Genomic DNA, 288,358 nt, shown 5'->3' on the forward strand with positions numbered 1-288,358 from the left:
GGCAATTCTATGAAGACAGAAAGTAAATTAAAAAATTGCTCCTAGCGCTGGAAAAGTTGGGGGCATAGGGTAGGGATTGCTGACGAGTACAGGGCTTCGTATTAGAGCAGTGAAAATGTTCTGAGGTAGATTCTGAAATAGGTTACACAACTTTGTGAATATACTAAAAACCGTTGAAGTGTATATTTTAAATGGATCACTTGAGTGGTGTGTGAATTACATCTCAAAAAATGTTTTATGTGTACAAATATATTTCTCTAATGAATTGATATGTTACATTATTTTAATATATAGCATAATATCTTATATGTGATTGTGTATATTATATGTATGTCCTTTCTGTGGAAGGAGAAGTTGGCTTTATTGTCATAAAGCCACAAGGACAATGCAAAAATTATTCCATAATTGTTACTACTTTTGGAAAAGTATTTTTGAAAGATCCTATTCGTCGTATTTAACCAATTAGTATCTGACAATAGACAAAAACAAAATATTATGGTTAATATATCTGTGTCTATCATAATATTAATGAGGCATAGATAAGTCATAGTGTATATGGCCTGGGGAACACTTCCTCCTCAACAACAATGAATCAGGTTGAAATCACTCTTCTTATAGGCTCTGAGTTCCAGAATATCCTTGGAACGCACTAGCCTTTGCTATGTGTCTCATTTACTAAACAAATATATTAGGAATAAAAATTACATCTACAGTAATGCTCTATTGGAATCTCTTTTTTCTATTGCTTTAAAGACACTTTTGATGATCTGTGGCGTTTTGATCACTCTCTGAAGTAGAATAATTCTGTTAAAAAAATCCTGAGTTAATTTTTTTTTTTCAGCTCAGATTTGATCCACGGCTCCAGGAAAATGAAAGGGAGAAGAAACTAATAGTTCTTTTGTGTCACTTTCCTCCTTCTTCTAGGTTTTTAGACACTAGAGGGAACATGGGGAATGGGTGATGGCAGCAACAAATACTTATTTCACTGGGTATGAAATGGCATAGTTTGTGATTATTCTTGTCTAGGTTGCTTTAAGCTGTATCTATTCTTTGGCAAGCATCCAAATGTCCACTCTCTCATCGGACACAGGAATGATTTCAGGAAACATCACAATATTCCAAGTTGTATCAGTTGGGACAGGCTGGCTGGTGCCGCAGTACAAACAACCCTATAAAATTAGTGGCTTAAAATGAGAAAGTGTTTTGTTTTTTGTTTTTTTTTCTGCTCCTGGTATATGTCTATCACACATATCTTGCGCAGAAGTTAGGGCTTCTACTCCAAATCTGCTCACTGACTCTCGCCGATTGTATCTTAAAGATGATCTCCATTGCAGAAAGCCCTGGTGGGTATGGCTCCTACAATGAATGTTTTGAAATGGAAGTGAGATCTGTAACTTCTGCTCACAACTCATGGGCCTGAATAAGGCTTATACACTCACCCTACCATGAAGAGGACAAGTGTAATCTTGTCACGTCTGGAAATATTTGGCAAATGTATAGCATAGGAGTTGTGGTTCCAACTCTGTCCATTCCACCACCAGCATCTCACCATTACCAGCCTCTAGCTGTTGGAGTCCCTTTATCCAGAAGCAGGACATCTTGCATGGGGCACAGATGATGGGTTCGTGCCTGGCTATCCTCTGTGGTGTCCATTGAGAAGTTCAGGCATCCTTTGTCACATACAATGTATGGAAATATCCCATGTGTCTGAGTGACCACGTATGTCATTGTGGATGCAAGCTGTGGCAAGCTTGGTGATGCACCACCTGGCATTTACTCCCCCTCTTTCCATCTTTCCTTCCCTTTTCCCTCACTTCTATTGCCTTGAGGTTGAACCGCTAGGTAAGGCTTTAACACGTCATCTTTGCCTCTAGAGAATTGAGCTCAGAGGAGTAGTTATCCTTGGGAGAAAAGCGCGAATAGTGACTTGGAAAAACCACAAGATGGAATTTCAGACAGGCTGGTAATATTCTACTTCTTGGCTTGGGAGGTTACAGTGTGTTCAATAATTCATTGAACCGCACATTTATATTTTGTGTACTCTTCTAAATGTATTTTTTTTTAAACTTGAAATCTTATGGAAAAAGAATCCTTGACATTATATTTTATCTAAACCTGCCACAGAGTCAAATCCTAAAATTGGAGCAGAGGAGCAATGGAAAAGGAATTAGAAGTGAACTGAGTAGACTAAGCCCTACTTCGTTGAGAACCTGAGCTCTTAAAAGCGTCCCTGTTCTTCCCTTCCTTTAGTGACACTATTTCCTCTATTTCACAGCCGAGGCACTGGAAGCCCAAAGAAGGAACATCAAATACTACATCCCACAGATTTTCATGGCAGAAGGTAAGAACAGTCTTTGGTGGGACCAAATGATCCCATTTCCTTATTCCATAATTAGCATCCTTCACGAGCCTGAAACATGCAATAATCCTAGTTAAAATCCAACTGCGCTCATAGCATTTTGTGATTTTTTGCCTGAGTCTGTTTAACAAAGTGTTACAACTTCAGGAAGGGCTATATGAGTAATACCTATGAGTAATTACTGTGAGTAATACCTATATTAGAGCATAAAAGATATAAGATCTAAAGTTGTCAATGCTATAAAAATACAAAATACCCAGTGATGCGTAAAGCAGATTGCACTGCTCTGCCACTTGCTATAATTGCCTTTCATAAGCCCTCTTTCTCATCAGTTGGAGCTGTGGCTATCGTTTCTGGATACTACTACTCTAAGTTTTTTTCTCTCTTTTTTTAAATTTATTTTTTTTTAAGTTTTTATTTATTTTGAGAGAGAGCGCGCAAGTGGGGAGGGGCAGGGAGAGAGAGAGAGAAGGAATCCCAAGCAGGGTCTGTGCTGTCAGCACAGAGCCTGACGCGGGGCTAGAACTCACAAACTGTGAGATCGTGACCTGATCTGAAATCAAGAGTCGGTGGGTATAACCAACTGAGCCATCCAGGCGCCCCCTCTTGTTTTTTTTTTTTTTTTTTTTTTTTTTTTTTTTTTTTTAAAGAATAACGCAAAAGAGCTCTTTGGCATGGCTCCAAGTCTCTACATCCTTAGAATAGGCAATTCTATGAAGACAGAAAGTAGATTAATTGTTCCTTGGGGCTGGGAGGCTTGGGGGTGGGAGAAAGGGCAGTGACTGCTAATGAGTACAGAGCGTCTTTTTAAGGTGGCACCTGTCACCAGGAGGTGTCACCCAGAGGAACTCCGACATCCCACAGATGATTTTGCAGCCTTCCACTTTGTGAGGCAAGATCTTTTTGGGCCATTCCCTCCAAACCCTACCCCCTCCTCTACCTCTGTGGCCTCAGAGCTGAGGTAGACCAGAGGGGGAAGAGGGAGGCATTAAGAGCAGATGGGAGCTCCGCCATGATGCTAGATGCTAGAGCTGGAGAGAAGGGAAAACTTGAGATCTGAGCTTAAGTGGGAGAAAGATTCCTACAATGACAAACGAGATCTGCTTGTTTAACAGCAGGCTGTTATTTGAATAGCTTTATCCACTATTCATGTCACGACAGCCTATAAAGTATTTCTATCACGGTATAGTAAGGGAACTGAGAAACAGAGATTTCATCTACTTTCCCTAGGTTGCACAATTTCGAGTGGCAGGCAGGGGGGCTCTGGAGGACAGGATGATGTCAGTACAGGATAGGACTTTTTGTGTGTTGAGGAGTGAAGAAAGATTAGCGAGTGTTGTTGAAATGGTTGAAAAGGGGGAAAAAACATTTAATGATCGTACCCCCGCAAATTCAGACTGATCTGGGGTGGAAATACACAAATAGGAATAAACAATACATATGTTTACAATATGAAAATATATGCATAGAACTTAAGGCTGTTTATCAAATATTAATAGCAACTGTCACTGGGAGGTGGAATTATGAGTGACTCTTAATGTTCTTTGTATTTTTAAGTGATTTCCCCAAATTTCTACTATGAATAAATACACTTTTATATGTTAATTAGAAACAACACAGGAAAAATTATATAAATAGCCACAACTTAAATCTAGATCCAAAACACACCATTTACCCCTTAATTGTTTCTGTTTGCGATATAAATGAGAGAATTAAATGGAAGTTACTGCACTCTTGGGAATTTTGTTCACAATTCGTAGAGTGGATAGCAAGAGAGGCAGAGAAAGAAATGAGAACTGTCAGTATATTCTATGAGAAGAGAGCCATGTTTGTCCCATTCACCATTGTGTCCTCCAGGAGTTAACCTGCTGACCAGTGCAAATGACCTGCCAGGAAACCACATGGCCTTTGTATGTCTACAGCCTTGGTGGCTCAGTTGTAATGGTGAACTGCTGTGCCTAGTACACATGCTGGCACACGGTGGAAGCAGCAGGAATGCTTGGGGGACCCCCTAGGTGCTCAGCCGAGATGGAGTTAACTTAGAGAAGAAATAACAATGTAGAAAAGATCTATAGTTACCAAATACACAACAGACCCTGGGGTCTTCATAAACCCTTGAGGAGGGCACACGTTTCAGGGAGCTAAGGCCCTGCAAGAAATGCTGGGGGAAAAATGCAGTGACTTGAAAGCTATTACCATTAAACTTTATCCCATCTGTATACAACAAAATGGGGGCAAGGCAGGAAAGTGCACTGCCTTCGAAACCATCTAGTGTTTGACTCTGCATTTTGTGATTTAGTGTAGACCACCAAACGAGAATGGAATATTTCAATACGATGACCTATATCTCCTAACTAACGAGTATCTAGGTCATTCAGATGAGCTTTCATCTGTAATCTTGGCTTTATGTAGATATGATCTCATATTTCTAATTTTATGAACTGAGTTATAACCTCAGTACCTTGGGCAAAGATTGGACTAAATGATAGGATATCCATAACTGAAAATATCTTGATATTCACTTTCTACCTACCAGCCCTTGGTCAAGAGTGATTGTAATGATCAGTTCAACTTATATATAAACTCTTGCTCCTGGAGTTCCTTTCTATTAGTCTTTTGTTACTGTTGTTTAGTAAACTGTATTTCTTTATAAATATGGAGAAAATCCAGGCCTTCACTAGTGAAATCTTTGGTGGAATTCAAATGAGTACAGTTTAATCATAAGAATCATTTATATTTTAGTATTTGTGTTGAATTCTTAATATCTAGCTGCTTGCCTCATTTATATCAAGTGACTGTCAGCAGTAATATTTCTTGAGTAAATATCTCCCAATTGTACCTCCATTTGTACTAAACATCACCTTACATGTAACTTAGGGACTTTGAGGCTACATCTGTCTGAAATAACTGTCCCATCAATTAATAGGATTCTTGGTTTTCTATACATTGGTTTTGGTATACCTATGATGGCATTATTTAAAAAGAAATTGGCAATTGTTTAGTGCCATCTAGTGGGTAGTTTGTTGTGAACAAAAACTAAAAATCTTGTTCAACAAAGAAGTTGTGTTGCATTTTATTATTTTTTATAATGCTATTAAATGTATATAATTTTAATATCAAGTTTTATAAATTAGGACATAACAGAGCCAACAAATTCTAAAATTATTACTATTGCATTAAATAACTAGTTTTTTGAATAGGTAAGAAATACATTAGAGATTGTCCAAATACTTTATAATTGCTCTCTTTTATTGAAAAATGTAATGTTCTCAAAACTAATTTAAAATTCCATAACATGTATCTCTCATTAATAAAAAAATTTAAATTATGCTCTTCAGAAGAAGTGGTTTGATATTGATGTTAAGTGTAGGAGTGTTAATAACAAGAACATAATTTCTTACAAAATTGCTTAGTTTGGAAAGCCTATGACTTACTACAAATAAAGTATTTTAGGGAAGTAACCTAGCACATTTTAGCATAACATTCATAGCGTTAATTTTATACACTGTTGCTTTCATTAGTTTTAGAAACAAAATATCAGTGTATATTCTACCATTATTAAAAATACTTTTTAAGTCATCACTATTTATAGCTTAACATTAGAATATATGTGTGCATTGTTGGTCAGCATTATTAACTGAGTATCACTTCAACATCATCTGTTGAATAGAATGAATGTGTGGATGGAATGGAATAAATGCGGATGGAAAGGACGCCTTTTTGTCAAGGATGTCCGTGCTCGAGTGCAGCTGACAGTATGGAAGACAAGGAGACCTCATGTGTATTGCCAAAGTGATCTTTTTTCCTTCTTTCACTGACTAAACTTGGTGATGATGAGAACTGCACAGCAATGAAATGCATGGTCTTGTGAGGTACAGGTCTTGCACCAGATGTCTATGAATAGCAGCTGGATGGCCATGATGGTGATGATGTTATGATGGCAGTGACTGTATCATGACATAACAAAACTGCCACTGAATGTTCACTGTGGACCAAGAAGGGTTCTCATTGATTTGCATAAATTACATTAATCTTTTTCCACAAACATGTGAATTGGTACTATTAGTTTTCCCATTTTGTGGAACAGAGAAAAAAGGTACATGGGGTTAAGCAACCTGTCGAAGGTCACACAGCTGGTCACACAGGGGTATTGGATGGATGAGAACCCAAGTATGTTGGCTTTTGCTCTTAATTTTGCTCTGTTGCTAATTGCAGCAATTATGAATGGGTTTCAATGTCTTTTACTCCTCTCATTTCATTATAAATGAATTTCTGGTGTGATGTGTGTGGTTCAATTAGAAGGCCCCAGCATACCTTTGAAATTCTAACATTTCTGTGTTTCTGCAAAAGAATTTTTTCTCGCAGACAGAAGGAATATTATGACATTGCATCTCTAAGAAATGAATGTAAAATCCCCCTTGTGAATAACAATCAGCGTTGTCATTAAAAATTGGCATTGACAATTGACGTTGACATTGTCATCATCAGGGTTTCCAGGATACTAAATTCCTTTCTGAATCCTGGGAACCCTCTTTGTGGAGGTCCAGGCCCCATCACCCAAGCAGACCCTGGCCAATGACCAATGACCAATGCTTGGTCAAGCACATATTCTCCCTTGGGATTCTAAGTCATGGACAGATGATAGAAGGAATAAGGGACAACCTCCATTCACAATGGTGGTCATACCTGTAGACATTTGCGGGAGAAGGGGGCTTGTGCAGGCTACTCCTACCAAAAGTTGTTGTCCTTTCTGTTCCTTGGCCTCTTATATTTTACCAGCCTGGTTTGGCAGCCTGTTATGAATAGCGAGCTGCTATTATACTTCTAATGTATCCTATTTCTGCATAATATCATCAGAGTCTGAGAACCTTGACTGAAACCCCTCTTCTAACACCAATATGGTGATGCCGACAGCTACTGGTACTTGTCAACATTAGAGAGATTACTTTGGTGCTGTCTCCACTAAATCATGTTGAAGCATATGAGTATAATTGATTATGATTTTCCAGTGTAATAGAACTTTCATGAGAAATCTGCCGACCTGACAGTTCAGACTAGAGGTTTTATCATAACTATATTATAACTTTTTAATACATCTCAGAAGAAATATTGTAATTTTACTTCACTTAGAGAATGGTTATTGGGGTTTTCAATCTATTGTGGAGTATTGAGACTCAATGACTATACTAGTGAAAGACAAAAATGTCATTTTTCTCCCTGTGATATTAGAGTGTGGACTTAGAAGAATTCTACAGTTGGCATTACTGCATCTTATGGATTTTAATATGAATGTGACAGATTGTGTGACATGATGGTCCTATAGTACAGATTGGGGGCCCCAGAGACAGTGGGTTTCAGTGACTCTCTGTTCTTTTTTTTTAATTAAATTAAAAAAAAATTTTTTTTTCAACGTTTATTTATTTTTGGGACAGAGAGAGACAGAGCATGAACAGGGGAGGGGCAGAGAGAGAGGGAGACACAGAATCGGAAACAGGCTCCAGACTCTGAGCCATAAGCCCAGAGCCTGACGCGGGGCTCGAACTCACGGACCGCGAGTTTGTGACCTGGCTGAAGTCGGACGCTTAACCGACTGCGCCACCCAGGCACCCCAGTGACTCTCTGTTCTAATTGCCATGTGTGATCTTAGGCAAGCTATTTAACTTCTCTGTGCCTCTTTTCCTCTAGTTATTAAATGGCAATAATCATAGAGATTATTTTAATCATTACAACTAAGTAATTTAAGGAGTCACAATTCTCATTTTCCATCAACACCTGGCATAAAGATAAAATGAATACATATCTTAATGGCATAAAGCTAATACATAGAAATAACATTTGTTTCTGTCAGGAAAGAGGCTCCCAGGGTTCCTGGGTGGCTCAGATGGTTAAGCATCTGACTTTGGCTCAGGTCAGTGATCTCATGGTTTGTGAGTTCGAGCCCTGCTTGGGGTGAGCACAAACCATGCCTTGGGTAAGTATAGTCTCTGCTTCTCTTTCTCTCTCTTTCTTTGCCTGTTGTGGATTTCAGTCTCCTTCTCTCTGCTCCTCGATCACTTGCACCCTCTCTCTCAAAACAAAAAAAAAAAAACAAAAGAAAGAGGCAATGTTCACAAAGTTACCCAACATCATGTCAGTAGCTTTTGTTTATGTTAATTAACATAAAAGAAACTAAAAGTGTATGAGCAGAAAACCAGGATTTAACATGAATACAATATTCTTAACTGAAGACCTTATTGGAACTTCACCAGCTTTTCCACCGATGTCTTTTTTTCTGCTTCAAGCTGGGTAAGAGATATTTGGAAACTCACTGTGCTATTTTTGCAACTTTTCTATAAGTCTAAAATTAGTTCTGAATCAAGTCATTTTTAAACACAGAATAAGAAACAAAAAGAATGAAAGTTTAGAAGAGTAGAAATAATGTTTTACTTTTCCCTTTAAAGAAACATACCTGAACAAAAGTGATGACTTGGAATAAAATTATGTAAAAGGAGATTTTTACATGTAAAATCGTAGTAGAGAAGCTCTGAAGCTAGCTGCCCGTGAGCCCTGAAGGGCTGACCATGTATTTGACAATACAGCAATAGCAGAACGGTAACAGATAGGGAGATCTAGATCCTGTTAGTTGAAGACGAAATTTTAAGCACAGACCCCATCACATGTAGTCTAAATTCTTTTTATTGTATTCAGTTGTCTTTTATCTCTAGCTCTGATCCTTCTTGTAAGACACTTTTTGATTGATCTTAGAGGAGATAGCTTTCTTAGTTTCAATCCCCCTGCTCTAAAATTGCATTTCTCATTCTGTGACCCATGGACAAATCACCTAAAAGGCATGTTAATAATGTTAATTCTTGGTTGAAACCTTAGGCTTAGTCAGAATCTCTGGACATTGGTCTCACCAATCTGCTTCTCTGAAAATGCCCTAGGTCTAATTTGCAAGACTTCCAGGATGCAGTTTGAATATCTACACTTGACATCTAGGACCCTCTTACCTTCTGCTCTGTATCCTACCACCGAAATGGCCTTAGTGTTTATGGTTATCAATCTGGCTAAGAAGCTGGTCCTGGAATTTTTTTTTCCTGTAGATTACAATATACCTTCTCATGCTCAGTGAAGTTATTTTGTTTAAACCACAAATAAGAACTTTCTCACTAATTTCCTTCAGATTTCGACTGCAGAAACAGGAAAAAGTTCAGGAAGGCCAGGAGTGATGTGATTAAATTCCCCAGCAGCCAGGTGCTAAAAGGACTTAGGATAAAATGTTATCATTTTGTTTTATTTTATTTCATGCAAATGAGATAAAACAATGCTATTCTTATGAGTCTGTATTTGCAAAATGATGCCCATGACATGTATGCTGTATGTCATAATATAGAAGGTAATAAGCTTTTAAGTTGAAAATAATAGTATTTGCACTGAGGTCAACTTTGATACCAACATCAGACAGAGAAGCAGCTAGCCCCTCAATTCATAGTTGTCCTACCAGGGCAGGCTGAGGGGACAAACAGAAGTGCGGGTGGGAAATCTGTGCTCTAAGAAAAAAGCACAGGGGCACCTGGGTGGCTCAGTCGGTTAAGCGTCTGACTTCGGCTCAGGTCATGATCTCGCGGTCTGTGGGTTCGAGCCCCGCGTCAGGCTCTGTGCTGACAGCTCAGAGCCTGGAGCCTGTTTCAGATTCCATGTCTCCCTCTTCTTCTGACCCTCCCCTGTTCATGCTCTCTCTCTGTCTCAAAAATAAATAAATGTTAAAAAAAAATTAAAAAAAAAAAAAAGAAAAATCACAGTAGTAGCATGGGAATCCAAAGCCACATAAGAGATTTAACAAATGGAAGAAGAGAATGAGGCAGGCATTAAGGCAAGTGGGAGGTGGTCACCAACACCTGTCTGTCTTGAATCAGCAAGATGAAGGGCCTCAGGAATGGGAGGGCAAGCAATTAGAGTTTTACCTATTTTTCAACTTGGACCCTTTTAAGGGTCTGTCTTTAGCAAGTCTGAGACATCCATAGGAAGTGACCAGGGACAGAAACAGGAAAATCAGAGGCCATGGTGCCTGGCTGATTCTAAAAATCTATAGCTCACAGAAGGGCAGGAATAGGACTGGAATAGGCAGAAATAGGACTGATATTCTATCAATTGCTTGATAGGACCTACTCTTTACATTGTAAATACTCATTGTATTACATTAAAAAAACAAAAACAAAAAGCCATAATGCACCATGTTTTGTTTCTAATGGTGTTGACAAAAAAAAAAAAGTCTTGTGACATGTAGTTTTCACAAAAAGCATTAGCCCATAACTGGTTAGAGAAATCTTTGTTCCTCTCCTTCCCCTGGAATAGGTAATATAATTCCATGCGTGATAGGGTATCCTGGTTTCACAGCGATTCTTTGTATGGTTCCAGGAGCAGCACTTGCATTTGCTCACAGTTGCTGGTCTGTCACAGGCATGCTCCATGAAACATTGGAAGAGATCACAGATTGGGCCCCACCAATGGTTAGTCAAGGATGAAATAGTGTTTGCTCTTCTGTGGAAAATTTCTACTTCCCAGGCTTGCCATTTGGAGGCCTAGGACAAGAACATTTATTTCACAGCAGTGGGCACTTAACTTTGAAGGCTGTGCTCTACTCCTGTTGGTTTGTCATTGGCCAGGCCCCCACTAGCACTTGAAATCATTTCTGCAGAAAGGAAAAAATATTACCTTGGCAGAGCACAGACTAATACATTATGGCTTTTGAAGATACATCTCCAGTATCTTTTATATAGAGTCTTCCCTGATCCTTCAGCCAAATGTGGCCACCCCTTCCTGTAAATTTCCCTGCAAATCTATCTGTATTTTTCATGCTGCTTATCTATATTATAGTTATATTATTACTTTTTATGTAACATAGTGCTTAAGGCTGACTAAAAATTTGGGCTCTAAATTCGTAGACATCTGGGTTTGAATCTTTGTTCAGACATGTATAGTTTGTGTGACTGTGGATGTTTCCTAACTCTATTTATTAACCTGTAAAATGGGGGATAAAGACAGCATGCAGCTTTTAGGGTAGCTGTGAGAATTACATGATTAAGCATCGAGCACAGATAATTTCTTGATGGATATTGCCTTTGATTATCATTATCTCTCTAATCTATAAGCTTTTTAAAGAGTAAAACTCATGTTTTATTCAATAGTATACTAGTCTCATAGCCCATAACATAGTGTCTTATGTAAAAATAAGCACTCAAAAATAATTTTTGAACTGATAGGAGAATTATGAGACCTTGAGATTATGAAACATGAAAAAAGAAGGAGAAGCTGGTGGAGACTTGTGAGAATTTGCTTCACATTTGGTTGTAATCTAGGTGTAGTATAGACCTTATTACTTAATTTGATCAAAACAACTCTGAAATAGAGAGATTAATTTGCCCATTTCCTCTTAGGAGGACCCTGAGACTTAAGGATTTAAATAACTTGTCTGAAGTCACATAGATAGCAAGAGGTGGAATTGGGCTTTGAGCAAAATCCTTGTTCCATGACCCTCTCTATCCTGGGAGACCTTTGCCATCCGTATTTGTTGACTTGTTTCATCCCAGGAAAGATTGTGTTCCTACTGAACAGCCTCTTTTCTCCTTTCTATGTCCTTAGCATCAGCCTGAGGGATCGCTGTCATATGGGGTCTAACATGGTCAGTCAGATTACTGAAAGTCTAATTTGGATGACTGCACACTTAATCCAATCAATTGTGCGCTAATCAGCCATTAAAATGGCTGACAACACAGACCCCAGAATGCCTTGGGAGAGTCACTGGTTGCACACAAGGGCTGTGTTTGTGTATCACACAAACAAGGCCATCTGAGAAAGTAGGAGAGAATAACATCTTTTACATTCTCTATTTCTACACTTCCCTTGTTTTCTTTTAGTTTTTGCTGATTATCTCTTTGGACATAGTAAGTTCTCCCCCTGCCCAGCTTTATTGAGGTATGATTGACAAATAAAAATTGTAAATATTTAAGGTGTACAATGTGACGATTTGGAGTATGTATACCTTGTGAAATGATTATCAAGGCAATTAATATATCCATCATTTCCCATAGTTACTGTATTTTGTGTGTGTGTGTGTGAGAGAGAGAGAGAGAGGGAGAGAACACTTAAGATCTACTCTCTTAGCAAATTTCAAGTATATATTTCAGCGTTATTATAGTCACCATGCTGTGCATTAGACCTCCAAAAAGCTCTTTCTAATATTTATTTATTTTTGAGACAGAGAGAGAGAGAGAGCATGTGCAGGGGAGGGGCAGAGAGAGAGAGGGAGACACAGAATCTGAAGCAGGCTCCAGGATCTGAGCTGTCAGCACAGAGCCCGATGTGGGGCCGGAACTCATCAACCGCGAGATAATGACCTGAACAGAAGTTAGACACTCAACCGACTGAGCCACCGAGGTGCCCCTCAAAAGTGCTTTCTATATTCTTTAAGTCTAAGGCTCTGTCCCCCATTAACTCTAGATGAATTTAAGGAAAAAATTAAAGTGAAATTTGCTGAGCAGTTTCTAAGGACTGTAATCACTATGGTGTAAAACTATGCTGACTGTGTTATGTCACCTTTCTTCACTAAAACTTAGAGACAAAATGAAATGTATATTTATATACAGATACTGTATATCCCATATCAAAACTCAGAAGCTATCAAGATAAATATTGGCAAACAGCACTGCACGAAAGTCCTTAAATTTCTACATGGAAAGGGCACAATAAATCAGTCGACAACAAACTGGGAAAAATCTTTTCAGCATATAGGAAAATTTAGAAACTATTCTTTACATATACTGAGTCTTACAAATTAGTAATATACTTCTAGATTCACAGAAAGAGAGTTGTGTAAAGAACATGAATGTGCTTATCACAGAAGTAAACTAGAAGTAATGCACATAAGCAGAGGCGAAGACACTTGACCTTGCTAATAGTTAAATACATAGAAACTATACAAAAAGTGAGATTTTAAAATTAGGATTAAGCAATTGTTTCTGAAATTCATGTTTTTTTTAATAAAAGAGTTACACGTGCTTGATATAAGTAGCCCACAATGAAAGAATCCTGCATTCTTAAAGGAAAGGATTTAAAATATATATATTAAAAAAGAAAACATAGGAGAACTCTACCTCTCTCGTAGATCTTCCCCTTTCCCACCATATTTCCCTTCTTTCCTTCCAGCTTTTCTGGAGACCTGAGCAGCCACCAGCCTTACTGAATATATGGGCAAGGCCTATGGGATTCTGGAAGGAAAATTCAGGTTTGAGGTATTCAGGAAAATCAGAAAGAAACAACTCTCCCTTTGAATTTTTTTTCCAAAGGAGATGAGTATTTAAATCAGTGGAGATGAATATTGAAATCAGGGGATTATGAGACTGGTTCCAGTGACCTTTCTGCTGCTTACTAGCTGAGTCACTCTGGGCCTTATTCCTTCTAGGCTTCATTGTTTCCCAATTTCTTCATACATTCTTTTAATCACGAGATATATACACCATTCCAAGCTTCCAGAGGGCAGGGCTCATGTCTGTTTTGCTGACTCATGTCTATGCAATGTTTGAAATATAGGAGGTACTTACTCTATTTGCTACTAGCTGACTGACTCTGTAAGACAAGGGGGAGACTGGATCATGGCATTATGAGAAGAAAAGAGGATTACTCCTCTACTAACTGGATTAGAGGAAAATTTATAGGAGACCACAGATAACCAGAGAAAAAGGCCCATAGCTGAGCTAGGAGAAATGGGGAAAGACCTTCATCAGGAAAATCAACCCCTCTGATTACCACTGTGGGTCAAAGAATACTGTCCTTTCAAAGGGGATCTTTGGGGAGACTTAATATCTGGATAAATATAGAAATGCACTTTAAAGGGATGCAGTAGACATATCCTTGTTATAAGGGAAATATATCTGAAACACAATTATTTCAGAAAAGCAGCTGCAAATAGGTGACAGAGTACCATGGTATGTTTTCATATTTACTCCTGTGTGTATATGTGCATGTTTGTGTATGCATATAAACACCAAAAGAATATACAGCAAGCTTTTGGCAGTGGTTTTCTGTGGGTCACAATGGGTTAATGAGGGGTTTGAATGTTTACAATGAGCATGCTCTTCTTTCATCATCAGTAAAAACAATAGGAATGCTCTCATAGCTAATGGTTCTGACAATATGATCGATTCCAAAATCCATTTTAATAAACCAAAGGAAATGTGCCTCTTTATTTCTCTTCTGCAAATCGATTATCACTATAGCTCTGTTACATACTAATGGAGGGACATTTTGTATGAAATCTGTGAGACAGGGCATCTTTTTGTTCCTAGCGTAAACTTATGCCTTTTCCTCATGCAGGAAAGAAGGGACAGCCACAGGGATAAATCATCCCTGTTCATCTGGTTTGAACATCTAGATCTCTTGTGACATAAGGCCCCTGGATCACCTCACATGTTCCAAATTTGTTCTATAATTAAATCAAAATTCAATCAACTATTATACAGCTCAGCTTGTGTCACTGTTCCCCACAATTGTATCTGAGGTAAAATATTCTCTATGGTGAGACCCAAACCAACCAGGCCTCCAAAGATGACCATAAAGTATAAAAGTACAGAACAACAGCTGAAAAATTCTAGAAAAGTAAGGGCACCTGCATGGCTCTGTCGGTTAAGCGTCTGCTTTGGCTCAGGTCATGATCTTGCGGTTCGTGGGTTAGAGCCCTGTGTCCGGCTCTGTGCTGACAGCTCAGAGCCTGGAACCTGCTTCCGATTCTGTGTCTCCCTCTCTCTGCCCCTCCCCCACTCATGCTCTGTCCCCTCTGTCTCTCAAAACTGAATAAATGTTAAAAATTTTTTTAAAAAATTCTAGAAAAGTAAAAGTAGGCTTACAAAATGTTAATGTATCATGAAGCAGGGATATCAAAATCTCTATCCCTTCCTGTCCCAGTGGTCAGTGCCTCCCAGGGCACAGCTTAGCTTTAGATGTGATTCTAAGAAAGGGTCCCGAACAAGTATTTCTAATCCTTATCTATTTTCCTAATTACTGCCTATGTACTGGGCTATAGGAAATAATCCGTGGAAAGGTTAGAGTGGCATGTACATATTTTTCCAGCTGGGTCGTATTTGTGAATTACCCTGGTGGTGCCCACCCACGGCTGGATTTAATGGTTGGCTCTTTGCCATCTTGGCCGTCAGAGGCCCTATAAAAGCCAGTGGTGTGCATGTGATGGGAAGATTGGACTATGAGCCCATCGTTCCCTCCAGACTTCCAATAATTGTCCCAGGTTATAGGGCAATATAATTTTCAGCACAGCCGTACATATAGTGCTCATATGCAAGGCTGAATGGTCCTGGTTAGTGGCAATTCCTTGTGACACAACATAATCTTAAAAGCCAGACCAAAAGAAAAGAAATCAACCAGTAGATGTCTCTGTGGTGCTTCAGTTCTGTCATGTTCTTGGGTGCTTAGCCACGGATGTCTGTGGGTTCAGAAATGCACTGATAAGAAGATTTGCACCTTTTATTTTGGGCAGGTGGGGGAGGGCCCAAAGTGCCCTAGAAATACATGAAAAGTCTCTAACAATAAGTTCTCTGTATGATCTAAAAAATAAACCTTGCCATTAACATCTGCACTTCTGATCTCATCTTGAATACAGACCATCTTAAAAACGTGTTTTATTTACAACAATGAGCAGTTATGAGATGTTGGACAAATTTTTGCGAAATGGTCACGTTAGTAATTTCAGAAGTATGTATCCAGGGGAAAGATGTTTGGAGGAAAAAAGGTATCATTTCTTACTCAGCAGTTCCAGACCTTGAGCAGCACAAGAAGTGGCACTCTGGAAGGAAACAGGACATTATGAAAAGGACCCACTGACAGTACAGATAACGACTTGGAGAAATTCCAGGGGCTACTGTGAGCTCATTCATGCACCTCATCTGTTTTACCTTTCAAGCATTCTTCTGCTCGATATGGGATATAGAAAACTTTTTTTTTTCTCTTTGTGAATTTACTATAGAAAAATATGTAAGTTTAGTTAAAGAATTCCTGTGACAATTTTCTTGGGAGGTTAAACTCTTTTTGCTTTATTTGGTCAAGGAAATAAGAATTTCCATAATATGTCTTTCCGGTAGGTGTGGATTTTTTAATCAAGCTTTTAAATTATATTTTTTATTGGGGGCTGCCTGGGTGGCTTAGTTGGTTGAACGTCTGACTCTTCGTTTCAGCTCAGGTTGTGATCTTGGGGTTGTGAGATTGAGTCTGGCGTCAGGTGCTGTGCTCAGAGAACAGAGCCTGCTTGGGATTCTCTCTCTCCCTCTCTCTCTGCAACACCCCCCCCCCCACCCCTGCCCCACGCTCATGTGCATGTGCATTCTCTCAAAATAATAAATAAGCATTAAACAAAACCCCAAAATTTTATCGGGATGATTATAGATTCACATGCAAGTAAGTGCTAAGAGAGACCCGGTATACATCTTGCACAGTTTTCCCCAATGGACCGTTTTGCAAAACTATAATATCACAAGCAAGATATTGCTGTTGATACAATCTACCAACCTTATTCATATTTCCCCAGTTTTTGTGTCTATTTGTCTGTGTGTGTGTTCAGTTCTGCACAGTTTTACCACACATGTAAAACTGTCTAGCACCACACTTGAGATACAGAAAAGAGTCAAAGCCACAGGATACCTAGTATTTCCCTTTATAATTTGTACCCACCTCCCTCCAGCCCCATTCTCAGTACCCACCCCCGGGGTTACGAAACCCTGGCAGTCATTAATCTATCTTGCATTTCTACAGTTTTTCATTTCTCAGATGTTATCTGCATGGAATCATCCAGTATGTAACTTTTTGGGATTGGCATTTTTATCCTACATAAATCCCCTGATGTTCTTGCAAGTTGTTCACTGTATTAATATTTTGTTTCTTTTTGTTGTTGAGTCGCTTTTTGAGATATGTATGTACTATAGTTTACTCACTCCTTGAAGAACATTCCATCAGATTCTGATATTTCACTATTCCAAATAAAGCTGCCACAGAATTCACATACAGGTTTTTGTATGAACGTAAGTTTTCATTTCTCTGGGATTAATGCTCAGCAGTGCGATTGCTTTGTCATATGGTATGTTTGACTTGTATGCAACTTTCCAAACTGTTTTCAAGAGTGTACCATTTTTCATTCCAACCTACAGTATATGAGAGATCTAGTTTCTCTGCATTTTTGCCAATATTTGGTATTGTCACTTTTTTAACTTTAGTTATTTTGATAGATATATACTAATATATCATTGTAGTTTTAATTCCATTTCCCTAATAGCTAATGATGGTTGAACACCTTTTTGTTTGCTTATTTGCCATCCATATAGCCTCTTTGATGAAATGTCTGTTGGTGTCTTTTGTCCATTTTCTAACCGGATTTCTTTTATTGTGAGTTTTTAGAATTCCTTATATTTTATTTTGTTTTATTTATTTATATTTTTGAGAGAGAGAGCGGGCATGTGCACAGGTATGCATGAGCGGTGGGGGTGGGGTGAGGTGAGGTGAGGAGAGGGGCAGAGAGAGAATCTTAAGCAGGCTCCTTAACCAGAGTGGAGCCTGAAGCAGGACTTGATCTCACAATCGTAAGATCATGACCTAAGCGGAAATCAAGAGTCAGATGTTTAACCGTCTGAGCCACCCAGGCGTCCCCAAGAAGTCCTTATATTTTAGATCCCAGTCCTTAGCTGAGTATGTGGTTTGTAAATATTGCCTCCCAGTTTATAGCTTGTCTTGTTATCCCCTGGTTTTTTGTAGCACTTGCTCCCAGCTCACCAGAGCTGGCACAACCTAACAGAATAGTGCCATCCCACGCAAAACCGGAAGCACGTTCACCTGCCTCTTCAAAGTCATGTCTGGATACCAAATCCAGAGGCGACAAATTTCCAGAGGAAATTTGAAGAACAGGGATTTGGCTGGAACTCTCAGAATGGGCTCACAGCCTGAGAATGTTTGTGGCCCCTTGAGAATACTCCTAAAAAGTTTCCAGTGCAAAAGAGGATCTTAAAAATCAGGCTGGAAGAGTGATCCACTTTATAGACCATGGGCATCCTTCTTTTGCCCCTTCAGGGCTTGCTCATGGAAGCATGACTACCATGGCAGAGATGGCAGGAGCAAAGGCTCTGTACCACGCCCATTTGGCTTGCCCAAAATATCAATAGTGCCATGACTTAAAACAATGACAGGGTACAATCTGAATTATAGCCAAAAAAATAGAGGATTGCTGAATCCTGGCTTGACTAGAAATGCTATACTAGAGATTCTCAGCCTTTCACCTAATTTTAGGAGCTGAGTCCTTGTCTGTAGACAGGTCTCCGTCCTCTTAAGAAAGAATTTTTCTTGGGGCGCCTGGGTGGCGCAGTCGGTTAAGCGTCCGACTTCAGCCAGGTCATGATCTCGCGGTCGGTGAGTTCGAGCCCCGCGTCAGGCTCTGGGCTGATGGCTCAGAGCCTGGAGCCTGTTTCTGATTCTGTGTCTCCCTCTCTCTCTGCCCCTCCCCCGTTCATGCTCTGTCTCTCTCTGTCCCAAAAATAAATAAACATTGAAAAAAAAAATTTAAAAAAAAAAGAAAAAATTTTTCTTAGGAGAGCTTGGGTGGCTCAGTGGGTTAAGAGTCTGACTCCTTGTTTTGGTTCAGGTCATGATCTCATGGTTGGTAAGATAGAGCCTGGCGTCAGGCTGCACAGTGTAGAGCCTGCCTGTGATTCTCTTTCTCCTCTCTCTGTTCCTGCCCTGTTCACACACATACACTCTCTCAAAATAAGTAAATAAAGTTTAAAGAAAAAAAAAGAATTTTTCTTATACACTCCAAATTTTGTGCCCATAGATTTACTTCAGTGTAAAAGAATTAGTAACAAATGTGTTTCTTTAATATTTTATTATGAGAGCTTCAAATATATTAAAATCAACAGATTATGAACTCTCATATACTACCATACAGGTTTAACAATTATCAGATCATTTCCGCACATATTTGACAATGACTTCGGCAAATTTTTGTAATGTCTTCCTGAGGTTTTCTCTCTCTTTTTTTCTATCCCTATTTACATTTCCCCATTGAGAGCACATTCAGTATAAACACTGGATGTGGTTCAAAGGCCATTAGGGAAATGAGAGTCAAAGCCATAGTGAGATGCTACTCCATACTCCCTGGGATGATTATAACAAGTTTCTCAAAAACTTAAAATTACCAAAGGGCCCAGTAATTCCACTCTAGGTATATACACAAAAGAGTTAAAAACACACATATGCAAAAACTTGTATGAGGATATTCATAGCATTATTCATAATAGCCAAAAAGTGGAGACAACCTAAATATTGTTTAGGACACAACCTAAATATCAGCAATTGATAACGGTAAACATAAGTGGTATATCCATATAATGGAATGTCATTCAGCCATGAAAGGGAATAAAGTAGTAACACATGCTACAACATGGGTGAACTTTGAAAATGTTACGCAAGGAGAAAGAATCCAGAAAGAAAAGAACACATATTGTATGATTCAATTTCTATGAAATCTCCAGAATAGGAAAATCTATAAAGGCAGAAAGTAGATTAGTGGTCGCCAGGGGCTGGGAAAGAAGGTAATGGCGAGTGACTGCTAATGGATTTGGAGTTTCTTTGAGGGTGATGAAAATATTCTGGAATTTAATAGTTGGTGATGGTTGAACAACCTTGTGACTATACTGAAAACCACTGAATCAGAAATGGTGAACTTTATAGGTGAATTGTACCTCAATTTTAAAAAGGGCACTGGGCAGCATTTCAGAATCTGGAGATTCAGCATTTCAAAGTCTTTGGAGACTCCCAGCTGTCTTCATTTCATTTGCTGGGATCCCAGCCTTTCTGCATCATTCTCTAATCTCCACATGAAAGAGCTGCAAGATTGTCCTTTTTCTGAATTAGAGATCATTCTCTAAAATGAAATCTAAACCCACCTTTCAATGTCATGGCCAAGCAGTGACAAACAGAAAGGAATTCTTGTCCCGGGGCACACAGTATTCCTGAGGTTTATTATGCACTGCATTGAAGAATTTTGAATTTTGAGATTAGACTATATTGTTTTGTCTTATTCCCCCTTCCCTACGCCAGTCCTGACATTCCAATCACCTTGATATTGGTTGACCTCAGAGCTCCCTGCTGAGCTGATAAATGGTCTTAAATGACTGTAGATCATGTGATTTGCTATTTCTCCACTGTTCACCTAAGGGTACCATTTTCCTTTCCCAGTATAGTCAAACTTTTTCTGTCTTTAGCCCCATTTTGATTCTCTAACCCATCCCAAATATGCCTTAATCTCTCATGCAAATGTACTTACAGTGCATATTAAGGTCCTGACTTCTGAATCAATTAAGGTTCTTTTTTAAGCCAGAGAAATTGAGTCTACTGAGTTCATACCACAATAAGTAAGTAAGAGGAAGACTACTAAGTAGCTCACAACGGAAACTGTAGAAAGAACAAAGAACTAAGTGTTCAAGTCTAGGGAAAGACAGGAACCGGGCACCTGGAGGAATCACAGTAGAAAGAGCTCAGTGGAACTTCTCTTTAGAGACAGGCCATCACAAGACTCTCTCCAATTATTATTCTTCATTGTGTGCTATACCTTTTTTCAAAATTCAAATAATCTGCAAGAGAAACTTCTTGGATCATGTGCACCCCTGAGGAATGGTGAGGGCAGAGGAATAAAAAGAGGGAAACCCATTGGGAGGACAAATTTCATAATTACAGCCTTTGTTATCATAACTTTGTGATGAACACCCTTGAACTTAATTCCTTGTCTACATATCAGGTATTTCCTTAGGTTGGATTTCTAGAAGTGAATTTATGGGTCAAGAAGTTGGAAAGAAAAATGAAGGTATGACTTCAAACTCATGTCATTATAACAATTGTCCCCTGAAAGGCTCTACCAATTTACAATCTTCAAAATACACAAAACAATCACCTCACTGTCTTCTATCAACATTAGTTATTTCCCTTTCAAAAATATTTGAAAATTTGGCAGTTTAGAAGTGATATTTCTTTGTTATTTGATTTGGGGCTAGGATATAATAATCCAAAATATAATTTAATATAATCAAAAATTTCTCCTTCAAACATTTTCAGATTTCTTTTTAATAATATGGGATTTATTTTCACATATTCAGAAAAGTACCTAGATTTCAAAATAAATTATATTATTACATTTAATTCGGTTTGAATGTTAATTAATTTGGAGGGAGATAAAAACCCTTAGCTTTTAGCATATTCAATTGTTTAATAGTCTCTCAAGTGACCGTACATATTTGGAGCTTGTTTTAGAAATCTTTTTTTTTTTTAAAATTTTTTTTTTCAACGTTTATTTATTTTTGGGACAGAGAGAGACAGAGCATGAACGGGGGAGGGGCAGAGAGAGAGGGAGACACAGAATCGGAAACAGGCTCCAGGCTCTGAGCCATCAGCCCAGAGCCCGACGCGGGGCTCGAACTCACGGACCGCGAGATCGTGACCTGGCTGAAGTCAGACGCTTAACCGACTGCGCCACCCAGGCGCCCCAAGAAATCTTTAGAGGGAAAAGAACTCACGAATGAAATTTTGTCATTGACATTTTGATTCTAAGCCTAGAAAAATTCAAGAATATTATTTAACATCTAAAAGTCAATAAGTTGTGTGTGATTCTTAAATGTGACTGTTTTAGTGTTTATAATGCAATCAACAGTTAACCAAGTAAAAAAAAGGAAAAAAAAGGACGTTCCACAGTGATAGAGTGTAAATTTGAGAAGTCTTGACTGGTTGACAGTGAAACTGTGTCAACGTTTAATGAGAAAGAAGGAAAATCATGAGACAACCAAAAAGAAGGCTTTTTGGAGAAGAAATCAGATACAAATGAAAAGTAAACGATCTCAAGTCTTGTGTGCACGGTGATAGTTTGTCAAAACCCAAGATTAGAACTGTAGTTAGAAGTGTCGGAAACATAGTTGGAATGGTGGCACAATCCTTCATCTGAGAGAAAGCCACATGCTCAGAAAACCTGCCTCCCAGGACTGGTTGCATAGCAACCGGTAGGGATGTGGTAGCTGGAAAAGTCTAAGTTGGGAAGGAAGCAGGTCAGTGACAGTGGAGGGTCAAGGGAATTGCACAGCCACAGAGAAGCAGCGGCATTTCTGGGGGAAATAACTCCATAGGAAGACCCCTGGAGGTTTAAAGGGGAACACAGTCACAGATTTGAAATCAAAAGAGACCTAGCTGCTGAAACTTTTATCTCTACATTTCCAGGGAAGTTTTATAGTTTTAGATGAAAAACAGGTTATGGGATTATTTGGGTAAAAAGATTCTTATTACTCCTAGAATACAAGTATTTTTGAAATAATATAATAAGGCAAATGAAGACCAGAAAGCCCCAGTGAGGGATTTTGGTTCCAATCTTAAATAAACATTTTTATTCCATGTTTTAAAAGCTGCAAGAGAACAAATGATATGAAAGAAGAGAACCATTTGATACTGAAAATAATCCTTTACACACACACACACACACACACACACACACACACACACTCACACTCTTTCACACACATCCTGATTCACATTTTTGGCAATCTACTCAATAAATAATAGTGTCTGTTTTAGCCCATTCAGGCTGCTATAACAGATGCCACAAACTGGGTAGCTTTATTTTATTTATTTATTTATTTATTTATTTATTTATTTATTTATTTATTTGAAGTTTATTGTCAAATTGGTTTCCATACAACACCCAGTGCTCATCCCAAAAGGTGCCTCCTCAATACCCATCACCCACCCTCCTAGGTAGCTTTATATACAACACAATTTTCTTAACAGCTCTGGAGGTTGGGAAGTCCAAGATCTAGTTAATTAACACATCCATCACTTCACATATTTATCTTTTGTTTCTTTTTCTTTTCTTTTCTTTTTTCTTTTCTTTTCTTTATTTCTTTCATGAGAACATTTAAGTTCTATTCTCTTAGCAAATTTCAATGATAGAAAACAGTGCACTTCTTGAATTTTGTTCCATGTGAAGGTACTACTAATTTAAAAATATATGAAAAAAAACCTAAAAAAGCCAAAGAACATAAGATGCCCAAGATCAAGATGCTGGCAGATTTGGTGTCCGGTCAGGGCCATTTCCTGGTTCCTAGATTGCTGTCTTTTCCATTTACCTTCCCATGTAAGGAGAGAGGGAGCTCTCTGGGGCCTTTTTGACAGGAGCATGAACTCTATTCAGCAGGGCTCCGTCCTCATGACCTAATCACTTCCCAAGGCCTCCCTCACCAAATACCATCTTATTGGGGATTAGGTTTCAACATGTGAATTTGGGGGAGACGTAAATATTCAACCTGGAGCAGTTTCCCACTGTACTCAGTTGCAGTGGAAGCCATATAAGGAATTAAAAGTAGTCTCTGCCCTCAAGACAGTTGTAACATAATTGGAGGAATAAGGCCCAAATAGGTGGGAAGTTTGAGTAAATGAGAAAAAGGAGCAGTGAACAAACATTTATCAAGTGTTTCATGTACTATGTATGTTCTATGTATTTGGTGTCTGCTGTGCTCTATGTATGTTAATAACTTCATATATTTTTTCATTGGTCTTGATAATGATTCTTTAAGTTAATGTTTCTTAACTCTGTTTTGCATCATGGACTCCTTTGAAGATCTGATGACAGATCTGATGACCTCCTATAGAAAAAAAATTTTAAAAAAATTTAAAAAATTATATAACATATTTGCTTGTAATATTCAGGTGATTTTAGGACTTTCTGAATTTCATCCACAGAATTCAAGTAAGAAACTCTGCTATTAGACTTATGGAGTATTTCTCTTCATTTAATTAAGAATGAAACGTACCTATAAAAGTTTATAGGTTTACTCTAACGTCATACAACAATAATGCATTTGGAGATCAAACATCTCATTCATTTCATATAAGAAAGACCTCTCATTAACCAAACTATAAAAGGAAATATGAAGTACCAAACTGACTTATAAAAATTATATTAAACCTTACAGAAATGTATTAGAAACTTTGCAGAAGGGCTCTAGGAATCTCTAGGATGTTATTGCTGTCTCTGTGACAGATTGCCTCTTTCACTAGAGCTTTCCCTATTAAATATTGATGAAGTCTTTCTGGAAATTTAATTAAAGGTTTCTTGAGGTCAGTGCCTGAATGTTTTTTTCCATTCTCAAGTAAAAAAAAAAAATCACTCCTACTAGCACAAGCAGATAAATATTTTAATAAATTAAAGAGTTAAAAAAAATAAAAATAAAGGGATAGTTCACGGAACATGAGAAAAGGAAGAATGAAAACACCCGGAACAGGAGAGGTAGCAAGGGACCAAGAGTGCTGCTTTCTCCCTCTCCTTCTTCTTGGGATCCCCACCACTTGTCCCTGCTTCTCTAAGCACATGTGAGACAATGGGCAAACTTAGCTCCTATGTTACTTTGCTCTCACTTCCAGCAATTAGAAATACCTGCCAAAAATCTCCCTAATCTCTTTAATTCCCAACTTTACTCCAATATCCTGGAAGAGATCAGTTTTGGTCAGTTTTTAACTCTCATGTAATCAGCTATTGTTGGGGGAAAGCCAGGGATCAACTAGTAAATGATGGTAGGCATTCATCTCATGGGTGCCTAGTATGTGGGGAGCATTGACACTGAACGGTGTCAATAAATGGCCACATAACAAACATTTTGGAGTTTGTGGGCCAGATGGTGTCTGTCACAAATACTGGTCAACCCCTGGTGTGGAACCAAAGCAGTCATACTCAACATATAAACAAATGAGAGCATCTGTGTGCCAATAAAACACTATGGACACTGACGTTGAATTTTATATAATTTCATGTATCAAAATACATTATTCTGCTTTTGCCTCTTTTTCCCCAACCATTTCAAAATGTAAAGAAAAAAAAAATTATTGGCTTGCAAGATATACGAAAGCAGGCTGCAGTCCAGATTTGACCAATGGGTCGTAGTGTGTGAACTCTTGGTAGAAGAAGAGCTTACCTTTTCTGAAGGTTTTGGGGGACTCTCTTCCATCCAGTAATTTGGAGATCCACTCTTTCTTCAGCTTGGTATGCCCCATCTAGGAATGTGACTTTTAAGGTTGCCATAAAAAGGGGAAAGAACAATGCAAGGAGCCTACATACTCTTAATTGCCTTGACCTAGACGTGGCACACAGGAAACGTCACTTTTTACAACCCATTGGCCAGAACAAGTCACATAATCCTAACCTGATTACATGGAAAGTTGGGAAATATAGGTCAGTAGATGTGGTCTATGGTTAAGTAGCAACAATCTATGCCACAGTATTAAACCAAATAGTGGCCAGTAGTTTATATTTGTGACTATCAATCGTAAATTTAAATTTTTTATTTCTATTTGTTTATTCTTCATTGTACAGCTGGAGGCACATAACCTCAGGAAACTTTCCCCCAAGTAATATAGACAAAGTATAGTAAATTTAATTAAGCTATAAGAATTCAAGTCATTCTCTTTTCTTAAATTATTTGATAGTACTTCTGTGTTTGTATTACTGCCTTATAAAATGGCAAAGTGTATATTTTATGGGGATCGTATCATAGAAACCCCTCATATCTATAGCTAACTAAAATGAATAGAAAATATTTTCCATTCCTCAGGACTAGGTACCACTCAAAATGCCCATCGAAAAATAATGTCCACTTTTGCAATGCCAAAATGCCTACCTTTTCCTATTAGTTTAATTTGACCTCTACCTTTTTCATTAATTAAATACAAATTATTTCATCTGCCTGATAGCTAATCTTCTCCATTAGCTGACCTCATCTCATTTATCATTCTGGTACCCAACCTTCGATTCACATGTCTTATCTCTTTACCATTCTTGATTTATTTCTGTATTGTTCTCCTGTGTAAAAACCTGCTTTCTACTATTGTCACTACTTTATGCCATTCCTTATCTTACATTTCATTCACATCAGCTTTTACATTTGCCTACTTTTTGAAGCCTTATCAGATTAGCCTGCCCTCATAGAATCTATTCCTAATCTTGATTACTTCGCACCACTGAGGATCTGAATCATTCCATTATTCACTTAATAATATAGTGGCATACATTTGTATAGGATATCTTTAAATCTTATTTCCCCATTTAGATTGTAGTTTTTCAAATGACTGGGCTAGTCTGTTTCCTTTTCAACACAAAGTAGATTACATGAAATTCTCTTATTTTTGATATTAATCATTCAGACTGTAAGGGAAAATAGAAAAGACCATAACATATTTTATATTTAACATTTTTCAGAAATAAAAATATTATCAAATGTTATTTACACATATTGCTGAATTTGAGAAGAATTTCTTTTTATGAGTCAGTTACTAAAAAATGCAATCTAGAAGACAGATGGTCAATGCATTATGGGCATGTTCTAAAAGCATTTATAATCATTTAATTTAAAGCTTTCCTCACAAGAATGAGCCCAAGCCTGTACATGCCTCATTTTATGGGGAACACTTTATAGCACTGCACAAATATTAAAGATGTGGCAGATACGCAGTTTTGAAAGTAAAGAGTTCTGAAAATGACTTGACACTTTTGTCCATGGAATCTTCACCTTCTTCGGAAACAAAGTTGTGATCAAAATTATTCATTTTCATATATAGAAAAGACAAGAGTAACAGTGAGGTGTATTCACAGCTTCTGTAAGAAAAGAAATAGCTTCAAAGGGGAAGTATAGATCTGAGTACAAGGAAGGTGAGTTAGTAGCTAAGCAACGTGCTGCAGGATCAGGGGCTATAAATTGTAATTACAACTTCTTCCGCTGGTAGTGCTTTTCCAGCTGGGAGCTCAAAGTATACCCGGGCTAGCAACATGGCCTCAAACCGAGCCATTCACCCTCAGTTTAGTCATCTAGAGATGAAGATGGGGTAATGATGTACTGACAATTATACAGATAGCTTCAACATAGAAGAGAGATGAAAGGAAATTCATTCAGGATGTGAGCAAGCCTGGTGACTCAATATTAAAATGAAAGAAACCAGAAGAAATATAGGAGATACCAAAAAAAAATGCCTCTGATTTAAAACAAAATTCTCCCAAATTGCTTCATACTCTCATTTCAATGACTTCTAACGATGTAATTTTAGAAGCAGTTAGTTTTTAAACATCTTGGTCCAATAGAAAGTGGTCTCAAGTTTCATAAAGTATTATCCAGAGAATTACTTTTGAAGGTTAAATTATTTCAGGTTTACTTGAAATTGAAGTCCTGCAAAACATTTTATGCTAGAAAAATAAAAGACTGATTTTAAATATAAAAGTAAATACTTCTCATTGTAACACCTTTGTACTACAGCCAAATAAAAAGTACTAAATTTAGAACCAATACCAACTATGAAACTAGCTTAAAACCATGGCATTGATTAGCTCCAAGCCTTAGTTTCTGTGCTTATTTTCTTAATCATAAATTGAACTGAACATCTTTGCTTATATTAATTCCTTTCTAATATTAAATTACTGTGAGGATGGTGAGACTATCTCATTTATTCACTCAATAGTTATATATTAATTTATTGGGATTTTAATATCTGTCAAAATCACCTGCTGGACAGAGAGTGCCTTGGTCCTTTTCGTCACAATAAGAAGGAAATCTCAAACAACAGGAGACAAATAATATTCAAAATGTGTCACCCTCTTCTTATTTAAGAGTAATGGCCAAAGCACATTTGAGTATTATTATATGGCCTGTACCTGAAGGTAGGAAACTTCATGCATTTGGATCATCTTGGGCTCTAGAACTGACATAGATTTCTCATAAATGGTATTCAGAGGAAGACCAAGAATTTTCCCATTTGCCTAAAACTAAATCTCTACAAGTTAAGACTACCTTTATATCAATCCCAGGAGACCCTCTGATCCAGTGTTGTAACATCCCAGGTCTGTGATGTCCACTCAGGTGAAATTCCACTAGATCTATTACTTTATTTGGAGGTAAAGGGACAAGTCTCTCTTAGAGAAATCTGATAGATACATATTTTAAAGAAATACTTCTGTAGGATTCCTAGTCAACAGAAGATCTTGCTGGGGATTTGCATATGATATTCTCTTTCAGTGGAAATATGCAGATACTTTTAACTGTAGGTCAAAGCTACCTTACCTTGAATATATTCATTTCTCAAATATTGCCTCTGTGGAGAAGTCTTCCCTAATCATCATTTATAAAATAGCTAACATACCTGCACTATCACTTTTACTTATGCCCTTAATCTGCTTTATTTTTCATAGTGCTTATTATTCTCTCTCTCTCTCTCTCTCTCTCTCTCTCTCTCTCTCTCTCTCACACACACACACACACACACACACACACACACACACATTTGTTAACTTACTTTCTCTCCAGAATAGAAATAAACTTCATGAGAATAGGGAATTTACTTATTTATTGCCTAGATTAATGTTTGGTAATAGAAGGTTCTTGACACATGTTCATTAAATAAATGGATGCCTGAATGTGTGGAAGGATGGATGGACAGACAGTATTTAGTAGTCCTCAATGCATGACTAAACCAACATATTCCACAGAAGTTCTTATTCGTGGAGAAGAGTGATTAGTAAAATCTCATAGAAGGCAGGGGACCTGATGTTAACATTGAAAGAGGTAGACAATCAGGAAAAAGAGATAGGAGAATATTAAAAAAAAAATAAAATTCTTTGATTATAGATATAAAGTGGGAATGTGTACTTGTGCGTGTAATGTGTGAAGACCAGGCAAGTAGCCATCAAGGTTTGTATAAGGGAATAATATAAATATTGGTTGGGAAGGTAGGTTCAGGCCAGTTGTTAAAAGACCTTTGATGTTCCATTGAGACATTTTGAGTTTTATTCCCTCAATCATGGGGAGGCACTGAAGGATAACGAGCAAAGGGAAACAACAGAAAAAATGGGTAAATTGAGAAGATGAGGTTGAAAATAAATGGAGTAGATTGAAGATATAAGTGACTAAACAGACGAAGAACAGTTGGGAGCTATTTCAGTGACAAATACACAAGTGGGGAGTTTCAGATTTAAGTGGTGAAAAGTGGATTTTTTTCCAAAAAAAAAAGAAGATACATACAAGTGATAACATACATGAGAAATCAAGCAATCAATATCATTTCTTTCTAAGCCCCTAGGAAAATGATGGAGCCCATCTTCTTCACTAAGATGCTAAACATATTTTATATATGTTTAAATAACTTAGAGTAGCAAAAGGAATTATAAAAAAATTGACATTGAATAAAACAATTTTTCTAGTTTATCTCAGTGAGTTTTTTTTCTTTTTTTAAAGGTTTATTTACTTTTGAGAGACAGAAAGAGACAGAGCGTGAGTGGGGGAGGGGCAGAGAGCGGGAGACACAGAATCCCAAGCAGGCTCCAGGCTCTGAGCTGTCAGCACAAAGCCTGATGTGGGGCTCAAACCCACGAACCGCGAGATCATGACCTAAGCCGAAACTGGAAGCTTAATCGACTGAGCCACCCAGGCTCCCCTCAGTGAGTTTTAAGTATTGTTTGTAATAGTCTTTGTATTTTATTTATTCAAAGTAAAAAACAGAATCAGATGATTATGTTCCCTATAGCTGAAGTCTTGGTACACTCTCACATGACCAGGACAGGTTCTCATATGTCTTGGATGTGCTGAAAGAATGGCTAGGATAAGACTGTAAAATCTCTTTGGGCTCTGTAAATCTGTGAAACTCTAAACAAAAACATCACCATTTCAAGAGAAAATAAACTGAAGAACAAGAGAAAACCTTGCATTCTTTCATTAGATTCATCTTTAGTCAAATTCCCTTAGTTAATCCAAGAAAATGGGGAAGAGGAAATTTATAAGAAGAAATTTATAAAGAAGGAGTACTTAAGAAAGAGAATGAGTTTATGCTGCTAAACCCAATAACCATTTCCAATTTATCACTGAACTCACATTGTATTTTTGACTCCTTTTTCGTATTCTATGTGGTGGAGAGTCTGTCTCCCTAGTTGTCAGGACAATGAATATCCATCTGAAAATACCCTAAGATATTTTTTTTTTTTTTTAGTAAATTCCCCCATGCATTCTATATGTACCTATTTGCGGCAGTCAACAGTATTATGGTCAAGTGGCAATGCATTTTGCTTACAACTATTGAAGTGGAATTAAACTTTATGAGGCCAAATGGGACTGATAGATTCCCTCCCAGCAAGATCATTGCAATGAAAATATTTTCACTGTGAAATTCTAGTGATAGTTAGTGCTCTAATTTTTAGGTGTTATTAGTAAAAAAAAAAGGAATTTCCTAATATTTTAGATTTTTATTGCTTTTCAAACATCAGCCCAGTAAGATAAAACATCACAGAACATCTTTGTCACCTGTAGTAGGTAGATTCTTAATTAGAATACTGAAAAAATTAACCATAAAAGTTAAAAATGATATATTGTGTTATGCTGAAATAAAAAAGATATTCTTCAAAAGATATTTTAAAAAGTTGTAAAGCAACCCAGAGAATGAGAACAGATATTTGTAATATATATTTGCACAATTATAAATAAGAAATAACCTACTAGAAAAATGGGTAGATGAATAGACATTTCACAAAAGGGTATTTAGGTAGCAATTGATCTATGAAAATGTGCTCAACTTTATTAAAATTTTTTTTAATGTTTTATTTATTTTTGAGACAGAGAGAGACAGTGTGTGAGCAGGGGAGGGGCAGAGAGAGAGAGAGAGAGAGCGAGCGAGACATAGAATCCAAAGCAGGCTCCAGGCTTTAAGCTGTCAGCACAGAGCGCGACGCGGGGCTCAAACTCACAAACCGCGAGATCATGACCTGAGCTGACATCGGATACCCAACCGACGGAGCCACCCAGGCGCCCCTCAACTTTAACATTTTTGATAAAGTGCAAGTTAACCCATAACTAGATGCTACTAAATAACCACCAGAATGATCAAGTGATAAAAGACTGATACTACCGCGTATTGACAAGGATGTAGAGTAAACTGAACTTGCAGAGAGCATAGATGGGAATGGAAATGGATAAAACCACTTTTGAAAACTGCTTGGCAACATCCTCTCAAGAATGGCATATGCAAAATCCTGTAGCCAGCTGTTCTATTTCTGGGTGTACACCTAGCAGAAGTGCGTATGTATGTTCATTCACCAAAAGACATGTCGAAGAATGCTTGGTGCGACACTGTGTTTCTCCTAAACTGAGTCATTACCCAAACATCCATGGTAGGTTGGATGAATACATTCTGGAACATTACCTGAGTGGACAGTATTGAGAATGAAAAATGTGAAATCATAATGTTGAGCAAAGGAGCCACATACAAAAAATTTACCACGCACGCAATTCCTTTTATATAAAACAAAATAGGTAAAAGTGATACTTGCTGTCAGATGTTAAAATAATGATTACCTTCTGAGGGGAGACATATGTCTCATTTGGAGGGAAACACAAGAAAGCTTCTGAGGTGCAGGGAGCATTCTGTTTCATGATGTGACTGCTATCTCTGCTTGTGGAAATTCATCAAGCTATATATACTTAGGTGTACTTCTCTTTGCACCTGTGTGTGTGTGTGTGTGTGTGTGTGCATGTGCGTATGCGTGCAAACCATACACTATGTTCAGTAAAATTCTAGAAATACCTTAGACAAGTAGGATGTGACTAACAGATTCCAGTAAAAGTTTCACAAAATAGAGAAATAAAATAAGGCAGATCATTGCCTCTCTCCTCCCCCCTGCCCACCCATGTTATTCTCTCTCCAGAAGTAATGACATGAATGGTTAGGCATCCTTCCATCCCTAACCATGGCACTTACACACATATACACATACAAGTAATAGTTTGAAAATGTAGTGAAATTATATTTTATGTATTGTTCATTAATCACATCAACTTGCTCTTTAATACTGTTTAGCAGTATATAATGCCACAAGTGAAGTATGACAGTGAGTGAATTTTCCTACCTCTTGTCATTTATATATGGAATCAATCTTTTTAACTTTTGACAATGTGATGGACGAAACCCATTTCACGTAGAATGTCCTGGATTTGTAATGAGGTTGAAAATGTTTGCATTTATCTTATTTATATATCTCCTTTGGAAATTTGCTGCTCATATGACTTGGCCAATTTTCTATTAGGTGGCTTATTTTTACCTTCTTTAATTTAATATTCTCCATTAATAATCTATGTTAACCTTTATTCTGATATTTATTTTATATTAAGATTTTATATATTTAACAATTTTATGTATCACTTAATGACTTCTAGGTTTAATGTATTGCTTAGCAAAACTCTTTAGGTTATAAAAATATTCCATTGGTTTTTTAATAAGAATTTTATTTACTCAATCCATTTGAATTTTTTGTGTGTTTGAAATGATAAAAGTATCTGATTCTCCAAATGGATGGTCAACTGTGTCAATACTATTTGTGGAATAGTCTGTCATTTCCCTACTGATTTTAAACTTTACCTTTGTCATGAACTACATTTTCACATATACATGTCTCTGTTTCATGCTTAATTTTTCCACTGTGAAGTGTGTAGATTTCTGTACCCATTCTACAATTTTCAAAGTTCCTCTAGTTTTATGGTGTCCTTTGATAGCTAACAGGGCAGAGAAAGCTAATTATTATTTTCCAAATCAGGTTGTTAATTCCTATAAAAATTCTTTTGGTGATATTCATTAGCATTATATTTATAGATGAATTTAGTGAGACTTCTTCCCTACAATGTGAAATTCTTTTAATATAGGTACTTAGGTACTCTCTCTGTCTTGATCAAGTCTTCTTTTATGTTCTTTAGTAAAGATCTATCATTTTCTTCATGTAGTTCTGTAATTTTTGTTCATTTCTAGTTGGGTTTATGTGTAGGCATTTTATATGGTATTGTTATTATGAATAATCTTTTTTTTGTTTTTTCAAATTATCTCCTTTAATTATCAAATAGTAATACTAGCGAAAACATTTTGTAATTCACAATTTTACCACTTTACCAAAACAAGTATTTTTAATACATTGTATTCCCTTTCAGGGGTTTGTCCATATGGCTGAACATTTTTTTCCAATTTTATTGGGAAATTATTGACATACATCTAACTCTAAGGCATACAGCATGATGGCTTGTTTTACATATACTGTGAAATGATTACCATAATAGGTTCAACTCATATTCATCTTCTTCTAGAGGTACAATAAAAAGAAAAAAGAGAAGAATAAAGGAAAAAGAATCTCTCCCTGTGATAAGAGCTCTTAGCATTTGCTCTCTTAACCACCTTCCTGTGTATCATGCGGCAGCATTGGCTACAGTCGTAATGTCGTACATCACAGCCCTGGGACTCATTTTACCTTATAACTGGAAGTTTGTACCTTTTGACCACCTTCCTCCATTTTTATTTCATTGGTTGTAGAAGGTTTATAGGCTTACTTGTGTAGCTTCTGAATGCACAGAATGCCCACATTCCTCCCTTTGCTGTTCCATGTGACCTTGACTTCAGGGTCTTCTGCACTTACCACTTACCTGGTGGTAGACATTGTTCAAGCCAACTTCCACCTGAGCTCCACTTCTCCCATACAGCCCTCTTACACCAGCCTGCAGTTCTCTTCCACATCCACCCGAATCCATGTTGCATTTACATCTTATCCCTTTTGTTTTATACTTAGCCTGATACTAAGTTGCATGGTTTTATTTATTTATTTATTTATTTATTTATTTATTTATTTAATTTTTTTTTAATGTTTGTTTATTTTTGAGAGAGAGAGAGAGAGAGAGAGACAGAGCATGAGTAGGAGAGGTGCAGAGAGAGAAGGAGACACAGAATCCAAAGCAGGCTCCAGGCTCTGAGCTCTTGGGACAGAGCCCAATGTGGGGCTCGAACCCAGGAACCGTGAGATCATGACCTGAGCCAAAGCTGGATACCCAAGCAACTGAGTCTCCCAGGCACCCCTGAAATGTACAAATGAGGAGTAAACAGCTGTAATAAATCTTTTGTTATTATTGTTGCAAGACTATTCTGAACTTTTCTTAGAATAACAGTGAACGGGACCTGAAAAAGAGGGGTCTAACTGAGGACCCATACTGCCTCCTGGTGCACTTAGCATATTGTATCCCTAGGTCACCCATCTTTAGTAACTGCCTTAGTTTGCTACTTGAAAACCATGTTTTTCAAGGCTGTTTTGGTGTCACCAAACATGTACATGTGCCTCTCAGTGGCCAGAGAAGTGTTGCTGGATGAAAGATGTTTTTTGATAGTGTAGTCCGATTCTTTAGGAGACGTGGCTGAAGATTTGTCAGAGAAGATGCTTCCACTACTTCAGCAATTGTTAAATCACTCTTGGCAGGATCTGTGCTAAGTTAACCTGCAGCTATGATATGATAATTCCAATTCTAACTCTCCCATCAAGTTAGCTGGCATTCAAATTCAAATTTCCACTTTGGAGGAAAAATTTTACGCTATTTTACAAACAGGAACGTAGTGTAAAATAGATGAATCTATATGATAAAACAGGGACGATGCACAATGAAATTGGGTGATAGTCATATAATTTTAAGTAGATATGTTTTAATTTTCTTTCACTGTGGAATTTTGAATATCTTGAATTAAATAGATAATTGATCTTATTCTTTCTGTGTGGGGTCTTTTCTGACTTTATTTTAGGGAGTCAGACAGTGACTACCTTATTTGTGTGAGTTATTTGGTCATTTCTACCTAAACCACAATGAAATGAATAAATTGCCCATCTCCTGGTGGCTTTTTGGGGGGCTGACAAAGTCAATCAAATACTTATCTCAAAAGTAGAGACTCAGGCTCATGAATTTAAGGCAGGTCCTTCAAAGTAAATGATAGGAATTGGGCAAAGTCTGTGAAATAATTATTTAAGATTGATGGGCACAATCTTGGAAGATCTTGAAAATAATGTTGATGAGGAAACTATTGTTTGATACGCAAGCTCTATGTCCAGATGAGCAAACTACTTTTCTGGATAAATGGGTTTGCAATAATTTTCTAAAGCAAACACTTACTTTTCTTTTCTTTTTTAAAATTGGTTTACATTCTTCTCTATCTGGGCAAGAATTCCCTGGAAAACACAGTCAAGTTGTGTTGACACAGGTGTCCAGGTTCTCAGTACCAATAGGTTGTTTAGATGCAGATGATGTTAATGCTCATGAATTAGCTTAGTTGGCAATAAGCTGAAAAAATAAGGTAAATTTAGATTATGGAAATCTTGGAGGACAAACTGAGAAATTTGGCTGTTGTGTGACTATTAAATTTAGTATAAGGATATCAGCTTGTATTCATGACTTTGCCACTGTGAAGCTATGTGATGATTTTGGACCTACCTTCAGTTTTCTCTTGGGTTTACCTGTCTCCAAAGCACTCAGCCTCTTATTCTGCTTTGACAACTGCAGCAGCAATCAATTCCATTTGGGTTTGTTTCTGCCCCCTGAGGCTTACTGGCACCTCACCCAGAGTCTCTGACTTCTACCGACACTTCAGGCAACATGCAGGCCATGGGATTTGACTTCCCTGAAGATTCCAAAGTGGCCAAGTAGCACAACCTAGAAGTGTGGGGGAGTTAACTTCCTTCCCATCAGGTAAACTTGGAAGGGTGATAGAGGAACAAGAAGGGTCTGGCAGGTAAATTTTCTTCTTTCTCTGACAGACTATTTTGAGGTGTGGTACAGATTTCTGAGCTGTCTTGCTAGACTGGCATCTGCAGAGTAACCAGCTTTGTCTCTTTGACCTTGGGAATCAGCATAACAATACATCCTTGTACATTTGCTTTCCACCCTTCTCTACCTTACTCCCCCTTTCCCTGACTCTTAGCAACCTGGGTTTTCCTCCCAAGAAAGCATTACTATTTAAATCTTGCTTTGGGCTCTGTTTTCAAGGAAACCCAGGCTAATACAGTGACCTTAAACTATTGTATCTCCAGGGTCTTCAATTTTAATAACTGTAAAAATGAAGGGATTGTGCTAAATTATTTCTTTTTTTTTCTTTTTTTTAATATATATATGAAATTTATTGACCAATTGGTTTCCATACAACACCCAGCGCTCATCCCAAAAGGTGCCCTCCTCAATACCCATCACCCACCCTCCCCTCCCTCCCACCCCCCATCAACCCTCAGTTTGTTCTCAGTTTTTAACAGTCTCTTATGCTTTGGTTCTCTCCCACTCTAACCTCTTTTTTTTTTTTTTCCTTCCCCTCCCCCATGGGTTCCTGTTAAGTTTCTCAGGATCCACATAAGAGTGAAACCATATGGTATCTGTCTTTCTCTGTATGGCTTATTTCACTTAGCATCACACTCTCCAGTTCCATCCACGTTGCTACAAAAGGCCATATTTCATTTTTTCTCATTGCCACGTAATATTCCATTGTGTATATAAACCACACTTTCTTTATCCATTCATCAGTTGATGGACATTTAGGCTCTTTCCATAATTTGGCTATTGTTGAGAGTGCTGCTATGAACATTGGGGTACAAGTGCCCCTATGCATCAGTACTCCTGTATCCCTTGGATAAATTCCTAGCAGTGCTATTGCTGGGTCATAGGGTAGGTCTATTTTTAATTTTCTGAGGAACCTCCACACTGCTTTCCAGAGCAGCTGCACCAATTTGCATTCCCACCAACAGTGCAAGAGGGTTCCCATTTCTCCACATCCTCTCCAGCATCTATAGTCTCCTGATTTGTTCATTTTGGCCACTCTGACTGGCGTGAGGTGATACCTGAGTGTGGTTTTGATTTGTATTTCCCTGATAAGGAGCGACGCTGAACATCTTTTCATGTGCCTGTTGGCCATCCGGATGTCTTCTTTAGAGAAGTGTCTATGCATGTTTTCTGCCCATTTCTTCACTGGGTTATTTGTTTTTCGGGTGTGGAGTTTGGTGAGCTCTTTATAGATTTTGGATACTAGCCCTTTGTCCGATATGTCATTTGCGAATATCTTTTCCCATTCCGTTGGTTGCCTTTTAGTTTTGTTGGTTGTTTCCTTTGCTGTGCAGAAGCTTTTTATCTTCATAAGGTCCCAGTAATTCACTTTTGCTTTTAATTCCCTTGCCTTTGGGGATGTGTCGAGTAAGAGATTGCTACGGCTGAGGTCAGAGAGGTCTTTTCCTGCTTTCTCCTCTAAGGTTTTGATGGTTTCCTGTCTCACATTCAGGTCCTTTATCCATTTTGAGTTTATTTTTGTGAATGGTGTGAGAAAGTGGTCTAGTTTCAACCTTCTGCATGTTGCTGTCCAGTTCTCCCAGCACCATTTGTTAAAGAGGCTGTCTTTTTTCCATTGGATGTTCTTTCCTGCTTTGTCAAAGATGAGTTGGCCATACGTTTGTGGGTCTAGTTCTGGGGTTTCTATTCTATTCCATTGGTCTATGTGTCTGTTTTGGTGCCAATACCATGCTGTCTTGATGATGACAGCTTTGTAGTAGAGGCTAAAGTCTGGGATTGTGATGCCTCCTGCTTTGGTCTTCTTCTTCAAAATTCCTTTGGCTATTCGGGGCCTTTTGTGGTTCCATATGAATTTTAGGATGGCTTGTTCTAGTTTCGAGAAGAATGCTGGTGCAATTTTGATTGGGATTGCATTGAATGTGTAGATAGCTTTGGGTAGTATTGACATTTTGACAATATTTATTTTTCCAATCCATGAGCAGGGAATGTCTTTCCATTTCTTTAAATCTTCTTCAATTTCCTTCATAAGCTTTCTATAGTTTTCAGCATACAGATCCTTTACATCTTTGGTTAGATTTATTCCTAGGTATTTTATGCTTCTTGGTGCAATTGTGAATGGGATCAGTTTCTTTATTTGTCTTTCTGTTGCTTCATTGTTAGTGTATAAGAATGCAACTGATTTCTGTACATTGATTTTGTATCCTGCAACTTTGCTGAATTCCTGTATCAGTTCTAGCAGACTTTTGGTGGAGTCTATCGGATTTTCCATGTATAATATCATGTCATCTGCAAAAAACGAAAGCTTGACTTCATCTTTGCCAATTTTGATGCCTTTGATTTCCTTTTGTTGTCTGATTGCTGATGCTAGAACTTCCAGCACTATGTTAAACAACAGCGGTGAGAGTGGGCATCCTTGTCGTGTTCCTGATCTCAGGGAAAAAAGCTCTCAGTTTTTCCCCATTGAGGATGATATTAGCTGTGGGCTTTTCATAAATGGCCCTTCCATAGAAGTATGTTCCTTCTATCCCGACTTTCTCAAGGGTTTTTATTAAGAAAGGGTGCTGGATTTTGTCAAAGGCCTTTTCTGCATCGATTGACAGGATCATATGGTTCTTCTCTTTTTTTTGTTAATGTGATGTATCACGTTGATTGATTTGCGAATGTTGAACCAGCCCTGCATCCCAGGAATGAATCCCACTTGATCATGGTGAATAATTCTTTTTATATGCCGTTGAATTCAATTTGCTAGTATCTTATTGAGAATTTTTGCATCCATATTCATCAGGGATATTGGCCTGTAGTTCTCTTTTTTTACTGGGTCTCTGTCTGGTTTAGGAATCAAAGTAATACTGGCTTCATAGAATGAGTCTGGAAGTTTTCCTTCCCTTTCTATTTCTTGGAATAGCTTGAGAAGGATAGGTATTATCTCTGCTTTAAACGTCTGGTAGAACTCCCCTGGGAAGCCATCTGGTCCTGGACTCTTATTTGTTGGGAGATTTTTGATAACCGATTCAATTTCTTCTCTGGTTATGGGTCTGTTCAAGCTCTCTATTTCCTCCTGATTGAGTTTTGGAAGAGTGTGGGTGTTCAGGAATTTGTCCATTTCTTCCAGGTTGTCCAATTTGTTGGCATATAATTTTTCATAGTATTCCCTGATAATTGTTTGTATCTCTGAGGGATTGGTTGTAATAATTCCATTTTCATTCATGATTTTATCTATTTGGGTCATCTCCCTTTTCTTTTTGAGAAGCCTGGCTAGAGGTTTGTCAATTTTGTTTATTTTTTCAAAAAACCAACTCTTGATTTCGTTGATCTGCTCTACAATTTTTTTAGATTCTTTATTGTTTATTTCTGCTCTGATCTTTATTATTTCTCTTCTTCTGCTGGGTTTAGGCTGTCTTTGCTGTTCTGCTTCTATTTCCTTTAGGTGTGCTGTTAGATTTTGTATTTGGGATTTTTCTTGTTTCTTGAGATAGGCCTGGATGGCAATGTATTTTCCTCTCAGGACTGCCTTTGCTGCGTCCCAAAGCGTTTGGATTGTTGTATTTTCATTTTCGTTTGTTTCCATATATTTTTTTATTTCTTCTCTAATTGCCTGGTTGACCCACTCATTCGTTAGTAGGCTGTTCTTTAACCTCCATGCTTTTGGAGGTTTTCCAGACTTTTTTCTGTGGTTGATTTCAAGCTTCATAGCATTGTGGTCTGAAAGTAAGCATGGTATAATTTCAATTCTTGTAAACTTATGAAGGGCTGTTTTGTGACCCAGTATATGATCTATCTTGGAGAATGTTCCATGTGCACTCGAGAAGAAAGTATATTCTGTTGCTTTGGGATGCAGAGTTCTAAATATATCTGTCAAGTCCATCTGATCCAATGTCTCATTCAGGGCCCTTGTTTCTTTATTGACCATGTGTCTAGATGATCTATCCATTTCTGTAAGTGGGGTGTTAAAGTCCCCTGCAATTACCACATTCTTATCAATAAGGTTGCTTATGTTTATGAGTAATTGTTTTATATATTTGGGGGCTCCGGTATTTGGCTCATAGACATTTATAATTGTTAGCTCTTCCTGATGGATAGACCCTGTAACTATTATATAATGTCCTTCTTCATCTCTTGTTACAGCCTTTAATTTAAAGTCTAGTTTGTCTGATATAAGTATGGCTACTCCAGCTTTCTTTTGGCTTCCAGTAGCATGGTAAATAGTTCTCCATCCCCTCACTCTCAATCTGAAGGTGTCCTCAGGTCTAAAATGAGTCTCTTGTAGACAGCAAATAGATGGGTCTTGTTTTTTTATCCATTCTGATACCCTATGTCTTTTGGTTGGCGCATTTAATCCATTTACATTCAGTGTTATTATAGAAAGATACGGGTTTAGAGTCATTGTGATGTCTGTATGTTTTATGCTTGTAGTGATGTCTCTGGGACTTTGTCTCACAGGGTCCCCCTTAGGATCTCTTGTAGGGCTGGTTTAGTGGTGACAAATTCCTTCAGTTTTTGTTTGTTTGGGAAGACCTTTATCTCTCCTTCTATTCTAAATGACAGACTTGCTGGATAAAGGATTCTCGGCTGCATATTTTTTCTGTCTAGCACCCTGAAAATCTCGTGCCAATTCTTTCTGGCCTGCCAAGTTTCAAAAGAGAGATCAGTCACGAGTCTTATAGGTCTCCCTTTATATGTGAGGGCCCGTTTACCCCTTGCTGCTTTCAGAATTTTCTCTTTATCCTTGTATTTTGCCAGTTTCACTATGATATGTCGTGCAGAAGATCGATTCAAGTTACGTCTGAAGGGAGTTCTCTGTGCCTCTTGGATTTCAATGCCTTTTTCCTTCCCCAGTTCAGGGAAGTTCTCAGCTATGATTTCTTCAAGTACCCCTTCAGCACCTTTCCCTCTCTCTTCCTCCTCTGGGATACCAATTATGCGTATATTATTTCTTTTTAGTGTATCACTTAGTTCTCTAATTTTCCCCTCATACTCCTGGATTTTTTTTATCTCTTTTTTTCTCAGCTTCCTCTTTTTCCATAACTTTATCTTCTAGTTCACCTATTCTCTCCTCTGCCTCTTCCATCCGAGCCGTGGTGGTTTCCATTTTGTTTTGCATTTCATTTAAAGCATTTTTCAGCTCCTCGTGACTGTTCCTTAGTCCCTTGATCTCTGTAGCAAGAGATTCTCTGCTGTCCTGTATACTGTTTTCAAGCCCAGCGATTAATTTTATGACTATTATTCTAAATTCACTTTCTGTTATATTATTTAAATCCTTTTGATCAGCTCATTAGCTGTTGTTATTTCCTGGAGATTCTTCTGAGGGGAATTCTTCCGCTTGGTCATTTTGGATAGTCCCTGGTGTGGTGAGGACCTGCAGGGCACTTCCCCTGTGCTGTGGTGTATAACTGGAGTTGGTGGGCGGGGCCGCAGTCAGACCTGATGTCTGCCCCCAGCCCACCGCTGGGGCCACAGTCAGACTGGTGTGTGCCTTCTCTTCCCCTCTCCTAGGGGCGGGATTCACTGTGGGGTGGCGTGGCCCGTCTGGGCTACTTGCACCCTGCCAGGCTTGTGATGCTGGGGATCTGGCGTATTAGCTGGGGTGGGTAGGCAAGGTGCACGGGGGCAGGAGGGGCGGGCTTAGCTCGCTTCTCCTTAGGTGATCCACTTCAGGAGGGGCCCTGTGGCAGCGGGAGGGAGTCAGATCCGCTGCCGGAGGTTTGGCTCCGCAGAAGCGCAGAGTTGGGTGTTTGCGCGGAGCGAGCAAGTTCCCTGGCAGGAACCGGTTCCCTTTGGGATTTCGGGTGGGGGATGGGCGGGGGAGATGGCGCTGGCGAGCGCCTTTGTTCCCCACCAAACTGAGCTCTGTTGTCAGGGGGCTCAGCAGCTCTCCCTCCCTTTGTCCTCCAGCCTTCCCGCTTTCCGAGCAGAGCTGTTAACTTATGACCTCCCAGACGCTAAGTCGCGCTTGTTGTGGGAACACAGTCCGTCAGGCCCCTCCACTTTTGCAGGCCAGACTCGGGGGCTCTGCTTGGCTGGCGAGCCGCCCCTCCGCCCCGGCTCCCTCCCGCCAGTCCGTGGAGCGCGCACCGCCTCTCTGCCCTTCCTACCTTCTTCCATGGGCCTCTCGTCTGCGCTTGGCTCCGGCAACTCCGTTCTGCTTGTGCTAAATTATTTCTATGATCCTTTTTTAAGTTCTGGTATGCCATTATTATTCTAATATAATCACTAATATTTTTGAGCACGGAAGTATGGTGGAAAGCTGACCTTGGTAGCACAGTTGGGATTTTTGGAAGTATAAGGAAAATAAGCTAAAGCAAACTAGAGAGAACAGATATTTGTAAAAAGCGCTGTCCTCGTCTGATACCTGCCAAAGAGAGGATGACTCAATCATGTTCTCATAAACGTTGCTGAAGTTGCACTATTGTAAACGCAAATGTAAAAAAAAAACAGATTAAGCAAAACTCATGCAAAACATATGACTGTTGCTGATGGAATCATTGAAACAAAAAGAGAGCTTCATACACCCATCAGTTTGTGCCCCTGACCAGGACATTCTCTTTCACTGTGGAAGACCAAAATGCCTAGCCAATTCTAAACAGAAAATGCATATTTTTTATGCAGTGCAAGTTCAGTTTGGGATAAGCAGGGAAATATCCAGAGAGGTCTTATAGCATAGACACTTCCAGCGGCAGTCACACAACACAATGTGGGCTTTTCCATGGCGGGTCCAGTTTGTCTATCTGAGGTGCTGCTCTCACTCTCTGTGCATATGACAGAATCCAGATGCTCAGAAGTGGAAAGGGGCTTTGATATCACCTAGTTGAGCTAGGAAAAAGAAGGAAAAAGAAGCCCAGAGAAGTGAAATAATTTTCCCAAGTTTATACAACTTGGAACTGAAGGGACCTAGACACAATTGACTTGCAGGGGCTCCTGGGTGGCTCAGTCGATTGAGCGTCTGACTTTGGCTCAGGTCATGATCTCACGGTTTGTGAGTTCAAGCCCCACATCGGACTCTCTGCTGTCAGCACAGAGCCTGCTTCAGACTCTCTACCTCTCTCTGTCTACCCCCCCCCCATTTGCACTCTCTCAAAAATGAATAAAACATTTAAAGAACTGACTTGCAGTACAAATCTTTTTTTTCCTCCATATGTTACAAAAGAATCTAGATAAAGCTAATGTGCAGCAAAAAACGCACAAATGCACTAATACACTGGATAATTTTTTTTAACCTCCTGCAATGACAAATGCTTCTTTGTCATCTGATGGACCTACATTCCATGGAAAATATTAATTATGAATAGTATGCTTTCCTTGTCTCTCTCTCATCTGGAATTTTATGAGTAAACAAATCTTTAACAGCAAAGAGAGAAGACAAAACCCACCACCTAATCTGTGTCTAATGTAATGAACCAGAATAGATGAAGTCCTCACTGCTTCTCTCTCTGGGAAATGTCCTCAAGCTTAAGTACTTCCGCTCCTGCTGCTCATGTTGGTAAGTACCACATCGTGCACCACACAGTCAGTGAAACTGATCAGCAGTAACTGCCCGCGTGAGATCTAGTTAGGAAAAAAAATAGATTCATCCCTGGTTGGCTTGATGTATTAGTACTCTATTGATGCATTATGAGGTGTATGTATCGTGCCTAACAAGTCCTGCTTTTTAGGTGAATAAGTAGAAGTAGCATTGATGTAATAGATTGTGCAATACTCTGAGAAGGCCTGGATCCATAATTCTCTGACTTTTATTCCAGTGCTGGCTGAGTCATATAGTATTGGACTATTTCACGTCTATCCTCTATTAGGTTAGTGATCGGTCCATTCATTCATTCATTCATTCAATGGTAACTTCTCTATCTTGTGGAAGACCCAGTACAATGAGGATTCAAAGAAAAAAGAGACACAAAGCACGCAGCAATTTAGTGCTGCAAAAAACCAATAACTAAAACACTTTCCGAGGTCATTGTGTATAAAGTAAATATTATATGGCAGGTACAGATGAAAACATGGCTACTATGGAGAATTCCTAGGAGGAGCATATATTTTTTGGCTAATGGAATGAAGCAAAAGCTGTGTAAGGGAAGTGAAATTAAACCTAGGCTTTGGAGAATGGGTATAATTTGACGGGTTGGGCAGAGGGCATTAAGGTAAATGACAAGCAGACATATATATGTCAAACCAAAGATATATGAGGGTTTAAAAGTCCATGATTGGAGAATTGGGAATTGTTCAATTGTTTTAAAGCTCACAGTTTGATACACAAACTAACTAAGAAAAATTAAGGTCTAAAAGGCAAGTTGGGGCCAATTGAAAGAGTATCAATTACCAGTGAAAGGAATTTTAACTTTATTCTTTAAGCAATGTAAATTCATTGCAGATTTTTGAGCAGGAAATTAATGTAATTAAAACTTTAAAAAGGAAACTTAATCTGGCAGAAGTATATATATTTTTAAACATAGAGGAAGTTGTAACTCTAAGGAGTAGACTAGTAGACTAGCAAAGAGACTACTTCAGCATTCCAGCATAGAAGCAAAATATACCAAAATGAAGGTGCTCACCGATGGCAGGATGTTACAGAGCCAGGGTGAGAAAAAAAGGTCGAATGTAAATGCTGAGAGAAAATAGAGCCTAATGAAGGTCAAGGAAGATAGACTGAAAACTAACATTGTGACCAAGAGATCATTAATAGCCATCAAGAGCAAATGATCAAAATTAGGTTGTGAGAATGCATATACAATGGGGATAAATATCGTTTCCAGAAATTTCCTTTGTGAGTGGCAGTGAGGTCACTTGGTGCAATCCTATGAAAGGAAAGTTGGCCTTATCTTCAAAAGCCTTATATAGGACATACACTTTTATCAATGATTTAATTTCTAGGATGCCTGTAAAGATTTTTAAGTCAAGGTAATCAGTATAGGAAAAAAATGAAAAATAGTCAAAATGTGTACTAATGAGAAATTAGTCAATTTATGATACATCCATAAAATGGAATACTATATGGCCATTAAAAGTGTGTCTTTTACAAAGAGTTGGCACCTTTTCCGCCAAGGGCCAAATAGTTTTATGGTATAGTCTCTGTCACAACTACTCAACTCTGCTGTTGTAGCCACAGACAATATGTAAAGTAATGAACATGACTGTGTTCCAATAAAATTTTATTTATAAAAACAGGTAGCAGGCTGGATTTGGTGTGTAGGTCATAGTTTGTGTACCCTACTATTTGAGTCTTATGTAATTAATTAGAGACAATATGACTTTATTAACAAAGGTAGGAGAAATGACAGGCTTTAAAATTATATCTACATTTCCAGTTTTGTGAAATATAATGTGTTTGTGTATGTGTATGTGTACCTATCTTTATTTTTTTATTAAAAAATTTTTTTTAATGTTTATTTATTTTTGAGAGAGAAAGAGAGAACACAAGCAGGGAAGGGACAGAGAGAGAGGGAGACACAGAATCCCAAGCAGGCTCCAGGCTCTGAGCTGTCAGCACAGAGCCCAACACAGGGCTCGAACTCATGAACTATGAGATCATGACCTGAGCCAAAGTTGGAGGCTTAACAGACAGCCACCCAGGCGCTCCTGTGCACCAATCTTTAAACAGTGAATAATCTTGGGTCCTGGCATCATAGTGAGTTTTACTATCTACTTAGTGCTTATCTGTTATTTTCACAGTTTCTACAATAATTATATGTTCCTTCTTTTTGTAACTAAGGGAAAACGGTATTTTTAGATGAACTTTTATAGTGAGAGAAGTGAGGTGAAATAAGAAATTGACATGGTCTACTAAATCATGTTTCCAAACTAAAAATGTAACAGGTCTTCATGAGGGATTGGAAAATTCCACTGATTCATAAATTCTGAATTAATTGTGCATAACCTAAAAGGCCTTGTAAATTATGCCTGTTTGGAAATCTGCAGTAATAAAATGACTAATCAGCACTTGCTAAGACAAGGAATGTCAGGATTGAAAAGATCATCTTTTTCTGAGAAGATGTTGGCTGTGATAGGACTGGTACTGGTTCTACATCGATGCCCATGAACCAATGCTTCTCCCCCACTACCAAACGCATCATGCTTCAGTCGCTGTCCTGTTTCTAATCTGTTCCGTGTTATTTTTCCAACTTGCTGCCCCGATATCTCTGCACAGGCTGTTTCCTCTATGTGGAGTACGATTTTTCTCTCTTTTATTTCTCTTTTAAGAAGATATCTATTATTGCTCCACATCACTCATCATCAGGGAAATACAAATCAAAACCACAATGAGGTACAACCACACCTGTCAGAATGGCTAAAATTAACAACTCAGGAAACAACAGATCTTGGCGATGATGCAGAGAAAGGGGAACACTTTTGCACTACTGATGGGAATGCAAACTGGTGCAGCCACTCTGGAAAAGAGTATGGAGGTACCTCAAAAAATTAAAAATAGAACTACCCTATGACCCAGCAGTTGCCCTACTAGGTATTTATCCAAGGGGTACAGAGGGGCTCTTTTGAAGGGGCACATGCACCCTAATGTTTATAGCACTGCTGTCAACAATAGCCAAATTATGGAAAGAACCCAAATGTCCACTGACAGATTAATGTATAAAGAAGATGTGGTGTGTGTGTATGTATGTATGTATATGTGTGTGTGTGTGTGTGTGTGTGTGTGTGTGTGTGAAGACACACACACACACACACACACCACAATATACAATGGACTATTACTCAGCAGTCAAAAAGAATGAAATCTTGCCATTTGCAAAACATGGATGGAATGAGAGGTAATTATGCTAAGCGAAATTAGTCAGAGGATGATAAACATATGATTTTACTCATATGTGGAATTTAAGAAATAAAACAGATGAACAGAGGGGAAGGGAAGGAAAAATAAGATAAAACAGAGAGGAGGGCAAACCATAAGAGACTCTTAAATACAGAGAACAAACTGAGGGTTGCTGAAGGGGAGGTGGGTGAGGGGATGGGCTAAATGGGTGATGGGCATTAAGGAGGGCACTTGTTGGGATGAGCACATAAGTGATGAATCACTAAATTCTATTCCTGAAATCATTATTACCCTATATGTTAACTAACTTGGGTTTAAATAAAATTTAAAAATTAAAAAAAGGTATCTATTATTTGCTACATACAAAGGATTAAAGAGGATATATGTTAAGGCAAAGAACAGAATAATATAACAAATGCCCATAAACTCAGGAATTAGGTCATTACCAATAGAATGCATGCCATGCTTCACCAGCCTACCTTAGAAATGGTCACTAGCCTTATTATGAATTCCTTGTTACTTAAAATATATAGTTTTATCACATTTGCATATATGAGTAAACAATATAGTTAATTCTGCTATTTTTTATTTGTATAAAAACTTTGTGTGTCATGTTTAGTTTTCTGGGATTTACTTTTTTATTATGTTCTAAAATGTGGTGTGTATAAAGATTATACTTTTTTTTTCTGCTGTATTGTATTTGTTGTTTAAATAGAGAACAGCTGGTTTATCTAGTCCCCTTTTCATGACTATTTAAATGTTTCAAGTTTTTATTACTCAAACAGTGCTGCTGTGAGCATTCTTGTGTATGTCTCTTGGGTATCATCCCATGAATAGGACTACTTGATTGTAGGGTGCTTGTTGTTTTAATTTCTTTCATAATGCTAGGATTAATCAGATGGTTAGTTTCTTTCGAATCAGTTTCGGTAAATTAAATTTTTCTAGGAATCCGTCTACTTCCAAGTTTCCAAATCAAATCTATTGGTGTAAAGTGTCCATAGTGTTCTCTTGTTATGTTTCACCTCTGCTTTATCTGCTATTGTATCTTTCTTGCTTTTATAATTTTATTGAGGCATAAGTGTCATATGATTGACTGCACATATTTAAAGTGTCTAATTTGGTGAGAGGGCAGCCATGGCAATGTACTTCTCAGATCTTCCAGGGCTAGGAGAGTAATTGACTAACAGTCCTGACTATTGTGCTCTGAAATCCATCCCTGCATTTTGCCCCCAGGCCACACTTTCCATGGGCCACTCCTATCCAATGACCAAATATGGCAGGGACCTAAGAGAAGCTCATCCCTTCGAGATGTAGGACTCTACTCATGGATGCAGAGGACTGTGTTGGCCTTGCTAAATTTCTTAAAATTACACTTTAGTCCAGGGCCTTCCTGTTTTCCATCTTGATCTCCTTACCCTCATGTCTCCTACACTTGATCAGTCCTGCCCCAGGGTCTGCTGGCTCTCCCAGTCTCCTCTGTCTCCATTTTCCCATTTTGCTCACTGGTTTTCTCCCCAGTAGACCTTCTGCAGTCTGATCCTGTCATGGTATCTGCTTCTTGAGGACTCGGCCTATCAGAGTGATTTTGACCTATGTAAACACCGTGAAAATATCACTGCAGGCAGATAATGAGCACACATACCCATCAGCCATCATCCCCACATTCTCTTCTTGCCCCTTGGTAACCCATCCTTTCTCCTCCCCTGCCTCCACACAACCACTGATCTGATTTCTGAAATCATAAACTAATGTGCATCCTCCAGTAGTTTATATAAATGAAATCATAATATGTACCCTTTCTTGTCTGCTTTTTACAAGATTCAGCATAATGATTCTGAGATTCATATATGTTGTTGCATGTAACAACAGTAAATTCCTTATTATTATGGAGTAGTATCTTGCTGTACAGATACACCACAATTTATTTCACCATTGATCTCTTGACAGACATTTGAGTTGTTTCTATTTTCCATTGGTACAACTTAAGCTTTATGAAAATTCATATGAGACTTTGTACTGTTGTTATCTTTTTTGGACAAATACCTAGGAGTGAAATGGCTGGATTATATGATAGGTGTATGTTTAACTATTTCAAACCCAATACACTGTTTTTTTTTACATTGTTTCTTTTCTCTCTCTCTCTCTTTTTTTTTTTTTTTTGAGAGAGGGGTGGGGGATAGGGGCAGAGCAAGAGAGAGAATCTTAGGCAGGCTCTATGGCCAGCCTGACACAGGGCTTGATCCTAGGACCATGAGATCATGACTTGAGTTGAAATCAAGAGTCTGACGCTTAACCAACTGAGCCACCCAGGTGTCCCATTTTTTTGAGGTGCTTCTCAATGAATTTTGTGCCTTCTCTCTTTTATCTTTAACTACTCTAGCCAAATATTTATGTTTCATTAACTTTCTGAAAAGTATCCTTTTCACTTTGTTGATTCTTACTGTTTTCTATATCTCTCTAGTAGATTTGTTTTCTATTTAATTGATTTATTCTATAGTTTTTATTATCTCTTAATTTTCTGTCTTTTCATTTGCTCTTATAAGAACTTGAGACTATAGATTTAAGTATGTTTTCATAGCCTCCCATAGGGAGTATTTTAATGATTATATGTTTCTAATTATTTTTAAATTTCTGCATTCATTTTGTCTTTGGCCAATGAATTATTTAATTCATTGTGTTTATTAATTTTTAAGAGAGAGAGAGAGAGAGAGAGAGAGAGAGAGAGACAGAGTGTGAGGAGGGAAGGAGCAGAGAGAGAGGGAGACACAGAATCCAAAGCAGGCTCCAGGCTCTGAGCTATCAGCATACAGCGTGACGTGGGGCTTGAACTCATGAACTATGAGATCATGACCTGAGCTAAAGTCAGACGCTTAACCGACTGAGCCACTCAGGCGCCCCTAAAAGTGTCATTTTATTTGTCAACTGTATAGGAATGATTTATTTATCATTCTGTTACTGCCATCAGCAATTGCACTCTGGTCAAAGAACATGGTCTGTGTGATACTGATTGGTTAGAAGTTTTTGCAATTTGCTTTATGACCTAGTGCATGATCAATTTTGATAAATATTCTATATTTGTATAAGAAGAAGGCACATCCCCTGTTTTCCTTTGTATCCACTAGATCCAGATTGTTTTTCGTGTTGTTTGCGTCATGTTGGTATATATATATATATATATGGTGATGTGTCTCTCAGCAGCCCTAAGCTTCCCCCCCGTCCACCTGTATCATGGCGCAGGTCACATGTCTGTGTATATCTGAGGCCCGGCCATGGACCTGGTGCATCGCTCCCCAGGAGGCTCTCTAACATCCATAAAAATCGGTGGCTACAAGGACATCTGTGGTGAAGGGGCATTGCCTCCCCTTTACACCAGCCAGAGTCACTCCTTTGCTGTGTCTAGTCCATGCAGCTAGCATACTTACCAGCATCTCAAGAGGGTACTCTGTGGTCAGTCAACTTTCTCTTTTTAAAACAGAATCTCCTTTCAGAAAACATACTGAACTGAGAAGTGGAAAGAAATGAAACATACAAGTGAATCACAGTTTGTGGACCGAGCAAAGCAATCCTTCTTTCATTGAGACAAAATTACTCTGGCTTAACTTGACTCTCTGGATCCTTGAATCTTAAAAGGCATCAGTGCCCCTCATTGATGTTCTCAGACTACCTGCATCAATTGGACTCCACTTCTCCTATGAGAAAATCCCACCTTGAATGCTCCATGAGGGCAGTCTTATCTTGATCTTCAATCTTTCTCTCTCTCTCCCCTCATGGCATCTGAATCTCTGAGCCTCAGCCTTGACAGCATATCTTCTTACCAGCCGTGGTGCCTTTCCCCTGGCTTCCAGAACTCACCAACGTGGTCTAATGACACAGATCACTAAGTACGGGCAGTCCCTTGCTCCTCCAGAAGGCATCTTTAGGTGGATGCCGGACCCTGCTGCAGACTCCCTGCCAATGTGAGGCTTTGATCCCAAGCCTGAGAACCTACCTGCCTGTCTTTCTGTTCTTCACCAGTGTTAGCACCTGTATTTGCTCTGTTAACAAATCTTATTAGAGTTAACTTTCCAGATTCTGGCACATTTTTAACCAACCTGCATAAAACCAACCAAACTATAACTATATACTTGGAGAGGTGGCGGGGAGAAATCTGTTGATTTCTCAGACCCAAACCCCTGGCTCCACACCATACCCATGTCAAAGCACAGACACCCTCAGCAAGTATAGCACATCCAGACTTAATATTGTTCATTCTCTTATGGCAAATAGTGTATGTACACATAATTGTTTGACTGTACACGTATATTAATTTCTTTTCTCTACCTTTACGTTGTAAGTTTCTTAAAGGTTAATGTATACTTAACACAGTCCTTAAATAAAATAGCTGCTCAGAGAGATATGCTAGTTGAATTTAATCAGTTAAGAGATTGACTTCTGTATTTGTGTTCTGTAATGTAATTTCTCAGTTTACTGTCTAGTTTATTGTTTCCACAAATATGTGCTGAGTAATCTCCCTGGCTACTTTTTCAAAGTAAATAGAACAGATTCCTTCATAGATGTTATGTTGCAAGGGGAGAGTTAGAGAAAAACTAAATTAAAAAAGCACGAATTTGTTGGGGAAAGGTGCCACAAAGGAAAAGGAAAGGGGCAAATGAATAAAGGTGGAGGGTAGTATTTATATGGAATGGCACAGCCACACTTTGCCTCTCAGAGAATAAGCTTCTGAAAGCCTTTTTTTTTTTTAATTTTTGCATGTATTTTAGTTTAAGTGTTTGAATAGAATATGCTATTGAACACGAGCTTTTGGGCCTTAGACACTTTTTACAAATGCTAAGAAAATATATCAAACTTTAAAAAGCCCCCTGCTTCTTTATTTTTGTTTCCTTTACATTTTTTTAAAAATTTTTTTTTCAATGTTTATTTTTGGGACAGAGAGAGACAGAGCATGAACAGGGGAGGGGCAGAGAGAGAGGGAGACACAGAATCGGAAACAGGCTCCAGGCTCTGAGCCATCAGCCCAGAGCCCGACGCGGGGCTCGAACTCACGGACCGCGAGATCGTGACCTGGCTGAAGTCGGACGCTTAACCGACTGTGCCACCCAGGCGCCCAGTTTCCTTTACATTTTAAATGTGCTCAGAGGACGGGCACATGGGTGGCTCCGTTAGTTGAGCATGCAACTTCAGCTCAGGTGATGATCTCACAGTTCATGAGTTCGAGCCCCACAGCAGGCTCTGTGCTGACAGCTCAGAGCCTGGAGCCTGCTTGGGATTCTGTGTCGTCCTCTTTCTCTGTTCCTCCCCCGCTCATGCGTGCTTGCTCGCACACACTCTCGCTCTCTCGCTCTCTCTCTCTCAGAAATAAATAAACATTAAAAAAAATTTTTTTTTAATGTGCCAGAAGAACAGAATAAAGAGATGTGGTCAATATAGTATACGTGCACATAGGTGTCTTTTAAAAAGCCCTCTCTGGCTTTAAGATTTTCAAGAGCACTGTTTATTTAACAGACAACATGATCTGTAATCCTTTCTGGTTTCAACAGCAGTGTCTGGAAATCTTGGCAGACCCCATTTGCTACTAATCACTTTTCCCAAACCGCACCTCCGCTGCCCTGATGCTTAACAAGCTGATGCCCCCGAAAGCCCTTGGTGAGACCCTCTAGGCAAATCGCAGGAAGCAGGGAAGCTCTTCAGGGTTACCTTGTGTGTAATAACCTGGAGCAGGCACTAGGACCGCCCCGACGCCGATCGGCAGCCGCGCTTCACAGCCTGTCAGAGGGACTGAGCCGCCTTTGCTGTTACACAAGAGAGCCGACAGCAGCAGTAGCTCAACATCCTTCCCCTTTCTGGCCCCTTGGAAGGTATTTACTTGCTGTTTATCATTCAGATTTTGTACACCGTCCGTGTGCCGTTAGTGTTCACTTAACCGGATGCTCTGGAAGGCTGTCCAGCACTCACTGGGTTACTATATTATTTTATGTTAATTTCCACAGCTGACGGAAGCAACAGTGCCATAAAGAAATGGGCTAGATATTTCCAGAGGCTGAAATCTGGAGACATTTGAAGGTGTAAGTACATTGGCCACAGATCTCTAACGTGCTGGCTGTGCTAGTTGTATCTCTTGACCTTCTTCTTCTTCTTCTTCTTCTTCTTCTTCAAGGAAAGAGCTAATGTAAAATGCCATTTGCATATTTCATTCATGAAGGAAAAGCACCAAGACAGTGACAGAAACCACTAATGATGGCCCTGTAGCTCCAGTTTGGAGTGGCTGTGGTTCCCTCTCCCAGCCTGTGGGTTTGCAAGAGGAGAAGCTGGATTTGCAACAGAGTTTTGATGGGGAAGAGATTTTGCTGGGGGGGCTGCAGACTGCTTGCTGGCTTTCTGCTTTCTGTTTTCAAAGCTCAAAGGTTGTCCTTTCTGATCATTGCCGTGGTGCAGTGTAGGAGTCTTTTCATGCTTTCTTTATTTCTGCATTCCGAATACTCCTCCTCGATGTGGGCTACCAGAAAGCTGTTAACACCATTCTGCACCTCTCAGTGCAAAGCCATTGAGGAGAAATTGAGTTTGCTTTCTTTTGACCACACTCCACTCGATACTACAATTAGCGGGTTACATGCAGAAACGTTTAAAAACTTAATTATCTAAAGTTCCCTTTCCTGTTCAACAATAAATCTGGTTATGTGTGATAAGGGAGTAGTTTGCTACTGGAAAACCCAAATGAAGGTAACCCCTCAGAGAAAATTGGACATTCTCTGTAAGTATTACAAATCAACCGCAAATGCTTTCGCTGGGCCTTGATGCCAATTTCATGCATTAAAAGCTCTTTACAAACTTTAAAGCCTTGTCACATTGTTAGGTTAGATTATTACCTTAGAAATCAGATCAGATTTAGGTGTCTTATACCAATACGAAATACATAAACGTATTTCTAAATGAATACAATGTTGAGTCATATTAATGGTTAATTGATGGGAAATTTTAAGATAAACAATGGCATTAAACTTATTTCAGGAAAGAAAATATTAAACTGAGACTCAAAGCAAGGCATCAACATTGAAAATGTGACTTTAAAGTATTTTTTAAAGAATTTAAATATACTTTTAATAGTTCAAAAATTATTTTTTTAAAGTACTTATCTTTGATATATTGAAATACCATAAATGAGATTTAGAATTGTTTAGGTATTAAGCTTCTGTAAGTATACCTATATTTCTCCTAAAACTATTTGGTATAAAAAAAGAGGAGCAGAGGATATGAGGGATGGAGGGATTAAGTCTTATTTTACTGCTCTATACTTTTTTATATTTGAACATTCTGATTGAATGTTTACTATATAAATACTACCTATATTTTTAATGTAACAGAAATTATAAATTGTTGTAATAATTAATATGTAATATCCTTAAATACCAATGAATATAATCATGTAAAAATAACATGCTAATATTGCTCTATAATATTTCTTTTTTTATAAATTTTTTTTTAATGTTTATTTATTTTTGAGAGAGAGAGAGAGAGAAGGAGAGGCAGAGGGGGCAGAGAGAGAAGGAGACACAGAATCCGAAGCAGGCTCTAGGCTCTGAGCTGTCAGCACAGAGCCTGACGTGGGGCTCGAACTCACAGAGTGCAAGATCATGACCTGAGCCGAAGTCAGAGGCTTAACTGACTGAGCTACCCAGGCGCCCTGCTCTATAATATTTCTTAAACAGGGAATATCTTCTTTGAAAGCGATGCCTCGCTCATGGAGAAAGTTGGGGAAATAAGAATGGGGGCAGTAATAGATTTCCAAAATTTTGTGAAGCAAAAGAAATGTTCTGCATTTATTTTTAGTTGGTATAACAATATACTACATAACTCCATGAGCTTTATGTTAATAAATTTTCTCCCTTTCTCTTTTAAAAAAGTGTTTCTATATTCTCAGTCTGGGAAGATGACTCAATTCTTTCCAATTAAAACAACTTTGAGAATTCTTGCCCAGCATGTGATTTGTAGCCTTAAACTTTAGTTTTATGTCATATTCATCAGACACACCTTACCATAAATAATCTAAATATATATGGGGTCTAAAGATTGATTGAATTCAATGATGAGAGGGGAAAAAAAAACCCCAAGAACATAGATCTTATTCAGAATTTGATACTCTTTTCAGAACATGAACTTTGTTGCTGAATTTAAGTCCTGAAATTAAGTGTACCAGCTAGACCTAATTGAGTCTAAGACCTAACGTAACTTGGCACAATGTTCGGCCAAAGTCCAGAATTGCTGGCAAACATGTGGGACTTAAGCTGCAGAATCCAGTGCAAAGCTAAAACTAATTTGTTAAAGTGTGAAAGTAGTGATTATCTGGTGATTTTTATCCCTGAGGATAATCTGTTCAGGCCTTGAAAAGTCTGACTACCCAGGAGATCCAGGTGAATATCAACATTATCTACATTTACTGGATAATGTTAAGGTAGACATTTCTAAAAGATTAATTTTAACATACAAGTTTTTATTTAAAAGAGGTTCAGCAAACAGCAAATCTGGTTACACTGATTTCACCCTCAGTAGTGCTTTTTTTCTCCTAAAGGACATAAAATAATCCAAAATAAGGATTCTCATGTGAATAGGGTACTTAGTAAGACATTTAAGAAAGAGATGAAAAAAAGATAGCTTTTAGATTATGAAACCACCCGGAAGGAGCTAACATAATGGGAGAAGGGGAGCATCGGCAAAACTTGTGTCATTTCAGTTTACTTTTCTTTTGGTTTTCTGCTTTGAGTAAGAAAAGAAGGTCTCCTAGTAGAAGCCACAGAAAATGCAAAAAATGGTCAACGCTGTGGGAAGCACTGAGTGTTTGTTGAAGGGATAAAGAAGCAGCAGAAAGAAATGACAGATAGTCCTTGATATGCCCTGAAAGGTGATTACAGTGCTAACAGGAATGTTTGCAAACCTGTTGGCCACAGTGAATAGGAATTATGTGGAACTTGGGAATTTCCTTGAAATCTAATTGTGATCTTTTTCTTATTAAATGAAAGGGTTAAAGTAAATGGAAGGAGAGTATGTTCGAAGCATGCTGTGTCCACATCATATGTGCCTGTATGAACCAGGAGGGACAACACATGTTTCGTTGGAGTTTGGCAAAAGGGAAAAGTTACTATCCATATTGTTTTGGGAATAAGCTTTTCTCAAAAGCAGAGGTTTTGTTTCCAAAACTGGTTTTACTTATAAAGAAATAAGTTTGTAGGTATAGCAGAAAGCTTTTAAATAGGTGAGATTCAGCCTTTGGGTGTAAAAGACCAATTAGCAAAATGAAATGTGAGCCATGGATTACTGATAAGCAGTTTTATCCAAAACATTGTTTCAATTATCCCTCCTGGTTCACCCACCTATAGCTGATGTGAACAAAGGACACTCATACTCTCTTGCTTCCTTCCACTTGCGTCTTTTATTTAATAGGGAGGAAGTTAAAACCTTCTTCTTAAGGAAACTGTTGATAAATATTAATCATGGGGTGCCTGGGTGGCTCAGTTTGGTTAAGCATCTGACTTGGTTTCAGCTCAGGTCACGATCTCAGGGTTCGTGAGTTCAAGCCCTGTGTCAGGCTTTGTGCTGTCAGTGTGGAGCCTGCTTAGGATTCTCTCTCCCCCTCCCCTGCTATCTTTCTCTCTCTCTGTGTCAAAATAAATAAACTTGAAAAAAATATATTAATCATGATTCTACGGAATCATGTTTAAGTTGCAAATGAGCTTTGCCATTCATACTCTGGAATTAATATAAGATTTTATGGAACAGCATTTAATTTCTTTGGATTATCTTTATTTAATAGATATTTGTCAATTCCTCACTGTATGCCAGGTATGAAAGTGAGACCAGTAAATAAGATATGTCCCACCGTTCATGGACTTCATCATTTTGTAGAGGGAAGTAGGTAACAAACATTATAAACCAAATACATTTTATTAAAATTCTTTTTAAATTGTTATAACTTATTACAAATTAAACCAGAATATATCTAATAGGTACTAACTTGAAAATTGGCAGAGAGTAGTGATATGGGATGACGTGGTGGCTTTTTCAGATGTGGTTGTTTAGAAGACTCCCCTAAAAAGTGACAGATCATCAGGGGTCTGAGTGAGAGAGGCAGCCAACTAACAAGCAACAGTGCGCTGTTGCAGAAAGAGTGCAGATTTCATTAGGCAATTTAAATCCATTCTAGGTCGGGGCGCCTGGGTGGCGCAGTCGGTTAAGCGTCCGACTTGAGCCAGGTCACGATCTCGTGGTCCAGGAGTTCGAGCCCCGCATCAGGCTCTGGGCTGATGGCTCAGAGCCTGGAGCCTGCTTCCGATTGTGTCTCCCTCTCTCTCTGCCCCTCCCCCGTTCATGCTCTGTCTCTCTCTGTCCCAAAAATAAATAAGCGTTGGAAAAAAAAAAAAACCAAAAACCTCTTTAAATCCATTCTAGGTCATTCTTAAGTCTTCGAATCTTGAGCATTTTATCCCATTGATAAAACTTTACGGAGTTTTGAGAAAAATGAGGTAACATATGTTGAGTGTCCATGACAGTATCTGGGACAAATTTAATTTCCATTCTGACTTACAAGTGTTGTTGCAACTTTATGAACTCACTTCTTTGAATACATAGTCAAATAAACAAGTCTTAGACCATTTATCACCCCTGTGTCTCTCCTGAAAGTCTTGTGGTGATTCTGTATCACACAGTTGTGGGAGGAAAGAGAGCTACTCCCATAGACAGCAGAAAGAAAGAGCATTGTTCCCGAATCCTCTAAAGGCCGAGTTTCAATTAGGAGCTTTTATAGGTGCAGTTGTGGTACATTTTTGATCGTCTCCTCAGAAACACCAACACAGTGGTTGATTAATGGATGTGCTGTTCCTTCTGGGGAATGCTGGAGAGAGAGGACCAGCTCCAAGGAGGTTGACACACAGCCCCTGACAGGACTGTACTTCCTGGCCTTGGCCTTCAAACACAGCTTCTGGAGAAGTTCAGTGAGGTGAACATGACACTTTACAGTGCACACCACAGGGTGCTTGCTCAAGTTTAAGAAGTGAGCTCATTGATAAAGAAGGTAGTTTAGTAATACTTGGAGTGACTGACTCATGTCTAAACACCTTGGAGCTTTATCATTTCATCAGTGCACAGCCATAAAATATATACTTGCACTCAAACAGCCACATGTATTCCAAATGTGTGTGCGTGTGTGTGTGTGTGTGTGTGTGTGTGTGTGTATTTATTCCTACACATACATACTGGAACATATATATTTAGTGGAAAATTGTGGTGATTTTTCAGTATTTCCCCTCCATAGATATTGACAATACAACTAGGGATAGTAGCAAAATTGGTCAACAATATGTTCACCTAGTCCTTTCAAAGGAAAACCTTAATCCTGAGTGTTATCAGCTGGATGTAGCTGAAGCAACTTTATCATCAGACAGAATCCAAAATAGAAAACTAAACTAAACTAAATGCATATGCAAGAGGAGGCTCGCATTGAAAAGAAGGGGAAGAAAGTCCCTGACATGTCAAGATTTGGTTTGGTTACATTCCTGATCTCATAGAAGGAGATGGAATCCTCTGGATTGGCCACCACAGACAAATTTGCAAACTCAAGACTAAAATCTCTCCTTGTGCAGGACCAGTAAAAAAAGCAAACGCCGTTTGCTGAGGGTGAAGAAACAAGTTGAGAGGGTCAGGACAGGAGGTAGAATTCAAGTTCATGAGATCTTGCACTGCTAATATTTAAATTTATCTGTAGCTCTGTCATGCTCCAATTGTGTGTCCTCGAAAATACAACTTTAACTGTTTAGGTCTTAGTTTCTTTATTGCAAATCTATTGAATTTTAGTAATAAATCAATACCACTAAATGAGGGAAGAAGGTAATACATAAATATCTAAAACGCAGATACTACATAAATATCTAACATGCAGATAATTACTAAATTACATTTTAGAGCAGAAAGCATAATTAAAATTTAAAATGGGGTGCCTGGGTGACTCAGTTGGTTAAACATCTGACTCTTGGTTTTTCTCAGGTCATGATCTCATGGTTCATGGGTTCAAGCCCCACATTGGGTTCTGCGCTGACAGTATGAGCCTGCTTGGGATTTTCAATCTCTCTCTGCCCATCCCCTGCTCTCTTTCTCAAAATAAATAAATAAATTAAAAAAAACAAAAAATAAAAGGGTTGGTAACTAATGATTAAATGTACAATTCACCAGTAAGGTATATCTATCCTGAACCTATAAGCACCTAATGACAGAACCTAGAATAATATAGACAAAATACATAAAGCTAGGAGGAATTGATGGATCCACAATCATAGTAAGATTGTGACAAAATTCTCTCACATGCTGAACAAAAGTTAATATGAATAGAAAATATCAGCAATACAATGTATAATTTCAATCTAAGAGACATATATGAAAACTGCAACCAATAAAGTTATTCTTTTCAACATGCATAAACATTCTTTTTATGCATAAAAATTTAGTATCACAAAATACAAAGCAAGTCTCAACAAATGACAAAGATCAATGTCATGCAGTTAATGTCATTTCATCACAATTTAAAAAATGTTTTTGTTTTTGCAGCAGAAACTTATACAGTTTAATTTAGCCATATATAATACAACAGATAATATAATTCAGACTTGAAAATGCAGAAAATAATGTCCAGATTTAAAAATAGCTATTAGGGGCGCCTGGGTGGCTCAGTCGGTTAAGCGTCCGACTTCGGCTCAGGTCGATCTCACAGTCTGTGAGTTCGAGCCCCACGTCGGGCTCTGTGCTGACAGCTCGGAGCCTGGAGCCTGCTTTGGATTCTGTGTCTCCCTCTCTCTCTGACCCTCCCCCGTTCATGCTCTATCTCTGTCTCAAAAATAAATAAACATTAAAAAAAAAATAAAAATAGCTATTAAATCTCATTTGACCTCATTAAAAAAATTCACTTTTATTCACGCATCTCATTGAGATTATTTCTAATTAGGCACATTTAAAAATTTTTACCTTAGGGTACTGTGTAAGGGTTTAGATAAAATAACCAGATTTCTCTGGGCATCTGGGTGGTTTAAGCAGGTTAAGCATCTGACTCTTGATTTCAGCTCAGGTCCTGATCTCATGGTTTGTGAGATCGAGCCCTGCATTGGGCTCTGTGCTTTAGTACAGAGCTTGCATGGGGTTCTTTCTCTGCCAATCTCTCTCTCTCTCTCTCTCTCTCTCTCTCTCTCTCACACACACACACACACACACACACACACACACACACACACAAATAAATAACAAATAAATATTAAAAAAAAACAGATTTCTGAACACTCTTAAGATTTTCCTGTTCAACCACATCTGCATGATGACCAAATAAATGATTGGTTTAAAATAAATCCATGATGCTGATTCTAAGGCCAAATTTTTCCTGGGCCTACTCTGATAACTATCATGTCCTATAGGTAAATCCTCATTTTCAAGGTTAGAATTAGCTCATAATTGGACTTTAGATGGTCTATATTGCAATAGCCTGTATTTTCTTAGTAGAGAAAATATTCCAAGCAAGACCATTAGTGATGAAATCCTAAAATGATTCAGCTGTCCCATGAATATTGCAGGTGTTATATTTTTACCTATGTTGTTTTAATTATTATCATGCCTTTCCCTTCTTTTACAAACTATTTTTTTAAAAGCCTGAAAATATAGCACTTTGTATGACCCTTAGACGACCATTCCGATGCCCTTTTGGAAAAGTTTCAGTTATTCACAATTTTCTACTTGTCTAAATTCAAATTAAATCAAAATTTCACTTGAGATTTATAGCAACTTCACATTCAGTATGAAAAGGGTGTGGAGACTTACTATCTGAACATTGCATATGCTCTCTGAAAAAGAATGACCCTATTTTATGCCTTGACAAGAAAAAAACTCTAGGAAAGATATAAATCTTGTATCATTCTATGTGTATGTCAAAAGTTATCTATCTTAAGAACAAATAGCTCAATTAAAGAGCAATTGCTCCTGGCAAAGGGATCACTTGAATGGTGCTTTTTCATTTTGAATGGATCCCTTTCGTTGTTACTGGAATAAAAAGCCTTAGTGTATTCCAGGTCTCTTTGAGTTCTTTTCAGAATGTTAAAATTTCTTTCTCTCAATAATATTGTCTCTATTGATGTATGAAAACTGTCAGTTTTATAATATTTACAATGAAGTTTGGAAGGGACTTTCGAATTCCTTGTTCAGCCACCTCCCTTGTAGAGATGATGATCCTGAAGTTCCCAGTGTTCAGGTCATGTTGTGCCAGAGGTGGGAGGAAATCTTGTCTTATGATTTTCACCCTGGCTTTTTATATCAGCATATAGTTGTTAAAGTGTAATTTCAGAATGCAAAATCATTAGCTCCCAGGCAAATATGAAATGAACGTGTGTAAAAAATTTTCTTTAATTCATTAATTAGTGAAAGATATCAGTAAGCAGGAATGAACAGTTTGAAAAGCACTTTAAGAAACTATATATGCATATGTAGGAAATTTTCAAAGGAAGGGTTAGGATATGATTGTGGAATTAATTTTAAAAAGAGTTTATCTTTGGGGTTATCTGTTCTATTAGGCAAAAATTGTTTGCATTTCTGCAGGATGAAAGCCTGCAAGTTAACAAGTAACTTCACTAAATCTGGGACTTTTAATCAATAGTAGACAATGAGATGAACTAAATATCTTCTCTTAGACATCCTTGGATGGTCTTTGTCCCCATGTGTTACTGAAAGTACTTTCTGCCCTGTTTTTGCCTTATTTTTGCAGTCTAGATCAGGGCTTGACCAACTAAGCCTGTGTCTCAAATCCAGCCCATCACCTGTTCTGTAAGTGAAGTCTTATGGGAGCACAGGTTTGACCTGATTGTTTCCACAGGTGCATAAATTAATCAGGTAAACTCTCTGGAGTTTGCAAATCTAGGATCTTACAGTATTGATTAACTGCTACAACCACAAAATTTATGTCTGTCTGAAATTTTCATAGTCTCGAGTTGGACGTTTAAATTCTTTTAGTACCTCTCCTATCCTAAGTCTGGGAAACCAAGCCCCAAACACCTTCTCCACTAGATTTCACCTGCTTTACCTATGAATTTAGGTGAAATTTTTCCTTCCCTTCTAGAGATTCCTATCGTCCTTTTGGAAATAACCTTTGTACTACCTGAACGGCAGGGACTTAGGTACTAGACCAATTTCCTAAAAGGGTTTCGTGGGCATCCACTCCATATATGTTCCTTACTGATGAAATGCCGTACTTTATGAAACCAGAATTTCCCCCGGAAATGACGCTCCAAGCATAGACTTGGTTGCAACACAGATTTGTGCTGTTACATTCTGGTAAAAAATGTGGACACACTGGTATTGATCCTATGCAAATAACCTATTGCCATGGAAAGTAAAGAGATGCAGTGAAATATTTGCTTTTGAATTCCTAGTGGGTCAGTGAGACTCAGATATCATGACATTAATTTAATAATCTAAGGTTAGGACTAGAGATAGTTTAAGAAGAAAGAGAAAGGGGTTCCTTACACATTTATTAAAAAATAGTTAAAATAATGCCAGCCATATTCCAGACAAATAACAATTAAATATTCCTCATGAACTCATTCCATCCTGATGATAAATACTTGTTGCCCTGGACATAGGGGCCAGCATTCTGCTTTCATGTAATGTGTCTACCCCTGGACTACGGAGAGGTCAGCAAATCCCTGTCTCATTCCGCTGGTCCAGACTGAAAGTTGTCCAAGCCTTGTTAGTTTTAGAAGCTATCCCCAGGAGTCCACTCTTTGGAGAGAACTTGGTGTGTCTGTTTGATAAGGCTCTGGGGCTGTACTTTGTTAAAAACACCAATTCTGGCCTACAGTTTACAGCAGAGCTCCCAGGCAGCATCAACAGAGAGCTGTTTGATGATAAAACTGGCTGTGGTTAATTTAGAACAATACCCAACGATGTCACAATTGAGGGGAGTGAAGTTTTCTAATAGGTTCTCATAATGGTTTAACCAATGTTTTCCCTAAGGGTAAGAACATATTATGGAAGGCATTGAAGAATCTCCAGGGCCTTCCCCAAAAGCCTCTAATTTCTGAAATATTTATATTAATTATGTTTTACTATGTAAATTAGCCTAAGGAAGTCTGAGCCTCTCTCCTGATTTTATAATTCTTCCCATGTAGCTCCTACAATAGTATTGAACTAATGAGTAACTATGGAGCCACCAAACCTAATTGTTTCTTGCATCTTTTCTCTCTCTGTCTCTCTTTTTTTTTAATAAAGTAAAATAGCAAATCTTTGTGATTTCTCAGGCGCTGTCTGAGAAATCTCAAAAATAATTTTATGGGGAGCCTGGGTGGCTCATTCAGTTAAGGGTCCAGCTTCAGCTTAGGTCATGATCTTAAGGCTCATGAGTTCAAGCTCCATATCAGGCTCTGTGCTGACAGTTCAGAGCCTGGAGCCTTTGGATTCTGTGTCTCCCTCTCTCTCTGCCCCTCCCCTGCTTGTGCTCTCTTTGTCTCTCTCTCAAAATTAAACATTAAAATTTTTTTTGAAAAATAATTTTATGAGTTAATTTTGAGGGCTATTGGGGGTCACCTCCAAAAATGCCAAAGTCTGATTTTCAAATCATGACTCTCTGGTGAATATACAGTGCACATATGTAAACAATTTTCCATAACTTATTAATGAAGAAGGGAACTAGATGTTATGACTGCTACAGAGAAAATATGAGAAATATGTATATATAGGCAATTTAACAAAGATGTTCTTGGATAAGATCACAGATTTTAAAACTTCCTAATATCCAGCAGACCATAAATATTTAGAGATATTTGTCCCACTGGGCGAAATTTATTTTGCATATTTAATGGAAAAATTCTACAAATTAACAAGTAATTTTACTCAAGCTGGGATTTTTAATTAATAACAAAAAATGAGGCAAACTAAGTAGTATGTTTATCTGGACCTGTGCTGTCTGGTAAGGTAGCCACTAGTTATTTAAATGTGGTTATTTAAACTTAAATTAATTAAAATTAAATACAACAAAAACTTTAGTCTCTCAGTCACGCTGCCCACTTTATACATGCTCAGTGGCTACACTTGCCCAGTGGCTACCATATTGGGCAACGCTTCCATCTTCGCAGAAAATTCTTCTGAACAGCGTTGTACCTACCTACACAATCCTCAGGTGACCATTGACCCCGTACGATATTAAAGGTGTATTGCCCACATTTTTGCCTCACTTCCAAGTGGCAGAGAATTATTCTGATAGTTTTGTGATAGAATTTATAACCATCTAATAGTTAAAATTAGTAAATGCCTACTATTTGAGTAGGCTTTACATGTATCATGATCATGCCCAAATGGAAAACTATATGAGTAAAGCAAATGATGCATGGTATATTTTGGTATTATTATTTTTAAAAAGGCTTTAGAGCAAGTGCAGTTTTTTAAAAGTATAACTACCAAAATATATTATGTATCATTTAGTTTACTCAAGTTGATTCAATCAACTCCCTTAAAAAACCATAGATGTTGGGATATAGTGAATGGTTTTGGTCAAACAGTAGGCTCAAAACAGAAAAGATGTGAGTCAGGGCAACCAGGGTATCTAAGGAAATTTCTATAGCTTTTTGCTTCACATAGAATTTCATTGTTCTGAGCTCAATTATGATAAATTGGAATTGAACATATTAATGTAAAAGTAACTTCCATGTTAAACAGAACCTATGTTTTATAATAACACTCAATAGTGCAGTGAGGAAATAGGACATGTATCAAATAGGTTGCTATTTAAAAATTACGAGAATTAATTTTATAGTAGAGAACTACTTTATCTGGGATTTCTCATTAACAAAATGAAAGGATTATTTCTCTGGATTTACTTATTGCTTGTAAATTTCACCATTTATTAGACAAATAGCTCTGAGGTGCCTAGAATACAAACAAGTTAGAAGCAGTGTCTGCCCATATGGAGGGTGCAGACTGGAATGGAAGGCAGAAAATAAACATATAACTAATTCATTACAAGTTTTATGAAAAAGTGCTTATGACAGGAATCCTTTCCTAGTCTGTTGGGATCTAAGTTGGTGTGTTTAGGGCAGGATAGAGTCAAGAATGGCATCTCCAAGAAACTGGCATTTAAATAAGGATCTAGAAGGTATGTAGAGATTTCCTAGGTAAGGGAGGGTCATGGAGGGAGTGGGGTGGGAAACTTCGGAAAGGAAACATCATCCATCATCCAGGAAGGAGGTCTTGACAAAGGAAGCAGCACGAACGTTTGAGGTTTTGACTACATAATGCTTATACTTGAAAGAATTGTGTTTTAATGTTATCATTTCCTTTTTTTTGGCAAAAAGAAAGGGAACATATTGGCACAGGGTACTTTCTTTTATCAAACAAATTATATAAGTGAACATAATGCTAGTGCCCAAGTTCTCATTCAGAATTGCCAAACATGTTTCTGTGGAAGAAAGTTGCCCATATAATTACCCTGACTTTCCACCAAGGTCTGAAATGGAAGAGGTCAGTTTCTAATATAATTTCCTAGTTCACCTTTTAATTTTCTGGTTCACCATTACCTCTCTGGGCTGTTAATGCAAACAAAGTTTCTTTCTTGTAAACAAGAGAAAAGACTTGGATGGGTTGACTGACTTCAGGCATAGCTGCAGGTACCTAAGTAATCAGAAAGAGAGGGTTACTCTCCTTGGCTGGGAAAATCACCACAGTTTTAATGCCCAAATGACCCAACCTTTATCTATAGTATCAACTACAGATCATCCACATTCTGACATTAATGACATTAAATCTGACTGTAAAAATTTAGGTTAGCTAATGAATAGAAGGATCAAAATTTTATTTTTGAATGTTATCTGGTACTTTATCTTGGCATCATCTTTCACCCTTTCCACACCTCTCATGATGTATTTATCCTACCATTATAAATTTGTTTTGCTATATTTGATTTTCTTTCTAGAATCTGAACCTATAATAATGTCTTGTCTGCAACACTTAACATAAACTTGGCAAAGGGAAATGTTCCTTATGTGTTCTTTGAGAGACTAAGCAAGTGAATACATGAATGATCCTAGATTTATGAATGTATCAAGAGAAAGAAAAGGACCTTAAATTACCTGGCTGAATCTCTTAAATAATTCTTTTTTCATTTTATATGGAAGTAACTTGATAATATCTAAGTTATTTGACTAAATAATATTGATGAGGCAAGAAATTTTCAAAGATGAGGACATCAATATTATCAACAATATGTTGAACTTTTATTGAATGTTTCCTCTAAACAAATCAACCATTAAAAAAAGAACAGATAGGGGTGCCTGGGTGGCTCAGTCGGTTAAGCGTCCGATTTCAGCTCAGGTCACGATCTCACGGTCCGTGAGTTCGAGCCCCGCGTCGGGCTCTGGGCTGATGGCTCAGAGCCTGGAGCCTGCTTCCGATTCTGTGTCTCCCTCTCTCTCTGCCCCTCCCCCGTTCATGCTGTGTCTCTGTCTCAAAAATAAATAAAAGTTAAAAAAAATTAAAAAAAAAAAGAACAGATATAATTGTTGCCTTCTAGGAATTTGAGATAAATTTAAAAAACAAGAATGTATGCTTAAAAATGCAATGACTAATACAGGAAATGTGTGCTAGGTACCAAATGGGTATAATAAAAAATAACAAATACCAGAATTGGGAAAGTAAACCACAAGGGTATTCTAAAACCCTGGTCATATAATAAACCACAAATGAAGGAAGATTTCCATGTAATACCAGATCCCTTTCATCGTTCTTAGATGACTAAACATTGACTTCTAATTTTGTCCTTCTGTGTATATTTCTCAGATTTTTTTTTTTTTAGCTGACTGCCTTTGAGGACATTACTTATACTTTTCACATAAGAACAACTGGAAAGACAAGAGTGAAATTAATATTGTTTTCTTTTTCTTTTATTTTGTTTTTTAAATTTTTAAATTTTTTTAAATTTTATTTTTTATTTTTTAAAATTTGCCTCCAAATTAGTTAGCATACAGTGCAATACTGATTTCAGGAGTAGATTCCTTAGTGCCCCTTACTCATTTAGCCCATCCCCCCACCCACAACCCCTCCAGTAACCCTCAGTTTGTTCTCCATATTTATGAGTCTCTTCTGTTTTGTCTCCCTTCCTGTTTTTATATTATTTTTGTTTCCCTTCCCTTATGTTCACCTGTTTTGTCTCTTAAAGTCCTCATATGAGTAAAGTCATATGATTTTTGTCTTTCTCTGACTAATTTCACTTAGCATAATACCCTCCAGTTCCATCCACATAGTGGCAAATGGCAAGATTTCATTCTTTTTGATTGCCGAGGAATACTCCATTGTGTATATATGTATATATATATATATATATATATATATATATATATATATATATATACATATATACACAATGGAGTATATATATATATACACAATGGAGTATATATATATATATATACACACACACACACACACACACCACATCTTCTTTATTCACTCATCCATTGATGGACATTTGGGCTCTTTCCATACTTTGGCTATTGTTGATAGTGCTGCTGTAAACATTGGGGTGCATGTGCCCCTTCGAAACAGCACACCTGTATCCCCTGGATAATGCCTCGTAGTGCAATTGCTGGGTCATAGGGTAGTTCTATTTTTAGTTTTTTGAGGAACCTCCATACTGTTTTCCAGAGTGGCTGCACCAGCTTCCATTCCCACCAACAATGCAAGAGATCCTCTTTCTCCGCATCCTCGCCAACATCTGTTGTTGCCTGAGTTGTTAATGTTAGCCATTCTGACAGGGGTAAGGTGGTATCTCATTGTGGTTTTGATTTGTATTTCCCTGATGATGAGTGATGTTGAGCATTTTTTTTTCATGTGTCAGTTGGCCATCTGGTTGTCTTCTTTGGAGAAGTGTCTATTCATGTCTTTTGCCTGTTTCTTCACCGGATTATTTGTTTTTTGGGTGTTGAGTTTGGTAAGTTCTTTATAGATTTTTGGATACTAACCCTTTATCTGATATGTCATTTACAAATATTTTCTCCCATTCTGTTGGTTGCCTTTTAGTTTTGCTGATTGTTTCCTTCGCTGTGCAGAAGCTTTTTATTTTGATGAGGTCCCAGTAGTTCATTTTTGCTTTTGTTTCCCTTGCCTCTGGAGACGTGTTGAGTAAGAAGTTGCTGTGGCCAAGATCAAAGAGGTTTTTGCCAGCTTTCTCCTTGAGGATTTTGATGGCTTCCTGTCTTACATTGAGGTCTTTCATCCATTTTGAGTTTATTTTTGTGTATGGTGAAAGAAAGTGGTCCAGGTTCATTCTTCTGCATGTCGCTGTCCAGTTTTCCCAGCACCACTTGCTGAAGAGATGGTCTTTATTCCATTGGATATTCTTTCCTGCTTTGTCAAAGATTAGTTGGCCATACGCTTGTGGGTCCATTTTTGGGTTTGTATTCCATTCCATTGATCTTAGTGTCTGTTCTTGTGCCAGTACCATACTGTCTTGATGATTACAGCTTTGTAGTATAGCTTGAAGTCTGGGATTGTGATGCTTCCTGATTTGGTTTTCTTTTTCAAGATTGCTTTGGCTGTTCAGGGTCTTTTCTGGTTCCATACAAATTTTAGGATTGAAATTAATATTGTTGATCACCTACCATACCCCAGACATTAAAAGCAGATTTTACATAATGTATATATACCTTTTTATTTTTTTTTTATTTTTTATTGTTTTATTTTAGAGAGAGAGCAAACTGGGGAAAGAGGCAGAGAAAGACAGAGAATCTTAAGGAAGCTCCATGCTCAGTGCAGAGCCTGAAGCAGGACTCGATCCCACAACCCTGGGATTATGACCTGAGCTGAAATCAAGAGTCAGACGCTCAACCAACTGAGCTACCCAGGTGCCACATAATCTATATATACCTTAAATACTTTTTTAGAACATGAACACATTCACGAGATTTTTAAAAATTTATATCTGCATCTTCTGCTGTTAGAGGGACAAATCTTGATCTGAATCAGAATATTTTTTCATTAAACAACCTTGTTGGGGCGCCTGGGTGGCGCAGTCGGTTAAGCGTCCGACTTTAGCCAGGTCACGATCTCGCGGTCCGTGAGTTTGAGCCCCGCATCGGGCTCTGGGCTGATGGCTCAGAGCCTGGAGCCTGTTTCCGATTCTGTGTCTCCCTCTCTCTCTGCCCCTCCCCCGTTCATGCTCTGTCTCTCTCTGTCCCAAAAATAAATAAAAAATGTTGAAAAAAAATTAAAAAAAAAAACCAACCTTGTTGTGCCATACTCTGCACACAACAAACTGTGTACTCCTATATAATCATGGGTACAATCAAGATAGAGAATATTATCACCTCCAAAAAGTCTCTTGATGTCCCTTTGCAATAAACCCTAGCTTGAGGCTGCCTCCAATATGCTGTCACTGTAAATTTATTTGCCTTCTCTGGCATCACATGTAAATGGAATCATACAGTACGTACTATTTTGTGTATGGCTTCTTTCACTCAGTGTAATGTTTCTGATATTCACCCATGACCTTGCATGTATCAGTAGTTCAAGATTTTATTTTAAAAATTTGAATAGTATTCTATTTTATGGATATACTACAATTTGTTTATCCATTCTCCTACTGATAGGTAGTTTTCCATTTCTTTGGTTACTAAGAATAAAGTTGCTTTGAACCTTGATTTTTCAAGTCTTTGTGTAGAGGTATGTTTTTATTTCTCTTGGTGAATACCTAAGAGTGGAATCGTTGAGCTATGCAAGCGTACATTTAGCTTTGTAAGAAGGTGCCAAATAGTTTTCCAAAGTATTTTCTGGTTAATACTTTCCCCAGAAGAAATACAGGAGAGTTCTAATTTCTCCAGATTCTCACCTGCACCCGATATTGTTAGTGTTTTTAAGTTTGTTTCTTCCAGTGGGTGTGTAGTGGGATCTCATTATGATTTTAATTTTCATTTCTCCCAATAGATTAACAGTTTGAGCATCTTTATGTGGGCTTATTACACATGCGTGTATCTTTTGAGAGGTTGAAATCTTTTGCCCACTTTTGTATTGAGTTACTTCTCATAGAATTGTGAGAGTTCTCTATATATTCTGGATACAAATCCTTGGTAAGATACTTGTATTACAAATATGTTCTCTCATTTGACAACTTGTCTTTTTTCTTAAAGCCTTTATTTTTTTAGAACAGTTTAAAATTGAGAAGAAGGTACAGAGATTTCCCATATAGCCCATGCCCTGACACATGCACAGCCTCCCCCAGGAGTGTCATCTGCCTCCAAATTAGTACGTTTGTTACAATTGATGCACCTACACTGACACATCATAATCACCCAAAGTCCCTAATTTACCTTAGGGTTTGCTCTCGGCGTGTACATTCTGTGGGCTTGGACAAATGTATAATGACATGTACCCACCACTATGGTTTCATACACAGTATTTGCCCTAAAATTCTCTGTGCTTTATCTATTCATCCCTCCCTCCTCACTCCAACCCCTGATATTTTTACTTTCTGCATAGTATCGTCTTTTCCAGAATGTCATACAGTTGGAATAAAATAGTCTGTAGACTTTTCAGATTGGCTTCTTTCACTTAGTAAAATGCATTTAAGTTTCCTCCATGTCTTTCCATCACTTGATAGCTCTTTTTTAAAAAAATATTTTATTTATTTTTGGGAGAGCACAAGTGGGGGAGGGGCAGAGAGAGGGAGACAGAGGATCTGAAGCAGGCTCTGCACTGACAGGTTGATGGCAGTGAGCCTGATATGGGGCTTGAACTCACGAACTGTGAGATCATGACCTGAGCTGAAGTAGGACGCTCAACCGAATGAGCCACCCAGGTGCCCCTATAGCTCTTTTTTTTTTAAGTGAATAGTATTGCATTTTCTGGATGTGGCCACAGTTTATTTATCTATTCATCTACTTGAAGGACATCTTGATTGCTTCCAGGTTTTAGCCATTATGAAGAAAGCTCCTATAGACATCCTTGTGCAGTTTTTGTGTGAACATAAAGTTTCAGTTCACAGGCATAAATACCAAGGACTACGATTGCTCAATTGTATAGAGAGAATGTGTTTAGTTTCTTTTTCATTTTTTAAAAAAAAATTTTTTTTTTTAACGTTTATTTATTTTTGAGACAGAGAGAGACAGAGCATGAACGGGGGAGGGGCAGAGAGAGAGGGAGACACAGAATCGGAAACAGGCTCCAGGCTCTGAGCCATCAGCCCAGAGCCCGACGCGGGGCTCGAACTCATGGACCACGAGATCGTGACCTGGCTGAAGTCGGACGCTTAACCGACTGCGCCACCCAGGCGCCCCGAGTTTCTTTTTCATTTTTATAAGTTACTGAGAGCAATAGGCTTTGCTTTTGATATAGTCCCATTTACCTTTTGTTAGTTTGTAACCTTGAGAGTTCCCAGGTGAGATCTGAAGCCGGCTCCTGCACACAGAGGGCAAGGTGAGACCGCAGGCGGGCCACTCCAGGTTTCTACAAGCGAGGGAACTTATACATGAGGCTTGTCCTAAAACAAGTAGGTGTCCGCACCCACCTGCCAGAATACTAGAAGTTTCCATCGAGGTCTTAACTGTGTTCAGTCATGTCTAGAGAGTCTCAACAACATGTTGCTCTCACAAGGTGGCCTCCTTGAAACTGGCTTCTAGTGTGAGAATGGCAGATAGAACATACGTTCCCAAGACAGGGGAGGCGGTGAGGAGCCTCCAATTGCCTGGGTTCAGCTCTTGGGTCAACCAGTAGTCACATCCTCTTGATGACCGTCTCCAACTTCTCTAACACTTTTTTTTTTGTCTTTTATGGTTTCTGCATGGCCTGGTGACAAGTTCATGTGACTGAAGGAAGCATTCATCCCATGGCTCATGTTATTAAAGTTCGATTACTTGATTGATTCTACAGAAGGCACTATTACTGAGGATCTTTATAAGAGTGATTTTATCTTATGCTTTTTATTAACTAGTCCCCTGAATAATGAAATGATTCATAGACATTGATGTCTAAATAGAAAGAATTATAGAGCCTCAGGGTTGGGAAGGAAATGATAAGACATTCTTTCCATCCATTGGATAAACATTCTAACAGATCATTTTTCTAACGCACATTTCCAGAACCTATTCTCATTATAGGCAGCAATGTAGCATAACTCATCTGGATGTTAAACAGGAAAGGAAAAAGAAACTTGTTTAATTTTTTATCTATAAGATGCCTGCCTGAATTTTCTCAGCTTAGCAGTCAAACATCTCCGGTCAATGTATTGCTTACTTTTTTTTGTTTGTTTGTTTTTAAAAAATGTTTATTTTGAGAGAGAGAGAGAGAGAGAGAGAGAGAGAGACAGAGTGAGTGGGTGGTGGCAGAGAGAGAGGGAGACACAGAATCTGAATCAGGGTCCAGGCTCTGATCTGTCAGTACTGAGCCCGACGTGGGGCTCGAACTCATGAACTGTGAGATCGTGGCCTGAGCCGAAGTCGGAACCTTAACTGACTGAGCCACCCAGGTGCCCTGAATCACTTACTTTCCGTGCCTTGGGAGTGGCTAAAAAGATCCTGTGGACAGAGTGAGAGCTTTCTAATCAGGCAGAACTAGGCACATACGCTGATTTAGCAATGTGGGCAAGTCACTTAAATGTCCCTGGCCACATCTTACCTCATCTGTAAAGTGTAAAGGTTAGGACATATACACCAGAACATGTGCCTTTCACTAAATGGTAATTTAAAAAAAATGATTAGTGATAGAGATGATGAAATGCAGAGAGAGAAATATTATTTCTGGTGCATTTTTATTAATAGAAGAAAGAAAACTGAGAAATTCAGCAAGAAAAAAAAAGTGGTAAGATTAAAACTTGGACTTTATTTTCCATAAATCCTACCTAGGGTTTTGGTCACGATAATTATCTAATTGTGGTCTACTTTCTTAAGAAGCATGTCCTTGGAAGTAATGGATATTGAATAATATCCTTGGCATACAACACCAAAGAACCAAGTGCTATTATAATTATTTTCAAAGATAAATATTAAGGGAGGCTCTATCTCCCTATGGCACCTTGTTTTGAATAAGTAATAAATTTTCATGGTTCAAAACTCAAACAATAAACTACACCAAGAAGACTCACCTACCTTACCCTCCTCACCTGTCAAGTTCCCCATACTTCTGCTCCCTAAAGCTAATTGATTCTATTACCCTCTCAGTATTTCTCTGTGCCAATTCAGACAAATATAAATGTAAAGTCTTTTTTCCCTTTTTGTTACACAAAAGTTTATATACTACATGCACTGCTTTCCATCTGGAGCATATATATATATATATATATATATATATATATATATATATATATACATACACACACACACACACACACACACACATATATATGGCTGGCATTCTGCATAGCAGCTTAGCATGGAGCCTTATGAATTAGCATATCACCTCTACAGAGTGGCCATGCTAACCTTCTATGCAGAATGCCAGCCTTAGTGAATACGCTGAAGCAAGCCCTTTTGCTAAATTAAAAAGTGACCCACCTCTCAGCCTTGATGGCTTGGTTCTCCTCTTGCCTACAGGCAGAAGGTGGCAGTTGGTAAGGACTCAAGGCCTCTATAAATTTTGAAGACATATTCTAGCATTTTTAACCACTCATGAAAATAAGCTCCGGGTATTCTGACATTATTCCTTCTGGCAAAATCAGCCTTGAGGGACTGATTTAAGCCTGAAGGTTTGTGATACAAATAAAGGTATGTTGCAACATCAAAGTTCATGCAGCTTTTCATTGAAGAGTGAATGTTTTCACATGTAAAGCTTAAAAGGACAAAGGGATCTAAAGCAGTCTTATTTTCTGAGTAGGGCAAATGACCCAGGAAGAAACCTTTGTAAGGCAATTGCTTATAAAGGTGACTTAATTGTCACCCTGGAGGAAACTATAAACTTGGAACACTACCTCCCAAGAAAGAACAGGAGAGGCCCTTCTCTGAGTCATAATGGTGGGTGGAGCACAGTGTTGGAGTCACTGTCATGAAAGCAGTTTATCTTGTAGCGAAAATTTCTGGATGTAGTTTCATCTTTCTGAGTTTATAAGCATCCCAGCTTGTTTTTTTTAAAACTAAAAGAACATGTATAGAGTTATCTGAATTTATAAGAACGGAAGGCAGGAAGACATTAGGGTCAATCAAATATACAAATATTAAAAAGTATAAAGTCACTTAACTTGTTCATAATTTATTTGCTAAGAATTCACTTGCTATTTCTGCAAAAGAGGCACCTTCATTTCTGTGTTTTGCTACTGCTAATAATCAAGTGTATTTGCATTTTCTGAGTACAAAGCAAGTAATTAGGAGAACAGGTGTCCTGAAGACAGCTGAGTGGTAGGTGGAAGCCAATCTGGCTTGCCCATTTTCTGTGTTTCTAGACTGTGAGAGAGAACACAGCTAGTCCTGGAGTCAAGCCAAAGGAGGAGACTGACGACTTGAATATCAAGGCCAAAGGCTCCAGTTGTATAACATTCTGGTTTCCTCTGCAGATGGTGGCCATATCCCAGGACATCAATGGTAGGTCTCATCTCAAAAATGTGCAAGACCACCCTATAAATTATGCATCCATGCCAAATCAAATTGTGGGAACAAGATTTCACAGGATGTTCAAACCCTGGACTACTTTTGGAAGCCTGTGAGAACGGGCTATCCTCGAAAGAGCATCTCCCAATATGGGAAGGGATTCTCAGCAATCTAGACAGAAGCAGAGAAACAGAATAATTTTCCTCCCAGGCCCTATATAACATAATTTTAAGTATGCAAAGACATCAAACTTATTTTCGATGCCAGTTATGGCACATCTGAACCTTAGTTCTACATTATTACCACATGGCATATCACTCAAGCATTGTGCTATTTAGCTTTCATATGCTATAGTTTTCAACATTTTATATCCTCAACATAACTGAATTGTAAGCTTTTTGGTTTTTTAGAAGAGGTATCCCATTATTTATTCAGTAGATATTTATTGAGTGCCTACTATGGACCAGATGCTCTATTAGGGACTGGTGATAGAATCCCTGTTATCCTGGAGTTCTGGATAGACCACCAAAAATATACAAATGCATCTATGGTATGTTGAATGGGGATAATTAAGGAAGACCAAGGGCTGAGACAGCCTGGGCTGATTTAGATCGAGTGGTGAGGGAAGGAAACTCTGACCACATGGACCTTAGGCAGAGACTTGAGTTCAATGGTTCAATGAGCCACACAGCTAACAAATGCAGAAAAGAGCATATAAAGCAGAAGAATTGTAACTGTAGATGGTAGGTGCCCTGGCCCTTGCATGGGACTGTGTTTGCCATGTTCAAGAAGAGCAAGGAGGTAACTATAGAAAAAAGAGCAAGGGGGATAATAGGAGGTGAGATCAGATACACAAGAGAGCCATAGTGGACAGCATGAATAATCTTATGGAACTCTGGTCTTTATGCCCAGGAAGATGGGAAGTCATTAGGGGAGGTGGTGAGGGCAAGGGAGTAAGAGGAGAAGCAGGGACACCAATTCCAAGGCTGTCAAAATAGTCCAGATGAGAGATTCCAGACAAGAGATTATAGTGGTTAAAATCAGTAGCTGGAGGAGTAACTTCAACCTAATTGATATGGTAAACATCTCTTGAGAGAATTTGTGCCAAGAAGTGTGCCTGAGTCTATGCTTTTAACCATTGTACTGCCTCTCTTAAAACAGTGAATGTGTGTTATGTTAATGAAATAGATTGATTTCATTCAGTTGAAAGGTTTTGAGCCATGGATACATGTACATCTTTTTGCAGCTCATATTGGACCCAGACAGGAAGATCAGTAGATATGGATCTTTAATATTCCTTTTCCTACCTCATTTCAGGGAAAAGTTTTTAGTTATTTTTATTTCAAAACGTGGTAAAGAAATCATCTAAGAGAAGATTTAAAAAACCCACTTTTTCCTTTACGATTTGAGCTCTACTGATAATATTAGAGTCATGAGGTGCAGATCCTAGGTGACCCTGTATCTCATCACCCGCAATCTAGGCTTATTACTTATCTCCTTTTACTGGAAGTATAGAATGTCAGGGCCCATGTCCTCTGATGAAACATAATACTTTAAAAGGAGTCATTAGAGCCATTCATTCAGTTGGTTTGCAAATATTTATTGAGACACAGCAGTGAGTTGACCACCATGCTGGTGAAGACAGCTACAAAGATAGATACTGCCGTCGGCTTGGTGCAATGGCACATACTCTACCACTGTATAGAAGGACGGTGGTGCACGGTCCACAGGATGCATATGTGCAGAACGCTACGGGAGCATAGCGAGGGGAGGTATCTCACTGTATGTGGGAAACGCGTGTCAGAAGATGTTGATGTATGAAATGAAGCTATAAGGAGATTGTTAGGTGGATGAGGAAGTCTGTTGACTAATTTTTGTCTTGGAGAAGAGTGAAATTAGTAGGGCCCATTCTAAAAAAAAAATATAGTCCCCAACTAGGAGAAAACTTAAAGAAATATTACACCCTGGTTATTAGGTGGCAAGAATAACTTTTATTTAGGTCCCAAGTATTAAAAATTTTTAAATTTTTTTAAATATTTATTTGTTAGAAAGAGAGAGAGCACAAGTGGGGGAGACGGACAGAGAGAGAGAGAGAGAGAGAGGGAGAGAGAGAGAGAGAGAGAGAGAGAGAGAGAGAGAGAAACAGGGAGAGAGAATCCTAAGCAGGCTCCACGCTCAACACAGAGCCTGACCAGGGCTCAATTTCAGGACCGTGGGATCTTTACCTGAGCTGAAATCAAGAGTCGACACATAACCAACTGAGCCACCCAGGCGCCCCGTATGTAGTTAACACCCTAACATTCTTAGTTTGGGGAGGCATTCTAATGTGCAATGAAGACAGAGGGGACTGGAGAAATCAGACTTGAGTGTAAACTTTTGTTCTCTCACCGACCTGCTAGCCTTGCTTATATGAATTAGCCTTTCTTTTGACATCTGAACAACTGAGAATAACAATACCATCATCACAGGGTTATAGTGAAAGAGAAGTTAGTATATGTAAAACACTTAGCAAAATGGGTAACATATGTTGTTTACTGCATAACAGTTACTATTATACTCAATTCCCAATTTGTTTTTTGTACGTCTCTATTTCCATGATGGTTTTGTTCCAGGTAACTTATTCTCAATGTTATAAAATAAACCAACCCTTATCTAAGAATCCTGGCTTGGAGGACAGGAGGAAAATGGCTTCCTAATAGCAAAGGGAAACAGTACAGAGATTCAGTGTTTACCTAGGAGTAAAATAAAATCAGTCTCTCCTTGAGCTGCCCACTTCTCAGGTCCCCATGGAGATGAGAAATGTGTGTCTGCTTCATATTCCCATGTTACATTCTATCAGACCAGTCGAGACAGAATTTTCATGTTTGGCTAAGGTGTTCCCAACCTACTTCCTATTCCATAGCACCCACCTCTCCACAATCACAAATCCTTTAAGCCTCAAGCTACGCCTGAGTTGACTCTATTTTTACTTGTAAGAGGGAGACTGCACCCTGTAGATTTGTTTTTCTAATACCAATGACCAAGGTTTGCTAGCCCAATGTCTCTCGGTCTTCTTATTACCTTATAAACAAATACAAATTAATGTAATACAGGTAGTTAATATTCATGAATTCCTCCTTCCAGGTAATATAGTTAAAAGCAGCAAAAAGCCTTTCTAAAAATGTTTATTTATTTGGAGAGAGAGAGAGAGGGGAAGAGGCAGAGAGAGGGAGTGGAGAGAGAATCCTAAGTGCTGAAGGCACAGAGCCCAATGTGGGGCTCGATCCCACAAACTCTAAGATCATGGCCTTAGCCAAAATCAAGAGTCAGATGCTTAACTGACTGAGCCACCCAGGTGCTGCCAGCAAAAGCCTTTTCATACATAGATTTCAGTTTTAGTCTTAAATATAGAGTAAAAATAAAATAAAATAAAATTGTTATCAAAATGGATAAGACCAATGCCATGTTGCCATGAATGTGAACTATGTATTGAGAATGATAGCTTGTGGTGCTTTATAGATGACCACAATGGATGACGCAGTCTAAAGAATGTAGGAGGATATTTAAAGAAAACTGAATGACAGTTCTTGGTGTTTCAGTGTATGTGTGTAGTGTGTATGCATACACCCATGTATGAGTTCATTTAAGTTCTTTTTGCTTCCCACACCCTGCCTACCAAATAATTGTGACATTCCAAAACAATGCATGGATTTCATAGCCAATGCTAGTTATTAGTTGTGAAATTAGAATTTCCAGCTTGACTATTTTATATTCTCTTTATTAAGACTTTGTCAGTGGTTGACCTTATCCTCTTTAAAGTTATAATGTATTACATCCACAAAATCGTCTCCGTTCTCATAAGGATTCACATATTTTCTGTGAGGCTGGCTCTGAGGGTAAGTCTTTTGCATGCTCTCTGGAAACGTCAGAGGAACCGTGTGGGAATCCAATGGATTCTGGGGAATCTGGATTCTCCCAGAACTTCCTGGCAGTTCTCACGTCTGTGTCTCAACACACGTTGAGATTCACTATGTGGAATGTCACAAGTAGTTTCACGTTAGTAAAATGCAAAAGTTCCCAAACGCATTACCTAATGTAAGCAGATTGAAGGCTCTTGCTAAAATAATGTGGTTCTTTTCAGTGGGAGGGAAAGGGGCTGTAGGTACAGACATTTGGTAAATGATTTGGAACAGATATTTCTAGACTCCAGCATGCCTCTGAATCTTCTGGGAAGATGAGTCAAATTCAGACTCCTGGGCCCTCCTTCCGAATAATCTAATGTCACAGGTCCGGGTTGAGGCACAAATTAGCATCTTTAACAAGCAGTCCAGGTGAATCTGACACTGGTGGGTAGAGATGACATTTTCACAAACAGCAGCTGGACTTCACCAAAGGCAGTCAGTCTCAAACAGATCTCATGACTTTCTTCCAGCCTGAGTGCCTTGTCCTAGCTCACAGTCTAGGACTTGCTGGTATGTTCTCAGTCACCAGGGTTTCCTGCTCACAGACCGTAACTTCCTATGACAGGTGCTGACAGCTGCCAATTCCTAATATGAGTCACCCTCCTCCTCCAATCCACTAACAGAGATTGTAAAGGGCTTCTGTAAAGATAGTTCACTTCCACCTACAAATAATAGCACAAAAAACTGGAAAACATTTTTTTTCATTTTTAAAAAAAAAATTGTTAATAGGTAAAAAGTCACTAAATGGGTGAGATTAGAGAGTCCAAAAAAGCTAAAATTATGAGTGACTTATCTGGATGTGGAGAGAGATGACAGGGAAGGAAGAAACGAACAAGAGTTTCTAAGTATTTATAGCATTCAACAGCAATGCTACAAACAATAATAGAAGTTTTTTCCTGCTAGTTATAACAATGTTAGCTAGTATTTTCTTACCAACTATACTTATTATTAATTATTCTCTTTGCTTTGAGCTTTAAAAAAAGTCGTTTGGGGCACTTGTATGGCTTAGTCGGTTAAGTGTCCAACTTTAGCTCAGGTCATAATCTCATGGTTCGTGCGTTTGCACCCCACATCTAGCTCTCCACTGTCAGCACAGAGCCTGCTTTGGATTCTCTGTCTCTCTCTTTCTCTGCCTCTCCCATACTCTCTCTTTCTCTTAATAAATAAACATTTAAAAGTATAAAAAAAATCTATTCTAAAATACCTACTGACAAGCCTTTTAAAAATACCTATTCTTCAATCCCTAATCAGTGAAGATAAATGACTGATGCTGCATTTATATACAATGGAAGTTCCATTTTTTTTCCTTAGCCATTCTTTCAAGTATGTCTCTGTCCATTCACACATGTCCAGGGAACTATTTCCTTCAATTTTCTATCAATGAAATTGATGATCCCTTTCAGAATCTTGTGATGATTTAACTCTGGAATACTATAAGACAAATATTCTATTTATAATCAGATAGGTGAAGATACTATTACTCAAAGCTTCAGGAAGATTTGTTTCATTTGTTTTAGTAGAGAAGTGAAGGATATTATCACACATTTTGCTTAGATTTTTAATGTTAAAAGTTTTCAAATTGTTTTGAATCATTACATGATTCCAAAAGAAGGATTGGACCTTCTTTTCCTTCCTCCTTTCTTTCAGTCATCACTGATTAAGCACCTATTCACATTCAGGCCATACGGTTAACGCCAAAGAAATAAAGATGAATACAGAACTGTCCTTGACAACTCTCCTGGAGGTAACAGTCTGGTTGAAAAGGGAGAGGAAGAACAGAATAAATACTATACAAGATAATACAGACTGTGGAAGAGGTATATACTGAGTAACATGGAGGTATTCATAATTCATAATGTTTCTTTGAGTGCTAGACTCTGTCTAGCTGCTGATGATAGAGTACAGTCACTGAATTCAAGGAACTTACATTGTACAGAAGGAGCAGGAGGAAGATTAATTTCAGTGACAGAAAATTGCACAGAATATTATGAAAGCAAAGAAGAACCTGGGAGGCAATGCGGACAAGTGCACTTTCCTGGAAGAGCATGTAACATATGTGAGTCTTAGGTGATAGGCAGGAGTTAGCTAAACAAAAGGTAGAGGGCTAAAGGCACAGGTTACAAAGCAAGTTGGAGGGATTTATCATCTCTGGAGAGTTGAGTCCTAGACAGAGGCCAACAGAAGCCGAGTGGAGGGAGACACAGGTGCCAGTCCACAGAAGGATCCAAGGCCAGTTGAAGACACAGGACTTTATCCTGTCCTGGGGATACACTGTAAGTTAAGAGGTCAATGGAATGGCCAGGTTTCCATGTTTATACTCTGGCTGTTTCATGGTGATGCATCTGAGAAAGACAATACTAGAAGCTTCAGCCATTGTAGTAGTACTTTTCACAAGAGATAAGAACCCTTACCTGGGGCTGAGGTGGGAGCCTTGAAGAGAATGGCAGGAGAAATACAGAGGAGATGAGATCAGTAAGACTTAGTGACCAATTGATGTAGGAAGTAGTGATACAAGGAAAATCAAGAATGACGCCCAGAGTTCTAGCTTAGTTAACTGGATCGATGGTTATGACGCTAAATGAGAATTTAGGGGGGCAGAAATAAGCATGAAGAGGAAGATGATCAACTTGGTTTTGGACACCTTGAGGTGCCTGTATTACTCTTGGAGGAGCCACCACAGGTAATTAGATATTTGAGAGGGATCTAGGCAGGGAATATAGATTTGGGGCTCACCAGACTCTAAGGGCAGTTGAAAAATGCTGAGTTCAGTTTTGGGCACAATGAGTTTAAGGACCCACTGGATTGTGGCAATGTAAGTCTAAAACTTCAGAAGTGAGATTGAGTGAGACACATGTTTTGAAACCAGCAACTTATGTGTGGATTGTATTTCTCTCTGATTACACAAAATATGATTAATGATGTGGTTAAATCTACCCAAGTGCTAAAGGGAAGATGTAAAAGATGAAAGCAAATTAACAAAGCACAGAATAAAGAAGATCGATAAAAACTGAGCATCACATCCATCAGGTTTGTGAGAAGGCAATTGGGGAAGTGGCACAGTAATTAGAGAAAATGCTGAGCTGGGAAAAGCATTCCTAAAGTGGACATTTCTCTGGTTGTCACTTTCCTGGGGCTTCCAAGTAAGAGCTCAGACTAGTTGGGGGTTTTTAGTCCTCAGTGGTCCCATATGGCTCACATTCTAAAGCTTAAATTGTGAGGTTAGGATGAGAACATGGTTCTAGTCAAAGAAGTTATTATTGCTTACAACCATTCATTCAACACCTCATAACTTGCCATTGTATATTTTTCTGTGCTCAATTCATGTGTAAATGGCAGGGGAACCTAGTGAGTGATGGGCCCGCTTCTGACAATAATTCTTTAAACTTAAACCATGAACCTCTCTTCATCCAGGCTTCATAGCACCTCTGGGCTGTGGCTACCCACTGGAATCATCTGGGCAACTTTAATGACACCAGATGCATTGACCCACTCCCTCAGACATGACGATTTAATTGTGGTGGGTGGGACCCAAGGATTCATGTATTTTCAAAGTCCCCCAGGTGATTCTAATGTGCAGACAACATCGAGAATCACTGCCCTCAAGTAGGGAAACACCTGCTTTGCCAAATGAGAGTAGTGGGGAAGGAACCAAATAAGAGACATCATGGATCTGCATGTATAATCACATCGTAAGAGGGTGTTGAGGACAAACTAGCAGAGTCCTAAGAAAGCAGATTTAAATGGTTGTTTGTTTTGTCTGTTTGTTGTTTTTAACCTTAAAAGATCCCTGCGCTAGGGTAGGAAATGGCTCAGGCATAGAGATCTAGACATTTCTATGCTCCTTCTAGCAGCCAGATGTCTGCGAAAGCCCTCTTGCAGACTGGAACAGAGATGCCTGCTGTACTAGACATTTTACTCAGCTCCACCCACATGGATGGAAAAGCTATGCTAGATGTGTACTTATAATCACTTATCTTGTGATTTTTGTACTCTTTCCTGGTTTTTCCAAGCTATCCACTTGCCTTCCTACTTTCTGTATGTATCTCAGGCAGCACATTCCAAGACTCATCGTAACCTTGGCTACTTAATAACTACTTGGCTTTGGGTATTTTAATTCCTCTGGCAACTGTTTCTTCGTCTGTGCCCAAGTTGGTTGTGAAAGTTGAGTGAGGTAATACATCTGAAGTGCTTAGCATGGTGCTAGACAGATTGTAAGCTCCTGAAAAACTGGGTAAAGCCACACTGCAGTTATTTGTAATACATTTTATTGTTTATTTATTTATCATAGCCTCCCCTAGGTTTTCCCCTAAAACAAAAAGCATTTCTATAGGCTTTCACAGGTGTCTCCATCCTGCTAAGCACTTTGGCATTTACGTTCTTCAGAGCTAAGGAGAGCCCAGATAAAACAGGCCAAGGGTATGGACTGCAATCCCTCACTGAGCCATAGTTTTATTGTGCAAATGCCTGGTCTGACCCCACCTCCCCAACTTTATTAACATTTCGTTTGAGTCCTGGTAGGGAAAGCCAATAATAGCAAATGTCCCTAGTCCAACATAGCCATCAGAGTTCCATACACCAAATGAGTCTGTAAAAAATAATCTAGATGTCCATGGGTAATGGTTGAAGAGGACACTAAATATTACATGGAAAGCAAATAACAGTGTCACTATAATCTGTTCTTTGTCCAGAGCACTGCATGAAATCAAAAACAATGAACTCATGGAGACCTCAGTCCATGAATACAGACTTTGCTTTGGTTGGCCATTTCAAGGCGCATTTGGTAGTATTATCTATCTGCGGTTTGTCTCTATAGGAAAGTGAAAACATCTGTCATTGAGTAGTAAGAATGACAACTGAGTAGTGTTAACAATCCACTGAAAAAAGTGTGAGATGATAATTGATCTCTCGGCTAAATAATTCTATTTAACATGACATCTATTGTACAGGATTCAACAAGAAAGATCAAGAAGTTACCAACCTCTAGTAATATATATATATATATATATATATATATATATATATATATATTTAAATAGCAGAAGTATAACATGAAAGCACCATTTTGTATTTCCTTGCAGTCACTGATACTATTTCTGCTTTTTCTTTATGTCTACTGTCTGTTTTTCTGTCAGCTGAAAGTGTTTCCTTTCTATTCCACATTGCACTTGATTAGGTCTCTTACATTATTTTAAGTGACTCTACATCATATGTTCTTTCAGAACACTGAATGCTGGTTCAGTTTTTCCGGACCCTAAAATGTTGCTTTTTTTTTTTTTTTTTAAAGCATGGAAATCAGCCACTCTGTTATTCAGATTTACTTGTTCAGTGTGGCAAGTAAGGAGATGTGGTGGGTCTTCACTCCAGAACTGGTGCTCTGCTCCATTGTGGGCTGAATGTATTTACAAGTCTGGACAAAGGCTAGCTTCAGGCCAAACTGTGATGTAAATTTGTCCAGTTGATCTCAGCACTTTGCTAGATGCTCGCGTTAGCTTGAATGAATGAGTAATGAAGGTGAAAGAAATAAATTACTAAGGTCAGTTTGAGAAACTTCATTTTGCTTAAGAGAGGATCAATTTCTTGTCCTCATCACCTTAATTTTCATAAATTTCTTTATTTTTAACTAATGATTCATACTTTGTATAAGTAAAAAATTACTAGGGTAATCCTCATTGAGACAGTTCAGCCTGGTCTACCTACAAGATATGGCCAGCTCATGGTAAGGGCTTCCAATATGGTGGTTTCTGCAGTAGTCGCTAGGGGTCAGGATAGAGCCAAGAATCAGATGGGCAGAGGGCCATTAGTCTCCATGTGGCCAGCTTTGGGGGGAGCCAATACCCAGCAGTCCCAGTTTCAAAGCAGGGACAGGCAAAATCTCAGGACACATCTACAAATATCAACACATGAAGCAAGAACAGAATAGGAAAGCAGGCCAGTCACAAGTATTAAAAAGGACATCAGAGTTGGAATAAAACAGAGATCCTGGAAACCCATGGATACCCAAACTAGCATCAGGGAAGTTCGGAACCAAAATTTGGAGACAAAATTAGAACTTTGTGGGGATAGGAAAGGGGCTATTGTTCTAGCAACATCTGAGTGAGTTCTAACCACTACAACTTGTCTGTTGGTTATTAATTAAAGGATTATTTCCTTATAACATTTGTGGTTAGTCATACCTTTTGACCATAAGATTTTTCATCTTAATTTGAAAGACAGTGATGGATAGTATAATAATAAAAAAGGTAATATGAAATTCAATCCACTTTTTCCTGAGAAAGTTGTGAATTATATAATTTTATCAATTCCAGTATCTTTTGTTGTGCATATAAAAAATCCTGATGGGACACCTGGGTGGCACAGTCAGTTAGGCGTCTGACTCTTGGTCTTGGCTCAGGTCATGATCTCCAGGTTGGGGAGGTCAAGCTCCACATGGGGCTCTTCACTGATGGTGTGGAGCCTTCTTGGGATTCTGTCTCTCCTCTCTGCCCCTCCCCAAATTATGCTCTCTCTCTCTCTCTCTCAAAAATAAACATAAAAAATAATTTAAAAAATCCTTATATATGTCCACCAAAAGCTGAATATGAACAAACTGTGTAAATTGTAGCAGGGACAATGTAACTATTACTTAGGAAGAGTGTTTTGATGGCATAGAGACTGAAAAGGGTTATGTATTTATTTTTCTTTGCAAATATATAAGAACAATTTAGTTCTAGTTGAAATAATCCTTGTAATAAAAGAAAGTAATAGGTTTTGTGGGTCCTGAAGCTTGTAATTCTGAGGGAGAGCCTCTTTGATTTGATTATAAATTAATTAATGATGAGTACAAAATTCAATATGGAAGCAAATAATTATCTGAAAAAAAATCACAAGAAATTACATATTCTTCTAAAATCTGAAAAATACAAGAAACAGAAAACCTGGAAATATTTTTATTAATAAATTGTTTCACATACTTCTAAAATACCTTGTTTTTCTATGAGTTTTTTTGGGCTTCATGTTCTTTACATGATAAAGATTTGTAAGATCTTTTTTTTTTTTAATTTTTTTTTTTCAACGTTTATTTTATTTTTGGGACAGAGAGAGACAGAGCATGAATGGGGGAGGGGCAGAGAGAGAGGGAGACACAGAATCGGAAACAGGCTCCAGGCTCTGAGCCATCAGCCCAGAGCCCGACGCGGGGCTCGAACTCACGCACTGCGAGATCGTGACCTGGCTGAAGTCGGACGCTTAACCGACTGCGCCACCCAGGCGCCCCTGTAAGATCTTTTTTTATGAAAAGAATAGAAGTATAATTCATCTGTTTTAGCACAATTGGTCAGAATCTATATGTGTGCACACACTGGCATGTATATACACACGCATTTAACTTATTGATTATTCAGAAAAGGTTTTTTTTCAGCTTCATACCTTTTTGGTAGCGTGATAGAAATTTACAGAATTGTAGACAAATTTGCAAACCTCTATCAGATTTCTCTTATTTATGAACTAGAGTTTTTAAGATATTTTAGGTTTTCTTGTGCAATATCTAATCTTAAGTGCTGCTTAAAATGATGATACTCACGGGGCACCTGGGTGGCTCAGTCGGTTAAGTGTCTGACTTCAGCTCAGGTCATGATCTTATGGTCTGTGAGTTCAAGCCTTGCATCAAGCTCTGTGCTGACAGCTCAGAGCCTGGAGTCTGCTTCAGATTCTGTGTTTCCATCTCTCTGCTTCTCCCCTGTGTGCGCTCTGTCTCTCTCTCTCTCTCAAAAATAAATAAAATTTAAAAAAAAATAGGTTGATGATACTCATTTAGCAGTTGTAATGATATACACTGCATTTTATGTTATACTTATTGTAATCCATATTTTGTATGAAATCTAAAAATGAAATTTAAATCTTTTTCCAATATTCATGGATTTATACTTCTTCATTAATTAAACTATCAAACTATGAAGAGGGTTGATTCATTATTTTTCTCTAAAAGGTATTTCCTCCTAATAAATTATTGCTTTTGGCAGATAAGTTTTTTCATTTGACATTTTGTTACAATCCTCTTCTTGATTGATTTAATCATGATCATTATCACTTTTGTTTAATTTTCAGTTAACCTTTTATCTGAATATTATCTCAGATCTTTAACAAATGTTGTGAAGGAGATAAAAGAAGCCGCTTTTCATGCATATGAAAGCAGGACTATGCAAATACTCAGACCATGTAAATTGTGGTTAAAATGGCCAATTTTCAACTCAACATTCCCTTATCATGGGCCCAAAATACTCATGGCCACCTATGTATGTCTTATATAAGAGGTAATGTGACAGAGGAAAAGTCATCATGGAAATTGACAGTGTTTTTAACCAATGGCAGCTAAAATATCATATTTTAATATATTTAGCAAAAAAATGATGTTTTGATTACCCCAGGCAAGTAAGGGGGCCTGAAATTTATGCTCCATTGGCTTTGTGGCAAGTCTTCTTTTAGATGACACTTAATATACACGTATACAGTTTGTCTGTGTATGAAATTATGAAGTATGACCCAATTATTTAATAATCTGGATGACACTAGGTAATACACACAAAAAATCCTAATTTCCAGTTGAGAAAGACATGGTCTTCTAAAATTTTTTTTGCAAGCAATTATACTTGCATTGGTGCTTATAAATATATTGATATAAGAACTAGGGAAGAAACAGTAAGATACTTGAAGAACAATGAAATAAAAGCTATTTATACCTCACATGCATATACACAGAGTGACACAGAACGGGTTTAAAATACCAATAATGTGACCTGCTTTGGAATATTATGAAGAAATACTAGCCAACCATAATTTGATGTCTCTTAACCCCAGATCTGGCGTTTTTCTAAAACTTGCCATGCATGCTTACCATATTATACTTAGGAAGGTCCACTCTAATTTGGAATATGAAGCAAAAAGAGTGAATGATTATCCCTTGGGCTCTATCCCTGGCAAATAGCTATACAGATTATACCTTAAACAGAGCAGAATCTCAATAAACATTTGCTGATTTTTATTGAATTAATACTTATTTTAGGGACTACTATCTATTTTTAAGTGCAGCCAGTGTGTCATTGTTTAGCAATCTGACTCTTAGACACTCAATTTGCCCAAATCTTGTGTCCATAAACTTGACCCCTATCACTAAACTCTCAAGTTCTGGTCTTACTCTTTTTCCACACTTCTTTTTTTTTTTTTCATTTTGTTTTTTAATGTTTATTTTTGACAGAGAGAGAGACAGAGCATGAGTGGGGGAGGGGCAGAGAGAGAGAGGGAAACACAGAATCTGAAGCAGGCTCCAGGCTCTGAGCTGTCAGCACAGAGCCTGACGTGGGGCTCGAACTCACAGACCGTGAGATCATGACCTGAGCCGAAGTCGGACGCTCAACCGACAGAGCCACTCAGGCACCCCTCTTTTCCCACACTTCTAATTGAATTGCTTCCAAGTTATGTGAAATCAGTAAAGGTTATTGATATCATCTAAAGGGAAGAATAAAGCATAAAGCACATCTGAACTGAGGAATGATTCTTTTTTATAATGTTCAGTACGTTAAACGCTGTTGGACATTTAAATCAAATTATTGTACCTGCCAGAAAGAAATTTAAATTTTGTGTTAACTCAAATTGTTCCCCAAGTAAATGCAAAAGCTCACTAGTTTGAATGATTTGATCCAAAACAAAATTTAGTGCACTAAAAGCTCTGGTTATTTTAGTTAATCAAACATGTATGATCCTTTAAAAATATTTTTATACTTTTGATTCATTTCTTTCCCTAACACATCAAGTTGGTTTTTTTGAATGTTCTCACTGGAGTGTCAGTTTGATTATATACCAAATTCTCTTACTCCCTTCCCTACCCCTCCAAAGAAATAACAATGCCAATTCCTTCAGAAAAGACAGCATGCTTTAGGAAAACCAATACAAATCGAGAATTGCACTTTTCTGTAACTAATCTTGTCATTCCTTTGGAACAGAGAGAAATCCTTCTGTGAAACAAGTTGTGGCTCAGTGAGTGTGGAATCTTTCCTTTCTCTGGGGAATGAGAAGGAGTTGGGTTGGAACAAAAGAACCATTTTGCAAGAATAGTTGTTAGGTATAAGATTAATGGATATCTTATAACCTAAGTTCTTTTCTTGTGTTTTCTAGACAATTCTTTGGCCTCTATTAGGCCACATATTCTTAAGTCCAATTTCTAGTTGGAAGCATGACAATTAAGATTGTTATCAATTCCCTGGCCTTTGATTCAGAAACTTCCTTCACTGTAATTTATAATTTATGTGGATAATTTCTCACGAGTTCCATTCAATTTACCAAATACTTAAGATCATTATGTGTATGGTATTGTGTTAATAACTGTGGATGATATGAAAATAGAACAGATAAATGTTTTACTTTCAAGGAACTGACAACTCAATGAAGGAAATGAAATAAACACCCTAATAAATACAATACAAAATTCAACAAGAGAAATAACTAAAATGTGTTATAAACAAATATTAAGAGTCAAGAGGGAAAATATATGTCAAGTTTGGGAAGAATCAGGAAAGACTTCATGAATGAAGGATCATCTGAGCTGGGTCTCAAAGGTTGGGGGTTCGGTAGACCAAAGAACCTCTCTTGAGCTTGCAAATGACCAAAAACAAATTAAAAAAAAAACAAAACAGAGGAAGACAGTATAGCCAAGGGACCCTGTTGGATTCTAATACTAATTTTTGCCATAAGTTCACTCTATGTCACTCAGGACAAACAAATTATTCTCATTTACCTTGTCCCTAAAACAAAGATATTGGACTGATGATTCTAATGTGCTCTGTAGTGTGCTGAAGTATGGACAAATATCAAAGCAGCAAACAGGAGTTAGTGAGCGGTCACTAATTAGCTTTGTGACACTTCAACTGCTCAGGCCTTGATGCCTCATTTTGAAGTGAGTCTGAGGGGGTCAGAAGACTTCAAAATTCTCTGTATAGCCCTGGAAGTGTATAATTTAATACAAACTCAGCACCAGTTTCTATTATCATATTTTGACCAGAGGAAAGTAAACATTCCATCAATGAGTAATACGGATATTGGCACACTGTAGTTGGTCAATAAGTTCTTTATCAGACAAATTACTTATCATTAAGATTCTTCCCTAAGGTTTTATCTTTGGCTTTCCTTTGAAACATATTCCTCTGTTTCCTCCTTTTGCTTAACTCTCTGGGTTTATTTGCCTATGTTATTCAAAATCACTACCTCTCTCAGTCTTGGAGAAGTGGCCTTGTGTAGGAGATGAAGCTTACAGTTCAACCTTGCCCTAGTTCCTGGTTTTCTCTCAAACATTTGTGATTATTGAATCAGCCTGATTTATTCTTGATAGATCACAGCCGTTGAAGGGTATGCCAAGACCTGCCAATATTCCAAAAGGAGGCATCTCAGTCAGCACCTAGTTTTAGGCTGATTGGAAGCCTGATCCTCCAACAGCAGCTTTTAAAGTCTGCAAATATGTACCGTCCTGTGGGACTATAATGGTAAATTCTGCTGACCCTGCTGAACTGTAAACCACCTGCTTTGGAGATGCCCTCTAGGGACAGATATGTGGAGATTTAACAACATGCCAGTGGGTCAACAAAAAAATCAAAGGAGAAATAAAAACACCTTGAGACAAACGAAAATGGAAATACAACATATAAAAATATATAGGATACAGGAGAAGCAGTTCTAATAGGGAAGATGCAGTCCTACACCAAGAAATAAGAAAAATCTCACATAAACGGTTTCACTTTAACCTAAAGGAACTAGAAAAAGAATAACAAATTAAGTTCATATTTAGTAGAAGAAAGGAAAAAAAAGATCAGAATAGAAATAAATGAAATAGAGACTAAATAGACAATAAAAAAGACCAATGAGGGCTGCCCGGGTAGCTCAGTCGTTTAAGTGCCCGACTTCAGCTCAGGTCATGATCTTGTGGTCTGTGAGTTTGAGCCCCACATCAGGCTCTGTGCTGACAGCTCAGAGCCTGAGCATGCTTCAGTTCCCTCTCTCTGCCCCTCCCCTGCTCACACTCTGTCTCTCTCACTCTCAAAAATGAATAAATGTTTAAAAAAAAAAAAGACCAATGAAACTAAGTATTGGTTCTTTGTGTGTTTTTGTTTTTGTTTTCCTTTACAAATTTTTATTTAAATTCTAGTTAGCATGCAGTGCAATATTGGTTTTAGGAGTAGAATTCAGTGATTCCTCATTTATATTCAACAGCCAGTAAGAGCTTTTTCTTTGAAAAGATGGACAAAATTGACAAATCTTCAGCTAGACTTACCAAGAAATAAAAAGAGGGCTCAAGTAAGTAAAACTGTAGTTAAAAGAGAAGTTACAACTAATATCACAGAAATAGAAAGGATCATAAGAGGCTACTATGAACAATTATACACCAATAAATGGGACAACCTAGAAGAAATGGATAAATTCCTAGAAATATACAATCTTCCGGGACTGAATATAAACAAATAGAAAATCTGATTAGACTGATTGCTAATAAGGATATGAAAACACTAATCAAAAACTTCCCAACAAACAAAAGTCCTGGACTAGATGCTTTCACTGATCAATTCTGCCAATCATTCAAAAGTTACACTTTTTTTTTTTTTTTAGAAAGACAGTGCAAGTGGTGGAGGGGCAGAGAGAGAGGGAGACACAGAATCTGAAGCAGGCTCCAGGCTCTGAGCTATCAGCATACAGCCTGACGCATGGCTCGAACTCACAAACTGTGAGGTTGTCACCTGAGCTGAAGTCGGATGCTTAACCAACTGAGTCACCCAGGTGCCCCAAGAAAGATTACACTTCTAAAGTCATTTCACAAAGCCGGTATTACCCTGATACCAAGCCAGACAAGAACACCACAAAAGAAAATTATAGGCCAATATCCCTGATTAAGATAAATGTAAAAATCCTCATCGATATTTTAGCTAGCTGAATTCGGTGATACAGTACAGGGATCATACAATATGATCAAGTGGGATTTATTCCAGAGATAAAAGGATGGTTCAACATTTGCAAATTCATCAACATGATGCAGTATATTAACAAAACAAAGGATGAATTTCATATAATCATCTTTATAGATGTGGGAAAAGGATTTGACAAAATTTAACATCCGTTCATGATAAAAACTCTCAACAGAGGGGTATAGAGGGAATGTAACTCAACATAATAAAGGCCAGATATGACAAGCCCACAGCTAACATCACACTCAACATCATACTCATCAAAGCTGAAAGCTCTTCCTTTAAGATCAGGAACACAACCAGAATGACCACTCTTGCCACTTTTATTCAGCAAAGTATTGTAAGTCCTAGTCAGAGGAGTTGGGCAAGAAAAAGAAATAAAAATCATCCAAGTTGGAAAAGAAGAAGTAAAACTGTCACTATTTGCAGACATGATTTTATATGGAGAGAAAGCCCCGAAGACGCTGTGCAAAAATTGTTAGAACTAATAAACAAATTTACTAAGTTGCAGTGTATAAAATCAGTATACAAAATCTATTGTGCTTCTATACGCTAACAATGAACTATCAGAAAGAGAAATTAAGAGAACTATCCCATTTAGAGTTGCATAAAAATAATACCTAGGAATAAAATAAACCAAGGAGATGAAAGACCTGTACACTGAAAAGTATAAAGACATTGATGAAAGAAATTGAAGACACAAAAATGGGAAGATATCCCATGGTCATGAATTGGAAGAATTCATAATGTTAAAATGTCCCTCTTACTCAAAGCAATTTACAGATTCGGTGCAATCTCTATAAAAATTCCAGTGGCATTTTCCCCAGAAATAGATCAAATAATTCTAAAATTTGAAGTCACAAAAGACCTCAAATAGCTAAAGCAACCTTGAGAAAGAATAACAAACATAAAGGCATCATGCTCCCTGATCGCAAACCATATTACAAAGCTAAATAATCAAAACAGTATGGTATTGGCATAAAAACTGATATGTAGATCAATAGGGGTGCCTGTGTGGCTCAGTCGCTTGAGCATTCAACTTCATCTCAGGTCATGATCTCACAGCTCGTGAGTTCAAGCCCCGCGTCAGGCTCTGTGCTGACAGCTTGGAGCCTAGAGCCTGCTTCGGATTCTGTGTCTCCCTCTATCTCTGCCCCTCCCCCACTCATGCTCTGTATCTCTCTGTCTCTCAAAAATGAATAAACATTAAAAATTAAAAAAAAACAGATATATAGATCAATAGAACAGAACAGAGAGCCCTGAAATAAAGCCGTGCATATATGGCCAATTAATTTATGACAAAGTAGGCAAGATTATGCAATGGGGAAAAGGCAGTTTCTTCAATAAATTATGTTGAGAAAACTGGAGAGTCACATGCAAAAGAATGAAACTAGACTATTATTTTACACCATACACAAAAATTAAGTCAGAATGGATTAAAAACTTGAATGTAAAAACTGAGACATAAAAAGTTTAGAGGAAAACATAGAAAATAATTTATTTGACATGATATTGGTGATGAATTTTTGGGTCTGACTCCAAAAGCAAAGACAACAAAAACAAAGATAAACAAGTAGGACTACATCAAACTAAAAATCTTCTACACAGCAAAGAAAACCATCGATGAAATGAAAAGGCAATGTACTGAACGGGAGAAAATATTTGCAAATCATATATTCGATAAGGGGTTAATATCAAAAATATATAAATAACTCATACAATTCAATAGCAAAAAACAAAAAAAAGGCAGTCTGATTTAAAAATGGGTAGGGGATCTGAATAGATATTTTTCCAGAAAGGACATACAAATGTTCAGTGAGTACATGAAAGGATGTTCAATGTCACTGCTGTCAGGGAGTGCAAATGAAAAACCACAATGAAGCATCACCTCATACCCATTAGAATGGCTATTATCAAAAAGATAACAAATAATAAGTATTGGCAAGGCTATCAAGAAAAAGAATCCTTGTGTACTCTTAGTGGAAATGTAAATTGGTGTAGCCACTATAGAAAACAATATGGAGGTTTCTCACAAAATTAAAAATAGAACTACCATATGATCCAGAAATTCCACTTCTGGGTATTTATCTGAAGAAAAATGAAAACACGAATTCAAAAATATATATACACCCCTATGTTCATTGCACCATTATTTACAATAGCCAAAATATGGGAATAACTCAAATGCCCATTATATATATATTATATAATATATATATAATGGAATTCTACTCAGCCATAAAAAATAACAAAATCTTGCCATTTGCAACAACATGGGTCAAACTTGAGGGTATTATGCTAAGTGAAATAAATTATACAGAGGAGACAAATACCATGATTTCACTTACATGTGGAATCTAAAAAACAAGATAAATGAACAAACAGAGCAAAACTCACAGATACCAAGAACAGAATGGTGGTTGCAGAGGGGATGTGGTTAGGGGAGCTAGAAAAATGGCTGAATGGGGTCAAGAGGTACAAATTCAAATTATAAAATTAGTAAGTCATGTGGTTGTAATGTACTGCATGGTGACAACAGTTAATAATATTGTAGTGCATATTTGAAAGTTGCCAAGATAGTATCTTAAACATTCTCGTTACAAGGAAAAAAAATGTTCTATGTAAGGAAATGGATTGTAACTAGACTTACGGTGATTGCTTCACAACATATGCAAATATTGAATCATTATGTTATATACCTGAAATTAATATATTGTCATAATCAATTATACTTCAATTAAAAGAAAAATACTTATAATAAAGATGTTTCCAATTAGCTACTTGCAAGCTGCTTTCAGACCAGTGTTTTTTTTAAGTGAAAGGAAGTGATATCCATACTGTAATGCCTGTAGTGAAGTATTAAGAGGATGCCATGTTTGGAGGGACATTGAATGTCTTTAACTGGAGCCCCCTGAGTTCTCTTTTGAAAAGAGGACAAAGTCTGAAAGTTAGATAAGAGGTCTTTGAATGCCAATCTTAAAAAATGGAAGAATATTCCTTAGATAATAAATAACAAGAGACCATTGTTGAATCAATAGGAAAGGTCCATAGAGAGGCAATTGTTAAATAAGGGACTTGCTTGGTCTTTATTTTGTACTGAATACTGAGAAATTTGCTTGAGGATCTGATACCACAATGGGGATAATTTATAGTATTTCATTTCCCTCATTCTTCCTGCATGTCCTATCTCCCTGAGGTTATAGCTTGGGAAGTAAATCAAGATTTCAGCTGTAACTGTTACCAAAGCACTTAGAAGTTCATATTGATTCTCATTATTATTTTTCCAGCTAAGCCCAACTCCTAAGGCTCTTTTAGTTACAAGCCTGCTTTCTTAGATGGGTGGGATCAGTTTTCTTCCCTAAAGAGAAATATTTCCATGCAAATAGATGCAGTGAATCAGAATATAGAGTTGTTTTGGTTCTAGGGTTTGCATAAGAAATGTAATACATTTATCTATCCCTGCCATGTGACTGTATTTCCTGTCCTTAGAACAATTTAAGGTTAATCTTTGTCAGTTCAAACCCATGTTGTTTGAACTGTGTGCAGTCCACTTGTACATGGATCCTTTTTCAATAAATACAGTACTGTAGATGCATCCTTATGATCTCTTCCTTATGATTTTTTAAATAATATTTTCTTTCCTCTAGCTTGCTTTATTGTAAGAATACAGTATATAATACATATAACATGGAAAATAGTGTTAGTCAACTGTTTATGTAATCAATAAGGACTTCTGGTCAACAGTAGGCTATTAATAATTTTGGGGGCAGTCAAAAGTTATACCTGGGGGGCGCCTGGGTGGTGCAGTCGGTTGAGCGTCCGACTTCAGCCAGGTCACGATCTCGTGGTCCGGGAGTTCGAGCCCCGCGTCAGGCTCTGGGCTGATGGCTCAGAGCCTGGAGCCTGTTTCCGATTCTGTGTCTCCCTCTCTCTCTGCCCCTCCCCCGTTCATGCTCTGTCTCTCTCTGTCCCAAAAATAAATAAACGTTGGAAAAAAAAATTAAAAAAAAAAAAGTTATACCTGGATTTTCAACTGGATAGGGATCAGCACCCCTAATCCCTGTGTTCCTTAAGAGTCAACTGTGTTTATCTTTAAAATTTTGCTTTATTTGAATTGCAACAAAATATATTGTCATAAACATACTTAATAAGAAACACGAAATAAGAAACACTGAATACTAAATCTGGAAAACTTCCTCTGCCTACATACAATTGTTTGTAAACCATAATTTGGGTTTATCCACTATTTACAGCAGACTCAAACAGGCAATAACTACTGGGCTGCCACATAACTCTTTCAATCCAAGCATCAGTGTTTCTCTTATTTACAAATCAGTGAAGAAGAAAAACCCAGTAAATCATAATTCTATGTGTCAATAAATCCCATTGGCTGTATTAAAAATATATCTTCTTACCACCTCCATTCACCAACTCAAGCCACATGATCCTACAAATGGATTATTGACACCTGAATGGCCTCCCACCTGCTCTTGGTACTTCTTGCTTGCTTCCCACGATAGGTTAAATATTGTCTCCACCAATTTGTGTCCACCTAGAACCTCAGAAGGTGACCTTTAAGGTCTTCACAGAATTAATTAAGGTAAGGATTGAGATGAGATTCTACTGGATTAGGGTGAATCCTAGATCCAATCCAAAGGAGAAGACAGAAACGCAGAGAAGGAAATGTGAAGATGAATGTAGACATTGGCACCATGTGTCTACAAGCTAAGGAGTGCCAAGGATTGCCACTGATCACCAGAAGCTAGGAGAGAGCCATGGGATGGTGACATCTTGATTTTGGACTTCTGATAAATCTCTGTTGTTTTAAGCCACCCAGTTTGTGATAATTGGTTATGGCTGCCCTGGGAAACTAATATACTCCCTTACAGTCTATCATTATTCCCTTCTACTGTTGCTCACTCAGCTTTAGCCTCATTGGTCTCTTTGCTCATCCTTTAACAACCAAAGGGCAGTTCTGTTTTGAGCCTTTACACTTGCTGTTCTGTTTCTTGGGAATAGTCTTCCCTCAGATATGTGCATGGCTTATCCAGTGATTTCCTTAAATACTTGAGTCAAAGATTACTTTATTGTTGAGGTCTTCCTTGATTGTCTTATTTAAAATTGCTCATTTCCCAAGGATCTACTATGAGACCTAAAACCGTAAAGATCCTAGAAGAGATCACAGGCAATAATTTCTCTAACATTGGCCATAGCAATTTTTTTAAAGATATGTTTCCTGAGGCAAGGGATACAAAAGCAAAAATTTTTGAGACTACATCAAAATAAAAAGCTTCTGAACAACAAAGGAAACAGTCAACAAAATTAAAAGACAACCTACTGAATGGGAAAAGATATTTGCAAATGACATATCCATCCAATAAAGGATTAGTATCCAAAATATATAAAGAACTTGTACAACTCAGTACCAAAAAACACATAATCCAATTAAAAATGGGCAGAAGACATGAATAGACATTTCTCCAAAGAAAACATACAGATAGCCAACAGACACATGCAAAGATACTTAACATCATTCATTGAAAAGGAAGTATCAGTTGTAACCACAATGAGATATCACTCATACCTGTCAGAATGGCTAAAATAAAATAAAAAACAACAAACAACAAGTGTTGTCAAGCATATGGAGAAAAAGGAACACACATGCACTGTTAGTGCAAGCACTCTGAAAACTAGTGCAGCCACTCTGGGAAACAGTATGCAGGTTTCTCAAAAAATTAAAAAGAATTACCATATGATCCAGTAATTCCACTACTGGAAAGAATAAGAAAACACTAATTTGGAAAGATATACCCACCCCTATGTTTACTGCAGTATTATTTGCAAAATTATGGAAGCAGCCCACATATCCATTGATAGATGAATGGATAAAGAAGAGGTAGTGTGTGTGTGTGTGTGTGTGTGTGTGTGTGTGTGTGTGTGTAATGGAATATTAACTGTGAAAGGAATGAAATCTTGCCATTTGCAACAACATGGATACAGCTAGAAAGTATATTGCTAAATGAAATAAATCAGAAAGACAAGTACCTTATGATTTCACTCATATATGGGATTTAAGAAACAAAACAAACAAGCAGAGGAAAAGAGAGACAAACCAAAAAACAGACTCTTACCTTCGAGAACAAATAGATGGTTACCAGAGAGGAGATGGGTGAAATAGGTAAATGGGATTAAGGGTACACTTATGATGAGCACTGAGTAGTGTACAGAATTGTTGAATCACTGTATTGTACACCTGAAACTAATATGACTCTTCATGTTGACTGGAATTAAAATTAAAAAAATAAAGACCCAGAGGAGAAAGAAAATCTTAACAAAAATTAAAATTATGCATCTCCCTCTTCCCCCTGTTCACTGCTTATCCATCCTCCTTCCTTTATTATTCTTCCTAGCACTTATCACTCTTTGGCAAATATTTCACTCCTTTATTTGCATATTTTATGGCTCCTTCTTCTAGTCTGTAGGCGGTGTGGGTGGGGATTTTTACTTTTTCTCTCACACCCATGTCCCCAACACCTATAATAGTGTGTCACAGCATGTCCAGGCGTAGAAGAATAAATGCTTAAACTAAAGGTTATCTTACTTCACATTTATTTTTCTGATTAATTAATTAATTAATCAAATATTTATTAAGTCTCAATGCTCAATGCTATGATGAATATTATGATCCATCAAACTTGGCCCTTGCCATCATGGAACTTAAAACTTAAAAGGGTAAATAATATATACAAAAAAGAATAAATGAGAGTAAGGGAAAAGCTCTGAAGTGAAAGTACCATGGTTCAAATATTTATCTGCCATTATTTGGGGCATTTAAATTGTTTTCATAATTCATATTTTTATGGATGATATTTTTTTGAAAAGTCACAGTACAGACCTGTGAGTGTCAGTTTTTTTCTAAACACAAAGAGCTAAAGAGCTCAGAAAGGCAGAGATCATTTTAGGCAAAGGTGTTCAGGGAAGGTGTCCTGGGGAAGGTAGTATTTGAACAAAACTATGAAGGTATGCCTGATTTTGGTTGATGGAGATTATCGTAATGCACTAGAATGCACTCCCAAGAGCATATAATACTGTAATACATGGTGTAATGATACACTGATCATTGTGTGATGGTCACAAATGATCACAAATGTGCAGTGTGTCTGGCTTTCGTGGGAGAGAATGCTGGGAGGCAAGTGATAAGCTGGAATACCCTGCATATCATAATATTTTTATTTGATTCCTCTAATTGTGTTTGGCAGAGGGAGAAAAGGGAATAGGAGGAGTCTGTCATTCAAATATATTTGAAACATTTTATGATTCAGTCTTTTGCCCTTAAATCCCTATGCATCATTTGTTTCTTCTCCCTTGGCCCCATCCGTTTTAAGTACTAAAGCCCCACACTCAATCCAGGACTCCAGGAAAAGTCTGGTCCTAGTAAAAACTGAAAACATGGACGAATAAGAGGTATTAGTTGAGCATGTTTTCCATTCTTGGTTTGCCCAAAGGGAAGAATTATTGAGAAGGGAACATTTTCTGAGTTCTCACTCCCTGGTTGTGGCACTTGTCACCTCTAATTAAACCATCCTCTTTGCCAGTACTGACATCTGAAACATGGTACTTTCTTGTTTGTACCTTCTTCTTTGGTAACTATGCCCTGTCTTTGCATGTAGTAGGTATCATGAAACAGTAGGTAACTTGGTTTCTACTTAATTTGGCTTGTTTATTGGTTCCTCTCACTTCTTCACCTTTCCTAGATGTAGATTCTTGAACCTATGCTTGTCATCTTTCCATTCCTTCATTGAGGTCACAGAGCCATGCATATTCAAGGCACCCAGTTAAAGTTTATCCAATAGAACTCAGTTCTCACAGAGTAAATGCTATTTTGCTATTCCAATGCCCATATCTATGGGAGCAAATTTTAAATCTTTATCTCTGTGTGGACAGTTTCTTTCAATTCTATATCCTGAAATGTAATAGTGTAAAAGAACATGGAACATAAAATCAGGAAATAGGGATTAACGTCTTGGCTATACTCCCTGCTGAGAGTATGTTTTTAGAACAAAATCTGATGTTTCTGCTACTCATTTTTCTCATCTGCAAAATAGGGGTGGTAAGAATCATATCCACACCTCACTGGAAAATGAGCTAAGTTGGATGAGTGTGTTGCAAGCAGTTCTGTTCTCCTATGTCACTGTCATAGTGATGGGACATCTCCTGCTGGACTTTTGCCATAATGCCTCAGCACTTAATTCTTCTACAAGGTCTATTCCTCTTTGGAATTTTCCTTTGTCTATTAATGACACTGTCAATCTCTTAGGTTTAAAGTTGGCTGCTATTTTCTACTGTCTCTGTTCTTTGTTTATTTAGTTGCTCTTCAGGCTTATTGATTCTTCCTTCCAAGTGCATTTCAAATTTGTCCATTCTAGGGTAGAAGTTTGTCCTAAAACTCCTACCTTTGTCCTCTAACCGACATAGACTGTCTGTGGTATCTCACTACCCCCACTTACCCCAAACGTCACCAATCAGATTTATTTTCAAAAGCAGCTGCTTATGTCATCTTACTTTCCAAAGACAGATCCTTCAGGTGTTCTCTGTTGTACTTCTTTCCCTCGTGCACATTCGTCTGTTCTTTTAACGAACCAACATCTTTTAAATGCGTATTTCATGCCCAGGCTGTGCGCAAGATGCTAATGATGAATAAGGAAAGCCATGCAACTTCAGGAAGACTCTTGAATTCTCATGAGAATAAAGATTTTTCAATTCTGCTGGTATTCTGCCACTCCAGTCTCAATTTCCTTTCTGCTTCAGCACAGTGCCCACCTCTGGCCCACTCCAGGCAACGTAGATGCTTCTTCATGACTAAAATTTTACATTCCATTTGAATTTAAGGTATTGCTCATGCTGCTCCCCAGTCCAGAAAGTCCTTCATTTGTTAAGCAAACATGTATTGATCACTTTAGTGGAAAGCACTCTCCTTTCTGTGTATGTGTGTGTGTACATATATACATATGTATATATCAGGGTCTAATTTAAAATGTACTTTGACCCAGTTGTGTTCCAAGTCTAAAATCCTAACACCTTCATCTGTGCTTTATGGAGATACTGGATGCTGAACTATTCACCGCCTTATGATTTTGCTTATTTGTATGTTTGTCTTATGTATACACAATGAGATTATAGACTCAAGAGGTCTAGAGTCATTGTTAGCTTCCTATACCTTCTCCCTGCCTCTCTGTTTACCTACTTCTGCCATATAATGGGCTACCTGCAGGAACATTTGTTGACACTTTCCAATAAAATGAAATATCAAAAGATGAAATATTACTCTACACCCCATTGCTCACTGTGATAAGGCAACTTACTAATGTTTGTTCTGTGGAAGATTAGTTCTGACAGAAACTTGTGTTAGGTACACACATGGAAAGAGCTTCCATATTCAAATATGTTTGATAAATAATGGGTTAAGTAAAGTTAAACTCATTTATTTACAGCAGGACTTCTCAGATCCTTTAACGTACTAGTAATAGACATTGAGTTCTTCTGGTGGGAACTGTACTCTTTGAAATTCATTTACGATAAAACTCAAATGTTTTCGTTGTGGCTCATTTTTAGAATTAGTGTTCAACAATCATACCTCTGGAATTGCCAATTTTAGACCTCAGTACATCTAAGAATGACCAGAGTTCAGCTCCAGATTTGTAATAGCTGCACAAAGTAACACGTGGCTTTATTCCATTGCACCATTTTATAATCTACATGATGTAATTTCCAGGGAGTATCAAAAGCAGAAAATAATAAAAAGAAATATAAAGCAAAGCAAGCATGGAACATTATAAATATGGTCATTACTGATGAATAAAAGAGGAGTGATGACTTTATACATTTAGCTTAGAAAGGGTGTTTAATGGGTTAAGTAGAAGCAGGTAGGCATATGCAAAGAGCACCAGATTAGGATTTAGGACACTAGGGTTTCATTCCTGACTTTGCCCTCAACTGCCTTATGATTTCAGTAGGTAATTTAATGTGTTCAGGTCTCATTTCACCCCCATTTATAAAATGAATTGATTAGATTAAATAAGTGCTAAAATACCTCCTAGACCTAAATGTCTATGTTGGTGTAATGCATGCTCTTTATATTTCATTTGTGTCTTACCTGTGCATACAAATCCATGAAATATTCCAAAAGGCATCACAAAGTGCATGAAGTACTAGAGATCTATGTAAGGTAACGTGCAGGTGACTGGCTTATGTTTCACACCCTCGCTGGTAGTTTGTGTGCTGGTTTCCCAGAGATAAAGTACTCAGTTTGTTGGTTTTGAAATGTCATTCCAGTTATGCATTCTGAAGTAAAGAAGCAATGACTGCCTAGGGAATTTTCAATGTAAATCACGGGGCTAAATCATGTCTAATGCATCATGATGTGACTTTTCTAATGGCTTCTTCAGAAGGTTGTTAGTAGTTCATTTTTGGCTCTTCCTTTAATTGTGCCAAATGACAAGAAAAGAAGCATTTGGCCACAGCTGACACACGTCCAATTCACTTAATTTGTGAATGAATACAAAGTTGGATGCTAGACTCAGAGAAAGTGGGAAAACTTTAGCCTATGACAAGGTTTTCCCCACTGGAAACCAGAGATTTTTTCTTTTATCCTGTACTTTTAACATATTGCTTAAAGGAAATGAAACACTAAACTACTTTCTTCATTTCCTCTCTGAAATGTTTGCTCTAATACTCCCCAGGCAGGTTTTCACATGGGTAAATAGCCTGGAAGAGTAAATAACTCCACACATAACCAAGGTTTACTCAGTGGCTCACACTGATGTGCAGTACGTAGTATTGATTTTTCAGGAGTTGCCCAGCTGTTCCAACAGCTAAATGGTTAGAATTCATAGTATGGTGCCCTGGAAAGATAACAACCATAAGGGCATTTAATTGCAATAGTCATTTAGCTCCTTGTATTTCTGAAAGAATTTCTGAAAGTAGATGGTGACTGACTAATGGTCTTTCTTGAAAACAACATACATCTAAAAATATTTGTATCAAGGAGTCCACAAACACATTTAGGCAATCACTTTGCTTCTATATTTTAGACACTGACCCAGAATACTACAAAGTCCATGAATATTGTTTATCTTCCTGTTTTTGTTTTATTTAATATACATTTATTTCATTTCATGTAGTCAATCCTCAAAACAGCTGAAGTCAGACCTTGGTTCTTTTGCAAATTTGTTTCCCACAGATCACCTAAGAGCACATAAAATAACCACAAGTACCACCCTCTGCATGTAGAATGTTGCTATTATTCTCTGATTGAACTTTACTTATTGTGTGGACACAGCAAGTTCAGCCTTATCTCCAATAGAGTAATCAGATTGTAAGGGAATATTTTGCTAGAATCATTTCAGAGAATGCCTATGTTGAGGGAGCTGGTGGGAAGATGAAATGATGATCAGGAATATAATGTTAACTAAGAGATAATCCTTTCTTCTGAGAATCCCCAGGCTGATAGAGATGTAAGACAGGTAAATAGTAATCATCATACTATTGAGTAGTGGCCTGCAGAGTGAAGACAAGGAAGGTATAGAGGGAGTGGATGGACATCCTGGAGGAGGTGACATGAGCTCATATTGAAGGATAAGTAGAAATTCAATGGGGAATTAAAGAAGAAATCCTTTTAAAAGAAAATACAAAGAAAAGATAGGGTTAGAGAATGGAGCATATATAGGAATGGAAAAATGTACCCTATGGAGAGAGCATGAAGGTGTTTGTGAAAATGTAGAGATATGACGCTGGAATAATAGGCAATGGTGAAATAGTGAAGAGCCTTGAATGGCAAACAATTTTTAAAAAAAATTGCCTTGTGGTGCCTGGGTGACTCAGTTGGTTGAGCGTCCAACTCTTGGTTTCTGCTCAGGTCATGTTCTTGCAGCTTTGTGGTTTCCAGCCCCACCTGGGGCTCTGCGCTGGCAGCACAGAGCCTGCTTGGGTTTCTCTTTGTACCCCTCCCCCACTTGTGCTGTCTCTGTCTCTCTCAAAATAAATAAATAAACTTAAAAAAAAACTGCCTGAACCAATAAAGAGCCATCGAAAACTTTAAATTCTCTTTCCTGCATTCAAAATACGCATAATTTTCATCTATGCTGCAAGTGAACACATACAGTCTTTCTGTATTTGATTTTTCCTTTCCTCTTACATTCTCATCACCAAACTGTGCACTTGGGACAATCAGCATCGACAATCTAATCTAACCTTTTTGGTTTTTCTCATGGTTCATACAGTCATATACAAATTTGTAAAAACACACAGACGTACATAGATGGGGCTGCCACTGTTTTATAAAAATTTGCTCATATCGTATACATTTTTCTGCATCTTGGTTTTCTTAATGCCTCTTTAAAATTCTTTCAAGTAAGCTTACATTTTTATGTCTTCATAAAATGTCAAGGCACCACATTCCCAAGTTATTTAATAGTTTGCCTCTTCATCTATTTGTATGTTTTTCTTTGTTTCTAGGATAGATACCCCCATACATATGCATATATATCCTTACAAACTGGTGTTTCTTTTTCTAGAGTAAAGACCTAGTTTTAATAAACTGCCAGATTACATTCCCCGAAGACTGTAACAACACACATGTCTGCTGACAGCATATGAGAGTACTTTGCTCCACAACTCTTCCAGCACTGGGCAATAGAGTTCTTTTTTGCTTTGACAATCCATTATGTACCCAACTGCATCACATTACTACATAAGAGCACTAACTCTTATATTCATCTACCTTTTAGGTTTGCCTTTTTGAAAGTAACTTCTTTCTATTCTCTCTCCTTTTTTTTTCTATTAATTTTTGAGAGTTCTTTGTCTCTCCTCTGCAATAATAATATTTATTCAAAATCTATTGTTTGTCTAGTGACTTTGTTAGTAGTATGTTTTGCCACACAAAGGATTTAACTTTTATGTAGTATCTTTTAATTTATAGCGTTGGATTTCTAGTTGTGGTTAAGAGGGTCTTTGTTTCTCCTATGTTACATATGCATTCACTGGGACATTCTTGGACGATTTTGTGGTTTTATATATTACAGTTAAGTCTTTAATCCATGTGGTATTTATTTTTATATACAATGTGTGTTAGTGGTCAAATTTCATTTCTTTCTAGTTAATCCTCATTGGGCCAACACTATGTATTAAATAAATTACTGTTTCCCTCACTGCCTTGAAATAAAATACCTTTATCATATCCTGAGTTATCCTATATTCTGGGATCTATTTTTGGATTTTCTGTTTCCTTAATCTATTTTTCTATCCCTATACCAATACCACGTGTTTTCATAGTAGCCACATGGTACTTTCTACTACTTGATTTGGTAAGGCTTATCCTTCCCTTGACACTCTTTTCCAAAGTTTTCTCTAGCATTTATTATTCCATATAAATATTGGCATCATTTGATCCAATTCAAATAATCTTATTGGGGTTCTAATGAGAATTGCATTATAATTTATATGTTAATTTTGGGGCAGAGAATATAGTTTTCCTCATTTAAGTTCTGTCCCTTTTCTGTTAAATGGAAGGATCTTCAGCAATTGCTGGACATGATCATATGGATATATATTTTTTAATGTTTGTTTTTGAGAGAGAGAGAGAGAACAAGTGGAGGAGGGGCAGAGAGAGAGGATGAGAGAGAATCACAAGCAGGCCTTGTGCTACCAGTACAGAGCCCAGTGTGGGGCTCAAACTCACAAACTGTGAGATCATGACCTAAGCCAAAGTCCAAAGTCAGATGCTTAACCGACTGAGACACCCAGGTGCCCCTCAGATGGATATTTTAAAGGTTTAGTGCAGAATGAAGGACAGTTCAGACTGCAGTTAGACCGGAGAAGGGGACCATTGTGTAGTGGTTGCCACCATCCAGAAAATGCTGAGTCCAGGCTAAGGCAGTGACAGTCTGGTTGGTCAATTGGGTACTGAAAAAAGTTTTCTGCAGGTAAAATTCAACATTATTTTTCAATGGAACTGATTCAGAAATTTAAGGAGACATAGGACTATTCAATGACTCAGAATCTTGACTGGGTTGAGACTAGATTCATGTGTGTACCACTCATAAAGAGAAGTCAGAGTAAGGAAACATTTCTAACAGTAGAGAGGCGATGAGCTCAATCTTGGACACATTTCATTTTGAAGTGCCTAATAATAGATATGAATTTAGAGCTGAGGTGAGAGATCTGGGTTACAAATAGAAGAGGAGTATGATAGGGGTGAAGCTAATAGTTGAGGAGTGTGTGTGTGTGTGTGTGTGTGTGTGTGTGTTTAGGGGTGATATTGCCCAATAAGACCATGCAAAATAAGATAAAAGTTCATTAAAGGAACTCTTCCACTCTCAATTTGAAACATCATATTTGACTTCATGCTTGGCATAGTTACAAAGGATATTTCTTTTTGTACAGGAGCCAGACTGAGGAGAAATCTTCACTCAGTTTTCCCAAAATAGTTAGAAGGAAGCATGAAAACCCAAGCAGTCTTGGACACTGTGATCTGAAGGCTGCTGGCAAGAATAAATATTTGCTTTATTTATGGTGTTGGGGAGGTCTAGTCATGAATTTAGGCAATTAAGAGAAAAATATATCATCTCTATTACTTGGTGAAATAAAGGCCCACATTTGCACTTAACACACATGCAAACCCACACCCTGGTTTATTTAAAATCTCCTCTTTAATTTCTTCATGTTGCTTTTGCTTTTGATAATCTGCCATGTTTGTTTCTAATGATGAGTTTCTTTAAGGAATGTGTCTCTTCACCTCCAATGATAATATTATCAGTATAGTCACATAGAGGTCCTGGATGGGGACTGGTTTGTTAAATGACATTTGGCAGCTGGCTGATGAGGTTTAGCCAATTGCCATGCCAGATATTTAGTAGCATAATGTATCATGGGTTGGATGCCAATGGTTCTTGGCCTATTTCCTCTCTGTGCTTACGTGCTCTGGACCCAGGGGGTGACTAACAAAGTGGCACGCTTTATTCATCTGTGAATAACAGCATGTGCAAATGAAGCCTGGGAATAAGGGCTCTCCTTCCTCTGCTGGAGAAAAGAGAATGTTTTGGTGTCTCATCCTTAATTCTGCATTGGCCTCTAGGCTTATCCGTATTGATTGCTCCCACATTTCCATGCAGCAATTTGAATCAAAATGTGAGATCTTTCATTTTAAAAGTTGTGTGCCTCCAAATTTCAAATAGACACCCAGTGTGAGAATAAGAGATATTTTGCATTGAACTAATTACACTAAAGGACAGTTAAAATCCTTACTCTACACCCAGTCCCTTTCCTAGTTATTGCAAAGCAATACTTAAGATATATTTTATAATGAATTTGTTGCATATTTAACGAGCGATGCTTCTTACTCATTAACCTATTTAACACACTGTTGTTAGAGATATACTATATACGATCACCAGGCTAGATGCTATCCCACTGTATGTGCTTTATTACATTTGCTTCTCACTGCTTTCGTTTGTTTGCTCATTTCTTCATACAACTTTCCCTTTGCTGTCTGGCAGAATAATACTGGTTTTCTTCATAATTTGATTCCATGCTCTTTTCATGCATTTTGTACTTGATTACTTTTTTATGTGTGACTGCAAATCCAATGTATTTTCAGAATTTAAAAAAAAAAATCTGTGGCCCAATTGTCATGCCTGTATCTCCTTCTTTATCTTCACCAATCCTATTTGGTTCACTTGCCAAAGATCATGTCATATTTTGTCCTGAATTTAATTGGATTGAGTAGACATTGGCTTTGAAACTTCATTCTCTAAACCACAAAAGAAAATGAATGTTTTTGTGAGTCAAGCAAGCAGAGGGATCAATACTTCCCTGTCCCGAAGGCCATGATTCAGTGTAGCAATGCCCATCCTCAAATGTTCCTGGGTGGACTTTCTAAATTGAAGCTCAGTCTCCATGGCAGGCTGCGCTAGAGAAGTAGCTAAAGAGGCAGGGGAGGTGGGGTGGGGACCCAAAAGGGGAGATGACTTGGGCCTGATTTTCCCCAAAGGAAACATACCATGGAGCTCTGAAGAGGAAAGAGAAGGGGGTATGGCCATGATGGTGAGCCCAGGTTCCATTCCATACAAGTGTGGCCTAGTATAATGGCCTCTGTTCTATCACTGTGGCTATTGTTTATGTATTCCTTTCCATCATGCTGCTCAAGACAAATTAACCTTATCTTCCAAGGACTTAACTCTGCCAGGCTCTAACTTAGGTGAATAAGGAAGAATCAATGAGGAAGATTTTCTTACATAAGAATGCACATTCTAGCAGGGGATACAGACACATGATGCAAGATAGATGCTACTTCCTAAGACCAGAAAGTGCCAATTAATTGAACTTCTGAATAGTAGGAAATATATCTATTTTTGTCTAATATATCATTGCCTTCCAATGCTAACCAGAAATATCTTTAAGAAATTGTGTGTGAACAGCTAAAATATACACATGGTATCTCCACCTATCTGTGCTTTCAACCAAAACTTTACTTTCCCCCCTAAAAAGTGAATGCTACAAGAAAAAACAATCATGTATTACTGTTCAGAAATAATTATAACCTCAGAAGGCTGATTTTCATGCTGGGAAAAACTTCACTGACAAGGTTGCCATATTAATAGATAACTTATACTGAACATCTATTTTATGTGACTGGCTCAGAGCTAAGCACTTTGTATGTATTGTCTCATTAAGTCTTCCAAGGGTTAACAAGAAGGGACTTCTATTATTCCATTTTACAGACGAGAAAACAGACCTGGAGAGAAAAGTAAGTGGCAAAGCCTATATGGATTTTGAGGAATGAAACCAAAATTGAACCAGGAAAGTTGACAGCATTCCAAATTCTAATAGAACTTAATTTCTATAATGGTCTTACCCCCCCCCCCCATCGTAACATAAGCTACTGATTATTGGCTACTTGCTATATTCCAGAGTCTTTTGTAACTACATTGCATTTAATTCTTGTTACAGCCTAGAGAGATTGAGACTATTCAGTTCTAATTTACAGCAGAGAAATGCTGTTCAATAATTGCTCACGACTCTAAAATGGCATCTTTTGTTGTCATTCTCTATCTCACTAGCCTGCTTTATTATTTTTCTGATTGAACCTACTTCCATCTGACAGTTTTATATTCGTTTGTATGTTGTCAGCCTCCCCTCCCTCCATCAGTGGCTCTTTGTGTTTTGTATACTGCATCCCCAGAGCCTAGCGCTGTGCTTAGAGACACTAGGCCCATACCAAATATCTGCCCAGTGGTTGAAGAAATAAATACAAAAGGCACCTATGTGCCTTTCAGGCTGTCAGTTGTTGCTCTTGCATCCTGGGAGGAACTTGGCCTTTGTCCTTCCCGTTGCTTCTTCCAACGACCTGACCTTGGAGCAGGTGGTTCAGCTTTTCACCCAGCCTCAACCTGGGAATGTGTCTGTCATTCCCCTTTTATATAGCTCTGGCCTAGAGGAGGCAATGATCACAGTGTCAACAAAAGGCAGCTATGAAATCATGTAAAGCCCAGAAATGACGTCTGGCAAATTTTCAAGCTCCCATTAGCTAAATGATGGAACATAGCAGCTGCACTTTAGACCTTTTCCTTGAGTCTGGAATTAATGCCAAATTAACAATATTCCATCCATAACTCTTCCAGAGAACAGGCTGAATTTCTTGGCCTAATGTTTGTCATCCTGGCATCACATTGCCAAGGAAAGAGTATCTAGGGATTTGTCTCCAACAAGCTGCTGCCCCAGGCAATGATATGGTCCTTCCAGCATCCAGAAACTCTCCCCATCTCTTTCAACTGCCAAGTTTTGTATCCTGGCCTTTGGGATGCCACTAATATATGTCGGCCACATGGAGTCTGACCCCAGAATAACTGTTCTGGTGAATTGAATCTGACACGGTGTCGCCTGAAGTCTAGCCCTCGTCTATTTCTTTATCTTCATCTCCTGCCACCCCCTGATGTAGCTGCTTTGTGTTAGCCATGCTGCCTCCACTTCGCCTTTGATCATGCTGTCTCTTTCCTGAAGGCCCATACTGCCCCCCTCTTTGTGACCCAGCCAGTTCCCAGTGTTCCCAACCTCCTCCCCCACCCTCATATGAACCCCCATATGAGCAGTGTTGTCCCTCATCATCACATACTTGGCAGAATGCCAAATACTGAGGAGCATGGTGATATTGTAAGGTAACTGTAGGAAAATGCTATGACCTTCCAGCATTTCCACAGGTGGCTTCTTGTGGAAACAATACTGGAGTTAATATACTGTGATCATAGCGCTTAAGGAAGTTACTCCAAGATTTAGGCGCCCTTTCATCAGAAAATAGGCTGTATGTGGCACAAAGACAGAACAGGTAGTATTTGCAAATCTCTTGGTATAAATCCTGTTTATTTGCAAACTGAAATTACCTGACTGGAGCATTTAAAAAAAAAAAAAAAGAAAATGGCCCTACAGTGTTTCCAATGAGGAAAGAAAGTTGCTCATAATCTCAGCTTTGAGGAAAGAAGGTTAGGACCCGTCTCCATCTTGGAATGGTTTCCTTCTCAGACAAGCCATTCCTGGCTACTGGCAGAGCCCCTCACCCACTACTCTCCACACACCTTGTATTTCACCCCAAAGAGCAAGTGAACTGGCCATTCTCAGTGACCTGGAACATTCATAAAATCAGGTCCCTCCCCTTCAGAAAGCAGGGGCAGCCTGGGTCCTATGTGAGAATTACTGGGCCCTGCAATTTTTAGACAATAGGAGTTGATAAAGCTCAAATGGCTGCTTTCCATCCTGAGTTTCCTGAAACCTCCATCTCCTGTGGTTGAGTGAATCACAGGAAGGACAACTCAGAAGAGAGGTGTCATTGTTCCTTTTGGGAGATTGTAAGACCAGCAATGAGCAAAACAGATGACTTCCTTACACTCCTGGAGGAAACATTCCAGTGAGTGTTGCCATGATGCTCTGTGCAGATTTCTATGTAGACGTCTTCAATATAGGTCTGCAATTGTTGATTTATATGCCTGTCTGGGACTGCGAAAGCTCTGGAGTCTTACTCATTTGTGTCCACAGTGCCTAGAATAACTCCAGCTCCCAATTAGTCACACAAGTCTATTTTTTTTAAGTTTATTTATTTATTTGGGGAGAGAGAGCACAAGAAGGGGAGAGACAGAGAGGGAGAGAGGGAGAGAGAGAATTCCATGCAGGATCCAAGCTGTCAGCATAGAGAGAGCTCAATGTGGGGCTTCATCTCATGAATCGTGAGATCATGACCTGAGCTGAAATCGAGTCAGACGCTCAACTGACTGAGCCACCCAGGCGGTCCACATACATGGCATATTTGATGAATGAATGAAACTGATTACCCTAACATAGATTTACATATACAAATGGGGTATTTAGAAGCATTCTTTATTCACTTTGGAGGGAGAAGTGTTTTGGGGAGGTCTTTTTTCATACATTTTGGAAGAAGTGAGAGCATTGCTTCCATTCACAGTATTTTTCATACGGTGAAGGAGTCGTTACAGCAATGAGGAATTTGAGCTTTGGTCCGTAGATGTAAAGGAGGCAAGAATGATAGACGGTGAATCAGGAGAAAGAAGAGAAATGGTGTTCAAAATAGTTGCCGACCAGCTGGGGATGGGGCTGGGGGCTGGCAGCAAATGAGGAAGTGTTATAGAAATGCACTGCTGTGAAAACTGATTTTTACAAAGTGAGAAATGAGGGCAGTATTTCAGCAACCCAGCATGCCTGCACAGTCTGATTGTGCTTTAGCTACACTTAAAAGTCAGTGGAAAGTCTTCCAATAAAAACTGGAAGGATATAGGAGAAATTTCGTAAGCAGCATGGAGATAGCTTACCTATTGTTTAAGTAATCAGAGAAAAGATATACTGATGTGGTTTGTGTACAAGAAGTATATTATTTGTGTTCTTAGCTCTCGCTCTTTAGGGTGACTACATTCAACATGAAGTATTACCTTTAGTTTGTTTGCTATTTGTCTTAATTTTCCCTTTTGCCTCCTTAAAGATTGATTTAAATTGCAAACTGTATTTCCTTATTTCCTTCATGATATAATAAAAAGAACAAGATTCCTCATAAATGTAATTAAGAATTGACTATTTGGTCTGAATGTACTTCTTTGGCTGTAATAGAGCGATATTTGTTCCCCTTCCTCCCCCGCCCCCTTCTCTATTGCTCCCAGCCTAGCTCTCACTTCTATTATTGAGTCTGGCAAAAATATATAAAATAACAAGACTGTGTCAGACAAGGAAAACTTTTAAAAAGAGTCAGCTTACCCCAAAAGTCAGTGTACAGGCAAGGTCCCTCTCCCGCCAGTTTGCTATGGCAATTTACAACTTTTCAGCATCATAAACTTGTGTGTAGTTTTTCTCTCAAAAACTTTCTGATCAATGTTGAAAGGTGTGGCAATTTCCCTCTGGCCAATAAGTCATACGCTCTGTCTCTAAATACCTCACAAATGCTATCATTGTCATTGCTTTTTTTCTAGGTGCTTCTAGAGTTTGCACGTGGGCATCCTGCCACCACCTAGAACCAAACACCCTGAAAGCCCTATTCATCACCTTTCTCCAAAATGGTTATTTAGCCTGAACCCCAGCTGCCCCTGCTCAAAATCCTCACTGTTTCCCCACTTCCTGATGCACCAGAATTGAATGCTCATTAGTTTCTCTTATTTTTTAAAAGTCTTTCAACAACTTTCTTCAACATCCTTTTTAGAAAAATTGTAGACATTAAAACATCTTCACTATAATGAACATAGATCTTTCAGCCCTTATACACACTAACTCAAAAAAAAAAAGAAAGAAAAAATCCATTTGTGCATTGACATTTTTTCTTCACTCATTTACCATACTGATAGAGCAAATACAAATTTAGTCTAAATGTACAGACTCGGGGCGCCTGGGTGGCGCAGTCGGTTAAGCGTCCGACTTCAACCAGGTCACGATCTCACGGTCCGTGAGTTCGAGCCCCGCGTCAGGCTCTGGGCTGATGGCTCAGAGCCTGGAGCCTGTTTCCGATTCTGTGTCTCCCTCTCTCTCTGCCCCTCCCCCGTTCATGCTCTATCTCTCTCTGTCACAAAAATAAATAAACGTTGAAAAAAAAAAAGTTTAAATGTACAGACTCACAAGCAATGGCGTGTACAGCCTTTCTTCATCCTCCCTGCTAAGAGATATAAGATGCTTTTTGCAACAGCAATTTAGTGTGTTTTAAATGCTCTAAGAAACTTCTCTTCCTACCCTTGTCCTTTCCTTCTTCTCTTATATAAAACAACACTAAGGCATAATGTCATGGCTATTCTGACATATATTTATCATTGATGGTCACATAAATTCCAATTTAATTTTCAAAATTATTATTAAATCTCCAATGATTCTTTAAATTTGATTGTAAAATATAGACTGTTAATACATGCCCTACTTTCTGAATAGTAGTGATGTTGACTCTTATGCAACTTCAGAAAACCATAGAAACAAATCAGTAAATAATAGTTAGGGAAGCATATTTTTTAAAACTGGAAACATGCCGTGCGGTACTTAATGTGGTTCCATTGTTGAGGTAAGTAGAAAGTATCAGAATCCTGTATGAAAACCAGAACTAAATGTGCAGCTGACACAATGATAGGGTCATTGTGGATTTCTTAGGATAACATTGACAAGATTCTTAGGATAACATTTTATTTTTTTTTTTTAAAAATTTTTTTTTCAATGTTTTATTTTATTTTTGGGACAGAGAGAGACAGAGCATGAACGGGGGAGGGGCAGAGAGAGAGGGAGACACAGAATCGGAAACAGGCTCCAGGCTCTGAGCCATCAGCCCAGAGCCCGACGCGGGGCTCGAACTCCCGGACCGCGAGATCGTGACCTGGCTGAAGTCGGACGCTTAACCGACTGCGCCACCCAGGCGCCCCAGGATAACATTTTAAATTGCTTCTGGGAGCACACCAAGCTGATGACTATCATTATCACAATTCCTTCAGAGTTTCAAGAATGTGTTTTATCATCTCCCCTACTGTGATTTTGCAACTCTGATATCCATTTTTAAAACGTATTTTGAATGGGGTGGCTGAATTAGTAAATATTTTGCTTTCAGCTTTAAAATGTTAATTGTGGAGCTGGTGGAGATATATAAATAGATATTTACATATTTACATATGCATATATACACACAGTGATTATTGTACTTTTAGATCTTTAGTTCTTACACCAGGTTCTTAGATTAAAATTTTTTATTACATATGGTTGTAACTGACTGTAGCTCACGGTGAGGGAAAGGTAATGTATTGTGACGATACAAGGGTATCTAATGGAAATCAAGGAAGCTGGACTACAAAAACCTCCTGGAAGCAAGTATGCCTGCTCTCTCCATCTCTCATTGCCTTGCTTCCCTCTGGACCTGGGTTTTCTTCTTCCTTTTCTCTTGAAACCAAATTTTCCCACTTCAAGTCTCCATGATGGAAAATGGATGCCAACAACACCTTCCAAGCCTACACCTGTACTCCTCAAGAGAACAGCCAGACTCTGTTTAAACTCTCTGAATTATACATACTCTTGGGGAGAAGCCCATTGGTCCATCTTGATCTTGTGCCTAGCCCTGAACCAGGCTTTTGTGACCAAAGGCAGAGTCACATTATCTAAATATGCTTACCCATGAAAATATGAGAAAGAAAGAAGGCAGGGGGCCAGTTCCCAGAAACCAGAGTACTGGATCAGTTATCCGTAATGGGTATAACCTATGCCAATTGGACTGACATTTTCCAAAAACACATTCTCTTTCTACATTTGTGTGTGTTTGTGTGGCTCATCTGCCTCTTCCTTCTCTTCTTTTTTTTCCTTCCTTCTCTTCTTCTTCTACTCTCTTCGCCCTTTATATTTCCTACTTATCTTCCTCCACTTTTACATCATTTTGTCTTCTGCAAAATAGTTCTTCCTTCCTCAGACGACATGATCTTTTCTCTCTACTTTACAAAAAAAGACAAAATTTCTTTCTTTGAGTCTTTTCAGAATTACTCCAACCAATTCAAAGTTCTTGCAAAAAAAATAGTATCAACAGCAACATGCCTTTGACAACATTTCCTCCCTCCCCAAACCTGTTCTCACTTGTCTTTCTTTGTATAAATCTCAGCTTAGTAATAACAGAAGTCTACTGAGAGCAGCCAGGACCCAACCTTCATTTCTGCCTGAATCCCTGGTGATGCTCTAACACATTACTTGGTTTTGTATACAAGTCAGCAATATGATATATCTATCTGAAGAATATCCCAGATGAAACACCACTGAAATACCAGGTTATATTAGGGGTGCCTAGGTGGCTCAGTTGGTCGAGCATCCAACTCTTGATTTCAGCTCATGTCGTGATGTCACTGTTCATGGGATTGAGCACCATGTCAAGTTCTGAGGTGACAATGAGGAGCCAGCTTGGAATTCCTTCTCTCTCTGTCCCATCCCGGCTCACATGTTCTCTCTCAAAATAAATAAATAAAAACAAAAAAAAAAAGAAAAAGAAATACTAGCTGATATTAGATAATGTCTTTCAAAACTTGATTAAAAAACACCTAGAAACACATATCGCATCTTTAACATATGCCATGAAAGCGTGTGAGAATAGTCTTTAAGTTATTCTATAGACCAATGCCATTTGAAATATTAACGTAATAAAAGTTTGAAAGATTTAAAACTGAATATTTCAATTAATTTTTTTAACATTCTTGAAATATATTTATCTAGAAGTGAAGTACAGAAAAACCTTAGATTATGAGCCCCTTGTTCTGCAAGCATTCTTCCACAAGGCGAGCAAGCATTTCTAATAATTTTAACTCGATAAACACACGATGCCTTGCAACACGAGTAGTATGTGATGCCAAATGTCACATGATTACAACTGAGCCAATGGTGCTTGAAATTCGCTTTGATATACAAATGCTTTGGATTACAAGTATGTTTCTGAACGAATTATGCTTGCAAACCAAGGTTTTACTATATTTGAAGTTTGACCACTACAAGTGGAGGAAGTGTGTTCATAAGTAAATTAAATGAAGTTATTAAACTATGACAAAGTGGTCTTATGATTTATTTCAAGCTGTTTGTATGCTGAATAATGGTATTTAAGCACATCTCTCTGTATGAGCAGAGATTAGTACAATTCTGTTGTGCTCATATACATTGATTAATTAGAAATTGACTCGTTTATTTACTTTGCTTAATTTATCATGTCCATGGCAACTTAATATTTTAAGATACAATGAATATGTTCAATAGTGAAGCCCAAGGACTTGGTTCCAAAATTGAAGATGGAGTAGGAGGTATGTAAAATAAATTCTTAATAGAAAAAGAGAAGAAAAGAGGTAAAAGTTCTCTAGTCCTGTGTTAGGACACCCCAGAAAAAAATCTTCCCATTAACTTTACAATCTGAAAGTGAAAACAAGAGTTGCCTTCTTTAGATAACATCAAAATATTGCTTTAATAGTCTTGCATTTCTCACAAAAGCAAGAGTTCTGAAAGATTTGGGAACAGAGTGAGTTGCAAAGAGGATGGATTCACCATCTGAGATTGTCATTAGGGCTTACTCAGTCGCTCTCCATATCTGCTCAGTTCTCCTAGGTTGGCTCTATTGATGAGCAGTTTTCTGGCTTGCGGGGGCGGGGCAAAGTGGTTGCTAGCTGTTCCAGGTTTATCACTTACTAACACAACATTATTCTAGAGCTGACTCTCATTTCCTATAATCCTTTGGCACTGGATCATGTGCCCATTCTTGATTCTGCGTAAGGTTCTCTTTCCACAAGAGGTGCGTGCTCTAAGAGTGGGCAAAGGGTGATTCTCCAAATATAACTGCAGGGTTGTTATTTTCAGAAGGGGAGGGAACTCTGAGTAAACAAAAGCAACAGACATTCACCTTACTACCATATGGGTACTTCTAAGTAACTCCTTGGTGAGAAGAAACAGTGAGGATCACATTGCTTCCTGTTCAGAGAAAAAGCATTATCTCTTGCTTAGCAGACAGAAATTTTGACTTGCGCGTGCACGCACACACACACACACGTACACACACATACATGGAGACAGAGGTAGGATAAAAAGAAGGTAAAATCTAAGAAATAGCAGTAGCAGATTAAACTTAAAGAGATACAATAAAAGGTAGAAAAGTCTATAAAGATCAGTATAAGATTCCAAAAGAAAATATCAATTGGCTAAAAAATTGCTAACAACTTGTCACTCCCTAATGAGTTGATGAAAATCAGGTTCATAACTAAGTAATGGCTTTACCCCTATATCTACATGCCTGAGTTAAGTCTTCTTAACTTGTGCCATATAACCTATCCACATTGATTCTTTAAAAATCTATTTAATTGGTCTAAAGTTCTAGTTGAAAGATTCCATTCAAGCAATGTTGAACTAAAAAGATATTAATCTAAATGGTCCCCAATTTTCACCCAGAAGTCACTATGCTAGAATTCATAAGAGGCCAACTTTGAGTGCCTAGAACCAGCTGTGCACACCTGTATATTTGGTATATCTCTTCCTGGGTTAAGTGGAAGAAATGCAGATTGAGAGAGACTTTTAAACTCTCCAAATAGTTCTCCTTGTATGCATCATTGCTGATTCTTCATAGTGTTAAAATGTGGTGGTTCAGCTGATTTTTTAAGAGCATTGAGATTATAACCATGGCCCTTCAGAATCTGATAATTTTACCTCAGTCTATCTTTCTTATCCTTAAAACAAAATTACGAAGGAAAAAACCCCAGAAAACACAACACATTTTTTTCTTCTGGCCTCCTACCCTGACTCTTAGATGTTCCTTACTATTCTGGCAGCTGTCCACAGTTTCTTCTCTTTCCAGCTCTGATCTTTAGCATCCTCACGATTCAAAAAAAAAATCCTATCCCAATTAGTTTTTTCCCCCTCTTGGAATTAACAGCAAATGGAGACTAAATAAAAGGAATAAACTGCACAAGGAAATTCGCATTCAAGAGTTCAGTCACTCAATGGTATCTCCCAATGGTGTCATCTGGAAAGGAGCTATTTTTCAGTAGTGGCCTCTGTTTTATCCCCTATGTATCAGGGAATAAAACATAGAGTTGATCAGCTTCTTGCCCCTTTGCTTGAGTTTACATCCCAAAGAACTTAGTAACACAGGAAAGGTCCCTGAAAGAGTGTGTCCTAGTTTTTCAGAGTACCTACAAGAGGTCACTGAAACTGCAAAGTATGAAATCTACAACTTTGGCTTAGTTCATGTTTCTAAGTAATTGTGACTTTTTTCCTAACATTTTTTATTTTAGATATTGGCCATGATTATCGTGCCAATAGGGAAATTTTAGTCAGTTGACAAAAAAAAATGTTGATTTTAATTCCAACTTTGAGGTTAAAGAAATATAGACCATCTGGACTAGAACTATAAGAAAATTTTCAACTCCTATTTGTGGTGATATCTGTAGCATCTTTAAAATAATATTATGGGGGGGCCTGGGTGGCTCAGTTGGTTAAGCGTCTGACTGTATTTCAGCTCAGGTCATGATCTCATGGTTAGTGAGTTTGAGCCCCATATCCGTGTCTGTGCCAACAGCATGGAGCCTTCTTGGGATTCTCTGTGTCCTTCTGCCTTCTCTCTCAAAAATAAATAAACATTAAAAAAAATAAAATACTATTATGAACTAGAAGAGCACATCAACTTTGAAACATTTTATGTTTATATTCATACCAATTACTTTATTTCATGTTAATGTATCAATATCATTAATTTGGGCATATTTTGGTATGCTTTCAGTGAAACCCATCAATATTTTTCTATATTTAAAAATATAGCACATATACATATTCTATATTGAAAAATATAGCAATTATTTTTTAAATTATAGGTAAGTAAAATACAGAATGCCATTTAGATATTATTGCCTCAATAATTTATAAATGATGGATATTTGAAAAGTCACAGTAATTTCATTGTGCTATGTATAAATATTCATCTGATTATATTATTGCACAGATATAGTTTTCAGATATCCTATCTTGAAACTCTTTTTCTGTTTTCTACCAAGGAATGATGTTTTAGATTTGAACTTAGTAGGATGCTATAGTAAAGTTTTACATTTGAATTTAAAAACAAAACAAAACACTACAAGTGGTTTTTCATATCTTTTGCACGGATTTTTAGATCAAATAGTTTCTGTATTGTAATTAACATATCAGAAGGACTGGCCATGTTTAAATTCAAATTACCTTCTGCTTGCTTCCTATTTCATTAGCAGAATTGAAATTAAATACAATGATACAATCTGTTACTAGGATTTTTTCATGTTGACATTCCAATCCCACCCCAGTCTATTTTACGTTTACTAAGATTTGGTTTTACATTCAAGCAGTGGACCATTTTGATTAAATTTGAGATCTATTGCTGTAAATTGTTCTTCGACTAAATTGTCTAGTTGTTTTAATTGACCCATCAATTCATTCAAAGTGATGGATTTCATAGCTCTTTTTAGACATAGCTTACCACGAGATCAACTTCTTATTGAAGGAAAAGTAATAAAGTAGAGAAATGAACCATTGACATCTGGTCATTTCATGTTTGTCAGGAAAGGAAAGACAGTATTTAAATATATCTTCACTTTGTTAAAGAAATACACTATTTGTTGGTATTATAAAGGCTTATCTCCATGAATGAACTACACTAAACTAAGTATGAAGTATGGCTTATTTAAAAGAAAAAATCAAAAGACAGGTACGTATATAAACCAGAGTGAAACTTGGCTATGGTGTTGAAAGGCAGTCTCTAAGATAAGCATATCTGTGACAAATTATTCCTTCTCAATTACTCTGAATGATCTTCATTGGCCACTGCCATTACTATGTCTGCATTTATTTTGGATGTTGACTATATAAAGACTATCAGTGATTTAATCACACAGGATGCTAGAAGACAAGCACATTAAGATTGTCTTTCATGTTAACATATAGAAGGGGAAAATCAACAGCTAGATTATCACAGAGCCGGGTAATTAGCATATATTCTTACAGGTGTATTTTTCAACAAAGAGAAAAATTCAACTTTTCTTGGAGATGTTTTTGTGTAATGTGCCCACAGTCTTAAAACGCTACCTAGAGATGGCTGTAATATTTCTTATTGCATAATAGCTATTTGTAGTATTTTTAAATTATGTTTTAAGGAGGTATATAAAGAAATTCAGAAGATGGCACACTGGAATAGTCCATGCAGGTAAAGAACAGTTACAGATTCATCCTATATAATGCATCACAGGAATGCACTCCACCTGAGATTTTGCTCTAATTTTCACGGTGCACCACTACACGTGTTTGTTGCTTTTTTGGCTATTCTCTGCAGAGACTATAGGCAATTATTTCAAAATGAGGCCCTTGGCTCCTAATGGTGGCATGGCAGGCTGAGACTGTCACCAGCTTCCCAAATTTCCCATTCTTCTATCAGAGGGGAAGTTGAGCTTTAGAGTGATTTTTAATTTTCCACTTCAGGCTAATGTTGCAGAATTTGTGATGCTGGCCATGCTGTCACTTGCTCATTACAGGCCTGAGTCAGTAAAATTGAAGTACAGCTTCAAGATCCCTTGTTCTGAGACTAATGCTTCCAAATCTGGTCCTAAATTCAAAATTGTTAATTAAATTGTTGCTTTATTACTGTTCATATCATCATCATCATCATCATCATCATCATCACTATCCAAATGTGGCCGTACTTCTAAAGGAAAAAATATGGAGATTGATTGATCTAATGATAGATGAAATGTAGTAAGTTTGAGGTCTAATCTTTTTTTCAGTTATTTTAAATAATCAGCGATTAGAACTCTGTGAGAATAAGTTATCTTCATATACTCTCCCAGGTTACACCAACAGTTTAGACAAACTGTACTCATGAAGGAAGTCCTTAGTAGATCTGAGTCCTTCCAGTAGATCTGAAATACAGAATAACCGTGTGGTGGTTGTAATAGCAGCTGCATCACAAAGAAGTTGGCTCTGAGTAGACACAGAGACAGATAATGTTCTAAAACATTAGAGGTTAAGAGGAAACGTTACAGTCTTTGCTCCATGTCAGAAATAAGGAGGTAGAGTTTTATCTATCCTGTTCATTTCTGATGTGTCTAACATTGAACTCTATTGACATCAAGAAAATACATTCCCAACCCTATCCACGTAGTGCACATGAATTGTGTATACAGAAAGGCAATCACGCATTTGAGTGTGTACGTGTGCAGGCCTTTAAGAATTCATAATGAGTTATAGGGATCCACAGCTTTTCAAAAAATGCAAAAACTTTCACTCATTTCTTCTTTATTCAGAATAGTTGAGTCTAAATTATAGCCTTTCTCATTTATGGTGACAGATTAAATAACAACTCTCTGTCCCTATTTCCCAATGACCTAAGTTTCCAATGATATAATAAGGAGCACATATTAAAATATGCTCTGGTGGCTCTCCACTCTGGCTGCCCAACAGACTCATTAAAAGGAGTGATGTGTGGTTTCTTTATAAACCGAGAACAGTTAACATTTTTTAGGTTTGTAGATTTAAAAAAAAATAATTTCCATCTGCATAAGGATATTTCTGAATGTATTTATTTCCTCTCTTTCTCAAATGATACTTTCACCATCATCTTGTCTTGTGATTCTCAATTCTGTCTATGCAAAAGAAGTACCAGGAGTTTTATTATTTTAGTTCTTCTTTAAATATCCAGTCCTAGTCTGAAAGATTCTGATTTAATTGATTGCAATGAGGCTTAGTATTTTGTTCAAAACTCTGTAGGTGGCTCTAATGTGAAAATCACTGGCCTATTCTGTAACCTAATTGACTTATCTTCCCATTTCTCTCTTCTGTCTCTTCTCTTTCCCTTTAATGCTTCATACTGAGAGCTCATTTCTCCTCCTTATTGTTCAGCAATTCATCTCCTGGGAAGCCTGACTACCCACCACAGAGCAGGTGAACCTAGGGACACCTCTCCTTAAAGGCCGAGAGGCGTTGAGAGAAAAACCTAAGAAATCCAGGATTAAAGCATATTCCTAGATCTGCTCGTAGAATCATGGAGGGTTAGGGCTTGAAGGGACCTTAACTATCATGTTGCAGAGCTGTTCATTTTTCCGACAATGAAACGGAAGCATGAAGATGCTGGGATCAAAGAACTAGTGATAGCAGAGCCTAGATGAGAACTGAGGTCATGGGGCATGTAGGCTCACTCTGTCTCCACTCCATCCTGATGCCATCCCTGTTGTAGGAGAACAATGAGTCCCTCCAGATAAGTGTCACAGAAGAAGAAAGTCACATTCTAAGTCAACCTACACTTGTGAAGTTCCTCTATGTGTTAGACCTTCAAAGCAAATAGGAAAAAACATGGCCAAGAGTGGCAACATTTCAAAGCACTACTTGCTTTGAAAAGGATAGACCTGGTAAGTTTTGAAACTTCTAAGTTGCTAACCTTCAGTTATATGTTAGATCATATTCTATGATCCAAACTTATTATCAAAGAGTTACTAGTTGTTTGAATCCTAATTAATATTATTTATGACCATTGTCTTCACTCATGGTATCAGAGAGTAATGTAATGTATCTCCAAGTCTTGTAAATTAAAAAAAAAGTTAAATTCACTGAGAGGAGTGGAGATGAAAGCAAAGATCAAATTGTACAGTTTTTCAAAGTTTCATGCCATCACTCTAGGATCACTCACATAGAAAAGATCAAACATAGGCCCTATGTGAGAACCACAGCCTGAGTTTAGGACCTCTAATCTAGACTGTTTAAAACATGTTGAAGATATGGGTTCAGGCAGCAAATGGTCACTTTACTCCATCCCTACTGAAATGATCCCCCCTTTTACTGAGTGTAGAGAATGGATGCAGAGAATGGAGAGTCAGCTTGAATCTGGGACCTGCGGGCACAAGGAGATGGAAAGTTAGTAGACTATCCTTCAGAATACATATGCCAAGAGCCGTCCATAATTGGGTGTCCTGGCCCCTCTGTCTTCCCACTAAGACACTGATCGCTGTATTTCCTCAACAGCGAAGCCTCCATTTCTGTCAGCTGCATGACCATAATGAGTAAAGCCAGGGGTCAGTTATTGAAGGTGAAGGTAAGCCAAGCCCTAGCACTGTTCACAGCAGCCTATCATTGCCTTTTCCAGCCATATCATTGGAACAGTGTGCTTTCCCTTTGGCAATACTTACTGGTAAGTGGTAGGGAAGATATTCCCAGAGAGGTAGAACACTAAGGTTTTACTCCTGGGCTAAGTTTCTTCCTTTGTTTCTCTGCTTTGGCAGACTGAAGTTAGCTGGTGCTACGGGCATTGTCATTGTTCCCTTAGGCTTTCTGCTGGCCTTTACCCAGGGTCTCAGTGCCTGCTCTTGCATCTGGTATGTGGTAATTCAAGACTTGACTTGAAGGAAACCTCTTCATGTATGTTCCAGGTGTGTCCTTTCTTTTCTTGACTGGTTGTATAAACTCGTCAGCGTGGATCAAATTTTCTCTTGGGCCAAATCCATTATTTTAATATTCTCTTGACATTTTTCAAGTTTCTTATTGAGCTATTTTACCCTTTTCTGTTTATTCTAAGCTGCTATAGATATTTTCTTACTTTTAAATTCTTTAGTTATTTCCATGGAATATGGGGCAAAAGAAGTTTAAATATATAAGCTCAATTTGCCAGGAGAAATTCCCTGACTGGTGGGGGACAGTGGGATGCCTCCTCTGAAGATTATAAAATCTGGTTGGACTAGTACGATTCTGCAAAACTTTCATGAAGATCCTAAACCTAGCAAGAGGAATAGTCCAAGGGCTACACATCATTCAGTGTCATTCCCGTCTAAATTCTATGTTGATTGAGAATTTGCAGATTTGGAAAGGAGTTGTTGGTGGTGAGCAATCATGTGAGAAGTGGTAGCTTTACTAATTCCTCACTGGCTTACATAAACATTTTGATTTAGGGGGGCACTCACTTATTCACTTTTTCATTTATTTATTAAGTTAATATTTATTGAGTGTGTATGTTATGCTTGACACTGTAGCTGAAATACATCAATAAAAAATACAGTGTTCCTTATTTTATGAACTTATATCTACAAGGGGAAAGAAACACAGAGCAAGCAAGAAAATAATTAAGTAACAACTTTACATAGTGATGATGCTTATGATGAAAATAAAGAAAGCGGTAGAGAAGTACAGAAACTGGGGAAGGAGGCTACTTCAGATAAGGCAATTGGAGGTCCTCACAATGGATGGCTTTTGAGCAGAGGTCTAATGATGGGAAGTAGCAAGCTATGCAAAGTTCAGGATGAAGCATATCCAAGGTGGAAGGACCATGGAGCTTGGCCATCAGAGAAAAAACAAAGAGCCAGTATGGATGCAAGAGTGGGATGTAAAAAGTCACACAAGTCCTTGTGAACACTGAAAGGAGTGTGGATTTTGTTCCCTTACTGTGATAAGTAGACATTAGAGGTTTTTAAGCAGAGGAACCTGGCTTACATTATTTTGAAAAGATGTCCCTGGTAGCTCTGCGTAGGGTGACAAGAATGCCAGCAGTGAGACCAGTTAGGAAATAACGTTAAGTGGTTCAAAGAAGAGGTGATGCATTGGGAGGAGAAGAGAAATAGAAGTGAATGTTGGAATTAGACTGGGAGCTGAGCAAGACAGAAGAATCAAGGGTGTCTCCTGGGTTTTGGAGTTCAACTATGTGGTTGATAGAGCTATTCACTAAGATGGTGATCAGGAAGGTTTGGGATTCATTTAGGGATGGGGGAAATCAGTAGTTCTGAAAGGTTCTGAAAGGTTGGGATTTCTGGTGTTCGGATAGATGCAGTGGAGCTTGGTTGGTGAGGAAGGGCAGGGGGTGGTTCTGGCAGCCTCACTTAAACCAAGAGTGCCTTCCTTCAAATCTCAGCTAGTGGATGGTGAAGACTTACCAAGTGCACAAGGCACTCTGCGGGCATCTCACACATTTTCTTCTGAGTGATGTCACGGGCAGAGAAGGGGGAGTCTCATCAAGTCTCTGAGAGGTACCAAAACAAAAAGCTCAGGTAAACCTGGAGGTCACCATGGCCTTCAGTCCTGAAAAGGCTGTGACAAAATATCATAGAAACATTTGTAACTCTAGGTCCTTTTTTCTTCTGGTTCATTTTTTCCATCAATGAGTGTGTAATGTTCAAAACTTTATACTTGTCTCCTCCTGTACTTGTAGCAATTTATGTCTTTTTATTTAAAATTGTCAGGGTACTATGTTCGTTCTGTCTCCAAAGCACAAATACAATTGTCACAACCATAAATGGTAATGATTTGCTCCGTTTACATGGAGAATCCATGAGCTGGTTTGTCTTTATCCCAAGGTTGTTGAAGTCTTCCCCTTTTGAAAAAATGGCAATCCAGTAGTGTTGACTTGAGGATCCCAGCGTAGGCAATTTGTAACTTTAGAGACAGTGTGTTATCATGCCCTGAAAATGAAGGGCAGACAATTCTTAGAAAATATTAATAGAGTTGAAAGCAATCTCAAACCTAACTCAATAATCACCGAGCAGGTATCCTTAAGTTGTTTGAAACTTAAGCTCCTAAATCAAAGATCAGGTTTCAAGAGCCTGGATTTCATGTTGAGTAGTAAGTAGTAATGTCTCAGAAAACTGTTTACTTTTTTCTTTACTGGAAAATATAATAAGACCTTATATTACTCATAAGTTGGGACAGACCCATTTCCTAGGAAACCACGTGCTCATTTTCCCCAAATTGTTCTGTTATGAACCTCTGATTTCACTGCTTGATTGTGACTCATTGTAATGAAAGTGAATGTTGTATTGATTTCACTTGATTTGCTTCCAGGTTGTGGGGTTTCCTTGAGAAATATGAGACACTTTACTGCTGATTCCTCTTGTTTCTGACGCCTACATTCTGTGCTCTGTGGAGAGTCAGTTTTTGAAATAGGTTGACGGCCATCACAGATAAGCAAGGTACTTAGCCTTAGGTCAATGACTAGAAACTGTGCTGGTATCTGAATCATCTGCTTAACTCAGAACCCACCTCTTAGGGAGATGAAGCTAATGGAGGCTATTGTGTGTTACCCTGTGGGGGTCTTATAAGACTTTGATTCTCTTTTTATCTCCTTGCTTTGATATTCACTTTGATATCAAGTGTATACAAGTATAAGTATCCAAAGGATAAATGAAAAACACTTTCCAACACTCCTAGATACCATTTCTTTCCTGTGCATATTTCCAAAAGCTTAAATGTTTGCCTAACTTAAAAGCTATTATTATAGGAATTATCACAATGAAAATTATCATAATAATGGTTCTTTAGTTTAAGCTCTTTCTTTTTTGTTAGGTTTAAATAATTCAGATGTGAAAAAAGCATACTTTCTTTTCATCAGTCACTTGAAATGTTTCTCACTTCCAATGTGGCCTAAGCATGGAGACAATGTGTTAGAGACAAGGTTGCATTTATCCGCACAGACCTGAGGAAGTATAAACACATCTCTGAGACTTCTATCAAAGAGGGGAAAGTTATGAGGGACCAAAGCAGTGGCTGATGGGGTATACTGTTATCACTATCTGACAGTCTCTGCTTATTCAATGTATTGTGAAAAATAGTCAAAGTCTGTTTACCTTAACTGTTTCTAAAACTGCTTACTTAATAAAATAGCATAAAGCACCACTGGTTGTTTCTGTTTCTAGAAAACAATTTTTCTGCTGAAATACAAGGCGTTAAAATATTTAAGAATCTGTGGTTCCTTAATGGTGGCTTAATGATAAGACTGCTGATTACTAATGCAAAGTACCTGCAGATGGAAAATTCTTAAAATAAGAAATGTGTGACTCTCACATAGCCATGTCAACGTACTTCATTTTGAATACCCTTGGCTCTTAGCCACTATGAAGCAACTGTGAATATCCCTGGAGTCTGAGGGAACCATTGACAACTAATACCGATCTGTGACTTTTTCTCAGGTTAGCTAGATCAGGCTCTTGAATCTCATGTGTCTCAAAGGAAATTCCGAGTTCCATTTTGCAGTCATTACCTCAAGAAATGGTATTCATTTAACAACTTTTTTGCTTTCATCTACTCCTCAGTTAGGAACTTGGCATTCTCCTTCCAGTCGCTAACTCTAGGGAAAACAAGAAGTCACCAGGATGGCTCTTGCAATCAATGAACCCACGAACACTAGTGAAACCAATCTCTGTGAGTTCCCTGAGGCCATGCCAATTATACATACACTCTATTACAACAACGACAAAACCCAAGCATCTTTATTTTTCAGCTCATCAAGGAGTTGGTTGAATATCTCACTCTACCTGCACACCAATAATCAAGTTTATGAGGGCATACAAGTCCCATACTCTTCTCCCAGTACCTGTTTATAGGAATTCCCAAGTTACCTCTGTGAATATCTATATATAACCCTTCTCATGCTAGGACCTTATCTTGCTTTCGAGGACCTTACAATCTGGAAGGTGAGGAAACACGAATAAACCTGAAACAATTCAGGTATTATATGCCCAATAAATTCAATGAGATCAATCCAACATAAGGTATGTTGTTAGATATACTTTCCAGAGAAAACTATTTGAGAAGGCAGGACTTGATCTGAGGTTATAGGAATATGTGAAGGATTTGAATTAGTCAAACAAAGTGACAGGTTTGGTATTTCAGGAGGGGAAAGCAATTTGAGCAAAGGCATTGAAGTGGAAAGGAATTTTCTCTAACAGACTTTGAGGAAATTGATTTGATTGGTATGAAGAACTTACATTCGAAATTACTAAATATGAAATGTTAGATTATGGAAGTGAGGCAGAAATGTATATTTAGTGCTATAGGAATTAATAAACCCAATTTTGAGAAAGGGCAGGACATGTTAGAAAACCCTCACTTACTTCTACATTAAGCTATAACTGAAAGAAACTATACTGGAAAGTTTAGACACTGTATGATTCCATTTATTTGCCATTCTTGAAAAGGCAAAGCTAGAAAAAAAAAACCCCTAGAAAAACAGAAAACAGATCAGTAGTTTCTGGGAGGTTGGACTCAGGGCAGGGGAGGGGGGAAGTGGAGGAATTTTTTGAGATGATGGAACTGTTCTCTAATTTACATTTTTTAAAATGTTTATTCATTCTTGAGAGACAGACAGAGCATGAGTGGGGGAGGGGCAGAGAGAGAGGGAGACACAGAATCTGAAGCAGGCTCCAGGTTCTGAGCTGTCAGCACAGAACCCCACACGGGGCTTGAACCCATGAGCCATGAGATCATGACCTGAGCCGAAGTCAGATGCTCAACCGACTGAGCCACCCAGGTGCCCCAGGAACTGTTCTCTAATTTGATCATGATACTGATTAATGACTTTATGCATCTACCAAACTTGCAGAATTAGACACTAAAAATGGGAATTTTGCTGTCTCCACATTATTCTTTTAAAATATAGAAAAAAACCTTAAGGGCAAAGATGGGTTAAAAATGGGAACGAATGTTGACAAGAACAAATCAAAGGAAGAATTGTTAAAATGTAATACCTCAGTATATTAATCAAAAACTTTGAAGTTTCAAACTTATCCAAGGAGATAACATATGGAATCACATGTCTGAGGACTATATAAATGTAATTTTACAGCATCTTTCAGAAGTGTAATGGCCTAGTTAGATTAGCATTCAGGATATTCTGTTAGCTACTGTTAAGCTGGGATGGTTAGTTGGATAGGAAACATGACTCATTAACAGCATGTTTAAACTGTTAACAATCAGCAAAAATAACTTCTGAAAATTAAAGAATTATATCAATACCAACGTGCTCAATATCAGAAATATTCTAAATCTCTTAAAAGCAAACATGACTAGTTTGAGCCAGTTAGATTGATGAGAAGATACTGAGCCCATTCTGAAATGTTGGACCCTTTTATGGGGTTTGGTTAAATTAACTGACATTTAGTTTTAGTTTAGCTTTTCTTTTCCTGCTTTGAGATATCACCCATCACAGGCAGTCCCAGTATTTAGAAAAAAAGGCTCAATGTTTTTATGGCTACTGAATTTGAGGCTAGGCATTTCCTGAGGGCTAAACTTTTCTTGTAGGAGTTGGCAAGAGGCAGGGCTGTTGGCCAAGTTTTGTAGAAGTCCTCACCTTTTGCCTACGAACATAACCCCCTCAAGAACCTGAAGCTTTATAGGGGTGACCGCAACAACCTGACTTACCCCCTCAAAGCCCCTGACCTTTGACAAGACCAGCTAATTGCTTAACTCAATCAATACACGCATCGTTTGACAGCAGCTATGGAAACAAGCTGTCTCATTGATGGTGAATGTGTGTCAGTAGTGGTATCTTTGCTGGGTTTAAGTACCACCTGTAATGCTTGTTAGTATGTTTTAATAGTTTTGCTCCTGAACATTCAGTGGGGAACTGACCAAGTCCATGTACACCTGTACTCACAGGTGAGTTCTGAAAATCGGATAGCTCCATGCTGGCAAAAAACCATTCATATCTTACCCAAGGGGAAAGATGTTCAGAAGATAAATGAGACCTTAAAATTTGCTTTATTACTTTCTTATCTCAGGGGTGTATCAACTGTCTCTGAATACAGGAATACATGGTACTTGATCTTGGTCTTTGAGATATTTTTCTTGACCCCAGTCTGTTTGTATCTTTTGCCCTAGTTAAGCAGTGCTAAGCAGTGATTAAAAAAAAATTAGCCAAAAGTCGGAGGAGTTTCCATTATAATTAAGATAGTATCTTATGATAACGAACAAAATTGGTTACATATTATGCCATTTTATATTTAAGTTTAATATTTAAATTACAAAAATTTTGTTCACTGTTTGCTACATATGGTACTGTTCATCTTCTGTACACATTTGGATGAGCTCAGTAACGCTATGGCAACAAGAAATCTTATCTAAGTAGCTTATTTCCTGGTCACCTATAGTCTAGGTGACCCTGCAGGGCAGCTGTCGTCTGTGTGGGGGCCTAGGGTTCTAGCCTCCTAAAGTCTCAGATGTCTCCATTTTGACCCATAGTTCCAAGAGCACTGAGGTGAGCATGTACCAGCTCAGAAATGTTTCACTCTGGAAGTGACACACATCACTTATGTTTATATTTCATTTGCCAAAACCAGTCATCTAACCAAAGCAACTTCAGAGGACGAGAAAGTGCAAACTTTCATTGACACAGAAGTAGAGACCTGGATATTTGGGAACACGGTGGGTACCTGGGTGGCTCTGTCAGCTAAGCATCTGACTCTTGATTTTGGCTCAGGTCATGACCTCATGGTTTGTGAGTTTGAACCCCACATCGGGCTCTGTGCTGACAGTGAGGAGCCTGCTCAGGATTCTCTCTCTCCCTCTCTCTCTGCCCTGCCCCTGCTCTCTTTCTCTCAAAACACAAACAAACAAGCAAACAAAACAAATCTCCACCAGTCATCCACAAATAATGCCATATGTCAACCTGTTCAAATACAGCCAATATACTAGTAAATTATGTTTTTAAAATATATTAATTCATGATTAATAATACAGGTCTTTACTGCCCAAACTGAATTGAAGATCAAGTGCCCACAGTGTACCCCATATTGAGTGGTTAGATTTGGAGGGGGAGGAGTTAAATAAGACAACAGGTGCATGTCTTTAAAGGATTGATAAATACGTCCAGTGTGATTTTTATGTTCCTTTTTTAGATGGCTTTATTGAATTTTAATTGACATAAAATAAGCCACATGTAATTAAAGTGCACAGTATGATATGTTTTGACATGTGAATATACTGATGAAACCATCCCCGCAGTTAAGACAGTGACCACATCTATCATCTCGAAGGCTTCCTCCTGCCCAGGTATAATCCCTTCCAGATACCCTGTTCACTTTTGGTAAAGTGAAGCTTTTAGGTTCCATTGTAAAATCTCAGGTCTCTCACTTAGTAGGTTCCCAATAAATTTGGTTAAACAATACTTAATTCTAGGGAATACTGTGCTTTCTTACATATATATTTACCAGAAATATCTATCAAAGGTTTTTTCATGTATGCAACTCTATAAAGTGGTTACTGTTATTATTAGCCTTTTAAAAAAATTTTTTTTAATGTTTATTTTTGAGACAGAGGGAGACAGCACGAGTGGGGGGTGGGGCAGAGAGAGAGGGAGACACAGAATCCGAAGCAGGCTCCAGGCTCTGAGCTGTCAGCACAGAGCCCAATGTGGGGCTCGAACTCCCAGACAGTGAGATCATGACCTGAGCCAAAGTCAGATGCTTAACTGACTGAACTACCCAGGCACCCCATAGCCTTTTTATATAAAAGAGGAAATGAGGGATTGGAGAGGTTATGGAATTGGTTCTGAAATTTAAACATAAGACCTCATAAAGTTTGTTAGCGCTCACTCAATACCTCTTCAATGAATGGTTTAAAAATCAGAAAAACCTTGTGAGCCCTTTGACTGTAGTTGTTAATCCCTTAAGACCAGGAATCATGGCTTTCCTTAAATTTTGCTGTTAAGTAATCTTTGTATCCCCAGGGTCTAATCCATTGTTTTTATATAGTCAGTGCTCAATAAGTATTAGCTGAAATTAATGCATTTCCTATGAAAAAAAATGAATCATCAGAAGAATCTAAATTGTTTTATTACTTTTCCATGAGCCTTTCTGTGCTTCATTACCCACTGAGTCACTTAGAAATAGTTATTTCCTAAAGTTTGGTGGGAGAGGAGGTACTCTACATGGAGAGTTTATTCAATCCTTATATTTCAGCTTCGTAGCCACCCCCTGCTCTTTTGTAGTACTTCGTGTCTCCAGAGAATGGGTCACTCTTCTCCGTGTCCCCATGCATGGTCTTTTCTTTTTTATTTTTTTAAGTTTATTTATTTATTTTGAGAGAAAGAGCATGAGTGCATGCGCAAGTAGGGGAAGGGCAGAGAGAGAGGGAGAGAGAGAGAATCCCAGGCAGGCTGTGCACAACTCAGCACAGAACCCAATGAGGGGCTCCAACTCACAAACAATGAGATGTGACCTGAGCCAAAGTCATACGCTTAATTAACTCAGGCACCCAGGCACCCTTCCACCCCCACCCATTTCAGGGTCTTAGTGGGTGTTTCCTCCACTCTGCTAAGGCACATTTCCATCTGTTTGTCAATGTCAGAATAACTGCTGTACCTTTGTCTTGCTGTTGTCTTTACGAATTAATGCCATTCTAATTCCTTCATTGCTGTGTTTTTGAGATTTGGGATGAAGAGGAAGTAAACATGTACTCTACAGGACTTTGGGATCTAGGATAACATTTTGATCAATGGTTGGCAAACAGAAACAAATTGAAGATAGGAGTTGTGGAGTTCACTGTTTTGTCATACTCAATTACATTTCCTCATCTACAGAATGAGTGAATTAAACTAGTTGAAAACTTGCAGATGTTCTGGCAATAATACTTCTAGGAGATCTTCAATAGGAGTTTTATGAGTAAAGAAATTTTATTGCGAAATTACTTTGGATAAGACAGGCTAAATTAGACTGAAGAAGTTGCATTACTACAGAGACTTCAGTATGTTAGCACTCACTTTGTGAACTTTTTTTTTTTTTTTTTTTTTTTAAGTAGGCTCCATACCTAACGTGGGGCTTAAACTCATGACTCTGAGATCAAGAGTTGCATGGTTCACCAGGTAAACCATCCAGGGGCCTCACTCATTGTGAATTTTAAGAGGTGGTATCAGAAGCAACATGTCCCAAAGTAGTGTGACCATGGAACCTTTCTTATGCACACATAGTTAATATCTCTAGATGTAGTGTTCCTTGGAAGAGAGTTTGGGAAATTCTGACCTAGATGACTGCTTTTAAAATTTGAGTTTCTGTGATTCTGAATTAAGTGACAAAGACATTTTAGGAATTACTTTTGTTATTAACTTTCTTATTTCTAGTGGTTTAAAAATAAAACAAAGAAGAGTTTAACCTTTGGTATAAGGGAAAGGTGCATATACATCCATACAGATATGTATACATATATACATACACACAATAAACTCATATGAAATAATGGCAAATACAACTAAAAAATATGACATATTTATTTACCATCTTCTTGCTGCAAATGATAATTCTAAGTCTCAGCATGGGGAATAGAATGAGTAAAGAAGTCTAGGTCCTCTATCATTCTCTGCAATTATGCCTTTAATTGGCATAATTCGGAGAAGAAACCAGATGTCATGGCATAGGAATATGCTAATACCTCGTTCTCATGTTGCTGTCAGTGGTGGCTCCTTCCTCTAAGCCTCTGTGGCCCTTGTCTGTCTCTGTGATGAGAATGGCCTTGGAAGGCTTTTCTTTACTCCTTTCTATATCCCATCTGCTTGTTATTAAAAGATCTTAGATCGCTACGTGCAAGTTTGGGCAGTGTATTTTCTGATTGTTACAAATCCGGTTTTGCCACTCATGAGTTGAGGCAAGGCTGAGGGTGCTCCGCAATAGACAAGGCATTTCTGTGAGTTATTTATCTCGTTTAATAGTAGGAGAGAGAGTTGCCAATATGTTTACCTTGAATTGTGACATAAGGTTATAGTAACTACCGTGAGAGAGTCAAAGTTTCTCATTGTAATTTTCGTTGAGGAAAAATACACACATGTATAGCATTATGCCTCAAGGAGTTTCCATAATTTGCTACTGGCAATTTTATTGCAAAGCACATTTACTTTGAGAGTCTGGTATATAGTGCTTTGAGTCATTTTCACAAATATTTTTTTCCAACTTTTAACATTTCAATTATGAAAAATCGGATTTGCTGAAGTATACAGCACAGAATGGATAAGAGACTCCTATCCCTTTCATTGAAAAGTTCCTTGCTAAGGATGTCAAGGGAGTGAACAGATTCCTTTATTTATTGACACATTCAGCAAACATTCATTCTTTGGACACCTATAGGGATATCAGATGTGTGAAATTGTCATACGCAAAAGAAATTATTTTAAGACGCTGTGTATTCAACATGAGAGATCCAACACACCTCCATTACAAATGTCTTTTGGCAGATCTTGAAGTAAAACCTAAGCCTTTTGATTTAGAATTCTTGCTCATCTCACTCTATCCAGAACATGGGGAAAGCCCCACTTGTATAATTTTATACATAGAGACTTCCAAAATGATCCCTGTGCTCAGAAATGCCAAAGAGTCTAAGAGCACCCTATTCTTCTCCAGATAAATCTTTTACCATATAAATCCACTGGGCAGACAGGACAAGAAGCAGAACCACTTTGTCTAAAACTGAATCAAATGGGGATCCTTGCAAGCAATTCAGTATGTAAATGACTTAGAGCCACCTGCCAAGTATACCGAGTATATTAGAGTCTGTACCCCTTTGATCAGTTGCATTAAGCAAAATGGAGGTCACCATCTGATTAAGCGTATACATGTTCATTGTCATTATTGAAGATCCATTTACCCTCTACATAGGTCAATGTAGAGAATCAGGTGGAAATGCGATACGAATTATCTTCTTTATTTACATCATTCAAATCCATAATAGCAAAGTGACACTAATATCTGCAATTTGTTCCAAGAACAACTATCTCTTTGGATGTATTCTCTAGGTTTGTGTTGCGCAGTTTCAGCATCAGGAATTCAGAAATTAACCTTTCATCACATTGACCTTTAATCTAGAGGTTAAGGGAAAATTGGCAAAATAAACACAGGACGGATTTGAGATTCCTATTGAGCCTACTGTGAAGTAGAATGTGATTAAGCCATACCTGGACTCTAATCTTTGACATGCACTGACTTTTTGGTTTTCAGTCATTAGTGACACCTCAGAGTCAATGCTCTATTCCAGAAAGGTTCCTATTCCCCAGTGCCAATTATCATGGAAAATAACTACCTGATCTTTTGGGAAAATGTAGGAAAAAACCATTTCTGAACGTATTCATAATGTTGCAGTTTCCTTCCTAGCGAGCAAGGGTGGTCCTTTGAATTAAGATAGGGCTTACTCTAGGTTTGAATTTCATCAAACTGAGAAAACAATTATAAGCCCTCTCAATCAAATTACTACATTTTATCCTGGGCATTCATATTCATCGATTTATCCTGTTCTAAAATTGTGCTGCTTCTTCTGTGGTGCCATCACCCTTAGAGTCCATTCCTATACATATTTTCTCAGTTTTTTGCTTCTATAAATTAGCAAGTTCCCCATTTCTTTTACTTGTAAGATTGCTTTTCTTCGGTTTGATATTTTGTTGCCCACTGTAGGGCAAGCTGGTTTAGGACTAGAGTTACCAGCCTAACCACATTCAGTCATGTGATTAGAATGTTACCATTAGAACCACTCTAGGCTGTTGCACACAGACCCTATATCCTGTCATGAGTATCTGACCCCTTTGACTTTTTTGGACTCTCACCAAGACATGCACTGGTTTGAATGCCTTCTATCAAGAAGTTGACTAAATATTTACCACCATTTATAAGTGGAGAAATGCAAGAAAATGAGTTCTTATTAATTTTGTATCTTCATTCTGATTGTGTATTTATTTATTTATTGGTTCCTTTATTTTTTTTAATGTTTATTTATTTATTTTTGAGAAAGAAAGGGAGAGTAGGTGAGGGACAGAGAAACAAGGAGAGAGAGAATCTCAAGCAGGCTCTGCACTGCCAGCACATTGCCAGATGCAGGGCTCGAACCCACAAATCGTGAGATCTGACCTGAGCGGAAATCAAGAGTTGTAGACGCTTAACCGACTGAGCCACCCAGGTGCCCCCTATCGGTTCCTTTAAAACATCTTATCTCTCAAGACATACCAAATACATGACTGTAAAAATAATTGTGTATAGTTTATTTAAGATAGGCTAAATATTTCTAACAAAGCCTGTATTTTATATGAAGTATGCACAGAGTTTCTTCCATTCTCTCAATCTGCAGTAGTAATGAAATCCTTAGCTCAAGGGGCACCTGGGTGGCTCAGTCGGTTAAGCATCTGACTTCAGCTCGGGTCATGATCTAGTGGTCCGTGAGTTCGAGCCCCACATCGGGCTCTGTGCTGGCAGCTCAGAACCTGGAGCCTGCTTCGGGTTCTGTGTCTCCCTCTCTCTCTACTCCTTCTCCACTCATGCCCTGTCTCTCTCTATGTGTCAAAAATAAATAAACATTAAAAAAATTAAAAAAAGAAATTCGTAGCTCAAAATTCCACAGAACTGGAACAACTTAGTGTTTGTGGCAGTGATGCATATTTCAGGAGGTATTGTATAGCTGTGGTACTTAGCATTTTCAAGTCATTTTGGAAATAGAACATTTAAATATATATTATGAATATAATAAAAATTTGTTATGGTCTTAGAAACTTTACCATATTGATAAAAATAGATCATGTTTCATTTAATTATAATGTAAGATTATTTCTTAAGATAGTCTTGAAAACATACTTTTGAAAAGTAATCACTTAGCAGGGGATTCTTTGCAAAGACCAAATCTTCATTTACTAATTGTTGTTTTTGGGGAATTATCTTTTAATATATATGATCAAGCATAAGGGAACATCATTTCCCAAATTATGCCTTGGAAAACATATGTTTATCTTACATTGGTGTCATTATAGGTCTCTTTTAATGGAACATTTAGGAAAGTACTTTGCTCAAAAAAGCCTTTTAGGAGGAAACACGTATTTGCCTGAAATTACATCAATCAATGTTAGTCTAGAAGCTTGGGAAAATTACCAACATTGGTTAAAAAAATTTAAGAAATAATTAATTACTCCTGAGTGTACGGGATCACAATTTGAAGTGTTTGCAGGTAAAAAGCAGCAGAAGTTGTGAACAAGAACACTGTTTTTTGGTAACATGTTCTGGGAAAATGAAGAAATAAGCACATCTTTGTTTACACTTACATAGTAGGCACATATAGCATTTTATTTTGTGGCTCATTATAAAGCTAGCATTAAGCAAATATATGTATATACTTTACATGTGCTTGTATAAGACTATACTTACATTTGCACGATTGCACGTGTTGATATATGACTATACTTATGCGCATGGATATGTGTTGTTATATTCTTTCCTATCTGTTTAGTTTTATTAAAATTGATTTATTTGTCCTTAATTTGATAAACGAATTAAACGAATTAAATTAAATTTTGTAATTATGTTCATAATTATACCTACAACATTTTTTTTTTGTTCATAAAGGGGTTCAATACTATTTATATATAGAAACATGGCTTACTCAGCCTACTGTGGCTTCTGTGCAAGTCAGGGCTTGCATAAAGGCTAGATGAAAACATTACACATGAAACCATTTGGTCTTTTCCCATAAAATATTCCTTTAGCATAGAAAGAAAGAATTAGATGGAGTTACAGTAATTTCCACATAAGGTCCCAGTGTATGTTCATTTCACATTCTAAGAAATTGATGCAAAATGAAGTTAGAAGTCAGAGGTTAAGAACACACCATAAAGAGGGGCACCTGGGTGGCTCAGTCGGTTGGGCGTCCGACTTCGGCTCAGGTCATGAGCTCACGGCTCGTGGGTTTAAGCCCCGCATCGGGCTCTGTGCTGACGGCTCAGAGCCTGGAGCCTGCCTCTGATTCTGTGTCTCCTTCTCTCTCTGCCCCTCCCTTGCTTGCGCTGTCTCTCTGTGTCTCTCAAAAGTAAATAAATGTAAAAAATAAAAATAAAAAAAGAAAACACCATAAAGAGCAGATGCTCTATGTACAATTATGTGAACAAGTCCACTTTGATGCCTAAAATGGGTCTTGACGTGTTACATGTTTAGAGTATTTTGTGAGTAGAAAGTCACTTAAGCATATATATTTCTCGAACTTACATGTTTAAAAGTAGTTGGAAAAACTGGCATGACCTGGGTGTCCAGTCTTGTGACTTTTAGTCATGCTGCGGAATTTCCTCAAACTGGGGAGGGGTTGATTTTTATTTGTGATTAGACAGACTTAAACGAACTAAAACATCAGCGGAGGTTGAAGGCAGACCCGTGCATGACTCCTTGGCAAAGCCTTCCCTGTCGTGCCGGGAGAAGGGTGAGTTAGGAAACCTCTGATCTCATCAGTGTGAGGTTCAAGTTGATAGACAACATGGCAATTTGTAAGAGTGTTTGGAAGGATGGGGAGGCAGTCTGTTGCCCAGAAAGTTAAATCAGTGGCTCATGTCACCAAGGATAAGAGAGATGAAACCACATATGTTTGGTGTTTACAGCTTTAAAACCATTTTCTCATAGAGCACCTTATCTTTTTCTTTTGTGGACTCCACTTTATCCCCCCTGCCTGGCACAGTACCAGGCATACCTTATGGAATAAATGTTTGCTGAATGAATAAATAAGTGAGCAGACCTCTCACCTCCATTACCAGGCTGCACCCCAAATTCACTCTCTCCACTACTACTGGGTTATTGTGCAAAAATATATACAAACACTTCACTAAATTGTAATGTTTTCTCTATTAAAATATTGTTTCCCTCTCTATATTTTAAGACTACTTTAATACTAATTTTATTTTTATTGAGGTAATACATCTCATAGTTTCTAAAAAGTGGTGTTAAAATCCTTATAAACTAGCACAGATCTCCTCCTAAGTCCCGGTCTCAATCCCCATAGTAAAAATTTGACTCTTATTAATTTTCATTGTACTTATATATTTCTAAATGGTTTGCTTATTCTATTTCTTTCCTTAGCAATTTTGCACACTATTTATTGACCATTATCATAGTTGAGGATTTAATTGCCTTACACATGTACATAGACCACCTTTCCTTATCTCCACTTTGTACACATATTTTGGGAGAAAAGACATTATTTACCTGAATTTACATCAATCAATGTTAGTTTGGATGCTTGGAAAATTACCTGATAATTGGTTAAAAGGCAGGCAAAGAAATTCAAGAAAGATTTAACGTTTCTTTTCTAAAGTTTCTATATTTATTTTGAGAGAGAGAGAACAAGTGGGGAAAGGGTGGTGTGGGGGGGGGAGAGGGAATCCCAAGCAGGCTCCACACTCAATGCAGAGCCCAATATGGGGCACAAATGAACCATGAGATCATGACCTGAGCTGAAGTCAGATGTTTAACCAACTGAGCCACCCAGGCACCCCAAAATTTAATTGTTAATTATTATTCACATTGTGGTTCATGGTTACTCTCTTGTCACTGTTCCCATGATTCTGATCATATCTAAGTTGGGACAAAGTGGTATATTATCATTATGTATCTTTCCTCTCAGAGCCGTTTCTCCCCCTGGAGTTAGTTATATTCTTTTTCCAATCTGTTTTGTAAACTTTGTATCTATTTTAAGTTATTCACGAATGGTCTTTCAAACAGTAACAGTCAGAATAGTCTAACTGTTGTTGCAAATAAGTCCAAAAATCTCAGTGGCTTTATATGGTGTAAGTGTATTTCTCGCCCCTGTCACGTCCAATGTGTGTGGTAGCTGGCTGGGGCTTCTGTGCCATCAGGGATGGCACAGTATGGATCATTCAGAGCCATACTTTCCTTTCATCTCAGGGCTCTGTCTTCTTTTTTTTTTTTTTTCAACGTTTATTTATTTTTGGGACAGAGAGAGACAGAGCATGAACGGGGGAGGGGCAGAAAGAGAGGGAGACACAGAATCGGAAACAGGCTCCAGGCTCTGAGCCATCAGCCCAGAGCCCGACGCGGGGCTCGAACTCACGGACCGCGAGATCGTGACCTGGCTGAAGTCGGACACTTAACCGACTGCGCCACCCAGGCGCCCCTCAGGGCTCTGTCTTCTAAGGCTGCAGAGTTCTTTACTGAGCGTTGTGTCTGGATACTAATAAGGAAAAAGGGAAGGCATGGAGGGTCTCATAGGCCAATCCTGGGAATGGCCTAGAAGTAGCATACATCACAGCTGCCCGCATACCATTGGCTAGAACTCAATTACATGCCTCTCTCCCTGAAAAGGGCTAGGAAGTGAAATCTAGTTGGGTGCTCAGCAAAAAGAGGACAAGGAATCAGATGAACACTTCCAGTCTCCACTGCACACACATTTATCAACAATGTTTCAAATACTCTTTCTGGGTACAAAGAACTCTTTTCTGGAACTCTCTGGGATTCCCATTAGTCAGAAAAATTTCCCCTTTCTCCAATTGTTCTATTTCCCTAGGCTTTTTGTTCTGTTTTCCTGAAGATTTTTCAACATAATCTTATAACCTGTCTGTCAAATTCAAAAACTTTTTGAGTGTATTTTCAATTTTGAGAGTTTTTTCCTGTCTTGCATGTAAATTTCTTTTTAATTCATCTTCTATAGGAGCAGAGTGAAAATACGTGTTCATCTGATAAACCACAAATTACTCTGGTTTACTTTCTCCAGAAAACAAACTTCTCATCTCCTGGAGGCTGGGTTGAACAGATGGAGGAACTTATGGTTGGTTGATTGCACGGCAGTGGGGAAGGAAGCTTTGGGTCCAAGCATTCGGTATACAGACGTCTAAGCAAACCCCTGTGTTCACCCTACCACCTGGCCTCCCTCTATGGTGGTATTTCTGCCTCTTAGGCCTGAGTCGCCCAGGCTAACGCACAGAAAATTGTCTTGTTTCTTATCCATAATCTCTCCTCCAGGCAAGCAGTGTGTAAACTCTTCTCTTCCAGGTCAGTTACGAGTCTGCATCTGATTTAGGTTCTTTCAACCATCTACTGCAGTTTATTTTGTCTTTTGAGGTCTTCTCTCCCTTGTATTTGTCTTTATGACTCCATAACATTTAAAAATCCATTTATTCTCATGTTAGAGGAGTTTGGGGAAGACGGGATGAAACACATGTGATCAATTTGCCATTAAAAAAATTTTATTTTTTATTTTTTAGAGAGCAGGAGAGAGAGCACGTGCGGTAGAGGGAGTGAGATAATCCCAAGCAGGCTCCACAATGTGGAGCTCAATGTGGGGCTCGATCTTACAACTGTAGATCAGGACCTGGATGGAAATCAAGAGTCAGACCCTTAACTGACTAAGCCATCCAGATGCCCTCCGTTTGTAATTAAAAAAAATTTTTTTTAGTTTATTTATTTATTTAGAGAGACAGACCACATGCGAGCAAGCAGGGGGAGGGGCAGAGAGAGAGGGGATCCCAAGCGGGCTCTGCACTGTCAGCACAGAGCCCGATGCAGGGCTTGAATTCATGACCTGTGACATCATGACCTGAACAGAAATCCAGAGTTGGATGCTTAACCGAATGAGCAACCCAGGCACCCCTGCCATTTCTAACTAGAAATGTACATGTACATTATGTATCTGTTTGCCTTAGGGCTGTATTTATTGATTGATAAACCTATTGACAATTTATGTCTATTTAATTTGTGGTACATAAACTTAAGGTACGGGAAGGCAATTATTTTTTTTAAATGTTTATTTATTTTTGAGACAGAGGGAGAGATGAAGGGGCAGAGAGAGAGGGAGACCCAGAATCTGAAGCAGGCTCCAGGCTCTGAACTGACAGCACAGAGCTGGATATGGGGCTCGAGTTCATTAACTGCAAGATCATGACCTGAGCTGAAGTGAGATGCTTAACCGACTGAGCCACCCACCCACCCCGGCAGTTATTTTTGATTATGACACATAATGCTGTCACTTTGTTTTCACTGGTTTTGCACGGTCTTTTATTCTGCTCTACCTCTAGTCAAAGTGGCCTTCATGAGATGGTCCAGAATCATTTCTTTTGTTTTCCCACCACCGTCTCCTCCTTGGAACCTGTCTTCCCACAGGGAAGGAAAAGTTCCACCACTCTCAAGTGGCTGAGTAGACTCACTACGTAACACTAATGCCTCTGAGCCTCAGAGCCCAAAGACAGGACTTAAGCGGCAAGCTACTCCAGGAGGGCTGTCCCTGCAAAAGTGGACCCATCAGGCAGCTGGCACGCTTATCTGGGGAAGGGTGACAAGAAAAGCAGAGGATAAATGTCTATTAGACTTTCTCACAGCAGGAACTTTTTCTAGAAATACTAGGGAGGCAGCACTGTGTGGTGACCACCGTGAACCCTGCCTTTGGGATCTGCAAACCTGAGTTCTTTCTTCTTATTTTTTTAATGTGTATTTATTTTTTGAGAGCGGGGGAGATGCAGAGAGAGAAAAGGACAGAGGATCCGAAGGAGGCTCTATGCTGTCCGCAGACAGCCTGATGTGGGGCTTGAACTCACGAACTGGGAGATCATGACCTGAACCAAAGTTGGACACTTAACCGACTGAGCCACCCAGGCACCCCAGCAAACCTGAGTTCTACCTTTATGGATCTTCATGATTCTGGGCACATTGTTGGGACTTTCTCAGCCCTCATTTTCTTCCTTTTTAACATGGGAAAAATAAAAATAATACATGTTGTGTTGTGAAAGCAATAAAGCAGTGTTGTGCAAGTCAAATGAGATAATCTCTGGGCAAGGCTTTTATAAACTCCATATGGGAAATAATAACTATTAGGATTAATGTAAGTGAATACATAAACTGGGTGAAAAATTCATATTTTTCACTGATTAGTACAGAGAATTATTTATTTATTTAGAATCACTTTAAATTAATATGCTGCATACAATGGAATAAATTCAGAGTAAAGTTCTTTCTTTTATCTCTCTCCAGGCCCAGGGACACATACTTGTTATATACTCAGATATTGCTGATGGATGGAAAACAGATTTACCATAAATATTCCCAGCATACATATTTTGAAAATGTACAACCCAAACCTCCTATACTTCCTCTTAGTAGATCAGAATAATTTTTATTAATCAGGCCTTTGGGAGAATGGAGTAAATGAGTGCTACAAAATAGCACGTACGGACAACATGTATATAAAATTTATCTTGCCAGACACTATTGTATGTACTTTGCTGATATGATCTCATTTACTCAAAATAACACTAGTCAGGCATTTTATTATCCCCATTTTCAGGATAAGAACATTGAGGCACAGGAAATAGGACTTCCACGTTTTCCTAATTGAATAGATAGAATCTTGTGCGACCCTCTAATTTCTCCCATTGTCCTCTCTCTCTCTTTTTTTTCAGTTTATTTATTTTGAGAGCGAGACAGAGACCATATACACATGTGTGCACAGGAAGGGAAAAGAGAGGATCCCAAGCAGCCTCTGAGCTATCAGTGAGCTCAATATGGGGCCTCAATCTTACCAACCAAACTGTGAGGCCATGACCTGAGCCCAGATCAAGAGTCTGACTCTGGGCGCCTGTGTGGCTCAGTCGGTTAAGTGTCTGACTCTTGGTTTCGGCTCAGGTTCTCTGAGTTCGTGCCCTGCATCGGGTTCCGGGCTGACAGTGTGGAGCCTGCTTGGGATTCTCTCTCTCTCTCCTCCTCTCTCCCTCTCTCTGTCCCTCCCCTGCTTGTGCTCTCTCAAAATAAATAAATATTAAAAAAATAAAAAGAGTCTGGACTTGCATTTGGTTTTGGTTTGGCCTCTTCCTTCACCTCCACCCACAGTACTTCTCAGCAAGGTGCTCCCCAGCTGGTAATGGCTGTGCCTCCCACACCGTCCCTTAAAGCACCCTGCCAGAACTGGGTCAAACAATTAAAATTTAAATAGCATCTCATTGTTTACGAACAATGGTTCGGAACTTTGAAATTTTCTTCACAGAGGACTAATTGAGGTGCTATTATATGTATACAACCTTGGTTTCTTCACAGAGGATTAACTGAGCTGCTATGATATGTATACAACCTTGGTTTCTCCCTCTTACCACCAGTGGGTTACCTAGGGATGTCGGAGTCTGCCTCAAATGTGACCTCAGGAGAGCCAGCCAGGAACTTTGTTGTGGACAGAAGGAGCTGGAAGTCTCTAGAGCAGGGTCTGCCACAGAGTAGGTACTTAACCCATATTGGTTCAGTGAATGGGTATGCTCTTGATTTCCTTTGACCTCATAGACATGACCTCTATAATTTACTACCCTCCTGATCTCTGAAGTGACGTTAGGAGGATGGTGCGTACTGATTAATGCCTTCACATGAACAGGTTCTAGCTTTTAAAACACTGATTTCATTAAGTCCCCTTTTATTTCCCGGGGTCCTTCTCTGTTCTCCACCCGCAATTCCGTGCTCTCCCCGCAGCTCATGAGACTTCCCCCAGGAGGAGAAAATGCGATGCGTTGGAAGCAGTTCTCACAGTGCCCTGGGCGCTTTGAATGAGAGATTATCAGAGAAAACACGGGAACGCAGAGGAATAAAAATGAGCTCGCTGCGAGGGCCTCCAGCCTGGCAGTGTGGGGAACGTATCCAGAAGCCCAGCGCCTTTGAGTCACCGGCAAGATCTGCCCTAGGTGAGCTCCCGGCACATCCGCGTTAGGACCGGGAGACACGCCTTCTTCTCGCCCAGACCTTGCAGATCCCCGCGGCTCGGCCGACCCAGGGGTGGTGCTACCAGTCCTGCCACCGGCAGTCCCGACGGGCAGGGGCCGGGGACCCATCCCGAGCCACAGGCTGGAAAGCGGGGAGCCGTCCCCATGAGTGGCGCCCGGTAGAGCGGATCCCGAGCGGCCGCTGGCGTGGACAAGCCCCGGGGCTCACGGGCTTGGGGAAGGGCAAGGAGATTTCTGAAACCCGACACCCGGCCCTCTTCGCGAGGAAACTTCGCCGGCTGGTGAGTTGGGCGAGCCGGGCTGTTCTTGCAGGAATGCGATCCCACCCAGTCCGGCTGTTCTCGGCGGCGGCGGGCCGGGGAAAAGGAAGTGAGACGTGGACGGGAGGCGGCAGGCCCCGAGAGGGGCGAGCCGAGCCTGCAGGGTATGCGCCCTGCGCGCGCCGGGGCCGGGCGCCAGCGCGCGGGTCTGCGGCCGCCGCGGGGACCCGGGGTCTCGGGGACACTCGAGCGGGCTGACCCTGGCTGTTCCCGTATCCGACAGCTGGCTAGGAGTGAACAAACAGCATCCCCTCCCCAAAAAAACCCCGGGCACAGCAATGCCATTTTCTTTCCATTTGTAGCTCGAAACCGGCCAGCATAATCATAATCGTAATCGTAATCATAACCATAATATGCTTAGAGTTTCATTGAAGGGGAAGTCATTTAGTGAGGCAAGCCAGGTAAGTGATAGGACATTTCCTTGCACTTCCTCAGGTGTAGGTGGCCGCAGAGAAATCAAAAGCAATTTCTGTCTTCCAGGTTTGGCTCACTTATTTCCAAACCTGATCCAAGCGTGGCAGCTACTAGGGCGTGTGTGCTTGTTCAAGTGGTCACAGGACCTTGGCTTCCAAGAGTTTCCCACCCAACACAACATTATTTGATCGTTCGAAAGCTGTTGGAGCAGGTGACTAGCGAAAGCTGGAGGCTGCATTCCTGGGGAAAAGCTGTGTTTGGTTAAAGTCACCACACCTGGAACATGTTTACTGGCTTTTTATTTCAAGAGCTAAAATTAAGAGTATAAGGTTCCAGGTGATTTAAATGATACATTATTAAATTAAGCCCAAATTAATAAATGTCGTTCCAAGGTCATTAGCAACAAAATTATTATCTAAGGTAACAGTAGCTATGAATTTTTATTTAGTTCTATTTTTTAAATGTGTGCCGTTCTTAATATTTAGTTACAGTCGTGCATATTCAGTGATATAAATAAATAGATATATGCATGGTTGTATAGTGCTGAATTTGAGAAGTTAACAGAAAAGATGGACTTCAGCATTATAGCCTGGTGAATTCTCAAGTTATTATAAAGTCTACATTGTAGTATGAAGTGAGAGTCATGCTTGGCTTGTGCCGTTCCGCCTAAATAGTTATTTTTCATAGTTTCTCAGCACAATCCTCTACCCGGATGGGATCAGCCCTTCTTTACGGCAAGAGGAGATTCTTATGGATGACCAAAAAAGAGTGATCTTGACAGGTAGTTTAATATTAATAAGACTTTTCTGCTTAAGAACTGACTATGGCCTGCCATAAAATGTTACCATCAGTACTTTCGAAAGGAAGACAAAACATTTCAGATGAAACTGGATGAGCCTGTTCTGATAGTTGCCAAGAAGGGATAAAGGGAATCTGTCAAATGTAAGCAAATGACAACTCTCACCGACCATTTCTGGAATAGGCATATTTGACCTGATAGGGAAGGTAACCCTCGTAAATTGGTCTCAGCTCCTTGGTGCACAGGCTTTATTCTAACATGATCTGCTGGTTTCTGAATTGCTTTTCATTTATTTAACTGTTTTTTTTTTTTTCTGGAAAAGTGGAATTTATGCCAAACTCCAGGTGGTTTAGAGCAGAAATCTGCTCTTTTCCCACCCTCCTGACTCTGGGAAGTTTCATGTTAGGTTTTTGGTCTTTCAAATTAGTAGTATAGAATGAAACATAGACCAACTTTTCACATAAAGCTCAGCTCACAATCAATCCAGTTTCTTGAGTTGATTCATCAGGGTCGGTTAACCAATTATTCAGCTGTTAAGCAAGTAATTGTAATATCGAGATGAAGGAAAACAATTACAGTAGACAGGACAAACCAGGTGTTTCCCAGGAAGAGAATGTCACTTTGTAGAGTTCGTGGCTAAAGGAGAATGCTTTTTTTAAAAAAAAAAAAATTAATGTTTATTTATTTTTGAGAGAGAGAGAGACAGAACGCAAGCAGGGGAGGGGCAGAGGGAGAGGGAGACACAGAATCTAAAGCAGGCTCCAGGCTCTGAGCTGTGGGCACAGAGCCGGATGCGGGGCTCAAACCCAAAAACCATGAGATCATGACCTGAGCTGATGTCCGATGCTTACCTGACTGAGCCACTCAGGCGCCCCTAAAGAAGAATGATTTTTTACTCATTATTAGGTGTAGCTAGAGACGAAGTTCATTATATGGTAGTAGGAAGTAGCAACATTACTAAGCATAATAAAAGCCTATTGTAAAACTCATAAATGGAGTTGAGAGTATTACTTAATTTGTTTCACACAATCATTATTCATGTTCTCCAAATATTAACCTTCTCTCATAGAATGAAGGAAACTTGTCTAGGTTACCAATAATGAGATTAAAGCTCTGTTTAACACATAATCAAGCAAATCTTTAATTAGTTGTCTTTTCTAACTAAAAAAACTGCTCAGTGTTTTAAGAAAAGGGATGGAAGTTTCTTATTCATTTATTCAACACATATTTCTTGATGTCTAGCACTAGTCTGGGCTCTGTGTGGACGGGGTTGGACAAAGCAGACAAAAGCATCTTTGGCCCCACAGAGCTTGCCTTTCACTGGGGAAATAGAGAGTAAACACGATACACACCTGTAATATAAGATATAGTATATTATATCGAATACTATGTTGACTCTATTAGAGATAAGTGCTATTAGAGATAGTGCTAGGAGATAATCTATTAGAGATAAGTGCTAGGAGAAAATATATAAAGCAGAGGAGGCATGCAGAAAGTGTCAGTGGCATGGCCCAGTGAGCGTCGAAACTTTAGATCAGATGCCCAGGGACAGCCTTCCTGAGAAGATGATCTTTGAATATTGGCCTGAAGGCAGTCAGCAGGTGAGCCATGTGGTTGTGAGCAGGAAGAGTTCTCCAGACAGAATGGATAACTAGCAGGGGTTTGTGTGGCATCTTCCAGGAACCAAAGAAGCCTGCACACCTGGAGGAGGGGGGCGGGTAGCAAGAGATGGGGGAGCAGCGATCACAGGGCCAGGTCACAGAGGGCTTTGAGAGTCCTAAGAGACATGTTAAGTTTTGATTTGTATTCTGGATGAGGTGAGAAGACACCATGATTTAGACATTGTCTATTGAAAATGCATTCAACAGATACTTAGCATACTCTGAGCCTTAGTATATTCTTCTAAGTCGGTGGATAATAGAGGTTAATATCATGGAAATTACATTCTTGCTTAGAGAGACAGACATGTAAGTCAATATACAAATTATCAATTATACAACTTTCAGTACTGTTTAAAAAATTTTAGTATCAAATAATGAGAATGACCTGGAGGGGTAGGAGAATGCTGTACGATTCAAAGGAAGCACCTCACAGGAGGCCATCTTTCTAAAAGATCGCCCTGGCCTCCTTGAAGAGAAGACACTGTAGGGCCAGCAGAGGAGAAGAGAGACCAGCCAGGAGGCTATTCCAGCAGATGACAGTGGCATAGATCAGAGTTGGAACAGTGGTCCTGGAGAGAAATAGATTCAGGAACTGTTTGAACGCAGAGCTAACAGGCCTTGCTGACAAATTGGATAAGGGATGGGATGAAGAAAAGGAAGGACCAAAATGATCACCAGACACTGGAGAGATGGTGAGGATGTTTCCTAAGGTGGATAATACTAAGTGAAATAACAAAACCCGAAGGGAAATGCAGAATTCCTTTTTAGCCTTTTGAGGTATGTTTGAGGCACCCATGTGGCAATGTCAGATTGGGCTTTTGGACATAGAATTTGGAGCACTTGGAGGAAGTCACAGCTGAACATAGACATTTGGCAACAAAGAATCTTTGGATGCTGGTTAGAGCCCTGGTCTTGAGCATATCACCTAAGGGCTGTGCTCTGGCTCATTCTCACACTGAGGGATCTTGAAGGAGCCAGTAACAAACTCCCTCCTCCCCCAGAAAAGAGTATCATCATGGAACCCAAACCAGGAAGTGTTTCCAAAAAAAGGGAATGGTCACTTGTGTCAGATGTTGCTAAAATGCAGGTTGTGATGAGGAGCAGAGAGTGATAATTGCCTGTGGCAATTTGGAATCACTGGTAACTTTGACAAAAGACAGAGTTCTTAAAAATAAGACATTCGTATAAACTAACTTTAACAAATGCTGGAAAGAGCATTTCACTTAATCCCTAAAGAGAGACCACTAGGGAAACTTATGAGTCTCTAGCCAAATCAATTTTGAAAACTGGCTCATAGAACAGATGAACAAAGGAACATATAATTAGAAATGCTCACAAAGGTGTTGCATGAGCTGTAAACATAGTAAGAAGAAGAATAAAAACAGAGTGGGCTGAAGCCTGGGAAAACGCTGAGGAGAGCCAAAGATTCTAGCGTAATTTAGAGCAAAGCAGTGAATAAGGAAGTTAGTGGATGTGAGTGAAAGTAGAATCACTCAGTTTCTATTGTGCTTCCCTCTTCTTTCTACATAAAAGAAAATAGTGTTCCAAAATGGGAAGGAATTGACAACACCAAAAGAGAGTTAAAGTCAAAGGGTGTCGAGAAGTTATTGTGATCACAAGTAACTTCTTTAAATGGGAGAGAATAATGCTGGGATTGGTCAAGAAAACTGGCTTGAAGAAATTGTGTTTCAGTTGAAACTGAAGGATGTCTGGATGCCAGTCAGATGGACAGTTAAGAGAGAACAATCCAGATAGAGCAAAAGCACCTGCTGAGTTCTTGACCTGGGTAAGAGTTTGGTGCATTCAGTAAGCTGATAGAGGGTTTAAATGGAAGGCAGGGGGTGGAGAGGGGCACAAGGTGAGGCTGGAGAGACCACTTGGGAAGTCATTGCAGAGACTGGATAGAACCAAAGAAGACCAGAGAATGTGCCACTTTAAGAATTATTTGTTGCAGAGATGGCCTATACTGGGAAGTTGAGCCAGATGACATTTATTACCCCTTGTATCTTATCCTTTATTTAATCCCCTTTTCTAGTTTATTTATTATTTTGAGAGAGAGGGAGCCCTACGCAGTGCTCAAACCCATGAACCATGATATCATGACCTGAGATGAAGCTAAGAGTCGGACGCTTAACCAGCTGAACCACCCAGGCGCCCCATATCTAATACCTTTTTCTGGGGGATGAGAGCATCCCTAGATAAAAGTGAGGGTGAGATGAAAAATGGAGGATAAGGACCTGTGTGTTGTCCTCTGATGGGGAAAACTATACCAACCCCTGGACTTGGTCTCCTCTCAAGACTTGGAGAGGGCCTGGTGTGCATCTGTTTCCTGTGCAAACTGGGAGGAATTCTTTGAATTCTGTGTTGTGTTTTTTTCCTGTAAAACAACTATATGATAATAACTGAGTTGGTGCAAAGATGAATTTCCTTGAATCATAATGTTCTCCTTTCTAATTCGCAGCAGTATTTCTAACCAAGTGTGGTCTTCATGGTTCTCACTCCTTATGGTTTTTCACTCTTTCAAAGTACACTTTGACATTTAAAATAAACACATGCATGAGGCCCAGGAAACCAGAAGCTAGTTTCCTATCAGTTCTTGGAAAGTGTTGAATTAGGATGATTTTAGTGACTAAAACCTTGAAGTCTGCTGTAATCAGTCTAAAGTTGTATCAACATTTAAGAATGTTGATTCTTAAAATCAGTATAGTAAATATCCACACACAAGGATAGTCTTGGCATCTTAAGGATGGAGAACTAATACAAAAGAGAAAAGAAACAATTTGAATTCATAAATATTGACTATATCCTTAAAACAAGAAGCCATGTTTGCATCATAATATTTTATAACGAGCAGAAGCATTTTTATCTGTCTTATTTTTCAGGAACTATGTTTTTTAAAAGTGTAGAAATTGGAATAGAAGGATTAAAGAAATAGTTGAGAACTCCTTTCTAATTAGTCTTTTTTATTTTTTATTTTATTATTACTGTTATTATTTTAGAGTAAACATGTTATTGTGCATGATAACTTGATTCAGAAGATGGAAATGAGAACACGAAGACTTATTGACGTTCTGTACCTGGATAGCATAAACTTTGGAGAAAATGCCATTAGTTAAGTCAAAGTTGACAGTGGTATTTCTTTCAATAAAAGATCTGCTCACCATGTTAAAACTGATAATAACAATTTAATCTCTGGCATAATTTTTATATATCTGAATTTTTTTATTGAAAGAAGTCACAAAGTAGCTATTATGTGTCAGCAGCATATTTGGTATTTTGGTTGTAAAAGATGAATAAGATAATTCCAATTCTCGAAGGACTTAGAATCTAGTATGTTAGAGAGATTCATGAACGACAAGTTTAGTGTAGCCAGGTAAGGTTTAAGCTAGTGGTTTCAATGCAATATTGTGATAATAAATAGGAAGGTAAATTTAAGAGGGTTAAAACCGTAGAGAGATCAGTTAGAAGTGGGAAATAAAGACTGAAGTTCGCTCAGTAATTGTAAGGTTGGAGAAGAGACGTCAGGTTAGAGAAGTAATTAACAAGAGTCGCACTGACCAGACATTGAGAGAGAAGAGAAATTTTTATAAAGTCTCAATTGCTGGTTTTGAGGTAAGAGAAGAATGAATAGTGGTCCCCCAAACTGAAATTATAAAAAAGATGAAGCAGGTTGGGGGAGAAAGACATACTACACTTGGGGTAGCTGTGGTCGTTCAGTTTGATATGTTCAAGGAAATGGCTTCCAGAATCTGAACCTCCTGGGAGAGGTCAGGCTGCTGACAGCGGCTGGAAAATGTTGCTAATCCACAGGACCAGGTGCCGTCCCTCAGGGAGAAGTAGTAGCTATAACATAGGACGCATGATTTTCTTCTGTTTCCATAAGCACTCATCAGCTTTGACTAATAAAGGTATGTGTGTTCTGAAAAGACTTAAGGGAAATGTAAGATTTCATCTAATTATATATATTTATCATCATTTTTATCATTGTTAAACCAGAAGAATATATTAAATTTGCCTTTAGCTATTAGTTTATGAAGATGGCATCATTATCCCTTTTTGTCAGGCAATCGCTTCAAGTAACACTTCCTTTTTCTGTAATTCCGTTCTGTATTCTCTCCCGGCCCCACCTTGTGAAAAATGACTCCTGTCTCGTTAGGAATGTGTTCTAGTAGAGAGAATGGAAGACTTAACAGATCTCTAAAGGGATTGAGTCTATTGATTTTGGCTCATTAACATCATGCTGTAATAACTGATAGCCAGCCAATAGCAATTTTAAAACAAATTGTTTCCCATTTCTTCATTTTTTTCGGTAGCTTTCTTTTAGCTCGGCTGTGACTGAACTTATGACACATTTAATCTCGAGATCTACCTACCAAAACATAAAATGCATCCTGATGTTGTAAAAGAATAATTCTCTAGTTAGGATTACTCTTGCAATTTGCAACAGTATGCAAAATATTGTCAAATGTAAATACATGGCAAATGATTGACCAAGTTTTAGGGAGAGTTATTCTTTCTCTCCTACCTCCCTTTTCCCATCCATCTCCAACCTCATGATAATAGGGTTTCCGGTTCACTGTTTGAAACAGTCTGGGAATATTTTTATTACATTTAAAAACATTCTTTGTACTACCGTATGACTGCCTCTCTCCATTTCAAGTATTTCTGAGTATTAAGTAATCAGTATGACAGCATTCTTCATGCTCCCTTGTCCAGTTGAGGTGTTATCTCCATACCTTCTGGATTTCAGGTGTGTAAAACGTTCTTTGTTACGGATAAATCATTTCCGTCACCAAGTTCTGGAAAAATGTGTTTTTCGTAAAAGCTGTAACTCACAATGAAGATCACTTTGCAGATCACTATCAATTATAACTCTGATACTGTCGTCGAGGGTGAAAAATTGCGTTGATAATGAGTCCTTGATTAAAGACTGACAACAACCACCATCATTTTCAGTCTGAAATATTACCACCTAAGGAATGCCTTCATTGAATGCACCAGTTTTCAAATCTGGGTCACTGTGTAAGAATATCAAAAGCTTGATCATTTTCATTTTAATGGGCACAGTTTTGCAAATTCTACTTTTTTCTTACTACTGCTTTCTGCTTGGGATAATTGTTTTACATATGTCCTGTGAAGATTTCAGGCATTTAGACAGTATAGATGCCAAGATATGAAAAAGACAAAAGAAGGTTAAAGTAAACAAACATGTCTCCCATCCTAGCCATAATCTTTATGAGTCTGGTTCCTTTTAACACAATTGCCAAAATTAGCCCAAGGAATGAACGATTTAGAGACAAAATTGAACTCGATGTGGGTGACAGTGAGGTCTCCAAACCACAGGGTGCCATGGAAAAGGGTATTATAAAGGCAGAAGTGAATTTTTTTTTATCTATTAAGGGTTTTTCTCCTGGCCTGATGTACTCTCTCGTGCTCCCAGATGCTAAGAACATATATCAAATCCAGCACTCATGAAGAAAAGTCTACAGAGTAGACTGGCTCTTGAATAATACCTTTTTTCAATTTTAATTTTATTTTTATTCAAATATATTTAATATACAGTGTTCTGTTAGTTTCAGGTGTATCATATAATGACCCCACAGTTCTATACATTACTCAGAGCTCATCAAGGTAAGTATATTCTTTATCCCCTTTATCTATTTCACCCATTCCCCCCCACCCGCCTCCGCTCAGCAACTGTCAGTTTAGTCGGTCTCCGTATTTAAGAATCTGTTTTCGGGGCGCCTGGGTGGCGCAGTCGGTTAAGTGTCCGACTTCAGCCAGGTCACGATCTCGCAGTCTGTGAGTTCGAGCCCCCGCGTCGGGCTCTGGGCTGATGGCTCAGAGCCTGGAGCCTGTTTCCGATTCTGTGTCTCCCTCTCTCTCTGCCCCTCCCCCATTCATGCTCTGTCTCTCTCTGTCCCAAAAATAAATAAACGTTGAAAAAAAAAAATTAAAAAAAAAAAAAAAAGAATCTGTTTTCTTTGTCTCTTCTTTTTCTTTGTTCATTAGTTTGTTTTTTTTTTCTTAAATTCCGCATCTGAGTGAAATTATATGGTATTTGTCTTTCTCTGACTGACTTCTTTCTTTTACTTAGTATTGTACCCTCCAGGCCCATTCATGTTGTCTCAAATGGCAAGATTTCATCCTTTTTAATGATGGGGTAATATTTTGTTATATATACACAGTTCATCTTCTTTAGTCATTCATCTATGATGAACATGAGGTTGCTTCCATATCTTTTTTTTTTTAAGCGGCAAATATCACTTTATTCCTGTTACTTTAAAATTACCCTGTTTAACTGGATCTGAAATGAATTGGGGCTAGAATTAAAAAGGAGAGTAAATATTTTTATCATAATCATTCCAGTGTTGAGTTGCCAGAAGTACATTTACACTATAGCAAGGTGTCTAAGGTAAATCCATAACATTCTTAAGAATAGTTGCTTTTGTCCTGAAGCTTTATTAAGAAAGAAATGAAAGATTCTTTTTTGCAGACATTTTAGAGAAATGATATATTCTCAGCTTCTCCTATATAATTGGAAATAAGGAAGCTTTTTATAAAGCCAGGTTTTCCCTATGGCCCCTAAACTCCTATCTGGACAAAAAATTTTATTACATAGTCTATTTTGTCATAGAGGTAAAATTGTCTGCTTGAGTCTTTTTTGCTTTGACACTCATTGAAAGTGGAGCAAAGAACTTTCTTTTTAGTACAAGTCAAGGGAAAATTATTCCTTGTCAGAACTTTATCTCAGAGTCCATTTTTCTCTGTTTTGATAGTTTGTTGCTTCCAAGATGGGAAATTAATGGCTTGTTGACCAGTCTTTCTGATGAATGAATTTTTGTTAATGTAGGTATGACCGAAAACAGCTAATGAATTACTCTGCCCAGTGAGCATATTTACTTTATGTAGCAAAAATCCAAAGGCAAACCTAATGTTAGAAGTTGCAGGCTTAAGAATAGTATTGTAGGAGAATGATTTGGGGCAAAAAAGAACTTTATAAATAAAAACTAATGTGGCCCAAGTGGATGGTGATGCTATGGCCTAGAAATCCTGGAGCAGCTACCATTTTTTTAAATGTTTATTTATTTTTAAGGGAGAAAGAGAGAGAGGCAGAGAGAGAGGGAGACACAGAATTTAAAGCAGCCTCCAGGCTCTGAGCTGTCAGCACAGAGCCTGATGTGGGGCTCGAACTCACGAACCGTAATATCATGACCTGAGCTGAAGTTGGACACTTAACCAACTGAGCCACCCAAGTGCCCCTAGAATCTTCCATTATTAAGGGCAGACCCTGGGTTAGATAAGTGTTCAGATCGGCAGTTCTGAAAACATAGTCAACGTCCTTTTGTAGAAATGGTCATTGGTGTCCTTCTACAGAGTCTCCTAAGTCAATCCTCAGGAAGGGAACTCTTTTCATAGAGTTTGAAGCCTGCTCACCATTGCTGACCATAACACTTGAGTGTGTATTCTTTAAAAATTTGTTTATTTATTTATTTTTGAGAGAAAGAGAGAGCACAAGTGGGGGAGGACAGAGAGAAGGAGAGACAGAATCCCAATCAGGCTCTGCACCATCATCGCAGAGCCTGATGCAGGGCTTGAACTGACTGACTGTGAGATCACGATCTGAGCTGAGAATATGACCTGAGCCAAGATGCTTAGGAGTCGGATGCTGAACTGACTGCACACTCCGATTGTGTATTCTTGACAGTAAGTTCTTGGTTTCCTGTCTCATGGGTAAACATTACAAATATATGTAAGTAGACTCAGGTGGTAAGCTGGCAGACACCGTGGTTAGTCTGCAGACTAAAGTCATTGTAATTGATTAACCAGCCTAAGCATTTTTCTGTCAGGAATGATAGCATTTTTATGAGCCAAACTTAGCCAGCTGCTAGTGTAAGAGATAGGCTTGTGAACGGCTGTACAATCTCTAAACGGGTCCAGGCCCACAACTGCAAACTAAATGGCCAACGTTTTAGATACATAATACCAAAGATCTCTTGGTTGATTGCATCTTGGTAATTTTAGAGTGACCGTTAAAACCATTACTGCCCTCTGAGTTGTTATCCACAGAAATAGATGCCAGTATACTATTCAGTCCAATTTCTAACCTGTCAGTCTAGAAAAACAGACTTATTACATAAAATAAAATGGTTCAGAATTGAAGATTTAAACAATTCACAGGAACCACAAAGATAACAGTTTGACTTTCCTTAGAGATAAAAATACACCTATTGATTATAGGAAGCAAAACAGCGTCCCTTATTTGCCACATTAACACATTTGGAAATGTGGTCAAGCAACAAGATAGGTCAGATGCCTGGTAGCAAAAGGCAGCTATATAAGAAATAGCCTTAAAGTAAACTAATTAGTTCATCGTGGGAAAATTTGGACCTGGTGTTCTATCCGTACTTGGCTTATCTCCAAATAATAATTTCAAGTCAGTGAAATTTAGAAAACTGACATGGAAGTTGTTGACCCACTTGTCGTAGAAAGGATTATGCCAGCAGTCTTCTATTTATTCCGCCATAAGAAAAACCTAGGTCAGATAACTACAGGAATTTTTAGAAGGATTTTATGGGATTTTTTTTTTTTTTGGCAGAGCTACTAGAACACTTTATCAAGTGCACTGAATTCGTTTCCAGTCTCTTCTTAATGACATGAGTTTTTGAACTATTTTTCAGAAAAATAGGTCTATAAAACTTTATGTTTGAATGGAAATTTAGATAGCTACTTTCAACTAATTTTTAGGTATAATGTGATTTATGAGGACAGTCCAAATCCATCTAAGCTTAGATGATAATACCAATAAAGACAAAGAAAATAACCATTGGGAACATAGAAATAGGATAGGTAGAAATTCTTTTTCCTATGGTATGGGTCCAAGCCGAAATCCAACCACTGATCACAATATAGTTTAAGATTTTTTTTTTTTAGTTTAAGATATTTATCACTGTTAGGTTTTATCTTTTGCTTTTAAGAGAAAAATGCCTATTTAAAATATATTCTTAGTCTGGGGGGTTTGCTGCAACAATTTTACCTTAGATTTGCTAGTTTCAGGCAAAAATATTTGTTGTTAAGTATCTTCAATTCATGCTTTTGTATTATATTTTAATGAACAGAAACTGTAAACCTCTATAAAGTCAATCACTGTCCCTCAGATTTACTTACACCATTTGTCCCTGGGGATTATGTCAGCAAGTAGCTTAATCTGCCCAGAATTTGTGCTACAGGTTTTTCTGGTGATTGAGGTTCAGAAAGGCACTAAAATAAATTAGCACCATGTACAGTGTTTAAATATTTTATATTTTAATATTCCTATTTAGTATTTAATATATTTATTTAATATATTTAAATATTTTGTATTTCATATTTATTAAAGCTTTGTGGTAATAGTATACCTATAATTTTAGTTTTTTAAGGAAATTTGTTTTAGTAGTGCTAAATTACCTTAATTAAATTTTTTTAAGTTTACTTATTTACTTTTGAGAGAGAGAGAGAGTGAGCAGAGGAGAGGAAGAGAGAGAGGGAAAGAGAGAGAATATCAAGACACGGGACTTGAACTCAAGGAACCATGAGATCATGACCTGAGTCAAAATTAAGAGTAGGACGCTTAACTGACTGAGCCACCCACGTGCCTCTAAGCTACCTTATATTAAAAATGTGCTTCTGATAAGAGGACTTGCACGTGAAGTAGTTTTAAAAATAGCATCAGGGATGTAGTCATACTCACTCTCTTGTGTCCTCTCCTGGTTCCCCAGGGACTAGGTATAATGCTGAACACATTGAACAGCTAGCATGACACCTGCTGACCAGGAAGAATAATAGGAACATTGAAGCCACAGTGGTGTGCCTGCTACATATCAGCAGAGCCAGGGGACCAATGTTAAACTACCTTGCAAAAAAGCAGAAAAAAATGGCTTATGTGGAAATCAGACGCATCCTAAGCTTCAGCTCAGTGTACTTGATTCCAACATGTTAAAATACCGTACGGTAACGATATGTCTATTATTTCCATTTCTATTATTTCTGTTCTTCTGAAATGTAAATGTTGTAAATGATGAAGTCTTCCTTGAAATGTTTCTTCAGAGTCTATAAACGTTGACCAAACTGGAGCTATCCACGTTTCTTCCTTTTCAGATAATCAAGATTAAAATAGTTTTTAAAACTGTGACTATTAGAGCAACCATCCCTCATATGCTGGAATCTGTATATAAATTGCCCATCCAAATAGGTTTAGGGCCACAGTCCAAATGAAGGACAGGAAGTGCAAGTGGCACAGAACTAGAAGGAAAGCCGGGCGATGGCTGCAGTGTCATAATAATCAGGGCTGGGTCTGAAATAACAAGGGCGTGACTGCAAGAACCAAGCCAAGTTCATGAATAAAACCCAGGTACAAATATAGGTTTAATATATATCAATATTTTGCACAAGAAATAACCTTATAGAAAAAGACACTTAGTCATAAACCATGACAGATGGCTGCAGTTGAAATATCTACAGGGCTGGCTGGTGCAAATATTCCCAGTAATTTTTTCAGTGAATGAAAGATCCAAGAGGGTTTATTACTGTTGGTGATAAGCCAAGTAGAGATGGAAAACCAGACTGAATTTTCACTTCGTGAGCTAATTAGTTTTAATTTAGAGATACTTCTAACATAGTTGATCCCTGGAGGGCCTACTGTGTGCAGCATCTTAATTGGACAGACTGATATGCTTTATTGCTAGTCCTACAAAATTCACAAGGAACTTTCCCAACCTGCCTTTCTACCAGTTTTTACCTAGTGTGTGTGTATGTGTGTGTGTGTCTTTATACTGGTATCATTGGGGAAGATGGGAGTGGCTGTTCTGAGTTTAATATCAACTAGAAAGAGGAGTCTCCCCCTGAGAACCAGGTATTACAACTTTAACTAACAATTTGGCCCAAATCAGCACATTATGTATTACGCCTCTTTTCCCTCAGATATATTCACGTTACAATACTTGGTCATATGGCCTGACACATTTTTCTAAGTTTGGGGTAGGAATCTATTGGGGGAGAAAAGAAGTCCCCATGACTTCCCCTGGCTAAGCAATTATGGGTATAATAAAAGGGTCACTGCGATAGGAAAAAAGTACAGTTGTGAAATAGGTTAATGCTATGTTCATTTCAGGCTCACCATACTTTTCCTATCCTTGTCTCAGGGACCTGAGTCCCTTGTGGGGCTCCCTGGCTGCTCCCCTGGGATCTGCTCCTCCTGCCTTTGCTCTAACCTTTCTCTCATTCCCACAAGATAATCAAAGTGTACCTGTCCCTGGTCCCCATTCGCTCAGGCCCCTCCTTTCTACTCCATAATCTGATATTCTAATGGTATCTAATGCGCTAATTGGCCAAAATATAATAGTGTTAATTTGGGGAAGTCGTATAACCAATCCTCACAATTTGCCAGTTGTCTGTGCATTTTCCCGCTGGCTGAAATTTATTTTTAACTCCAAGATGTCAATACTCCCGGTGTTTTTTGTAGTCGTTCACAAGCATGCATAGACATGGGGAAAATTTTGAGCCTCCTGATGTGCTTGTTGCCAGCTGAGGTCAAACAAGTGGACACTCTACTTTCTTGTTTCAGTTTCCTACCTTTCAGTTTCTCATACTGTAGACAAGTGTCCTTTTCACAGTTTATTTAGTGCCATATTTTCCCCATTTTTGTGCTTTTAGGTAGTAGTTTTTCTGTTTAAAATGTGCCCCGAGCATATTACTGAAGTGATTAGTGCTCTTAAGTGCAGGGAGGCTGTAATGTGCCTTATGAAGAAAATATATGCATCAGATAAGCTTCACCCAGGCATGAGTTATAGTGCTATTGGTCCTGAGTTCAATGTTTATGAATCAACAGTAATATTAAGTAAGGCGTCCTTAACAGAAATACACATAAAATGAGGTTTAAATTGATCAGGTGATGAAATATTGGGACCGGAGGCTCACAGGAAGTTTATCCTGTGTTTCCCCTGGGAAAAATGGCTCAGTGTTCACTAAATCAGTATTTACGGTGACTTTATAGAATAAAACTACCATGAAGTGCGAGAATCAGCTGGGTTTACTTCCTCCCACAGAAGGAGTGCAATAGTTTAGTGCACTAAAGGAACAGTTTACTGCAGTAAAGTTTAGTGCAGTAGCTAAAGGAATAGAAAAGACAAGAACAGAGTTCTGTAGTTGACAAGTAGAGAGAGGTAAGGTAGTTTAAGCAGGGCACCTTTGATCATTTAAACATTAAGGAAAAAAAACTGAATTCTGATCTTCGAGGTAACAGAAACAAACACAAATAATGAGTACCATAGCTTTTCTTATTGGATTAAAGAAAGTGTATCAGTTTATTGGGAGAGACACATGTCTTTTTCTATCATTGTTCTAATAGTAACTTTACTGCACAAAGCCCATTATGGATAATGTTTTTAGTTGTAGTTTTGTAAATAATGTAGAAATCGATTTTATATGATTGCTTTTATATTGGCAATAAAAGTCTGAGACACTAATCCTATCTCGTTCTCTGAAGGATTTCCCTGGGGATCTAAAGTTCTGTGTGTTACTGGGATGTGGTACTATCACACATGTTTTGCTGACATTTACATTTTTTAAGAAGTTCAGATAAAATTATTGTAGTGGCAGAATTACCCAGTTTCCTAGTAAATTGGAGGAAGAGGTATGTTTGAGCAGGATGTTGTTTTTGTGCTTCTAAAATCACTGTAGAAAGAGAACAATATGTATTTATTTACCTGTGGATTAGAGAGTCAACATGGAAATGTTGAAGGCTATGGCCTCCAACCCATCCTAGACTACTCCAGCTAAGAACACGATGTTAATAAGAAATATCACGTTGATTACGAGGTTATATATACCTGAAACTGGCCTTGTAAGCCTGTCTTTTTTAAATATCGGTGCTCACTTTTACTTACTAATTCATCTTACCACTGGTGCTAAGACTTTTCTGATAAAATTTGGAGAGAGTTGTATAGGCTCAAATAGTGAGTAAAGAAATGTTAAAATAAAACTTATTTATAAATAAACGTACATGTGTTTCCCCAGACTCTAGGTAAGGACACATTTAGGTTAGAATAGGCTGTTGACTTACAGGGGGGAAAAACAAGAGGTTTGGAAAACTGAAGGAAAACATTTTTTTAACCATCATAGTTTATAAATGATGTAAACAATTCAATTTCCCTATTTTTAAAATGAAGAAGAGTAAACAAAAAAAACCCCATTGATTCAATTACATATAACAAATATAATCAAATGGGGAAACAATTTGATTTATTGGAAATAACACGAGTTTTATGCAGATTAAGTACTGGCAGTCCCTTACCAGAATATAATGCATTCTGGAAAAGATGTACTGAATCAAATATGTATAAATGTAAAAAATAAATAAATTTCACGGTATGGTATGGGATGGTGAGGGTTGAGGAGGTGGAAAGCTGTCTGTTTCCAGGGAACTGAAAGTAATATAAAATCTTCAATTACTCATAGCTATTTAGATAAAATCGTTGATGGTGTAGATCTAGCATTTTATGCACATTCTTTCATTTTGTTCTTTCAAAGAAAGTGCTCCCATTTATAGGGAATAAAGAGGAAAATAGAATATTAGATGACGGCACAAATACTGCTCTACCGAGATGGCAACCAACATTGACAAATGGAGTTATTGCCTGGCCAACAACATCTCTGGATACGGCTTTGAATGATCATTCCTGAGTTGATTTTTTCTGAATTAAGAATCATAATACTGGGTGCTCAGAAGAGTTGATGTAATATGGAAAGCACAAAGTTTGAACATGGGGAAGTCAACTGTTGCCTTAACCTCAGGGCGATGCTCTGGTTGCCCTTGGGCTAGAGGGGACAGTTACCTGCCTTACACCACACCCATCCCAACCTCTGACAGAAATCCTGGCAAGTCTGTGGCTCTCATCTTAAGAAGGATAGCTTTTGGTCAACTGTTTATAAAATTACTAATTTTAAAGACTCTTGAAATATTAATTTGCCTTTGATCATCAATTCTAACAGATAAACCCTTTCCTCCCCCACTTCCTACACATTGCCATCTAAACAAGGCAGATCATGGGCACACGTAAGATGTGTACAGAATAGATTTGGGGGAAATTTCGTAAAAACAATTCACAATAGAAAACTAAATAGTCCTCTAGCATATTCTTGTCTCTGATAAGCTATGATAAAAGTACTAGTTTGATAAGTTAAGTGGCGTTCTGCTTCTCCATAATAAATACTCATGATTTTTAAAAAAAAATTTTTAATGTTTTTATTTATTTTTGAGAAAGAGATAGAGTACAAGTGGGGGAGGGGCAAAGAGAGAGAGGGAGACTCAGAATCCGAATCAGGCTCTAGGCTCTGAGCCGTCAGCACAGAGCCTGACGCAGGGCTTGATCTTGTGAACCGTGAGGTCGTGGCCTGAGCTGAAGTCGGACGCTCAACCAACTGAGCCACCCAGGCGCCCCATACTCATGCTTTCTGAACACTAAATTAGCTAACGGTAGCCTCAAGTTAGAAAGTTAACTTAACTGACTAAATCCTTTGTAATTCAGCGAAGTAGCCTCTCCACACGTAAACTGTCAGTCATGTTTTATATTAATACCACAACTCTGAAGGACGATTAGCAAACTCTTAGGCTATCCGATTTTGTGCCCTGCCCCAAAACAACGGAATTGAGTTCAGTCATATTTTACACACTTTGTTTAAAAAGCAGACTTCCAGTTTTACTCTAAATACGATTGCATTTGCATAAATCTCATTTATAAACGACCGTCCAGGACCACAAGCATTGCCTGAAGTGAGGTGTAACCGTGTATTTACCTAAAAAAGGAAATAGTTCCCAGGGTGTTGTGTTTCATAGCTTGGTGCCTCACGCTGATATATGAAGTGTGCATTCATTGCTCTTCCTTTTTGCATTGATTTTCATGTCCAACTGCAAATTTCCTGACTTTGGGAATCAACACTGGAAGACAGTACAGTAATTGTCTTGTGTTTAAAAGCAACAAGCTGTGGATTCTGACCGACCTGGATTCAAACCCCAGGGCTGCCAATCATTCGTTGTGTGATTTGGGCAAATTAATTAACCTTTCTGAGTTTCAGCCTTTTCCTTTGCAAAACCCCCGAGGGTTATTCTGAGGATTAAATTAGCCAAAGTATGTAAAGTGCTTAGCGTAACAGCAACTCAACAGGAGGCTGCTAATATTAATTCCAATTATAATCTGGCAACTCAACAAGTGATTGTTACTATGAATTCTATTTATGCCTACACTGAAAAACCAGAGTCTGATAGAATAAAGCGTTTTGACAGATTCCTATCACTTTTGTTTTCTAAGTGTATCATATGTATTGGTTATGCCTCCCTATATTGATTCTTCGCTCCCCTTAGAAATTATTTTTAATTTTTATAATTCTATTTGTTTTAAGAATATGTAATACTTTCATATGGTTCAGAATTTAAAAGGCACAAAAAGTGTACAGTGAAAAGTATCCTTCCCTTCCTTGCCTCCTATCTAGTTCCCCCTCCCAGAAGCAAAACTTCAAAATCCATTTTATACATGTCTAATTAAACACTTGGATACATATTTTCTTCTTTCTCCTTTTTTTTGCACCAAATTTATCATACTGTTCAGTTGCCGGATGAGACACATGACATCCAGTTAAATGTACAGTATTTGTGATGCACTTACACTACTAAAACATTATTTTTTAATTCCAAATTCCAATTTAACTGAGTGTCCTGAATTGTATTTGCTAACTCTGGCACGGTCTTTACTCGTCATGCTGTTTAGCAGCTTATTTGTCTTTTTATTTTTTATTTATTTTTTCTCACATTAGAACCCTCTGAGATGGTTTTAGAAGTCTCTGCCCCCAAATCACACACTCCAGAATAGTTCATCAACATCATTCAGGATTGTACTCAGGCAACAGCACCTTCCCCCCCCCCCCCCAGTGATTGTCTTCGACTGAGGGATAATTTACCCCACAGTGAACAATGCACCCATTTCAAGTATACAGTTCAATGAGTTTTGATAAATACATACTGCATACACGTGTCTTTACCTAATATATTTTGGTGATCATTCACAAAGCAGTTCTTAAATGGTAAACTCTTTAGAACATTACATTTTATGCTATATTTTCACTTTTTCATAGGGCCCAAGGCATTCCAGAGTCCTTTACCGCAGTCACAAAATGAGAAATATTATTGTTTGCAATTGCCACAGTAATTACAAAGAAATGCAAAGATTCCAAAGAAATTGTTGCTGATAGTGCTTTATACCGAGATCATTTTCACCTACTCAGTGTCTCCCCATTGGCTAACCAGGTGCTTTACACATACTGTATGACCCCATTTCCACAGGAGGGATGTGAGAGCCAGGTTAAATAATTATTCAAACTACACAGCTGGTAATTAGAGGAAAGGAATTTGAGCCATGTCTGACCCCAAAGTCTTGTTAGGGTCACATCTCAATCTGACCTAACTTTGAGATTCCACTTTTCTTAACACTATTCAGAAATGCCAATTTTTAATTTGGAAAACAATTCAGAACAGCTGTTTCTGTTTCTCTGCGGACAACCATCTCCGCTAAAATGGCTGCTAGAGAGAACCAGCTGAGAGAAACTGAACAGGTAAAATTCCTTGGGGTTCAAGTTTCTTTCATCTCTGTGAATCCTTTACAAGGTAGTTCTGGATTTTGCGCTTGTTGGTTCATCTGCCTTGAGTCACCTGAGCATGAAGGGCTTATGAAAAAGACTTGAAGAGACATAATTATGTGACTTAGGGGGAAAGGAAGCAGTGTTTCTTGCTAAGAAATCTTATTCTGCTTGAAGTGTGTGTATATCATACCCATGTCTTCATGTGTAAATGAAAGGACTGAATTAAAACGAGGGGTGGATGTCTACTCCCGCATATCCCAAATATTTTCTTTCTCCCCCTTTGTAGATGTGTTTTATGGAATGCATGATGTAGAGACAGACCACAAAACCATTCTAGTTACTGTCACAGAGGACACAATGTGAGTATCTGTTTCAAGATCTTTTCCTGATAATGATATCTTTTGAGGGACAGATCCAGGGAGGAGAGATGAAACCAAATTCTGTTCCCAGCTTAGCTACTCGTGTGTGTCTCTGTGTTTACAGCACTTAGAAAAGTCTCTTGCATGTAGTTGACGTTCAGCAAATGTTTGCTGTGCTGTCCTGACATTCTCTTTTAAAACTGAACATGGGGGCACCTGGGTGGCACGGTCGGTTAAGTGTCAGACTCTTGATTTCAGTTCAAGTCAAGATCTGACAGTTTGTGAGTTTGAGCCCCGCATCCAGCTCTGTGCTGATGGAGGCTGCTTGGGATTCTGTCTCTCCTTCTCACTGCCCCTCCCCTGCTTGTGTGCTCTCTCTCTCTCAATAAATAAACTTAAAAAATTTAAACCTGAGTGTATGCTGGTGTCCCTGAGTGGCTCTGTCCTTTAAGTGTCAGACACTTGTTGATTTCTGCTCATGATCCCAGGGTTGTGGAATCGAGCCCCACATCAGGCTCCACGCTGAGCATGCATCCTGCTTGGGATTCTCTTTCTCTCTCTTCCCCTCTCCTCCACTAGCACTCTCTGTCTCTCAAAATAAATAAACAAACATCAAAAAAAAACAAAACAAAACACCTGAGCATATACTGTGTTCTGGGTAGTTGGGCAGTGCAGGGAAATCAGTGCAGCTGGACCCAAGCACAATTATCATGGACTCCAAGACTACAGAGCTGCACTGAGGTATTAAGTTCTCTGAATTTTGATCATTTCAACTCATCCAGAAGCATCTTTAGAAGACCAACCAACCTTGAAATCTTGACATTTAGCAAAAAGTAGATGAGAGAGAATTCCTTAAGGTTCAGTGAAGTTCAGAGGGCACTTGCTGCCTGACAGTCCGGGGCAAGTGCGAATGCTTAAAAAAACAGAAGAGAAAGAAGAAGGAGGAGGAGGAGGAGAAGGAGGAGAGGAACAAGAAGAAGAAGAGGAAGAGGAGGAAGAGGAGGAGGAAAAAGAAGAAGGAGAAGAAGAAGAAGAAGAAGAAGAAGAAGAAGAAGAAGAAGAAGAAGAAGAAGAAGAAGAAGAAATCCATGAAACCATAATTTGAGTGATTCCAGTAGTTTGGAATTGGGTTTTGGCCCAGCATCCAAAGAATAATGCTGTGACAGCAACAAAGAAATTATAAGTTTTCTACAAAGACTATAAAAGAAGGGAAGAAAATAGAAACCAGGTCAACTTTTTAATGTCTTATTAATTCTCTTAGTATTTTGGTAACTTTATGAATTGATCTGAAATATCTTGATTTTGTCTTTTTTAGAAGCATGATGATCATGTGTCCTTTGCTACATAGTGGGTTCCCTTCCTGTGCATTACTGGTAATGCACCTGCTCTAGGTGGACAGACTAGCCTTTACTTACTTGTTTTTTTAAAAAAATTTTTTAATGTTTATTTTTTTTGAGAGAGACAGAGACAGAATGCGAGTGAGTTGGGGAAGAGAGAGGGAGGCACAGAATCTGAAGCAGGCTCCAGGCTCTGAGCTGTCAGCACAGAGCCTGATGTGGGGCTTGAACTCACGAGCTGTGAAATCATGACCTGAGCCAAAGTCGGACGCTCAACCGACTGAGCCACACAGGTGCTCCTACTTACTTGTTTTTTTTTTAAGTTTATTTATTTATTTTGAGGGAGACAGAGACAGCATGAGTGGGGGGAGGGGTAGAGAGAGGGAGAGAGAGAGAATCCCAAGCAGGCTCCACGCTGTCAGCACAGACCCTAATGCAGGGCTCAAACTCACTAACCAAGAGAATGTGAGCTGAGCCGAAACCAAGAGTCTGATGCTTAACTGACTGAGCCACTCAGGCGCCCCTGAAGGACTAGCTTTTTAACCTCAGAATGACATACAACTCTTGTTGGAGTTTCTACAATTCCCCTTTGTCCAGCCCAGCTCTTTTATTATCTCATTCTAATGTTTTCACCTCCCTTTATCTTTCTTCAGACATTCATTTGAATTTTTTGGTAGCCTTTTGCCTGTTGCTTCTTTTACATCTAGAATCCAGTAATACAAGTGTGTCATTATAAATTCTGGCTGAATAATTTGGAATTTCCCCTTACTCCTCACCATTTTATTGCCTCTTGTTTCAATACGTAGCTTCAGACTTAATGTATTAGCAAAAGTACAGATTATCATTGGTTCAATTAAATGCCACTGGTAAAGGGCAGAGTGGTTTTCTTAAGTTAATTATTTATAATAGCTTTTAGAATCCGAAGAGCTCAACCGTTACAATATAGATATTTAGAATGGTTTGACATGTTTAGGGCCAGCTGGAAATAAGATTCTGAGGAGAGAGAGGAGCATGGCTTTATACCCCAGCCCTGCCCACTTGCCATCAGCCCATTGACCTTATTTTGCTAAATTTCTTCTCTGTTTTCCCATTCAGGAATTTCATTAATACAAATATGCCTTATTCTGCCTTCACCTCCTTTTCATTAGTCATTCAACACAATATGCTGTGTCTCTTTTTACCAGGTCCTCTACTAATCAAAACTTGCCTTTGCAGGGGCCGGGGGGAATCATGCCTTGGAAGACTTAGTTTAGGTGACTGTGGGAGGTAGTGAGTTTAGTGAGTCGACCTAATGAACACTAATGAGTGAACTAGTTAATATATTACCTCCTTGGTGATTTCTTGCTCTAATACAGTTGTTAACATCCTTCCACTAGATCCTTTGGAGTATCTGTTTCCTAAGGATTTCATGAGGGCTGGATTTCATGGCTGGGCAGATGTGGGGTTCAGGAAGGCCTTTCAGTACACCTCAAAAACACTGTCTACAGATGCTACTGTTACAGAACAACTGTCACAAAATATATATGGGAAAACATAAGAGGTTTTCTGGAAGTTTGCCTTCGTACCACAGAAGGGAAGATTAACCATAACCTTTAAAAAAAAAATGTAGAGGCAGAAAAATAAAGCCGGTGAATTGAGTAAAAGACTTTGTAATCCTCCTTAAAAATCTTTATAATATAGGTTCTGAGAATTCAACACAGCTGAAATTTGTTCACAGGCAGACCTGCCTCCAGATTCCAGTTTCTTACTGAGCAATTAGTTTATATCCTCTAAGAATCAAGTCCACGGTAAAAACAGTAGCAAACAGTTACTCCGTAGCAAACTTCCTCCTTCAGGTGACATGTAGTGTAAGGTATTTGCATTCTATGGTGATGTTTTCTTCAGGCTTCTTGAAATAGTAGCCATTTTTTTACATTTAAAATATGATTTTTGGCTCGGAGCCTGGAGCCTGTTTCCGATTCTGTGTCTCCCTCTCTCTCTCTGCCCCTCCCCCGTTCATGCTCTGTCTCTCTCTGTCCCAAAAATAAATAAACGTTGAAAAAAAAAATTTTTTAAATATGATTTTTTTCTCGAAGTACAGATTTTTTATTGTGTATCATGAACGTGTGAGATCTTAAATAATGTGTTACATCATTAAGAACTTTACAGATCAGGGGCTCGTGAGTGGTGGCTCAGTGGCTTAACCCCTGACTTTTGATTTGAGCTCAGGTAATGATCTCATGGTCTGTAGGATTGAGCCCTGTGAGTCTGGCTCAGTGCTGGGTGTGGGGCCTGCTTAAGATTTTCTCTCTTCTTCTGCCCCTCTCCCCGTGTGCATGATCTCTTTTTTGCTCTCTCTCTGCCTCTCTCTCAAAACAAGCAAGCAAGCAAACAAAAAACCTTTACATATGAGATTGTAGAAATGAGGATCTGAGCCCAAATTTTCTTGCATGAGATTCTGTGATATTGTGATTTGTAAGAAATATATATATCTGATCATTCAGATGACCAAAATATATTTCTCAGATATATTTGGTCTTCCTCTGCAGTTCCTAGCTCACAGCTCCCAAACCCCTTGGACTTTCCTGAGGGATAAGAGCAATGGAGCATCTTTTGGCATAATATTTGGTCTCTACTTCTCAGTTCCTGTCCTAGTTTCAGAGCCATCAAGGTGACATGGGGGTCTTGGTATTCATAACAAACTCCCTTCCATTACAACTGGGTATATGTTAATGAAGTGACTTTTGGAAAGTGTCAAGGGATGAGGGTTTATTGCCAGGGGATCAAACCATAGATAGAAGGTTGGAACTTTCAGTCTCCCCTACTGATTTCAGGGTAGGGGAGAAGAGCTGGAGGCTGAATCAATCACCACTGGCCAATGAGTTAATCAATATGCCTAAGTAATGAAGCCTTCATAAAAACCCAAAAAGGAGGGGGTTCAGAGGATTTCCAGGTTGGGGAGCCAGAACATTTCCACATGCCACCATGTCAGGCCCCAACTCCATGAGGACAGAAGCTTCTTTGCTTGCTGCTGTGCCCTATGTATCTCTTCATCCTACTATTGATGTGTAACCTTCAATAATCTTTGCAATAAATCAGTAATCTAGTGAGTAAACAAGTTTCCGAGTTGTTTGAGCAAATTAATAAAACTTAAGGAAGGCATTGTGGGTTATAGCCACTTGGCTGGAACTACAGGTAACAATGAGAGCTTGCAATTGGCATCTGTACTGGGGAGGGGGTGGTCATTGGAACCTCTAGTTTGTAGCTGGGCAGTTAGAAGCACAGGTAACCTTGGCTTTCAGTTGGTGTTGGAAGTAGAGGACTATCTAGTGGGGCTGAGCTCTTTACCTGTGGAATCTAGGTATAATGTCAGAATCGAGTTGAATTCTCAGATACCCTACTGGTGTCAGAGAATTGCTTGTTGGTATGGGGAAACCTACACACACACACACACACACACACACACACACACACACACACACACACACACATGTTGGACTTGGTCCAGGATCCCCAAAGAGGTTCCCTCTTCAGTAATCTTACCCTAAAGCACTTAAATAAAGCCCTTTCTATCATCTCTTCAAAATCTTATGTATTTTAACTGGACATGGTCTGAAACCAAGGAAGCAGAGGTAGGTATTAAGGCCTTTGCTATCTTAAAAATCACTATTAGTAGAGTTGGAAACTATATACTCACCCACAGGGTTCTTTAATTTTATAGCTTTGTACTTAGGAGTTTTAGATTTGTTTCTTCTTTGATTCAACATGTAAGGTAACTCTGATGGTAAAGACACTGTTTCTTATACAGAGTGTTCAGGGTTTTTATTGCACAACCCAAAGTTCTCCAAGACCAGCTGTCTTTATTACAGAACCACACAAATTAGATCTAACAGGGCATTTATTCGTGTCTCCAGCATACATTTGTTGAACACCTATTTTTAGCCAGGCTCCAAAGTGAACAAAGCATGCACAGATTCTCCCCACGCAGAGCTTGCAATCTAGATGGGAAAGTGAGTGATAATAAACAAGAAGACAGATACCAGCTGGGAAGAAGGGCTAGAAAAAAAAATTAAAATAGAGTGATGCCACAGAAAGTGAATGGGAGCCTTCTTTAGTTTTGGGGGCCCTACAAGATCCCTCTGAAGAAGCAGCATTTAAACTGAGAACCGAATGATAGTAAGAAATCGGTTTGTGAGACAGGGGTGGGGAAGGGTATAGGCAGAGGAAACAGCCAGTGCAAAGACCCTAAGACAGGATGAAATGTGGCTCCTTGAAAGAAGAGAGAATAGAGAACAGTCATCCAGGTCATACAGCATTGTAAGGCAGGAAAAAGAACTCTGGGTTTTATTTTCAGTTTGATGAATCCCATTGGAAAATGTGAAGCAGGAAAATGATGTTGTCTGACTATAATTTTGAGGGAAATTTTGCTTGTTATATGGAGAAGGATGGGGGAAAGGCAAAGCTGGAGGCGTGAAGACAAGTTAGGAGACTCTTATTAGCTGTAGTGACCATGCGGTTGATTCAAATGGAGACCCTTTCAAGAGTGAAGGGGGCCACTGTTAACAGAATAGGAGTGGCAACTGGGCCTATGGTGAGAACATGGGGTGGCTTGATCCGTTATAGTTGTCTTGGTAACATAGCAGAGCCTTTATGCCGTTTCGTTTAATTCCTGCAATAAACTCTGTGTGCCCAGCACACGATAGGTGCCCAATAAATGTTTGTTGGGCGAGTGAATGCATGAACCTGGGGGAGATGAGTATCCTTGCTTTATAAATGGAGCTGTGCTTCAAATATATGGTGAAGCCAATTTTTTACTATAAAACCCATATTCTTTTCTCAAATTTTCACCTCATGCCTCAGTGTTGCTTTTTCAGTGTATCTAAATCATCTCATATATATTTCCATTTTCTTCCTTTATTTCCTTCTTTCTTCTGGGTTTAGTGTTCTCCATACAGAGGTTCTGTAAATGTGTTTGCTGTCCCAGTTTTTATCAAAGGCAGGAATCAGAGAGGCCATTGACATGTCAGGTCCCCAGGCAATTTTTTGATCTTTTCTTTGAAGCGCCCTGGGTCACATTTAATGCCTGCGCTCATGAAGCCCTCACCTGGGGAATCTGTCAGGGTTGATTTAACAAGACTGATGACAGGCTGTGCCTTAATATTCCACTGGCTCCTTGTGCAAAGATCTCCCTCCTCTGTCCTCTTCTGTCCTTCCAGGAATCAGTACCACCTTACTTCCAGGTGAGGAGACCTAGGAATCCTTTCCAAAGTATTCAGCATGCTCTTTACAGACAGAGGAGATTTTCATGTTGGATAAATTGCACCAAACTCTCAACAAAAAAGATGACTTCACTCTCCTGCTTTGAATTATGGGTATTGAAAAATGCAAATATGTGATTTTATGTAATCTGTATTGTAAATTGTACATATTTCTGGCTTACTCCATAAACATTCAAAGCAGACGTATCTTCTGACGAGATCAGGTTAAATATAAGACTGACTTTTAGGGAGTGGTATGCACAGGCCTTATGATCTTTTCACGCTTGATGAGCTTGGGTGCCTCTGTGTGTGTGCGCGCGTGCGTGCGTGCACAAGCGTGTGCATGTGTGCATGCATACATTTGTGCTCATTATGACCCTGCTGATCCTTTATAATTAATAACGGATGCAACCCAGTCAGTGTTGTTATGCTGGAGAAAAATGTTCCAGCCTACATTCTTATACTTATTCCTTGTATTTTATCCTACTCATTTGTTTTGCTTAAGACAATGTAAACCTATCTGCTAGGAGATATAGTATATTTTTGCTAATCTTTGTGATTCTTCAATAAGTAAACCTTACCTATAGTTGGATTTATGAAACTAGTTTCTGTTTTAGACCCTAGGAAAAGTCTACTCTTTCACATGATGTTGAAGGATTTTAAGGTGAATAATATCCTAGTCCCACCTTTGGCTTAATTAGGGGAAAGACAATGGACTTAATGCTAGTCTGTGTTTGTCATTGTGTAAATATGAGTGAGAAGATTAGCTGCTGCGTCACATTATCCAAGAAGAGCAGAGCCAGCTTTATGCTGAAATATAAACCCCCTAATAGTCATATATAGTGGTATATTCACCTTAATGAAGTCAACAGAAATATAGAGATAGAACAAATCTGAAACTTCTCTATTTTGTTATTAAGTGTAACTGGAAGCTTTCTGAAATTTAATATGCAAAGCACTTAGCTTTCATAATTTTTCCCTTATTGTAATAATAATAATACCTACCCATATAGGCTCAGAGTTCAGCAGGAAAACTTTCACTTTAGCCGTAATAATATAGCTGGCTAAAAGAAAGCCTTTGCTTGTTACTGGAACCTCAGGAAACAAGACAGTAAAGAAAGATATTTGGATTTTCCTTTTTAAAATTTGGTAGAAATGTTAGAGGAGGAGCATTCTTTGACGTTATGGAAGTAGATTGATTTCCCCAAATTTCTTTGAGACACACACAGACCTTCCATAAACTGGAAAGTGTCAGATATAGCAAATGTATTCTTGGTGACAGATAGCTCACTGTGATTATTTTTCCCACTAAAATGTTAACATTTTCCTTTCCGTATTTTGACTTAATGTAGTGAATTATGATATTTGTCCTTTCGTTAAAAAATACCAGAAAGTAAAATGTCAATCTGTAATGGAAAATGTGATCATGTTTTTCCTTGGGCAGGGGCGGGTGGGAGGGGGGCACCCAGGGTGGTGATTTTGCAGAGACCACATAACCCAATCTGTGTTCCTGCAGCTTGCTGCATGGTTTCCTCTCATCTTAGAACAAATCTGGGAAACTTAGGCAAAGCTAATTTCATAAGAACTGTCTTATAATAATTCTTAGTTTATAAAAAAAAACTCCAACTCATGGCATTTCTTTGCTGAGGTCATGATTCTTTCTCAGTGAGAACAGTCACTATGGATATGAACAGGCAAGAGAGGATATTCCCACATGAAAGTCCCTTTCTCGGTTAAAAAAAATGGGCAAACGCAGAATGCAGAATTCTGAGTAGCAATCTTTTTATAAGTATAATTTTGGTAAACCACACTGTTGAATATTTCATGACTTTTTTCAGCCCCAAATTGTTATTATCCAAAAAATGTTCACCAACCCTAAAGTTAAAGAGGATTATCGAAGGGAGAACTACTCTGTCCTGCTGGGCTCTGATCAAGGCACTAAGTTGCCTGTTACTCTGCTCTGACGAGGCCTGAATATTCACCTAAATAGCAGATAGCAGGGACGGGGGGGGGGGGGGGGCATAGCTGTAAACATCTTTGTGCTAATGATGACTTTTCTCACTGGGAGCAGCTGGGGGTGAAAGTTGTCAAAGACAAAATTATAAATGTTTTATATCGGAAAATGCTAGGTGGGTTTAAAACAGTGGTCAATTGATTAGGCTACTGCCAAGAAGTAAACAATAGGCTTATTAAAGCCGTAATTAGTCATTGTTGACATATTGTATTTTTAATCAGAGCTCCAGCAGGGGATAAAGTAGCTGAAATAATCTTGTGCTTTGTCAAGTAAAAGTAAAACCAGCTCTTTAAAATGTAGCTGTGCCTTTTTCCTGAGATTTCTACACCACCTTTGTTCTGAGAAATTTGGGGACTTCATTTTAAGTTACAAAGTAACCTACATGAATTGATGAATTACATTGTGGTTGTGTTATACTGTGTCATTGGTCAGAGCACTTTTTTTCTTTTTGTGGTTCTCTAGTTCTTGGCAAGAGTAGAAGGGGAATTTGTGATGACTGACTGCGTTAAGCCAGGTATTTTTACATACTTAACCAACTGCAGGTACAGACCCTAACAATCCAGGGTTAAGTAATTTGCTCACGGCCACATGGTGGCTAAATGGCTGAAACTGAACTTCGAAACACAGGGCTGTGGACTCCAACAGCTGTGTCCTACATCCCATCACGGTCAACACTTGATCTGCGGATCCAACTTGATCAGCCAAGCCCCCCAGAATGCTGCTTCTGCTTCCACCTAAGCCACGTTTGCTGTATTCAGTGGCATGGGGTAAACTTGCTGCCTGCAGGACGTGAGCACCCTGCTCATCCCAGTCTTTGTCTCTTCCCTTCCCACATCAGAGTCCAGCCCACATCTCCTCTCCTCCACAAAGCCCTCCTGGTTATTTCTGTCCCCACTCCTGCATCTCTTTATGAATTTTTCTTTTTTTTTCCTCCAAATTTTTATTTAAATTCCAGTCAGTTAACATAGAGTATAATATTAGCTTTGGGTGTGGAATTTAGTGGTGCATCACTTACAGCACCCAGTGCTCATTACAACAAATGCCCTCCTTAATCTCCATCACTTATTTCACCCATCCCCCCACCTACCTCCCCTTTAGTAACCCTCATTTGTTCTCTATACTTAAGAGTCTGTTTCTTGATTTGCCTCTTTTTCACCCCCTCTGTTTATTTGCTTTGTTTCTTAAATTCCAGATATGAGTGAAATCGTATGGTATTTGTCTTTCTCTGACTTATTTTGCTTAGCATAATACTCTTGAGCTCCATCCGTGTCTTTGCAAATGGTTAAGATTTCATTCTTTCTGATGGCTTGGTATATATATGTATATATATATTATATAATATATATATAATATATAATATATAATATATAGTATATATATAATATATATGTAATATATATTATATATACATAATATATATGCAATATATATAATATATATAATATATATGTAATATATATATAATATATTATATATATAATATATGTAATATATATTATATATAATTTATATAATATATATATTATATAATATATATATATACACACACACATTCACACACACACACACACACACACCACATCTTCTTTATCCATTCTTCAGTCGATGGACATTTGGGCTTTTTCCATAACTGGGCTCTCAGAGATAGTGCTGCTATAGAAATCGAGGTGCATGTATCCCTTCGAATTGGTATGTTTGTATCCACTGGGTAAATACCTAGTTATGCAATTTCTGGGTCATAGGGTGGTTCTATTTTTAACTTTTTGAGGAAACTGCATACTGTTTTCCAGAATGGCTGCACCAGTTTTCATTCCCAACAACAGTGTAAGAGGGTTCCTCTTTCTCTGTATCCTTGCCAATACCTGTTGTTTCCTGTGTTAATTTTAGCCAGTCTGACAGGTGTCAGGTGACATCTCATTGTAGTTTTCAGTTGCATTTCCCTGATGATGAGTGATGATGAGCATCTTTTCATGTGTCTGCTGGACATCTGTATGTCTTTGGAAAAATGTCTATTCATGCCTTCGCCCATTTTAAACTGGATTATTTATTTTGGGGGCTGTCTGAGCTTTTCACTCTCCCCTGAATACCTTTTAAATTTAGAGCCGTAGATTTTCTATTGTAGAGCTCATTTCAAATAACTTATCAGATATAAAGACTTAACAGTGATTTGTTTTCTTTCCAACCACATAAGGGTTAAGAACCACATGTAATAGCATTCTGTATTTTCTACTTTATACACATTGAAGCTTTATACACATGGAAGTTTTATACACATTGCAGAAATAAAATTCTAATCTAGAAATTTCAATTAACATAACCAGGTACGTAATACAGAAAGAACGTTTGACATAAATAAGCACTTTCTTTGGACTAATTCCATTCTTTGTAGATATAATCTTTTTCAGCATTTATTAAGCTCATAAAAATGCTTCCTGTTAAATATAATTTAAAACAACAACCAGCCAACATTCTTTTCCTAAAGAAGCCTTGGATTTTTTAATCTTTTTTTTTTTTTTTTTACTTTTGGAACTACATGGTTCTGAGTTACCTAGCATTAGATTTTAAGTGAGAAAATTGTGTTAATATGAAACTCATTCTTTTTTTATAGATATGTGAGCCCATAGATGCTATCTAACTTGGCTTCCTCACATTTCAGAGATGCAGAATTTGTGGGTAGATATTTTGATTAGTATGCCCTTTCTCAGATAATGAAGCAAAGCAGTACAAGTTTGGCAAGACTTCATCAAATCAGCAGCCAGCTGGAAAATGATCACAATTTTGCAAGATTATTAGGCCAGTGTCTGAAAACTTAGGAAAACATCTTATTAAATGCTCATCTCTTTAGCTTAAACCCATATCTTTTTTCCATGTGGAGACATTAAGGGTTGAAGCTTCAATTTACATATATACACTCAACGTTTTCCATGTGTCACATAACTTTACAAAGAAAAAAGATAGATTGACTGCTGTCATAGAGGATGGTGTGCCCTTTTTGTAATAAGGGAAAGCAACTGTCCCGTGGCTGCAGCTGGTGGGTCCACTGAGGCAGGCACCTATGGTGGGAAAGGAACCATCTTCCCAACCAGCCACTGTCTCAGGAGATGATATGTCTTCATGAATGGGGTCCACTCTGCTCTCCTGTTAGCTACAGTGTGAAACTAGGGGTTACACGCGCTGTTCAAATTAGGAATCATTCACTGGCAGTGAGGAGTCTCAGTGCTAACAGATGGTGTGGTGGTTCTCAAACTTGACTGTATATTGGAATCATCTGGAGAGCATTAAAAAAATACTAATGCTTTTGTCTCACCATCAGAAGTCAGATTTACGTGAAATAGGGTGTGGTCATCATGGAGTTTTAAAGGCAGCCAAGTTTGAGAACCATTAAGTTGGGAAAACCCATTTTTGGGTCTCACTGAATGGCTTCAGGGAAGATGTCAACCTCTGTTTGTACACTTCCTAATGTGCTGTATTGCCTTGAAGGTTTTTCTCAGTCCTGGAAGAGATATAGGTCAAAGATTCTTTCCATGAAATGTCTTTGCTGAATTTTAAGAAATTTACATTTTTTCCCCCTAAAGTCCTGGGTGAAAGGACCCACAAAAGCATTTTTTTTTAAAGTAGGACTCTCTAATAAAAAGTAAGCCCTATGGCTCCCTTATGAAGACAAACATAAAACCTTTTCAGGTCAAATACTAAATCTTCCAAAACATTTGTAAAGCTTAATTTACTTAATTCAAACATTTATGCATTGTCTTCAGTGCATGTAGTATATGTGTTTTGAGTAAGTAAATAATGTTTTGAGGACTCCTCCTAATTGTCAGGGGAGCAGTTTGTACAGTGTGTGAGGGAACAAAATGACATGTAGCTAGAAAAGCATGGTAAGGGCATGTAATAGTGTGTATCAGCAGAAGAAGGAATCCGCTAGCTATGTGCCAAGCTTTACAGATGGCAATCAATAAGAGGAAATTGCTCTCAACTGTAACAAGATCAAATTAGATAAAGGGACTCTTTTCTTGACCAATGGGTTTTTCTACTCTAGACTGAGTTGCTGAAGGAGGTTAAGAGTCTCAGACTTCTGGAATAGTTTCCTGTAGGTGTACCTCGAGGTGAAAAAAGAGGGAGAAAAACAGTTTCCAAATCTGGCTGCTCGTCATACGGAAATGGATTATGTAAATTCTGAGTTCCAGGACCTGCCTACAGAGATTCCGATTGAGCCTTTCTGGAGAGTCCTTAAGAGTTTGTACTTGTAAACACCCCAGGGAATATTGTTGCTCAGCCAGCATTGGGACCCACTGGGTTTTCTGCACACCCAACTTCTGTTGCGGTGCTGTTTCACAGGCTCCTGACCACCAGTCTGCCCTGCTGTGTCCCAGGGATTCTCGATTACTCATTCCCGATTTGTGAGCACATTTGCTCAGTAGATTGGCTAGCAGGACCCTGTCAAATAAGGAAGATTTTTATAAATAAGAAATTAATGTAAACGTGAGAATTAGGCTCATAGAGTGCATATCAGGCCCTTTCCATTCAGAAGGATGTTATTATCCAAATACACATGATTCTTACCAGTAAGTGACTTTATTGTAAACAAGGATTAATTAACACCCAGCTAGTGGAGCTCGGCTAAAAAAATTATTTTAAAAATAAATTAAATAAGTGTTATGTAAATAAACAAATAGATTTTAAAATAAATTAATCTTTTTAATTTTTTTTTTGAGAGAGAGCATGCAAGTAGGGTATAGGGGCAGAGGGGGAGAGAGAGAGAGAGAGAGAGAGAGAGAGAGAGAGAGAGAGCAAGCAGGCTCCACGCTCAGTGAAGAGCCCAGTGCAGGACTTGATCCCAAGATCCTGGGATCACGACTTGAGCCAAAATCAAGAGTCAGATGCTCAACCAATAGAGCCACCCAGGCGCCCCAATTTAAAATAAGATTTGTAAATTAAAATACGACATTCTTACTTTGTTGGGCTTTCAAAACAACTCCACTGAGTATAATTCATATACCATAAAATCTACCCTTTTAACATATACAATTCAGTGGTTTCTAGCACATTCACAAAGATATGCTACCACTATTATCTAAATCCAGAACATTTTCATTATCCCTTTCCCATCAGCAGTCACTCTCCATCCTTCCTCTCTATCCCCTGGCAAACACTAACTGAAATTCTGTCTCCATGAGTTTGCCTATTCTGGACATTACATATGTATTGAATCGCGGATTATGTGACCTTTTACATCTGGTTTCTTCTATCTAGCATATTGTCAAGGTTCATCCATGTCATAGCATGTGTTCATACTTCATCCTTTCTGTGACTCAGTGATATTCCACTGTGTGGCCATGCCACATTTTGTTTATGTAGTCACCCATTTTTTTTTTTTAATTTTTCTTTTTCAACGTTTATTTATTTTTGGGACAGAGAGAGACAGAGCATGAACGGGGGAGGGGCAGAGAGAGAGGGAGACACAGAATCGGAAACAGGCTCCAGGCTCCGAGCCATCAGCCCAGAGCCTGACGCGGGGCTCGAACTCACGGACCGCGAGATCGTGACCTGGCTGAAGTTGGACGCTTAACCGACTGCGCCACCCAGGCGCCCCTGTAGTCACCCATTAATGGACATTTGGGTTGTTTCCAGTTTGGGACTATTATGAGCATTTGTGTACGAGTTTTTGTGTGGATATCTGTTTGCATTTCTTTTGGGTATAGACCTAAGAATATTGGTAATTTATAAGCTGGCTGATCAATAAATGGGGGTATACTACTATTCCCTCAAATTGTATATATGTTTGAAATTTCTTGTAATAAGAAGTAAAGAAAATAAAAGGAAAAAAAAAACCCACACAGTTTCAAAAGTTCCCACAAAATGAAGCTAACAGGCAAAAAATGTGACTTTTGAGAAAAAAAAACCATTTAGACAAATAAAATATTTATTGCCTCAGAAGTGGGTTTAATATATGAGAATAATAAAGAATGTGAGAATAATATATCAATAGAGACAAATCAAGTTAAAGCTGACTTATGTTAGAATTTTTATCCCTTATTTTCAGGGTAAGTAAACTGAACTTCAGAGTTCAATAGCTTCTTGGTTTATCTCTATTTCACTGAATCCCTTAATCATAAAAATGGATACTTTTATCTTTTAAAATAAATGTGATTGCTCCAAAAAACACATTGTCAGCTTAAGTAAAGGCAGTTTGATCAAGTTGATATTGATTTATATTTATAATTGGGTTTGAATTTTCCATATAGGCTCACATCCATTAATTATAAATAGTCATTAAGAAGAATCAAAATGAAAATTAAAACCTTCCTAAAAGAACAAAATGCTAAAGAATACACTAAAGAAAACTTTCTGTTTGTTTGTTTGTTTTAAATTACCCCTACCTTTCTTTCCTCCAGAAAATGTGTTCTGTTTTACTGATGCGTAGATGCTATACATAGGTCCTTGAGTATCGTCTATAATTTAACCTGTAGGACAGGAGTGTGGTTATGAAAAGCAGAATTTAAAGGTCAGTCAATGAGAACCACCCATGGGCTATCACTCACACAATGAAATTTTTGCTATCAGAATTCCAGATCTCAAGATGTTCCTTCTGGAGCCCAATATAAGCCAGTCAAATAAAGATGAATGAGGAAATATTAAACATCTGTCCATTTTATGTTTGACAGCATTATTTTATTTAAAGCACCTACAAAGTGATATCACTGATACTTTGTCTACTGTTTTAAGCTTTCCAAAGTGTCTTAAGACTATTAAGTTGGTTTTCATTAGTAAGTTCAAATCACAGGGTCATAGGTTGTCATGGCATTTTTAAGATTGTTACATGGAGAAGTACAGAGAACAGTACACATGCAGAGAACATCAAAGTTTGCATGGGTAAGTCTGTCTGTGTGATAGTCATCCATACATCTCTGTAGCATTTGGTAAACTTCCCTCTAGAGAAAAGAGAGTATACCCTCAGAGCCACATAGACTATCATGCAAAATAAGAGGTGCCAATGGGAGTGTGTCAGATGGGTGAATGGATGCATTCACAGAGAAGCCTAGTTCTGAGCTGTGACGTCTTCAACTGACAAGTTTAGACGTTCTCTGCCAATACAAATCTCACTTCCAAAAATTACAGTCCCTGTGTATTTTCTGTTTTCCTGGGTTCTTTGAAACTGCTTCTTTGAAGATATAAATATTCTATTTTGATAAAGTTTTTATATTCTTGTGCAAGTTAAAATAGAAAAATGAGCTCAGGAAGTGAGACCTGGAAGGTACCATAGTTATTATTTAATCTAAATATTCACCTCACAGTTGAGGAAGCAGGGAGAATATGTCCTGAACTTGGAGGGACACCACGTCCACCAACTGCTCAAAGATTAATTACATTAATTATGGCATTTGCATGGCTCTGATACTCAACACATATGTATTGAGCTCCTAATACATGCCGACCATGGTACTGGACCCTGTGGCTCCAGTAGTGGACAAAGAATATTAAGTTCCTGAGCAAATGGAATTTATGTTGAACAAGAATGATGCATATTGGGGGATGGAGGGGAAGAAAGAGAGAAAGAAACTAGGGGCAGCCTCATTTGAGATAGTCTAAATCTGAAAATCATGTTCCTGTCAATAACCAGAGAAAATTCCCTTCCCCCATAGGATGAAAATATTTCTACTTTCTACCTATATAACTCACTTTTCATTTCAAATTATAACAAAAAACAGTCTTGGGTTTCCTTTTTAGAAACTGTCATCCCACAAATCATCTAACTTCTGTGCATGTGACTTCTCATCTGTAAACTGAGGACTAGACCACAGGATTACTTAGGTAGGTTTCCCTCTTCCTTTGAGACTCTTCATTAAGCAGAGCCTCACAAATGTTTTGAATTATTTTTCCTACTCTTCCCAGCCCCTTACCATCCCACGAAGGGCTCTGAGGATGATGCCTCAGTTCCTATATCTGAAAAGACCTCCTGGTTCTTGTGGTATAGCTTGGGATGTAGTGATAATGGTAGAGAGTCCACATGTTTCCTGAAGCACAGCAATCTTCTGGCTTTTTCTTTCCTTTTAGATCCATAGAACCAAAAACTGACAAGACCATCAATCATTGTGCAGGAATAAATACTGCTAAACTTGTCAGCTTTTTGATCCTTCCCAGATCATGTTTTTTTAGCTCAGTTCTTGGAAAAGGAAACCTTGCCAAGGCTTTAATTTTTCTTTGTGGTGTCATATTTGCCATGCCAAGGATAGAATATTGAGGTCATATGATTTTAAGACTCAGAAAATCACATGGTAATAAAAGAGGAACCAAACTATATATGAGTAGTGATATAAAAACGAGAAATAAAATTCATTTTCGAAAGAACCTTAAGAGGCAAACTATCTCATGCTGAGTTTACTTTGTCAGTTTCTTTAACTGGTCTGCTGGAGACACGAAATAAAGGTTTTCCATAGTGCCAAGCTTTGCACTCATTTTGGGTGGAATTTTTGTTAAATGCCACAAAATATGCACAACCCTTCACTTATAGAAAACAGCCAGTGTAGGCCACAGTGAAATTGATCCATGGTTAGCCAGTTCACTCTGGACTAGAACCTGGCTGAGAGGCAACTCCAGTATTGTCCCAAGTGAGTTTATGTACCAACAACAGAGACAAATTGACTGCATATCAGGAATATGTGGTAGGTCATGTAGCTGGCTACTGATGATAGCCCCATTCTACAGGTGGAAAGGCATCTCCCATGCAGTGCTCCGGTATCTTCTTCCTTATATCTAGGTCCTCCCGTTGTTATAAGATTAAGTACAAGTTCATCTTCCTCTACAAAATCTTTGCAGACCACTGCAATCCATGAAGATTACCATTTTGTGTGAACTAAAAGCACAACTATTTGACTCATTTATCAATGAAGCATGTTCCCCATCTTGTAAAATTATGTTGTAGTTTCTTCTTTAAGTTTTAAGTATACACGTGCCTTATCAGAAACTAGATGATAAATTACATTGAAGAAGTTTTCATCTTTGGGCCTGATACTGTATATTGAATATATTTAGATAGATTTGCTCAAGATGAAGCTTGTCCTAACAGTGTCACAGAAAATATTACAAAAAAACATAGCTAACTTTAAGCAAAATTTTAAAGTATGCTGCTAAATCTTCTTGACTCTGTTATTTTCATTTCTCCAGGAGCTGCAGTATCCCCCAACTTTATCTTGCATTTAGGCAGCCAGTAGCTCTAACTTGTTCCCCCTGATCAAGACTTGTGCTCGGGGAAGAATTTAGCATTGGTCACTTATATCTCAGAATAAATTTAACCTTTCCCAAGAGAATTAACCGTTTCACCCAGTAATACTGGTGAAATGATAGACTTTTTAATCCTTCAGAGGAGTTTCACATGAGCAAGTTTGGGAGAGAAAGAGAAGAACACAGAGAGATGGTGGCGTTGATATTCCCAAATAGGGGGAAATTATACTACTCTGGCAGCAATCTCCTCTAGCAACCCATTTGGCTCAGACTAGGAACAGCAACATCTTCAACTGTAAAGTCCTGGTAAGATATTCAGGACCATCAAAACTCAGAACTAACGCCTGCTTTATAGACCGTCACTGAAAACATTTTCCCATGAAGAATTTCATGTCAAGGGGCGCCTGGGTGGCGCAGTCGGTTAAGCGTCCGACTTCAGCCAGGTCACGATCTCGCGGTCCGTGAGTTCGAGCCCCACGTCAGGCTCTGGGCTGATGGCTCAGAGCCTGGAGCCTGCTTCCAATTCTGTGTCTCCCTCTCTCTCTGCCCCTCCCTCGTTCATGCTCTGTCTCTCTCTGTCCCAAAAATAAAATAAAAACGTTGAAAAAAAAATTTAAAGAATTTCATGTCAATACTTGAGATGCCCGTATCCTTTTATTAAGGAAGGCTGGCTGTTGATGGAAGCTAAGCATTTCTTCCAGAGCCATGATTATACTTTGTATATATACTAAACAAAAGCAACAACAAAAAAGAGAGAACATTTACCATCAGCCAACATTCACCGTGAGAGTCCTATTCAGTGAAGAAAGCATATTATAGAGGAGGAGAGCTTTAGCATAGAAGTAGGTACTGGCAGTTCTCAAAACACTTTAACTCAAAAACAGTTTGTTAATTAAAGAAACATCCATCAATAATAAATTTAGCAGGATTTTGCAGCAGTAAGGTTCAAATTTTAGAAAATTCTAATGTAAAAAATTTGCCGATCTTCCAAATGATGTAACGATACTGATTTGCTAAGTACCTAATTATCATCTTTATCATTATTTATCCAAAGACATGAAACCTTTTAGTTTTGATGACTAACTAAAGTGACACCATCAAAAAATAAAGTTTTGTTTGAATCGATGAACATGTGCACTATTTTCTTACAGGTAGGAAATGATTAGAATTATCTAGCAATTTTCAGATATGTCTATGGGGTAACCTGTTGTTGGAAGTTAATTTTAATCACCCCATAACTGAAGAGTATGTTTTCTGGATCTGTAAAGGTGGGAAAATATTCTTCTGTCTCATATAATAGGAGAGATACTTTTCTAGGAATATCTTTATAGGCCTTCCTTTACATGGGCTATAATAAACCCCTTCTGCAACTCATGAATCAGAGTTTTACCAAATGCCAAATCGTTTTGCTGACCTCAGGAGTGGAAATGTCGGTAAGTATGTGGTAGGTAGTAGTGTAATTCAAAGGTATTACCAGCACGGGTGTTCTTGGCATTTACTCATGGCATCACCCATAGCCATTGTAACAGAAGAAATTAAGACTGAGGCAAAGGAGGTTAGGGCAATAGAAAAAAATGGCAAATGACATTCCTTCAGGTATGTGAGATACTAGCAGAATTACCACAGCTATTCTTCTTCCTAGATTTTCTCCTTTTTCAAAGTCTGGAAAACATTCAGCAGATTTGCCAAATACAACAGATTTGCCATTGGAGAACAGAGGCTTTGGTATTTCAAAACAGAAGATTGTTAGATGCTGCTTTTGAAATGATTTCAAATCAATGTTTTTAAAGGTTGTCATCTCAGTTGTTAAATTTTTTAAATTAAAAAGGAATATTTTGCATGCACATAATAGAAAGCTCATTATGCATGATTAGATGCAAAATGTTCCCCTAGGCGTTTCTCTTCCACTACCCATATATAATTTCAATCTCTTCCTAGCCTACCTGCATCATTTTGGGCAGGCTTTTCTGTTTCCTGTGACCTTCTTCTCTTCCTAGCACCATACTCCTGGTCCCAAAGGGCACTGGCTTTAAAACAAGGGCTGTGGCTCTTTAAGTTGTACTATCACTGGGGCAGTGGCTACTGTGGGTGTCACATAATCATATAGCCTTTTGTTCCATATTAGCTGACATGACGTAAAAAGCTTTGCACTGAGTGAGATAGTAGTAGGTGTGCTTTTCCTCCTGAAGCTGCTCTGTGCAAGCTCATTCAGAATTGGCAGAATGGAAGTAATCAACTATTTTAAGCTTGCAATGTAAATTTATGTTGTGTTTTGAAGGAAGGCAAAGGGGAACCAATTTTTCCCGTAACCTACTGTTTTTCCTCTTCTATGCAGGCCTGCCGAGTCCATCACTATGACCGATGGGGACTATGACTATCTGATCAAACTCCTGGCCCTTGGAGATTCGGGGGTGGGGAAGACGACATTTCTTTATCGATACACAGACAATAAATTCAATCCCAAGTTTATCACCACTGTAGGGATAGACTTCCGGGAAAAACGTGTGGTGAGTCTTGACCCATACTGTTATGTTAACCTTGTTGTTGATCCTTCTCAGATTAAATAGAATTAAGGAGCTATGGTTACTGCATTGCAAGGAGTCTGTCTTTTTTTGCAGGAAATTCATAACCTGTCACTTTAATTCAATTTAGAATATTTTTAATTTTGTCAACCATAAATCACATTTTTGCTAAGAAAAATGTTGAGTGACACTATCACTTGTCTCCAAAAGTATATAGGACAAATAAATATTTTATGGGTCTATATGAATTCTATGAATTCTCTAGGAATCTTTCAAAACCCGAACTATCCAGGTTGCCAAAGCATTCACTCTTGATCTGAGTTACGTTTCTCAATAAGAACCAGTGGTGTTCATTTATCCACTCTTAAGAGAGAAGTTAATAAAAGGATGATTGGCAAATAGCTGGAATATGAGCTTTGTAAGTTCTTGCTGCATTTGTATTTATGTGTAGACTCAGCTATCAATCACTAGCTTATTATGAACAGAATGTGAGACCAGTCCATGCTATTTTACAAGATAAGGGAGTTTAAGTGAGAATTACAACTGCTTTCTGCTCCTATGCTAGACACTAATGACAGGAATAAAGATATTGTGACATGTGAGACATGTAGCATAGACACATAAGCTTAGCCAGATTTACTGCCACCCAAGGTATTTGTGATTGCCAACATGGCTGCGGCTTCCAATTGATGTCACAAGTCTACTCTTTTCTTTGAGAACTGGGGTGGGGGGAAGGAAATAGTGGTTGAGAAGTTAAATTCATGGTTCCTTATAAATCTTGTGCCTGATCTGAAAGTCAATACATTTTAGTGTAGTCTTGGCTTCTAACCTTGCTTCTAACCCCTCCCTTCCTGTGGCTTCACCCCTCCCAAATGCCTCCACTGATCTAGGTAGAAGTCCTTACAAAGTTTTCCCTTTAAACATTTTTACTAACACATACTTAGGAGAGCTGATTAGGTGTTAAAGTTGTTATGCTTTGCTGAAATAAGAAGTCAAAAGGCCATAATTTTGAAAATTTAAACATTAATAAAAAGGGCCTTTGGAAAAATGGCTACTAAAGGAAGACTTGAAATATCTTGTGTAAACTTAATAAGAAATTCTGTGCCTATTTTGTGGGTAGGTCATTTTGAAAGTCCACATCACAGTAAAAGATATTCAGGTATTTGTAAAGCATTTCACTGTTTTAGAAGTGCATTCACATCTGCTATTTAGGTTTGCAGGAACTCTGTAAAGTAGGAAGAGATTGTGGGTCTCAATTTGCCCTAAGACAATAAGATTCAAAGAAGTGAAATGAAGAGTTGATACTTGAACCTAGAACTTGGGCCCTCAATCTAATGTTTGCTGCCTCCATGAGGAAGTGACAGAAGGTGTCTAATTTAAGTTTGCAGTATGCCTAAATTGTGTTGAAAATCATACTTGTACTTGACATTTAAAAGTGAGAGTCTATGTGATACTTCTGGAAAAAAACAGAGCAAATATTTATTCTGCACTCTGAACTTTGATTATAGTAATTGAGAAAAAACATACTGCGTGAACCCAGAGAATTTGAATGTTGACAAAATCCAAAGTAATATCAACTGATGAAAATTGTATCTTTTAGGTTTATAATGCACAGGGACCCAATGGATCATCAGGGAAAGCATTTAAGGTGCATCTTCAGCTGTGGGACACTGCAGGACAAGAACGGTAATAGTAAATTACTTTGTTTCTAGCTACAAACAGCTTAGAAAACTTACTTTAAAGTGAATGCCATACGTGATCTTGAAAGTCAGATGATCTACAACTCTTCTCCTGGTTTCAAAATAGACATTTATATCACGAAATGAGAATAAATTGTTTATAGTTACTTGGCCATAGCTAGCATTGTGTATTTGGTATGATTTAAAAAATCAGATCTTCAAAAATCTCTGAAGATCCTTGTGTTGTCTTTGTACTTTCTAATAGGAAAAAAAATCTTCTTTAGCATTTAATTAAATTAAGGTGGGCAATTGACATTATTATAAGTGCAACCTAAAGAGGGAATTAAGGAAAGGGGGGGTAAGACCTTTCTCATTTCTTTCCATTCTTCGGCACAGCTCCTCTGTCCTGTACCACTTGACTGGCTTAGTTTTCTAAAATTTGGGTCACACCATTGCTCTCTAGCTAGAATATTTTCCTCCCTTCCCACCTTCCCTGATCCTCTCTTTTCACCAGGACTGTCTCATGTACCACCTCCTTTGTGGGAGCCTTTCTAAACACTCACTTGAAACAAATCCCCTCTTGTTATGAACTCCTATGACACTGATCCTTTTGTCCATTAAGTTAATTAATTATACACCACCTTGTAGTAAGGTAAATCTTTTATTGATTCACCTGTGGCCTTCTTACCCCAACAAAATTGTCAGCATCACCGGGGCAGAGACCATGCTTGGTTTTCTAGCATCTTCTCTGGTACAATGTCCAAGACAAGAGAAGCTCAGTAGACAGGAGTGTTGTTTAGTTAGAGCTGAAGGTACTGTTCCGTTATTTGATGAAAATATATTTCTTTGGGACCCAAGGTTTCCACGTGGTAAAGACCACAAGCTAATGAAGCTTTTCAATATCAGATTAAATAAAAAATGGCTGTGGATTGTCAGAGAAGATATTTAGAAGGCACATACCTCCAAATCCGGCATCACATGTCTTAGAATGTTTATGCTTGTAAACACTTTCGTTTTTGAAATGCGTCCAAAGTGTTCTCGCTTTCCGTGGGTGTAAACGCCAGGAGAGGTGCTGGGCCCTCTCTGTTAGCTCTTTTGACTGTGAATTCCATTTACACACATTCTTCAACACTGCTAGTTCTTCTGAAGTCGTTCCTCACAAGAATCTCTGTTCATATGTCAGTTTTGTTGTCACAAAGATGTATGTTTTATAGACCAATTTAATTCATTTTTGAAGAAGTAATATGAGAAAATGTGGTTCCCATATGTCCTCACACATGATATGTCAGCCTCGCATGATGGTAGGCTTCTCTCCTCTGCCCCCTTAAGACAGCTGCTCTATGAGGGAAGGGAGGAATACCAGGGATAGTCTTAGTAGCACTGGGGTTTTTCATCCCTTGAATGTTGCATTCTGTATATATATAAGGTGTAGCTACGCAACAAGATAAACAGTGTCTCACACCTCAACCCTGTGCCTAAAAACATCTGGCAGTATAATATAAGATAATGCTTATTGATAAAAGTGGTATCCTGGGAACAAGGGAAAATATCATACCCCTTATGTAAACCTCAAGGATACAGGACACAGCCTTAGTTCCCAGTGAGGGAGAGAGTAATAATGTGACTCTGGGATCGGTTTCTTTTGTTTGTTTTTTTATGTGGGTCTAGCTTTCCCCACCCTACTGACTCACTGGACAAAATGAGATTGGTGAGTAAAACTGGAAGTCAATTACCTTTCCCCTGGAGTAACCCTGGGAAGAATGGGAAGAGTAACTCCAGGGGAAAGGTGGATAACAACGGTGCTGGGCAGAATGGTCCAGGATATGAGCCTGTGGCAGAATAACAGTGTCCTGTCCATGTTGCTGTGGATGTAGAAATGTTTGTCCCAATGAAATCTGTACAGCAAACATGTTTTAAAATTAACTTTGTCATGTGCTATGGGCAATGAGAGGGGGATATGGCACAGTCTTGTCCTTAAATGAGACACACATACACAACTCTTTCTCTCTCTCTTTCTCTCTCTCAAAGAGAACAGAAAGCAGTTGTCTTAGCCACACTATTGTGGTTGAGTAGGAGACAATTTTATGAATACAGCTAGTCACCAAAGAGAAAGAAAACTTTTATAAAAGCTCTATAATCTCTGAGCTTCCAGCAACTGGTAGGAGCAATTCCACAAGAAAAAAAATTGAGTAAAATTTTTGGTATTTCATAGTTATCATGATTAATGCCTTACTAAAGAAATCAAATTTGGGAATAAAGTCATTAAAATACCTATTCTCCTTGCTTTGGTATTAAAAGGATTGTTGTCTATTGAAGTCATTGAAATCGTTAATAATTTTATATCCTTTACTATTCTCTTTATTTACTTACTTTTCTCTTAATTTGACAAACATTTCATGAGCAAATACTATGTTCAAGACCATGAAAATGTAATGGATAACAAGTTAGAAATACAACTTCTTTCCTGTTGGGGCTTACAAGGCTAGGGTAGCATTTGAATAGATAAGGAGCAATTGCAATATAGCCTTAGGGCAGTGTCAGGAAAACAAAGGGTGATAAGCAGGTGCACCAGGAGAAACCCATTAGCCAGATGTGGGTGTTAGGAAGGCTGCTTGGAAAAGGGATACGTCTTCTGATATATATATGGATATATAGATATACAAATATAGATATATAGATATATATACATACACACACATATACATACACACACACACACACACATACACACACTCATACATAATGTATGTATGAGGGAGTCTTAACAGGTTAAAGAGGTGGGAGATCGAGGAAGCATTAAGGCAAGGTTACCCACAGGAAGAACAGCGTGTGTGGGAGCCCAGGGGAGAGAGTGAACTTTCTAACGACTAAAAGAAGATGGTATGCCTGTGGGTAGTCAGGAGATGAAGCAGGGTAGATGAGCGAGGATCAGTTCATGCAGAGCCTGACAGCTTATGAAAGAGTTCAGTCATTATCTTAAGAGCATTGCATCATTGTTTAGATGTTTTCAGCAGAGGATTTATATAACCAGGGGAAGGAATCAGTGAAGGGGAGGGTCTCAAACAAAACTGGAGACAGGAAGCCTGTTAAGAAGGCTGTTGAAGTTATTCAGGGGAAAGATAATAGGTTCAAAACTAGGGCAGGTGGACAGAAATGAGAAGGTCAGGAGATGCTTAGTGATTGTATACAGTGGAAGGAGAAAGAACAGCTGTGGCATCACCGAGGATCATGATGCATTGACAGACGAAGAAATCAGGAGGAGGGGCCAGTTTGGGTTTAGACATGTGAAGTTAGAGTTGCCTCAGTTTCCTCCAACTGGAAACATACAACAGGTAATTGGGCATGCAGCATGAAGGGCAGGACAAATCTAGACCTGTTCATTTGGGGTCCAACACATAGGTGGTAATTGAGCCAGGGAAATGGATGAGATTACTCAGTGAGTGTATGTAGAGCGGGAAGGGGTTGAGAGTGGAACTCCAGGGAAACCAAAGAATCTAAAAATAGGCTAACATAGGAGTCCAAAAATTAGGAGGACATTTAGGATAGGAAGTGGTATTCTGTATTTCAAAGTTATGTGCCTTTCTAAAACCCTATTTCCAAATTCAATTCTGTATCAATATAGCCCAAACCTTCTCTGCCCCGTCTGTGTGGTCTCTGGTTTTGCCCATTTTTAACATTGAAGTGTATCTCAGCACACCTTCAATTTCACTGAAGGCTTTGGGTGGAGGAGGTAGGAGCCGAGGCAAAAAGTCTTTATACTGTACGTGACAGAGTATATTCTTCAAAATCCTCTACTAGAGATGAGTGTTCTTGCTTTCTGTCTCCACCTACTATGTCCCTCTGACCTTGCCTTTCTTCCCCTAATCATCTTTCTCTTTCTCCTTCCTTCAGTGGTTTTTCCCTCTTCTTCCTGAGACATGGATGTCAGACTCAAAATCAGCTCTGCCCCCAGAATGCTTCTAAAAGAGTTTTCTCACCAACATTGTTTTTTCCCTGCAAAAGAACCTCATCTCCGGCTGCTAACAAGTTGTGGTTTCCTGCATGTAATCATGGGCATTCATTTTTAGGTTACCGAGTGCCAAACTTTCTTCTAGGCGCAGACAAGGGAGATTGAAAAGTTTAAGTTAAAGTCCCCATTTGAGAGTGGCTTCTATTTTACCTGTGGACCATAAGATATCCATGAGCCAACAAGGGGCCCAACAAGTCCAAGGGGCTGTGTAAGTCAGTATGTGATTGAATGTTACAAACTCAGTGTATATAAGTGTTCTAGACCATAAAGCCAGGATGTGGTCCTAAAAAAATGTCTACAACCAGATGCCTTCCCCTAACCCTTTAACATTCTTTCTACCCACTTTCTCCTTCTGTAGGAGAATCCATAAGGGATGCCATGGAGATTTCACATTTCAAAGGAAAATAGTGTTGTGTGTATTGTCATCGTAATATGTTTGTGGGCTAACTTCCAGAACTATCCACTGTGTTTTCTTGGCAGATTCCGGAGCCTCACAACTGCATTTTTCAGAGATGCCATGGGATTCTTATTAATGTTTGACCTCACCAGTCAACAGAGCTTCTTGAATGTCAGAAACTGGATGAGTAAGTGGGATCAACTAACTTGCATTGGCCACTTTGGGCCCCAGCTTCTTTGCTTCGCGACATGAAACCAGATTGGGTTCCACAGATTAACTTTGAGAATTCATGAGTTTAGCATTTCCTGTCTTACCTTCAAAGTGATGGCCTTAATGTGGCTCACCTAAGGTGACTTGGAATTGTATCTTAGAAGAAGCCTATGTAGCTCTATCACCACCTATATTCAAGGTCATTATAGTTGCAATTGAAAGGCTATTAATTCCACTTATCCAATGAGTCTTAAAAGACTTCTTACAACTATGTAAGCTACCACATCTAACCTGGAAAGGAGACAGGGAAAAACAGCCGTGTTTTCTGAGAGGGTTCACTGACACCTAAAAATGTGTGCCCTTGTGCATGGGTTAACTAATGGATTAATTAACCAATGGATGAATTTGGTGAGAAACTGCTCCAGAGCAGACCAGCCATGTGAAGATAAGATACAGTGTGTCAATCATCTCACATGGGAATTTTACATTTTTGGAAAAAAATGTTCAAATGTAAGGAAGCTTTGAATAGAAAAATAGAAAGTTAGGTATAACATTAAGTTAAAAGTAGCCTAATCAGTTATTAAAGACAGATTGATATATGTCAGCCCAGGAAAATAGCATTTGATTTCCTTTTTTAAAAATTGATATAGCACTAAAGAGAATATTTCATTTGCATTTTTATTACAAACATGAATTTTGATCCTAATGTGTGTGTGTATATGTGTGTGTGTGTGTGTGTGTATATTTTATATATATATATATATATATATATATATATATATATATATATATATATGTTGTCCTATGGGACTAGTGATAGTCTTATCATTTCTAGATTTGTCGGGGCCGTCTATGGCCAGAGTGATATTTTTTTAAAAATTGGATCATGTTATTTCCCTGCTCAAAGTTTTTCTGGGACCTCCCAAATCACTTAGAATAAAATCCAGACTCCTTCACTCACCTGCAAGGCCATGGATATCAGGCCTTGGATTCCTGTGTAATTTACTCTCATTCTCCCCCAGCTCATTGGCCTCCAGCCAAAAGTCTCTCTTGCTGACAGGGACAAAAGGCACATTCCTACCTGTGGCTTTTTAACTTTCTGATTTTTTTCTGCCTTGATTTCTCATCTCCTGTTTATGGAGTGTGCTAGCTCTCTCATCACCTTCAAGGTTTTGTTCAAACCTAATTTATCTCTTGGAGGAAGCCTTCCCTGACCACCGTCTACACTAGTACTCCTCCTTACTTTGTATCTCCCCAATGTACATTTTATTTTCTTTTGTCACTTCTACCACCTGACATTATATTATATATTTCTTTACTTGTCATTTTGACTCTCTTCCACTAGAATGGGAGCTCTATAAAAGTGCTTCGTCTGCTCTGTTCCATTGCAGTAGTCCAAAACCCGGAATAGTGTTTGGTACAGAATAGATGCTCAAAAAATATCTATTTATTCTTATTATATATGATTTATAATTAATATATGTAACTGCTTTAAATGCAAATTCAATAATGCACTTGCTACCATGGGGGAAAATACCAACAAATTCTGACTTCGTTAATTGCTTTTCCAGTTGAGTGTTTATCTTAGAATCTGTCTCTGTTTCTGTTTATTATTGTATTTCTTTATCCAAATTTTCGTGGTATTATTAGATTCTGAGGAGATAAACAATAAGATTATTAGATTTTTTTTCAGAGAATGACTTATTCATCCCTTTTCAAGGCAGATAAAATTCTTCCTTATTTAAAAAAAAAATTCCTGAAGGATACTGTTGGGATTTAAGATAATTAATTGGCATGTCTCATAACACTTTAATTTTTAACACCCAAATAATTAGTGTTACAGGATAAGCCTTGTCTTCTTCCTTGGCAAAGTTTCATACAGCATCTCTTGAGATAGAAATTAAAGTAATCCCTGTAATTTTAAATACATAGGTTGATAGATTTCTTATTTCCTTCCTTCTTTCTTCCTTGTTCCCTCCCTTCCTCCCCCAACCCTCCAGTCCATCCTTTTTTCCTTCCCTCCTTCTCTTCTTCTCTCTTTTGAACAGAGAAAAGAGAAAAGAGAAAAACCTGTCTTAAAATTATTTCTCCATGAACTTGAACTTGTGGTGGTTCAGAAACATTCTATTCTTACAGATCATCACCTTGGACTTCAGGAGATAGAAATGTAGCAGTCTCTTAAAGGAAAGAGTAAACTTACACATTTAAAAATCCTGTTTACCTGAGTGGTTCAGTCAACTGAGTGTCCAACTCTTCATCTGGGCTCAGGCCATAATCTCACTGTTTGTGAGCGTGAGCCCCATGTCAGGTTCTGCACTGTCAGCATGGAGCCTGCTTGGGATTATCTTTCTCCCTCTCTTTCTGTCCCTCCCCACCACCCCCCTCAAAATAAATAAATAAACTTAAAAAAAATCCTGTTCTGTTATCTCTACTTTTACTTGAGGAACAAATAGTATGAAGTGGTATGTCCATTTCCCCAGATGTAGAAGAGCACTGATACGTGATCATATAGTTGCTTCATATAAATTATTATTAATGATCACAATCTGCGATTTGTGAGACGTTATCTTCATTCATTTTACCAACGAGGAAGCTGCAGTTGAGAAGCGTTGAGTAACTTGGCTAATATAACCAGTAGGCAGCCAAGCTGGAGGTGAACAATTAGTTTCGGAATTTGAAGTATGAAAAAAAAAAAGGAATTTGAAGTATGAGCAGTCATTAGACATCACTTGTTTATAACTAACGTGCTGGGTCCATCTGCTTTCTTCCTAAGGCCAACTGCAAGCAAATGCTTATTGTGAAAATCCAGATATAGTATTAATTGGCAACAAGGCAGACCTGCCAGACCAGAGGGAAGTCAATGAAAGGCAAGCCCGGGACCTGGCTGACAAATACGGGTGAGTCACTTACGTGGAGATGTCATCTAATCTTGCACACTGCTGCTTAGTAATGGAGCAGGGATATGAGGCTGATACCAGGAGGACGCCCCTTGAATCAATACTGGCACATGAATGAAAAAGATCTTTCAGGGGAATGTATGGGATCTTTCAAACCAATTACTTAATAGTAATAGCAGCTAACATTTGCTGGGTAATTATTATGTGCTAACAACTGTCCCTAGACTTTAACTCATTTAACCCTTCATTACCATATGTAGGAGATCAGGAGTCATCCCATTTTAGATACAAAGAATTGAGGCATGGAAAGATTAAGTAACCAATGGACGGTCCGGTAGCTGCTAAGTAGCAGAGTTTGAATTCAACTCAGGCAGTCTGAGATCAGAGGTCATGATCTTCAACACTATATTCTACTGCCTTTCAACTAATAGTTGTAAAACTCTAAGAAATAATACCTAACATGGACATAATGTAATCCTCATTGAAGCTGAGCTTAAATGGCAGATTACAAAAATGTTAAATACCCCCCTGTGATTATAAATTGAGTTCCACCACAGACTTCAAATTTAAAACAGTTTCATCTTCTCTGCCAATTTTTTACTGAAGAATTAATTCTCCTTGAGGGCTTTGAAAATATGTCTTCTTGAAACTTTTGATTCCGAATAAATATAGACTTACTTATTTACATGTATATCCTATTCAGTGCCCGCTTAATTTCTAAGTCCTATTTCCAGATAATTGATTAAAAGGGAAATGATATTTTAATGGTAATATTTACCACTAGTTTAGGTATTTCTACCCTCTTTTTTTTTTTTTGAAACAGTGGTAATGCATTAGCTTCAAATTCCTGAGTACCTCCTGTATCCATTTCCTTGTCCATAAAATTGGTGATATCCATAGGAAAAAGCAGCCCACCAGCTTTTACTCACTGAGAAAAAACAAGGATGCTTTCCAACTCAGCCGGCAAAATCTTGATTATTTCACAGTCTCTCAGCCAGCCATGCTTTTGCATGTGTGACTCATTTGTACATCTTGTTGTGTCTTTTCTGATTTCTTCCTCTCAAAAATATTTGTCATCTCTTCTATTCAAGCATACCATATTTTGAAACAAGTGCAGCAACTGGCCAGAATGTGGAGAAAGCCGTGGAAACCCTTCTGGACTTAATAATGAAGCGAATGGAACAGTGTGTAGAGAAGACACAAGTCCCTGACACCGTCAACGGTGGAAACTCAGGAAAGCTAGATGGGGAGAAACCAGCAGAGAAGAAATGTGGCTGCTAGTCCCTGCATAGGAACTGATCATCAAAAACCCCACTCAAATATTACTTCCCAAAACAGCGGCAAACCACAAAATTGTTGTTGAGTAGACCATGCATACTGGCATATCTTGCTTTTCTGCCTGAAAAATCTATTTTAAGAAACCAGAATAGTCAACAGTGTTAAAAGGATTGACCAGTTGTCTCTGAGGCCCCTCCAGACAAGATCAGAGATTTCCTAATGTGGTCTCACTATGATGGATGCTCAATTTGTGTGTGTGTGTGTGTGTGTGTGTTTATAAAGAAGATGAGTAGATTAGAAAGTATTCAAGATGATTATCTGTGAGTTTTAAATCAGAACAAAAATTACCATGTCACATGGGGGAAAGGGATAGGCCAGTAAAGGGAAAATATAGAAAGGCAATTTTTTTTCTTAAAGATTGGATTTACTTCTCATATAGAATTAGATTTGTCCTTTCAGTTTTGCATTGGGGGGACATATTTAGCTAAAAATGGGTACCCAATAAAGAAATCTAAATCGATCGTTAAGAATGACATGGCTATGTACACCCAATAAGCTGTCCTAGGATGGCTTAATTGCTGATAAGTTGATGAGAGTGTGAAAGTCAGACTTCTGCTAAAATATGGGAGATTGTATATTAATGTCCTTTTTATATTCTTAATAAATGGCAAATAGACAAGAACAGGACTGTGAATGACAAAGTACAAAAGAAATGCCCTGGAAGAAAAATGAACATATGATAACATGGCATTTGGACAAATGAAATTAAATGTGTCTGTTACAGATGTCTGGAAGAGTCATTTAGCCAAATTTCACCCAAGCCAATTAGAAGTTGACATTATCACTTGGGATTAAGAGAATCTCCAGAGGTTTCCCTTTCAAACAAAATTTTGGAAATCAGTTCATTGTTCAGCCTCACGTTTCATTTTTCTTAGCAAATGGTCATGAGGAGAAATTAAAGGTTGCCAAATTTCTTTATTTCTTTAGAAATGCAGTCAAGAAAAACTATTTAGCCTTACTTGTTTTTTTTAGATAAAATATGTCAGCAATATGAAAACAAAAAGTGACTAATAGTTGTGCGTTTCTTTTTAATTTACAAAAACAATGGAAACTTGGAATCACTTTTCTACCCTCCACACCCACCCCTGGCTTTGAATCAGTTGTAAAAATACAGGTGTATCACTTTGTAGAGCAACAACGTCAGAATGGTGGATGGTTTTATGCTCGCTCTGAATTTTCATGTCATTCATCACATAAAAATTGATGATACCTCATGCCATAAAACAATATATTTAACATTTGTTTTCATTTTGCCTCAGGCAAAATACCCACCTTTGAGGTATATTTGGGGGTAGGGAAAGAGTGGAGCTATATCTTATCTCTAAAAAGTTGGTTAATCATTTTATTTTTTCACATAAAACTGCCTTTTTTAAAAAAAATCATCACAAACATATTTTCCATTGTCCTATTCTTAGTATTGTGTCTAAACTGATATTACATTGCTTTTTTTTATCTTTATGGTAAGCCTAAGGAACTCCTATTAAACGATTATTGAAATACTTGTCAGTTTTACCTATAACAAAGGCATCACGCTTCAAGTTTTCTCTTTTTATCATGAGTATATAATTTTGATAGGATGGTTCCTCTTCCTATAAAATTTGCTAATTAAATTTCATTTTGCCATACTCTGTATATTTTTAAATTACAAACATTAGGAACCCTAAATCCAAGTCCCCCATTCTCCCCTTGAGCCTCTCTCTAAGGTCTACATCTGGTATTGACTCAGTTTTAGGAACACAGATCCAAAGGATTGTCTAAGATGTTCTTGCAAAATTCTCAGTGTTAATTGCTCAGTTCCTCTGACTTCTGCAGCATAAGACCAGCTTCTAAGATCCATCCTGCTTGGGTGTTCCTTCCAATGGTGTTTTTCTCTACGATGCTCTTCGTGACCTCAGTGCCTGAGCCATGGGGATAGGAAGCTATTAGCCAAGCTCAAAGATGTTTTAACTGAGAGTAAAGTGAGAAGAAGCAATATAATCATTGCTGTGGCAAAATTTGGCAAACTTCCTATGGTCATTTTATCAACTCTTCTTTGGATTCGAACTGTGATGTCCCCTGCATCTCCGTAATAGGGAATGTTTAGCCTTTATAAAATCCTAAAGGTATTCTATTTTGGATTTGGTTTTTTGTTTTTGTTTTTGTTTGCTGTTTGTTTTTGGTTTCTATTCTTTTTCCAGTTATATGATTGACTTATTTTTGCCAAGATTCTGTCATTGTCAGTTATTTCACAAGAATTTCTTCGGAGTCTATTTTAAGATCATTATTTGATAGACGTAGCATGAAGCAGAGGGCGATGATGCCCATAATTATAGAACTATGCCTATAAAAATAACAATTATTGGGTAGCATTCTCAAGAGGAAGGAAATCTAAAGAAGACAAGGAAACTAAAATAGCATCCTACTTATGAATAAGTACTTGATCTAAAAAAATATTTTCTCTGACAAGTTTGACATCTGATCCCAAATTCTATTTCACCATTACTGGAAATTCCTTCACTTGATTATTTCAGAATTAATAATTATGTATAATCTGTTTTATAATTTCATATTGGTTTGAAATTGCTTGTTAGTATACAGACTGCTTTAAAGAATTGCATACCTCCTTTAACCCAAAACAGCATGTATTTTTAGCCCAGATGTATCCTGTTATTGTTATCTCCCAAATGCTTTGGTAAACCCCCATACTGTATTTTGGGGAAATATTTAAAATGTAGATGAAACTTCTTTCTGATATAGAAATCACTTCTGGAGTGCTTACACTAGTTTGATGTTTACATTGCTCTAACACAGTGCCTCGAATACTTCTGTGACCAAATTTGTCTCCAACCACATAGCTCACATTTCCTATGATGTCATAAAAGAAGAGGGCCTCACAGAGACACTAATACAGTGAAAGATATCCTGGTATCTTCAGCAAAGCATACAGGATGTTACTGGAATCTGGAGATGATTACCACCATCTCTTTCTCCTAAGCTTCTCACGGAAAGGGCATTGCTTGAGATTCAACTGTGAGTGGGTACAAGGTTACCTTCTAATACACAAAAATAAAAATCCTTTGAAAACTGTGTCAAAAAATAGCTGAGAAAACATGTCGTCTTGGTATGACGGGTGTCACAAGTCATAAATTGGCAGAGAAAATGCGAAACGCTAGGAATTGAGCTTGTGGGTCTCTACGTAAGTTTTAGAATTCTTGAAACCGCTCTAGTGATTTGCTATCATTTCCATATTATCAGCTATACACTGCAAAAAAAATTCAAAACCAGCATTTTCTAAAGCAAAGTAAACATTTCATCTGTTGTTCTTAACCAGATGGGCCAGTCCGGTCCATGTATCAGCGGATGTCTTTGTTATGCTTCTAGCGTAAATTATTCTCTGCCAACCTGCACACATAAAATAAAATGAACTGGGTAAGAGTTTTAATCTGATCTTTCTTGTCTCCACTGTAAGAGGGAGAAGTTTGACCATAGGGAATTGCATGACGACATTAAGAATAATTTAATAACAGCCAAAATATCCTATAAAGTGTTAATTGAATCCAGTGGAAATCAATAAGTTTGATGAAGCTCATCTACATACTCATCAGCCAGAAAGAGAAGCAATATGTGTAATAGTGAATAGCTAGGTATAGTAGGAACCTGGAACCTATGTCCATGACACAAAATTATTCACTGCTCTGTATCTCTGCTCACTTTTAAAAAGGTTACATATGCTTTCTTCAGTGTCTATTATACTAAAACACTGAAGGAAAATTCTCATCCATGAAGAATTTTGGGGTTATCATCTCCAACTCAAACTGTAAAGAGATAATATTGAAATTTCTGGTTTCCTAAGAGAATGAACTCTTTAAAAGAGAGATCTGAGAGCTGGTGTGAGCCAAAGGGATGGAAAAGTTGTCTTTCACCCTGTACCACCAAGCTTTAAAACATTGAAAGAAGGCTGGTGCCTGTGAATATTTTAGGGAAAGCTTTGTTATCTTTAAAGATGCCAAGATGCTTGAGAAAGTTGTCAGAGAATTCACCAAACAGTATATTTTATTCTTGATCTTCGACCAATATGATATAAACTTGTTTCCGGGGAGAGTGCTGAGCTCTTAGACATGGAAAGCAGAAATAGAGTATTATCTGAGATGAATGTTGTCTCAATGCTTTATAAACCCATGACGATATTTGTCTCAAAGTAGAACTGATAAAATCATTGTTAGAAATCTAAGGAGTTTTATAAATTTGTTGCCTTAGAATTCTTAGGTGGAGACCCAAACGTGATGACATTGTTGGGGAAAAGCTGTAAAGGGAGGTTAGAGTTAAATGTTGTCTGAATAGTGTTCTTAAATATTGTGGAACACACAGAAGGCCATACTTTGAGTTTGATTTTTAGGTAGAAAACAAAAGGAGAATTAGTAACAGGTAGAGTTTTTGTAACTAGATCCATGGCAAATATTTAACCATCATTTTTATCTACCAAGTAGTTTATGCCTTTAGAACTAAGCTAATAAAAACATTCAAACGCCAAATGTTTCATTAGTGGCATCAAAATGTGGGAACTTTGAAACATTTTGTTTGCTCTATCCGAACTTAATTTTCTCATAAGTTGCATTTTGGTTAATTTTTCAAGGAGTAGAATCAAAAAGATGCTTCTCTGCAGATCTCCTTTTACCAGCAGTGTATGGTTGAGATATTTTCTAGCTTCATATATAGATAGAACAAAAAACAAGCAAAAAACATTAGTAACAAAATAGTGGGGTTATTTAAAAGGGTGTCAGCTTTTGAAGAAAAAAACTTACAAAGAAATCATCTTTGAGTCGATCAAACTTGTTTAATGGCTCCTTTTCTTTCCAACAGGTCACGGAAATCATGGCTAATTTCCCTCAACTAACTTACTCTTTAAGAATCATTAGCAAATTTTGTAGAAGTGGGCATGTCTGTCCTTAACCTAATGGATCCCTTATTTAACCAAAGGCTCTTGTCCTTATATCTGTTGGAATATCAAAATAGTGTCTGTCCCTAGTAAATGTATTCTTATAATTTTCTGTTCTCCGGGTTATTTTTTTAAATCCTCTTTGAGAGGAAACCTAGTATTGTAGAAAGGAGACTCGTCAGAAAGAACAATTTGGGGCTCATGAGTGTGCCATTAAATATCTTAGTGGCTTCTCCTCATATGGAACTTATAAACCCTGTGTCCCTCATAGAGTTCATGTCAGTATCAAAGGAAACTACATCTAAGAAATTGGTTTGTAAATTATGTTCCCTTTCGTAAACAGGCACTATTATCATAAGCTAAGAGTAATAAAAATTACAGTAATAATTTAAACCACTTGTGAAAAGAAGTGTCATAGCAGGGACAAAACACCAATTTTAGTAGTGGGTATTGGAAGGCATAAAATGTTAGCAACTTGAAGTCATTGTATTTGATTGGAAATGTTTAATATATCTCAAGTTCTTGAAAAAACTATGAGCTCTATTTCATTTTGTATGTCATCTTGTATTTCTTTCAAGGAGTCTAATTACATTCTAGATAGTATATTACAACTTGGTCAGATCCTCCTTGTACAAATAGGGCTTTTGTGTCCATAGCCTTGCAAAAGGTACTGACTGCATCTGAAATTATCTAAGAGAAATAAGTTATCCTGCTCAATGTATTAAAAATAGATAATGTTCAACATAACACTGAAGTGCTTCACTGTATTCCGACAGTCTACCTTTAAGTGATATTATTCTCATTGTTAGGCTAAGCACTTTTGATTGTTTTGTCTGTCATCTACACAGACCACTGTTTTGTCTAGTGCTATGAATGTAAATGAAAACCTTAAACACGGTGTTTTTACTTTATGCACCCCTGAGTAGACTGTGGTGCCTGACAAACACTGTTAGATCATAATTTTGTTGTATCAAAGTTCTAGTGGCTTCAGAAATCATAGCATCCAATGATTTTGTGGTGTCTGGGTTTGAATACTATGGTGGAGAACTGTATTCAGTGATTGTTTCTGCACATTTTTTCAAATAAAAATGCATTTTTATCAGTAATCTTGTGTACTCAAAGCAAACTTATTTCTGTGTTGCAGCTGAATGTGTGGTGCATGAAGAACAGTAAATCAGTATCAACATGGAACTTGTATCATATTTGAAATGGTATCCATTGGGAACTAGGAAAAAAGAAGTGATTTGGATTTATCCAAGTGATTTTTATCCATCTCTCTAAACTTTTTCGCTTACGATTTGTTTAAAGACTGGGCTTTGCAAAGGAAATTTTCTAATAATTTTGAATTATACATGTGTGAAATTAGCAGTTAACGTGTTGAAGTATTCCATGGTACGTAAGCACCTCGACATATTACAACCTTTTTCTTCCCCATAATAAAATGCTGAGGCAGGAGGTAGTGACTTCCTTAGTCCCAGACTGGTGAAAGGACCAATTCAAGACCACAACCAAAGAGCTTCCTTTTAAATGTTCATTTGCAAAGGCTGCCTTGTTCCCAAAGTTGCTCTCATTCCATATGTTACTTAGTCAGTCTTTGCCAAGATAATGATGAGTTTTTAATTTAGAGATAAACAACTCTCCCACTGCAAGCAAAATAAATCCTTGGCACTGTTCTTTCAACTCTACTCCCTGGTAGCAGTAATGCTGTTTCACATAGGCAGAATCTTTCACCCCTGGGTTCGTCTTAAATAATTCATGACAAGTCATTAGGAACTTGCTTTCCCTAATGGCTTTATAGGATTTTTAAATAGTTATAGCATGCTCCGTATTGGGGGCGGGGTGGGGGAAGACCATCTTTGACCTTCAATGTCTTTAATGCGGAAAGGGAAAACCTTTTAGAGCCTGTATGTAAGGTGTTTGGATTATTCAGTGCTCTTTATACCAAGAACAATTACAATTTGACGAAGGCTATATCATAGGGGCACCTGGGTGGCTCAGTTGGTTAGATGTCTGGCTCTTGGTTTTCTTTCAGGTCACGATCTCACGGTTCGCGAGTTTGAGCCCCGCGTTGGACTCTGTACTGACAGCGTGGGGCCTGCTTGGGCTTTCTCTCTCTTTCTCTCCCTCAAAATAAATAAATTAAAAAAAAGCAGCAGCAAGGTTAATAGCCAACAACTTCAATCTGTGTGCTTGATCCTCCAGAGAAATTTGTATCTTGACTCATTCACTGATGAAAAATAATGAAACAGAAAGATGATTTGGAGTCATGCTAGTTAGCATATTGGATTGTGAACACGCATCATCTGGCTTCATGGACACTCTTCTCCTCCCCTGACTTCCAAAAGCAGTTCTTCATGAGTTCCTCTAGGCAGAGTGTAAAGTCAAAATAAGACCACTCAACTGAACCTCTCAAGAGCAATTTTCCCTTCACTGCGCCTTCCAGAAAACATGGGTTTTCTCAGTATGTTAGGAAAACACAGACAACCAAGAATTAAGATACAGATTCCTAAAAACTGTTAGTTTACCACTGCTCAGAATTCAAAGAACTAGAAGGATAATTTACTTTTCAAATAAAAGGAATGATTTATACAAAGGAAACATGAAAGACTATATTGCATGGAAAATGATTGAGACAATGTTAGGACTCACTCTTGACCTGCCAGTCCAGCTGCACTGATGTCCCAGCTATTCTGGGACACACCTGGTCTGCCTGTCCTCTGGAGCTAGTGCACCTGGCTTGCCCCTTCCCAGACGCTTCTTCCACCAAATACCTTTTTCGGGTCACTTTCCTAGCCTTCTTCCTATCTTTGCTTACTTAAATGTTATCTTTAAAGAGGGAGGCCTTATTTAAAATTACTATCCTATTTAAATTACCAATCCATGGTTACTACATTTATTTATTTTATTTTTAATTTTTTAAAATGTTTATTTTTGAGAGAGACAGAGACAGAGACAGAATGCGAGTGGGTTGGGGCAGAGAGAGAGGGAGACACAGAATCGGAAGCAGGCTCCAGGCTCTGAGCGGTCAGCACAGAGCCCCATGTGGGGCTTGAACTCACAAGCTGTAAGATCATGACCTGAGCCAAACTCGGATGCCCAACCGACTGAGCCACCCAGGCGCCCCCATGGTTACTACATTTAAATTATCACCCAGTTTAAAAGTGTAACCACAGCCTTTCACCCCTAGTAATTCCTGATCCCTGTGTTCGGCTTTATTTTTATTCACAGTCCATGGGACATCTCTGACTTTATTATCTGTTTTTTTTTTTTTTTTTTGTCACTAGAATATATTTACATTAAGGTACAGATTTTTTCCTTTTTCTTTCTTCTCTGACACATTCACACCCTCCTCTTTCCCCACTGCCATAGCCCTGGCATCTAGAACAGTGCCTGGCAAATAGAAGGCATCAATATATATTTGTTGAAAGAAGAAATGAACGACTCCTACACGAGAACCTGATTGAGTAGGTATAGAATAATGTAGCATTAACTTAAAATTTTTTATTACTTTATCGAAATTAATATTTAAATTGTACAATATATTGGTTCTGGGCATGGAAGATATCCATGAAAACATAAGCATTATCTACACACTGGATATTTCTACTACCCCCATATATTTCTCTGTATTGCTATTCGCACTTTCCCTCTACTCCCTTCCCCAGGCAAATACTGATTTGCTCTCTTTCACTATGGGATCACATAGTATGTCCTCTTTTTTTCCTCTAGATTCTTTCACTAAGTATAATGATTTGAAGTTTATCCACTGTTGTATATATTTATGCTTTGTTTCTTTTTATTGTCAAGTTCTCTTCCAAAGTATGGATGTACTATGTTTTGTATCACCTGTTAATGGACATTTGTGTTTAGTTCTTGGCTATCACAACCAAAGGTGTCATGAAAATTCAGATACACATTTCTTGTGGACAGAAGCTGTTGTTTCTCTTGGGTAAAACAAAAACAAAAAACAAAGAATGGAACAGCTAGGTCATATGGCAGGTGTATATTTAACTTTTAAAGAAACAGCCTGGTTTCCAAAGTGCTGGTACCATTTTTGCATTCTTGCCTTTAGCACATGATTTTGTTTCTCCACATGCTCAATAAGGCCGGTGTTAGTATTTTAGCTGTTTTAGTGGGTGTTTGGTATTTATTTCTTAGTGGTTTTCATCGGCATTCCCCTGATAGGCAACTGATGAGGAATCTTTTCATATGTGTATTTGTAATTTGTCTATCTTGTTTTAAGAAGTGACTCTCTGAACATTTTTGTCCATATGTTTATTAGTTTGCCTTCTCGTTGTTTTAAAAGTTCTTTATATATTCTGAATACAAATCCTATACATGTGAATATTTTCACCCATTCTGTAGGTTGCTTTTTAAAATTTGTTTAGTGGTGTCTTTCAAAGAGCACAATATTTGAATTTTAATGTTCAATCATCAATTTTTTTTCCTTTTATGGTTTGTGTTCTTTGTGTACTAAACACAAAGTTTGCAAAGTGTTGCAAAGAGACTGTTTTCTGCTAGAAATTTTAGTTTCGTTTTACATTTAGGTATAGTGTACATTTCATGTTAATTACACACTGTGAGAGATAAGAATTGATGCTAATTTTTTTTCACATATAAAACTTGCAGTAGGGGTGCCTGGGTGGCTCAGTTAAGAGTCTGACTTTGGCTCAGGTCATGATCTCGCAGTTTGTGGGTTCGAGCCCCATGTAGGGCTCTGTGCTGATGGCTCAGAGCCTGGAGTCTGCTTTGGATTCTGTGTCTTCTCCTGTCTCTGCCCCTGTCACACTCTGTCTTTCTCTCTCTCAAAAATAAACAACAGCAACAAAAAACCCCACAACAACTTGCAGTATTTTCAATGCCGTTTAGAAGACTTTCCTGTCTCCTTTCTATAGCCTTGACAGCTTTGTCAAAAATCAATCACATAAAAAAAAAATCACATAGATGGGTCTATTTATGGATACTCCTTTCCATCCATTTAGATATTTGTGTATGTTGTCACCAATAGCGAACTATTAATATGTTTAATTTCAATTTCACTAATTTCAGCTTTGTAATCTGTGACCTTCTTAACTTTACTTACTAGTTCTAGTAGCTGTTTGGTAGATTCATTAAAGTTTTCTACATTAACAATTGTATGAACAACAATGGACATTTTACTTTTCCTTTCCAATTTGTATGCCTTTTCTTCCTTTTTCTTTTTCTTGACATATTCCAAGGGCTAGGACTTAGAGTACAATGTTTAAGAAAAGTGGTGAGGGCAAGCATCTCAATATTAGTCTTTCATCATTAGTTATATGAACTGAAGGCTTTTTTGTAAATGCTGTTTATCAGAAGGATAAAATTTCTTATTCCCAGTTTGCTGAGTTTTTATCATGAATGAGTGTTAAATTTTGTCAGATACTTTTCTTCACCTATTAAAATAATTATATAATTTTTCTTCTTTGTTATGTGTATATGGTTACTTACATTGATTTTTTAAAATATTTTGGGAGAGAGAGACAGAATGAGCAGGGGGAGGGGCAGAGAGCAAGGGGGGCAGAGGATCCGAAGCTGGCTCTGTGCTGACAGCAGTGGGTTCAATGTGGAGCTTGAACTCACAAACTAAGAGATCATGACCTGAGCCAAAATCAGGAGCTCAACCAACTGAGCCACCCAGGTGTCACTCATTGACTTATTTTCAAATGATAAATCAACCTTGCATGCCTAGGATAAATACCAATTTTCTGTAATTCTACTTCAATTTTTAAACACTTATAAGTATATATTTTAATAATAACACAGCAATTAAATATGATTATCTAAATCTTTACTGAATCTTAAGATTTCCCACCCCCCCAAAAAATGGAAGGAAGCAAAAAAGGAGAAAGGGAGGAATTAAAATGATTATGACATTAGTTGAAGGAATTTTCAGTTCTTGATGGAATGGGTCCTTACATCAATATTGATGAGGATTCTATGATTACCTCAGGCTCAGAGGAGAGGTAAAGAAAGTAAAGAAATATGAAAGAATTTGAAAAGTGTGTTCTTAATTTTATAATGCTACTATTTTTTCATATTCAGAATAAAATATTAATAGATTACTTTTTCCCATTAATTTGGATCCAAGAAAAAATTAGCAGAAAAATTCAGGGAGTCATCCAAATACCTGTTCACTAGCAAAACCAATCCATTGATTATGGATTTTATTGTCATGAACAATCAAATAAAAATGGCTTAATTTACTTATGCATAATTATTTTATTTTATTTATTTTTTTAAAATGTTTATTTTTGAGAGACAAAGAGGCAGAGCGCAAGCAGGAAAGGCGCAGAGACGGAGGGAGACACAGAATCCGAAGCAGGCTCCAGGCTCTGAGCTGTCAGCACAGAGCTGGATGCGGGGTTCAGACTCAAGAACCATGGGATCATGACCTGAGCTGAAGTCAACACTTAATCAACTGAGCCACCCAGGCACCCCTACGTATACATCATAATTTTAATGTAAAAAGAAATAAAAACAAAAAATAAACAAAATATATCAATTTCTTTATTGTAAACAATTATTCAAAAGATAGATGTATTACACCAATTATTTAAACGTTTCTCTTTGTTGTTGCTTGAACATTTCCTAATGGTAATTCGTAACGATATATGTAATCAAAGTGAAACTGTTTCTTTTCATTTCTACCTTCATATATTCACTTCAAGGTCCACTTCAGGCCTTCTTATTTAATATATTAATTAGTATAATTATAAGCACAATTATTTAGGCTACAACTGAACTGGTATTTCTTTTCCTGTATTTCTCGTGTGATACTACTTTCAGATAAATACTTTTTATTCTCCACTGTAATTGTTTTATGGCTCAGAAATATTTATTCCAAAAACATTCCAAATGATAAAAGCTGAGACAGTAAAGATATAGGAAAAATCTATATATGACAAGTAAATGATACTGCTGATGCTATTAAAAAGATATTTTTGTATTTGAAGAGTCCAGATCTTTTTATGCTGCTGAAACTGCTTGATCTTAGTCTCAGGAAATCCAAAGAACATTCCAAGGTGAACATGGAGGGCACATGAGCACCTCCTATCCGTATCACGTCCAGTGGTACTTTCTGTGTTCAAAAATGTTATGCTAAGTGAAATAAGTCCTCCAGAGAAAGGCAGATACCATATGTTTTCACTCTTACGTGGATCCTGAGAAACTTAACAGAAGACCATGGGGGAGGGGAAGGGAAAAAAAAAGGTTAGAGAGGGAGGGAGCCAAAACATAAGAGACTCTTAAAACTGAGAACAAACTGAGGGTTGATGGGGGGTGGGAGGGAGTGGGGGGAGGGTGGGTGATGGGTATTGAGGAGGGCACCTGTTGGGATGAGCACTGGGTGTTGTATGGAAACCAATTTGACAATAAATTTCATATTAAAAAAAAGAATAAATAAACAAAAAACAAAACAAAAATGAGCAGAGTGAGACCTACATTAAATCCAGCAGTGTCTTCCTATTTTTGTCTTTAGAATACATTATTCTAATGGGAATCATTCTGGTTGTTAGGTCTGTTCAATGGATCCATTCCAAAATCTCGCATTTATTAACATCCAGCTTGGTGATTGAGGTGTAAGAGGAACCTAAGTGATCACCAGGTGAAAAGTGAATTCACACACTACACTGCAAATGCTTGAAGCAGAATTCATGATCCCAATCTCCCACAAATGTGCCTGAAAATACACTGCCAAAACGTCTTCCATGTGGTATAAGGTCATGATAATAAATGTAAAATTAGAAGATTTTTAGCAAGTTGTTCTGAACTATGTTCTTATGAGGGTAGTCCAAGTAGGTGAAAGGCCAACTTATTGCAGGAAAATATTTACTTTATGAGTAAAGGTTCTTTCTGTCACTCACAGGATGGTGCAGATCCTGTGAAACAAGGAAGCTGTTTCATTAAAGTAGCAAAAAGAAAAAGCATTTCTATAGTGTGGGAGTATCTCAGACCATCAAGCTAGCAGGTAGAAGGAATACTGACAGCCAAATCAAGAGGTCCAAATCCTCGCTCCATAGTAGCCGCAGGGAAAATTACTGGACCTCACAGCATCCACCCCTGTGAGATGGTAATAATAGTATGACTTGCTTTTGAGGTCTTTTGGGTAGATTAAAGCAATTAATACAGGTAAAGTACTTAGAATTGTTCCTGGCATCGGAGCCGTGTCATAAATGCTATTAAATAACTACATCTGAAAAACCAGTAAGCAATAAAAACATGATTCACGAAATGCACACATATAGTTACGCAACATTTCAAGGATTACAGTACGTCATTGAAGTTATAAATGCGTCACTTAATCTCATTTGAATGTATTTTTAAATATTTCATAGATAATACTGATATTTCACATTCCACATTTGAAAGGCTTGAAGCAGCTTTCCTGAGAAAATGTTTGCAGTCGTACACCAGAGAGGATAATCAAAAGGCTTACAAGTAATTCACCCTTCAGCAGGGCTAAGTCTGCCCATTATTCATTTAGTTCAAGTGCCTTCTATCCTGTTAGCCCATTTGCACTTCTACAAATTAGAGTCTGGTTTTCCTCATAGCAAGCACAAACTCACCTGTGATGAATGCCTGTATCAAAATGCAAGCACACTCTCACCAAGGCACTGGACATACGATGGATGGAGAATCTTCCCAGCTATAGACAGTAGCCACTGTTCCTCTTAACCCACAATGCACGTATTTTTGTGAAGGTGTGAGCTGACAGCATTGTGTTCCTATTCTTCCCCCCAAATATTTTCTTAGCTAATGCAATGAATCTTATAAAGAAAATTAGGCACCAGGTCAGAGTCACAAACTGCATTTCTTCATGCTTACTTGTGGGTTATCTCTCGCAACCAATTCTCAATCCCAGCTGAAGAACAATGGCTTCCAGAGGTGCGGTAAGATGCCGTGATTCTTAGCAATGGAGGGCTGCGCGGATTGGGGAATTAGCTAAAAAGAACCTACTTCTCCTGCCCATAATGCCATAGAGAATAACTCTCCTACTAATGATAGGTCAGGAGATGAATTTATAAATTCATGTTAGGATATTTCTTGTTATTCAAAGTTAACTTTAAAATATATCATTTATTCACACACATGTACATACACTCTTCCATTTGTATACATAACAACCACTATCAGAAGGTTATAGCTGACAACCTTAAACCACTCCCTTCAGCAAAAATCTGCAAAAAATATTCAGATTCTTTTTGAAGTTTAAAGCAAAATTCATCTTCCATCAAATGCCCCAGGTCTCTTCACCCATTCAGTAAGTTTTGAAAGAAGAGTTCCTTGCCTTGAATATACATTTGTTCGATTTTCTGGAGTGTCCTCTTCCTGCAGAGCCGTTGATGTATAATAAATCCCATTGAATACTGCCAGTGAGCCATTTTAACTTGCACATTTAGTCTGTGTTTCAAGGAATAAATAAGACCCACATAGTGATCTTTCTTATTGAGATCTTCAGCTAGTCAGCTCATTTCTGGAGCCTGATCAACATCAGATAGGGCGTAGTGCCTTCAGTCTTCAATTCACTATAGAAAAGATCAAATAATTATTGATAGAGAGCACATTAAACTTTAGTGATATAATTGGTGTATCACCACCATTTCCATCTCCACCACCGCTATATGACCAAATATGAACTAATTGCTTTAACCTAAGAGATCTGGTGGTTAATTGGTTGACTGACTAATTCCCCATGAGACATGATAGAATCATACTGTGGAAGCATCTAACTTATGTAAATTCAGCTAGTTGTAGAGGGACAAGAGTGAGGAAGAGGGGAAGTGAGAGAGAATTAGAGACTATATCTGCCATTCCACGCAGTGAAGGCATGCATTGGAGTGACCTGGAGACAGGAAACACGAATCAACCCTCCTGCCAGGAGGTTTGAGTCCTGTGGGCTTCTCAAGTCTGAACTTCTCCCCTCACTGTGTGATTCCAGTATTTACAATATATATGTATGTATATATGTGTGTATACACACACACACACACGTTTGTATGTGCATTTTGTTGTTGCTGTTTTTGTCTAAGAACATGACCCTGAATCTCCAGCAAACACCCTTTCTGGTGTTAACATCTATATGTTTCAATGCTCAAAGACACCACCTTGCTTTTTAGTATTTACTGAGAGATACAGAATTATATTTTGTGGGTAATTAAAGAGATTTGCCTGGATTAATTTTTAAATGCATATGATTTTCCCCCTGAACAGCTACTTTTCTACTCCAATCTCTCCCTTGAGTTATAATTCCACTGCATATGGGTGAACCCAGAATTACTACATCATACTACCACTTACGTTCTCAAAGCAGCCAATTGGCCATATTTCATTTTGCAAACATGAGACCTACCAAGTCATAGAAAGAAAAGAAATCTTTAAAACTAAAAGATGTTTAACAATGAATTTACTACAACTAAAGAATTGGCCATAGCAGTCATTCTTTCCAGCACATTCCCTCTGTACGGGCTAGAGTCTCTGCATTCAATACTGGAGTAGTTACAATAAAGAGACAAGCAGTTGATCTCTCCTTCACTCCACTCTGGCTACGTTCCCTACAGGGTCAAAACAGCTGATGCCTCACCACCCCAAGGGGACTGGTATCTGGTAAGGGAACAAAAAAAATCAATTGTCTTCCTTTTCCTTGGAAAGTCATGCTTGCTCTTCTGTTCTGGACTCTTCATTTCTTCCCCCACTGAAGTGACTACTTCTCTCACTGCTTCTGAAATGTGGGTATTTCACTTCCTCCTGTAATATTTCTGGGGCTTAATTTCTTTTCTTTATTGGAAGTTTCAGGGCTACTGGCCAAAAAGTGGATAACTTCGCATCAGGGGGACTGACAATTTTAGAAGAATCTATTCAGAATGGCTTCATCTCATCTCTCATTACATATATCATTAGCAAAGGGAAGCAAGGCTGCAGGGAGTTCTGCCAAGGGAGATGGACCCACCTGAATTCTTGGACTGATACTCATCACAGCGGGCCTGATTTTCTACCTCAGGCAATGAACAGAAGAGAGTTTCAGAAAACAGGCTTCTGCCCTAGAGGGATTAGACTGGGAAATTCAAAAGCTGCTAGAACAGGAAGTTTTTAATCACTTTTTAAATGATTCATGTAATTACAGACTATGTTTTCTTTTAAGTGATAATTTCATAGAGTATTATGGAAATAAGATTTGAGCCCAGAAGTCTTTTTTTTTCTTTTTTTACAACTTGTCACTTCAGATTCTGTCACCATTAGAAAGTGACTTTGATGGTTTCAACTATCGTTTTGATTGCTGTAGTGGGTCATTATCATTGCTTGATTCAGTCATTATTAGGTAGTTATTGAAGACTCTTGCCCTTAGCAATGCAGGAAATAAAGTGAAATACAAGGAACCATTCCTGCCTTCTTGACATTTACAATCTACCTGGTTTGAGATACAGTCATGGACATTTAAATAAATACAATTTATAATTAAAGTGTTCATCAATGCTACAGAAAACAGGAGTAACAGAAAAACAAGGACAATAGGGAAGATGATGTGTACTGCTTGTAGAAAGAGTTGAAGCAGATACCTGGCTTGTTTTATGGCACAAAGCAAGAAAAGATATCTAAATTTATTCATTCATTTATTCAGTAAGTATTTATATGTTAGGCTTTGAGGATTCAATGCTGAACAAATAACACAGGTCCAGTTCTCAAGAACTAGGAAACAGACAGTAAACAAGTGATTACATAAGTATTAATAGATTGGAATATTTCTCAAGTGGGATAGATGCCAACATTCATGAATGAATGTTCAACAAAGCTGTGAAGGCAGATGGCAGTGGGGGAAGAAAAAACGTACCTTGTAGAGACACCCTTGGATACTGTTGTTCTAGGAGTTTTAGACCAAAGTGCCACCTTGGTTTTTAGTTCTTTATTCTAAAGTGAAAAAAAAAAGATTACATAGGTAGCACATTGATTAGCCACATGCTTAATACTTCTGATCAACCCACCACCTACATCACTCCTTGGCAGTAAGCTTGCTGTTTCAGTCACTCTATTAAAACACAGAATGTAGCCGGTTGAGAGTCACTATTATCTCTGAAATTACAAAAACATCTTGAAGAGTGCATACTTTTCCAAGGGATTAAAATAGAGTATTCTACATTAGCCTCTGAAATTCAACAGCTGAACTATGTTTGATTTTACAGTTTCTTTTATGTAGAAAGAGTTGCAAAGAACTTCACAAAATAACTTTATTAAAGAACCTTGTTAAAGACACCCACAATATTTATTACATGTTTGTCTTTCTTGTGCAATCTCTTGATTATAAGCTCCATGAAAATAAGCACCATCTGTTCTTTACCATATAGTTCATGGCATTTTTAGCCTCAATTTTCTCACTGAAGCCTCCGTTTCTTGATCTCTATACTAGTGGTAAATAATACATGTCTTGCCTACCATGTTGAAGTCGTTGGAAGAAAAATCTCATATGATCATAATATTTTACATCTGGAAACGCTCTTATAATTCTGGGAGATAATGCAATGGCTGATAATAAGGAAGGCAATAGTTTCATTTCTCAGGTACAAATCCTAGCACAGCCACTTGATAGCTTTGTGACCTCACTTAGTTTGCCTAACCTCTCTGAGCCCAATGTCCTCATCTGTAAAGTGGAATCATCGTTTTTTTCTTCGCAGGTTCTGAAATGAGATATTCAATATGTACTGTGCCCAGTGTCTGGCACAGATTCTTAAGACAAGATTTTCCAGTCCAAGTACCATTTTTATAACTAAAAACTGAGGTCCAAAGAGCTTAAGTGCCCAACGTCTTGTTCCTGGCAGAACCAGGGTTCAAAGTCATGTCCTTCTGCTGCAGTGCTACTGTCTCCTCTACAGCATAGTCACACCAAGCACATTCATTCGACAGATCTGGAAAATGAGACTTAAAACAGCGAAGCATCATGCTCACGGTTGTCAGTTGGCTTCACTGGCAAGCCAGAGGTGTTTAAAGGATACACCAGTATAGTAGGGTCTGGGACTGAAGGGTGGCTCGGTGGGAGGTTGACAGGGGGTGCTATAGCTTTAAAAGAACAGTACTACACCAGCTCCAATACCTATTAGGAAACTAAGAAGTTAAAGTGTCATATAATTGAAGTTTAAAAGGTATTTCCTAAAAGTCCACCAGACGGTTTGGAGCAAGCCAACACGAAAATGCATGTTTTGGGGAAACATGTTAGAATTTTCATGGAAGCAAGAGGCTTAATAGTTATGCATGCCTAGCAAATGTCAAGACGTTTTCCAGGTGCTTTCCATATATCTATTCTTTGATAACTTTTATTCTTATGCATATTAAAGAAATAAAGCTGGCAAAACTCAAATTGTTTAGGTAACTTGTTTCTGATAACCCACACATTGTATATGCAGGACTCTGTTCAAATGTGCAAGCTTTATGCAATCCTGTGTGACTCCAAATCCTATGCTCTTTTCCCTGAAAGCTGTTTTCTGTAACCAGAAAAATTAGCTCAGCCTCCTTATATTACAAATAAGTAAATGGTGAGCCCCAGGAAACACAGAGATTCAATGATTTCTGAAGGGATTTCAGGTCTGATAAACATGAAACAGAAGAAAGGAAACCGTCAGGAAATTAATCAATAATTAATCTGCATCCATCCACCTCTTCATCCATCTATCCAATTAGTTTCTGCCATGTCTATGGCACCAACCCATGGGCAGAGGGAATGTGAAGACGCACAAGAAAGCATGGATCTTCCTTTCCAGTATACAGTATACACGGCATGGTGGAAGTGATAAAACAAACATGTAAACATTAAAAAATAAAAAGTTCAGGAGATTCCCGAGGCAGTAGGTAATTAATCACTATGTAAAAGGTATAACAGAAATCAGTGAGCAGAATAATTTATGATATTTTCATACACAAGGAGATTTCAGCTGGACCTTGAAGACAAAATGAAATGGCCTAGGTGGAAAAGAAGGGAGAAAAAGGTTCTTAAAGTGTGATCTTGGGATATCAGCAATATCAGCGTCACCTGAGAACTTACTAGAACTACATACCCTCAATCTCCAATAAGATCTACTGAGAAACCCAGGGTAGCCAAGGAATGTGTTTTAAGAAGCTCACTTCTTAAAGTTTTAAGTGTTTATGTATTTTAAGATGACTCTGACGTCTGTTCAAGTTTGAGAACCACTGGACTGAAGTGCTGGTTTTCAGTGTTGGTTGTATATTGCAATTATCTGGAGAGATTTAAAAACTAATGAATCTAGAGTCTCATCCCAGAGATTCTGTTTAACTTTGTTGCAGTCTGGGTTCAAGAGTTTTCAAGACTCCATAGATAATTCTAATGTGCTGCTAAGATGAAGAAACTAAGATAAAAACATGGAGGCAAACCATAAGAAACTCTTACACAGAGAACAAACGGAGGGTTGCTGGAGGAGTGGTGGGTGGGGGGATGGGTTAGATGGGGGATGGGCATTAAGGAGGGCGCTTGTTGGGATGAGCACTGGGTGTTATATGTAAGTGATGAATCACTAAATTCTACTCCTGAAATCATTATGCTACATGTTAACTAACTTGGATTTCAATAAAATTTAAAATAACTTTAAAAAAAGATGAAGAACCATTGAAGTAAGGAAAGCTGAGACAAGATGTGGATTTTGCCCCTTCATATCCCTCAGCATCTATATTGCGTAATAACTAAAAAATGGAACAAGTCTTCACACACATTGATCATTCACTGTGACGTTTCAAGAGTTAAGCACTTAACTAAAGTCTCATGTAGGAAATGTACTTCAGATTTAATAAACTGATAATAAAGAGGTAAAGTTAATATACACTCCAAACAAGTGTAAGCACATATCATTGACCAAGTATGTTGCTGAGAAAAACTCCTCTCTATACAATACTCTGCAAGTTAGGAAGCAATTCAAATCACATCATGATGACAACAAATACTAAAATAATCCAGGCTGGACAATTATGCAGAGGCTACTGGGATTTTGTCCAAAACGAATTCCTAGTTTCTCAAGTTGCTAAGTACCAAACAGTACAAAAGCATAGGAGTTATCATATTAGACTGTCTTTATTTTCATTTATCTCAACTTCCATGCTGATTTATTTCATTGACTAGATTTAGATACTTATTTTTGATTCATGGGCTTTCATAGTTTTTCCTTTAATTACAACAGCCATATCTACGAGTTTTATTACATCGTTACTTTACAAAACTACAAATCAATGACCAGAATATGTCTGCTTTTTTATGACTCTATCCAAGGATAGTTTATTGACATGATTTTACAAGAGAGCCTAATTTTTTGCATACTTTCTACCAACACATTCTTGTTAAATTAAATGTTAAGGATGATGTTGGTTATATAAAATAAGATAATCTTCAATGTTTAGAAAATGGTATAATTTCTGAAGACACATTTCCCTATCAGCAGGTCATTAGTGAGGAAGCTAAAAATGCATGAAATGCATGAAACGTGAGAGGAATGTCAGTGCTGAAGATTAAGATGATAAAGATATCATACAAAAGTAGAAAGAAAAATAATTTTGGTAGAGTTAAGCAGAAATTTTCCAGTGATATTAAAAAAAATTTTTTAACCTTAAAGCTTTTTAATATTTATTTATTTATTTTGAGAGAGAGAGAGAGAGAGAGCGCAAGCAGAAAGGAGCAGAGAGAGAGAGAGGGAGAGAGAGAATCCCATGCAGGCTCTGTCCTTTAAGCACAGAGCCCAACGAGGGGCACAATCCCATGAACCATGAGATCATGACCTGAGCCGAAATCAAGAGTCTGATGCTTAACTTACTGAGACACTCAGACACCCCAAAGATTGTTTTTTTAAAGAATAGAGTTATATGAGTGTATATATCTCCCTTGCAGAGAGGGGGGAAAAATACCCTGCTAGAACAGAAAGAATGTCACAGAAAAAAGTATTTGTTACCAAAAAAAGTATTTGTTACCGTGACTCAAAAAACTGGAAAATGGAAAACATTTTAATATAGGAAATGTGACCATGACTAAAATAAATGTAAAAGGTCTGACAAATTTAATGACTTCATTTCTAAACACATAATGTATGTACACACATATATTTCACACATTAATATAAGCACATGCACATACACACCCCCTGAGCACACACTTAATCACTCAGATAAACAGATTTTGTGGTGGTGATGGGGGGAGGGAAGCAGGTGCTTCCAAGGCAAGAAGACTCCAATGCAGCAAAGTGACATTGAATGAGTTTCTTAACTTCTCTGAATCTCAGTTTAATCACTTATGAAATGTAGTAATAACTTTCTCCCAGAGTAGTTTTGAGGATTAAATAAAATGAAGCATGTAAGCATGCCTAAAAAGAGATGAATGCTTTTGGTATGGATGAGAAAACTATTCTGTCTGTGTGGTTTAGACTGGTGATGTGCTTACACAGGTTGTTCAAGCTCAGGTGACCACTTTTTATAAATGGAATCAATTCATCCTGTTATATAATGGATTCTAAAATAGGCAGCGGTCTTAAATTTGCAGTGAAAGCCAGCCTACCCCTGCATATATCATCCCAGTTAAGAACTTCATAATAATCACTGACTAGGACCAGACCAGAAATAGGCTAACCATGGCTCAAGCACTCACTAAATTCAAGTACGTGGTCAAATATCACAGGTCCAGAGATGATTTTCCTGATTCCCATCACTCTCTAGCATATTGTCATATTCTACACTTTTCAGAACACTTATTCTCCCCAATTGTTTATTTACTTGTTTGTGTGTTATTATCTGTATTTTTTTTTAAACGCTTATTTATTTTTGAGACAGAGAGAGACAGAGCATGAATGGGGGAGGGTCAGAGAGAGGGAGACACAGAATCTGAAACAGGCTCCAGGCTCCGAGCTGTCAGCACAGAGCCCAACGCAGGGCTCGAACTCACGGACCGCGAGATCGTGACCTGAGCCGAAGTCAGCCGCTCAACCGACTGAGCCACCCAGGCGCCCCGATTATCTGTATTTTCAAATAAAGTATAAGCTAGATGAGGTCAGGGACAGTCTGTTCTGTGCATTACCCATATACTCAACATTTCAAACATTTCCTGGTATATCATAAAGACACATAACTATTTGATGGATAAATTAAATTCATGTGGTTTGGACTTTATAAAGCTGAAGTGGTTACTGTAAAATTCCTTGCTGTGAAGGAAAAGATTTATCTACAGAAGATAATAAATTTTGAGAATATATAAAGACATTCATCCAATAGTGCCATAGTTTGAAGCCTTTTTGTAAAAGAAAACATTAATATATAGTGGCTTGAATCAAGCTATCTACAGAGAATCTGAGACAGTATTGAGAGGTGCTTTCATATCACTGCAAAGAGTCTGTGGCCAACCAAGAAGTTTCCACGAGGGGAACAAATCTGTTGCTTTCTCATATCATACCAAGTGGCTAATCAGCAATTATTTGCTGAATTTTTGAGAAAATAGAAACATAGTACATGGGAAACAAATACGTTGTTCTGATAGTACCACTGATACCTTGATCCTGTGATGACAGCTGGCACTTCATTACGTCTGACCCAGAACCCAGAGCCACAATGCAGTGAAAGCCCAGAGACAGGTAATCTCTCCAATTAAAACATATTACCAAAGTGCAGTGAGTAAAGCAAGAGGGCACTGGAGCCAAAACAGGCAGATACACCATTGGAACAGATTTCCAACATGAAAGTTCAGTCTAGGATAAAAGGCATTTCAAATGCATGAAAGAAGCCCAGACTTCTCAGTAAAGTGAGACAACTAAAAAGTTAGATCCCTACCTCACACCAAACTTCATGAATTACATGTAAACTTGGATTTAAATGAGATTCCCAGTCCAAAATGGGAATCTGAGAACATGTGTTTATCATCTCCCCCTTCTTATATTTTATTAAAATAATAACAAATGATTTCTATGTATTAAAATCCCTTAGTAATAGAGAGGGGGGGAAAAACACTATCAGCAGATTGGACATATGAGGACTGAAGGACTGCTGACTGCCAGAGCAGAGGCAGCTGCAGGTGGGCCTGTGGCCACTGAGGGAGATGACTGATCCTGCAGAAACCTAGAAGTCAGAGAACACATTATCAAAAACCTTAAAAATGGACATACTCTGAGTTACCAATTCCACTTCTAAAAATTTATCTTAAGGAAGGAAGTAAATATATAAATGATTAGTGATCTTTGTATAAAGATGTTGAATTCAGTGTTGTTCACAAAAGCAATACTGAGGGGTGCCTGGGTGGCTCCGTTGGTTAAGCGTCCGACTTCTGCTCAGGTCATGATTTCGCAGCTCATGAGTTCAAGCCCCACATCGGGCTCTGTGCTGACAGTTTGGAACCTGGAGACTGCTTCAGATTCTGTGTCTCCCTCTCTCTCTGCCCCTCCCTGCTCATGCTCTGTCTCTCTCTCTCAAAAATAAATAAACATTAAAAAAATTCAAAACAAAACAAAACAACAACAAAAACCCCACAAATGTAATACTGAAAAACAATCTAAGGTCCAACAATAAGGACTGAGCTAATTAAATTATTGTAGATCAATATAGTGGCCATTTAAAGATAATACAAATGAGGGGTGCCTGGGTGGCGCAGTCGGTTAAGTGTCCGACTTCAGCCAGGTCACGATCTCGAGGTCCTGGAGTTCGAGCCCCGCGTCAGGCTCTGGGCTGATGGCTCAGAGCCTGGAGCCTGTTTCCGATTCTGTGTCTCCCTCTCTCTCTGCCCCTCCCCCGTTCATGCTCTGTCTCTCTCTGTCCCAAAAATAAATAAACGTTCAAAAAAAAAATAAAATAAAGATAATACAAATGAAATCTGTTTGGTAAGCATAGACTTCTTGATATATTGCTATATAGAAAAAAAGACTCCTTGGCATGGTCTCTTCCTACTTTTCCAATGTCATTCCATGCTATTACATACCACTCTTGGATTAGAAGCAATCACAATGGCTCCCTGTCCTTCTGCCTGACCTGCCCTACCACCCAGTTTTCCAGTAAGCTCAGATTAAAACTCATTTTCTTAGAGAAGTTGCTCCCACCCACCAATCTAAATCTTCTATCCAGGTGTTCTCTCTCAGAATATCTTGTTCTTTTCTGGCAGAATGCTTCCAAAATATTGCAAGTTACGTGTTCATTTATGTGTCTGTCTCCCTCTCTAGGCAGTAAAGTCCAGAGTGCAGGGCTCACTTATGTCTATTTTATTCAATATTGTTTTCCCTACCTTAGCATCTACATCATAGTAGCCACTCAATAGGTACTTATAGAATTAACTACAAGATTGATGATGTGAGCAAATGAGTGAAATGAATAAAAGCTTAAAAATACAATGAAATAGGGGCTCCTGGGTGGCTCAGTTGGTTACGTGTACGACTTCAGCTCGGATCATGATCTCACAGTTCATGAGTTGGAGCCCTGCATCAGGCTCTCTGCTGTCAGCACAGAGCCTGCTTCGGATCCTCTGTCCCCGTCTCTCCCCACGCTTCCCTGTCTACCTCTCTCTCTCTCGAAAATAAATAAACATTTAAAATAAATTAAATAAATTAAATAAATAAAAATACAGTGATATAGACATTATGCCATAAATAGTCTATATGTTTAATACCTATGCACACATATGTACCAGCCACATAAGAGTCCCATAGAAAAACAGATATACACAACTGTGCTGACTCATGGATGGCAGGTTTGCATAATTTTCTTATTATATTTGGCTATCCATATTTCTTAATTTATATAGAAACGAATGACTATATATTAGTTACATACAAATCATAAAAGAAAAAATATTCTCTCAGGTAACATTTGCCAAAATGTTTGCCAAAAGTACACAAAGCTGTGAGGAAATACCCTTAGATACCTTTCTTGGGAGGAAGAGGCTCAAAGGGATATGAATCCCACCATCTGAGGCCCCTTGAAACTGACCAGCCGTTACTGGGCACTGGAGGGGAAACCAGTTTTGAGCCAATTATTCCAGAAAAATCGTTGCATTTTTCAGCTGCACAGAGATGCAAGTATTTTTATCAACCAGTCACGTGTAACCTAAAGAAGGTGAAAATCTAAGAAAAGCCCGAGGCTTCGAGGCCCCAACCTCCAGGACAGAGAGAACAGTGGTCCTCTGGGAAGGTCGACATGGCAAAACACGGCAATGGTTACAAAAGTTAAGATGTAAACATATTTACGGCCTCTTCACGTTATTATGATATGTTTGGGGAAAGCAGAAAGAACACGGTGGTGTGAGAAACGGTGTGGCAGTGTGCTGGGAGTATGGCGGTGCGGCTCCTCCCTGGGCTACCCTGTGGGGGGAGAAAAGCCCCCAGAGAGGAGGAGAAATCTAGTGGAAGTCAGAGCATCTCTGTGTTCCTTGGGACAGGAGTGCATGGCAGGAAGTCGAAACACAGAAGAATGAAGTAGAAAAGCTGACCCGTCCAGGCGGCGAATGATGAGTCTCTGACAGAGAAGGAAGCGGTGGCCCTGAGCACCGGCGAGAGCCCAGGTGGACGCAGCTGTGGCATCTTGGGCACTCCAGCCACCCCTGTGTGGGCTTTGCGGCACTCGCTGGGAGGTGGGGCATAGCCGAGCCTGGGTCTGTAGCCGAAAGTCTATAAAGGGCCTCCCTAGTGAAGCGGAGATGAGCGGGCGGGAAGAAAAGCACGTTTCTGATGGTAAATTATGAAGCGTTATGCTAGGCTTCAGGTTTCAAAACACTGAAAAATAAAATTACAACAGGCTTCTTGAAGTGGGTGAGCCCTGATGCAAAGGGCGGAAGCCGCGATCGATGTGAAAGGTAAATGAGGAGGAAAGAGAGGAGCACCTGGGTGGCTCAGTCGGTTAAGCGTCCGACGTTGGCTCAGGTCAAGATCCTGTGGTTTGTGAGTTCGAGCCCCACATCAGGCTTTGCGCTGACAGCCTGGAGCCTGCTTTGGATTCTGCGTCTCCCTCTCTCTGCCCATTGCCTGCTCACACTCTGTTTCTCTCTCTCAAAAGTAAACATTAAAAAATAAAAAGAGGAGAAAAAAGGACATCTCAGGGCAGGAAAGAGACAAAGATATAAGACAGCAAAGCCAGCTACCTGGCTGGGTCTGAATTCACACAAGGTGGTCTTGACCAGGCTTCTAATTCACATCCACATGTTATTTTGTATCTCCCCAATATAGCAAGCATTCTGGAATATTTGGGTGAGCTTTCCACAGTTACTTAATAGTATTTAATGTTATAAAATAAGGTTTAATACTTTAATGTTATTAAGAGTACCTCTCCCACAAATCTATAATTTCTTATGCATAGAAGACACACATCTACCCACACTCACAAAAAGACGCTCATATATACACACAGACACAAGTACACTCACACAGAGATACTCAGGCACAATGACACACACACCCGTGCACACACAGACTCACTGTGTCACAGTGGCACACGAGCACACACGACACATCCACACACAGGCTCATGGAGACACCGAGAACCCCCCCACACACCCGCAATCATACTGAAATATACATCACATTCCCTCCTTACCTGGGCTTCAAGTATGTTAACTTTTTCTTTCAGATTTTCAATCCTTTTATCTTGTTCTTTCAAATTAGTTTTCAATCCTTCCATCTAAGAATTAGGAAACACAATTGGAAGAATCTCGTCAGACAACAGGGAAGTTACTTAAGTCAGAAATTGCACAGGTTTTTAGGGTCAACTGGCGCCCATCAAGTTAAAAAATTAAATCCCAAAGCATTAGTGGGCTCAGCAGGTTGCAGGAAATAGCAGGGCACATTGGCACCTGGGGAGGAGAGCACGTGGGCAGTCTTATTAAACACTGTCATCTTTGGAAAACCTGTTTAAACTGAATCTAGCAGGCATGCATCCTGTGGGAACCAGCTTTGGCCATCACTCTCTGTCTCCACCGCATAACGTTTTCCTACTGAGGGTACAGAGGTGGGTGGCCGTCACACAAGGCCACCGCCTGGCACGGGGAAGCTCCCCAAAGCAGAGATCTTGTCAGCCTGCGGCATCACGAGCTGAGCCTGCTTTGCTTGGGAAGAAAAACATCTGCCAAGAAACAATGCGGAACTGGGGAGGTGGGGTATGAAGACCAGAACAGAGCGGGAAGAGAAGAAACCCAGGGGTTCTAAGGCCGATTCCGCCACTGTCATTTCTGTCACTGAACTACTCTGAGCCTCAGTTTTCTCATCTGGAAAATGAGAATCTGGGATACCCTCTAAGTCCCTCCGGGCTCTCAAGTGCCATGACTCAATTCTCTGCGCTTTTGGTGAGGTCCTAGCCAACTGTTTTATTTGTGTCGGGGTGGTATGAGAGGTATTTGGGAGGATTCCTTTTGGAAACAAATATTAGGTAGTAAAAAATGATGGAAGGTCTAATTTTAAGTCTAAAGCAGAGCCCTCAAACCAGATCAATAGATATCTTGAAATAAACTGGATGCGTACACAATCCACCGTCCATCTGGCTGCTACCGCAATTACCTCTTCTCTTTCACCTGCCAGGACGTTTCCAGAGAAGAATGGCCAGGCTACGCCCCTGTCCCCACACACCTACTAAGTAAATTTGCTGTTTATGAGGTTATAAAAACAGATCATCGTGTCCTCAGAAAGGCTGAAGCTTCTAACCTCCAAAATCGTCTAAAAAAACAGTGTACATTCTCCGGCTCAGAACCCCTTTTAAAAAATCATGGAAACAACTAAAGAGCAGTTAAACACAATTTCCCAAATATCTTCATTGAGAACGCTACAGGTGTTGACATAGAGACAAAAGAAGGCATTGAACACAGGGTCATGCTGCCTGGGAATAAAAAGGAAATGTCAGCGGGGAGAAGAATCTCACTGCTTGTAAGGTCCAGACAAGCTGCCTGTATTCAGTCTTCGCACTGTAAACATCCCATCTACCAGAGAAACACACTTGATTAATCTGACCTCCTGGATGACGCTGCGCAGGTTCTGATGTTGGGAATGAATCACAAACTGCAGATGAGAGGTCTGCTCCTGCAGAAGGGCAATCTCCATTTGAAGATCGTGGCAACTGGAAACGCAAAAGGAAAAAGAAAGAGATTTGCTGAAGCATGGAGCAGCTCATTTTTACAGCTAACCTGCCAGGCTGTCCTCACACACGACCCTGTTACTGGGCATCGAGGGGAAAGACGCTGGGGGCCCCATATGCCACACAAGACACTGAAGATAAACAGCCACAAAGCGGTCTCTGATGAGCTCAGACACGAACTTGAATGAGAATATCCATTCATGTCAACAACTCCCTCCTGGCCATCTGTGACTTCCCTCCCTCCAGGAGGTAGTTGAGTCAACCTGTATTGAGCCAGATGAAGCACTCACATATCTAACCTGTCGTGCCTATGAGCACCCACAGTTCTAGAACTCAGTGGGATGCACAGATAATTATGTAAGGATAGCAGGGCTAGAATATGGGGGGCCAGGAATGCAGACTTTATATACAATGAGAAACCAATTTCTAATGATACACAGTTGGTGTGTGTTGTGGATTGACTGTGTTTGTCTTTTATTATTATCATCATCATTATTACTATTATTATTTCGGCTTCCTACTTTGGGTATTCTACCACCTATAAATAGAGCATAAAAAAAAGGAAATTAAATTCCAGCTAATATTTTGAGTCCACATCAACCATTGTGAAAAAAAGATGGATGATGTTTGAATTTAGATTATTCATACTTTTCCAAAACTCCACTTAGGTAACTGGAACTGATTATACAGCTTTTGACTTGCCAATATTTTCTTCTTGCCAATATTATTTTAGTTTTGAGGCAGCATGCATTGTGGCCAGGTCACCAAGCTTGGAAGCATTGTGACAGTCACATAGCAGACGGAATAATCCCTACTTTCATTACTTTACAGGAATATACTTAAAGAGGTTAGTGAATATGCTTTGGGAAAATAAGCTTTTACACAGTAATATATTAATTTTTGTAGCTATTAAGGTTTATAGTTAGTAGCCACCACGAATGAAATTGCAATTCTGATTTTTATAGCCTCTACAAACATTGCAAAGGTCATGGACATTCATGTGACACTACAGAACATATTCTCATTTGAAAAAAAAAAAGAGAGTTTCATTTTGTTTCACATCATGTACTAAAACATTGCTTCTCAAACTTAATATGCATTGGAGGATCTTGTTAAATCATGAGGGAATCTTGTTAAAATGCACATCTGATCCAGCAGGCTGGGGTCGGGCTTGGGATTCTGCTTTTTCAATAGGCTCCAGGTTGTTGCCAATGAGTCTGCCTGCCCATGAACCACTGAGGTTGGCTCGATATCTCCTACTGTATAATATACTCTCTCAAAGCCAAGTAACTTGCAGGCAACTTGTAATATTTAAGACAGTCTTTTAATTGTTCCCCTGTTTTGGTTTTGCATGAGAGAGCTTTAAAAATAGTTTGTTTCACTATAGAATAAATTAATTTCTATAAAACTACAGAAGTTCTTGCATAAGTACCAATATTATATAATGTTAGCTGTTACTCTTTACTTATCCTATGGAATTAAATAATATATGCTATAAAAATACCATGCAATTACACAAAATATATGTAAAATGTAGTTCATTATTGTTCACAGCATAAAAATTGGAACACTAAGGGGCATCAGGTGGGCTCAGTCAGAAGAGCATGCAACTCTTGATCTTGGGGTTGTGAGTTCGAGCCTCACATTGGGTGTAGAAATTACTTAAAAAATAAAATTGGAACGCTAAATGTTCATCAATAGAAGACTAATAAAACAAATTATGCTAGATCCATGCCATTTTTATTTCACATATACATATATGTTACAGAGATAGGCCAATAGACTTGACTTATATCAAAGATGATTCTGCAGAATTTTATAAAAAGGATGGTCTTTTCAACAAATGAAGAGACAACTTCAGTTGTTCTGAGACAACTCTACATTCATATTTAAAAAAAAAAGAAAATTAATCCCGACCTCACCTCATAAGAAAAATATTCCATGTAGATTGTAAATAAGCTGGAGACCCCAAAGACCTTTAGAATATAATATAGAAGAACACCTTCATGAATCTGCAATAGGCAAAGGTTTTTTTAAAATAGCACTCAAGACAGTATTAGCCACAAAGTTAATTTTGACTAGACGAAAATGAAAATCTAATCATCAAATGAGAGGGTAGAGGATAGCCTCAGAATATTGAACTGAAATGACTAATAAAGGCACTGTACTCGGGATCTATAAGGACCACATCTACCCATAAACAAGACAGACACCCCAGTAGAAAAATTAGAAAGGGACTTGAAGAGGCACTGCCCAAAAAAGAGGAGTTTAGGACATATGGGGCAGAGAAGGCAGACAAAGGTCTGCCCAACAGCTGGTGGTGAGACTCAAAACTGCTCCGGTGAAGAGGCAAAACAGAGAGAAGAAGAAGGAAGGAGGAGTCACTCAGGACTTCCTGGGAAATAGAGAGAAAGAACTCAGGATTCCTTACAGAGGCAGGCTGGCTTTGAATATTTATAAACTGTTCACAAACCCATAAGAAAATTAAAAAATAAAATATAAACTTGTAAAAATATTGAAGACCAGTATTCAAAATGGTCTCATTGTGTCTTTCGATGACCCAGAACTCAGACCAAAGGGGAAAAAACGATGGTTTTAGAAGATGGGGCGGGGTGGACCTTACGCTCTTCAAAATATGAAGCTCAGGAAATTTCTCCACCTGTTCCACAACGGCGTTACCATAGAAGTCACTGTAGATAAATAAAAATCTGAAAGAGGTCTCAAGGTGGAAGAAAATATTTCTAGCAGCATTCTTGAAAACACAGGGCTTTCATTTCAGGCTTATCTGTATTAATACATAGAACAGGGACTAACATAAATCGGAGAAATTCTCTCTTAGGATTGTCCAATAAATATGAAACCTAGTCACCCACTTAAGGTCTTTAAGTGTGGGAATATACTGAAATCAGCTGCCATTTGAGCTCCCTTTAATCTCCGCTCTTTATCTTTCAGTGAAAGCACTCAACCTTAATAAAGAGGTACTAACGCAAAACAGCAGGAAGAAAACATTACAAAGGCCAGGGCTAGAAAAGGATACCAAGCCCTAACAAATATCTGATTCATGCTCTGCCTCCCAGTGTCTCAATATAAATATAAAGTAAACGCTGAAATTAAAATACCTTTGAAAAGCTTACACTGGGAAGATGCAGGTGTATTTTTCCCTACTCTTCCCACTGAGTACAACCAAAAACACAAGACGACTCTGGAAGGTGGAGAAGAAGGCAGATCAGCTCAAGACCTGAGAATCCAAGGAACAACACAATGTTGAGTTCTTTGGGTTTTCTTTTTGCCTCATATATCCCAGACTCGGAGCGGAAAAAATCTGCAGCCTGGAAATGCCAATGGGAGCAGACAAAAAATGCCCCATCTACAAGAGAGGAAAAGCTTGGCCCTATCCTTTTGAGGAAGGGAATTGGGAATCCTCTCTGCATTCAGAGCACCAATCCTATCTTTAACTTGCAGAAATGTAAAAACGAATGGCTTAGCCTTTAGTAATAGGGGACCATTATAGCATAAGTACTTGGCGAGAAGCAAACCCTCAATCGCTTTGATGACCAATGTCTGCCAGTCACTTGGCCAAAGGAAATTGAATTAATGGAGAATTGTCTCCAGTGTGTCCATTCATCAGGATACTTTAAAACCTATCTTAGGGTTAACTTACACCATCAGAGGGCAACATTATTCAACCGCATTGCCCTCTACTCCAAACTTACAATGGCTTTGACTGAATTGTTTTCTGACATCATGTTATTCTTTTGTAGAGGATTTTTCTGAGGTACAGCTCCTGTGTTTCTCAAAAGGATAACTCTAAAATGGACCTTTGTGTTTGTTATATCACAAGGCAGAGGGACAGGTTGGAAAACTGCCTTCTGCTCATAGACACACAGGGGAATTAGGAAACCAGTCCAAGGGAAAGTCTCCAGAGGTCTCCAGAAATGAAAGAAGGTCAAATATCCTCTATAGCAAAACGAGAACAGACTGCTCTAAGAATTCTAGAACCCAAGCTCCCTAGAGGCTGTGTAATCGCTTCACCAGTTAGAAACTCTGCTCTCTCCCTAAAAAGCTAAGAATGGATTAAATTAAATAAGGTACCTGGGGTTATTCTATCTGTCAACAGCAAAACATAATACATGCGGTGGTTTATTAGTGATGGTAGTAGAAATATGGACTCAACCTTGTTTTTAATGAGATGCTTCTGCCAAATCTCTTAACTCTCATTAAAAGTAACTGTAAGGGTTAGCATAAGGTATTATAATTATATGTTCATATCCATATGAACATTTTGTATCCATACAAAAAAACTGTCACTTTCTCCTGAATTATAAATACCTAAAAGTCATCTTCTTTAGAGATGCTTTAAAAAAATTTTTTTTATTAAAAAAAGTTTTTTAACATTTATTCATTTTAGAGAGAGAGAGAGAGAGAGAGTGAGCATAAGTGGGAGAGGGGCAGAGAGAGAGGGAGACACAGAATCTGAAGAAGGCTCCAGGTTCTGAGCTGTCAGCAGATAGCTTGACGCGGGGCTCGAACCCACAAACTGCAAGATCACAACCCGAGCCAAATTGGGACGCTTAACAGACTAAGCTACCCAGGCACCCTGAGATGCTTTTTAATATTAAAAATACCAAGTTAGAACATAATGAATCTTTTCATCAAAATGGCATAAAGTCATGGCACCCGTCAAACCCATCCTGCCTAAGGAAAATTTAATCACCCATACCCCCCTGCTCAGAGGAGCTACCACAGGCTATTTTTGGGGTAAGGGAAGACCACCCGTAGGCCTGGGAGTTGGTGCCTGCCAAAAGGCCATTGGTTAGGGGCACCTGGGTGGCTCAGTTGGTTGAGCTTCCGACTTCCGCTCAGGTCATGATCTCACAGTTTGTGGGTTCAAGCCCTGCATCGGGCTCTGTGCTGACTACTTGCTCAGAGCCTGGAGCCTGCTTCAGATTCTGTGTCTCCTTCTCTCTCTGCCCCTCCCCTGCTCACGCTTTGTCTCACTCTGTTTCTCAAAAATAGATAAATGTAAAAAAATTTTTTTAAAAAGCCATTGGTTAGATGACAACACAGGGGATGGTTAACATGAGCAATCTGCCCAGCAGGAAGTAGTATTAGGCTGGCAGACTCTTTCCTCTGCAATGTGAAAGGAAACTACAGAGAATATAAGCCAGCTGGAGAAAACCACTGAGAAAAGTTAATAAATCATACAGGAAAAACAAAGAGCGAGGAAGAATGAAACTGTAGAACACCCATGACTGAATAGGAGCAACAAAATAATCTGGTTTTTAAAAACGGAGTTGGTGCTGATGTGTGGTCCTCCTGTCTTCCCAAGAGATGCATCTTCTTTATGGCCATATCTATCCAATCTTCACCTAACAGAAATCCTCTTATTTGTGGTAGCTTAACCAAGTCTCTATTGCTTTAACCAAAAGCATCTGACACCTACTGATTTCACTTTCTTGTCATTTAGCAGAGTGAATACCTCTACACACAGACAAAGTAATAAGGAAGATAAATATTTGTGATGCCTACACTCTATGAAAATTGCATAAGCTTGGATGTTCAAACACCTCTCTAGAAACACAAAACATCCATTTCCCTCAAGATATTTCTAAAACCTCCCTAAGAGCTTCCTGAGAATTCCTTATAACAACTGCTCATATATAATAGAACAGAAAGAATAGCTCAGTTTGGTTTTCAAAATGGCTACACTTCGGGCTCAAAGGCTGACAAAAACCCTATTGTCAATAAAAATCATCTTTAAAGAAAAAATATCAAACTCAGGTTGTCTGAACTCTTAATGGAAAGCACACAGTACCAGCCAGCAGTCCTGCTACACGGAAAAACTCTCGCAGAAAAAAAAAAAAGATACTCCACAGATTTACTTAGAATTATGAGTATACGTAATTCTGAAGACCTACGGATGTCTTCCACAGTATTTCCTTCATTCTCTACGAGATGCACAGTGCTGTACTTCACTCTCTTAGAAAGTCCCCTGCTGGGGCTCTATGCCTGTACACAAAGAATATGTGTAAATTAATATTAGTAGTATTTCAGTATGTTCTGAATACGTATGTGCAATTGCCAGGGTCAGCCCAGATCTGGACTTCGGCATATGTGGTCCAATACATGGATATGAGCCAGACAGAAGGCAGAAGTTTATGAAAGATGAGAAGAGAAAGACAGTTAATTGGAAAGGAAAGAGAAAGAGAAAAAAAACAACAATAAACCAAAGACCAAGAGAAAGAGAGAGATCTTTGAGTATATATTATTGAATAAATGAGAATAAAACTTTGTACATTCTGAGGTTCATAAAAATTCCTGATATCCTAAGAAGCAACAGTTCCAGATGGGTGAAATAAGACCTTGAAATAGACTTGACTTTGAACCTTATATTAGAACATATAACGACAGTGGCAGGATTAGAATTAGAAGGGAAGGGAGGGGAGGGAGGGGAGGGAGGTGAGGGGAGGGAGGGGAGGGGAGGGGAGGGAGGGGAGAGGAGGGGAGGGAAGGGTTGGGGAGGGGAGGGAAAAAGTGTGAGGAAATTTTATAGGTAATCAGTTATCACATACATGAGGTTCCAGAGGATTTTTTTAACAGCAGTGAAATAATGCAGCAGCTGGGTGATATCCATGCTCCACGTCACCCCCATACTAAGGGCTGTACCCTGTAACAGCTTGTGAATTATGAGTATTTGTAAGTCAGTCCAAAGAACTGAGAATACCTTCAGAGTAGTTCCTTCATTCTCTACAAAGCTGGGGAGCACCACAAAAGAGTCTTACAATTCCACTTGTAGGCTAGCCTACTTGATGCTGGCTATAGCAGAGACCCACTGACAAAATCAGAAGCATCAGGGGGAATGAAGGCCTCAACAGCAGCCTCTTTAGCACCCAGGGTAAACAGGGAGGGAACAGGCTCTTTCATTCTTCAGAAGGATTAACCCTGCACCAGTCTCCCTGCTGCTGATTCCCCGGGGGGGGGGGGGGGGGGGCGTGTAGGGAGGGGGGCATGTGGCTGTTAATATTAAGCAATCTCCCTTCATCCTGCACTTTCAGTCTTCCTGTCTCCTTAGAAGGTGGGAGCCTTCTGTCCACTGGCCAGTGGACCAGCAGAGAGGAAAGGGATCAGGAACTGCTTTAATAGGAGGCAGATCTGCAAACCTTTTAGCATATGTAGCGTTGGATTGGAGTTGCAGCAGCTTGTTTTCCAAAGACAGTTTTTTTTCTAGCAGTGTTCTCTTTTCCTAGGAGAAAATAAGATACAATTTTATTTCTCTCTGTGTGTGTGTGTGTGTGTGTGTGTGTGTTTGCTAAGTCATTCTTGCAAACTGTTCACAAAAGATGTTTCTTATACTATTAGAAATATGTTTTGAGCTACAGAGTCAATTTCAACTGTTACAACCCACCCCAGGGAGACCTGGCCAGACATTTTCCTGTGTGGTTTCCAAGTAGCTCGGTGACAGGTCAAGACAGGTTGTCTTTACACTCCTCACTTGCCTGGAGACTTTTTGCTTCTCTTCCAGTCCATAATCGAAGTGTACCCAGCCCAGTCAAACTCCTGCCCCCCTCCAGCCGATCCCGAGTGCAAACTGCCAGCTCGTCTCTCTCTTGGCATTGGCTCTCCCTCTGTTCCACCTGTTTCTCCTACATGAGACTGAGTGGTTGGTATCCAAGGACACTACTGACCTTATCTTCATAGCCCTACCTGCTCACAGGGCATCTGTCAGAAGGTAGAAAAGTAGCAAATGAATTTATAGTGAAGGATCAAGGCCACAAGCGATAAAGTCACTTTCTAGTTAGAATATAAGAGAAATGTTGACATTGAGAAAGAAAAATGTAAAGAAATACCTTAATGCTATTATTAAACCAAACTCTTTCCACTCAAAAGGAATATAACAAGTCCATGAGAAATCAAACTGGGACGGTTGTGTTCTTTTTTATATTGAACGGTAAGAGATTGGTTGACACTTTACAATGCTGTTTAAAACCATCCCGGCTGCAATATTTACACGGGTAAAATACAAGGCAATGTTGTAGAGCAAAAATGCAAGTATCTTGTTGGACACAGACTGACCTAGTTACACTGTGACTATGTAATTTTTGCCAAGGCTTTAACCTTTCTGGGCCTGATCTCTGTTAGGAAAAGTTAGCCAAAACTTGGAAATCAAAACAATATATGATTTTAATGTCACATTGGGTCATTGTTTAATAACCTGACCCAATTCTCATGGAGAATTTCCCTGCATTTATGACTTCATCGTTTATGATTCGGTTAGAGCCCCGACTCTGTGCAAAGTCGCATGTTCATTTCTAGATTTCTGCCTGGTAGAAAAGATAAGCCCACAGGTTATGGTTTAATTGCCTCAAAGCATATTAACCAGCCTTGTATCTAACCTAGTAATCCGATTCTATATTCCTTTTTTCAAAATGCCTTTTAATAGCCAGTTTCTCAAAATCTTTTAAACCAGCTTTACCATCTTATTGGTTCCTTATTAATGAATAAGTTGAGTAAAACATCTGACATATTCATTTTATATTTGTTTGAGTCATGTTTCTTTTTTTTTTCAGTCATGACTCTTCGAACTTCCCTGAAATTGGGATAATACTACCTATATTGAAATGTTGAGATAATCGGAGATATTATATGTGAAAAGTCCACATGCTTCTCGGACATATACTATGACCTCAGTTTATAATTTGAAGGTGCAAAACACTTAATATCTTATGTGCTATTATTTTTAAAATTTGCATTAACTTTTTTGGATTTTTCCTGTAGCATTCCTGCCACATATGGAAATTTCCCTTGTGTCACCTAGTTGTGTTCAAATTATTTTTGAGGGATCACAAATATGCCTCACAATCTTATTGGGATACTTGGATCATTAAAGAAACACATCACTGATAATATATTTTGATTTTGTAGGGAGGAAAATGGTGTTTCACAAACATCCTAAAGGACTTAACTCTCAATGGATCTTCATAACCAGAGTTCAAGCAGACAAGACAACTGGACAACTAAATGTTCTGCAGTGGCCAATGCTGCAACATGTAGTTTGGGCTCTTGATGCTTCCTCTCTAACAACACAGAAAATCATACCATACTGGCTAGCACTTTTTCTCAGTGTCCTCTGGAAAAGGAAAGGAGTTCACAGCGCCACCCAGTGGACAATCCACTCTTCTCAAAAAAACGGTACCTCTTGGGAGCTCAAGAGTTCCCTCGTCCTATTGATCAAAGTGGAGTAGACACCAATTTAAATAATTGCCATATGTTAACATCTAAATGATTTAGGAACCGCGTATATCATTTTTATCTGACGCCAGAGAAGACGGGGGCATAATGGAAAGCATTTTGAACTGGTAACTGGAGGACAGTGGAAATCGTTCCTTGCTCCCACTGTCCTCGTTTATAAAATGGTGATGAGGAACTAGGTGGTCTCAAAAGCACCTCTGAGCTCTAAAATTCTAATAGAGCTAAATCAATGACACTGGAAAACAAATATGATGCAACAGAATTGCACTGCTAGCAAAAGGAACATATGCCATATTAAAATGTTCTTATTGGGCGTTTTTGCTGGCTTATCACTATGTTTATGGAATTCATTCTCACTGCATTCCTGATTAAAGTGGGGCAGATGGTGAAGGTTTTAAGTAATGTGTTCATTACCAGCCCTCATACCACTAATGGCTACTTACTGGAGCAGTGGCTTGTTCAAGTGAGTAGAAAATGAATCCTTCTCCAGGGGCCACCCACTACCAGGGCAATATTTATCAACCTTTGTTGGGGGTGTTCATTTTTAATTTTCATTTCCTTTTTCTTTTCGAACTCATGTCTTTTCCCTATTAACACAAAAGTCTAGAGTTCCGTCTCCTCTCATTCTGATACGCACCCCCCCCCCCGAGGAACTCTTCATCACAGTCTGTTTTCTCAGTAACCTTAAATCAAGAATATGGTGCCAAGCTTTGTTTCTTATAGTTTTATTTATTCGCTTGTTTGTTTTACAAATATAACATGCCTTGAAACTAAAAATATTTTTTAAAAACTCCTGCATATTGCCCTTCTGCTCCATCCCCAACTATCTCTACCTCTCTGAGATTCCAATAGGCTCCACTCTAGGAAATCACTGAACTAGAATATTCTAGAAGGCTACTGCATGACCATGAACCATGGGCATCCTGTCCACTTACTCTGTCACAGAGCACCTAGAGACAGACCACCATTATGGTTCGATATCAAGATAAATGCTAGACTATCAGTTCTCAAAAATGCCTGCCAGTATCTAAGCTGATCAACTTTATTCTGGAGTACATTCCCCTACCTTCAATAGGGGTGTCTGCCTCCCTGGGGACCCCTAGGAGAATGAATGAAGAGAGATGTGGGAAGTTCCTTGAGTCCCACACAACGCAAATGTACTACACTGCAATCTCTACAAAGAGACTATGTCTGGTTCATTCACAAATAGATATCCAGCCTCAAGCTCTGACTGTTACATGTTAAGTCTTCATATGTTTGCTGAATAAACAGTCAAGTGAATATAACCCAGAATTCTGAGATGAACTCACATCCAGTATAGATTTCACGGGGTTTTATGGAATTATATTCTGCTGTTCTTTTGTTAATTTTCTGAGACTGACAGCTGGCCACTACACCTGACCCAGGGTTACTGGGTATGAGGTGATCACAAGTCCAAATTTAAATGAAAGCTGGTTAATCAGCTCTGTTTGCATTCCAGAATTGTCTTCCTTTCCTAAGTGCAAACATTCTTTGTGATTAGTTTGCTGAGCTATTTATTGCAGGATAAATATTCTAACGCTACAAAGTATTCATCCAAATGTTAGTTTGTTCAAAATACCGTAACTATAAACTGTCACACTGCCTGCAAACCAGCTGCTTGAGGCCATTCTAGCCCAATGTATCCGGCTACGGTAAAACATTCCGTAACCCACCCCACAACACAGATGACCTGCGTATTAGTATTGCCAGATTCAGTTAAATTTGGATTTATTCAATTTTTTGTGATTGCCTCACAGGAACTCACAAGTTCAACCAAACTCAGTGTTATAAATTAAATTCTTGGGAAATACGTAGAAAAATTAATCAAATTTCCTTTGGCCAGACACCTGAATATCGAAATGTGATTCTTTTGAAGTGACATTTCAAAAGTGACATCAACTCAAGCAGACATAAAACAGAACAAGGCTGAGAAGAGAAGAGGCAAACCAGGGAATCATTATAATAAATATAAAACTTCATTGGGCAATATTTACCAGAAGTCAAAGTCTATATTCTTTTTTTTTTTTTTTTTTTTTGAGATTTTATTTTTAAATAATCTCTATACCTGGTGTGGGGATCGAACTTACAACCTCGAGATCAAGAGTTGCACGCCCTACCAACTGAGCCATCCAGGCGCCCCCAAAACCTATATTCTTATCTACCCCAAATTCAGTTTCAGAGAGCACTATTTTCTATTGGTTTGTTTTGCTACTAAAAACCCAGTACTCCTTGGTTTGTATTTTAAATTCTAAGGAATGCATAATTAAGTTTATGTGCTCACCTTTTGTATATATTTAGAGTGCCAGCCACTCACAGGCATACTGCATAAAATTTTTAATAATTTTTGTTCTGTCACTACTCTTCCCTAAGTTGTCTTTAGGAAGTTTCAATCTCTGCAGAATGTCTTTTCTTTTTTTGAGAGAGAGAGGGAGCATGGGAGAGAGACAGCAGAGAGGGAGACAGAGGATCTGAAGTGGGCTCTGCCTTAGCAGAGACCAAGATGTGGAGCTAGAACTCACGAACCGAACCCGCGAGATCACAACCTCAGTGGAAGTCAGATGCTTAACCGGCTGAGCCAGTCAGGAGCCCCAGAATGTCTTTTCTTAATGTGAATTCTATCTGTCCTAATACAGCCATAGAATTTTACAATCCTAAAGTGAACTCAGATGGCCAAAAAATGGATACTTCACTGAGTCTAATACATAGAATTAGACTACAGCGATCCACTGTATTATTACTAGGAATAGGCGGACTTTGCGATCATTTCCATTGCTCCCATTCACAGCCTTGCCTGCTTCCCCTGTCTAAGCCATACATACACTCAAAAGAGAAAGTAACAGTGATATGAGCAGTATCTGTAGAGGTCAATCCATCACAGTACAGACCATATTAAGTGTGTAAGGGGAAAAACCAACATTATTGGGTACTTTCCAAAGTCTCAGTAGTGGCAAAGCGTACTTTCACCTATGTCTTACTTATTTTGGTGTTATTGTCTTACATTCTCTCCCCAGCCCTGTCAGGAAGAATCCCTTCAATTCTCCATGGGGTTACCTTTTCCATCCTCTGTACAAGGTTCTCCAACTCTGTGATTCGATTATATTTTTCTTCAAGCTTTTCAGCAACTTGATTCAGATTTTCAACATGCTGTTTCAATTGTTGTTCCTTTTCAAGTTTGTTAACCTTTGGTCAGAAAAACAACTGTCAAATGATTGTTTTTATTTATACAGATATTATCTCCATGTATAATTTTGAGTAGCCCCCCAAATTTAATAATTCACACATGATTCAAATTACTGTTTTGAATTTAGTGTTTTCCTTCCAAATAAACCTGATGGGCTACAACAACACTAAACCAACGTAGACTTAATAATATACTAGAATGTTTACATTTGTTACCATAAAGCATGCTACCAGAACTGGTATAAGAAAGAGAGATACTAATGTAAGAAAAGCGAAATTTTTGACTTTTCCTCAATGAAACTTATCTACAGCAAAAATAAATCTTACAGGGGCATCTGGGTGGCTCAGTCAGTTGAGCGTCCGACTCTTGGTTTTTTGGCTCAGGTCATGATCTCCTAGTTCGTGGGTTCGAGCCCTGTGTCGGGCTCTGTGTCGGGCAATGCAGAGCCTGCTTGGAATTCTCTCTCTCTCCCCCCTCTCTGCCTGTCTCCTGCTCATGCTCTCTCTCAAAATAAATAAGTAAACTTAAAAAAATCATGTATGTTCAAGTAAAAAATGTTTTATTTTTAATCAGAAAGTGTCATAAAAGCAGAACAGTGATTCCCCACTGTGTTGGGGGTTATTCCCCAGGCTGACAGCAGGGGTTATGGTAGAGATCATAGATGTGAAAGCTTCATCTGGCTCACTTGCCAGTGTCTCAGCTGACTCCTATATACATGCACACACACACACACACACACACACACACACACACACACACAGAGTCACTGTTTATTCCTTTTCCAGTCCTAGAATACATTCTTCACATAAAAGCTCATTGGTCCTAGAATATATACTTCAGATTTAAAAACAAACACATATAAAAGTATGCATGTGTGTGTGTGTGTGGGGGGGGGTCTATGATATATATACACACATATATACACATATACCTATGTATGCTTTTAAAATATTTTAATTTATATAAGCTCTATATTAAAATATGAAATATGTAGTGGTGCCTGGGTGGCTCAGTTGGTTAAGCGTCCAACTTCGGTTGAGGTCATGATCTCATGTTTTGTTAGTTCAAGCCCCACATCGGGATCTATGCTGACAGTGTGGAACCTGCTTGAGATCCTCTCTCTGTCCCTCCCCACTCACATGTGCTCTCTCTCTCTGTCAAAATAAACATTAAAATTCTTTTAAAAAATATGAAATATGTATTTTAAAATATAAATGTACACATACATACATTTTTTGTTTGTTTTTTTTTAATTTGAAGAATGTATTCTAGGGTCAAAACCATTTTGAAACCATTGATCTAGCCCAACTCGTTCATTGTGGAGACAAGGAAACCCAACTGCAGAGAGGGAGAATGACTCTTTCTAGGTCATCTAGTTAGTCAAAAGCAGAACCATGAGAGGAGTCACTGGCCAGTGTCACCTGGCACAGCCCTGATTTCCAGGCAGGGTGGCACAGCCTCCTCCCACCTGTGTTCCAGAAGGCTCTGGGCAAGGGTGGCAACATAACAGCTCAACAACATGCAGGTGCCAGGCTAAGCAGGGGTGCGGGGAGACCAGCACAGAAGATGGGCATCCTGCCCAAGGCTTGCCAAAGTCATGAGGCCATTGCTTACTTCATGTCTAACCCCCTAAAAAGAGAGGCATGAACACACACACACACACACACACACACACACACACACACACTGGGGTGTTAATTCTCCAGTGAACCAGCTGCTAACTCAGTACCTTGAGGAAGTGTTTATCATCCTCATGTTTCTTTCTAACTTCTTCCGACTGTGTTTGGTAGATTTCAAATAACCTCTGTGCCACGTTTCTCAGAGCCGCCGCTCCTGCTTCTCTGGAAGCTTCCAGCTAGGAAAAGAGGTCACGGTGTATGTTTTGACATTTACAATAAAAAGGGTTAAAGGCAGAACAGTTTGGCAGGCAATGAAAAACAGAAAGGCTGGGGGCGCCTGGGTGACTCAGTCGGTTAAGCATCCGACTTTTGGTTTCGGTTCAGGTCATGATCTCGGGGTCATGAGATCGAGCCCTGAGTTGGGCTCCACACTGAGCATGAAGCCTGCTTAGATTCTCTCTCTCCTCCCTCTCTGCCCCTCCCATGCTCACACATGCTCTCTCTCTCTCTCTCTCTAAATAAATAAATAAACTTAAAAAAAAAGGTTGTAACTGTACCATTTGCACCCTCCTAGACAATGGATAGGAGTAAAGACGCTATTATCTGGTAAGAGGAAAATGTAAAATCAGAAGCAGCCTATTTAGGGAAACTGTCATGCAGAAGGATTTGCACTGGCCAGGCCAAAGCAAAGCTCCACAGCCCATGTCCCACATTTAGAGACTGCACCCTTCCAAGAGTTCCACGGTGCCTTATCAGCTCATACACTTATTTACAGGCGTTTTATCATCGATGCCCACAACAGTACTAAAATATGCATTTTCCTAAAATAGCAGTGGGACAAGAAGGAAGTATGAAGGGCAATAAAGCTAAAGTGTCATGCATCTCTCAAGGATTTAACTTAAAGAAACAAACAGGGATGGCCACAAAGATTTACCGTCATTGCAAGGGCTGCATACATAATAAACCAAAACAAACAAACAAGCAAATAAATAAATAAATAAAGCATTCAACAATGGATTAATCAAGTAAAATAGACCTTTGACTCTGAGTGCCCTAATTAATATTTATTAAACATGAAAGCCTTTAGAAATGTATTTAGTACGAACACTTCACATGAGACCTATTTAAGGGTACGACACCATATTAACTACAAGTACAGTATTGTACAGCAGGTCTCTAGAACGGACTCATCTTGCACGGCTGAACTTTACACCCGTTGGATTTTTGTGAGATCTAATTTTCAATAGTAAAAACAGTCTCCAAAATAAATCCATGGGATTTAACTTATGAAATGGAAAAGTGTTTCTCTACATTAGCTGAGCATACTTCTGGATCTACAGATACATAAGGATGTCTGTCCGCTCTCACACATCCATGAAACTTACTGTCTCAAAGGCCTAACACTACAAAAATTTAGAAATTTCTCCCAGCAACCACACCTTGATTTTCAAGACTTCATTCTCTTTGTTCATTTCTAAGAGCTTCAGGTCTTTTCCTTTCATCCTTTCCACGAGCAGATGCAAACTGCAGTACGAGGGATCCATTTCAGAACCAGAGCCGCTGTGAATGTTTGGGCAGCGCTGAAATGAATAAACATGAAAATCAGAAACCTCGCTATTTCTTTCCTCTACAAACTCTGACAGCAACAATTGTCGCTCACTATTCCATACGCCAAAAAAAGATTCAGGTTGGCACAAAATAAATCCTTTGACTTTCGAATACCAATGAAGAATTCTAATTGAAGTGGTTGGCCTCTATATTTGCTCAAATTTGATTAGATTCTTAGATTAAAAGGAGGTAGACGTACATCTTTTATACCTTTTATATTTCCTACAGTTTTAAATTCTTTTTTGAAAGTTTATTTATTTATTTTGAGAGAGACGGACAGACAGACAGACAGATAGAGGCAAGGAGGGGCAGAATCCCAAGCCTGCACTGTCAGTGCAGAGCCCGATGTGGGGCTTGAACTCACAAACCGTGAGATCAAGAGCCAGACAACTGACTGAGCCACCCAGGCACCCCATTCCTACTGTTTTAAATATACCATTAAGTCATTTTTTAAGAGCTAAATGGTATCTACAAGGCCGGTTGTCTTTTTTTTCTTTTTTAATCTAAGTTGTAGACATAAACGCATTTTGCTTATATTGTATTACAAACTAACACAATCAGACTTAAGAGTTACAATACATAATATTCAATGTTCAATGATGCCTACTGCAATCACCACATAGTACATTTCCAGAGATGTCGGAACTGAATGTTACTGCCTGTGTGACTCCAAGTAAACTCTAGCCTACTGAAAATACACTTGGAACATAAAATAAATCTCATCTGGAATCAAGACATGTGGAAGTGGAAAGGGAATATGAAACCATCTAACTCAATTACATCAATGTTGCAGATATGAAAAATGAGGTACTGAGCCCAAGTTTACATAGTAAGTAAGTGGGAGAGCCCATGATACAGCTTCTTGAGTATCTATCCTATGCTTTCTGCTCTTCTAAATTATTTCAAGATGCACTAAGGAATTATACAATTCTCCATAGCCTACAATTATATAATTAAAAAATAATAACTTCTATTTTTAGTAAGCATCTATCATGTGCCAGGTAATCTTCTAGATGTTTTGTAAATACCCCTTTGTCTGAATGCTTAAAACGCTAGAAGGCACTACGTCCACTATGTCCAGATGAGAGTTTCACTAAGAAGTCCAAGGTTATACCTAAAATAAATACCAGAACCAGAATGAGAATCCAAGCTTGTTTAACAAAGCCAATATTCTTTCCAATACAAAATATGGGCTACATTAACAGAAATAAAAAAACAAAAAAGAAGGGGGTGGGTACCTGGGTGGCTCAGTTGGTTGAGTGACTCAGTCGGGTGACTCTTGGGTTCTGCTCAGGTCATGATCCCATGGTTTCATGAGTTCAAGCCCCACATCAGGCTCTCTGCTGACAGTGAGGAGCCTTCTTGGGATTCTCAGTCTCCCTCTCTTTCTGTTCCCCCCGACCCCACCACTCATGCTATCTCTGTCTCTCTCTAAATAAATAAATCAACAACAACAACAAAAAGAATATAGTGTTTTAAAACACACACACAAAGATACAAAACGGAAATATGGTCACCATAATTCTGTCATGGTTTTTTTTCTATTCCAGACCCTACTCTATACTCCTACTCTCTCTATATAGAGTAGGAGTTATTTTGGTTTTTACTTTGTTAAAGAATACTTGCTGGGAAGACTCTGGTAGAAGGTAGATTGTGGGCAGCAGTAGATTCCTACAAAGGTCATGGATCAGTGCATCTCAAACTTTAATGTGCATATGAATCACCTGGTGAGAGATCTGGTTAAAATGCAGATTCTAATTCAAGAGATCTGGGGTGGAGCTCCAGATGCTGCCTTTCTAAGGAGCTCACCAGGGGCACCTGAGTGGCTCGATCCCTTAAGGTTCCAAGCTCAGGTCATGATCTCATGGTTCGTGAGTTCGAGCCCCATGTCAGGCTCTGTGCTGATAGCTCAGCGTCTGGAGCCTGCTTCAGATTCTGTGTCTCCCTCTCTTTCTGCCTCCTCCCCCCCTTTCTCTCTCTCTCAAAACTAAATAAACATTTTAAAAAATTTCTAAGGAGCTTCCTGATACTGCTGCTGCTGCTGGGACTACAGCCCCCACCTTGAGAGCAACACAGCCCTAGATCATTATGGCTAAATTCCTACAGGGACACTGTTCAGATATTGCAAGGGGCAGGGGGTGGGGGGGCGGCAGGGCAGCAGCTACTTAGATGCTGGTACTTGTCTGCTGACCATCTGAGATTTGACATGACCAGGGCAGACCATTGGCAACACAATTCATGTCCATTCTTAAGAAACTACTCCTATCAAGGTCACCAACAACCTCCCCATTGTTATATCCAATGGTCAAGGTTCAGGCCTAAATTTACTTAGCTCATAGGCACCATTTGACATAGTGGCCCCTCCCCACTTTCTGAAACCTTTTTTTCACTTGTCTTCAGTGCCTCCACCCTCTCCTGTCTTTTCTTCTAATTCATTAACTTCTTTTCCCAGCCTGATGTGATGCTTCTCCTTCTTTTCTCCTTCTTAAGTGTTGGGTATCTCGGAACTCAGTGGTCAAATTTTCTGTTATTCCTATCTACACTCACATACTTGGTGATCTCCTCCAATGTCAGAACTTTAAATGCCATCCTTATTCCCAAAGTCTCTGCCCTATGGCCTAGACCTTCTAGCCCAGACCTCTACCTTGAAACCCAGAATCAGATACTCAATAGAAACCTCCGCTTAGTGGTCTAATAAACAACTCAATATAACCAAAATGGAATTTTTTATCTGTCCCATCATTCACAAACATTAACCTTTTTTTCCAATTCTGAGCACTTATTTTAAGAAAACATTTGGGGCTGGTTGTGTTAGTTTGGGAGGTGGAGAATGACGAAGGGAACTATGTTTATGCCTCATATCCTATGTTCTGCTTTCTCTGTGGCCATACTACATAGTGAGCAACACTGACATTGACAAGGTGCACTTGGCTCACATGAGCTCTAACCTGGCATAATCCAAACAAGGCTAATATAGATTGCTTAATGTTAGGCATATAAAGCCAGCCACAAGAGAGAGGGTGCATTTAAGCTTATCAATTGTCTAATCACTCGACCAAATGGCCTAATAGAGTCAACTCTGTGTCCACTGGTGTGACTGAGGTGAACCTAAAAGCTTGTACCTCTATCAGTTTTTTTGGAAATGTTGCTGCCATATATCCTGACTGGGCTGACACCTCCTCATATACTTTAGACAAGTAAGCCCCATTTAGAATATTCAAGAAAGGTCCAATCATTGCAATCTGAGGCTACTAATAACATCTGTGGTTAAATATTTCATACAAATGCCTATTAACATCTTCAGATACCGACAAAATATTTAACGCTCAACATTCAAAGCTTCAAAGAATAATTTAATAATTATCTTAAAAAGTTATTTAAGGGGCGCCTGGGTGGCGCAGTCGGTTAAGCGTCCGACTTCAGCCAGGTCACGATCTCGCGGTCCGTGAGTTCGAGCCCCGCGTCGGGCTCTGGGCTGATGGTCAGAGCCTGGAGCCTGTTTCTGATTCTGTGTCTCCCTCTCTCCCTGCCCCTCCCCCGTTCATGCTCTGTCTCTCTCTGTCCCCCCAAAAATAAATAAACGTTGAAAAAAAAAAAATTAAAAAAAAAAAAAAAAAAAAAAAAAAAGAAAAAAAAAAAAAGTTATTTAAATTAAGTTTATACTGTTTTATGTTTATTTACTGAAGGAATAAAGTGGTACATGTGAGTAAATTCATTACCTTTGTTTCTAGTTTGTGCTTTGTGCTGTTAGGTCCTACTTCGTCTTTAAAAATTTGATTTCGGATCTTTTCCAAAGTAGTTCGGATCTAGGAGAAAAAAAAAATATTCTATTTTTTTTTCAAAGGCATTTAATGCCAAACACTTTTTTCTTTATACCAGCTACAGTATACCTGATTTATCTAGAAAGTAAGACAAAAATAACTACCACCAACCTGACTTGCATTTAGGCTAATATTGTTTAGATTGCAGAAAATGAGCATTTGGTCTTTATAATTCTTTCTCAGTCAAACCTAAAATATAGCCTAATTGAATATTATACTATAAAATAATTACTATATAGTAATTAGTATTTAATACTATTTAGTTCTATTTTTCCTATGTAGTAATTTAGTACTAATTTACTGTTTAGTAATTACTATAAAACAATTACTATTTAGTAATCACTACAAAATAATTACAGCTTAGTAATTATTTTGTAGTAATTACTAGCTAGTAATTACTAGAGAATAATTACTATTTAGTAATTACTACAGAATAATTACTAAGAGAAGATCATACAAATTTATGCATGAAATATAAGTTCCATGTCTTATTGACCTATGGAATTGCAAGACACTCAAAGATGAATTAATTGATCTGAATAAGTTACAAACTGTCTCTTTCCAAATTTTTCCGTCTCTTCTAAGAAACAGTTCATAAAAAATATATAGTTTTGTCAGTCATTATCATTGGATTCTCATAAGATTTCACATTTTTAATGAAGTAACATGCCAACATGTAGTCATTGGGGACAACAACCCTGAGCTGTGAAAAGGAACCAGGTCGGGAGAGACAGAGGCTCAGGAAGACACATAAACATCTACTTGGGAACATAGTATCAGCACTCATGAAACAGCTGAGAAATGATATAAAACAGTAGGAAGTGCAGAGGTGAATAGTGTGGGGCAAATTAAGTGCTGACAGGTATTCTGAACGCTTTTGGCCCATTATTCAATTTTACTCCACATGTGGTAGCAGAGGTTCATATCCTCAAGAGAAGTTTACCAAACGTGCTGAAATTTCAACTATCAAGATTGTCCTTTGCCAAATGTGTCCTCACCTGTTCTATGGAGGGAGAAACAAAGCCCACCAATCCAAATTAGGTTTCATTTTAAAAAAATCATATGCTGATATGATTTCCAGCACCTGCATACCTTTTTCACATATTCAGTCTCTTCAATAATCTGAGCTGATGTGGACTCATACAAGGCAGAATTATCTTCTATTTTACCCCTTGGGGGAACCTCTGTGGTTACGGTTACTGTTGTCATTGTGAATTCTGACTGTAGGAAAACATAAATCAGTTAGACAAAACTAACTTCTTTGGTGATATGATATAATATGGTTCATAAACTAAAAGAAGTTCTATATTCGCACTGTCATGAAATATAGTACAAAATATTATAAATTATTGATATCTGTATATATCCATAAATCTAGGAATTAATATAAAAACAATACCAGCTGAAGCATTCACTGATTAGAAGCGTAAAAATCAAATTATCTGAGAAGGAAAAATGTAAAGTGTTGTTTTTTTAATTCTACATCATATTGGACTGTATGACCTCATGAGTAGGGACCACATCTTATTCATCTTTATATTCTAGCACATTGTAAGTGCTTAATAAATTACTGTAGAACTAAAATCATATATTATAACAAAATCATATGTATATATCACATATATAAGTGATATGTACATGTATAAATATATGTAAGTGATATTTACATATATACACATATATCTATATTAATGATATATACATCTATATACACATATGTATATAAGTGATATATGTGTATATACATACATACATATGTCACTTATATACAAATATATTTATGTATATATCACTTATATACAATATACATTATACTTTATTTATCTCTCAATAGCTATAAAGGTCATCTATGGGAGAACTATTTATAATAGAAAATTATTGGGAAAAGCCCAAATACCCACGAAAAGAGGACCGGTTGAATAAACTAGCTACTGCAATGGAGTATTCCCCAGGATGCATTATTCAATAAAAAAGCATGGTTCAGAAAAGGAAATATAAAGGATACATAGCATCATAATTTCTAAAAGAAGGGAGAGGTGGATAGAAAGAGAAAACCTGTGATTTAAGTTTTGACATTGAACAATGTAATTATTCTACCTATTTATAAAATAAAACTAAATTAAAAAGAAGATGAAATCTTTCAAGATAAGAAATAAAACAAATGAATATATCCGTATATCAGGTTGGTGACATATCCACATGAATTATTTGAAGTGACTTTAAAACAAACCCAGGGACTATTTCTCCCAGGTGAGCTATGCCCTAAGAATAGAAAGAATCGCAAAACAATTGGGGTGCCTGGGTGGCTCAGTCAGTTAGGCATCTGACTCTTGGTTTCAGCTCAGGTCATGATCTCATGGTTCATGAGTTCAAGCCCTGCATTGGGCTCTGTTCTGGCAGTGTGGAGCCTGCTTGGGATTCTCTCTCTCTCTCTTTCTCTCTCTCTCTCTGACCCTCCCCTCCTTTCTCAATCTCAAAAAAAGAAAATTGCAAAACAATCTTAAACTACACTCACTAATAATATTGTTAGTGGACATATTGGAGTTGCAATTTTGAAACTAGTATATGTGCATGTACACATAGATGTATAATGTAGAATAAAGCCACAAAGCCATTGTCTTAACATCATTAGGAACCAAGATTTTGAGCATAAGAGAAAAAAACCCTACAATTATAACAAAAAATGTTCTGTAAAAAACTTACAATCCAAACTGAAATTATGTGTATAAAATAATGATTTATCTTCCTTTAAAAATGTATATTCCAGGTTTGGACACTCCAAAATTTAGAAATACAAGCAATTAATACTCACAGTGCCCAGACTGTGTTCCCAGTACCATTTTCTACAAAAAGAAGCCACAGCTTCTTGAATGGTTAAACTTTGGACAAGAAACATACAAAGTGATTTTGAGATATCTTGCTACACCAGAAGGCAGAAAGTGATCAAATACTACTCAAATAAGACACAAAAATCAAGCTGACAGAGGAATGAATAAAAGATTGGAACATATAAAAAATTTTGAAGGGCCCCTGTGTGGCTCAGTTGGTTAAGCGTCTGACTCTTGGTTTTGGCTCAGGTCATGATCTCACGGTTCATGGGTTCGAGCCCTGTGTTGGGCTCTGAGCTACTGGTGTGGGGCCTGCTTGGGATTCTCTCTCTCTCCCTCTCTCTCAAAATAAATAAATAAAAACTTAAAAAAAAAAGAATTTCTACTAATAAATCCAAATGGACTGATGGAATTAGAAGACTACATTTTGCAATCTCTTAGGAGGTAATGGATCTAAACAATAGCTATCAACCAGTCCTAAAATCATTAGGTGAGAGGTTGATGAAGAATGCATTAACCTGGGGAACCACACTAATCAATCTTAACATAAGTAGAAAGAGACAACCAGGTACTTTGTCCTCTAGATGTGGTACAATCATAAGTAGAAAGCATCACCCACAAAGTATGCTTAAAAAAAAAGTGAACTTGGGGCCCCTGGGTGGCTCAGTCTGTTGAGCGTCCAACTTCAGCTCAGGTCAGGATCTCGCGGTCCATGAGTTCGAGCCCCGCGTCGGGCTCTGGGCTGATGGCTCAGAGCCTGGAGCCTGCTTCCGATTCTGTGTCTCCCTCTCTCTCTGCCCCTCCCCCATTCATGCTCTGTCTCTCTCTGTCTCAAAAATAAATAAACGTTAAAAAAATTTAAAAAAAAGTGAACTTGAATCTGATCAAGCCTCTATATCTAAGGACAGTGAGTATCTGAATAAGAGGAAAATGTTCAATGACTCTACAAGGGTGAAGGTTGCGATCGGCCAAATCCCAATTATGTGAAATTTTACAGGAAAATAACTAGTTCCTTCCACAAATTAATTATATAAAGGAAGATTGGGGAAAAGAGAAGGAAAATTGCCCTAAATTAAGGCTCTTAAGAAACATGTGACCAAATGCAATATCTGGATCTTCTTTGGCACTTGATTCAAATAAACCAGTTACATAAAGTCATTTTTGAGACGACTGGGGGGATTTTAACACTGACTGGATAATAGATGATGTTAAAGAATCACTAGTTTTGCTAGGTATGATATTAGAGTTATGATAGATCTTTTGAAAGATCTTTTCTGTTAGTCATAGAGACTGAAATATTTGCAGGTAAAATAATATTACATTTGCAATTGCTGTAAAATGCTCTAGTAGAGAAAAAATGTCTGGTGGGGTAAAGATGAAAGAAGTTTGGCAAAATGCAGGGAGTTGTTGAAGCAGGCAAGGGCACACTCCTCTGTCTATTTCTGTTTGAAGTTTTCATAATAAATAGTAAAGAACAAAAAAAATAAAATAAGTAAAACGAAATGCCCTGTGAGGTAGGATTATTCATATCATCTTGCTGATAAGGAAGCCAAGACTCCCGTAGGTGGTAACTTACCCAAGGTCACAGTAAAACTAACAGAGCTGTAACTCAAGCCTTTGTCTTCTGGACACCAAGTTCAAGAGTGTTTCCATCACATTAAGCCTGGCTTCCCTAGTGAGAAAAAAAAAATATTTAAAATTTATCAATGACCTGTGCTGTTAAAGCACACGAAGAATTTTCATATTTTTTGCTAGCATCATTTTATTTATTTATTTTTTTTTAATTTTTTTTTTTTCAACGTTTATTTATTTTTGGGACAGAGAGAGACAGAGCATGAACGGGAGAGGGGCAGAGAGAGAGGGAGACACAGAATCGGAAACAGGCTCCAGGCTCTGAGCCATCAGCCCAGAGCCTGACGTGGGGCTCGAACTCACGGACCGCGAGATCGTGACCTGGCTGAAGTCGGACGCTTAACCGACTGCGCCACCCAGGCGCCCCTGCTAGCATCATTTTAAAACCAGATAGCTTCTGGGATAACTCAAAGTCCTGTGTTTATCCTTTAATCTTCAATGAAATTGACAGAGTATGCCAGGAATTTTCCATTTTATCATAAATCCTCTTAGCCACAATGGCTTCTATTTGTTTTGCCTGAAGTTGATTTGGCAGCTGCAATTCAGCAAGTCTTGTTTGCAGTCTGTGAGTGGAGGTGCCTCTGGTACTTAGTCCTCTGACATCTCTTCTGGGAGGAAGTTCTTGGTCCCAAAACAGCATTTAAATGAAACTTGAAATAAAAGCAACATCTACAGAGACAATAAATAGTGTGTCTATAAACTAGAAGGGCACGGTCAGCAAACCACGTGAGCCCAGTCTGGCTTCCCACCTACTTGCAAAGCCTAGGAACTAACAATGGTTCTTACAGCTTTTAGTGGTCCAACACACACACATACACACACACACACACACACCCCAAAAATCAAAGCAAGAACAACATTTTGTGACACATGAAAACTATATCAAGTGAGGATTTCGTGTCCACAAATGAAGGTTTACGATAACCACAGCCATTCATTTACATATTGTCTGTGCTTTTGCTTTCGCCCTACAACAGTGGAGTCGAGTGGTTCTGACAGGGAAAATATGTGGCAAGCAACGTCTCAAATATTTACGATCTGGTCTTTTACAGCAAAAGTTTGCTGCCCCCTGGGTTAGGGTGTAGCACAATCTGTGGGAAAATATAGGCAAGCAGAATAATCAGTTGGGTCTGAGTTCTGTTTTGTTCTCCAGTTCAGTCCCCCTTGATCTATGGTCCCATTTGATTGATTTGCATTCTTTTTTTCTTTTTAGTGCATTACACACTGTGTACATTAACAAATGATAAGGGGCATTTCAGAACAGGAATTAACCACTCTTCAGAAAGGGTTCTGATGGATTCTCACAGTCTTTCATAATTTGAAAATCACATTGGGCCTCATGTTATATATCCTAAATACACTCTCTTTCATGCCTTTTATTCTTTTTTTTTTTAATTTTTTTAACGTTTTATTTATTTTTGAGACAGAGAAAGACAGAGCATGAACTGGGGAGGGGCAGAGAGAGAGGGAGACACAGAATCAGAAGCAGCTCCAGGCTCTGAGCCATCAGCCCAGAGCCCGACGCGGGGCTCGAACTCACGGACCGCGAGATCGTGACCTGAGCTGAAGTTGGACGCTCAACAGACTGAGCCACCCAGGCGCCCCTCATGCCTTTTATTCTTAATATCAAGGAGTTTTGCTCCTTAATCATTGATATTTCTCAAATTATCGTATCTCCTCCACTCACTGGTTGGGCTATCTTAAACAAGTTACATAAAATTTTAGCCTCAACTTACCTGTATCTGTAAAATAGAGGTAAAACACCTACCTTTGTAATTTTTTAAAAGTTTATTTATTTATTTTGAGAGAGTGAGAGCACGAGTGGAGTAGGGGCAGAAAGAGAGGGAGAGAGAATTCCAAGCAGCACAGAGCCTGACACGGGGCTCGAACTCACAAACTATGAGATCATCACCTGAGCAGAGATCAAGAGTCAGTTGCTTAACCAAGTGAGCCACCCAGGCATCCCTCTGAGCATTTTTTTTTAAATGTTTTATTTATTTTTGAGAGAGAGAGAGACAGAGTGTGAGCAGGGGAGGGGCAGAGAGAGAGGGAGCCACAGAACCTGAAGCAGGCTCCAGGCTCTGAGCTGTCAGTACAGAGCCGATGCGGGTCTGGAACTCCTGAACTGCAAGATCATGACCTGAACTGAAGTGTCGGTGGCTTAATGACTGAGCCATCCAGGTGCCTCTGAGGGTTTTTTTTTTTTTTTCAATTTGTTGGTTGCACAAGGCATACCAACTGTCCATCCATAATGGACAGTAATGGTTAATATGGTCACTCCTATTATTTTGTATTATTAATAACCACAGAAGACGTGCAGCCTATAACAGAGGGGTCAGTTCATGCTTATCTGGTTGCAAAGTTTATATCCAACTCTATTCAAATGTTCTCTCTTTGATTCAGGAAATTTTTGCGCCCTTGATTTATATAAAGAAGTCCAAGGGGAGCTTAATCCAGCAAAGTCCAAATTGCCATATGGCATTACCATCCTGGGGAAAATCCATCTTAGCATTTGATTTCTGCCAGGAGTAGATTAGGCAGATAAAATTTTCAAAATAAAACACAATCAGTTAATTAAAGCGAGAAAAGAATTTTATTTGTTTTATGCTAGAGTGGATTGAAGAGAGCTTCCAAGTGGCATCGTGCCAAAAGGTGTTAGTTTCTAGATCAGGGCTTTTCGAGCAGGGCTCCCAGGAGGAAGGAGTGGTGCTAAGTAGACAGGGCTTTGCCACCTCCACGTGAACCAAAGCAGTTCTGCTTTGTTCTGTCACACGCTGAATTGTTCTACGAGGCTTTCTGTGAAGAAAGAACATTCTACAACTCGGCACTCAGCAGCTGTGTGACCTTGGGCCAGTTTCTTAACTTCTTTGCGCCTTGGGTTCCTTAGCAGTAAAATTCAGATAAAATTAATAATGAATAATGATAGAAATAATAAACAATATGAGGTTGTTTGTGAGTTAACATTTTCCAAGCACTTAAAACAGCACCTAGCACATAATAAATGATTTGTATGTGTTTGTCCAATGAGTAAATAAAATATGTATCCATTATCCACAATGACTGCTGATAAGCAATCTGAGTAGTAGAGAAGAAGAACCAGGTAATATTTCAAACAGTCTGCAGACTGAGCGGGCTATAAAGGAAAATCTGCTTCTGGGATTTTAAGACTGGCAAATCCACGGTATTGGTTCTTTCTCAATAACACATCAATAATTCATCACCTGATTAAGCTAACATATAATGAATAGTTTACAATGTATAAAGCAATTCATAAGCATTAATTGTAATCTGTGTGATCAACCAACACATCCATGGGCGCCCAGGATAATGTAACTAAACCTACTTCTCTATTTAATGACATAAGAATGGCTTATCCATTATACAATAAACACATCAAAGGCCCTGTTACGGAGCTGAATTTTGCTCCCTCCCCATTCCTATGTTGGAGTCTTGACCCCCAGTATCTGAGAATGTAACCTTATTAGGAAATAGGATTATTACCGATGTAATTAGTTAAACGAAGTCACACTGGAGTAGGCTGGGCCCTTCATCCATCATGACTGGTGTTTTTATAAAAATTTGGACACAGGGGTACACAGGAGAATGCCACATAAAGTTGAAGATAGAGAAGAAGGTGATGCTTCTACTTGCCAAAGAATACCTAAAGTGGCAAGCAAACCACCAGAAGCTGGAGGAAAAACATGGAACGACTCTTCCTCACAGCCTTGGAAGACCCTACGCCGACCAACACCTTGACCTTGGACTTCCAGCTTCCACAACAGTGAGACAAGAAATTACTACGTTTAAGCCACTTAGCTTGTGGTACTCTGTCAGAGCAGTCCCAGGAAATGAATACGGGAACTGTTTATACTTTGAGATGCTAACAAAGGTATTTTCTTCCTCTATGTAACCTTTGATCGATTCATTCATATATTAAATATTCATTGGAATACAGCTGTGTCGGGTGCTGTGGCCACAGAAGTGCACCAGACACCCTGCCTTCATGGGACCTTCAGTACGGAGAGGAGACAGACATTGAACAAACCAGTGAATACACAGGGAATGTAGCGAGAGGTGGGTGACAAGAGTGATGGAGAAAAGTAGCGAAGGGCAACAAAATAAAAGGAGGTGCTGTTTTGGGTCAGTGGTGAGGGAAGGCCCATCTGAAGAGGTGGAATTCAAGCAAAAGACTTGACTAAAAAGACTGAATTTGTGTGGCCACCTGGGAGAAGAGGATGCCAGGCAAAGCGGGGAGCAAGAGAAAGGCTGGAAGTCGCTTGGAATAATGTTCTTGGAACAACAAGGTATGCAATGTAGGCTGCCACTTCTTTTTCTTTTCTTTCAATGTAGCAGGGATTTTTTTTTTAATACTGAAACTTGTTAAGACTTCCAGTTGACTAGAGGAGGTGTCTCCTTAGCTACTTCAAACAGGTCTACTCCTGGCCGGTATGGCTCTCTCAAGGTTGAAGGAAAGGCAGGGTGTAGCAAAGTGCGGGAGAAAGTGTGCCACAAGGCATATGGAACTGACTCCAGGTCCGTGCACAGAAGGGACAATAAAATTCAGCTGACTGCACAGCGGTATTCTCAACTCACTTCTATGGGCGTTACCTGAAAGGCACCATGGTGGATACGTGCATGTTTTGACTGTCCAGCACTTGAATCTCCTCCCCAGATTATGTGGAATCACACCTGTATGAGTCTTTGCAGGAAAGGTCCCTCACTTGTTCTTCCTCACTTCCTGGGGCTGGAGAAAGTGAGCCACTTGAGTGCTCCCATCTGGAAACAGCACTCAGGGATTGGCCCTTGGCATGCTGAAGCTGGAGGCAGTGAAAGCCCCATAATTCTCCTGGGAAGGGAAGGAGCCTGGCATAGAGCGGGGCTTTGTGTCCAGATGGCAGCAACACCAGTGGTGGTGTCTAGGGACCAGTGGCGATGCCAGGACTCTATCTTACTCTCGTGACAGACTGATCTTTGATCAAGTACCAGCACACTGGATTCTTCCATTTCCAAACCAGTAAGCTCCTTTTCAACTTAAGTTATCTAGAATCAATTCGCTTAACTGACTGGTTTGCAGCCAGGAGCCCCGACTGGTTTTAGCACAGTTTCTGAGTTGTCAGTTTCTCGGTTCTGAGCTAACAATATTGAATATTGTTTCATCATTCTTGGTCACTATTGTTTGGAGCTTAGATATTAGAAACTGAAAAAGTAAGTTGCAATAAAAGTGAACAAGGGTAATTAGGTTATGTGAGGGAAAAAAGCTAACATATCTCCAAGCCCTTGGTGAGACTGACCGTGTGCTGAATATTAAACAGCACACCTGTTCTGCAACTACGTTACACAGCACAATGGTGACATCCAGTGTCAGCTGGCTAAATCTCAGGTGACTGTGCAGTTTACCTAAACATAACAAACAGTATTTCAAAAGCCATGCATGTTAGCACTGAGCTCAAGTAATAATAACATTGTTTTCAAGTAATAATCTAAGATTTTTTAAGCAGAATTAATTTTATTCATTTGTGACACTCATATGTATACAAACATATCTACATCCTGACCCATGCTATAGAAAGCTCTTAGATATGAAATAAAAGCTATTTCATTTTTTAAAAGGATTGAAACATTGGCACAAATACAATATACAAATAATGGCAATTGACAAACACTGTGCCATTTACTAAAAATCATTTTCCCTATATTGTCAAAATTGATCATTACGATATACTGTGCTATATCTATTATCTGTATATCTGTGGCTACATTTAAATCCACCCATATACATAGGTATAATGCAACCAAGTCACAGAAAAGTGATAGAAGTTTTTCAGGGTCATAAACTGACCTCTCCACTTGAGCCCAGTGAAGTGACCTTAAATCCAGGTATCTTTGTAATGAAATAATCTATCTTCATAGTTCATTGGAATAATTTGAAATTTTGAAAACAGCTGAAGATTTCACCTAGTGCCCAGTATAGCAGCTAAACTACAAAGGGTACAAATCACATGAATCCATTCCAATTTGGGGAAGACTAGGGAAAAGAGACCAGAGCCTGCTGAGTGCCTACTATTTTCAAGCTAGAGTTTGCTGCCTTTAATAATCCTCATAAACACCCTGAGAGGTTGGTGTCATTATTCCCATTTTACAGATGAGGAAATGAGGCTGAACAAGATTAAGCAAAGACAGCTAGTTAATGATGGTCGTGGATCGCAAGCCATAAGTCTGCTGGCTCTTTCCAACTTACTACCTTGCTTTCTGCTGAATTCTGAATGGGTTTCTAAGTCTAATTTCTTAGGCCCAAGTTAGTATAGTAGTCAGGTCACTAAGTAACAGTCAATTTACTCCTGCTGTGAGCTCCCCAGTGTGTCCTTTTGAAACATGAGCAGATGTTTCTGTCTCAGTAGATTTATTCCACGAACCAAAGCAGTATGGCTTCATGGTGTAAAAAACGGTGGGTTCGGACCACAGCTTATTGAGGACATTTGATTACAGGACATCACTTGGAAGTGTCAATGTCTAAGCTCAGCTGTCCCCTCACTATCCACCCTCCACCACCCACCCCCAATCAGTCAACTATTCTTTCTGCTCTGACCTCAGTTAACAACTCAGAAGCCACTTATGACTTATCAGTGAAGAGAAAATGAAAAGCAGCACACATTAATGATATATATCTGAGTCATGGGTAAATTTACAAGGAAGGTGCCCTTTTGGAAAATTTCCGTTGTGGCTTTATAAAATATTTGAAGAGTGGAGGGCTCAGGAATCTACTGCATGTCTTTAGCTTCTTGAAACTCATCTGGGAATAGTTTCGCTTCAACATAATTTCCTTCATTGAAAAAATTATCTACTGAGGGGGCAAGACAGAAAATACCAGGTTTGAATGAGGATGTAGAACAACTGGAACTCCTGTCTGTTGCTGACAGGTATGCAAAAGGGGCAGCCATGTTGGAGAGCCCGTAGGCTGTTTCTTATAAAGCTATGCACACACTGTACAACCCAGCAATCCCACTTCTAGGTATCTACCCAAGTTAAATGAAGCTCTATGTTCCATAAAGCACAAATGTTTCTATTTGCCAAACACTGGGAAAAATTCAAATATTCATCCATAGGTTGAATCTCAGTCATCAATAGGGAAGAATGAGCTACTAGGGCAACTGGGTGGCTCAGTTGGTTAAGCGTCCAACTCTTGATTTTGGCTCAGGTCATGATCTCACAGTTCGTAGTATTGAGCCCCACGTCAGGCTCTGCGCTGACAGCGTGGAGCCTGCTTGGGATTCTCTCTCTGCCCCTCCCCTGCTTGATTGCTCTCTCTTTCTCTCTCAAAAAAATAAATAAACATTAAAAAGAAAGAATGCGTGCATGTCCCCACCAATTTCAGAGCATATAAAAGTGGGAAGGGCGATGACAGGTTCTTGTAAATGGTATATGACTCTTAGAAGACATTTGGAATGACACTGTCAGTGGAAGTCTAGAAAAATGCACTTCTTCTAGAAGTTTTTGAACCTTACCAAGTTAAAAAAAAAAAAAAAAGACATTACCAGTGGAGACTGATTAATTCATCCAATCACAGATCATCAAAACCACAGTGTTCTCACTGAAGGGATTTCAGCAAGTTGTTCCGGTATTTCAAGCAGAAAGAAGAAGAAGAAGAAGAAAAAAAAAATGAGTTCTATTCAGCACATTCAGCTTTGGAAAACTACATTATTTAATCTAAACTATCTTGCTTTCAAATTTTAGAATTTTAAAAATAAAATCCTTTGCATTCCAAGTCATCAATAAAATCAACCTTTAAATTATATTAATGCTCTTTTTTCCCCAATAGGAAAGTGTAATGTCAGCAGTCACTTCCACACATGAAGAGACATATTGTCTTCTCTTGAGTCTCACAGAATCTGCCAACTTTGAATAGAAGGGTTTCTACTCAACCGGAGAAATCCTTCTAAGAGGATCTTTAAGCATAAATTGTCAAATGTAACCTAAGAATACATTTGCTGTAGTAGTCCACACAAAGCAGGGTGAGTGGGGGTTCTGACTGAGCTGCTGTTCAAGGTTCCTGATTCCTAAGAGAGGGAAACCAAAGGTCAATGCTTTTGCAGTGCTAGAAATTTCTGATATGCTTTATGTTAAGTGTGCCATTAAAATATGTTATTAGGAAGCACTCATATTTTTGAGAGTACTTCAGTTATCACTGTTAAGTAAAACAATCATCAAAATTCGCCCACTCTAAATGCATCATTTGTGAAGAGCAGGTAGCAAAGGAGATGTAGTCTCTTCGCAAATATTAATGTCAAGAGTGAAACATCTTCCGGGCGCCTGCGTGGCTCAAGTTGGTTAAATGTCCGACTTTGCCTCAGGTCATAATCTCACGGTTCATAGGCTGACAACTTAGAGCCTGGAGCCTCCTTTGGATTCTGTGTCTCCCTCTCTCTCTACCCCTGCCCTGCTCATCCTCTGTCTTTCTTTCTAAAAAAATAAATAAACATTAAAAAAAAAAAAGAGTGAAATATCTTCCGAGTCCAACCTAGAATACCAAATGACTCATGCTTTCTGTTCCTTGCACAGGGTTGACTATTTACTCTTTTTGTGGGAGCGTCATAGAAAGATCACAGTTATGGCAAACACAGAAACTATTGGTGTATTCCATACCATGAATATATTTTTCATAAGTATAAATAAGAGGTTGGACCCTACAATTATTTCACATTATGCTACCATGAAAGCTGGACCACAGTATCTGTCTTAACACTTAAAGGTAAATGCAGAAATACCTACCCGCTGGTGAACAAAATGTGGGCTAGCTACACCACGGAATGAATATTAGTTAGCAATAAAAAGGAACCAACTACTGATACATGCTACACCTCATGTATGAACCTCAAAAACACTGTTCTACGTGAAGGAAACTAGATGCTAAAGACTATATATATTTTGTCATCCCATTTGTGTGAAATGTCCAGAAAGTCAAATCAAAAGAGAGAGAAAATAGATCAGTGGTTGTCTGGGAATGGGGTTGAGGATAGTCATAACAAATAGGCAGGTGGAGTCTGCCTATGAGACTGTTCTAAAATTGGATGGCAGTGATGGATTGGCCTTTGGTCACAATTCCATAAATTTACTAAAAATCACTGGATTACACACTTGGATATATTTTACGGTATGTAAAGTATGTCTCCAATAAGCTGTTTAAAAAAAAAAAAACAGCAACAACAACAACAAGCGAAAATACGTTGGGTAAAATAAGTCTTTTCCTCTGGGGTAAAATATAATTGCAGTCATATTTTTCTAATTTATAGGACAAAATAATCTGATAAGATAGAAGCTTCTCAACTTGAAGTTTCTCATTCATTGATTTATATGCTAAATTACTGGCATCCACAGTGAAAGTTTGGTTTTTATTTAACTGGCATGAAATTGATAGTTAGCTATTTCAGGCTTAATATCTCAATTTTTCTTAATATTAAACCCAGAACACGTGATTTCCAAGTTCTTCCCCAACCTAAGCAAAAGAGAAAAACACTGACCTGAATAAAATATAAGTTCCTTTACACTTTTGAGAGTTGACTATTGAAATCCGTACAGAGTGTGTGATTTGAAGATGATCTAGTTTCAGTTACTGTCAAAATTGATGGATGATCATTGATACGGTTCTTATCTATGAGCTTCAGGTATCCTGGAGGACTCCAGCATTGTGTAAATTCCACGAGGACAGGAATGTGACTTATTTCTTACTTACACAAAGCTGTATCCACCGCCCCCTCCTGACTTGAACTCCGAACACGGTGGCCTACTCAACAGGTGCTCAAGAAATGAGTGAGTGGGCCCACATATGCACCAATTATTGTCTAACACTGAATGTGCTCACATTCTTGCTTTTGTTTTCTACAAACCCATGTAGATGACTGTTTTCACGCTTCTTAAAACGCAAATTCACTTGAACATGTTATTAAATTGATAATAACATTCTGCCATTATGAACTTTTCTATTGATAAATGGCCTATAATTTTTCTGTAAATATCCCAGTTCAAAAGATTTGAAACCACTCCTTTAAAATACTTTTAGATTCCCTTCAAAACCTTCCGCTCCTTCCTTTTTCAGTCATTATTCCAAACAAATAAATATACACCTAATTTTTCAGCGTCAGTCAGGATTTGGACGGCAACTCAAGCTCGCTGTCCAGCGCATTGTAAATCAATCAGCTAACAAATAACATGACTGTTATTATTAATTCACCAAATCATAAAGGTGAATGATATAACTGAAATAGTGTCGGTATTTATTTCAAAAGTCTCTTTTTAGTTAGTGCAAGTTTATCTACCAAATTTACTTAGCAGATCACAAAGACAGGAACCTTATGAAATTTGCCAAAGTCTCAGGACGTGTAAGCTGTTTTCATTCTTTCTCTAAGTAGCTGAGCAGCCACCAGGGTATTCCCAGCCTTAGGCACAAATACCTCTGTGTCAGGGACCTTCACTCTCAAACTCTCAGTGTTGGGGAGGGGTGGGGCTGTGAGAGAGGGAGAGGGAGACAGGCCAGTAAAGGAAACAACAGCACCAATTGTGTCTGCCAGGGTACCTGAGACTCTGGCTCAGATCATATTTCTGAAAAACCAGGCTTCTGCAGAACTGAAGATTTAATAGCATTAGGCAAAATCAAAAGGACAGATTATCTTTTCCCTATTGCAAATGCAGAAGAATTCCCTTTGATGCTTCATTTGGTCTATGGATACCAAGAAAGTAAAGAGAGTTTTGATTCCTAAAATAACAAGGATAGTATAAGGGTAATCAGACACAGCTCAGTCACGTTTGGGGCTAAACGCTTCTTCTGATCTTACATATGTCTATTCCCCCCTCTTCTGAAGAAGGCTGAAAAGCTTACAGCCATGTCTTCACCCAATCCAAAAACTACTTTTGCACTACGCTGCGCTATTCTTCAGTAAGATAATACTGCTGCTTTGCACAACTACCCAGCGCTCTGTAACTTCCAGCTCCACCATCCCACGAGGGTAGCAAACTGTCAACCAGTGGGCAGTTCTCTTTTTGCTACACCGGCGGCTACAGAAGCCAGCACGAATGAACGAAGGGTAAGACAACCACCTTTATTCATTCATCTGTGCTCTTAAACGTTGTGGGCCGAGGTGACCTGTCAAAGCAACCGTGCGGGCGTTCCGAGGCGACAGCAAGTCTTCCGGTCCTCCCAGTCGTGGAGACCTCCTGGCAAAGGAGGTCTAACCTAAAACACTGACCTAAATAAATAACCTGTGTGCACCGGGCTAAGGAGGGTTGTTCTTTCTCCGGGGAGGGGGGGTGGAGGTGGGGGAAGGCAACTCTTTCTCTTCCAGAGCAGAAACTTCTCAGCCAAGGAATCAGAACCCAGGACACAGACAGGTTTACAGAAAGGAATATCCTCCTCACCAAGACCGGTGTATGCCCGGGGTGCACTGAGCTGCTCCGAGGGCCCTGGGCGCCCACTCACCTGGGGGGGGGGGGGGGGGGGGGGAGTGGCCTGGCGCGCGCCACAGGGGCGAGATCGCCGACCGCCGGGGCTCGCCTCCCAGGGAGCGCGCTGAGCCAGTGCGGGGTCCCTGCGCTGCTCTCCCGCCTCCGGTCTGGGTCGGCTCCGTGGGGCGTCGGTGGCTCCTCGGCGTCTAGATTGGGCTCCGCCCCGCAGGGCGCGTCCGGGGCAGAGTTCGGCGCCGGGGAGACTCCGGGGAGGAGCCTGGGCTCCCGCCGCGCCCCGGGGCACCGGCCCTGCTCTGCGCACCCGGGTGTGCGCTCCCCGCAGCCCCCCCACCCCCACGGCCGCCCCAGGTCCCGAACCCTGCACGCCTCTCCGTAGAGTGATGTGAAGGGGGTATCGCTACTGCTTTTGAGGGAGGTTCTGTTTGCACTGTCAGTTCGTAAACTTTTGTCTTCGTGGTTTATCATAAAACTTTTGATTGTGGAGTAATTTTAGATTTAAGACAAAGTTGCAGAGCTAGGACAGACTTCCCTAAACCGCTCAGCCCGTGCCCCCTTGATATTCACACCCCACGTGTGTGTATGTTACACGGGTGCAGGGTACCTTTGTCAAAACTACGAAATTAACATTGGCCTGTTGCTATGAACTGAACTCCATCTTACACAGATTTTGCAAGGTTTCCTCTCTGTTTCAGGATCCCCCATCCAGGATTGCACCCCGCATTTAGCGTCTTGTCTTGGTGTGTTAACAGTTTCTGCGTCTTGTTTTTCTTGACGGTTTTAAAGGATTCTGCTAAGCTATATTGTGGATAGCTCTCATTTCGTTTTGTGTGATGTTTTCCTCATGATTAAAGTGTGGCTATGGGTGTGGTGGAGGAAGACCACAGTGGGCAAGTGCCTTTCTCATCACCGCCTTCTGTCAGGATACACCATAGCAAGGTGAGTTAACATTCATCACTTGGTTAAAGTAGTGTCTGAGAGCTCTCTCCACTGCACAGTTACTGTTTTTCTTTTTCCATACTCTTTTCTTTGGATGGGAGTCACTAAGTTCAGCCCATATCAAGAGAGGAGGGTGGGGAAATCAAACTCCACCTAGAGGGTGGGAAAGCGTACCTACATATATTACTGGAATTATTCAGTAAGGAGGATTTATTCCTCCTGTCCCATTTATTAATCTAGTCAATCATATATTTATTTTTTTTTAAATTTTTTTTTCAACGTTTTTATTTTATTTTTGGGACAGAGAGAGACAGAGCATGAACGGGGGAGGGGCAAAGAGAGAGGGAGACACAGAATCGGAAACAGGCCCCAGGCTCTGAGCCATCAGCCCAGAGCCTGACGCGGGGCTCGAACTCACAGACCGCGAGATCGTGACCTGGCTGAAGTCGGACGCTTAACCGACTGCGCCACCCAGGCGCCCCATCAATCATATATTTATATCAGCATGGACTCATGTATGTTCACTTTATGCTTTGTGCTATAATTAAATACTATATTATTTATTATGTTGATCAAAGTGTTCCTGCTTTGAATACTGGGAGCTCTTTGAGGCTGGCTCCTGTGTCCCTTTGAAAGTTCATAAACATTTAGGGCTGGGGATAAAAACCTCACTAGTTATTGGCTCCACCCCTCTCACATTTAACAAATGTAGAAAACTGAAGCCCCAATCCCCTAATATCTAAGGGCTTTTCTGAATCTTCCTGGGAATCCTATGATTACTGGTTTCCAGCCTGGTAAAAGAAAGGCAAAAGAAATGCTTCTTGGTTTGTTTGTTTGTTTGTTTGTTTGTTTGTTTGTTTGTTTTCCTAACAGATGAACTTGTAGATTGGGATCCATCCGGAGAAGTTAAAGTTGAGGTTTCTTTAGGTAAATTTTGGTTAACTAATCCTTGTGTTTCTATTAAATAGATATATGTATATTCACAGACAAACCATGTTCCAAAGTTAGCCATGGGTATTTATAACTGCTTTAAACATTGAAGAAATCCAGCTGCCAAAGATCCTTTGTTACATTGCTTTAGATTGCTCATGTTTGCATTTGCAAGCTGGTCCTGTAAACATGACATTTCCTCTTTCTGAGCTGGAATCTCCCTCAGCATTTGATGCTGGCCTGCCTTCTGTGACCCCCACCTCTCTTTCCGCCTTTAACCTTTCTTGGAGAGAGGAATCTACCCCATTAGTCCTGGGTTTGCCAGGGAAGCACAGGATGGATTGGCCAGTGAGTAATCCAGCTCCACTGAGGGAAGAGATTTTCTACTTTTTAAGCATTTTTGACAGAGTTACTAAAAAGAATATACTTAGGTATTTGTCCATTTTGGAAAACTAAAGCTTTTCCATATTGTATATAAGTCCTAGCATAGCCCAGAGAAATTGACAAGATTAGTGGTGAAGGTGAGATATCTGTGCATTTTCCTGGAGAGAGAGGATTTTAACTGAAAGTAGTAATTAAAAAAAAAATTTTTTTAATGTTTGTTTATTTTTGAGAGACAGACAGAGCGTGAGCAGGGGAGGGGCAGAGAGAGAGAGGTAGACACAGAATGGGAAGCAGGCTCCAGGCTCTGAGCTGTCAGCACAGAGCCTGACGAGGGGCTGGGACTCTTGAACTGCAGGATCATGACCTGAGCAGAATCGGAAGTCGGACACTTAACCAACTGAGCCACCCAGCCGTCCCTGAAAGTAATAATTCTAATCGGTATCGAGTACTGACTGCATTTCATTGTTCTGCAAATGTACTATTACCTAAGTAATTTTAATAACTCTGTGGGGAGGAGAACGGGGAACCACTCAGGATTAACGAGAATGTGGAACTATAAAATATTAGTAAACTACATAGTGCTGCTCAAGAGAATCCATAAACCGCCCTTAAATTTAAAACTCTAGTGGTATGTCTTACAGGATGGAAATTGAGGGAAGGGGGCTCAATGTTTATGGATTTCTCTTATAGCTATAGCATTTGATTGCTATTTTTATGACAGAATATACATAAATCATTTTAAGTAACCACATTTTCTGAGTCTGCTTTTCTTCACATTTTACCTACCCTTATCCACATTTAAAAAAACAAAAGTATTGGTATTTTAGTATTATATGTTTTTTGGAAAGGCTTGGATTGGTTTGGCTGGGTAGGGACTAAAGCACCTCAAACCACCCTCACTGAATAAATATTAGGACCCTGTGTAGGGCGTTCACCAAAATGGAAGGATTTAGGAGGAGAAAGAAAGTACCAGATGCCGTCTTGCCTCCCAGAGCACACGACACATTGTTGTCTGGGTTAAAAGAGGGTCTGACTGTAAATCAAGAACCCACATTCAGAGCCTGTGCCTCGTGGCTTTCAGACTGGGGCTCATATTTGGAACCACTGTTGTTTGTTTCTGTTGGGGGTTATTTGCTAAAAGGAAATTTTATATATATTTTATTTTTTTTATTAAAAAATTTTTTTAACGTTTTTTATTTATTTTTGAGACAGGGAGACAGAGCATGAACAGGGGAGGGTCAGAGAGAGAAGACACAGAGAGGGAGACACAGAATCTGAAACAGGCTCCAGGCTCTGAGCTGTCAGCACAGAGCCCGATGAGGGACTTGAACTCACGGACCATGAGATCATGACCTGAGCTGAAGTCAGCCGCCCAACCGACTGAGCCACCCAGGTGCCCCTATATAATATATTTTAAAATGCAAGCCCTACCATGTCATTTCAGTCCCCCCCCCCCCACACACACACACATTACACACACACACCACCACCATTCATTAGAAAACTTTGTTGTCCCCTCGTGACCTCGGGCTTAGAGCTTAACCCTCCCCAGGGCAGAGAAGTCCTCACCTCCATCTTTCCTGCTCCCTCTCTTGCCACATTGCTGCACTGTTTGACAGCGAGGTGCGATGGCTTATGGTGTTCCAAACCCTCTCTTGTTTCTCACTTTATTCCTTTTTGCTCTAGTTACCCCCCCCCACACACACCCTCACCCCACAGACTAAGAATGCCCTTTCCCCTCCTCTTTGCCTGGAAATCCCTGCTCACTTTATTCCGTATGTATAAGGAAATCTTCCCTTGAGATCCCCCACCGACTTTGAGCACCCCCCGTAGATCTTCCCACAAAATGCTCCCTATGTTGCATGTTATTGTATTCATTTCCCATGGCTGTAACAAATGACCACAATCTTGGTTGTGGGCGCCTGGGTGGCTCAGTCAGTTAAGAGTCCGACTTCAACCCAGGTCATGGTCTCCTGGTTCATGAGTTCTTCTGTGTCTCCCTCTCTCTCTCTGCCCTTCCCCTGCTTGCGCTCTGGCTCTTTCTCAAAAATAAAAGTAAACACTAAAAAAAATTTAAATGCGCATTTATTATCCAACAGTCTGTGGGTCAGAAGTCTGACCTGGTGCTCAGTGAGCTAAAATCAGTACATCGGCAGGCTGCGCTCCTTTCGGAGGCTTTAGGGGAGGATCTGTTCTCTTGTGTCTTCCATCCTTTCTAGAGGCTGCCTGCGTGTTTTGGTTTCTGGCCCCTTTCTCCAATTTCAAAACCAGCAACATTTCTCTCTCTGACTCTCCCTCTTTCACTTGCAAAAACCCTTGTGATTTCATTGCATTCAGCTGGATAATCCAGGATAATCTCTCCCATTTTAAGATCTTCATGGTAATCATAGCTGCAAAGTCCGTTGTGCTATGGGAGATTACATATGCAGGGATGCAGAGGTCCCAGAGGTCAGGACACGGACTTCTCTGAGGGGCCATCATTCTGCCCGCCACGCTGTGCTGCTAAATCACTTTTATATTTCAAGTTTTGTTATTAAATATTTTATCTTGTATGGCACAAAATCAAAATGCTGGGCAAAATTATGAAGGAGTCATGCTCCCATTCCTTTTTAGTGATGCCCTACTTGCCTTTCTCCTCCTTTCTCTCCCCTTCCCATGGCACCCCCACAAGGCCACCCTAAGGGGTGAGTACCTGATGGGCGATTTTCCAAATGCTTTTTTCTCCCCCATACCTATAGCCTTCTTGAGCTTTCTGGGACTTGTTGAGTGGAGAAGAGAATGTAAATGTAGAAATTAAGGCATTTGGTCCTGACAGAATTGAACTCTGTAGGCCACTGGGAGTCTCGCAGACTGAATTCTGACCCAGGGAAAATGCACTGTACCTAAATGTGTCTCACCAGCTTGGGACAGCAATCCATCTACTCTATGCAAGCTGCTGTCCTAAGTGCTGGGGTCAATTTTTATCATTTTTAAAGTTTTTTTTTAATGTTTATTTATTTTTGAGGGGGGTGGGGCAGAGAGAGAGGGGAGCAGAGAATATGAAGGCGGCTCTGTGCTGACAGCTCGAACTCAAGAATTGTGAGATCATGACCTGAGCCGAAGCCTGATGCTTAACCAACTGAGCCACCCAGGCCCCCCAACTTTTATAATTTTAAATTTCATTGAATTTGTACTTTAAATGGGTAAGTCACATATGCGCATGGAAAATAAGTACACATACCATTACATAGAAAATTAAAATATTTCCAAACAACAAACTATCACTGACCAGTAGGAGACCTAACCGGTACTAAAAGACTAAGAGAGAGAGAGAGAGAGTACTGACTTCAGGCAGTGCCCTAGGGAAATCCTCAATAGGAGTAGGATTGGAACTGGGTTGTAAGTATAAGTACCACGTTATATGAGAGAGCATGGGAGCCTTTTGAGCTCAGACACAAGCAGCAGCACAAAGAGAGTACATGATCAGGCAGATTTGTGAGCTACTAAGCAGACCAGTCCAGCTGGACCACAAGAGACTAATAGGAGATAAAACAGAGAGGTGGGAGCAAATCATGTGTAAAACACAAAAGGTTCAGGTAATATATTTTTCTTGTCCATCTCTTCTAAGAAAAGAAGGAAAAAAATCACTGTAGGAAATGAAGCTCCGGGTATTGTTATGAGTTCGTAAGTAAAACCCTTCACAAATGTTTATGAACAATAAATCAGCATCTGCTTGTATATACAAGTCTGTCTAAACAGGTAAATCTTTTTCTAAGACTCCTTTCTCATAAAGGACACAGAAACCATAACATAACCAAGGGTAATGTTCAAAATATGTGCCGATTGAGGAGTAGCACCAGCCAATCGGAAAAGCCTCCAGCCATAATGAACTGGTAATGGATGAGGCAATGGGGTTCAGCCGAAGGATGTCATTATTTACAATTATTACTGCTGTCTCAGTGTAACTAGATGTTCTTTCATTTCCTTTTAAAAATTCTCTTTCAAAGCACACAGTTGGGTATGTTCCTTTGGACTTAATAAATTCTGATTGTTACATCTTTTTTTTCTGTGATGAGCTTGGTTCTCTCTGCCTCAGCAGTAGCTGGAGTAAGAAGTGTCATTTCCTGTCATAGACTCTGGGCCTGGAGTTCTCTCTTGTCCAGCAAGAGAGTGGACACAGGATTGAACTGCTAGAGAGGCTAATGTCCGGGAGGAGACAAGAGACCCAAGTAAGGGTCCTTGCTGTGTTTTTATTAGGATCGGAAGACTTACAAAGGTGATGGACATGCACAAAGAAACAACGAAACTGTGAACATGAACTCATGGGCGTGAGGGAAAGGGGGTTTTGAAGATATGTGGTTTTAGGGGTTTGGGTTAATACAAAACAAAATTCTGGTGCTGGGCAGAAGGTTGTTTACAGCAAACATGAGGCACCACCTCTGTTTACTTGAATTGGTCTAGGAGACAAGAAAGACAGAGCATGCTACCTCAGGGTCAACAAGGCACCTTTCTTTTGCTAATTAGCTCCACTCTGGGCAACTTCACCCTCCTGCGGTCTATAGCCTTGTTTACCTGTTTACTTATTCTGTTCCTTCCTTCCTATGAAAGCTATTGTACTAAGTTAGGGGGCCTTTCCGCCCTGAATACCTAATCTTGTTTACCTCATTTTGGATGCTTCTGTCCTGAGATTTCCTATTCCTATACCTTTGTCCTCCTATACTGAGGGCCTTTGCCCTGTTTACCTAATCTGTTTTACCTAATCTTGTATGTGTTCATCCTGTGGCTTTCTAATTCTTCATGCCTTGTTAAACCATCCAAGCTCAGGGAATTCCTAAGCTGATTCCCCACAATTTCCTTCTGTTTTGTAAGGATGAGAAAACCACCCAGGTTTCTAGGAAAGACAAGCCAAACTTTGGGACATATTTTTAAATCCTGGGATGATCTAGGTCCCTGCTTTAGAGTCTAATACAAGAACAGATGGCCAGACGTTTCTGGTAATCACCTGGGTTGTGGTTGGTGGATGTACCTTTTCCATATTCTTAAATGCTCCCTCAGAGGTTTGAATAGCTGGCCTTGGAACAGAAAGAGCAGGAAATACTAACCTTTCTCCAGCTATAGGCAACATATTCTGGACAGCCTCCTGATCAGCAAAACCATGGCTAAGTTAAAAAAGCTGCATATCCAAGATTGATGCCCTGTGGTCTCACATTGTTTATCCTTGGCCAAAATGGGGGGACTACAAAGAGAAAAGCAGGCCCTGTCAATAAAATGTAGCATGGCCGATAGCTGGCTATCTCAGCGTAACTAGATGTGATGCCGGCTACTGCCAGGAGATGAGCTGGCACTCAGGCAGGGAAAATGTAACAAGACTACCACAAGCGAGGACAGTGACCCGTCAGGGCCTTTCATGATCATGTATGTAAAGCTCTCAAACAAATACATCAAATTGAATCCAGCAAAGCACAAAAAGCATCCCAACCAAGTTGGGCTTCATTCCAGAATTTCAAGATTGGTTGAACTGTTAAAAATTATTCAACATAGGGACACCTGGGTGGCTCAGTCGGTTAAGCGTCTGACTCTTGATTTCGGCTCAGGTCAGGATCTCGTGGCCCGTGAGTTCAAGCCCCACATCGGACTCTTGTGCTGTGTCAGCACAGAGTCTGCTTGGAAGTCTCCCTCTCTCTCTGCCCCTACCCCAAATGCTCTCGCTCCCTCTCAAAATAAATACATAAACAATTAAAAAATTTTCAACATAAGTCTCAACGTTAAGGAACCAAAGAAGAAAAATAACTGATAATTTTAAAAACAGAGAAAAATAACTTGTTAAAATTCAACACCTGTTCACAATTTTAAAAACAAAACTCTTAGCAGCTAAGAAGAAACCCTTCCTTAATTCAATGGAAGAATATCCACAGAACTTTTATAGAAAACATCACACGTAAGGTGGAAAATTGCAAGCTACTTATGTGAGATCAGATGTGAGGTAAGGGCACGTCCATCCAGTTTTTGTACAATATCATACTGGGGATTCCATCCAGGGAAATAAGGCAAGAAAGGGAAATAAAATATATAAAGATGAAAAAGGAAAAATTACGTCCTTACTTATAGGTACCATGTCTGTATATGTAGAATGTCCACAAGAACTCTTAGAATTAAGAAGTGAATTCATTGTTTTGCTGTACTTATGTGGTCAATACATGAAAAAAATCAATCAGTTCTATTTCAACACAGGAGCAAATGATAGAAGCTAACCTTTTAGAACGATATCATTTACAATAGCACCAATGAACACAAGACACTAGGGATAAATCAAACAAAAAAAAAAATGCAAGTCCTCTGCACAGCAAACAGAAAACACAGACTGAGCCCAACTAAAGCAGGTTTGTAGTATGGGCTATACGTTGTGGACTGTGCTATGTTCATATACTCCAGGAAGCCTTATTTGCAAAGCTGAGGGTGTATCATAAAGATGTCATTGTCCTCATGGTGATCTCTCTAGATTTCATGAAATCACAATCGAAATCACATTTTAAAATTTAAGTTGACAGGTTACTTATAAAATTTATATGGAAATGTAGAAGTCCAAAAATAGTCAAGGCAAACATGAACTAAAATGAACTATTTTGGAGGTCCTGCAAACCAAATATCAATACTTAGTAAAAATCTAATAATAATTACCTTGTAAGTGTCCCAAAGATAGACAATAACATAAACTGAATAGAAGTCCAGAGATGCATGACATACTCCAGTCACATAATTTAGGAAGTGAAAAAAAAAATTAAAAAACAGGTTCTTTTCTTTTCTTTTTTTTTTTTTTCAATATATGAGGTTTATTGTCAACTTGGTTTCCATGTAACACCCAGTGCTCATCCCAACAGGTGCCCTCCTCAATACCCATCACCCACCCTCCCCTCACTCCCACCCCCCATCAACCCTCAGTTTGTTCTCAGTTTTTAAGAGTCTCTTATGCTTTGCCTCTCTCCCACTCTAACCTCCTTTTTTTTTTTTTCCTTCCCCTCCCCCATGGGTTTCTGTTAAGTTTCTCAGGATCCACCTAAGAGTGAAACCATATGGTATCTGTCTTTCTCTGTATGGCTTATTTCACTTAGCATAACACTCTCCAGTTCCATCCATGTTGCTACAAAGGGCCATATTTCATTCTTTCTCATTGCCACGTAGTACTCCATTGTGTATATAAACCAGTTTTTTAATCCATTCATCAGTTGATGGACATTTAGGCTCTTTCCATAATTTGGCTATTGTTGAGAGTGCTGCTATAAACATTGGGGTGCAAGTGCCCCTGTGCATCAGCACTCCTGTATCCCTTGGGTCAATTCCTAGCAGTGCTACTGCTGGGTCATAGGGTAGGTCTATTTTTAATTTTTTGAGGAACCTCCACACTGTTTTCCAGAGTGGTTGCACCAATTTGCATTCCCACCAACAGTGCAAGAGGGTTCCCGAAAATCAGGTTCTTTTCAATAACAGTGCCAATAATAAATCTTGTACCCTAATCACATCATATGCATAAAATCAATCCCAGTGAATTATAGATCTAAATTTAAAAGACAAAGTAACAAAGCTTCTAGAAGTTACCATAAGAGAGTACCTTTATAAGTTTGGCATAGGCAAGCTTTCTTAAACAGGACACCCAATCACACACTGTAAAGAATAAGATTAATAGATGTCACTACTTTAAGGTTAACAAAGTCTTTTCATCAAATTATATCATTAAGAGAATGAAAAGCAAGTCATAGACTGGTATACTGTATGGTGTAAATGCTGTGCAGAAAGGAGAATAAATGAATGAATGAGAATAAATTCCTCCTGTATACAGTAGTCTGGATAAATCTCACAAACCTTATTGAGAGAAAGAAGTCAATCACAAAAGTGTCCACACCAAATGATTCATTTACATAAAGTTCAAAAACTGGAAAATGACTTGATGTAATCTGAAGTCAACACAGGGCTACCTGGGTTGAATGTCTGACTCTTGACTTCAGCTCAGGTCATGATCCCCGGGTCTTGGGATTGAGCCCTGCATTGATTCTCTCGCCCTCTGCCCCTCTCCCCCGCTCACACACACTCTGTCTCTAAAATAATAATAATAATAATAATAGGAATAGGAATAATAATAAAAGAAGCCAACACAGCAATTACTCTTGGGTGCATTGTGCGGGGCTGGGGCACAAGGGCATCTCTTGTGATTTGAATGGTTTTTTCTATTTTCTATTTTCTGATTTGAATGGGGTTCACCTTGTGAAAACAGTTCACAATCTACACTTAGAATATTTGTGCATTCATATGTTTGTTGTACTTCAAATAACACCCATAATAAAAATAAAACAAAAAAAACCTCTTGATTCCACTTCCTTTGCCAATTATATTCCATTCCTTTGTACCAACATGTAGCAAAACTCCTAAAAAGAGTTATTATCTCCAGTTTCTCTTCTTACTCTCTCTTAAACAGGTTCTCAATGCTGAACTTCCTCATCAACTTTTAGTCTTGGTTGGAACACCACCTTCTCAGTGACATCTCCCTGGCTACCTCATGGAATGATGCAAGACTCTTTCCCGTGCGCCCTGATCTAATTTCCTTTTTTTATTTTTACAAAGCACTCATTACCCTCTAACACACTGGTGATTTCTTTAGGTATTTTGTTTGCTGCTTTTTTTTTTTTTTTCATCTCTCTTGTGTTCACAGATGAATCTGAGGCAATATCTGGCATATAAGATGTACTCAATAATATTTGTTGAGTAAACTGATTTGTGAAATCGGGATAATGGAAGAAAGAGCAAATTTTTGAGGGAAAAATTGAGTGATTTTTTTCCAAAATTTTATGACTAAAATGTCTGTTAGATACCCCGTGGAGGGAGATGACAATTAGGTAGTTGAAAATATGAGTCTAGAATTCAAAACTGGTTATAAATATAGAAAAAATAAATATATATGAATTATTAAAGGCACAGGAAAAATATAGAACTGGCTGAAGTATCAAGGGAGTGAGTCCAGAGAAGAAATACTGAGATGACAGAAACAGGAGGAGATTGTAGCAAAGATTGAGGGAAAAAAACAAAAAGCAAAAAACGGCCCAGCTGGGAGAAAAACTGGATTTACATAGCTGTGAAGTGTCAGCTTTCTTTGTAAATTTCATGATGCCATGAAAATGGAAGGGATTCAATCAAAAGTCAACTTCACCTAAGAATCGCTATGACTGGTACAGAACCCTTCAAAGCTTATGTACGTATGTTTCCATGATGTGGAACCGTGAAATAAAAAATTAAAATAAGATATTCAGGACAGTTCCAACATGGGAATCAGGATAAATTCCGGAAAAAAAAAAATCTAATACATGTCTTTTTCCTAAAAACAGTGACCAAAGGTCGCAGCTTATCTTTACTGGCGAAGAAATATTCCCTCTGTGTGCACACGATTTGTATGTAGGGTATCAGGTGGTCACAGATGCCTGGGGAGTGGCATTTCAGCCGGCCTCAGTGACTGAAGCAGACAGGCATCCAGGCCTCAGGTGTCCCCGGCTGACAATGAAATTCTCCCTCCAGTACCTCATCTCCTCCTGTCCTGCATCACTGATTCTCCCTGGGCTTGTAGGTCCATTGGCACGCCCACTCTTGGCTCCTAAGGAGACCCTGCTCCCCTAAGACTTTAAAGAGACTCTCAAGGAGTGATGTTTATTTAAAAACCTAGCTTAACCAAACAACTCTTAAATTACTTTGGCAAGAGATTTTTCTGCAAGCTAAAGTAAAATATAGTTCTCACAGATGTGAAGTTCCAGTGTCATGGGTTTTAGGTGTAGCGGGTTGCTCCGTCAGTCCTGGGATCTGTTTCCTAATCATTGTTTCCCATGGTCCTCTCTGGCCATTTCAGAGCAGAGTCAGGGCCTTTCTGCTTGCTTCCCTCTGTCCTCCTAGGGTCCCTCAGGCTGGCTCCAGCGCTTGGTGTGGAAGAAGGAGAAAGAAGATACCTTTGAGTGTTCCCTGGGCTTCTGGCCTTGTGGTAAGTTCTTGCCTCCTTTCCGGGAATGTCCTAGAACGCCTTTCTCATGGGGCCAACCTCCCATCCTGTCTCATCTCTCTGTGTGTCTCTGGGCAATACAGCTGGTCAATGCCACATACACCACTGTCCTCCTCAGGGAAGCAAGGCTCATCTTGTTGTTCTGAGCCCAATCTTTTGATGGTCTGTAAGACCGCCATGTAGCTCAGTCTTCATCGTGAGCTTCTTGATGGACACATCTCTCTCTCTGAACAGAATCCAAGCCCTTCCAGTTTCCAACCTCTGGGCTCTCTTCAGACCCTCCTAGGAAATTATTTTTCCAGGCCGAAAGAAATTCCTTTTTCTTGGTTTCTTTGAAGAATGGAGATTACTGCTAAGTCATTTGACAAAGGAATGAACTCCTTTCTATGGAGTCCCTAAGACTCTAATATGTAAGGAAATGTTTCTTCAGGCTTTGACAATGGCAAAATGACTTAAGTGTGCATTGAGCATGACATTCAGATATTTCCCACTAAAAGCAAAGCAGGAGGAAAGATATTTTTCCACAGTTTTATATTCAGCTTTGTCTTCAACAATGTAGCTTAACATCCTGATAAGTACAATAGTAGAAATATGCTTTTGACATTGAAACAAGAAGAAAAGAATGTATGTATTGATACCTCACATTCTTCCAAAAATAGCTTCAGGTAGAATATCATAAATATTCCCAACTACCTAAACAGTTGGGAGCATATAATATTAACCAGGAACTGAGAATTTAAAGTGAGCTAAATATCTGAGTGAAATTAACTCAGAGAAGGAACTCCAAATATTCAAATATTGATTTTCATTGCAAAGAAATACTGTTTCTTGCCTTACAAAATTAATTAAGCTCTGTGTTAATTAATCACTACGCCTCTATAATGAGAGGCTGCCAATCACCCTGTCAGATTGTTTACAGCTGAAATCTTAGCCGAAAATTCATCTAGTTAATGATTGAAGTTAAATTTAACCCGTGTCTCAGGACCTCAAACATAATTCCAGATCACAGCAGTGATCATGATTTTAGAATCCCCTATGTGCCTCTTTGTTTCTCTATTAATGCAGGCAAGTTTCGGTTCCCACAGAGCCTCAGGCCTACAGTGGAGACTTATTTGGACCTCCTTGGCTATGAAAATAGAAATAATATATAGACAATCTGTACATATTTCTGTCTCATAAAATAAAATGTTTGAAAAATACTTTTTTTGACTTTTAAATGTAAAATTAATAAACTCTTTGACACCTTGATAGCTAAAAGAGTTTCAAATATGAGATAAATATGCCACCAACCCATGAAAAAATATAAATGATGGCTTCAATTATACCCTGTTTATTTTTTACCCAGGAACTTAAGATGTTTGGTCTATTACTTTTTGGTGATTTTTCTTCTCTTTTAATTGAGTTATTTATCTGAAGCCAATTTCCTTGCAAATGAGAGCTATATGATTCAAGCTGTACTAGAAAAATGCTAGTCTCTCTGGCACTTATGATTTTAAAACTAGATTAAACAAGGCCTCAACAGGGCTTCTTGGACTCAGACTTTGGTTAAGCCACCTGTGTGATGGAAAAACCTGTCCAAAGCCAAGGTTCAACGAACTCAGGCAACATTTCAAGCCCTTAACATTACGTTGGATGAGCAACAGGGTCCCTTTAAGCCTAGCTAGTTATTTTTGGCATTGAGATTTCCATTCATGTGGCTTCCCCTTGAGCAAGGGCTCAGGAATAAGGAGGGGAAGGGCAAGGCTAGGAATTCAGGAAAAGGCTAAATCACAGGGTGCAACTGGCCTGAGGACTAGCCCAAGCCTGTGGTCAGAGAATAGTGAGGTGTTTGAACCAGGTGATCAGTCTAAAGTTGGGCCGTGTCCTCAAGTTCAGAGTCAGACAAGAACTCTGAGCCGTACTCTTCAACGGGGCAGCCACTAGCCACATGTGCCTACCGAGCATTTGGGATGTGGCCAGCCTGAACTGAAATGTGATACAAGCATAAAGTATACACCAGATTTCAAAGACTTAGTGTGAAAAAAATCATGTAAATTGGTCTCACTGATAATTGTTTGTAATGGTTACAGATTAAAATGAGATTTGGGGATATACTGAGTTAAATATGTTACTAAAATGAACTCATCTCTTTCTTTAAGTATTTTTACAGAACTCCTAACATTTTAAAACTAATGTCATTGTGTTTCTGTGAGACAGGTTTGGTTTAGAGCTTTATTCTTAGACAGAGATAAGCCAAGCTTCCAACTATCCCTGGAGGAAGGGGTACACATAGGGGCCCTGAAGTACCTGAAGCTCATTATGTCCAGTGAGGAACTTATTTTCTTACCCATGCACTTGACCTGCATATAATCCCCACCTCCATTATAAGGGTTTTGTTTTGTTTTTTCATGTTCACTATTGCTGATGAAGATAACCATGGTCTCTACTCAGAAGTTTTCTTCCAGTCACTGATTTGTACACATTTAAGACACACATTCAGACAAGTCTAATGCTAGACCAATGGTTCTCAAATGTGGGTCCCAGAGCAACAATTTCACCCAGAAATCTTGTCAGAAATACAAATTCTGGTGCCTCATCCTAGCTCCACTAGCTCAGGAATTTTGAGCATTGGGGCCTAGGACTTTGTGTTGATGAATCCCTTCAAGTGACTCTAATGTTTGAAAACCACTCACTGCTCTGGACTAACATTCGAGAGGGGCTTCCAGATAAAATCAAGGATGCTCAGTGAAATTAGAATTTCAGACCAGCAAAGAACTTTTTCACACTTTCAACACACTCATATGAAAAAATTCTTTGCTGTTGGTCTGAAATTCTATTTTCACGGGGTGTTCTGCATTTCTGTTTGCTACATCTGGTGATTCTACATCAGAATAGTGGGGCTCAACCCAGACTGTAGATCAATTTGATTCATCTGGTGTGGTACCCAAGCACTGGGGATATATATTTTTAAAGTCCCCAAATTATATTAATGTGATGCTGCATAATACTGCATTAAAGTAATGCTTTTCAAACTTCTTTTTTATGTTTATTTTTGAGAGAGAGCGAGAGAGAGAGAGAGAGAAAGAGAAACAGAGTGTAAGCAGGAGAAGGGCAGAGAGAGAGGGGGACCACAGAATCCAAAGCAGGCTCCAGGCTCTGAGCTGTCAGCACAGAGCTCGAGGCAGGGCTTGAATTCACGAACCATGGGATCATGGCCTGAGCTAAAGGCAGAAGCTTAACTCACTGAGTCACCCAGGTGCCCCTGCTTTTCAAACTTCCATATGCATTCAAATCGTCTTGGGGCACCTGGGTGGCTCAGTCGGTAAAGCAGCCGACTTCAGCTCAGGTCATGATCTTGCGGTCTGTGAGTTCGAGCCCCGCGTCGGGCTCTGTGCTGACAGCTCAGAGCCTGGAGCCTGTTTCAGATTCTGTGTCTCCCTCTCTCTGTGACCCTCCCCTGTTCATGCTTTGTCTCTCTCTGTCTCAAAAATAAATAAATGTTTAAAAACAACAACAACAACAACAACAAAAAACCAAACAAATCGTCTGGAAGTGTTGGTGAAATGAAGATTCTGATTCAGTACTTTGGGGGTGGAGCCAGAGGTTTGGCATTTTTAACAAATTCCCAGGTGATGTCACTGCTTCTGGCCTGGGGACCACATTTTGGGGAATAAAGCATAGAGATCACAGAGATGAGTGCTCTAACATCTGCCAAAATAGGCTACCCACAAGACAATGGAAAGGCAGAGAAGAAGATATTGCAAATCTTAAGTACCATGAGACAGGTTCAAAGTACTGTGAGAACCTCCAAAAAAAGAGAAACTATCTCCGGTACATGAGGAAGTGTTCATGAAGGAGGGGGCATTTAGGGTCATTCTTTTCAATAGTTGTATTCCATTAAAAAATATGTGATGGGCACCTGGATGGCTCAGTCGGTTAAGCATCCGACTTCAGCTCAGGTCACGATCTCACGGTTCGTGAGTTCGAGCCCCGCTTCGGGCTCTGTGCTGACAGCTGGGAGCCTGGAGCCTGTGTCGGATTCTGTGTCTCCCTCTCTCTCTCTGCCCCTCCCCCACTCACACTGTCTGTCTCTCCCTCTCAAAAATAAATACACATTAACAAAAACTAAAAAAAATATGACTATGATATTTTGCAAGAGACAGAGATTGGTTACACAGGTGTTGCCATAACAGAAAATGAAAACATGTGGCATTGACTTTATGCCCAGACAGCAGGCAGGGGCTAGCAGAGTGGCAAGGTGGCTGTCGGTGGGTTCTGGAAGAACAGTGGGGAAACAGCTGTCGGAAGCTGGCAGGATGCTGCCCAGACCCATGTTTTGTGGCAGTTAAACAGGTGGGCCAACCAGTGCCTGGAAGACAGCTTGGAAGATAAAACATGTGCCTAATGAACTTAGGGCTCTGATGAAGGCGAGGGGAACGATTTCTGTCTCAGTTGTCTGACAAAGTATCCTAACATTTAGTAGGTTAAAATAACAGTGACCGGTTCTCATGATTTGATTCTTTGGGTTGCTCATTAGGCTACAGCTGGAGGCTTGCTGAGGCCTGGGAAAGCTGGCCTCTCTCGTGGTTGGCTTTCACCCTCAAAAATTCTCGACCAGATTTCGTCACATGGTGGCAGCAATGTTCTAAGAGGGCAGGCCCCAGTGTACAAGCAGTTACTCAAGCTTCTGCTTCTGTCATATGTACTAATGTCCCCTTCACCAAAGGAAGTCACAAGATCGAGCCCAGATGCAAGGCGGGAGGGACTCCACAGAGGCATGGATAGCAGGAGGCATGATTCACTGTCAGCCTTTACTATAATGATTTACCCCAGATGATAATTTATTGACAAGAGAGCAGGATGTAAGTAGGGAAACAGTAGGAATTAAAACTGGGGAAGTAGATTGCTGTTATACTTTGGGAGACCTGAAACTCCATGGTGAGGAAGGTACACTTAATTCGCCAGATCGTAGGTGGCCATTGAACGTTCTGACAGTAAGTCCCCATTGTCTTGAGCCAGGATAGTCCCTTAAGCTGGAGAATCAGTCGGTGCTCTCAGCTGGCACACAACAGAACTGTGCCCCAAACAGAGCTAATTAATGAGCTGGAAAGAGATCACAGAATCAAAAGAAAAGCTAAACAAGCAGGTCTTAGGAAGAAGAGAAACCCAGAGAGCTCTACTAGGGAACAAGGAGAAAGACCCAGTAGAAGTCTTTCCAAGGTGCTGATGTTAGTGAGTCATCTACAGATGTTTTGGTTCTCTCCACTCAAGGTTCAAAGTTCCAAGAGGGAGTTTACTCTACATGATCTTTATGTATCAGTGGCCAGTGTTGAGAAGAGCATCTTGGTCAGCAGTCCAATCAAGAATGGGGGGACAGACAGCCCAGTGATAGGCAGAAGCCTCAAGAAGGTGTCTCAGCTTTGAGACTCAACCCCAATCCCAAGTCACACACCAAGTAGCTCAGAGAAAGCCAACCCTCACACTCTTTTTTGCCATTCAGGGCCTTGTTGTTACTGAGACTATATTCAAACACTCTTCTAATCCTATTTCCCTTTATGATTTTTCCCTTCAATCTCACCCTTTGGTATTCACACATAGCACAATTTTCCTAGCTCCCCCTTGACAATAGTATTGTTGTAAAAAAACCCCAGAATTTGTTGTTGTTGTTGTTAACTTAGCTGAGTTAGTCTACATGATTCATTCAACTTGGCTCTGGAACCCCTCTGTGATCCTATTCCCATCACCCTCCCCCTTGCTCACCACCCCACTTTATTAAACCGACTCCTGCCAAGGCCCCACAGATCTTTAAAGTAGGAATTGAACAACCTGAACAGGACTGTACTTTAGGAAGATTAATCTGGCATCAATGTATATTGCAGACTGTATAAGGCAGTGGGCTACATGGGGGGCTTCTGCAAAATGGAGGGGCCTGAACTTGGACTAGACACAAAATGGGGAGGAAGTAGGAGGGATGAAGAGAAGACACGCCATGCAAGAGCGCCACTTGCTGTGGGGATTAGGTTGTCAGGGGAACGATTAGAGAACACTGAAGTCTTGATTCAAGGAGTTAAGGAGTAAGAAGGGTAAAGAAATGGAAGCAGAAAATGTATGACTACTCTTTAAAGAATTTTTTTGGTGAACAAAGTTGTAGTGGAGTCCGACAGGTTTGTTAAAGTGGTATCATAATAAAAAAGGATAGGTAGATTCTTGAAACATTTTACTTTAACTTAAAACGTGAAGTGTAGGGGCGCCTGGGTGGCGCAGTTGGTTAAGCGTCCGACTTCAGCCAGGTCATGATCTCGCGGTCCAGGAGTTCGAGCCCCGCGTCAGGCTCTGGGCTGATGGCTCAGAGCCTGGAGCCTGTTTCCAATTCTGGGTCTCCCTCTCTCTCTGCCCCTCCCCCGTTCATGCTCTGTCTCTCTCTGTCCCAAAAATAAATAAAAAACGTTGAAAAAAAATTTAAAAAAAAAAACGTGAAGTGTATATTTTTTCACCATTATTTTGAGGCAAGGCTCAAGTCTTTGTTAAGTGGCTGACCTCTGATGAATCATTTGGGGCACCTTGATTCTAAATAAACACACTCAAATGTACAAGTCTAAAATGTGCAAGTTCAGATCTTTTAAAGAAAAGCAAGGACTTAGGGGTGCCTGGGTGGCTCAGTAAGTTCAGCACCCAACTCTTGATCTCAGCTCAGGTCTTGATATCAGGGTTGTGAGTTCAGGCCCTGCACTGGGCTCTGTGCTGGGTGTGGAGCCTACTTACGGGAAAAAAAAAAAAAAAAAAAAAGAAAAAAGAAAAAAAGAGAGAATTAAGAAAACAAGGACTTAAAAACACTTGTGAAACAATCTCAGTGTAGGCTTTTCTTATTGCTGCTAATCCATTAGTTTTCTTACCTATGACTTTTTTGAGAGCAAAAGTTTTCTTACCTACACCTTTTTTTTATTTAGCAACTCACCTGCGTCTTTTCAAAGCATTCATCTTATTTTTCATAAAAACAACTACTCATCTTTTTTGCACTACATCAGTGTATAAAAGTATTTAAATAAAACCAACATGTAGAATAGAACTAGCATAAATGAGTTCGGAAAAAATATATAATTGATATTTAATAAGCATGCAAGTCACTGGCAGAAGAAGTGTCTGGAGGTTCTAGACAGTTCCCTCACCAGCTGCCAGTATCCAGAGGTGCTGAGCATTACTCATAGTTTACCAATAGAATGGACGCTAGAGGTTTAATTCCATGAGTCGGTCAAGTGGGGATCAGATCAATAGTCTTTTGTAGATTCTGTGCTAACTTGAAGGATACCAACAAATTGGTAGTGCAACAGATTTAATGATTGTTTAAAAGGTCGTTAATCAGTAATTAAACAATGTGTGTTTTGTGGGGTTTTTGTTTGTTGGTTGGTTGGCTGGTTGTTTTTTATTTTACTATACAAGTCCTTTATTTAGTAGACTTAAATTCCAGTGTGTACTCTGGGAAAACTTTCTCCTTTTATTTCAGATTTACTAGCCTGCTTTCCCATCGATGCTACATGTATTAATTACACTTGTGTAGTCATTGTCTGTCTTCCTATTAGACTCTACGAGCAATTATGAGGGCAGATATGTCTGTTTGGATCACCACTGAATTCCTAGAGCCTGTATAAGGAAGTCAATACTTATTTCCTGATGTCTTGATATTTCATTGTTCATTAAACAATGATATGCTGTGTTCTTGCTAAGGCTAAATTTCCAGCTCTCAGCAATTACAACTTTAAAGAATTCTAAACCATTCATGCATTGCCAGTGTATTCTTTGCCAGGCAAACTGGTAAAACCCTACTCTGCAACACTTGAAAATATTAATATATTACCACAAATGCCTTTTAGTATAATTGGAGGCTTATGCTGGATGACTCTTCCTCAATAATATGTATTGTAATCAATATACCTCCTTTTCCACCATGGGCCACGGCACCATCACTAAAAACAGCAAAAGTAATTTTAAAGGGTTGCTTAAAAATATGAGTTTGAGAATGCTAATTTGATAATAGACCAGAAGTTAATTTCCTTGAGGCTATAGTCAGATAATTAATGACTATTTCAATTAAAAAGAGAAGACTTAGCATAGGTATGGATCAAGAGTATAAGACCATTTTATCCAGGCAGTAGGATTTCAGAAGCAATGCCCACAGGCAGCCCTTGCTCAGGAATGCCATTTGTTAATATCAACTATTTTGCATCCATAAAATGCTTTACAGTAAACATAAGTAAGCAATCCAGTGTGTTATGTTACTCTCAAATGATTCTCAGTAATGTATTCAAATATGTATTATATAAAGTAATATAACATTCCATCGGTGCAAATATTTCCTACATTGTCTCCTTATCATGGTTTGGTTGTATAATTTTGTTTCACATATAAACCTAAGTCCTTCTTCAGCATGGAGTTCTTTAGTGCTAATTCTCATCACTGGGAATGTTTTCTCCCTCATTCACAAACTCTCATTTTTGTTCACCCCTCCCTCTCTCATTGATAGCTGCTTCCAAAGCCTCATTTAGGTCAGATTCACCAACTTCTTCCTCCCTCCTTCCTTTCCTGTGCCTCCCCAGCTAAATCCACTATAAAGAAATAGAAGAAGAAAGTAAAATTTGAGCTCATTTTAGAGAGATTACTTTGATATTTGTGGACAATGCCAGCCGGTTTTATCACCCAGTCAATCCCATGTGGTATTCCTGACTTTTTGTGCCTGCATCAGTACTTTGATCTAAGAACATAAAATCTACGAGAAGAACAACTTTTTCCCTTTGTCTCCCTGAGTTTTTAATGTCATGGCAGATAAACAGAAGGGCGTGCAAATGAAATTTTTTGAATCATGGAGACATCCAAATTTGTCATTCTTTGTCAGGCAACCAACAAGTTAGAACGCTTAAAAATCAAATAAATAAGTGTCTAAGAATAGGAAATGGGAAAATCCTAGAGTGTAAGAGTTAACATTGTATTGCTCTTATGAGACAAGGATAACCAATTCAAACATGAATTAAAAATAGGTTCTTTTTAAAACAAGAAGCCACTGATGGAGCGTTTTTCCTTCAAATAATGACTGTAGCCAGGCCATTTTGGTTTGTGGCAACATAATTCTTAATTATATAAGGTGAATATAATGGTCTCGCAGGATTTCTGTTAGAAATTTATGCAGTGAGGACAGTAAATATGACAACATGTTGCCACCTAGTGGACATTTCATAAAATTTCTAGACATCCAGCTCCCTGATGTAGCATATGTACTTCGGATCAAAGAATGTAGGACTTGTGGGGACCTTCCACCCTGTCCTATAAGCCCTCTTGTCTGACACTATCGGCTTTGACTCTAGATTCATCAGAATTTGAATTGTAAAATCAAGAATCAAAGTCAGAAGATAGAAATGCGTAACGTTTACTGAGCACCTACTTTGTGCAAAGCTTTACCTGATTATCTCTTATAATTCTCACAACAACCCTATGACAATTATAAACATCTTTGTATATATTAAGAAATCAGTGCATAAAATGAGTAAGTGACTCACCCAGGGCACTTGGTCTCAAGCTGTGGAGTTGAGGTTTGAAGGCAGAACCTAGTTCTTCCTATGAACAGAGGGAACTCTAAGTTTATCATGTGCAAATGATCCGGACTGGATCTAAGTTTGTAAAGCATAACATGGGGCGGGGGAGGGGGTGATTTCAAGCTCTTTATTGAATTTATATGATACTTGATGTAGCTTGGCTTTCAAAAAAGAAAGCAAAAGGACCCTAAGCCATGTGTCCCTTGTGCTGGAGCCACACCAGAGTGGGATCTGAGAAGCCCCATCCCTCCCCACTCCCGCCCGATAAAACATTGCCCACTGCCAGAATTCAAATTGGAGTGAATTCAAGTTCACTTTTTAAGGGTTAAAATACTGTTATCTGGAAGGATAACCCAGAAGCTGTGCATATTTGATCTAATTAATCCATTTCTGCCCATTGTTTCTGAGCCCAACCAGCACCTCTTGCTGAGTTAGAAGTAAGGAAGTGTTGAATCTAAGAACTAGTAAATCACGGAATTGTCCGAAACACTGGAGATGGAATCTGCATGGGGAAAAAGGAGAGACAATACTTCCCTCCAGCGCTCCCCAAACAACTTGTTCAGACTAATATTTATAGCATTTGGTTATATTATATTGAATATTACAGTCTATTTGGTAACCCCTTAACTGCCTCCATCACCCCCACCTCTGCCCCATCTGTCTGAGACTCCTAAATGCAAGAAATGGCATTAAAAAAAAATCTCTGGACCCTCGGGTACTTTGCACATTGCCAGTCTCACAGTATTTACTCAATAAATGTTTGTTGGATAGATGATATAAATTTCAGTATATCTAAAATTAAGACCCTAAATGTCCAATTTGACAGTGAGCCGTTTTCTTCAACTCTGTTGTTGGTTTGCAGTTGGAATGATATAGGGGATGCTTTGCAAGATTTTGTGGTACTGGTTGGTCATTTGTGTCATCAAAAAAAAATTCATAATTTGGAAATAAATAACAAAATCCATCATGATGAGGAACAATTACACCATATACGCAGAAGTCTTGGTCAATAAAATTGAGATGTAATTTAAAAGACAAACAAAAGTAAACAGATGTTGATAATCACCATCCTTCTAGAACATCAGAAATCTTTGGGTTTCCACGTTCGCTTAAGTAATTTGAGAGGAGAATCTAGTTTTTCCGCCGAATCCAGAAAGTCAGAGCCTAGTTTTACTTGGTACAGGACATCTCACCTTGAATGGCTAGCAGACGGCTCAGCCCAACATTCCAAAATGGAACTAACTCCTTGTCTTTCCTTTAAATAAACCCTGTTCCTCTCACGGTCTTCCCACCTCAAGTAAAGGAAACCCCGCCCTTGTAGTTTCTCAGGCCTAAAGCCTTGCTGTCATCCTGACTCCTCCTCCTCTAATGCACTACATCCCATCCTCCAACAAATCCTTTGGGCCCTACCTTTAATCCACTCCCTTCTTCCCACGCTGTCTGGAGGCACTGTGCCAGGCCGTCACCGGGATTCCTGCGATAGGCTCCTAACTGGTCTCCAGCGTTCCCCATGGCATCTGGCCTCGCCCGGCTGACAGCTGAGGAGATTATGAACATCTTCCTGCTCGCGACCCTCCAAGGGCTGCCATTTGTTCCCAAGGCCTTCGCAGCTTTAATAGTGTGGCCCCTACTACCTCTCTGACCTCTTCTTAAGGTTCCCCAATGTCCAGCTTGTTCTTCAGCCACACTGGCCCCTTGCTGCTCTTTATGCAAGAGGCAAGAGCCCAGGTCAGGCCTTTGCTGTAGCAGCTGACTTTGCTCGGACTCTCTTCTTTAGCTCTCCTCCCACCTCATCTGTCTCTCACCCTTAAGTCTCACCTTTTACTGTAACTGCCCCCCAACCCTCCCTGTGGCACTTCCAACACCCCTTACCTTTTCTGTTTTTCTCTCTTTTTCCAATGGCACGTATCCCAGTATCCCCTTTCAGCATATCTTATAAGTCACTTATTATGTCTGTTGATGATTGCACCTTCTGCTCCACAAGAACAGAAGCTCAACAAGTACAGGGAGTTTTTATGTTTTGTCCACTGATGTAGTTCCAATATGCGAAATAGTGTCTGACAGAAAGTGGTCGCTGAGTAAATATTTGTTGTGTAAGTGATTGGATCAGTCCATCTTTTCAAGATATTTTAATAGATACCAATGTCACCATATCTCAGATAGGAATTATAGTACATTTAGGTGATTTGTTTTTATTTCCCTGAAGTTACCTGAAAGCATAGTATAACTTGTGCAGTCTACTTACAAATATACTCATATCTCTTTAAGGTTTTTTTTTGTTTTTGTTTTTTCTAATTGATGATTTGAGCCCTTAAAAAGACGTTGCTTTTGAGCAGGAAGTACAGTATCTCTACCTTTGTCCCTCTCAACTTGCCCCCAAAACTCTCTTATTTTTAAAAAAAAATTTTTAATGTTTATTTATTTTTGAGAGAGAGAGAGACAGGGCGTTATCAGGGAAGGGGCAGAGAGAGGGAGACACAGAATCGAAAGCAGGCTCCAGGCTCTGAGCTGACAGCTCAGAACCCATGAACCGTGAGATCATGACCTGAGCCGAAGTTAGACGCTTAACCGACTGAGCCACCCAGGCGCCCCAAAACCTCTCTCATTTTATCAGTCTAAAAGAGGCCAGTTCTGCTTCCCAGTAACAGATAGCAAGGACCCACAAGTCTGAGGAATGGAAGCTGGACAGCCCCAGTTCTGGTGTGTCAAGGGGACTACAAAGAACTACAGCCGAACACTAGTCCCTTGGTCGTAGTGAAGTCCTCTGTATTTGTTACCTATCACCACTGTAATGCTGCATAACACACAGCCTCAAACCTTAGTGGCATAAAACAATGAGCATCTGGGGGCTCACATGTTTGCAGGGTTCGGTTGACATGGGCTAGGTTCAGCTGATCTTGGCTGAGTTTACAACACACAGTTGGAGTTGTGGGTTTAGTTTGCCTTTGGCTGGGCCGATGGGACAGCTCAGCTCTGTTCCCATATCTCAGAGTTCAGCAAGCTCACCCAGGCATGTTCTCATGGCCTCAGCAGAGAAACAAGAGCAGAGCAAGTGGAAATATGCCAGGTCTCCTGAGGCCTAGACTGGGAACTGGCGCACCGTTACCTCTGCTGTGTTTAATTGGCCAAAGCAAGTCACAATGTCAGCCCAATCTTAAGGGGAGGGGAGATAGAGCTCACCTCTTTACTAAAACTACAGAACGGCTGGGCAAAGGGCACAAGTTCAAAAAGGGATGGAAAGTATTTGGGGCCATGAAGACCATCTACCACACCCTTCCTAGCCCATACTCTGCACAGGACCTAATTGTAAGCCATACTCAAGTTCCAAGGTCAATTCCCTGAGCCATCATGTCCCAAATCTCTATACTATTCAGGGAAGTCTAGATTCAATGGGACCTGCAGCTTTAGCCAATTGCTGCATCAGAATCAACTGTGCTCTGAAATTTGATACTACACTAATTTAATAAGGCAACTAACATTTTGATTATGTAAGGAAAATCAAATTTAAAGGACAAGTAGATGAAGAAACAGAAGTTTATAAAGCATCACTCTATGCCCAGATCCATAATGGAGGCTGGGGGAGAGATGCAGACACAGTTACCACTAGACTGTAATTCTCTAATGATCTCAGCATGGGATACACAAATTATGAAGAGGGGAGGAAGGATTTTAAAAGACAGCAAGCAAATGGGGCAGAAGGTGGTAGAGATAAACACAATTAAGATAAAACAAAACAACCAAAAAACCTGGGGTTCATATTTTTCGGCCCATGGCCCCAAAAGTGTGGTATATCTATGCCATAAGAGCATCTCCCATTGCTGTCCTCTCCTCCCATTTTCCCTGGGTTTCTCTTCAATAATTTCCTTTCCTCGGAAACCTGCCTTTGTCACGTACTTCAAGTTGAATTCAATTCTATGAAAAGAGTTTAGAAAGGGCTGACTTTCTAAAAGAGTAAATCTAAAGAGTATGATTTGCTTTGGTGTTGAACCATGGAATCCCTGAGTCTAGACACAGAAATGTAGAGTAGAGGCGCCTGGATAACTCAGTTACACATCTGACTCTTGATTTTGGCTTAGATCATGATCTCATGGTCGTGGTATGGAGCCCCTCAGCCCCTCATTGGGCTGTGTGCTGAGTGTGGAGCCTGCTTGGGATTCTCTCTCTCTCTCTCTCTGCTCCATCCCCACAGTCTTTAAATAAATAAATATTAAAAAAAGAAATGTAGAGTAGAGGCCAAGCTCTCAAAGAACTTACAACATAGTTGGACTAGCATGCATGAGTCCACAGTAAACAGGACAAGATAGACTGGATTTGGAGCTAAATCCAATGGTGTAGACAAGGAGCTCTAGGGAGAAAAAGCACTATTAAGAAGACACAGTTCCTGCCCTGAAAATTAGCCACTTCCCCAATGGACTTTGGAATTAAAATGCTAATAAGTCATGTCTGAGACCCAGATGAAACCACCACTTCTTCAGGAAGCTTTGACTTGTTTCTCCAACCTCAGAAATTACTGTACATCAAATTCTAAGAACACTCAGAATCTGTACCACGTAATTGAACACCTAATTGTATTTTTTTGAGTAATGCTTGCTGTTTTTTCAGGATGGTTAGTCTTCCCCTCCTCCCAGATTGCAAATCCGCTAAGGTCTGGGAGCATATGTGTCTGCATAGAATTGAATGAGACCTTCGAGATCATTCTGTATAATCTTTTCATCTCTACAGCTGGGAAAATCAAGGACTGACAAGTTGTGACTTGCCCAAACTTATTCAGCAATAGTGTTTAGGAGACTCCTTAAAATTCTATTTGTTTTTATCTCCCCTTGATTGGTAAGGAAAAGATATTGGGTGGATTATTCCAGGAAATTTGTCATACAGTGTATTATTTTGTTTAGGATTTTCTCACCTTGAGAGCTAGGAGTAGTAAAAAGCATAACCCTATACTTTGGGTGTACAAGTAATTCTTGAAATCAGGTGGTGTTAGTTCTCCAAATTTGCTCTTCCTTTTCAAAATTGTTTTAAGTATTCTAGACCCTTTGCATTTCCGTTTTTCAAAATTGACTTGCCCGTTCCTCCTAAAAAACGTTGCTGGGATTTTGGTTGACATTGCACTGAATCTTTGGATGAAGTTAGGGTGAGTTGCAATCTTAACATTGTTGCATCTCCCGACCAATGAACATGATATATTTCTCCATTTTTTTAGGTCTTCTTAAATTGCTCATAAAAAGATATGGTAATGCTATTTTAATCTCAATTTTTGCTTTTTCATTACTAGCATATCAAAATAGAATTAACTCTTATATTGGTTTTGTGCCCTGCCTTCTTACAGAACCTACTTACTAGTTTTAATGTCTTTTGTTTCATAAATTCCGTAGAATTTTCTACATAGATGCACATGTTATTCTGCATATAAAGTTGTCTTTCAAATCTGGATAGTTTTTGTTTTTCTTGTTGTATTGTGCTGGCTAGAACCTTTAAAACAATGTTGAAGTAGTGAAAGTGGACATCCTTGTGTTTTACTTGAAAGAAGGTTCTAGTCTTTCATCTCTAAACACAGTATTACCTATAGTGCTGCTATAGATGTGCTTCATCAGTGTGAGGAAGATTATCACTTTGAGCAAGCAAGCTTTTATCCAATGCTCTGTGAATCATAAAATTTCTTTTCTGTCTGGTTGATGGAAACAGGTCCTATTCCTGACCTTGAGTGGGTTCTCAGCACTGTCCTATTAAACTGGTATAGCCTAGGGGGCATGTGAGTGGCTCAGTTGGTGTGGCATGCGACTCTCGATATAGGGGTTGTGAGTTCAAGACCCACAATGGGTGCAGAGATTATTTAAACAACAACAACAACAACAACAACAACAATGGGGGGCCTGGGTGGCTCAGTCAACCGACTGAGCATCCAACTTCGACTCAAGTCATGATCTCGCAGTTTGTGAGTTCGAGCCCCGCGTCAGGCTCTGTGCTGACAGCTCAGAGCCTGAAGCCTGCGTCGGATTCTGTGTCTCCCTCCTTCTCTGCCCCTCCCCTGCTTGCTTTCTGCTTGCTCCCTGTCTCTCTCTCTCTCTCTCTCTCAAAATAAACATTAAAAAACAAACAAAAACACGTGTAGCCCAATATCAAGTTGAGGAAACACCATTCTATCTCTAGATTGCAGAGTTCTTGTGAGTAAATTTTGTCTAATGCTTTTTTGTAATCTCTTGTTGCGATCATGTGGTTTTTCTTGTTTGGTGTGATAATGCGGTAGATTACATTGATTAATTTTTGATGTATTCTTCTTATGAAAAGAAAGTGGCACGATTGTTAGGAAAAGATCCTGAAACCTTGTTCAGGCTCAGAAGGCAACAAGGGGACAACTGATGAATGAACGTGAACTGGGTACAGGAAATGGACTGGCTGTTCATGTGCCATGAAGTTGCCATTTTGTCCTTCAGTGGTGACGTATTCACTAAGTGGGGATGCTTTCACCAGTTTCCTTGCAGTCAACTTTGCTGGTCCCTTTTGCTTATGAAATTCTTACAAATGATGACCTGAGAGTAGCTTCTGAGCCCCCAGTGCTGTTCAAATTGAATTTCATTACATTTTCAGTTATTAAAAATAATTTACCTTCTTGTCTGTAAAAAAAAGAAAAAAAAAAAAGAATCTGATAGACAAACACCAGGCCGCTAAATATATTGAAGACCAGAGCTCCCATTTCTTCCGGATACATTTATCCTTTCTTTTTTTTCTCAGTTTGGACCCCATGGAGTATGATTGATCTGGAGAAATGTGTTTTCTTTTGAAAGTGTAGAGTGTTAACAAGATATTGGCATAGGGATCATTCCTGCCTATATCACCCATTCATTTCTAATCCCACATGCCATTCCTTATGTCCCTTGCAGAGAAACCCATGAATGTGGAGAGATGTGTTCTTGGTATCTGTAATGGAATTCAGAATGAATTTCTTATTATCATTGGTGACTAGGTGTCATTAAACTATTGCTTCAAGTGCTTTGTACTGTTGTATTACTGTTTACATTATTTTAAACTTTTCTTGGTATCTCCCTTTTAATGCTACCATTATTTCACTGGGGAGATGTGTGACATACTTCAAGCGATTAATAAAAGGATTTTTACAATTTAACCCATTTGGAAGTTGGATACAGTCTGAATATGGTCCTAATAATTTATACTAAGACTAATCTATATATGCCCCATGTGCATTGAACAATAAGTGTGAAAGCATTTGAGAAGGCAGTGAAAAAAGAAACTTAGTTTTCTTGTGCAACAAAACAAAAATTTGTAGGGGAAAAAAATCTGACTGCTACTGAACTCTTTGAGACAGCTCAAGTTGAAATTGATTCTGGCAAGGCCATTACGGGGGTAATCGTCCAAGAGAATGTTTTCTTACACAGGAAATTAGAGACAGGGAAAACATTATTAAAAGTAAAAATTTGTAGATTTTTGAGTCTGCCAGAATGTGTAACAGCTATTGTATCCCCTTATGGGATTAACAACTAAATTGAATTTTACGTAGACTCAGCGTTTGAGCTGAGTTCCAAGTTGAAGAACCTTTGAGAAGGAGGGAAAAAAAGGCAGAGAGATTCAAGATGTTTTTTGATACAGTGAAACCCACCCCCACCCCCAATCACATGTTTTACAAAGTTACAAAAAAAGGTAAAATGAGGGGTTTTATTGCTTATATTAAATGAAAGATCAAAATGTTTTGATTGATGCCTTAGAAAAAAATCTGGTCATGATTCTGCACCAAAATTCACCATATGTACATGATTCTACAAGTTAGATATGACAAGATATGAAAAATATCTGTCACTAGATCTTATGATTAAACTGTATAGCAAAATGGAAAATTGATTGACTGATCCAGGAATTGGATGTGTGTTTATGAGCACGTGTATGTGTTTGTTGTGTGTGTTTGTTGTGTATGTGCTGTGCAGGCGTACGCATTTTGAAGGGGAAGGCAGTGGTAAGATGAAAAATGTTATTTAAAAAAAAGTTCTTGAATATCTGAATTATAGTAATTAACCATATTAATTATATAAATTGATATAAAAAGTAATCGGTTTACTTTTTTGGCTGACATACCTGCAGTCCTTTGGATTTTCATTTACAAACGCAGCTTTATTGATACCATAGCTTCTACCTCTCGGCAACAATTTAAAGGAATAGTGATTACATTCTGTCATGTAGATAGACGTTTTTGGACTAGACATGATGTGCATTCATTAACAGCTCATTTATTTACCATTATAAGTTTTTGCATAAGTGAGTTTTCCAGAAAACCAAAATTAAACCCACAAAGTTTTAATTTTAACCATTTTAATGGAAAGGTCTCAACTTTCCTCATCCCTTAAATGATGAAGATTCTGAGTGAGTGCCAGATAATTGTGAGAAAGGAATTCTGTTACTTGGTGAGCGTGAATTAGAATATAATGTGCAATTTAAGTGATACTTTTGCGTGACATTTCATGGTATGGAAAATGCTCCCTCTATAATGTTGAATGGCAAAAGAAAGACGTAAAGT

The 288,358-nt window shown here is 38.7% G+C and overlaps 2 protein-coding genes across 4 annotated transcripts; one reads left to right on the plus strand and one right to left on the minus strand.

Annotated features, from left to right (window-relative positions):
* The first annotated feature begins 52,550 nt into the window (after positions 1–52,550).
* RAB27B (RAB27B, member RAS oncogene family) lies at positions 52,551–200,635 on the plus strand. Of its 3 annotated transcripts, XM_043558884.1 has the most exons (7): positions 52,551–52,659; positions 52,792–52,866; positions 183,898–184,069; positions 185,685–185,770; positions 190,253–190,356; positions 193,153–193,276; positions 194,368–200,635. In XM_043558884.1, exons 3-7 carry the CDS (start codon positions 183,917–183,919, stop codon positions 194,555–194,557), a joined length of 657 nt encoding a protein of 218 aa, XP_043414819.1. In that variant the 5' UTR covers positions 52,551–52,659; positions 52,792–52,866; positions 183,898–183,916; the 3' UTR covers positions 194,558–200,635. The 3 variants fall into 3 exon arrangements, with proteins under 3 accessions (XP_043414819.1, XP_043414817.1, XP_043414818.1); XM_043558882.1 differs by lacking the exons at positions 52,551–52,659; positions 52,792–52,866 and adding an exon at positions 143,431–143,815; XM_043558883.1 differs by lacking the exons at positions 52,551–52,659; positions 52,792–52,866 and adding an exon at positions 180,022–180,152.
* A 7,211-nt stretch (positions 200,636–207,846) lies between these two features.
* Positions 207,847–254,950, minus strand: CCDC68 (coiled-coil domain containing 68). Its single transcript, XM_043558885.1, has 12 exons — positions 254,097–254,950; positions 246,509–246,604; positions 243,197–243,327; positions 242,003–242,089; positions 238,115–238,255; positions 236,786–236,911; positions 234,927–235,055; positions 229,766–229,848; positions 222,482–222,587; positions 221,079–221,162; positions 211,375–211,451; positions 207,847–209,074 (listed from the first exon to the last, which is right to left on the minus strand). The coding sequence occupies exons 3-12, from the start codon at positions 243,311–243,313 to the stop codon at positions 209,017–209,019; spliced, it is 1,008 nt and encodes a 335-aa protein (XP_043414820.1). The 5' UTR covers positions 243,314–243,327; positions 246,509–246,604; positions 254,097–254,950; the 3' UTR covers positions 207,847–209,016.
* Positions 254,951–288,358: the final 33,408 nt, after the last annotated feature.

The sequence above is a fragment of the Prionailurus bengalensis genome, chromosome D3 (genome assembly GCF_016509475.1).
Source record: "Prionailurus bengalensis isolate Pbe53 chromosome D3, Fcat_Pben_1.1_paternal_pri, whole genome shotgun sequence".
Classification (NCBI taxonomy): Eukaryota; Metazoa; Chordata; class Mammalia; order Carnivora; family Felidae; genus Prionailurus; species Prionailurus bengalensis.

Excerpts from the sequence above, each read along its gene's own strand:
- CCDC68 (XM_043558885.1), bottom strand. The coding sequence starts at position 243,313 with ATGACAACAGTAACCGTAACCACAGAGGTTCCCCCAAGGGGTAAAATA. Across the intron at positions 222,588-229,765 it reads AACGCTACATATGCTAAAAG|TTGCCACGATCTTCAAATGG; the intron begins GTTTGCAGATCT and ends TTGCGTTTCCAG. Across the intron at positions 211,452-221,078 it reads TTAACATACTTGAAGCCCAG|AATAAAGAACTAAAAACCAA; the intron begins GTAAGGAGGGAA and ends TTTTCACTTTAG.
- RAB27B (XM_043558884.1), top strand. The coding sequence starts at position 183,917 with ATGACCGATGGGGACTATGACTATCTGATCAAACTCCTGGCCCTTGGA. Across the intron at positions 184,070-185,684 it reads ACTTCCGGGAAAAACGTGTG|GTTTATAATGCACAGGGACC; the intron begins GTGAGTCTTGAC and ends TGTATCTTTTAG. Across the intron at positions 190,357-193,152 it reads GAATGTCAGAAACTGGATGA|GCCAACTGCAAGCAAATGCT; the intron begins GTAAGTGGGATC and ends TTTCTTCCTAAG.